Genomic DNA, 245,757 nt, shown 5'->3' with positions numbered 1-245,757 from the left:
GGTTTAAACTTAGAAAAATAGGGGTAAATGCTAAGGTAACTACAAAGGAAACTAACAATCCTACACATCAAAATAAAAAACAAGAAAAACATAAAGACTCAGCAAATACAAAATCAACAACAACGAAAAAGATGAAAATACATAAGGAAAAATGACTCATCACAGAAAATTAAGTGGAACAAAGAAACTGTCAACAACACACACAAAAAAGCATCAAAATGACAGCACTAAACTCATACCTATCAATAATTATGCCTAATGGAAATGGACTAAATGCACCAATAAAGAGACAGAGAGAGGCAGAATGGACAAAAAAAACAAAAAACAAAACAAAAAAAACAACCAGAATTCGTTGATATGCTGCCTATAAGAGACACACCTTAGACTTAAAGACACAAACTAAAACTCAAAGGATAGAAAAAATATATCAAGCAAACAACAACAAAAAAGAGCTGGAGTGGCAATATTAAATTTCTGACAAAATAGACTTTAAAGTAAAATCCACTACAAAGGATAAAGAAGGACACTACATAGTGATTAAAGGGTCAATACCCCTGGAGGACATAACCATAATAAATATTTATGCACCCAACGACAGGGCTCCAAAATACATAAAACAAACTCAACAGCATTGAAAAGAGAGATAGACAGCTCCACAATATTAGTAGGAGACTTTAACATACCACTTTTGGTGAAGACAGAAAATCCAGAAAGAAGTTCAAAAAGACATTGAAGATCTAAATGCCACAATCAACCAGCATGACCTCACAGCCATATATAGAACACTCTACCCAACAGCAGCCAAGTATACTTTCTTTTACAATGCACATGGAACATTCTCCAGAATAGATCACATATTAGGCCATAAAGCAAGCCTTAACAGAATCCAAAGCAACCATATATTACAAAGCATCTTTTCTGATCATAAAGCCATAAAAGTAGAAATAATAACAGAAAAAGCAAAGAAAAATAATCAAACATACGGAAACTAAACAACACCTTGCTCATAAACTACAGGATTATAGAAGAAATTAAGGGCAGAATAAAGAAACTCACAGAATCAAATGAGGATGAAAACACATCCTACTAGAACCTTTGGGACACAGCAAAAGCAGTGCTCAGAGGTCAATTTATAGCAACAAATGCATACATCCAAAAAGAAGAAAGGGTCAAAATCAAAGCATTACCCCTACAACGTGAACAAATAGAAAGACAGCAGCATAGGAAGACTTCAGGCACCAGAAGAAAGCAAATAATAAAAATTAGAGCAGAATTAAATAAAAAACAACTCAGAGTTAACAAGACATAAAGCTGATTCTTTGAAAAGATCAACAAAATCAATAAGCCACTGGCCAAACTGACAAAAGAAAAACAGGTGAAGAAGGAAATAACCCGGATAAGAAATGAGACTGGCAATATCACAACAGACCCAATCGAAATTAAAAGAATCATCGAATACTATGAAAAATTGTACTCTAACAAATTTGAAAACCTAAAGGAAATGGACAAATTTCTAGAAACACACTACCTACCTAAACTAACACAGAGATAGAACAGCTAAATAAACACATAACAAAAGAAGACATTGAAATGGTAACTTAAAAACTCCCTACAACAAAAAAGCTTTGGTCCTGACAGCTTCACTGGAGAATTCTACCAAACTTTCAGAGGAGAGTTAACACCACTAGTATTAAAGGTATTTCAGAGTACAAAAAAGGAAGGAATACTCCCTAACTTATTCTATGAAGCCAGCATAACCCTGATAGCAAAGCCAGGCAAAGACACCACGAAAAAAGAAAATTACAGACCAATATCCCTCATGATACTGCAGAAGTCATTGGTCTTGCAAAATTCTATCATTCGATCTCCGGCATTGTTTCTATCACCAAGGCCATATTTTCCACCTACTGATCCAACTTTCTCATTCCAATCGCCAGTAACTATCAATGCATCTCGATTGCATGTTCAACCAATTTCAGACTGCAGCAGCTGATAAAAATCTTCTATTTCTTCATCTTTGGCCCTAGTGGTTGGTGCATAAATTTGAATAAGAGTCGTATTAACTGGTCTTCCTTGTAGGCGTATGGATATTATCCTATCACTGACAGCGTTGTACTTCAATATCATCAGTCAGAACAAGGCCAGGGGCTGACTGTGGAACAGACCATCAATTGCTCATAGGCGAGTTCAAGCTGAAACTGAAAAAAATCAGAACAAGTCCACAAGAGCCAAAATATGACCTTGAGTATATCCCACCTGAATTTAGAGACCATCTCAAGAATCAATTTGACGTATTGAACGCTAGTGACCGAAGACCAGACGAGTTGTGGATGACGTCAAGGACATCATCCATGAAGAAAGCAAGAGGTCACTAAAAAGACAGGAAAGAAAGAAAAGACCAAGACGGATGTTAGAGGAGACTCTGAAACTTGAGCATCGAGCAGCTAAAGCAAAAGGAAGAACTGATGAAGTAAAAAAGAACTGAACAGAAGATTTCAAAGAGCCTCTAGAGAAGACAAAGTAAAGTATTATAATGACATGTGCAAAGAGCTGGAGATGGAAAACCAAAAGGGAAGAACACGCTCGGCATTTCTCAAGCTGAAAGAACTGAAGAAAAAATTCAAGCCTCGAGTTGCAATACTGAAGGATTCCATGGGGGAAAATATTAAACGACGCAGGAAACATCAAAAGAAGATGGAAGGGATACACAGAGTCATTATACCAAAAAGAATTAGTCGATATTCAATCATTTCAAGAGGTGGCATATGATCAGGAACCGATGGTACTGAAGATAGAAGTCCAAGCTGCTCTGAAGGCATTGGCGAAAAGCAAGGCTCCAGGAATTGATGGAATATCAATTGAGATGTTTCAACAAACAGATGCAGCACTGGAGGTGCTCACTCGTCTATGCCAAGAGATATGGAAGACAGCTTCCTGGCCAACTGACTGGAAGAGATCAATATTTATGCCTATTCCCAAGAAAGGTGATCAAATCGAATGTGGAAATTATAGAACAATATCATAAAGATCACACGCAAGCAAAATTTTGCTGAAGATCATTCAAAAATGGCTGCAGCAGTATATCGACAGGGAACTGCCAGAAATTCAGGCCAGTTTCAGAAGAGGACGTGGAACCAAGGATATCACTGCTGATGTCAGATGGATCCTGGCTGAAAGCAGAGGATACCAGAAGGATGTTTACCTGTGTTTTATTGACTATGCAAAGGCATTCGACTGTGTGGATCATAACAAACTATGGATAACACTGTGAAGAATGGGAATTCCAGAACACTTAACTGTGCTCATGAGGAACCTTTACATAGATCAAGAGGCAGTTGTTTGGACAGAATAAGGGGATACTGATTGGTTTAAAGTCAGAAAAGGTGTGCGTCAGGGTTGTATTCTTTCACCATACCTATTCAATCTGTATGTTGAACAAATAATACAAGAAGCTGGACTATATGAAGAAGAATGGGGCATCAGGATTGGAGGAAGACTCATTAACAACCTGCTTTATGCAGATGACACAACCTTGCTTGCTGAAAGTGAAGAGGACTTGAAGCACTTACTAATGAAGATCAAAGACCACAGCCTTCAGTATGGATGCACCTCAACATAAAGAAAACAAAAATCCTCACAACTGGACCAATGAGCAACATCATGATAAACGGAGAAAAGACTGAAGTTGTCAAGGATTTCATTTTACTTGGATCCACAATCAACAGCCGTGGAAGCAGCAGTCAAGAAATCAAAAGACGCATTGCATTGGGCAAATCTGCTGCAAAGAACCTCTTCAAAGTGTTGAAGAGCAAAGATGTCACCCTGGAGACTAAGGTGCGCCTGACCCAAGCCATGGTATTTTAAATCACATCATATGCATGTGAAAGCTGGACAATGAATAAGGAAGACCAAAGAAGAATTGACACCTTTGAATTGTGGTGCTGGCAAAGAATATTGAATATACCATGGACTGCCAAAAGAATGAACAAATCTGTCTTGGAAGAAGTGCGGCTAGAGTGCTCCTTGGAGGCAAGGATGGCTAGACTGCATGTTACATACTTTGGACATGTTGTCAGGAGGGATCAGTCCCTGGAGCAGGACATCATGCTTGGCAGAGTACAGGGTCAGTGGAAAAGAGGAAGACCCTCAACGAGGTGGATTGACACAGTGGCAGCAGCAATGAGCTCAAGCATAACAACGATTTTAAGGATGGTGCAGGACCGGGCAGTGTTTAGTTCTGTTGTGTATAGGGTCGCTGTGAGTCAGAACTGACTCAACGGCACCTAACAACAACAACAACAGCATCCCTCATGAACTTAGAGGCAAAAATCCTCAACAAAATTCTAGCCAATAGAATTCAACAACATATCAAAAAAATAATTCACCATGACCAAGTGGGATTCGTACCAGGTATGCAGGGATGGTTCAACATTAGAAAAACAATCAATGTAATCCATCACATAAATAAAGCAAAAGACAAGAACCACATGATCTTATCAGTTGATGCAGAAAAGGCATTTGACAAAGTCCAACACCCGTTCGTGATAAAAAAAACTCTCAGCAAAACAGGAATAGAAGGGAAATTTCTCAACATAATAAAGGCATTTATACAAAGCCAACAGCCAACAACATCCTAAATGCCCTCGAGAATGGGAAGTAGACAAGGACGCCTTTTATCATCACTCTTACCCAACATTGTGCTGGAGGTCCTAGCCAGAGCAATTAGGCTAGAAAAAGAAATAAAGGGCTTCCAAATGGGTAAGCAAGAAGTAAAAGTATCTGTATTTGCAAATGATATGATCTTATGCACAGAAAACCCTAAAGAATCCACAAGAAAACCACTGGAACTAATAGAAGAGTTCAGCAAACTGTCAGGATACAACATAAATATATAAAAATCAGTTAGATTCCTCTATACCAACAAAGAGAACGTTGAAGAGGAAATCACCATATCAATAGCATTTACTATAGCCCCCAAGAAGATAAAATACTTGGGAATAAATCTAACTAGAGACCTAAAAGGCCTATACAAAGAAAACTACAAGACATTACTGCAAGAAATGAAAAGAAACCTACGTAAGCAGAAAAACATACCTTGCTCATGGATACGAAGACTCAACATTGTGAAAATGTCTATTCTACCCAAAGTGATCTATAAATACAAGGCAGTCCCAATCCAAATTCCAAAGGCATTTTTTAATGAGATGGAGACGCGAACTTCATATGGAAAGGGAAGAGGCCCCGGAAAAGCAAAGTATTACTGAAGAAGAACAAAGTGGGAGGCCTCACACTACCTGATACCACCACGGTAATCAAAACAGCCTGGTACAGGTGCAACAACAGATACATAGACCAATGGAACAAAATAGAGAATCCAGGCTTAAAACCATCCACCTATGAGCAGCTGGTATTTGACAAAGGCCCAAAGTCCGTTAACTGGGGAAAAGACAGTCTCTTTAACAAATGGTGCTGGCATAACTGGATATCCATCAGTGAAAAAATGAAACAAGACCCATACCTCACACCATGTACAAAAACTAACTCAAAATGGATCAAAGACCTAAATATAAAATCTATAACAATAAAGATCATGGAAGAAAAAATAGGCACAATGCTAGGAGCCCTAATACAGAGCATAAACAGAATATAAAACATTACTGACAAAGTACATACACCAGAAGAAAAACTAGATAACTGGGAGCTCCAAAAAATCAAACACTTATGCTCATTCAAAGACTTCAAAAGAGTAAAAAGACAACCTACAGGCTGGGAAAAAATTTTTGGCTATGACAAATACGATCAGCTTCTAATCTCTAAAATCTACAAGGTACTACAAAACCTCAATGACAAAAAGACAAATAACCCAATTAAAAAATGGGCAAAGGCTATGAACAGGCACTTCACCAAAGAAGACATGCAGGCGGCTAACAGATACATGAGGAAATGCTCACGATCATTAGCCATTACAGAAATACAAATCAAAACTACAATGAGATACCATCTCACCCCAACAAGGCTGGCATTAATCCAGAAAATACAAAATAATAAATGTTGGAGAGGTTGTGGAGAGGCTGGAACACTTATACACTGCTGGTAGGAATGTAAAATGGTACAACCACTTTGGAAACGGATTTGGCGCTTCCTTAAAAAGCTAGAAACAAATACCATATGATCCAGCAATCCCACTCCTTGGAATACACCCTAGAGAAATAAGAGCCATCATACGAATAGATTTATACTCACCCATGTTCATTGCAGCAGTGTTCACAACAGCAAAAAGATGGAAAACAACCAAGGTGGCCATCAACAGAAGAACGGATAAACAAATTATGGTATATTCACACAATGGAGTATTATGCAACCATAAAGAATAAAGATGAATCCTTGAAACATCTCATAACATGGAGGAATGTGGAAGGCATTACACTGAGTGAAGTTAGTTGCAAAGGGACAAATATTGTATGAGACCACTATTATAAGAACTCAAGAAAAGGTTCAAACACAGAGCAAAATATCCTTTGATGGTTACAAGGGTGGGGAGGGAGAGAGAGGGGTATTCACTAACTAGATAGTAGACAAGAATTACTTTAGGTGAAGGGAAGGACAACATACAACACAGGGGAAGTCAGCACAACTGGACTAAACCGAAAGCTAAGAAGTTTCCTGAATATAACCAAACACTTTGAGGGACGGAGTAGCAGGGATAGGGGTCTGGGGACAATGGTTTCAGGGGACATCTAGGTCAATTGGCATAACAAAGTGTATTAAGAAAATGTTCTGCATCCCACTTTGGTGAGTGGTGTCTGGGGTCTTAAAAGCTAGCCAGCTGCCATCTAAGATACATCAATTGGTCCCAATCCATTTGGAGCAAAGGAGAATAAACAACACCAAAGACACAAGGAAAATATGAGCCCAAGAGACAGAAAGGGCCACATAAACCAGAGACTTCATCAGGCTGAGACTGGAAAAACTAGATGGTGCCCGGCTACCGCCAACGACTGCCTTGACAGGGAACACAACAGAGAGCCCGTGGTCGCGCAGGAGAAAAGTGGGGGTGCAGAACTCAAATTCTAGTAAAAAGAACAGACTTGATGGTGTGACTGAGACCATAGAGACGCGCAGAAGACACGGCTCCTGGACTCTCTGTTAACCCCCTCCCAAAGCGAACTCTTCAGACAAAGATTAGATTGGACTATAAGACATAAAATATACTGGTGAAGCGTATGCTTCTTGGCTCAAGTTACATGAGACTAAACGGGCAGCTCCTGTCCAGAGGAGAGATGAGAAGACAGAGGGGAACAGGAGCTGGTTGAATGGACACGGGAAATACAGGGTGGAGAGGAGTGTGCTGTCACATTGTAGGGAGAGCAACTAGGATCACAAAACGATGGGTGTATAGGTTTTTGTATGAGAGGCTGACTTGAATTGAAACTTTCACTTAAAGCACAATTGAACAAAAACCTATTGCCTTGGAGTTGATTCCGACTCATAACAACCCTAGAGGACAGAGGAGAACTGTCCCATAGGGTTTGCCAAGGAGCGCCTGGCAGATTCAAACAGCTGACCTTTTGGTTAGGAGCCATAGCTCTCGACCACTACGCCACCAGGGTTTCCTGTGGTACACTTAAAAACAAACAAACAAACAAAAAAACCCAAAACCAGTGCCCTCGACTGGATTCTGACTCACAGCGACCTTATAGGACAGAATAGAACTGCCCCACAGTTTCCAAGGGGCGCCTGGCGAATTCGAACTGCTGACTCTTTGGTTAGCATCTGTAGCACCTAACCACTACACCACCAGGGTTTCCTGTGGTATACTAGGTACCATATAGTCACATTATTTAATCACATTATTATTACAATAATAACCCATTTTACTGGCGACGGGATTAAGAGACTTGTCCTAGTAAATAAGGGGAGGGGTACACCATTCGAACCCACGCGTCTGAGCTGTCAGGATGTATGGTTCTTGCCAGGAACTCCAGCGTTTCTTTGCTCCTCAAGGCAGCCCCAACAGAGAGCACCTCATCCGATGGACGTCTCTGCCCTCTTCTGGCATCTCTCGGAACTACAGGTTTATTACCATAAAAGTGCGGGGTCCAGCGGCAGGGCAGCACTTCAACAGGCAGGGTCGCCCCTAAATGCTCAGTGCCCAGGCTACACAGACACAGACCTCAAGAGAGAGCCGGATCCCCCACCCCCACTCGCCCATTCCCACAGATACAGAGACTAAGGCAGAGATAAGAAGGGATTTGTAGGGTAGACAGAGAGACTCCTGCCGACTGGGCAGAGGGATTTGGGGTCCCAGGTCCCACTGAGGGCTGAGCACAGGAGCCAGGGTGCTTCCAGGCAGGGTGGACAACGTATCCTTATTTAGCTGGTTCGGCTGCCCTTGGACTATTATTACTTAATAGTATTTAAGCTTTTTCTATGAATAGGTCTTTTCTTAAGAATGACTTTTTAAATGTGGGTAAATGAGGGGGTCTTAAAAATTTTTTTGTGTGTGCTTTAGGTGAATGTTTACAGAGCACATTTAATAGTTTCTCATTAAACAATACACAAATTGCTTTGTAGCATTGGTTGCCTACCCTGCAATGTGTCAACACTCTTCCCTTCTAGACCTTGGGTTCCCCAATTCCATTCGTCCAGTTTTCCTGTCCGTTCCTGCCTTCTCATCTTTTCTTTTGGGCTGGTGTGCCTAATTAGCCTCCCATACATGGTTGAAGGACGTGTTTTAATGTTTTACAGGCCTGTCTAATCTTTGGCTGAAGGGTGAACTTCAGGAGTGACTTCAGTACTAAGTTAAAAGGGTGTCCAGGGACCATAGTCACAACGTTTCTCTAGTCTCTGTCAGACCAGTAAGCCTGGTCTTTTTTTGTGAGTTTGAATTTTGTTCTACGTTTTTCTGCCACTCTGTCCAGGACCCTCTACTGTGATCCTTGTCAGAGCAGTCAGTGGTGGAAGGTGGGCACCATCTAGTTTCTCTGGACTCAGTCTGGTTGAAGGCTGTGGTAGTTGTGGTCCCTATGACAAGGTAAAGTATTACAATGACATGTGCAAAGACCTGGAGATAGAAATCCAAAAGGGAGGAAACCGGTCAGCATTTCTCAAGCTGAAAGAACTGAAGAAAAAATTCAAGCCTCAATTTGCAATATTGAGGGATTCTTTGGGGAAAGTATTAAATGACACAGGAAGCATCAAAAGAAGACGGAAGGAATGCACAGAGTCACTATACCAAAAAGAATTGGTTGGCATTCAGCCATTGCAGGAGGTAACATATGATCAGGAATGAATGGTACTGAAGGAAGAAGTCCAAGCTGCACTAGAGGCATTGGTGAAAAACAAGGCTTCAGGAATTGATGGAATATCAATTGAGATGTTTCAACAAAAGGATGCAATGCTGTAAGTGGTCACTTGTCTATGCCAAGAAATTTGGAAGACAGCTACCTGGTCAACTGACTGGAAGAGATCCATATTTATGCCTATTCCCAAGAAAGGTGATCCAGTTGAATACAGAAATAATCGAACAATATCATTAATATCACATGCAAATAAAATTTTGCTGAAGAGCATTCAAAAGCAGCTGCAGCAGTATATTGGCAAGGAACTTCCAGAAATTCAAGCCGGATTCAGAAGAGGACATGGAACCAGGGATATCATTACTGATGTCAGATGGATCCTGGCTGAAAGCAAAGAATACCAGAAAAATGTTTACTTGTGTTTTATTGACTATGCAAAGGAATTCGACTGTGTGGATCATAACAAATTATGGATAATATTGCAAAGAATGGGAATTTCAGAATGCTTAAGTATGCTCTCGAGGAACCTGTACATAGACCAAGAGTCAGTCATTCGAAAACAGTAAGGAGATACAACATGGTTTAAAGTTAGGAAAAGTGTGCATCAGTGTTGTATCCTCTTATCATACCTATTCAATCTGTATGCTGAGCAAATAATCCGAGAAGCTGGACTATATGAAGAAAAACAGGACATCGAAACTGGAGGAAGACTCATTAACAACCTGCTTTATGCAGATAACACAACCTCGCTTGCTGAAAGTGAAGAGGACTTGAAGCACTTACTGATGAAGATCAAAGACTGCAGCCTTCAGTATGGATTACAACTCAACATAAAGAAAACAAAAGTCCTCACAACTGGACCAATAAGCAACATCATGATAAACAGAGAAAAGATTGAAGTTGTCAGGGATTTCATTTTACTTGGATCCACAACCAACAGCCATGGAAGTAGCAGTCAAGAAATCAAAAGATGATTGCGTTGGGCAAATCTGCTGCAAAAGATCTTTTTAAAGAGTTGAGAAGTAAAGATGTCACTTTAATGACTAAGGTGCGTGTGACCCAACCCTGTGGTGTTTTTGATCGCCTCATATGCATATGAAAGCTGGACGATTAGTAAGGAAGACTGAAGAAGAATTGATGTCTTTAAATTGTGATGTTGGCGAAGAATATTGAATATACCATGGACTGCCAAAAGAAAAAACGAATCTGTCTTGGAAGAGGTACAACCAGAATGCTCCTTAGAAGCAAGGATGGAGAGACTATGTCTCACATACTTTGGACATGTTATCAGAAGGGATTAGTCTCTGGAGAAGGACATCATGCTTGGTAGAGCAGAGGGTCAGTGAAAAAGAGGAAGACTCTCAACGAGATGGATTGACACAGTGTCTGCAACAATGGGCCCAAACATAACAACGATCCTAAGGATGGCACAGGACTGGGCAGTGTTTTGTTCTGTGGTACATAGGATGGCTATGAATCAGAACTGACTCGATGGCACCCAAACAGCAACAACAGTAGTCCTCTGGACTAATCTTTCCCTTGTGTCTTTTGTTTTCTTCGTGGTCCTTTGCACCAGAGGTGGTGGAACCGGTAGATGTATCTTAGATGGCCACTCACAAGCTTTTAAGACCCCAGAGGCTACTCATCGAAGTAGGATGTAAAACATTATCTTTATAAACTGTGTTAGTCAGTTAAGCTAGATGCCCCCCGAGACCATGATCCCTAGCCCTCAGCCCAGTAATTCAGGGAGTTTGGTTGTGTCTGTGAAGCTTCTATGACTTTGCCTTGGTCAGGTTGTGCTCACTTCTCTAGTATTGTATACTGTCATACTCTTCACCGAAGTTACCAATTGATCTATTGCCTAAAACAAAAACAAAACCATTGCCGTCAAGTCGATTCCAACTCATACAGACTCCATAGGACAAGGTAGAACTGCCCCACAGGGTTTCCAAGGAGCAGCTGATGGATTCGAACTGCTAGCCTTTTGGTTAGCACCCAATTCCCTCCTCATCTTTCCCATCCCTCTTAATCACCAAAGATTGTTTCTTCCTGCTTATAAATCTTGCCATGAGTTTTAATAATAGTGGTCTCATACAATATTTGTCTTTTTGTGATTGATTTATCTCACTCAACATAATGCCCTCCAGATTCATCTATGTTGTGAGATGTTTCACAGACTCACCATTGTTCCTTATCATTGGGTACTGTTCCTTTGTGTGTATATACCATAGTTTGTTTATCCATTCATCTGTTGTTTCCTTTTTATTTTTGCTATTGTGAATAATGCTGCAATGAACATGGGCGTGGATATGTCTATTTGTGTGATGGCTCTTATTTCTCTAGGATATATTCCTAGGAATGTGATTGCTGGATCTTATGGGCTTCGTATTTCTAGCTTTTTAAGGAAGTGCCTCATTTTCCAAAATGGTTGTACCATTTTGCATTCCCACCAGCACTGCATATGAGTTCCAGTCTCCCTGCAGCCTCTCCAACATTTGTTATTCTGTTTTCTTGATTAGCACCAGTAATGTCGGGGTGAGATGGTATCTCATTGTAGTTTTGATTTACATTTCTGTAGTGGCTAGAGCCCTGGTGGTGCAGAAGCCCTGATAGTGGTTAAGAGCTCGGTTGCTAACCAAAAGGTCGGCAGTTTGAATCCACCAGCTGCTCCTTGGAAACCCTACTCGTCCTACCGGGTCGCTAGGAGTCGTAATCGACTCAACTGCAACAAATCAGGGTCAATGGTTAGTGATCTCGAGCGTTTCCTCATTTGTCTGTCAGGCACTTGAACGTCTTCTTTGGTGAAGTGTCTGTTCATATTCTTTGCCCATTTTTAATTGGATTACTTGTCTTTTTGTTGTAGAGGTGTTGGATTTTCCTATAGATTTTAGAGATTAGAACTTTGTGGGATATGTCATAGCCAAATATTTTTTCCCAATCTGTAGATTCTCTTTTTACTCTTTTGGTGATGTCTTTTGACGAGCATAAGTGTTTAATTTTTAGAAGATCCCAGTTATCTAGCTTATCTTCTGGTGTTCATGTATTGTTAGTCATGATTTGGATCCTATTTATACCACGTATTAGGGCCTAACATTGTCCCTATTTTTTCTCCTATGATCTTATAGTTTTTGGTTTTATATTTCAGTCTTTGATCCATTTTGAGTTAGTTTTTGTGTATGATGTGAGATATGGGTCTTGTTTTTTAACAAATGGACATCTAGTTTTGCCAACACCATTTGTTAACAAGCTGTCTTTTCTCATTTAATGGACTTTGAGTCTTTGTCAAAAATCGAGGACTGTAGGTGGATTGATTTACTTCTGGGTTCTCGATTCTGTTCCATTGGTCAACGTGTCTGTCGTTGTTCCAGTCCCAGGCTGTTTTGACTACTGTAGCTGTGAAGTAGGTTCTGAAGTCAGATAGTGTGAAGCCTTCTACTTTGTTCTTCTTCTTCAATAATGCTTTACTTATCTGGGGCCTTTTCCCTTTTGATCTTGTTAAGGGATGCTTTTCGTATTTGGATCAGGATGGCATTGTATTTGTAGATTGCTTTTCGGGTAGAGTTGACATTTGCACAATGTTGAATCTACCTATCCATGAGCATGGTATGTTTTTCCATTTATGTAGGTCTCTTTTGATTTCTTGCAGCAGTGTTTTGTAGTCTTCTTTGTATAGGTCTTTCTCATCCCTGGTTGGATTTATTCCTAAGTATTTTATTTTTTTAGGAGCTATTTTAAATGGTATTGGTTTCCTGATTTCCTTTTCATAGCTCTGTTTATTGATGTATAGGAATCCAACTGAGTTTTGTATGTTTATCATGTATCCTGCTCCTCTGCTGAATCTTTCTATTAGTTCCAGACTCCAGTTGTGGAGTCTTTTGGGTTATTTTTATGTATAGTACGGAAACCCTGGTGGCGTAGTGGTTAAGTGCTATGGCTGCTAACCAAAGGGCAAGCAGTTCGAATCCACCAGGCGCTCCTTGGAAACTCTATGGGACAGTTCTCCTCTGTCCTATAGGGTCGCTATGAGTCGGAATCAACTCAACGGCACTGGGTTTGGTTTTGGTTTTTTTATGTATTGTATCACATCATCCACAAATAGGGACTGTTTACTTCTTACTTACCAATTTGGATGCCCTTTATTTCTTTTTCTTGCCTTATTGCTCTAGCTAGGACTTCCAGCACAATGTTAAATAGGAGCGGTGATCAAGGGCATCTTTGTCTCATTCCCATTATCAGGGGGAATGTTTTCAGCCTCTCTCTATTGAGAATGATGTTGATTGTTGGTTTTGTATATATGTCCTTAATATGTTGAGGAATTTCCTTTCTATTCCTATTTTATTGAGAGTTTTTAACAGGAATGGGTGCTGGACTTTATCAAATGCCTTTTCTGTGTCCACCAAGGTGATCATATGATTCTTTTATTTATGTGGTGGGTTACATTGACTGACTTTATAATGTAGAACCATCCTTGCATACCTGGTATGAATCCCACTTGGTCTTGGCATATTATTTTTTTGATATGATGCTGAGTTCTATTGGCTAGAATTTTGAGAATTTTTGCATCTATATTCATGAGAGATATTGGTCTGTAATTTTCTTTTTTTGTGGTGTCTTTGCCTGGTTTTGGTATCAGGATTATGCTGGCTTCACAGAATGAATTTGGAAGTATTCCTTTCTTTTCTGTCTTCTGAAATAGTTTGAGTAGTACTGTTGTGATCTCTTCTCTGAATGGTTGGTAAAATTCTCCACTGAAGCCATCAGGGCCAGGACTTTTTTTTGTTGGGAATTTTTTTTATTATTATTACCTTTTCAGTCTCTTCTCTTGTTATGGTTCTGTTCAGATTTTCGACCTCAGTTTGTGTTAGTTTAGGTAGGTAGTGTGTTTCTAAATTTTGTCCATTTTCTCTGGGTTTTCCAATTTGTTGCACCCCATAGGGTTTTCAAGCCTGTGACCTTTTGGAGGTGCTTCTGGGTGGGTTCAAAATGCCAGCCTTTTGGTTAGTAGCTAAGTGCTTAGCTGTTTGCACCACCCAGGGGCTCACAATAAAGGTTAACTATAATTATTATTTACTCAAATTTCCTCTTATAGTGGACAAAACTGAATATAAATGTAATAAGCACCAAAACAAAACAAAAAAACCAAACCCATTGCCATCCAGTCAATTCCAACTTACAGCAACCCATAGCTAACATTTATTGAGCAGTTACTGTATACATGCTTGAGATGTACTGACTCACTTCCCATCAGCAATTCTCTGAGGTATCATTAAGACCATTTTACAGATAGAGAAACTAAGACATGGAACAGTTAAGAGACTCACTCAACATCTCAGTGCTGGTAAGCAAAAGAAGCAGGGATTACACACAGGAAGTTGGCTTGGTGCTCATGTGTTAACCACAAAACCTCAAAGCCTCTCTAAGCTACAGGATAAAATCCAAGCCCTGTGGCCTGGTCCTCAAGACTTTTTTTGACCTGGTTGCAGCCAGCCTCATTCCTGCCACTTGCAATACTTCCTTCCTCCAGCCAAATTGAACCATTTGAAGAGCCTCCATGTCCCATGCCTTTTCATTGCTGTTCCTTTTGCCTATCACATTCTTTCTCACTGTCTTTTTAACTCTCAGATCAGTGTGCACTGCCCCTCCAAAAAGCCTTTCTGGCACCCCTTACCAGGTTCAGTCAGGCTTCTCCTCTGGGCTCTGTGGCCTTCTGTGCACCCCCCAGGTGATCTCATGAACTGTTCAGTTCCTCTGGCTACAGGCACAGCAGCTCCCTGAGAGTGGAGTTCCTGCCTGAGTCCCCATATTGCCCACCCAGGATTGCACAAGACTGGCTTTGGAGGTGTTGATGGAGACACAGACAGCTGAGTGAGGTGCACCATCTTGCTTCGGTCACGGACTGGCCCACCGTCAGCTTGAAAATCTATCAGCCAGCATTTGTTGGGCATCTACTGTATGCACAACACTATTCTAGGTGCTCCAGGGACCCCATGAAGTAGACAGACAAAACTCTCTGCACATGCAGGGGCAGAAGGATGAGGAACGCAGTAAGCGAAATGTGTAGTTTGTAAGGTGATGATAAGCACCAGGGAGAAAAAGCACCAGGAAAGGGGATCAGGAGTGGGGAAGGGCATAATTTTAGAGAGTTTGGTTGGGGAAGGCTTCTCTGAGAAGGTGACTTTTGAGCAGAGACCTGAAGGAGGTAAGGAAGCCACAGGAAGATCTGGGGAAGAGCATTCTGGGCAGATGAAAGAGCAGATGCAAAGGTCCTGAGGTAGGAGTGGACCGGGGGATTTGAGGAACAGTGAGGAGGCCGGTGTGGCTCCAGTGAGGTGAGTCAGGGAGAGAGGTGAGAGATCAAGTTAGGAGGTCACAGGGAGGGGTGACAGGGATGTATTTCCTGAGAAGCTAATAAAGCTTAAGCCTTAGGCTCCTCACCTGCCCAGACATTTCACAGCTCATAGTCGCAGGATTTTGTAAAATTTGCACAAAAGTAAGATAAATGCCTTTCTGAAATTCTATATGATTTATTTCAAACAATTAAAAAGTCAAAGTGGATCAAAGACCTAAATATAAAATCTAAAACGATAAAGATCATGGAAGAAAAAAAAGGGACAACGTCAGAAGCCCTAATACATGACATAAACAGTATACAAAACATTACTAAGAATGCAGAAGGAAAACTAGATAACTGGGAGCTCCTAAAAATCAAACACCTATGCTCATCCAAAGACTTCACCAAAAGAGTAAAAGATTACCTACAGGCTGGGAAAAAGTTTTTAGGTATGACATTTCCTATCAGCACCTGGTCTCTAAAATCTACATGATACTTCAAAAACTGAACAACACAAAGACAAATAACCCAATTAAAAAAATGGGCAAAAGATATGAAGAGACACTTCACTAAAGAAGATATTCAGGGAGCCAGCAGATACATCAGGAGATGCTTATGACCATTAACCACTAGAGAAATGCAGATCGAAACTACAATGAGATTCCATCTCACTCCAACAAGGCTGGCATTAATCCAAAAAACACAAAACAATAAAAGTTGGAGAGGCTGTGGAGAGACTGGAACACTTATACATTGCTGGTGGGAATGTAAAATGGTACAACCACTTTGGAAATTGATTTCATTCTTCCTTAAAAAGCTAGAAATAGAACTACAGTATAGTCCAGCAATCCCACTCCTTGGAATATATCCTAGAGAAGTAAGAGCCTTTACATGAATATATGCACACCCATGTTCATTGCAACACTGTTTACAATAGCAAAAAGATGGAAGCAACCAAAGTGTCCATGATACAGATGCATAGATAAATAAATTATGGTATATTCACACAATGGAATACTTTGCATTGATAAAGAACAGTGATGAATCTGTGAAACATTTCATAACATGGAAGAATCTGGAAGGCATTATGCTGAGTGAAATTAGTCAGTTGCAAAAGGACAAATATTGTATAAGACCACTATTATAAGAACTGGAGAAAAAGTTTAAACAGAGAAGAAAATATTCTTTGATGGTTCTGAGAGGCGGGAGGGAGGGAGAGTGGGAGGGGGTATCCACTAATTAGATAGTAGATAAGAACTACTTTAGGTGACGGGAAAGACAACACACAATACAGGCGAGGTCAGCACAACTGGACTAAACCAAAAGCAAAGAAGTTTCCTGAATAAACTGAATGCTTCGAAGGGCAGCGTAGCAGGGGCAGAGGTTTGGGGACTATGGTTTTAGGGGACATCTAAGTCGACTGGCATAATAAAATCTATTAAGAAAACATTCTGCATCCCACTTTCAAGAGTGGCGTCTGAGGTCTTAAACACTAGCAAGCGGCCATCTAAGATGCATCAATTGGTCTCAACCCACCTGGATCAAAGGAGAATGAAGAACACCAAGGACATAAGGTAATAAAAAGCCCAAGAGACAGAAAGGGCCACATAAACCAGAGACTACATTAGCCTGAGACCAGAAGAACTAGATGGTGCCTGGCTACAACCGATGACTGCCCTGACAGGGAACACAACAGAGAACCCCTGAGGGAGCAGGAGAGCAGTGGGATGCAGACCCCAAATTCCCATAAAAAGGCCAGACTTAATGGTCTGATTGAGACTAGAAGAACCCTGGTGGTCACGGCCCCCAGACCTTCTGTTGGCCCAGGACAGGAACGATTCCCAAAGCCAACTCTTCAGACATGGATTGGACTGGATAATGGGATGGAGAGGGATGCTGATGAGGAGTGAGCTTCTTGGGTCAGGTGGACACTTGAAACTATGTTGGCATCTCCTGCCTGGAGGGGAGATGAGAGGATAGAGGGGGTTAGAAGCTGGCGAAATGGACATGAAAAAAGAGAGTGGAGGGAGGGAGTGGGCTGCCTCATTAGCGGGAGAACAACTGGGAGTATGTAGCAAGGTGTATATAAGTTTTTGTGTGAGAGGCTGACTTGATTTGTAAACTTTCACTTAAAGCACAGTAAATATTAAAAAAAAAAAAAAAGATTAGCTGAGGCTACCTGGGAGTTGGTGTAGACAGAAAGGAGCCCAAGACTGCTTTGGAGCACCTTGACTTGCAAGAGGCCAGATGCTCCTTAGAGTTGGAAGAGCCAGATGCCGAGTGAAGAGATGCTGCAAGGAGGACGCAGGAGAGCATGTCGTCCTCGCATTTTATCCCCCAACATTCCACTGGGTGAAGCCTTCCCCAGCATCCCACATGCAGTATCACTTCCTTACCCTAGGTTTGTTCCCTCACAGCTCTTTCCCGGGCTGTACAGCTAACAGTATGCTGTGTGTTTTCCATCTGTCTACTTCATTCTGCTCCCTGAGGCAGTGACTTTGCTCATCCTTGTCCTCGCTGTACATCCAGAGCCCAGCTAAATATCTAGCACACAGTGGGTGCTCAGTAAAGAGTTGTAGAATAAAAGGATGTATCTTGCAGAAGAGGAAACAGAGACAAAGTTGATTTGGCCCAGGTCACATTGAACAGGTAGGACGGGATTTCAGCAGGGTCTGCGGCTCCAAGGGCCAGGCTCTTCTGGGGATGACATTCTTCCCAGACTTCGGCCTCGTTTCGACCCCAGGACCCCAGGCCCCCGGGGGGACCCTCACCCAAGCCTGCACAGTGGTGGGTCCTTGGTGGGCAGAAGCTGCGCTACGATCCGGAGTCGCAGGCAGAGGGCGCTGCCTCCGCAGTCCACCCCCAGGGAGGGCCAGGTGGGCTGCACTGGGTGGGGGATTGGGGAGCCAGGCCTTTTTGAACTAAAAAGGATGGGGAGGCTGAAGGCCAGAGGGAGGCTATAGGAGTTCGCAGGAGGAGGTGCACCAGGATGGGAGGGGGCGGGTGAAGGCAGGCTTCCCAGGAGTTGAATTTTTTAACAGTACCCTGAAAAGTAAGTGGGAGGTGGTGGCGGGTTTGAGAAGGAAAGGGTGTTCCCCAGAGAGGAGGCAGCACGAGCCCCTGCGAAGGCCCAGAGCAGGTCCAGGGACTGCTAGAGGCCATTGCTCTGCCAGGACAGTGTGAGCGGTGGCACCATGGCAATGCCGGTCTTGTGGACCAGTCTTTAGGCGCAGGTAGGGGAGGTCAAGGGCCCAGGCTTCTCAGCCCTGCCTGGCCCAGCGCCGTGGGGTGCTTACAGGGTACATCAGCATTTAGCCTTTCGGTGCAAAGAACTGCCACCTGGTCAGCCAGGAAAGGCTCTTTGGGGGAGGAGAGACAGGCTGAGACACTTCGCAGCTTTGGAACTGGACCCTCCCACAGGTGGCTGCCCAGTCAGCACCCCACATGCTGCCACTTCCTACATCCCAGTCCTTCCTCCTGCCCAAAGGCCTTCTGAGCAGAGAGCTCTTGGATAATGAGGGTCCTCCCCTCCCAGCTAGCTTCCCCAGGGCCCAAACACAGAAGAACTACTGGCACTGTCACAGGCAAGTCAGAACCTGGAGTCCCTGGGAAATGCTGGGCCTGGAAGGTCAGTGGTCTAGCTTGGTGGGGGAGTGCCTGCACTCCTGGGGGCCCCTCTGTCACTGAAGTGCTAGTGAGGCTGAAGTGACCTCATTCTGAGATTGGAGAGCTGGGGCCTGGGCAGGGGCTTGACCCCTTGGGCTGCTTTACTAAGTGACCCAGACCCAGGTGCTGGGCCTTCATAGAGCTCAGTCTTATCACCTGCGGAATGGGATTGCAGGGGATGGTCTGAGGCCCCTTCCAGCGCAATGTAGGGAATTCCCCTCCCGTCCGCATCCCCCCCCCCCCCCCCGCTTTTCCTGCTGCTGGAGCTTCCAGGGACAGTGCTATCGATAATAACAATGGCTTTTTTGTGTGCGTGTGTCTTATGGACTGAATCGTGTCCCCCAAAATATGTTATAATTCCTAACCCCTGTGCCTGTGGTTATAATCTTATTTGGGAATGAGATGTCTTTGTTCGGTTAATGAAACAAAATTAGTGTAGGGTGTATTTTGAGTCAATCTCTTATGAGATACAAAAGAGATTAAACAAACAAGCAGAAGAGAGATGGGGGAAGAGAGACGCTAAGCACATGAAGATTGCCCAGGAGCAGAAGCTGAGAAGAGACAAGGACCTTCCTCCAGAGCTGAGAGAGAGAGAAGCCTTTCTCTAGAGCCAGCTTCCTGAATTTGGACTTGTAGCCTCCTAAACTGTCAGAGGCTAAATTTGTTTGTTAAAGCCATCCACTTGTGGTACTTCTGTTATAGAAGCACTAGATAACTAAGACAGTGTGTTCTGTGTTCCATGCCCTTTCCTATATGATTTACGTATTTACTAAATTATTTAATCTCCCAGCAGCCCTGTGAGCAAGTAGCAATTACTGGTCCCTTTTTACAGATGAAGAAACTGAGATTCAGAGAGGGGAGGTGACTTGCCCAAGGCCACACAGCTGGGAAAGAGCAATCTGGCTCCATAGTCTCTGGTTCCCTGAGTCATCTTAATGCCCCACCTCCATGCCAGGGATAAAGAGACCCCAGACCTAGACTCTGCCCTGGGCACAGAGATCTGTGTGGCTCCAGATAAGTCACCCCAGGCAGAGTGCCCTGGGGGGCCCAGGAGAGGGGCTTCCTTCAGCAGGAGAGTACCAAGCCCTGGATGTGGGTGGGCAACCCCAGGGCCAGGGGACAGGTGCCAGCTGCTGGAGGCAGGTACCAGAGCAGTACTGTAGATTAAAATCCCAGCTGTACCACGTTCCACTTTGTGATTCTGGACAAGTTACCTGGCTGCTCCAGGCCTCAGTTTCCCCTTCTGTAGAACACAGACAACAACAGATTGCTGTGAGGACTAGATAAAATTACACATGGAAAGCACTTGGCTGTGATTGTTTCCTGGGCTGTCCTTGGGAATTGCTGTCTCTCTCAGTCCTGGAAACTCTCACCTCCCATTCAGGACAGCTGGTGTCAGGGAGTAACCACTGGGCCTCTTAGTGCTATCTCTGAAGTCACAGGTCTCCCAGACTCAGATGGGGTCACCTGTGCCCACCTGGGTCCACTGGCCAGTCCGGGGCCCCTTTGGAGGCCAAGGGATTTGAGAGGCATCTCCCTGCCTCAGAACAACTCCTTGATCTCTAGCGGGGACTGGAAGCCCGTCATTAGCAAAGGCTTCCTTTGGCACCTGCAAAACTGCAAGTCCCTGGAGGGATTCCGCCTCCATTCAGCCTGACTGGGAAACCCTGGTAGTGTAGTGGTTAAGAGCTATGGTTGCTAACCAAAAGGTTGGCAGTTTGAATCCACCAGGTGCTCCTTGGAAACCCTATGGGGCAGTTCTACTTTGTCTTACAGGGTCACTACAAGTCGGAATTGGATCGACAGCAACAAGTTTGTTTTGTTTTTCAGCCAAACTAGGAGAGGGAGAGATGGAGAGGCAGGGGCAGAGGGAGATCCCTGCTGCAGGCCGCCAGGGCTGGGGACTTCGTCCCCAGTGCTTCTATCCTGTTACCCCAATTCACAGAAGTGGTAACTGAGGCTCGGAAGGCTACACAGATAGGCAGGGGAGACCCAGACCTCTGGCTTTCACCAGGCCCTGGCACTTAGTGCCCTGGATACCCATCAACCTCCTTCCTAAGGGGTGAGATTAGTGAGCCCACCTGCCTTTGCACAATTTGGTTCCACAGCCTGAGACCATGAAGGCACCTGTGTCACCTCTTGAACCTCTGTCTCCTCCTCAGACAAATGCAGGTAGCAACCTCTCCCCTGTTTCCTTCACCAAGGGAGGCCCAAGTGAATGAGTAAAGGCCAACAATGAGAAAAGAATATCCGTAGCCACTTTTTATCTAGCACTTACTATGTGCCAATAAGCCTGGTCTCTAAGACTCAAAGTCATTGACCCTTGTTACTGATTCCTCCCACTGGTCTTCTGGGGCTGGTATTATTAGCCCTGCTCTACAAGGGAGGAAGCTGAGGCTCAGAGAGGAGCAGGGACTTGCTCGAGGACACTTTGTTGGCCATGGGGAGAGGCAAAGGCATGGAGCCCAGACTTCTGTGGTTCCAAAGCCCGAGCTCTTGAGTCTCCTGTCCAGGTTCCAGAATTGGTCTTGTCCTGGGTGCTCAGCTTATGGACGCACTGCCCAGGCCCCAGCTCAGAGCCCCTGTGATCACCTCTGTTTGGGCCTCAGGATGCTGCTCTGAGAAGTGGGCTGCCGAGGGGGCGGGGGTCAGGCTGGGTGGTTTGCAGGGTGAGTGGTGTTAAAAGTTGGCCCTGCACTCTGGCCATGGCCACAGCAGGCAGGGTGCGCCCCAGTCTCTTCACTTTGGACTCAGCCACGTGGCTTGCTTTGCCAATGGAATGGCAGCAGATATGGTGAGAGCAAAGACTTGAAATGCGCATGCATAATGGGGATGTCTTCTTGTACTCCTGCTATGAAAAGATCTCTCCCTGCATAGCTGCTGTCCTTTCCCCTGGCCCAGAATGAGACACATGGAGCAACAGAGCCCACCCACAGCCTGTATTCATGCCCAGCCTGAAGCAGAACTGCCCAGCCCAGGCCAGCCAGGTCAGCCTGCCCTCAGCCAGCCTGCAGATGCATCAGTGAGAATGAAATGATTGTCGTCTTAAGCCTCTGAGTTTGGGGGTCGTTTGTTCCACAGCATTATTGTGGCGATAGTGGCTGACACAGGTCCGGCTTCAGTCTACAACTGTAGGGCTCTGTGACCTGAATTAAAGTCCCGAACCCATCACTTACTGTGACTTTAGAAAAGTCAGATTTTTATTATTGAATTAGTATTAATTTTACTCTATCTACTTCCAACTGTCCATAAGAGACACACAGTGTAAGAGTCAACATTTTGAGCCCTAAAAGAGATAACTACAAAGACTTGGACAAAGAATAGTTGCTACAGTTGTTTACCAAGCTCAACTCAGCTTCTTGTTGGCTGAGGCAAACAGAGAGAGATAAGTGACTCATATGTTGGGGAACAGGGCTGTACAGATTAGGGGATACAAGGTTAGGTCCTACAGTTCTGATGGTTTCAGAGAGAGGCTGTTGCAGGTTGGGTTCCCTAGAAATCGGACTCCAAAGTAAGATTAATGGTCAAGAACTATATTAGATAGTGCTCTCTGGGTCAACAACTGTGGAAAGGAAGGGAAGGAAGCAAGATTGGGCAGAGTGAGAAGTTCAGCTAACAATGCGGTCTCAGTGGACGCCTCCACTGACCATGGAGGTGGGGCTCTGAAGATAGGACGACCCTCTAAAACTGCCCATGTTGCAGAAAAAAGGCTGAACCTTTATACCCCTACATTGATCAAGTTGGTTTTGAGCTGCCCTGGGAAAGGAAAATGACTTTTGGCAAGATGAGTCTTTTCAGCTAAAACAAAAAGGGGGCTGACCGTGGGACTGTAGCTACCCTGGGGTCTTTTTCTGATCGCTGGGTACAATCCACTCCCTATCCTTCATCCTTCTAGGCCCTGTTCCAATGGCACCTTGAGGTGTGATGGATCACTTTTATGTGGCCTTTCTAGCCATGGTCTTGTAACTCCCACCCAAGTGATTAGGCAGGACTATGTGATAGGGTAGTTGTGGCCCACCAAAGAGATTGGTCAGTTTTGCCATCCTGCTGGGCTTGAAATGAGTCACCTCAGAGGTGGGAAAGAGAGGATCCCACCACTACCAAGGAAGAACACCCAGGAGCAGAGGGTGCATCCTTTGGACATGGGATCCCTGTGCTGAGAAGCTCCTGGATCCAGAGGAAAAGAGAGAGAGCTATAAAACTGAAGGTAGTGAGAAGTGGCAGTGGAAACCTGGCAGCAGAGACCCAGCATCAGGAGACAGTGTGTTGGGCTTCCTGGCCCATGGAAAGAGAAAGCTGAATATCTTCAGGCAGAGGCCGAAGCCCAGGGAGAGGCATGCCTGTGAGTGTGGCTGGGAGGAGGCTCTCCTGATGGAAGAACTGTATCCTGAGGGTTTCTGAGCCTGAATTGTAACCTATTACTTAGCTAATAAACTCCATAATCTCGAATATTGTCTGTGAGTTCCATGTGGCCATAGCAGTGAATTATCAAACCCAGCAGAGAAGTAGAGAGCACTGTGGGTGGGATGGTTGGTGTAAGAATTGGTAAAGATGATGGAGGGAGCAGGCATGTCTGACCTCCACCTCATGGGAGTCAGCCTTGGGCTGTTCATCTTGAGTCTCCTTCCCCCTTGTGAAGTTAGAGGAGGTCAGACACCATCCCCATGCTATTTTTACACACCTCCAACCTAAAGCCTTCCTGGCTATTAGGCTTTCACACAGCATCTTGTCTCACTCACTCATTATCGTTGATTCATTAATTCACTCTACATCTACTGGGATCAACCTATACTGTGTTCAGAAAAAACTTACTGAGTGAATAAGTGAATGAACGAGGAAATGAGTTAATGACTGAGGAAGCAAATTAATTTAAAAGCAAGTGGATGAATCAACAAATGAGACAAAGGACTGATGCACGGGCTAAGTGAGTAAATAAGTGAGAAGACTAATGAATAAGTAAAACAAGGAAAGAGTGAAATAATTTTTTTTTAATTTTATAAAAGTTTATTGAGTACCTACTGTGTGCTAGGCCCTGACAGAAGATCTAGGCATGACCCCTGATTATGAGGAGCACCCATCTGATGGAGGAGACAGATCCAGACCCAGCCAATCATGGCCCAGTATGATCAGTGCTGTGACAAAGAGGTCCTAGGGGATTAAGGGGGCCCAAAGAGGCACCTAACCCAGCCTGGGGGTTAGGGAAAGGTTCCTGGTGGAGGAGACAAATGGCATGTGTAGGAATTAGCCAGGGGAAGAGGTGGGGGAAGATAGGGCTTCTGAAAGCAGACTGTTGTTGATGTTAGGTGCTGTTGAATCAGTTCCAACTCATAACAACCTTGTGCACAACAGAACGAAACACTGCCCGGTCCTGCACCATCCTCCCAATTGTTGCTATGCTTGAGCCCATTGTTGCAGCCACTGTGCCAATCCATCTTATCAAGGGCCTTCCTCTTTTTCGCTGACCCTCCACTTTACCAAGCATGATGTCCTTCTCCAGGGACTAGACATAGCCAAATAGAGAATCAGTGATCTGGCAGATGATCTGAAGAAATTACACAGAATACAACTGAAAAAGACAAATAAATGGAAAATATAAAAAAAGAGGTTAAGAGACATGGTGGATAGAGCAGGAAGGTATAACATAAGTGCAAGTTCCAGAAGGAGAAGAAAAAGAGAATGGGCCAGAGGCAATATTTTAAGAAATAAAGTCTAAAATTATTTCTAGAACTTATAAAAACTACCACATCTATAGATTCTAGAGGTCCAATGAATCCCAAGAAAGAAATCCATACTAGGCATGACATAGCAAAATTATAGAACACCAAAGTCAAAGAGGAGATCCTGGAAGCTGCCAGAAAGTGTTTCAGTGTTGCAGGTGTGAAATGTTTAAGGCAGAGAGTCTTGGGAATGGGGTTGCAGAGGTGAGTAGAACTAGTTATTAAGTGTAATGAGGAGCCATCAAATGATCGTGAGCCAGGCTGTGGTATGATCAGATTTGTGTTTTAGAATCTGGGTGTGGAGACTTAATTGGAGGAGGCAATTAGGTGAGAGAAGGATAGTAGATGAAAGAAGATGGGGACTTGCACCAGGGCAGGGAAGGTAGACTTTGAAAGCAGGAGAGGAATCAGAGAGACACTTGGGAAGTAGAATCCATGGAAACCAGTGTTGAATTACCTGTGAGGAGTAAGGGAGAGGGAGGACTTGAGAATGATGTCCTGAATTTATCCTATAGCCTTGATGTATAGGTGCAAAACTACATTTGAGCAAGGTTATTTATTACAGTCCTTTGTGTAATGACAGAAGATTGGAAACAACCTAAATGACCATCAAAAGGGGGTGGTTAAGTGCATTATGGTTCTTCCACACAGTGGAGTAGTCTACAGCCAGAAAAGGAACAAAGAAGGTCTCTAATATGGATAGAAAATGATCTCTAAGGTATATTGTTACATATTGTAAGTGTGGGGGGGGAACCCAAATGCAGAACAATGTGTAGTATATGCGTGTGTTTGAGTTAAAAAAAGGGGGGGCGGATAGAAAAAAATGTATACAAAGAGAAATCTGCCTACATGTACATAAAATACTCGAAAGGCTACTAAGGAACTGACACACCGTTCACCCTAGGGAGAAGAACTGAGTGCCTGGGATCCGTGATTGAATGGAGACTTCTTGCTGCATACCTATGAAATACCTATAAAAGACGGTTTTTGTGTGTTAACTTCCTGATATGAGAGCATGGAGGGGAGAACAAATACATTAATCCAGGAGTTCAAATTCCAAACTGACACCTACAGAGCCAGGCAGGAAATGCGAATGAGTGAAATTATTAACTGGGATACATCACGGAGTGGGGGAGATTGAGGCGAACAGAGTCATGTCCCATCTAAAGGGGCAGCCCTACTCAGAATCAACAGATTGTTGCTCTATGTGGGTGCAGACCCAGAATTGTCAGAGCTTCTGATTTCCAAAGATAAATGGAAATGGGGGGGGAGGGCACTGGATGAGGGAGGAGGTCATGTTGACTATGGAGTGTAGGGGGAGAGTATGGGGCTGGAGAGAGATGAAGGGGCGGTGTGACAGACACCATTGGCAGTCTGACCTCTCTGCCATTGCCAATTCCTCTCTCCTCTGCTACCTTCCACTGTGGAAAACAGAAAAGAGAAACCACTCACTTTCCCAGCCTCCCTTATAGCTTGAAGGGGCCATGTGACACAGTTCTGGCCAATGAGATCTAAGAAGGAGTCTACTGGGGTGGGAGTAGGTTCTGGAAATTTTTTTTTTTTTCCTTCATGATAAAAGGGACAAATGCTTTCAATTAACCCTAAACCTAACAGTCATGGATTGAATTGTGTCCACCAAAAATATCTGACAACTTAGCGGGCCATGATTCTCAGTATTGTGTGATTGTCCACCATTTTGTGTGATTGTCCACCATTTTACGTGATTTTCCTATACGTTGTAAATCCTATCAATATGATGCAATAAGATGGATTAGTGGCAGTTATATTAATGAGGTCTACAAGATTAGGTAGTGTCTTAAGTCAATCTCTTTTGAGATACAAAAGAGATAAGCGAGCAGAGAGACATGGGGACCTCATACCACCAAGAAGGCAGTGCCTGGAGCAGAGCACACCCTTTGGTCCTGAGGTTCCCCTGCTGAGATGCTCCCAGACCAAGGGAACGCTGATGACGAGGACCCTCCTCCAGAGCCAAAAGAGAGAAAGCCTCCCCTGGAGTCAGGGCCTGAATTCAGACTTCTAGCTTACTGGACTGTGGGAGAATAAACTTCTCTTTTTTAAAACCATCCACTTGTGGTATTTCTGTTACAGCAGCACTAGGTGACTAAGACACTAATCATTCCTCATTCTTCCTGTCATAAATGTGGACGCAGATGCAATGCCAGGAGCAGCTGCAGCCATCTTGCAAACAAAAGGAAAAGGCTAAGAGAATTGCAGAGACACCAGCCCTGACATCACCGTGCTGGTTAAACAACTCCAGTCAGTTAATCTCTGGGCTTATTGTGATGGGACAAAAACTATTTGTCTAAGCCACTGTGGTCTGTTTTCTATGTTTTGTAGCTGAACACATTCCTAACTTTACAGAAGATAGATATATGATAAATTTCAGAAGAGGAGGGAAAAGGAGAGGCTGAGTAGGTAAGGGTGAAGGGGGGACTTTTTGTTTGAAGGTGGAGGAGTCCTAAGCATGCTTTTTTCATAATTGTTATTGTTACGTCAAGTCAGCTCCAACTCATGGCAGCCCCATGTACAACAAAGTGAAATGTTGCCTGGTCCCACGCCGTCTTCACAGTCACCAATATGCTCAAGTCCATTATTGTGGCCACTATGTACTTTGAGTGCATTCCAACATAGGGGACTCATCTTCCAGCACAATATCGGTATTTTTAATAGCTAACATTTATTGAGCCCATACCATGTGCCAGGCATGGTGATTTACGTGGCTCAACTCATCTAATTCTCACCACAACCTTCTGAGGCAGATCATGCTTTATCCCCATCATACAGAGGAAAAGGGAGCAGGGCACAGAGAAGCAAAGGCAGCTTCTCTGAAGTGGTGGTGAGGCAGGATTTGGACTCAGGCAGACCGACTCCAGCGCCATGCTCTCTGACTCCTACATAAGCAGGTGAGTATCTTTTCCTCTTTTACTCTAAGGCTTCTCTTGGGACCACAGTCTCCCATGTGTGAAAAGGGGCTGGCTGTCTCCCGTCTGTGATGGGGCGCAGGAAGCCAGCCTTCCTGGGGGGCAGGCCCACGTGGGGCTGAAGCAGGAGGGGCTGGCACTGGGTCAGGCTGGGATACCCTGGCACGGCAGGACCGCACCTGCTCGCCCAGAAGGCCACAGGCGGCGGGGGTGGCGGGACGCGCGCTCTCGGTGCTTGGGGTAGGCCAGCAACTAGCCTTCCCACGTTCGCTCCGCTCCGCCAGCGACGGGAGGGGCTCGCGGTGGCGTAGCCCCGGTGGGGGCCGAGGGCCTGGAGGGGTTGGGGACCTGGCACGACACCCAGCTTGACAGTGCCAGGAGCAGTGTGTGACCGCAGTAGCCTGCCAGAGACGGATTACCCAATAAGCAAGGTAGGCACGGGCTTACTATCAAGTAAACAGTAAGCACCTGCGTACCTTGGTTACTGGTTAATCCGCCCCTGCGCGGCGATGGCCCCCTGCGAGCCTTAGTTTCCTCCTCTGTAAAATGGAAATTGAAAAGCACCTCTCCGGCCAGTTAAGAGGATTCAAACAGATGATGGCGAAGCCTTGGCTCGGTGCCCGACGCGCCGCGAACCACAAGTAACCACGGCTAAGGACGCGCGGCGCGGGTCCTCCCAAGCCGGCCCGCCCCGACCCCCTCATCCCCCGCGTTTCCGGCCTCAGGAAATACCAGACCCCCGCCCCGCCCGCCGCTCTGTGTCACAAGCTGCCGGGGGCCTTCCTACCGCTCTTTCCTGCTGCCCCGCCTCTGCGCTCAGCTCCGCCCGCCAGGAACGCCGGCTCTCCCGACCCGCCTGCCTCCAAAACTCCGCCGCCACCCAAGCCTTCCAGATGCGGCCTCGGCCCCTCTTCCTCCCACTTCCTTCCAGCCCTTTATTACCCCGCTGCGGGTTGGCAGGCCCCGGACACGCGTGGGAGAAGGCGGATGAACGGGCACAGGTGGGGCTGAGGTCTGGGTAACTGGTGGCTACACGGGGCCGGGGGCAGGAGGAAGGCAAAGATGTGATGGCGAAGCGGTTGGGGAGATCCTGGGAATCCAGAAGAGGTTCCTAACCCAGCCCAGCAACCAAGGACGGCTGCCTGGAGGAGATGACACTTAAGTCTTAGCAAGGAGTTAACCAAGGACAAGTGTTTCATTTATTCAGCAAGCACTTACAGAGCATCTAGTGTGTGCCAAGCCCTGTGCTAGATCCTAGGGGTTGGAGGGAAGGCAAGGTAAGTTAGTGTTCTCAGGGTTTTGCAGCTGGGGAGACAGAAGGGGCAAAGGAATACATATCTCAAATCGGGCTCAGAGCTACTGAGGAAGAGTACTATAAGGGAGTGTGAAAACAGGCCCTGCCCTGGTCTGGGGAGGTGGTCAACAAGGGCTTCCCTTCCCTGAGGAGATGGCACTGCTGAAAGGTGAGCAGGAGTTACTTAAACAGAGAGGGAGGATGTGGGAAGAAAATCCAGATGGAGGGAGCAGCAAGTACAAAGCCATGACGTTAGGAGCATGCATGAAGACCCCTGCTGCTGGCTGGAGCTGAGACCACCAGAAAGACAAAATGCTAGCTCCATATCATGGATGAGGACAGTGAGGATCAGGGAGATGAACTGGCTTGCCCAAGGTCACAAGTCGTGGAGCTGGGATTTGAACCCAAGGCACAGGAACAGGAGGTCATAACCACAGGAGTGTCTGGCTTTTTAAGACAGATCCCCTGCTGCCCAAACTCCAGGGACAGCTGTCAGCCTCCGCTGCTGCAGGCTGCAGGGCACACCAAGGGCATGTGCTGGCAGAGAGGACGGCCAGCTAGCTTTTGGTAGGAGACCCTGCCCTGGGAGGAGGCAACAGTGGGAACTGCCGTGGGATGATGGAGGCTGTGCTGTGATTTCTCCAGGGCCACTGTGGTTCCAGTCTGGGCACTGTGGTAGGCACCCTTGGACATGTCCTCTTCCTGGACCTTGGGCTGGGGCTCCAGGTGGGACCCTTCTCACTCCCTGGAGACCTCCCACCCTTTATCTCCTGGGAGGCTGGGGCTGGAATTCCTGTTTTCTGGAAGAGGAGACCCAGGTTCACAGAGACGATGGCTGGTCTGGGGCCACACAGCCAAGAGCTCTTTCTGCAACACATCCATCCATCCACTGTGACCAATGCTGTCAATGCCCTGCCCAGATCGCCTGCGTGCTCACTGTTCCCTTGTACTCTAAGCTGAGGCTTTTAGCTACCAGCGCTAGTGACTGCCTGAGGGTGTTCTCTGGCTGCTGAAGCCCACCTGGCCCTGTCCCAGAAAGCTGAAAGTGCTGCAGAGTCACCCCTAACCTCAGCAGCCCTCAGGCAATGACTGAGCCAGTGGTGGACAAATACTCCAGCTCCCTAGTCCCTCGGGTGGGATAACTTTGACATGTTTCATGTCATCTTCCAAAGTTCCCTGGTGGAATTGAGTGGACCGTCTGTGGTAATGTGCTCATTAAAAACCAAAAAAAAAAAAAAACAGACCCGTTGTTGTTGAATTGATTCTGACTAATAGAGACCCTATAGGACAGAGTAGAACTGCTCCATAGGGCTTCCAAGGAGTGGCGGGTGGATTCGAACTCCAAACTTTTGGTTAATAGCCAAGTTCTTAACACATCCTTTATTGGCCCTTCCCTGCCTCATTTCCTCACTCTCCTAAAGGTGATTCCTCAAATCACATCAAAATAAACAACTTGCCCTTGAATCCTTGTCCCGGGGTGGCCTTCTGGGGGCACCCTGAGAAGACTTTCATTTAGTCTTCAAACATAATTGAGCTTCTATTCTGAGCCTGGCCCCATGCTGAGCTCTGAGAATGTGGGCATTCTTTGATCTCCAGAACCACTCATCTGGGAGAGGGAGGCAGAAACAGCAAGACAGTTCTAAGCCAGCATGACCAGAGGGTATCTGGGAGCAGAGGAACCCAGAGATTGATGACTTCTGCCTAGGAGGTCAAGTGGGCTTCCCAGAAGATGTTACTCTTGAGCTTGTTTTTAGAGGATGGGCAGGCATCCCCCAGTAGGAGAAGGGGTTAGGATAAGGGATTTCTCAGCGAAGGGAACAGCTTGTGCAAGCTTGGAGGTGGGAAACCACGTGGCAGGAGCAAGGAGTAGGATGACAGACGACAGCACTAGGATGTATATGGGAGTTAGGTCGTGACGAGCTTTGACCCTTAGCCCGTTGAGTAGGTCGTGGGAGCACCCTAGAACGGTTTTGAGCAAGGATAGGATTGGGTTTTAGAAAACTCGCTTTTTCTGGAAAGACCCACAAGTTAAACATTCTCCCCTTCCCTTACCCCTCCCTCATCATGATCCCAGGAAGTTAGGGGCACACAGACCGGAACTGGTGGATACAACAATATCACATATGCTGAGCTCTTATTAACATTTAATTTGCTGGATCTTCTTTTTTTTCACACCCTATGAGTAAGGTACCTTTTTCAGTATCCTCTTTTTATAAGTGAGGAAACTGAGGCACAGTGCAGGAACTCGATCAAGGCCCCACAGGTAGGAAGTGGTGGTACCAGGGTTAGAATGGCACTGGAATTAAAATCCAGCCTTCTTTGCCTGTCGTCTTAATTGCCCTGCTGTTCTGCTTTCCAGAGGGTGGAGGGATCCAGGTACCACCTTCTCTCTCCATCACAGGCCTTGAGCGAGGGCAGAAGAAGGGTGAGCTGCTGAAGCCCCAGCCCAGGATTGAGCCAGTCTGTGTCCTTTGAAGACATAAGGGAAGGGAGGGCCATTCTGCTCTGATGCACACTAGCCTTGTGGTCTGTGGCAAGACACATCTCCTCTCTGAGTTTCAACTTAACCGTCTGTGAAATGGGGCTCCTACCTCCTAGGGATGCCATGAGGATTAACACACTGGAGACTCACAGTTCTCAGCATGCTGCCTGGCACGCAGGAAGGGCTCTCAGAATGTTATTTTTTAGCCTTCAGGTATGGAGGAAGAGGTAAGAGCACAGACTCTGGGTCGTATCCTGGATCTGCCACCTATTAGCTGTGGACTGCAGGCAAGTAACTTCACCTTCCTGTGCCCCAACTTCCTCACCTATAAAATGGGACAATGAAGGTGCCTTCCTCGTTGGGCCGTTGTGAGGATTCAATGAGATCATATAAAAACATGCTTAGGAAAGGGGCTGCCCATAGTAGTCTCTAGTGGGTGCTGGTTTTTATTGTTGGTTACCTACTAGGTGCTGTGACCTGTACAAAGGCACTGACCCTAGTGACCTGTTCGGTCCTTGCAGTCCCCTGATGAGGTAGGTACTTTCAGCCATTTCACAGATGCAGAAGCAGGTTCAGCAGAGGTTGGAGGTTACCAAGAGTCTACCCACTGGTAAAGGATGGTGTCAGGACTGGAACCCTGGCCAGGCTGACTCAGATATCCGTGGGGCCCTGGCTGACAGGGCAGCTGTGACTCAAGTTTGCAGGAAGAGGAGGAGGAGGGTGGGGTAAGTGGGCGCCGGGGGGAATCCACGGCCTCTTTTTCTCTGAGATAGAAGTGTGCTTGGTGACGTCTACGCACTGTGTGGTAAGAAGCTGCTGGAGACAGATCCTGGGAGCCACTCGACAAGGTCATAGGAACTCCTGGCTGGGGACTTTGGCACTTCAGCTGGGTACAGCTTTGACTTGGGCCCAGTCCCTGGCAGCTTTGTGGGAGGGGGTAGTGCCCAGGCTGGGGCAGGAGTCCTGGGTCCCCTCTGGCCCTGCCTCTAGCCTGCTGTGTGACTTCAGGCCTAGGCACTGACCTCTCTGGACTCTGCTCCTGGAAGAGAGGTGATGGCTGGGACCCTTCCTGCCTGGAAGCCTGTGAGTCAGTGGACTCAGAATGTGGAGGGCTCCGGGGGGAAGCCAGAGCCTAGGCCGAGGAGGGCCTGAGCTCCTGTCTGATGAGCAGGGGACCCTCTAGTAATAAGCAGGGGCAAGGCAAGGCACAACCCCCCAACCCCAACAAACCAGGCCCTGCACACCCTGAGCAGCAGGGATATCACCTTGGCCCATTGGTCCTATGGGTGGGCACTGTCTAACCCCAGGCCCTGTTAGCAGTTAGCCTATTAGCAGTTAGCTAAACAAGGGGCTAGAACTAGGTGCCTGAGGGGAACAGCACACACAGAGGCTCAGAGGTGCACAAGGGAAGGCTGCCCAAGGGAGTGCAGACAAATCAGGGGGCTGCAGTGCAGGACGGCAGGTGAGCCTGGAGAGGGATAGCTCTTCCCTCTCTGGATCTCAGTTTCCTGATCTGTTCGATGGGTCCACATAGGAAGACAGGAGAGCAGGGTTGGGAAGAGGTCCTCAGAGGACCTCCACTGGCACCAATTTGCAAACCTCTCCCTCTTCTGTGTGCCTGAGTGTGTGGGTGGCTTGGTTGACAGCAGCCTGAGGGAGAGAACTGAAATGCGATTTTGTTCTCATCTTTCTGCAGTGCCTCTAGACAGCACATTTACAGAAATTAGTGATAGTATGCGCTGTCTCTCCTCAGTTTGTGTTTCCTTTGGATTAAAGAAAGAAATGAAAGAAAGGAGGGAGGATATAATTAAAGGAGAAAGAGAAGAGAAAAAGATTTGGGGAAATTTTTGCCTATTTTTGAGGCTAAAATGGCCCCAACCTTTGCATTTTCTCCATCCTTGGAGTCGCTGCCGCACCTTTTGGGACCCCTGTCTTGGCTTTTTAACTACCAGTGTCTGCCTTCCTTCCTGAGTGCCGCCAGATGGTCTGATTCAGCTCCAGGTCCCCCGCATTGCAGAGGTGCTCAGAGGATGACGGTGGCCAAGTGAGAGGAGGCGTGGAGGTGAGCAACAGGGAGAACTGGGTTGGAGATGGCTCATGTGCTGCAGCCGACTGGTCGGGCCTGATGCTCCACTTTGCAGCCTTGGCCTTGAGCGCCTTCTAGCTAAGACCTCACCAGTCTTGACACTCTTCTTTTTTAAAATTTTACTGTGGTAAAGTATTTAAAACACAAATTTTTCCTCTGACACCAAGACGAGTGTTCAACCCACTGAAAAAAAAAAAAAACCAAACCTGTTGCGGTCAGGTCTACTCTGACTCATAGCGACCCTATAGGACAGAGTAAAACTGCCCTATAGGGTTCAACCCACTATACCCTGTTATTCGTCTGTGATTATCTAGTTGTGCCAAAACAATAAAAAACTGCTACTCCTAAAAAAAAACCCAATTTTTCCATTGTAACCACTTTAAGTGTATGATTCATTGACATTAATTCCATTCACCATGTTGTGTGACCATCACTGTTACCTATTTCCAAAATTTTCATCACCCTAAACACCCCAAACATTACCCCCTTCCCCTGGTGACCTCTCTTCTGCTTTCCGTCTCTACGCACCTGCCTAGCCTGGATAGCTCATACGAGTGGGATCAGACAGTATCTGTCCTTTTGCGTCTGGCTTATTTCACTCGGCACAGTGCTTCCAAGGTTCCTCTGTGTTGTAGGATCTTGGCATTCTTACACTGGCACTGTGTTAGTGCGTGAGGCCCTCCTCTGCTAGGCCCTGCACAAGGCACTTTCCACCCACTGATTCAGTGCTGGGAAGTAGGTAGTGTTGGTCCCATTTTACAGGCTCAGGGAGGAACAGTGACTGGTCTGAGGTCCCTCAAGCTGGGAAGGGACTGAGTCTGGATTCAAATGCAGGCCTCTCTGTCCCCAGGACCTATATTTTCAACCACTGCTGACGGCCTCCACACAGAGCCAGGTTATGGCCACATCTACAGAAATGGGAAGGCTGAAGAAGACAAGCAATTTCCCCTACATATCAGAAAGTCCTATTCCACCCCCCTCCACCCCCTCCAAAAAAGTCCCTGGCTCTCTCAGGCTTTGGTTTCTCCATCTGTGAAATGGGCCAGTAGTCCCTGCCTGGCCTCCCTCACATCCTTTAAGTGGGCTCCAGCCCCATGAGGATGTTGGGGCTCCTGGTTCCCTGGACACATTCCAGGTCTGCGGGCCTCAGGGGCAGCTCTGCACAGTCAAAACAGCCCTGCATGCACACGACACTTCTCTTACTTACCAAGCAGTTTCATATCTTTTGTGCAATCTGGGCCTCCCTGCAACCGCAGGGGGTAGACAAGGCGGGGGCTACTAGCCCACCCATTTGATAGCTGAGAAAACTGAGACTGAGAAAGGCAGAGTGATGTGCCTGAGGTCACACAGCTGCCCAGTACTGATGTGAACCCAGGTGTTAGTGATTATGAATCTCTTGTGAGTATAAACACAGCACTAGTTACGTCAGCTTCATAGCCTCTCTTCTCAGCCCACTCAGATTGCTGTGGACTCTCCTGGATTCCTCTGGGATGCTGGCTCTCCAGCCCACCTGTTTTTCTCCTGGGGTTGGCGGTGGAGGGCAGAGGGCTTCAAGACTCTTGAAACAGCCAAGTGGGGAGCAGAGGGTGGCAGGGTGACCACTCCCCTTCCCCACTGTTCTCCCTGACTCTGGCAAAAGACTTTTGGTGGGTACAGTGTTGGATTTAAGAGCCCCACGTTATAGGATGAGACACTCAGGCCCTCAAAAAGGTGAAACTGATTTATGACCTTCCTAAAGGTTGTAAGTGGAGGAGCTAGTATTTGAACCCTGGCCTTCTGACTTCAAATTCCATGCCCTTGGCATTGGAGAGGACCACACACACCCAGAGAGTTGACTGTAATCTCACCCTTGATTTGGATTTATTGCCCAAAACTATCGGCTGACAGAAGAGTGTGACACAGGCAAGGAGTGCTTGGGGGTGGGGCCAGTCTTCCATTTCTTCCTTTTTGTATCAAAGACAGCCACACTTTTGGAATCTAAGCAAAGAGTTGTTTGATATTACATAAAATGTGGGTGGAAAGGCACTGGGTGAATAAAACTAAGATTCAAGCATTACTTCACCAAATATTTACTCAGACCTGAATAAATATTTATTCAGGGCTGAATCAACATCAAGGTATGACTGAGAAATGCTCAAAATGAGGGGAGTATCACTATAGCTATGTGTCTTATTACTTTCTTTTGTTAATTACTTGAATGGAGGTACAGCGTGGGGACAGCTGCTTATTGAATTTGTACATGAGTTAAAACAACAAGGGAAAAAGGCATCAGGTAGGGCTCTTTGGAGGCAAACGACAGAAATGGATTCTGCTTAATTTAAGGAAAAAGGGAGTGGTGTTAGTGGAAGGAAAAGGAGTAGCTCAGAGAATCAAAGGCAAGGCTCAGAAAGGCCACCACCCAAGGAAGCTCCAGAATCTCAAAATGGAAATTAAAGGGCAAGCTTTTGGTGACTACTCTATGGTGGGGTGGTCCACAAAGGGAGGGCAGATACTAGGCAGGTAATTCAACAAAAACCCCTCTGGGCGACTGGTCACATCCAAGTTCTCCAGAGATGTCGCCTGAGGCTGGCAGGTGGGACCCAATTGAGCAAGAAACAATTTTGCAGAGATAAACCTCGACCTATCTTTGGGCCTGAGAACCCAGTATAGGTTGGGGAAAGCTTTTATTGGCTGGGCTTGGGTCACATACCCATCCCTGAGACAGACACTATGTGTCACAGATTGAATTCTGTCCACCCCCCCGACTCCCCAAAATCTGTGTATCAACTTGGCTAGGCCATGTATGGTTGTCCTCCATTTTGTGACTGTAATTTTATGTTGAGAGGATTAGGGTGGGATTGTAACACCACCCTCACTCAGGTTACCTCCATGATCTAAGGTAAAAGGAGTTTCCCTAGGGTGGGGCCTGTACCACCTTTTATCTGTTGAGAAAGGGATGCAAGCAGAGAGTTGGGGACCTCATACCATCAAGAAAGCAGCACCAGGAGCAGAGCATGTCCTCTGGACATGGGATCACTGAGCCTGAGAAGCTTCTCAACCAGGGGAAGATTGAGGACAAGGACCTTCTTCCAGAACTGACAGAGGGAGAAAGCCTTCCCCTGGAGCCCATGCCCTGAATTTGGACTTAACCTACTAGACTATGACAAAATAAATTTCTGTTAAAGCCATCCGCTTGTGGTATTTCTGTTATGGCAGCACTAGATGGCTGACACTATGATTAGGTAAAACATGCCATTTTCATTGGCCAGCTGGGGATATGCCCGCCCCTAGACTGATAGATTGGTAGTTCGAATCCACCAGGTGCTCCTCAGAAACTCTATGGGGCAGTTCTACTCTGTCCTATAGGGTTGCTATGAATTGGAATCGACTCGATGGCAATGGGTTTGGTTTTTTTTTTTTTAGACTGATAGTGAGGATGGTTGTTCTCTGAAGCTTTAGAGCAACCTATTTCTCTCTTCTATGCAGTCCAGTTCTACTGCCCACTGTTCCATGCTTTCTTGCCTCCTGGCCCTTGCTCAGCCTGTTGCCCCTGCCTTCCTTCTTTGCTCTTCCCTCAGCTCAGCAAAGCCAATGATTACCCATCCTTAGATGCCCAGCTTGAATGCTACTCCTTTGAGTAGTTTTCTTTGTGTTATAGTTTTGAGTTTCAACTCTCGGCCCAAGCTGAAAGCTTTATGAAGGTAGAAAGGAGGCCCCCCTTATGCTTACGTTTTCTGAAGAAGCCAGCATAGTGCCTTTCTGAGGCCCAGAGAGCTGCAATGGCCTTTGGAGCCACATAGCAAGTCTCTGCAGAAAGGTGCCACGTGCATTTCTGAGGGAGGACAGACAGGGCATGGTGTGGAGAGGTCGGTCTATGATTCTGATGGACTTGAGTGAAAACCTTGGCTCCACCACTTGTCAGCTGGGCCAGCTGGGGCAAGTGGACTGCATTCTGTAAGACGCTGGCAACAAGCCTACCTATCTCAGGATGGTTGTGACTATTTACCAAAACAAAGCATGTAGGATGTCTAGTCCGTATAGTAAGCGTTTCAAATTAGAGTTTGAAAATTTGAAAAAAAATGTTTAAAAAGTGACCCGTCTTGTTTGGGATGTTCACCCCTCAGGGAAAAGAGCCTGAGGTAATAGTCAATAAGGAATGGATCAAAGGTGAATCATAAGATCAGAAACTGTATATTAAGTGTTTTTATAGCATGGGGTTGCTATGAGTTGAAATCAACTCTGACGGCACCCAATAACAACAATATTGGGTATAGTTATACATAATGCCCTAGGGAGGAAAACTGATGATGGAACTTGTTTATGAGCTGTGAAGAGAGCTTTGGAAGAAAGCCATTATGTTACCTGAATTAAACAATTATCAGTTTGCTGACTGAGTTAACGAGTACTGCAAGTATAAAAGTCTGGAGCTGTCAAAAAGTTAAATGAAAATTGTTTGGAAATGGGGTTGGTGGCCATTATCGTCAGGAATCTGGGTATCAAGTGAGGAAAACCCAAACTAATTGGCTGAAGGACAAAAGGGGATTCGTTAATTGTTGGGAGCACTACAGGCACCTCCCCAGCATTTGTTTGCCACCAGTAGCTTTGCCTCTGTGGGTGAGCCCTGATTAGCCCAAGCTAATTATCATAATTCCATTACCCTCTCACAGTTGGCTCAGGGATGGGAAAGTGATCTAAATTCTTCCAATCTGAGTAAGTTTAGGGTTTTAGTTTTCTGGCTGGGATAAGAAGGAGCCCTGGTGGTGCAGTGGTTAAGACAATTGATTGCAAACCACCAGCAGTGGCAGTCTGCTTCTGCTGAGATTTACAGCTGTGTAAACCCTCCGGGGTCACTATGAGTTAGAATTGACTTGATGGCAGTGGGTTTGGTTTGAGGTTTTTTTTGTTTTTGGTTGGGAGAAAGAGATGCTGTCTGCCTCTGGGTGGCGTGGCTACATATGTGAGGCACGGACCTGCCGTACCCAATGTAAAGGCAGCAAAAATACCAGTTGAGGACAATGCCGACATACCTATGAGGACAAAACTGAGATTATGTCAAAGAAATGGAGCCACAACCCCAACCACACTGTACTTGAAGCCCTTGTTGTTATGTTGTTAGGTGCCTTTGAGTTGATTCAGACTCATAGCGACCCTATATACAACAGAGCGAAACACTGCCCGGCCCTGCACCATCATCACGATGGTTCTTATGTTTCAGCCCATTGTTGCAGCCACTGTGTCAATCCATCTCATTGAGGGTCTTCCTCTTTTTCGCTGACCTTCTACGTTACCAAGCATGATGTCCTTCTCCAGGGACTAATCCCTCCTGACAACATGTCCAAAGTATGTGAGATGAAGTCTCAACATCCTTTGCTTCTAAGGAGCATTCTGGCTGTACTTCTTCCAAGACAGATTTGTTCGTTCTTCTGGAAGTCCATGGTATATTCAAGATCCTTCATCAATACCATAAGTCAAAGGCATCGATTCTTCTTCAGTCTTCCTTATTCCTTGTCCAGCTTTCACGTGCATATGAGGCTATTGAAAACACCATGGCTTGGGTCACGTGCACCTTAATCCTTAAATATCTTTGCTTTTTTAACACTTTATAGAGATATTTTGCAGTAGATTTGTCCAAAACAATATGTCGTTTGATTGCTTGATTGCTGCTTCCGTGGGCGTTGACTGTGGATACAAGTAAAATGAAATCCTTGACAACTTCAATCTTTTCTCCGTTTATCGTGATGTTGCTTATTGGCCCCGTTGTGAGGATTTTTGTTTTCTTTATGTTGAGGTATAATCCATACTGCAGGCTGTGGTCTTTGTTCTTCATCAATAAGTGCTTCAAGTCCTCTTCACTCTTAGCAAGCAAGGTTGTGTCATCCGCATAATGCGGGTTGTTAATGAGTCTTCCTCCAATCCTGATGCCCTGTTCTTCATATAGTCCATCTTCTTGGATTATTTGCTCAGCATACAGACTGAATAAGTATGGTGAAAGGATACAACCCTGATGCACATCTTTCCTGACTTTAAACCACGCAGTATCCCCTTGTTCTCTTGGAACAACTGCCTCTTGGTCTAAGTACAGGTTCCTCGTGAGCACAGTTAAGTGTCCTGGTATTCCCATTCTTCGCGATGTTATCCATAATTTGCTATGATCCACATAGTCAAATGCCTCTGCATAGTCAATAAAATACAGGTATACATCTTTCTGGTAGTCTCTGCTTTCAGCCAGGATCCATCTGACATCAGCAATAATATCCCTCATTCCACATCCTTTTCTGAATCCGGCTTGAATTTCTGGCAGTTCCCTATTGATGTACTGCTGCAGCCACTTTTGAATGAGCTTCAGCAAAATTTTACTTGTCTGTGATATCAATGAAATTGTTTGATAATTTCTGCATTCTGTTGCATCTCCTTTCTTTGGTATGGGTACAAATATGGATCTCTTCCAGTTGGTTGGCCAGGTAGTTGTCTTTCAGATTTCTTGGCTTCCAACGCTGCATCTGTTTGTTGAAACATCTCAATGGGTATTCTGTCAATTCCTGGAGACTCGTTTTTCACCAGTGCCTTCAGTGCAGCTTGGACCTCTTCCTTCAGTATCACCACGTATCTGTCAGTTTGTTGTACTGTAGTGGCTTGCATGTTGTGGTGATATTGGAAGCTTTGCCACCGGTATCTCAAATACCAGCAAGGTCACCTGTGGTTGACAGGTTTCAGGTGAGCTTCCAGACTAAGATAGACTAGGAAGAAGGACCTGACAGTCTGTTTCTGAAAAAATTGGCTAGTGAAAACCTTATGAATAAACTTGAAGCCCTAGCTCTGGGAATTTTAGTTAAGCGAGTCAATCGATTCCAATTATTGTTTAATCCCATTTCAATTGGGTTTTCTATCAACATAGTTCCAACTGATGCATTGGCTTGTGTACCAAAAATTTCAAGTGAGAGCTTCAGACGTGGCTGTTTAAGGTGCTCAAACACCATGACCAGGAATCTATCTTTTCTGTTATCTCTGCCCCACTCTGGGTTGGCTTTATTCTCAGGCTGGTTCCCCTGGTGTGGACAGTCTCCAGGTGTGTGTCCCACTAGATCAGGAACCTGATGGGAAGAGAAACTTCTCTTTTTCTGTGGTTTCTGCAAAAGTCCTGGGCTTGAGTCTCATTGGTCTGCCTTGAGTCATGTGCCCATTCCTGAACCAATCACTGTGACCAGGGAGAGAATGCTCTGATTGACTCAGCCTTGGTGTGTCCTTTCCTTTCCGGCATCCTTCCCTTAGAAATGTGCACAGTATCTTTCTGCCATATGAGGCAGTGGTGGTTCAGCGATGAAATTCTCACCTTCCATGAAGGAGACCTGAGTTCAGTTCCCAGCTAGTGCACCTCAAGTGCAGCCACCATCCGTTTGTCATTGGAGTTTTGTGTGTTCCTGTGATGCTGAACAGGTTTCAGTAGAGCTTCCAGGCTAAGATGAGCTAGGAAGAAAGGCCTGACAATCTACTTCCAAAAAATAAACCTATGAAAACCCTATGGATCACAACAGTCCAATCCATAAGCAATCATGGGGATGCAGCAAGACTGGGCAGCATTTCATTCCATTGTGCATGGGGTCACTGTGAGCTGGAGGCCAACTTGACAGCAGCTAACAACAACAACTACGTGCCAGAGACTTGCTTGGTCTGAGGAGGCCATCACACTTCTCTGGGCCTCAGAAAAGCATCGTGCTGGCTTCTTCAGAAAACTTAAGGACAAGTGGGACACATTCCTACCTTCATAAAGCTTTAAGCTTGGGTTGAGAGTTGACACTAAAAATTCCACCCCGTTGCTGGAGGAGGAGCCTTGGTGGCACAGTTGTTAATTGCTCAGTCTCTAACTGAAAGGTCAGCAGTTCAAACCCACTAGCCACTCTGTGGGAGAAAGATGTGGCACTGTGGCAGTCTGCTTCGGTAAAGATTTACAGCCTTGGAAACACTATGGGGCAGTTCTACCCTGTCTTATAGGGTCACTATGAGTTGGAATCGACTCGATAGCAATGGCTTTGGTTGCTGGAGGGAGTGGTATCTTAGTTATCTAGAGCTGCTATAACAGAACTACCTCAAGTGGATGGCTTTAACAAACAGAAATTTATTCTCTCTCAGTTTAGAAGGCTAGAAGTCCAAATTCAGGGTGCCAGCTCCAGGGGAAGGCTTGCTCTCTCTGTTAGCTCTGGTGGAAGGTCCTTGTCATCAATCTTCCCTGGTCTAGGAGCTTCTCAGTGTAGGGAGCCTGGGTCCAAAGGATGCACTCCTCTCCTGGCTCTTCTTGCTTGGTGGGAACGAGGCCTCTATCTCTCCTGGAGAAAGACATTATGATTGGTAAAGTAGAGGGTCAGTAAAAAAGAGGAAGACCCTCAATGAGATGGATTGACACAGTGGCAACAATGGGCTCAAACATAACAATGATTGTGAGGATGGTGCAGGGCTGGGCAGTGTTTCATTCTGTTGTACATAGGGTTGCTATGAGTCAGAATCGACTGAATGGCACCCAACAACAATATCCCTCTGCTGGCTTCTCTCTCCTTTTATCTCTTGTAATATAAAAGGAGATGCAGGCCACACCCCAGGTGAACTCCCCTTACATGGGGTCAGAACTGTGACTTGCGTAGGGTGTTGCATCCCTCCCTTAATCTTGCCTCATCAACTAGAGGCAGAGATTAGGATTTATAACACATAGGACAATTTCATCAAATCACAAATGTTAGGCAACCACACAATACTGGGAATCATGGCCTAGCCAAGCTGACACACATTTTAGGGCGACACAATTCAATCCATGACAACCTGCACGGTAGAGAAAAAGGCCTGCTTGCTTGCACTGCCGAGAGGAGCTGAGAGAGCCGTCCTGCACTGAAAAAGGGAGGGATGTGCTTTCCACTTTGGGAGAGCCTTCCAGATTTTGCCTACATGCTTCCTGATCCTCATCCCAAATTGTAGCCTGTTGATCCTGATCCTGAGTTGTACTGTTGCTTCCCTAATAAACCACGTAACAGTAAGTGTGGTCTGTGAGTGCTGTATAGCCATTTCAATGAATTATCACACCCAGCAGAGAAGTAGAGTGTGGCATGGGAGGGGTGGCTGGTATTAGAACTGGTAAGAAGGTTGGATGGTGGAGGTGTGTCTGACCTCCACCTCATAGAAATCAACTTTGTGCTGATGGCGATTCTCTCTCCTCCTTCTAAAGTTAGAGCACTTCAGGCACTACTAGAACATTGAACTGGCACCAGGCTCTTTCTGCTGGGCAAATGGTTTTGAATATAGGTGACTCTTTTCACCCAGCATGCTGTCTGTCCCTGCCTGCTGTCTGTCAATCCTTCCCTGTAGGGGCTTTCCCTTGAAGCCCTCCTCCCCTGACCCCAGAGACATCCCTGACCTGCACAGCCATCTCTGTCTGGTTCTGAAATTCACCATTCAGACCTGCCCTGACCACTCTATCTTATGCACCTGGAACCAACCTCCAGTCCTCGGAGGGCAGATGAATGCTGCCTCTCCTGTCCTGTGCCCTTGGGCTACTTGGGACAGAGCATCTGGCTTATTCTGCACCCTAGCAAGACTAGTTACCTGCTCCAGACTTGTCAGGACCTGGATTTGAATCCCAATACTGCCATGTGCTGCGTCTGTCAAATGGAAACAGGGCTGCTGACAGACCTCAAGGGATGGCCATGAGGATGAATTGAGAGAGGGGCTGTGAGAGAGGGTGCTACATAAGGCTTAATTAATCCATGCTCTCAGTAGAGAAGGAACACCAAGCAGCGGGAGGGGGTAGCAAACTTTGGGGACAATTTCTAGCATCTAGAAACTACAAGTGTTGGATTTTTCAAAGGAAAATGGTCATGTGGGTTTGTATGTATTTTCTTGTTCTCTCTCTCTCTCATTTTTTTCTGAAGAAGGGAATTCTACATCCCACCGTGTGAGAACCAGAAGGGATGCTTTTATCCATTTGGTCCCTTTATAGGGAGGAGGAACCTGAGACTCAGAAAAGTGTCCCTCATTGAGGAAGGAAAGAGTGGACTTCTGGACCCAGCTTCCCTGAAACCAGAGCTTGGCCAAGCGTTGATGTCCTATAGGCCTCCCTGGAACCAGGCTGCAGGAGTGGTGCTTTCTGTCCACCTAGCAAGTCCCAGTTCATCCCCTGGGATCTCACCACTGAGGGTCTTTGCATACTTCCACCCTTACCGGGCCACATTTGTCAGCTGTGAGGCTCCAGGGTGCCTTGTGGTGCTGACTGAGTCAAAGGGAGGAGATTGTTCACAATGCTCCGGGTGTGCCGGTGTATGAGGCCGGTGAGGAGACATGAGCTTACATGAGGGTGTCTGCAACCTTGAGGGTGATGGGGAGCCAGGAGTCACCACTCTTTTCACGCCATAAGCCCCTTTGGCAATCTGGGGAGGCCTATGGACCCCTTCTCGGAGTAATGATTCTGTTATATTTTGCTTAAGTATAACACACAAACAAACAGAAAAGCGATCAAATGTCAAGCCTACATCAAAGAACTTTCCCAAAGGGAACATACCGTGCCCCCAGCACCCAGCTCCTCGGAGGCCGCTCCCACTCCCTCTCCCACCCCGTCTCCCCCTTCGAGGGAGGCCACTACCTGAACAGTGTTTTCATATGCACATTGCCAGGTGAAGAGCTGAGCTCTGCATAGCCTCCTGGGGCCCAGTACTGCTCTGGGAACGTGTGTGGGTGCGGTGTGGTATGTGTGGGAAGTACGTGGGAATTTGCCCCGCTCTGAGTGAGGTGGCCCGGTTGCGTGAGAGGCTAAGTGTTCTTGAGTTTCGTTGTGGGCGTGGGTTCGTGTGGGGTCGTGGGCCGTGCAAGCGGGGCGTGTGGGGCATACACCGGGCTAGGATTCGGTTGGAGTCCGTGCGGCGGGCGTGACTGGGACAGCGCGGGGGAGCCGGGGTGTGGGACAGTGCGCAGAACGTCGGGCGGGCGCGCGCGGGGAACGGGCTGTTGGGGGCGGGGAGGCGGGGGGGGGGGGGGGGATTATGGGGGGCGGGCCTGGCGGGCGCGCGCTGGGGCCAGAGGCGCGCGCGGGGGCGGGGCGGTGTGGGCGGTGGGCGCGCGCACGCAGCCGGCGCGCCCCCTCCCGGCGGCCATGTTGGCGTGTGGGTGTCAAACGGAGCCAGGCGCGGCGGCGGCTCCGCAGGCTCTGGCGGCTCCTGCGTTCGCAGTGCTCCCGGCGGCCGCAGTCGCGCACCGGGTCGGCCTGGAGAAGCGGAGGTGAGCGGGGCTAGGGGGGTCCGGAGCGGGGCCCCGGGCACGGAGCCTTCCCTCCCCAGGGCGCGGACGCCCCCCGAGCGCAGGCTCCCAGCAAGGCCCCCAGAGCATGCACCCCGCCGCCCCAGGCAGCGACCCCCTTCTTTCCTGCCAGGCCCCGCCTCACAGGCTGGAGCATGGCCTCCTCTTCGTCTGGATCCCTCTTTCTTCTGCAAGGACCCGGTCTCCCTATCAGGACACTCTTCCATTTATATCCTCAGGGTGTGGGGGCTCACCTGACTCCCACCCCAGACCCAGAGCACCGTTTTGGTCCTTGCCCTCTACCCCCTCCCCTGATGGGCTCCCTTTCCTCCCGAGCCTGCTCCCTTCTCCGCCCCCGTGCAGAGCACAGCCCCCGCTCCCTCCAGGAATTGGGGAAGGGGGTCCTCTTCTCTGTCCAGGATCCTGGCCTGTACCCCCCCTCCTTCAGACTGAAGCGGAGCCCCCGTTCTCTCCCCGGGGAGCAGGTTCCCTCTCCCCGTCCCACCCCCACAGCACAGCGGGGATGGGGGCGGCAGAGCCAGGCTCCATCTGCCTTTTGTTCCGCGTGGGTTAGAGAGACCCCGCCCAGCTCCTGCGAGTCTAGTGGGGTGGGTGGAGGGTGCGTGGGGGCCGGCCTCTTGGAGGAGACCTTTTCTCTCTCTCTCCATAGGCAGTCTTCCTGGAGGAGACCGTGCCAACAGGTTTTTGTTTGCGACTTGAAGTTGGTCCACTGGCTTCGCGGGGGGCGGGGGAGGCGTGGGTGGCGGGGGTGGGCACCCTGGCCTCCCCAGAAATCCCGACAGCTCATTCCTGAAATGCTCGTTTCTCCACCCAGGGGCTCCTCTGGGGCCCCTAAACTGGTGTGCTGCCCTGGGGACGCGTCTGAAATCTGCTTTAAGAGAGCCACCGTTAGTGTTCAGATAGGGGAAACTGAGACCCAGAGATGCAGTGATTTGCCGAGAGTCACGTGGTGATACTCTGTCAGAGCCAGAGCTAGAAGCTTGGCCTCCAGGGCTCTCCCCAGCACATTTTAGATTTGTTTTTTGAGAGAGATGTTTGGGAATCACCCCTAACGTCCACCTTTTAGCATTCACACAAGAGAATGAACAGAAAAAGATGAGAAGTATAAATTTTTCCCTTCCACTTCCAGAAAATACCATTTGGAAGAAGGGGTTGGAACAAGGAGTTAAAATGATTGGAAAAGGTGAATTTTAATTTTCCATAGGCCACCCCTTCGCCCCATTACGTAAGAGTGTGCATCTTGTAGCTCTGGATATCTGACGGTGGGTGCTGACAAGAGCATGTGTGAATCCCCGCAGGCAGCGATTGAGTTTGCACTGGTAATTAAGTTTTCATCTGTATTTAAATGAACGTCAAATGGGCTACGGTTTGCATCTGAACAGGTGCTTGTGATTGTGTTTGGGAAGTGCACCTAGATCTTCTCATTTTTTATTTATCCGTACTTTTATACTTCATATTTTTAAACCTTACTTGTGTCCTTAGTTTTAAAATTGGCCTGGTCATCCTTTGCAGTCTCCCTGAGCTATTCTTTTGTAAGCACCAGATGAGATGCTGGCTATTAAGGAGTGTAATAAAGTGCAAATTACTGTAAGGAGGCATGATTCAGGAGATCATCCCTCAAACCTTGGCCAGGAGGCAAGTTTGGATTGTCCTGTGAGATTGACCAACCTCTCCATGTTTAGAGAGCCTTTTTGCCTCTCTGAACGCTGAGCTCAATTGATGGCTGGGAGCTCTCTGGAGAGCTGTCTCCAGCAGAGTTTGTCAGAGAGGTGTGAAAAGATGGAAAACTTTCAGGTGTTGACACCTATCATTCTGTAGGGAGTCTTCAAAAATGACTCATTCTTTGTGGAGATCATTTGTAGAAGTAGTTGCCTTTTAATGTGACTGTTGTCCGTAATGAGGCCTGAATTTTTCAAGAACTGAGATTCTGACAAGAGTCCTGCAAAAATATTTGAAAAGTTTTGGGGACCATGATTTGTTTTAATAGCTTGTCTTTCCTGCACTTAATTTTTTTTTTTGTTTTTGAAATTTCATTAGGAAGAGTGGTAACTTTCAGTTATTTGTGCTAAGAGATTTTCATATATGGAATTGTCATACTTTTGGGAAGCTCATGACAGTTTTTAAAGCTTTTTGGTGAGTACACTCTCACTGTTCCCAGAACCATCCTGTCAAGCTGGTGGGACATAGATGACTCTAGTTGTTGCCATTTCATGGTGTGAGTAGCTGGTGACCCTGAGCTGTGGAGAAGCTGAAGGCTTCTGGGATTTGGGGAATTTGAGGTTGGGCAGGATGTGAGGAATCCCTAGTGGTACAGTGGTTAAAAATGTTTGGCTGCTAACCGAAAGGTCACTTGTTTGAATCCAACAGCCGCTCTGTGGAAGAAAGATGTGGCAATCTGCTTCCATAAAGATTTACAGCCTTGAAACCCTGTGGAGCATTTCTACTCTGTGCTATAAAGCTGCTATGAGTTGCAGTTGACTCGATGGCAGTGGGTTTGGTTTTTCTTTTTTGACACCCCCTCATTTCACTGCCGAACTTTCTACTCCTGTGTTCCATTTAAACAGATCTTGTGTCAGGCCTTTGCAAGCCGACTCCACCAGGGTCAGGGCCCCTTCTTCCCTGCTCTCCAAACTTACCACCCCTGGTAATCTGCCGGAGCACTTGTCATGTTGGCTGTGTATCTCCTGCTCTTGTTACACTGTGACATCTTTGAGGCCAGTGATTGCCCTGCCTTTCCCTGGCTTTCTTCACTAGTGCACAGCTAAGTCTCTGACTTGTGCTAGGTGCTCAGTCAAGGCTTGTGGGGTGAATAAGTGGTTCTGGGCAGGGGAACAGACATATTGATCCCCTCCTCCAGGCTTTACTTCCCTGTCCAGAGCAGAAACTACCTGAGCTTCAGTTTCAGGTAGTCACAGGTCAGGCACAGGTGTTACCACTTCTGCAGAGGAGGACCCGAGACCCAGGGGCTTAGGTTATATCCCAAAGATCTCAGCCAGTAAGCATTGGACTTCAGAATCTGATCATACCTGCCACCTCACATGAGAAGCCAAGTCTCACAGGGGTGGCAAGGCTTGCTTAAAGCCCTCCTGCAGGTTAACAGTAGATTGAATGATGTGGGATAATATCATCAAGAATATTGAGGCTGGAGAGAGGGTACATTTTTATTTTATTTTAGATGAAAATATACACATCAAAACATGCTCCCATTTGACAGTTTCTACACCTGTTGTTCAGTGACATTGGTTATATTCTTCACATTGTGTCACCATTCTTATTTCTGCTCTAGTTTTTTCACCCCCATTAATTTAGACTCAGTGCCTCAATGCCTTGTCAGTGCTTTAGAGTTATTGTCCCTTTGGTCTTGTATAGATAATTTTTTAAAAGAGTGCAATTTTTAAGGACGACATTCTTTACTTTTTGAGCTAATTTTTTTTTTTTTGTTTAAAGATGACTTACAGCGGATAGTTTTGGTTCAAGGTTTAAAGAGTATCCCAGAGCAATAGTCTCAGGGGTTCCTCCAGGCTCAGTGGGTCCAGTAAGTCTGGATTCTTTGGGAATTTGAAGTTCTGTTCCACATTTTTTCGCTTTCTGTAAGGACCCACCTATTGTGTCCCTGATCTGTATGTTAGGTAATGGTAACTGGGCACAATCCAGTTCTTCTGGCCTCATGTTAGAGGAAGGAGTGGTTCATGAAGGCAATTAGTCCTGTAGTCCAGTTACTTCTCTGATTCTTGGGTTTCCTTCTTCCTCTGTTGCTCCAGGAGAATAGAGACTGATTGTTGTATCTTGGATGGCCACTAGTAAGCTTTTAAGACCCCAGAAGCTATTCGTTGAATTGGGAGGTACAACAGAACTTTTAAAACAGTATGATGCCAGTTGACTGGATTGTCCCATGAGACTGTGACCCTAATCCTTCAAACCGAGAAAACTAGTACTATGAGGTGTTTGTTTATGCCTAAGTAGTATCAGCAGTCGTAGCCCCCTTTTTTTATTGGTGGTGGTTCCACAGTTATATATAACATAACATTTACCAGTTCGTCCTTTTTCTTGTGTACCAAAAAAAACCCAAGCTTGTTGCCATCGAGTCGATTCTGACTCATAGCGACCCTAAAGGACAGGGTAGAACTGCCCCATAGGGTTTCCAAGGAGCGGCTGGTGGATTTGAACTGCTGACCTTTTTGTTTGCAGCTGAGCCACTGTGCCCCACTAGTTGTATCGTTTACATTAGTCAAGTTGTGCACTTATCACCCACATTCATTGCCACCTTTCCCATCACCATAAACAAAGTCACTACAAGAGTACATTTTGTTTTTGTCAATCGTGTTGTGAAATGACTGTTTCTGTCCATCTGTTGAATTTTTGAAAATTAACTAGTTTTCTGGTGTTAGTCAATGGAATTTTCTTTGGTCTCAATTAGCTTGTTCAAGGTGTCTAAAAATAGAAACTTAGTTAGAAAAACAATCACAGGGAAATAAGTACACAGGCAGTTCAGTGTGCATGAGATCATTCCATTTATGGCCTGTTGAACTGTACCTACTTCCAGTCAGGCTGTTATGCTGGGGCTGCTTTGAAATACAAAGCTGTGTTAACAGCATTTTATTAAAAAGTATTTCATTTCACCTTCACGTTGACCCTGTTAGGTAGGGAGTACAGCCACCTGTGAGTGGAAACACTGAGGCCTAGAGAGGTTAAGCAACCTGCAAAGCATTGGCCCAGTAAGGATTCAGGGCAGATCTGTGTGATTCCCAAACTTGGTTCCCTTCTACTCCATCAGCTCCTCTAGAAAGCCACCAGGCAGATTGGGTAATCATTTAAATTACAGGATAAACTGATGATTTGAAAGTCCCCACCAAGTTTACTCAGAAGGTTGGAAATAGTGCATAAGACGATTCCTGCCTTTTTCCTGGAGGTAGTCTTTATGAAAGCAGTGTGGTTTGAATGTCAAGAATCTGAGGGACCACTTTGGCTGACACACACTAGATTTGGGTTTGAACCAGATCTTGGACATTGTTAAAGCGCTCTCTGTACAAACACTGGGTTCTTTCTGGTGACTCATCCCTGCAAACCCAGGTGTGGGAGCCTTTTCCTGGCTCTGCTTCTTGCTGGTCCTGGTCCAGGCGAAGTGTGCTATACTTTGAAGCCTTCTAGGGACAGAACAGGTAGCTTCGCTCTCTCTGTTCACAGGAGTGCAAGGGACTGAGTGCCCACAGGAGCTTTGCATAAGGCACTCCTGTGCTCTCCTTGTGGTAACCTGTGGGTGAGCAGGACAGGGAGCAGCAGGCTTGTCCTGGGGGCTGATCACCGGGGCTGATCACCAGGGCTGATGCGGGGTAGGGATGGAAAAGCATCTATGGGGAATCACGTTTGAGTGCAGCCTTCGGCTTTTCTCTTACCCCTACCTCTCTGGAGGTCATGTCATCCCTAGGTCCTGGAGACTCAACTGAGAGCGCCAAGTGGTACATACCGTTTGGCTACAAAGGCCAGATGGTAGAAAGCGTCAGATGTGGGTACAAATTGGCCTCCTGTCTTTGGACACTGTGAGTGCTGAGCTTTGGCTTCCTCATGTCCAGAGTGGGGCGATAGGGGGGCAGAGAGTATCCACCTCACAGACTAGACCTCCAGAGCCATCCCACAGTGTGCCTCAGAGTCACCTGGAGGGCTCATAAAGGCACTGCTACTTCCTCCCCAGGGTTTCTGAGTCCCTGGCTTTGGGGTTGGGCCCACGATTTGCATTTGTAGTGCAGTGCTCCTGCTGTTCTAGGGACCTGTTGGGATGAAAGGGTAGCGTAGGGCCTGGCTGTGCAGGGGGAACTAAAAAATACCAACTCCTTTCTGCCTCTTAAATGCTTCCAAATAGTGCTCTGAAGATGATGGCATGACATTTGGGAGGGAAATTTGGTTTCCCAAAGAGGTGCTTTCACTTTGTTCTGAGTGATTATAATTTGGACTGGAGGTAGTCACAGGCATTGTCGCTCTGTGAGTTGTTGGGGATGCTTTCCTTAATGAGGGGAATGTAGGAAGTCAGCGCCCTTCCAGTGGCAGTGAGTGTGGGCCTCTGTTTGAAAAGCAGCTTCATCATTTCCACATCAGCAAGCCATTCACTGTCAACTGGACAGTGCAGAGAGGGGTGCCTGTGGGCACCGAGCAGGTTCCATGGGGCCTTCAGGGATGGGCCATCGGTGTTACTGGAAGTCCTTCCTCCTCTCTCCAACAATTCAGATTAATTAAATATTCTTCGGTGTTTAGAGCTTGAAAATTTTTTTTTTTCCCTCCAGTAGTAATTATCAACTTGTCTATCAGAACCGAACAAGTAGGGGGTGATGAGTGAACTCCGGTGTTTTTTGAATGTCTCCTGTGTACCAGGCCCTATTGTACTCCTTTTATGTACAGTATTTAATTTTCATGATGACTCTGCAAGGCCTGTCACCTTTTTTCTCTTTGCATGTGAGAAAACTAAGGTTCAGAGGGGTTAAGCAACCTGCCCTAGGCCACACAGCCAGTAAGTGCTGGAGCTGTTATCTGCTGTCACTTGTGGCTGACTCATAACCACTGTTAATTCCACAGCATCGCTCAGCAATTGCCCTCACAACCACCCTGAAAGTTGGCATTTCTCAGATGAGCAAGCTGAGGTCCAGAGGAGGTAAGCCTGCTCACCTCACCCAGCTGTGGCTGACAGGACCTGAATTCAGCCCCAGCCTGTCGTATTTCAAAGCCTCATCACAACCTGCGTAGGGCCACAGAAGTACGTTCAGGACCTCAGCTTCTGGATGGGTACAGCAGGAATGGGGGTGCCCCCACCAGGCTGGCCAGGAGGAAGTCTGGGCTGGTGAGGGGTTCGTGTTTGCAAAGCTTTGTTAAAACAGTTGGCCAAATTGCCCTTTGAAGGAAGGAACCATTTGTTTTTACTCTGTGATCCTCAGCCTAGGCATACTGCTTCTCTAACCAGCTCTGTGTCACTATCTGCCCTGTGCTAGCTAGTCGGATCCTGGGGTTTTGAATTAGAATCTGTTATTTTGTAAACTCTTTGAAACTCTGAGGTGAATAAATAGATGAGAGCTAAAAGTTACTCTTAAAACACAGCCCTTCTTATCCCTCCCCTCCACCCCCCCGGCCAAAATTCTTTGCAATAAGAGAATGCTGGCAGGCTCAAATCAAAATTGTACATTTTTTTCTTGAAATATGTCCTCATCGAGTGCCTCTTTGACACCCAGAGCTGTCCTGGGTATAATGGCGGTACTTTTGGATTCAAAAATTGGGGAAATATGATCTGAGAAATAATTTTTAAACCATTTTAGGAGAGGCAGTCAGGGAGATGTAAAAGTATTGGCATTTCAAGGACAGAATATTTGAGATTTGTGCTAGTTTGGAAAACAAGCAATGTGTGGTCATAAGAGTAACAGTTACCGGTGTAGATGAAATGCCAGCTTTCTTGCCGCCAAGAACTTAGTCTAAATTTCAGAAGACAAAGCTGGTGGTTGGTGATTTTTTATAGGAAGAGGTTGGGACATGGAGAAAAGAGCCAGGTAGGGTGTTAGGGGAAGGTGGGGTTTGAGCTGCCCTTGAAGGGCAGAGGACCGCATGTACCCAGGAGTAGACAGCAGATATGAGAAGGCGGGAGCAAGAGCTTGAATAGGCTTGGGCACTGTGCATGTCCATGTGGGTGCAGCTGCTGGGGGGGTGGGTGGCAGTGGGAGAGTATGGCCCATGGCTGCAGGAGCTTTATTGCCTCCGGGTTCAGTTTGGCTGGCTGTGGGGAGCTAGGTGGTCCCTGGGGAGGGCGTGCTGCAACCTGTATTTAGGGAGGGGCCTCTGGTGGTGCCTGCAAAGTGGAGTGACTCCTTTGGCTGAGCGCCTGGCCCAGGATGGTTCCTGTGAGATGGGACAGACAGCAGCCAGTCCAGGAGACAACGCAGAGGCCATGCCAGAGAATGAAGGGAGGCCAGGACAGCTCCTTGCTGGAAGAGTCAAGACTTTGAATGCTGGCCAGAAAGTTGTGATTTGAAACCCTGCAAGCCCGCAACTATCACTCCTGCCTGCACCTACAAGTCACACGGCCTGGAGAGCTTTTGAAAAAGCCTGGATCCACTGCAGACCAGTGGCTTTTTGAAATGGCCCTGACCATTCTAATGGTCTGTGTGGTTGAGAAGCTGAACTGTGTGCTCTGGGTAGCTTCTGGGAGTGTCAGGGGTTGGGAGATGGGAGGAAATTGGAGCTAAGGAGATCAGGAAGCCCTTACCATAATGCATGGGGTGCTGGGGCCCTGCGCTTTTTTAGAGGAACTGGATGGGCCGAGAGCAGAGGGAGGAGGGTGGCAGGTAGGGTGGAATGGGGGTGAGAGAGAGGCAGAGAGGCTAAAGTCACCCTCGAGCACCTTTGAAAAAAGGGGATGGTTTAGAAAGGAGTGCAAACCAGGTGAGGGAAGGGGCTGAGGTTGTGATCAGCTGATACGGTACTCCTCGCCCATACTCCTTGCTGCAGCCTGATTTTAGCCAGTTGTAGCCCTGGTGGCACGTGGTTAAGAGCTACAGCTGCTAACCAAAAGGTCAGCAGTTCGAATCTACCAGCCACTCCTTGGAAACCCTATAAGGCAGTTCTACTCTGTCCTATAGGGAGGGTCACTATGAGTTGGAATCAGCCCGTCTGCAATGGGTTTGGACAGAGTGCATGAGAAGTTTCCCGTAGGTTCTTTCGAGCCTGCAGGCCAAGTTCCTTCTCAGACCCCTTAATTGTAATCACTGTAGTAAACAGCACTTGTAAAATTTAACATATTTCTTTAAAGTAATTTTATTAAAGGTAGTTGTAGTTTAGAATTCCTAATTTAGATAAATTCACCTGTTAGTCAAAGGTTAGGCTAAACCCGGTGCATTCAGTGCACATCCCAGCATCAGAATGATATGTGCTATTTGTGGCAGAAAATCAGTTTATAGTCCAAACCATTCATTCCTTATTGAATGTCTCTTGAGGACCTGTGTATGATGTGCCACTAGCTGTGAATCCGTACATTCCTGCCCTCAAATGGCCCAGTCTGCTGAGGGAGGCGACTGAACTGTGGACAACTCCGGTCAGCCTGGAGAGAGGGCTGGTGAGATGCTTAGGAAGTGGTGTCAGACACTGCAAATGGAACTGGGGTCAGAGAAGGCTTCAGAGGGAATGATGCTGAGGTGGGCTGTTGGAGGAAAAGTGGGCGTTCTGGGGCACAGACAGGAAAGAGGAGGCTTGTGCAAGGCCAGTGGTGGAAGTGGCACACCTGCCTGAGCACGGGGTGTGAGCCGGGGCGTGGAGCAGCTGGGCTGGAAAGGTAGGCCGAGGCCCAGCGGCACAGGGCAAGCAGGCCGAGAGCTTCTAGAGCCAACTTGTCGGGCGTGGTTTTCATACCATATTTTGGTGGTGGGTGGGCAGGACTGTGGGTCCTCCACGTGGCTCTGCTCAGAGTACCTCTGACCCTGCTAAGATCTCATCAGAAAAGTGTCTCTGCTGTTAAAAACCAGAGTTGTCTCACTGGTGAGGTGCTGGGAGCCATGGAAGGAGTGTGAGCAGGAAAGTGCCCTGTGGGTGGCTTGAAGGGGGACTGGAGGCTGCTCCCAAAGGACCCAAAGAGCATTTGCCCTTTTCTCTTTGTAGTGGGAGGGTGGCTTTGAGAAGACTCCCACTGTAGCCCCAGTCCAAGCCAGCCTCTCAGGGTCCTAGGTGGTGTCTGTGCTGATACTGGTCAGCAGGCCCCTTGGAGTACAACCCCTCTGCAAGTGAGCGGCTGTCCTCCAGAAATCCCTGGAGACTTTCACAAGTGGGTGGGAGCTGGGTCTCCACTGACCTTGGGAGGTGTGAGCACAGCTCTGTTCACCCTGCTGTGCTGGTTGTGGGTTGGTTTCCGGCCTTACCAGCCTTCAGCAGCTGCCCTCATTCCTTGCTCCTTGCTGGCCCCGCCAGCCCTCTTCTCTATCACACTGGTGCCTCTTAGCGCTGTGCCTTAGTCATCTACTGCTGCTATCACAGAAATACAAGTGGGTGGCTTTAACAAACAGACAGTTATTCTCCCACAGTTTAGGAGCCTACAAGTCTAAATTCAGGGCGCCGGCTCTAGGGGAAGAAAGGCTTCCTCTCTTTGTCAGCTCTTGGGGAAGGTCCTTGTTTCTTTTCAGCTTCTATTTCTCCGTGCCTTGGTGATCTTCCTGTTGCTTGGCAACTATCTTGCCCCATCTCTGCTTGCTTTTGTTATCTGCTCTTAAAACACACCGTATACTAGTACTGTCACATTAACATAACAAAACCCATTCCCAAATGGGATTACAACCACAGGTATAACCAAAAACCAAACCCATTGCCTTGGAATTGATTCTGACTCATAGTGACCCTGTAGGACAGAGTAGAACTGCCGTATAGGATTTCCAAGGAGCGGCTGGTGGATTTGAACTGCTGACCTTTTGGTTAGCAGCTCTAGCTCTTAGCCACTGTGCCACCAGGATTAGAATTTACAACACGGATTTTTGGGGGACACAATTCAATGCATAACAGGCTGTAAAGGTGAGGGGCCTCAAGGTTAACTCAAGTGCACATAAGAGGCCACTGTGCCAGGTGCTGAGCTGGCCCGAGGAGCAGGCCCCAGCCTCCAGTCCCCTGAGTCTGGACTGGAAACCAGTGGCCCCATGGGCTGGATACAGCCCACAGATGTGTCTTGTGCCTCTTTGTGAAATTAAAGTTGGTTGCTATGTCAGTTTCTTGTGGCTGCAAAAAAAAAAAAAAAGATAGCAAGCTGTAAATTACATACTGGCTTAAAACAACAAGGCTGTGTGAGTTAGAAGTCACACGGGCACCGTGGGCCTAAAACCTAGGTGTCTGGCAGGGCCATAGGAGAATCTGTGTCCTTGTCCTTTCCGGCGTCCAGTGGCTGCCCACATTCCTTGGCTCTTGACACCCCTCTGTTTCCAAAGCCAGCAGTGGCCAGTCCCTTCTTTTTCACATCTCATCACTCTGACCCTGACTCTGTTTCTGCCCCTTCTTCCACTTAACAACCGTTATGATGACATTAAGGAGCCCTGGTGGTGTGATGGTTAAGCACTTGGCTGCTAACCGAAAGGTCAGCAGTTCAAACACAACAGCCGCTCCGTTTGCAGAGTCTGCGTCCATAAAGATTACAGCCTTAAAAATCCTATGGGGCAGTTCTCCTCTGTCTTACGGGGTCTTATGAGTTTTTTTAAGTGTCAGTGCTTGGCCCCACTCCCTTCCGTTTTAATTGTTCTGGGATGGGGCCTGAGCATAAGTGTTTTTCCAAAACTCCCCAGAGATTCAAATGTGCAGCCACGGTTGAGAACCACTGCTTTAAGCCATTTTCCATCTTTTTAGCTACAAGGCGAATATAAATAGATGAAAGGATGGAGCCTGGGAGGATAGCTGAGCCGAAGGAGGCTAGTCTGAGGTTGGATAAGCTGCGTAAAGAGGACTATGGAGCTTCCATTGGTTTTCCTGTCAGTGGCAGCCAGTGGAGAATTCTGAAGGGCCCTCCTCCTGGACCACAGAAGGACCTAGAGTGTGTGCACTCAGGCTTTGGGCCTGCCTTGTGGCGCCCCAGCTGTGTCACAAGGTCCTCTGGGCCATTCCGGACTCAAGTTCCACACTTGGCATCTAATTTAGGCTTAGTACCATTTGCTGTATACAGGGGGGCTCTGCATATAAGGAGAAAAGTTAAAATGTGGTCTTTGTGACTGATCTGATTCCTCGTGCACTTTAAAAGAGGAAACGAGGTTATGAAAGGAAAATCATTCTTTCTTGATTTAAAACAATATATTGGTAGGAGAAAATGAAAAGTAGCACAAGAAATCACTGCCCCCTGACTGCAAAGTGTTGGGTAGATTTTAACATTTGAAAAAGAAAAACGAATGTTTCTTTCAGCAAACAAAACTTAAGCAACTGCCTCCCAAAACAAAGCAGACAAAAACCTGGATTGTTTTCATTTAGTCCTTTTGCTTTTGAACAAAAACCTTGCTAACTTTTTATCCTTCTCCATTGCCTGATAACCAGTGGTTTCCAAAGACTAGTTGAAGTCGACTCTACGAAAAGAGACTTGCGAAATGGTGTTTCCAAGCAGGCTCTACTTCTAAGTCCGGGGGAGAAGGTCTGTGTGATCGTCAGGGAAGCTTGAAAAAGGTCCCTGAGGAGGCAGGGTAGTCCTTTGCCTGCACTCACTGTTAATGTTTTGGTGTATTCCCTCTAACGGGTTACTTACTGTAAATTGTTCTTATTTTTAAGTGTACGGGCCTTGGTGGCCTGTGTGGCTGTCCTGGCATGGCTCCAGGCTTCCCGGGAGTGACCATGTTGGGTAGAGCTCAGCCACCTCCTGTGATATGTCTTCTGTTGGAGGCTTCTCCACAGTCCATGTTGTTGGGGGCGGGGGGAGGTCTGCATCCACCAGAGTCTTCGGGGGACTGAAATAGACTGGGTAAGGGAGAGATGCTGCTGGATTCTGGGGCTTCTTATCCATTTGGATGTGGGGGAGGGTGGAGGAGTAAACACGGACTCAGGGTGGCTGCTGGTGCTGAGCTGGGACACGCAGGAGGAGAAACTGGTCTGATGGGAAAAGGATGACTTCAGGGTTGGACAGAGGAATCAGACTTATAGCACTGTGTGCACCTCAGAGACTTGCAGATGGGGCGACTGGCTCATTGGACCAAGGCCACGTAATGCTCTCTCTGCCTCAGTTTCCCCATCTATTACGTAAATGAGAGTGTGGGACTGAGAGCTGTCAAAGCCCTCCCAATGCACCATGCTTCAGTTCTGTTCTTAAAGGCCTTCAGTTTCTGGGCGGGCACAGCATTTAGGTGGTGGTGAATGGGTAGTGTCTGAGTGGTGGGGTGGGCAGGTTGATGATGGGAAGTTGGTAATGGGTGTTGACTTGGATTTACTACGCGGTTTATCACCCCTCTTTTCAGCAGACTCCAGGAGAGAAAACAGGCTGTTCTTCAGGAAATGTGTTTGCCTGAGGCTCGCCAGCTCACTCTGATCTGACCCAGACAGCTGTACATGCTATAGGTCAGCCCGATGTCAGAGTGACCTGTAGTGTGCCCATGTCTAGAAATTTCCTTCTGCACGTGGACTGTCAAAGGGCTTGCCACGTATGCCCACGAGTGGGCCTCCCGTGCTGGGGAGAGATCCCTGATTCCCTGCTGTATAGGGCTAAGCCTACCTGGCTGGTCAGAGAGCCGACCCCGGTAAAAATGTGTCGGTCCTCCACTGGACTGCAGGTGCTGGGAGGGAGGTACACAGGGCCTGCATATGGGGTGGGGTGGCTCAGTATATGCTCGTCAAGTGGAGGTTTGCATTTTTGGGCCACGTGACCAGCTGGTGGACATGTAAGAAATTCTGTTGATAGAAATTTAAAGGTTACTATGAAGGAATTTCCTTTTTTTTGCTAGGAAGAAAAAGAAAATTAGTTTAAAACTTGGAAACGGGAAACAAGTGTTATCTTCCTTAAAAAACAAAACAAACTCATTCTTTTGAACACTGGCTTCTGAATCAGCTCTCAGAAATTTGAAGTTGTTTTTAAGCTGCCCTTCGAGGCCCAGGGACGTGCAGTTTGGAACTGTGAGCCTAAGGTTTTTCTCCTGTCAGTAGGTGATGAGGAAGTGGGGTTTTGCTGCAGTTTTGTGGAATGTGAGAGCAGCACCTCATCCATTTGGCATCTCTTGAGCATCAAGGCATTTCAGAGAGTCGTTTCCAGGTGGCCTAATCTCAGCCCTCTCCTTTTTACTTGAAGCTTTCGGTTTTCCTCTTTTACACTCCCCGTTCCCACTGCCCATTTAATTTTCTTGCCCACCTTTTCTCCTCCTGATGTGCTCTGTGCTGGGAAAGCAGAGGCTGGGCTCGCTAGAATGGAGTCAGTGAGGAAAGATGGCTGGCAAAGGACAGTAGGACCTCCGTGAAGGGTGGAAATTACCTTCAGGATAGGCTTGAGCTGGGACTCCCCTCCCCAGACTGCCTGATGGAAAACCCACATTCCTTGTCCCTGGCAATGGGGTCATCCCCTTGTGGCCTTGCTCTTCTCTCCCTGCCTGTCCCCTATGTCTCCTCTTTCTACTCACTCTTGCTCAGGAATGCCCTGTGCCTGTGTCTGGTTTGCTGCCTTAGTCCCCTCTCATTCTTCAGTCCCAGCCGGAGAGTCTGCTGGCGCCGTATTGTGTCCTGTGGATGCCTCTCTGTGTCCTGGGCAGGGTGTTGAGTGAGCTCCATGAGGATGGGGGTGTCTGACGGAGCCCCTGCCCAGTGCCTGCCAGGGCGTGGGTGCCGAGGGGCCTGCTGTGCAGGTGGTACCCTCCGTCCCTGGCCCTTCCGCCTCCATCAGTGAGAGACTGACCTGTTGGGCTGCACAGGTGGGGTTTGTTCATTGCTCTGGGCTGCCCAGGGGAAAGTGCCATGAGAGGAGAAACAGATTGGTGTGTGTGGCAGGTGGGGCGGAGCTGACTGTGGGAAGCTGGTGGAGGCTGTGCACAGACTCCAGGGTGAGGCAGGAGGGGCTGGATAGATGCTGGAATGTGTGGTGGCCCCTGCCCACCCACTTTTACAGCGGGTGGTGCTCGGCCCTCCCACAGGTTGACAGGCTGCAGAAGGACCCGGTAGAGCTGGCCTGATCTTTGAGTGTATGCTGCTCTCAGCGCTGACACTTGACTCAAAGGCTTTGATGTGTGTGGGGGTTTGGTTTTGTTTTTGAATGAGGATAGGGCTTTTTTTTTTTTTTTTTAATTAAATGCCTTTTGAATAGGCAGTTGTCTTAGTCATCTAGCGCTGCTGTAACAGAAATATCACAATTGGTATCTTTAACAAAGAGAAATTTCTTTCTTCACAGTATGTTAGGCTGAAAATCCAAATTCAGGGTGTCAGCTCCAGGGGAAGGCTTTCTCTCTCTGTTGGCTTTCTTATCAACCTTCTCCCTAGGAGCTTTTTGGTGCAGGAACCCCGGTGCAGGAACCCCGGGATGCGCTGTGCTCCCAGCACTGCTCTCTTGGTCGTATGAGACCCCCCACTCTTCTTCTGCTTGCTTCCCTTTCCACCCCAGGGACACTCCCTTTGCATTGGCTTAGGGACCTTAGTAAGGGTGTTGCAATCCCACCCTAATCCTCTTTAACATAAAGTTACAATCACAAAATGGAGGACAACCACTCAATACTGGGAATCATGGCCCAGCAAAATTGATAAACATATTTTTTGGGGAACATAATTCAATGCGTGACAGCTGTCCATTCACACAGCTCTAAAATGAAATATTAAAGCTTACTTTGAGCAATCTTGCCCTTACCCTGATCTTGTCTGCCTTGCCCCCTCCCTAATAGAGAACTACCTTGAGTAGTTTGAATATCCTTCTCATTTTTCTGCAGGCAGATACAAGCAGACACACATTTATAGTAGTGCCCCCCTTATCTGCAGGGGATACTTTTCGAGACCCCCGTGAATGCCTGAAACCACTGATGGTACAGAACCCTATATATACTGCTTTTTCCTGTACATACACACCTATGATAATGTTTGTTTTATAAATTAGGCAGAGTAAGAGATTAACAACAGTAGCTAATAATAAAACAGAACAATTACAACAATATACCGTAATAAAGTTATGTGAATGAAAGAGCAGGACGGCACGAGATTTCATCACGCTACATACTCATTTCACATTTTTGAACCGCCCTTGACTGTGGGTAATTGAAACCACAGAAAGCGAAACCACGGATAAGGGGGGACTACTGTGTGTTCTTGCTTTTCCTGTTAACTAAGACAGCATACCATAACACTGTCCTGCACATTTCTTTTTTTATATCATAGTCTGTCTTGGAATTTTTCCCTGTCAGTGCATCATTTTCTCTCTCTGTCTCTCAGCTTTGTCCATTGTGAAGCTTTTCCATATCTGTCTGTTTTAAATCCCATCCCTTATGAAAGGCATTTGGGTTGTTTCCATCATGCTGTTTCATAGCACTCTTGTGAGGAACAACCTTTCTTGGACATCAGTCTCCATGCTTGCAGGTGGGTCTGTGGGATAGAGTTCCGGAGGGGAATGGCTGGCCCAGAGGGTAAACGCTTTTGCAGTTTTGATAGATTTTACCAGATTGCCCTTCACGGGGTGGTTCCAGTTGCACTCCCACCAGCGGTGTGAGAGGCTGGTCCCCATGGCCTCCCCAACAGAGGGTGGACTCAAATGTTTGGATTGTTGCCAACCTGACAGGTGTACATAGCATCTCAGTATAGTATTGCATTTTTTGAAGTATGCTGATCATGTTTGCATGTTTCGGAACCATTTATGTATCTCAGTGAACAGTTCTTTTCCCATTTTTCTGTTATTTTTTATTTCTCAATTTAATGAGTTCTTTATGTTTTTGGAAGGTTAGTTCATGTGTTATGAGTTGTGGATATTTTTTTAGGCTGACAATTACTATGATAAGGCCAGATTCTTATAACTCCAACCCTCCCCACTCTTCCCACCCCCAGAGTTTAAAGATTCAGACTGTGGCCTTGGGACAGATTCTGTTCCGTATTGGGACAGAACCATACCTTGGCCACCTTCCAGCATTTTTAGTTAATTGGCCCTAGATACATTTTCAACACAAACGTATAATAGTGCAAACATGTTTGAGCCCATTTAGGGACGGGCTGTGTGATGCTGTGCAAGCAACTAGCCCCTCACGCCTCCGTGGTCTCACATAGCACAGGCCACAGGCTTTGCTCAGTGAAGTCATTCACAGACCCAGGGTAAGGGAGGTGCCATCTTCGTTTTTGTTGACAGCTTTATTTTTATATACTTTTCATATCGTAAAGTTCATTAAAGTGTACAATTTTATGTTTTTTAGTTATTTACAGACCTATGCACTATAGTTTAATCTTAGAACATTTTCATCTCTCTAAAAAGGAACCCTGTACCCTTTAGCAGTCACTCACCACTCCCCCTCCTGCCCCACCCTAAAAAAAGGCAACCACTAATCTACATTTTATCTGTAAAGATTTGCCTATTCTGCACATTTCATATAAATAGAATCACACAATATATGGTCTTTTTTTAAAAGACTTTATTGAGATATAACATACTATACCATAAGGTTTATCTGTTTAAAGTATACAATTCAGTGGTCTTTAAGTATATTTACAGAGTTGTGTAGCCATCAGCATAACTTTGTTTTAGAACATTTTCATCACCCTCCCCCTGCCAAAAAAAAAAATATACCCTGTCTTAGTTATCTAGTATGGCTGTAACAAATATCACAAGTGGATGGCGTTAACAAACAGAAATTTATTCTCTCACAGTCTAGGAGGCTAGAAGTCCAAATTCAAGATGCCAGCTCCAGGGGAACGCATTCTCTCTCTGTCAGCTCTGGGGGAAGGTTCTTGTCATCCATCTTCCCCCGGTCTAGGAGCTTCTCAGTGCAGAGACCCCAGTTCCAAAGGATGCACTCTGCTCCTGGCTCTTCTTGCTTGGTGGTAATGAGGTCCTTCTCCTCTCTGCTCACTTTTCTCTCTCATATCTCAAAAGAGATTGACTCAAGATACAACCTAATTCTATAGATTGAGCCCCACTCTGTTAACGTAGTGCTTCAAATCCTGCCTCATTTATGTGATAGAGGTTAGGATTTACAAGACACGGGATAATCTCATCAGATCAAAAAATGGTGGACAGCCACACAATAGTGGGAATCATAGCCTAACCAAGTTGACACACATTTTGGGGGGGCACAATTCAATCTATAATATTCTACCCTTTTACCCCCCCAAATTTGTGTCTTTGCCAAATGTAAAACACATTCACCCGATGCCCATTATATAGTCATTGGCCACTCCTCCCTCCCCCAGTTCCTTCACAGCTACTAATCTACTTTTTGTCTCTATGATTTTGCTTATTCCAGATATTTCATATAAATGGGATCATATATTTGTCTTTTTTAGACTGACTGATTTCACTCAGTATGTTTTCAGCATTCATCCATGTCCTAGCACGTATCAGGACTTCATTTCTCTTTATGCCTAAGTAATGTTCTGTTGCATGTATGCACCACATTTTGTTTATCCATTTATCCATTGTTGGACAATTACGTTGTTCCCACCTTTTTGGATGTTGTGAGTAATGCTGTTGTGTATATTTGTACGCAGGTCTGTGTGTGGCCATTTTTCTGAGTAGATGAGGAGACTGATATTGACACAAGCTTCCCCATCACCAACTCAGGGAAGGGAGTGTGGAGAATTGTGTGTGACACATATTACTTCTCTCTTATCTTAGTGGGAAGAGGAGACTGATGTTGACACAAGCTTCCCCATCACTAACTCAGGGAAGGGAGTGTGGAGAATTGTGTGTGACACATATTACTTCTCTCTTATCTTAGTGGGAAATGCAGTTCTGTTGTATGTTGAGGAGATGAACCGAAAACACGTGGTGAGTAGAACTGACGACTGCAGAGCAGAAGAGAAACAGGCATCACCAGGGAGAGGGATTCCATGTGGACAGGCCACTCCGGAAGGCTTATTGGTAAGGCAGGAGCTCTAGGGGGAATACAGGTGACCTCGAAAGGTTGAAAGACCTCAGGTCTTCCAAGGAGCATCTTGGATGCATATGTGATGGGCGAGAAGGGTACCCACAAAGAAGTAATACTACACTGATCTGAGGTTTAGGATTGGCTCTTTGGCATTTTCACGGGAGGCAGGTTGGCTCTGTAGAAAGAGCACAGCAGCTCCCCCCATCTCTGCCAGTTCCTTATCTCACCTTGGGCAGGGTTGCTTATCTTCTCTTCTCATCTGTAAGATGCCCCTTGTGGAATAGTGGGAAGGCGGTAGCAGGAGCTACCGAAGTCAGCGGCTGGCACACAGTCGCCCTCAGCTGCAGTGACCGGGCGACACAGGCCTTCGTGGGGCTTTAGGTCATGTTCCTCATAAAGTGAATGTGGGCTCGTCCTCACAGCCCAGCCATTCCATGACTCTGAAGAAGGGGTGTGGTGTGTTGAAGGGGAGGCTGGTGGCATTGATGTGGCTGTTGAACATTCCGACGGCAAGGAACCACTTGTTCCTCAGCCTCGTGGCACAGCAGGCTGCTGAAGGGGGCAGGAGGAGCTGGCAGACGTGAGCCTGCAGCCTGTCTCCCTGCTGGACACGTGCCCTGTATTATGATTTCTTTAAACAGAGGAGGACAATGGCACTGTAAACATCTTCTGAACAAAAGCATTAAGCATTTGGCTGACAGAGATAAAACCCAAAGGAAAATTCCTTAATTTCCTTTTGGTTTTTGTTTTTGGACATTTGTAATCTTTTAAGAGTTAAAAAAAAATATATATGTAGTGTACAAACTGCTGTTAGTTTATGCTTGTTAAATTTAGTGTGAAGTAGACTCAAAAATTCCAGCCACCCCATTGGGAGGTCAGCTTGCTGCCACTTGTGTTTTTGCTTTGGAAAAGAGGGGTCAAGGGGCCAGTGGCCCTGGGGAGGGTCTATGAAGAGCAAATGGACCAACATGGAAAGTTGAGATAGAAATAAAAGCTTACCCTACTCCAGGTAGCTCGTCTACGTTCACTGTCCAGTTGTCCTCGCAAGCCACCTCTTCCTTTTTACAGACGAGGACACTGAGATCCAGCGTGGGGACCAAAGAGTGGTGGGCAGAGCAGTGATCTATGTGAGTTTTAAATGATAGCATATTGATTGTTGTTGTTAATTGCTGTTAAGCCCGTTCTGACTCATGGCAACGCCATGTGTGCAGAGAACTTTGCTCTGTAGGGTTTTCAAGGCCATGACCTTTTGGAAGTAGGTCGCCAGGCCTGTCTTCTAAGGTGCTTCTAGGTGGGTTTGAATCACCAACCTTTGGGCTAGTAGTCAAGTGCCTAACCCTTTGTGCCACCCAGAAATATTGATAGGCTTTATTTTATGTTCAGTAAGAGCATCTGTGGGTCCTTGATTTGGACATTTGGTTAAGGTGTGGAGAGAGAGACCTGAGACAAGGAGAGGGAGAGACAGGGAGAGAGAGTGTGAGCAAGTGCACACTGGCTGTGGGGGCACAGTGGTGTCACTAGGGTCGGTGTCACCAAGTGAAGTATCTCATGGTGTCACCCCCCTCCATGGACCTCCTCACATACCAGAATGTACAGAATCCTTAGTAGTGTTTACAATCAATTTTAATCATAGAATAATATGTGATATAGTTATAAATTACATAAGTATTTCTTAGATTACATTAATACTAACAAAAAAATTATAAAGTCTTTCTACGTTGAATTACAATATTATTAGTTTAAACGTTGTTAGTAACTGAGTAGAAGCCTTTTGATTTTCCTTCATTTACTACTTCAGTCTCAAAAAAGTTATTGGTACACATTTACAAATACTAATTACCACAATATTGTGGCTAAAGCACCAGAAAATTTGGCAAAATTAGTGACTAAAAACACCGGCAGCAATAAAAACAACAGCACCTGCTTGTAGTACATGCAGATGAAACCATGTAACTCAAAGCATCCTTGTAGTTGGGTAATAACGACAGCTCTGACCAGAGCGCATTAGAGGGTTTAAAAAGTAAATTAGCATGGAGTTTTAGCCTTGTAGTATATTGGTACATGTATCCTGGGCTTTTGAAAAATGTTTTCGTTGTTATAACTAACTACAGGGATAGTTTTATAAAATAATGAATTTCTGCTGAAATGCTACACAAAAATTACATAGACAGTCATTTTGGTGTCACCCACTCTGAGAGTGTCACTGGTGCGGCCCACATGCCCCATACTCCCTAGTGACAGCACTGGTGAGGCAGGACTTTGTGCCCCGCTGGAGCAACTCATTCCTCTAGCAGATGTGTGCCAGGCCCAGCATGCAGCAGTGAGCAGACAGTCAGCCTCTGTCCCTCAGAGCCTGCAGTCCAGAGGCCGTGGGAGGGAGGGAAGGAGGGCCGGAAACCCCAGCCACAAGGCCTCTGGCTCCCTGAGCTCACAGCAGGTGGTGCCTAGAGAATGGCGAGGGGGGGTGTGCAGTGGGTCCCTTGTTGTCCTGGGAGTGGAAGAGAAGGGGGCATGCCACAGAGGTATGCTGATGAGAAGGTCCGGGGGGGTCTGTGTGCCCCCCTACCCCTTCCTAAACCCCCCTCCTCACACAGCATTGGAAACAGGGTGATCGTCAGCAGGAGGAGGTGTGTCCCCTTGACTCTCTACTCCCGCTCATTGCTACTTCCCAGTGCTGGAGGATTCTCATGTGTTACCTCTCCACTCCAGCCCTCTGTGGCCCTCGCTGATGGCCACCTGCCTCCTCTTGACTTGCATAGTTGCTGTGGTTTCTCTGTGCTCTCTCCTGGGCCCTTGTCTCACTCCCTTCTTGCACCCAGGCCCCTCCAGCTTCTGTGTCTAAAACAAAACTCCTCATCCTGCCCATCTCCTTCCCTGGAGCCTGCCTACCTCCCCACCTACCCTCTGTCCTCCTGACCCTGCCCGCCCCCCACCTCCCCACACTGGTCCCTCTGCACATACCCACTCCTGTCCTTTCTGTCCCCTGCCAAACCCTGGTCAGGTCTTGTCCCTTCTCATCACATCAGCTTCAGGCTTCCTGGTGGTCTTCCTGACTTTGTCACCTCTCCCAGCTGCTGCGATTGGGATTTCAGAAATACCATCCTGGTAGCGTCATTCCCTGTTCCCAAACAAAACAAAAAACAGCTTTAGTAGCTTTGTCTTCAGTAGTATTTTGCAAAATAATTTCAAGTGGAATGCAGATGAGTGTTACTAGTTTTAAGAGATATTTATCTTAAAAATGCCGTAGCACTTTGGTAGTTCCTCAGAAAGTTAAAGAGTTACCCATGACCCAGCAGTTCCACTCCTAGGTATATACCCAGTAGAACTGAAAACATGTCTACACAATAACTTGTACACAAACGTTCACTGCAGCATTATTCACAATAGCCAAAAAGTAGAAACAACCGCAGTGTCTGTCAGCAGATGAATGGATGGACAAAATGTGGTATATACATGCTGTGGAGTATTATTCAGCCACAAAGAGAAATGAGGCCCTGATATATGCCACAACATGGGTAAGCCTTGAAAACATTGTGTGGAGTGAAAGAAGCCAAACACAAAAAGCCACACACAGTTTGAAATGAAATGTCCAGAATAGGCATATCCATGGAGGTAGAAAGCAGGTTAGGGTTGTCGGGGCTAGGGGAGAGGAATGGGGAGGGCTGCTAAGGGGTGCAGGCTCTCTTTTTGTGGTAATGAACTAGATAGAGGTGGTGGTTGTGTAACTAAACGAGGGTTCTTGTTCTGTCTTATTAGCTGATTGAAATCAGACGGATGCTACACCACCAGTTACAAGGGAAACAGTGGAAATTTACTGTCGGTGCAAACAAGGAACAACTTGGGGCCCAGCAGCTGAAAGACCTTCCAGTCCCAGGAGAGCTTGGAGCTTTTATGCCCTCCAATCCCCAAGGGGGTGGAATTGGCACCCAAAATCCGTCACCCTGGTCCCTCCCATGTCCATTATTTGGAGAGCCAGGTTTTGAGTCATTCGCAAAGGAAGGGAACTTTTGCTTTGCAAATGGCCTCGGGTACAGTGGTGTGCCAGAGAACTTCCTTTCCTGCGAAGTTCAGGTCTGGGGTCAAGTTCAGGGCCACGGCTCTTCATGTCCTGCACACGCGTGGGATTTTGGTGCCAAATTCAGACAGTGGTTAGGGCCCACAGTGGTCGGGCCAAGCTGAAGTTAGAAACCTTGGTGGGCTATGGCGGGGGGTGGGGGGAGGGGGTGGGGGGAGGGGAGGACTGCAGTGCAGCGGAGGAAGCCTCAGCGGCAGGTTCAGTTCATGCGCTGTAAATATAAGAAAAACCAGTAAATTGTACACTGTAACATAGTGAATTTATGGTATGTGAATTACATATCAAAAACAAAACAAAAAGACCAAAAAAGAAATGCCCTAGTAATAATATTTGATTTCATGTATATATAAAAACAAACAAACAAAAAACCCATGGCTGTCGAGTCAATTCCAATTCATAGAGACCCTACAGAACACAGTAGAACTGCCCCATAGAGTTTCCAAGGCTGTAAATCTTTGTGGAAGCAGTTTGTCACAGCTTTCTCCCTTGGAGCGGCTGGTGGGTTAGAACCGTTGACCTTATGGTTAGCAGCCGAGTGCTTTAACCAAAGTGGTATTTGAGCTTAAAGTAAGTCGATTTAAAGAAAGATGATAAACAACGTTGCTGTTGTTAGCTGCCGTGAAGTTGGCCTCAGACTCATTGAGACCTCATGCACAACAGGATGAAAAGCTACCCGGTCCTGCGCCATCCCCACGATGGGTTGTGGATCAGACCGTTGTGATCCATAGTGTTGCCGCTGGCTGATTTTTGGAGGAAGATTGCCAGGCCTTTCTTCCTCATCCATCTTAGTCGTAACCTGTTGAGCATCATAACAACATGCAAGCTTCCACCAACAGACGGGGTGGTGGCTGCGCATGAGGTGTATTGGCTGGGAGTCAAACCTGAGTCTGCCACGTGGAAGGCAAGAATTTTACCACAGAACCACCAGTGGCCTGAAAACCAACAGTAGTGCAGCTTTTAGTAAGGATTAAATGAGGTGATTCTTAAGACAGTGCCTGGCACACAGTATGTGCTCTGTGTTAGCCATTATTACTATTTTCTTTAAAAAAAAAAAAATTATTGTGGTAAAATGTTTATACGAAAACGTTTGCCATTTCAACCATTTTTAATTGTACAATTCAGTTAATTACATTCGCCATGTTGTACAACCATCACCACTGTCCGTTTTCATTAACCATTATTATTGCTTGCAAGATGAGGTAAATACCCAATGTTTGGGCAGCTTTGACCTACTAAGTGAAGTCCACAGGCCGCCGTTGGCCCCTGCTACCCCTGCTCAGACTCAGCACTCCCAGCACACCTGAGGGTGCCCACCCTGCCAGCCATGTGCAGTCCCGCAGCGCTGCCTCAGGTATATTCAGCAGCTCAGAGCCTGGCCCCACCTCCAGGGCTGCCGGGAGCACCCTGTCTGGAGATTGTTCTTACTGTCACTTGTGGAGTTGACACTCCCCTCACCCAGCCCGGATGCCTCATCGTGGTCTTCTTTAGAGCCCTGTACTTGTGGGCGTTGGCCTTCATTACACACACAGCGTGTATGTGAAAGTACTTGTCATATCTACTGTCAACCATAAAGTATTAATGTGTTTGTTCTCTGATGATAACATGACGCTATGAAACAGGAAAGCAAATACATTTTTAAAATATAGTGCAGAGAACATTAGTCTGCCCCATGACTGAGCAGAGGTCCTCCTGGGAACATACTCCAGAGAAACCTGGCACGGGTGTCCCCGGAGGTGCCTGTGCTCATGACGGCACAAATTCAGAAGTAATCCAGATGTCCCTTGACACAAGTGTGGGCAGATAAGGTATTAAATGTTAACATAACCAGACGTTATGCGGTAGTGAAGATGAATACTCTTGCTGTGATAGCAAGGTGAGTGAATCTCAGAAACATCGTAATGAGTGACAAAACCAAGTTGCAGAAGACCATATACTGTTATGTTTTACAACATACGTGATAAGATTGTTTTCTTTTTTAAAAAAGCAGTGGACAGAACCCAGGCTGCATGTAGGGGAGGGAGGTAGCTGGAAGTCGAGGAGACACCCCGGTGGACCGCTAAGCTGCTGTCACCCTGAGAGGGTGGGTCACTGGACCTCCCTTCATTTTGGTGCTTTGTGCCTCATGTGGGGGTTGCCCTTTTTCTCTTATGTCATTGTTAGGTGCCATGGAGCAGATTCCTTCTCAAAGCAATCCCACGTGAAAGAGTAGAACTGCACCGTAGGGCTTTCTTGACTGTAATCTTCATGGAAGCAGATTGTCAGGTCTTTTCCCATGGAGCCTTTAGGTGGTTTCAAATTGCCAACCTTTTGGTTAGCTGAGTGCTTAACCATTGTACCACCAGAGCTACTTTATTCTTTTATATGTGCCAAGTATTACATAATAAAATTTTTAAAAACAGGAGCAAAAAAACTACTAGAGCTGGGTCGTGCCTTTTCTGGGGAGAAATCTGACATTTAAGAGTTAGGAAGGAACATTCCCTCCCAGAGTATCCAGCCCATGTTGTAGAGTAAATAAAACACTGGGACTGTCTCCAGCAGAGGAGGAAGGAGGGAAATAATGTTTTTACTCTGTACCAAAAAAGGACATTTTTCTTTCAACATTAAGGGACTGGTCTTTTTCTGACTGGTCCTGCAAATGACAGCAGTTATTTCAAAGGGATGATGCAGACTTCTTAGGTTGTTGAAGTTGACGTGACTCAGAAGACGCTGTTACTATCAGAGGCATCATTTCTCAAAGCTGGGCGTTCTACAGAACATGTCTTTAACACTAGCTTTGCAGTGTGTGGAGTAGTATCTCACCCTGACTGCTTTCATCATATTAACAACCTGTAGAATATCTTGGTTTCGAGGCAAAGCTTTCTCTGAGGAACATTAAAGCCTCTTTCCTTTTGTGCGCCACACTGGGTGGCATTGGGGACACCACAGTCTGCTCCTGGTACAGCACCAAACCTGCTGTAGCATCTTTAATCAGGTGGGTTGGCTCTTACTCCCTGGACTTGGTGAGACGGCTGGGGATGGGGCCTCCTTTGACCAGCTAAGCTAAGTAGGGTAGAAGGCACAGCTTCCCTTCCATCCCTGACCTTTTAAAAATTGAAACAAGAGGATTGTCTTAGTCATCTAGTGCTGCTATAACAGAAATACCACAAGTGGGGGGCTTTAACAAAGAGAAATTTATTTCTTCACAGTTAAGTAGGATAAAAGTCTAAATCCAGGGTCTCAGCTCCAGGGGAAGGCTTTCTCTTTCTCTTTCTGTCAGCTTTCTCATCTGTCTTCCCCTGGACTAGGAGCTTCTCTGCACAGGGACTCTGGTCCAAAGGACATTCTCTGCTCTGGGCACTGCTGTCCTGGTGGTATGAGGTCCCCCCTCTCTGCTTGCTTCGCTTTCCTTTTATCTCTGGAGAAATAAAAGGTGGTATGGGGGCACACTCCAGGGAAACTTCCTTTTCATTGGATCAGGGATCTGACCTGGGTAAGGGTGTTACAAAACCACCCTAATCCTCTTTAACATAGAATTACAATCACAAAATGGAAGATAACCCTATAACATTGGGAATCATAGCCAAAACAAGTTGACAATTTTTTTTTAAACTTTTACTGTGCTTTAAGTGAAAGTTTACAAATCAAATCAGCCTTTCATACAAAAAATTTATATACATCTTGCTATATATTCCTAATTGCTCTCCCCCTAATGAGACAGCACACTCCTCCTCTCCGCCCTCCATTTCCTTGCCCATTCAGCCAGCTTCTCTCCCGCTGTGCCTTTGCATCTCCCCTCCAGGCAGGAGCTGCCCTAGTCTCATGTGTCTACTTGATTCAAGAAGCTCACTCCTCACCAGTATCATTTTCTACCTTATATAGTCCAGTCCAATCCCTGACTGAAGAGTTGGCTTTGGGAATGGTTCCTGTCTTGGGTTAACAGAAGGTCTGGGGACCATGACCTCCGGGGTCCTTCTAGTCTCAGTTAGACCATTAAGTCTGGTCTTTTTAAGAGAATTTGAGGTCTGCATCCCACTGCTCTCCTGCGCCTTCAGGGTTTCTCTATTGTGTTCCCTGTCAGGGCAGTCATTAGTTGTAGCCAGGCACCATCTAGTTCTTCTGGTCTCAGGCAGATGTAGCCTCTGATTTCTGTCTCTTGGTCTCTCTTTGGTGTTCTTCATTCTCCTTTGCTCCATCCAGGTGGGTTGACACCAATTGATGCACCTTAGATGGCCACTTGCTAGCGTTTAAGACCCTAGATCCCACTCTCCAAAGTGGGATGCAGAATGTTTTCTTAATAGATTTTTTTTTTATGCCGGTTGACCTAGATGTCCCCTGAAACCACAGTCCTTAAACCACTTCCCATGCGACGCGGGCCTTTGAAGCGTTCGGTTTATTCAGGAAACTGCTTTTGGTTTAGTCCAGTTGTGCTGACCTCTCCTGTATTGTGTGTTGTCTTTCCCTTCACCTAAAGTAGTTCTTGTCTACTGTCTAATTAGTGAATAGCCCTCTCCCTCCCTCCCCCCCACTCTGTAACCATCAAAGAATATTTTCTTCTGGGTTTAAACTGTTTCTTGAGTTCTTATAATGGTGGTCTTATACAGTATTTGTCCTTTTGCATCCGACTAATTTCAGCATAATGCTTTGCAGATTCCTCCATGTTAAGAGATGTCTCACGGATTCATCACTGTTTTTTATCATTGTGTAGTATTCCATTGTGTGAATATATCATAATTTATTTATTTATCCATTCATCTGTTGATGGGCACCTTGGTTGCTTCCATCTTTTTGCTATTATAAAGAGTGCTGCAGTGAACATGGGTGTGCATATATCTGTTCGTGTAAAGGCTCTTCTCTAGGATATATTCTGAGAAGTGGGATTGCTGGATCATATGGTAGTTCTATCTCTAGCTTTTTAAGGAAGCGCCAAATCAATTTCCAAAGTGGTTGTACAATTTTACATTCCCACCAGCAGTGTGTAAGTGTTCTAGTCTCTTCGCAACCTCTCCAACATGTATTATTTTGTGTTTTTTGGATTCATGCCAGCCTTGTTGGAGTGAGATAGAATCTCATTGTAGTTTTGATTTGCATTTCTCTAGTGGCTAATGATTGTGAGCATTTCCTCACGAATCTGTTAGCTGCCTGAATGTCTTCTTTGATGAAGTGTCTGTTCATATCCTTTGCCCATTTATTAATTCAGTTATTTGTCTTTTTGCTGTTGAGTTTTGCAGTATCATGTAGATTTTAGAGATCAGATGCTGATTGGAAATGTCATAGCTAAAAACTTTTTTCCGGTCTGTAGGTAATTGCTACTTTTTTGGCAAAGTCTTTGGATGAGCATAGGTGTTTGATTTTTAGGAGCTTCCAGTTATCTGGCTTCTCTTCTGGTGTTTGTGCATTGTTAGTAAAGTTTTGTATATACTGTTTATGCCATGTATTAGGGCTCCCAGCGTTGTCCTTATTATTTCTTCCCTGATGTTTATTTATATTTTATATTTAGGTCCTTGACCCATTTTGAGTTTGTTTTTGTGCATGGTTTGAGGTATGGGCCTTGTTTCATTTTTTTGCAGGTGGATATCCAGTTATGCCAGCACCGTTTGTTAAAGAGAGTGTCTTTTCCCCATTTAACTGACTTTGAGCCTTTGACACATATTTTGGGGGGATGAAATTCAATCCATGACAGGGAGCCTTTGCAGGTCTGCAAATTCATAAGGAGAAGTGGGTCGTTCTCATGGCGTTGTTTGAGCACTGGGTTGTCTAGATGGGTCAAGAGGACTGGACCAGAAGCCACATCTGGGATCAACTCCTGGTCCTGCTTTCTGACAATGCAGCCTTGGGCCATTTACTTAACCTCTCTGTGCCTCAGTTTTCTCCTCTGTAAGTTGGGGATAATAATAACACCTTCCCCCTAAGATTGTTATGAAGAGTCAATAAGTAGGCATGTGAGAAGTTTTTAGACAGTGTGTGGCATATAGTAAGGGCTCAGTCCATATTAGCTAGCTTTCACTGAGAGAGCCCCTTCTGGTTTTATTACTAGTGTCAAAGATTTAGCACATCTGAGATTATTTTTGGAAGTATCAGGTTCAAAAGAGAGGAACAGGCAGGAACTGGTGATGGCATGTAACAGGTTGTATGCATGGCCAGGAAGGAGATGCTTGTAGGTGTTAACAGTCGACCAACCTGGCACAATGACCACCCAGCATGCTTTTCCCGGAGAAGCTTCTATAGGCTCTCACCTTCTGCCTTGGAATTTCTCTTTGAGTTGTCCTCAGGGATGTGCTGGGAAACTCGTATGATCATATGCACCTGGGTGGGGCAGGGAAAAGAACACAGATATTTTGTACACCTGATGGTGCAGTGGTTAAGCATTCAGCTGCTAACCAAAAGGCCGGCAGTTTGAATGACCAGCCACTTCTCGAAAACCCTGTGGGACAGTTCTACTCTGTTCTGTAGGGTCACTGTCTTAGTCATCTAGTGCTGCTACAACAGAATCACCACTCGTGGATGGTTTCAACAAACAGAACTTTATTATCTCACAGCCTAGTAGGCTAGAAGTCCGAACTCAGGGCGTCAGCTCCGGAGGAAGTCCCTCTCCCTCTGTCGGCTCTGGGGGAAGGTCCCTGTCATTGTACTTCTCTTGGTCTAGGAGCTTCTCTGCATAGGAATCCCAGTCCAAAGGATGCAGTCTGTTCCTGGTGGTGCTTTCTTAGTGGTATGAAGTCCCTATGTCTCTCTGCTTGCTTCTCTCTTTTATATCTCAAAAGAGATTGGCTTAAAACATGACCTAATCTTATAGATTGACTCCTGCCTTGTTAACATAACTGCCTCTAATCCAACCTCATTAACGTTGTAGATGTAGGATTTACAACACATGGGAAGATCCCATCAGATGACAAAATGGTGAACAGTCACACAATACTGGGAATCATGGCCTAGTCAAGTTGACACACATTTCGGGGGGACTCAGTTCAGCCCATTAACAGTTGCTATGAGTTGAAATTGATTCGACAGCAATGGGCTTGGTTTTTTGGTTTTTATCATTTCCAGCGTCTCTCTGGGTACCTCCTCACAGTAACTCTGAACAGCAGCTGACACCAGCTCTGTCTGACGGGTAGAAGTGTTGTTGTTGGCTGCAGTCGAGTAGACTCCTATCCACAGTGAGTTTATATATATCAAAACCAGATGTTACCCAATCCTGGGCCAGCTTCTTGGTGGTGAGTTCATTGTTGTGGTTGTCATAATGCCTTCCGACCTAGGGGGCTCATCTTCCAGCACTGTATCGGACAGTGTTCTGTGATCCATGGGGTTTTCACTGGCTGATTTTCAGAAGTGGATCTCCAGGCATTTCTCCCACCATGGGTGAACCTGCTTGTATTTCAATACCCGTGGCATAGCAAGCCACTGTAATTTGATGGTAGTTGTAGAAATGGTGGCTTAGAAAAGCTCATTGGTAGGTCCTAGGTCACTCAGCTGAAGAGGCAGGTGCTGCCACTTGAACCCACGAATGCTGCTGAGTCCTGGCTAGCTTTGTCCCAAGTCCAGGCTACAGAGGGCATTGTGTATTTCTTGCTCCTGGACCATGTGCAGAGCTGCCTGGTGCTTGGGTGGTGCTGCCCAGTGCCAGGCCTGTAGACCCAGTCCCAGCATCTGTTCACTCCCATGGAGCATTCATTAAGCCCCAGGTCTGATGGTCTCTGCCCTCAGGCAGTTCATTCTTGGGCAGATGTAGGTAAGTAGAATACAGCAGCAGTTTTCAGCTCAAGAGATAGAGACCACAAAAGGAAAAGGCTGGAAGAGTGCCCGCCAGGCATTAACTCTGGCAGTGTCTGTCCTTTCTTTTAGCACTTGATGGGTCAGGCTCTGCTTCAGCCTCCAGGGACAGCAGAGAGGGACAGGAAGGGCCCTATTCTCACAGGTAGAGGAGACAAACAAATAAACAGACATGTCACCAAGAAAATACCAGGTAGAGAGAGATGCCTACCAGGGTGACTTGATACAGAGGGACTGGTTGTAGGGGCCTTTCTGAGGAGGCAGTGTCGGCCTGAGGTCTAAGTGACAAGATGGAGCAGCTCAGTGACAGTCACAGGGGATGCCAGGCAGTGGGGGCAGCAGGAATTGGCTTGGCTTGGGGTTTTTCTGTAATGACAGTGTATCGTTCCAGCAGTAAGGAAAGTTACTGGAGAAGAGATGCAGCCAGTATGAAGATTACCTTCCCCAAGTTGCCCCCAGGGCTCAAATCTGGGTTGGTTACACTTAGAAGGACCCTTTGCTTAGGTGAGCTTGCCCTCTGGCTCTCAGGGCTGCCTGGGGTGGGATGGGGAGGCACGGATGTGAGAGCCCCAGGTGTGACTTCCCGTGCTACTCACAGGAGTCTGCCTCAGCCTCCACAGCTTATGCTAGTCCAGTGGCCAAGCTGTGCAAACCACTCACTTTTTTGTGGCTTGGGTCTTAAATGTATATAACCCAACCCAAAAAATACAGGTGGAAATAACTTAGCTGCAGCGTTCCTTTTGGCAAGCACCTGGAGCATCTTTTGAGAAAAGCGTTAAGTAGTTGTTGTGCCTGAGACCAGAAGTCTACGGTGCTGGGGCTGAGGGGGTTCAGGCTCACCCTCCCTTCACTTCCACTCCCCTGGCTCTCCTAGAGTGATAGTGGCTCAGTGCTCAGCACTACCCAGCAGACTTCCAGGTCCCAGCCAAGCCCACAGTCATGGGATTTCTGTGTTCCCCTGTGCAGCTCTGTGTTTGTTCACGTCTCAGGCCGGAGAACTGTCCTGATCAAAGTGTAGACTTATCACGTGGCATGGCTGGCCCCATGGGTGGTGTGGGAGTGTGAAACCCCTCAGAGGCCCTGATGGGTGATGTCCAGTCCCAGGCGGGTGTGGCAGCATAACCTTTATTAAGGGGCGTTTCTAGCAGCAGAATTGTAGCATGCGAGAGGTAGGAGAGTTTCTGGACCCTGAGGAGGGGAGGGTCTGGAGGGCCACTCTTCATACTCCCAGAGGTACAGGGAAGCCTGTGTTTGTCCCACCATGAAGCTCCACAGGGTGCAGAAACACCCAGTTTTGCCTGAGGCAGGGATTCCAGCCCCCGGTTGGTGTCTGTGACTAGGACTAGTCAAACACTGAGCAGAGATTGCAGGCAGTGAACTACTTGACAGAAGAGGGGCTGTGATAGTTAAAGTTGTGTGTCAGCTCGGCAGGGCCATGATTCTTAGTGGTTTGGCAGTTATGTAATGAGGTAGTTGTCCTCCATTTTGTGATATAATGTAATCACATCCATAATGTGATCTGATGTGATCACCCAATCAGATGTAAGGGGAATTTCCTCGGGAGTGTGGCCTGCATCCAATATATGTGGACACTCTGGCAAAGCTTGTTGGCTTTTGCTCGCTCTGGATCCTGCTTCTGGCTCGTCATCATCTGACCTTTGGTTCCTGAGACTTGAGGAAGTGTCCTGCCATACTGCCTGCAGATTTTGGGATTTGTTGGCCTCCACAGTCCATGAGCCAGCAGCCTGCTCTCTGACCTCCTGATTGTGGGTTCGTCAGCCCTGTTAGCTACCTGAGTTAGGAGAAGCCTCCAACTCAATGCATGACCCGTGGACTTGGGACTTACCAGCCTCTACAGCCAGAGTGCTCCTTGGAAGCAAGGATGGTGGGACTTCGTCTCACATACTTAGAACATGTTACCAGGAGGGATCAGTCCCTGAGAAGGACATCATGCTTGGTAAAATAGAGAGTCAGCGAAAAAGAGGAAGACCCTCAACGAGATGTATTCACACAGTGGCTACAGCAGTGGGCTCAAACATAGCAACGATTATGAGGATGGTGCAGGACTGGGCAGTGTTTCATTCTGTTGTGCATAGGGTCAGTACGAGTTGGAATCAGCTTGATGGGCACCCAGCAGCAACACAGCTATGTGAGCCATTGCCTTGAGATAAATCTCTCTCTGTATGTATCTACACCCTTCACTGGTTTTGCTTCTTTAGAACCTAGCCTAAGACAGGGGACTTTGGGATTACAGAGTTTGAGGGGAGCACCTGGGCTAGGTGAGAATCCTGGCCACTGACAGACTCAGTCTCACGGGGTGATCATAGACCTGGACCAGCCCTGGTTCCCCATCTCTTAGTTTTGTGCTGTCTGTGGCACACCAAAGTGTTTGCTTTTTGACAGGATTTGTTAAAAATGCTGCCCGTGATTTGGTCATTTGAAAATTGCTTTGAGGGGTAGAAGTGAGGTGGGGTGCATTAAGGAACTCTCTTTGTCCTTTATAGTGTGTTTCCTGCATTGCCTTTGTCCAGCTGTCAGCATTTTATCCTCATCCCTGTGAGGGAGGCCTGGCCTACACCCCTATTTCCCAGACCAGGGAGTGAGGCTCGAGAAGGCAGGGCGGTTCGCCCACATCAATGGCTAGGATGCAGCTTTGGACCCCAGAGCAACACAGGAGAAGCCCATCTTTAAGTTGTGTTTGCTTCACACTACCTTTTAAAATGGCTGCATTTCCACATCTGTGTAATCTGCTCTGGTAGGCTACCCCTCCCAGTACTAAATGCTTGGGACATGTTGGTAAAGAAAAATAAAATTCCTTGTGTGTATTTTCGGAAATTGATTTCTGCTTTTAGAAAAATTCAGTCCACTTAAAGTCAGAGGAGGCTGTCAGAATTCCAGTTCGAGTTGTCCTCTGTCAGTTCAGATGACCACAGGGTCCCTGGGAGCAGCTGACCAGGTGGCTCCTGGTGGGAGGACATCCTGGTTCCCCTGAAGGGCGCAGTGGACCAGTGCGGGGTCCTTCCTGCTCAGCCAGTCCCCACGCAGAGGCTTGGTAGCTGGCATGCCCCGAGGGCTCTTCTTCCGTGTTAACTTTACTGCTTTGTCATCTAGAAGTCTAGGCTAAGTGCTTGTTTTCCCCTCTAAATTCTTTAAATGTATGAGTGCAGTTTTTTTTTTTAATCCCACTTTTTGGATAACCAGACCAAATCAAACCTGTTGCCTTCAAATCAGTTCTGACTAATAGCGACTCCACAGGGTTTCAAGGCTGTGAATCCATACAGAAGCAGATTGCCACATCTTTCTCCCACAGAGCCACTGGTGGGTTCAAACTTCCGACCTTTCGTGGTTAGCAGCCAATTACTTTAACCACTGCACCACCAGGGCTCCTTTTTGGATTAAAAAAACCTGTTGCCGCCGAGTTGATTCTGACTCATTTCGGCTGCTAACCAAGAGGTCTGCAGTTTCGAATTCACCAGGTGCTCCTTGGAAACCCTGTGGGGCAGTTCTACTCCGTCCTGTAGAGTCGCTATCAGGTGACTTTTTGGATAGTGATATAAAACTTAATTCTGTCACCAACAAGAAGTCGCTGGCATATAGATGCCCAAGTTCCGTTAATGAAGAGGACATTTCTCTTTTGACTGGATCTGACTGTTTTTTTGGTGTGAGGAAAATAAAAGGATTCTGTTTTTTCCTCTTCATTTTTCCCTTTTGTATGAGCAAATCCTGCATCATTACTAGGCTTTAAGTTATTGCCAGCTTGGTTGATGCAGAGTCATAATGCCCTTTTCTCTTGAGACTGCAGTGCTTCTGTGTGACATCTTGCCCTGACTGGGCCGTTGTCTTCTGGAGAGTCAGCTATGCTTGGGCATGTGAGCCTGTTATGCTCAGTAGGAAGATGGAGGTGTTTCTCATCTGTAGGCTGCACAGACAGGGATATTAAGATCATTTGGCCAAGGATTGCCAAGTATTTTACCAGTTCGCTCTGTGTGTGTCCTGTGGTTGGCATGGGGCGCTGGCCTTATTGAGCCTTGAGACCATTGTGGGAGCTTGACCCCTGCTTCTCTGTTTCTGAGTTTTGAGCCAGCTCCTCAGGAGGTCCTGATGTGTGGGCGATGGGCCCCCTGGAGTGGTATCGCAGGAAAGGCAAGGTACCTCTTTCCATAGCTCTGTCATCTGCTTCTAGAAAAATTAAGTACACATGACATCAGAGGAGGCTGCCAGATATGTAATATGAAGATTCTCAGATCGATTCATTCAGTAATATTTATTGATTGTAACTGATTGTCACAGTCAGTATTGATTGTGTGACTGGATCCATTAGGTTTGGGGTGTGAGAAACTATTATTGCTGTTTTCTAATAGCTGGTCTTTGCACGAACAAATCTGTCTTGGAAGAAGTACAACCAGAATGCACCTTAGAAGCAAGGATGGCGAGACTGCATCTTACATACTTTGGACATGTTATCAGGAGGGATCAGTCCCTGGAGAAGGACATCATGCTTGGCAAAGTACAGGGTCAGCAGAAAAGAGGAATACCCTCAACGAGGTGGATTGACACAGTGGCTGCAACAATGAACTCAAGCATAACAACGATTGTAAAGATGGCGCAGGACTGGGCAGTGTTTCACTGTTGTGCATAGGGTCGCTATGAGTCAGCACCGCCTCGGCGGCTCCTAACAACAACAACAATAGCTGGTCTTGATCCCTGATCTTGGTGGTTGAACCTTCCATTTGCCAAAATCTCCTTAGAAATTAGGGTGGACCCTGACTGACAGGGTTAACGTCCTCTCAGTGTATGGCTGGCCCCCTCTGGTGCTCACAGAGAGGCAAAATCACACGAGAGCTTTGATGTGGACCACCCCGTACTGCTGGGCCACGGACAACTTTGCCATCTTCCATGAGCGTGGGACTTAGACTCTGAAGGAATTTCCCCACCCAGCTCCACAAGGACTTGGAGAACGTTTTTATGGAATTCTTGCCTCCAGGGGCATCACCCGAGCCTTAAAATTTTTTTTTTTTGTTTAGTTTTGCTCTGTTGGCTATTTTTATCCCCTCTATTTCCAGCCAGTTTCCCAGGTCTCCAGTGCCGTTCAAGTTCTGCTTGTGTTTGCAAGTAGTGCCCTCTGTTGTCACTGTGGAATTTATGAAAAGAAGCACCTCCCCTTCCTCCACCCTGCCCCCACCGTTTTGCTGTTTTTGGTCTAAACTTTTAACAAAGTTTATTTTTTCACCTTGCTTCCATGATTTATTTTTCCTCTGCTGTCTTAACCACAGCTGGCCTGGAGGTCCTTAATAAATGATTGAATCCAGTCCTTAGGCTTGTGTGAAGAGCCCAAAAGATAACAAATGATCCTATTTTAGTGGCCTTTGCACACGTTAGCTCAGGTTCAGCAAGCCGAAAATGGAAGAAAACTGTCAAATTGAGAGGACAAGTTTGGAAGGTGGGGCATGTGAACTACTCAGGAAAGAGTGAGAGCAAAGCACACCTCGGGTTCTAGAGATAATATGGGATATGTCTATGGTGGGGATGTGTGTTTGGGGTTTGCTTTTGGATGGGAGAGCTCGGACACATGTTTGCTGGGAGGGGAGACATGGGCACAGTCCGGAGGTTGAGGGGAGAAGTTTAGACTGGGAAAATGGGATCTGGGGTTTACATGTACAAATGAGACAAAGCCCCAGAAGTTTGAAGCCTGTGACTGAAGCACCTGGAAGAGTGTTCGGCCCAAGATGGCACGGGCGTGGCTGTGCAGCTCTGCACTGCTGGGACTGAGCGTGGGGTGTGTCACCCCATTGGCCTGAAGACTTTTCCTTGTAGAGGTGTCTTGCGTCCTTTCAGGGGTTTCTTTATCTCTAGATCACAGCTTCTCACTGCAGCCCCTCCCAGAGCCCCTGTTGTCTGTAACTTTAAGAAAACAGCAAGCAGCCATCTAAATTATATGTTGTTGTTGTTAGTTGCTTTGGGATCAGAATATGTAAGAGTCTTTATTTTTTTCTGACAATAACAGATATTTTACTAGCTTTTTCCTTCTTCCTGAGCTTAGGTCATAGAAGAGACTCAGCAGAGGTCTCTCCAAGCGGAGCCTGCCTGAGAAAGCAGCAGCCCATTCCGGGACATTGTGCAGCCCTTTCCAGCCAAGTCAGAAGGCCCAGAGAGGAGGTCGCGGGGCCTGGTTGGGCCTCATGGCCTCTCCCAGGCCTCTTTCTGGGGAACACAGGCCCAGCTGGAGGCCTTCTGGAAGGCAGGAGGACGAGAAGAGGGCAGCAGGGTCCGGGGTGCTGCTTCTCCCTCAGGAAGTCTTTTTTTCCCCTGAGGACCTTTCTAGGGGCGAATCCCAGCTCTGTCATCTTCTCTGCCAGAGGGACAACAGCCTTGCTGTATGCAAAGGCATCACAGATGGAAGTTCAGGGTCCCTGGCACAGGGGAGGTCCCCTGGGCATTGGATACATTAGAATATTAGTACTGATTCTGATGAAAATTTGCACTTTAAGCTGGGAAACGCTTGTTAAAAGTCAAAGTATTTTTTTTCCTTTGCGAGAGCCTTCCTGTCTTTGCCAGCAGTAAATGTTGTGAATGAAGAACCTAATGAAATAAAAAATGCAGGTGACCGTGAAAAAGGATTTCTGAAAACTGGCCAGAGGAGTGGAAGGCGATTATGCCTGCCCAGCAGGGAGGCGAATTCTGGGTGTGTGTGAGGATGGACAGAAGGCCTCATTGGCAGGAGCGAGTGTCTTAACTGTCACAAGCCTGGGATGGTTCCCCCCACCGGCACCTCTTATTTTTACTCTTTATTTGTTCATTTGATGTGCTATTCCCAGTCTTTGGCTTTATTTATGAGGCCATCCATCCTCTCTCCCTCCAGCAGGAATCGCCCATCGGCCTGGAGGAGCCCCTCGGGGAGGGAGCTCTAGAGGGCAAGGCCCTGGGGCTGAAGTGGGCTCTGGGGGCAGGCACATTAGGCTGACTTAATGACTGCAGCTCTCTTTTCCTAAGCACTAAGTGAGACAGAGTCTGGCGCTTGGCTGCCTGCCCCACCTCATGGATCCAGAATTGGAGAGTGGGCTGTTGAGGGTGGAGGGTGGGGTCACTTGCTTTCAGTTCAGGGTACGGCCCAGGCATGGGCTCCAGTTCAGATCCCAGCTGTACTGTCCTATCTTTGGCAGCTCCTGGAGCCCTCTGGGCCTTGGCTTTCTCATTTTTAAACTTTTTGTTTTATTGTGGTAAAATACGTATAACATAAAATTTGTCATTTTAGCTATTTTTATGTGTTTCATTCAGTGGCGTTAATTACATTCACAGTGTTGTACAACCACCATCACTATCCATTTCCAAAATTTTTTCGTCCCCCAAACAGAACTTCTGTACCCATTAAGCAACGTCTCCCCCACCAGGTCCTAATCTAGTTTTTGTCTGTACGCATTGGCCTATTCTAGACATTTCCTGTATTTGTCCTTTTGTGCCTGGCTTCTTTCATTTAGCATGTTTTTAAAGTTCTTCCATGTAGCATGTATCAGTGTTTCATTTCCTTTTTATGGTTGGGTAATACTCCATTGCCAAAAAAACCAGTGCTGTCGAGTTGATTCCAACTCGTAGCGGCCCAGTAGGACAGAACTGCCCCACAGGGTTTCCAGGGAGCTGGTGGATTAGAACAGCTGGCCTTTGGTTAGCAGCCAAACCCTTAACCACTGTGCCACCAGGGCTCTGGGACATGTGTGTAGATATGTGTGTGTGCATATATATACATACATACACATACACAGTAAGTTTTGTTTATCCCTTCATCTGTTGATGGACACTTGGGATGTTTTCACCTTTTGACTCTTGTGAATAATGCTGCAGTGAACATGTGAGCATGAATATCCTAGGTATATACCTAGGAGTGAAATTGTTGGTTCATTTTTTGGGTCTGGGATGGTAATTCCATATTTAACTTTTTGAGAAGCTGCCAAACTTTTCAACAGTGGCTGCACCATTTTTATATTCCTACCAGCAATACAATTTCTCCACATGCTCATCAACATTAATTTTCCATTTTTATTTTTTTATGGTCATTCGATTTTTTTTTTTAATTGTGCTTTAGGTGAAAATTTACAGCTCAAGTTAATTTCTCATACAGAAATTCATACACGTCATTATGTGACATTAGTTGCATTCCTTATAATGTGACAGCACACCCCCCTTTCCAACCTGGGTTTCTTGTGTCCATTCAAGTAGTTCCTGTCCCTTCCTGTTTTCTCATCCTGCCTCTGGAAGGAACCTCCCATTTGGTCTCATGTATCTGCTTGAACTGAGAAGCACACTCTTCATGAGTAGTATTTTACGTTTTATAATCCAGCCTAATCTTTGTCTGAAGAGTGGGCTTTGGGAATGATTTTAGTTCTCAGTTAACAGAGTGTCCAGGGGGCCATGGCACTGGGGGTTCCCCCGATGTCAGTCAGACCATTAAGCCTGGTCTTTTTACATGAATTTGAGTTTTGCACCACACTTTTCTCCTGCTCTGTCAAGGACTCTCTGTCATGTTCCGTGTCAGGGCAGTCATTGATGGTAGTTGGGCATTATCTAGTTCTTCCGGTCTCAGGCTGATGGAGTCTCTGGTTTATGTGGTCCTTTTGTGTCTTGGGCCAATATTTTCCTTGTGGCTTTGGTGTTCTTCATTCCTCTTTGCTCCAAGTGGGTTGGGACCAGTTGATGCATCTTAGATGGCTGCTTACAAGCTTTTAAGACCCCAGATGTCACTCACCAAAGTGGGATGCAGAGCATTTTCTTAATAAACTTTGTTATGCCAGTTGAACTAGATCTCCCCCAAAACCATGGTCCCCAGGCCCTAGCCCCAGCTCGAAGTATTTGGTTGTGTTTGTTGTGTTCAGGAAACTTAATTCACTTTTGCTTTAGTCCAGTTGTGCTGACTTCCCCTGTACTGTATGTTGTCCCTCTTTTCTGTTTTTCTGATTATAGCCATAGCCATCCTAGTGGATGTGAAATGGTATCTTGTGGTTCTGATTTGCATTTCCCCAATGATTGTTGAGAATCTTTTCATGTGGTTATTGGTCTTTGGAAAAAGGCCTACTCAAGTCCTTTACTTATTTTTAATTGGGTTGCTTGTCTTTCGGTTGTTGAGTTGTAGGAGTTCTTTATATATTTTGGATATTAATCCCTAATCACATATGATTTACAGACATTTCCTCCCATTCTGTAGGCTGTCTTTTCACTCTCTTGATGACTCCTTTGATGCACAAAAATTTTTAATTTTGATGGCATCCAGCTTATCTATTTTGTCTTTTGTTGAGACTCCGTTGTTAAAAATAAGATCCTGAAGCATTATCACTGTGTTTTCTTCTAAGAGTTTTATAGTTTTAGTTCTTAGAGTTAGGTTGTTCATCCATCTTTTTTTTTTTTTTTTAATGGCATGAGGTAGGGGTCCAGCTTCTTTCTTTTGCATGTGGAGATCCAGTTGTCCCAACATTTGTTGAGAAGAGTATTCTTTTCCCATTGAATAGTTTTGCCACCCTTGTAGAATATCAATTGGCCATGTATGTGAGAGAGTTTATTTCTGAATTCTCAATTGTATTCCATTAACGTACATATCCATCCTTATGTTAGTACCACACTGTTTTGATTACTGTAGCTTTGTAGTAAATTTTGAAATCAGGAAGTGTGAGTCCTCCAACTTTGTTCTTGTTTTTCAAGATTGTTTTGGCTATCCTGGGTCCCTTGAAATATCATATAGATTTTATGAAGTGTTTTTTTTGTTTTCATTTCTGCAAAAAGCACCATTGGGATTTTATAGGGTGTCTTAGTTATCTAGTGCTGCTATAACAGAAATAGCACAAGTAAATGGCTTTAACAAACAAATTTATTTTCTCCTTTAGGAGGGCAGAAGTCCGAATCCAGGATGCTGGCTCAAGGGGAAGCCTTGCTTTCTCTGTTGGCTCTGAAGAAGAGTCTTCGTCTCTTCAGCTTCTGCTTCCTTGTTTCTTGGAGATCTCCATGTGTTTTGGCATCTGTCTTTATCCCATTTCTGCTCTGCTCGCTTGTTTAGTCTCTTTTGTATCTCAAAAGAGATTGACTCAAAATACACCCTCCACTAATGCTGCCTCGTTAATATAGCAAAGACAACCCATTCCTAAATGGGATTATAACCATAGGCATAGGGGTTATGATTTATGACATATATTTTTGGGGGACATAATTCAATCCATAACATAGGAGTTGTATTGAATCTTTAGATCACTTTGGGTAGTACCCTCATCTTTACAGTATTAAGTCTTCCAGTTTATGAACACAAGATGTCTTTACATTTATTTAGGTAGTCTTTCATCTTTTTCTGTGATATTTTATAGTTTTCAGTGTACAAGTCTTATGCCTCTTTGGTTAAGTGTATTCCTAACTATTTTATTCTTTTTGATGCTATTGTAAATGGAATTGTTTTCTTCTTTTTCCAGTTAACTCATTTATTTATTACAATGTTTTATTGTGTTTTTGGTGAAAGTTTACACAGCAAATTAGGTTCCCATTTAACAATTTCTATATATATTATTCAGTGACATTTGTTACATTTTTCACATGTGTCAACATTCTCATTTCCATTCTGGTTGTTCTGTTTTCATTAATCTGGCTTCCCTCCTCGCCCATATTTCCTATATTCTAGGAACTTTATTTCGATAGCACTGTTTTTCTGTTTTTTTAGGAACTTTATAGTTTCAGCTTTAACATGTAGGTCTGTGATCCATTTTGATGTAGTTTTTGTGTATGGTGTGAGGTATGGATCCTGTTTCATTTTTCTGCACATGGATATCCAGTTTTGCCAGTACCATTTGTTAAAGAGACGGTTTCTTTTCCATTGAATGGACTTTGACGCTTGTTGAAAATCAGCTGCCCATAGATGGATGGGTTTACTTCTGGGTTCTCAGTTCTATCCAGTTCCAGGCTGTTCTGAGATTTGGAAGTGTGAGGCCTCCTACTTTGTTTTCTTCCTTAGTATTGGTCTAGCTATTCAGGGCCTCTTTCCTTCCTTATAAAGTTGATGATTAATTTTTTCATTTCAGTAAGGAATGTTTTTGGAATTGCATTGTATCTGTAGATCACTTTGGGTAGTAGTGACGTTTTTACAATGTTTTACTAGTTTTCACTGTATAGGTCTTTTATATCCCTGGTTAGGTTTATTCCTAGTTATTTTATCCTTTTGTAGGCTATTATTTCCTTGGTTTCATTTGCAGCTGATTTTTGTGTGTTGATCTTGTACCCTACAATGTTTCTGAACCCTACAATTTTCTTGTGGAATCTTTAGGGTTTTCTGTGTATAGGATCATGTCATCTGTAAATAGAGATAGTTTTATACTTCTTCCTTCCAATTTGGATATCCTTTATTTCCCTTTCTTGCCTTATTGCTTTGGCTATGACTTCCCATACAATATTGAGTAAGAGTGGTGATAAGGGGCATCCTTGTTTCTTTCCTGTTCTCAAGGGGAAGGGTCTCAGTCTTTCTTCATTAAGAATAATGTTGACTATTGGTTTTGCATATATGCCCTTAATTACGTCGAGGAATTTCCCTTCTATTCCTATTTTGCTGAGAGTTCTTATCAGGAAACGGTGTTGAATTTTATCAAATGCCGTTTCTGCATCAATTGAGATGATCATGTGATTTTTTCCTTTGTTGTAATTATTGTGATGAGTAACATTTATTGATTTTCTAATGTTGAACCACTCTTGCATTCCTGGTATGACTTTCACCTGAATATGCTGTATGAATTGCTTGATGAGTTGTTGAATTTTGTTCACTAGAATTTTGTTGAGAATTTTTCCTACTATATTCATGAGGGATATTGGTCTATAATTTTCTTTTTTTTGTGATGTCTCTACCTGGCTTTGGTATTAGGGTGATTCGGGCTTCAATAGAATGAGTGAGGGAGCTTTCCTTCCTCTTCTGTGTTTTGGAAGAGTTTGAGTAGAATTCAGGTCAACTCTTCTCTGAACGTTTGGTGAAATTCTCCAGTGAAACCATATGGGCTGGGTCTTTTTTTTTGGTTGGGAGTTTGTTTGACACCTTCAATCTCTTTTATTATGGGTTTGTTGAGATTTTCTGCCTCTATTTGTGTTAGTTTAGGTAGGTAGTATATTTCTAGAAATTTGTCCATTTCTTCTACTTTCTCATGTTTATTGGAGTTCAATTTTTCATACTATTCCATTTTGATCCTTCTTTTTCTCGGTTGGGTCTGTTGTAAAGTCTCCAGTTTCTTTTCTTGTTTTGACTATTTGCATCTTCTCATCTTCTTTTGTCAATTTGGCCAGTAGTCAATTTTATTGATCCTATCAAAGAAACAACTTCTAGTCTTACTGTTTCTATTTCATTTTTTTCTGCATTGATCTTTATTATTTCCTGTGTTATGGTAGCTTTGGTCTTCTTTTTCTCTTCCATTTTTATTTAAGTTGTCAGGTTAAGTTATTAATTTTGGACCTTTAGTCTTTTTTAATTTATCCATTCGTTGCTATAATTTTCCTCTGAACACTGCTTTTACTGCATCCCAAAGGTTTTGGTATGTTGCGTTATCATTCTTGTTTGAGTCTAAGTATTTTTTAATTTCACTTTTGATTTCTTGTATGACGCAGGGTTTTTTTTTAGTAATATGTTAGTTTCCATGTATTTATTTTCCTTGTTCTTCCTGTCACTGATTTCTAGTTCCATACTGTTACGGTCAGAAAAGATGCTTCATATAATTTCAGTCTTTTTAAATTTATCGATGGCTTGCTTTGTGGCCTAAAATATGGTCTATTTTGGAGAATGTTCATGTGCATTGCAGAAGAATGTATATTGTGCTGCTGTTGGGTGGTGTGTTCTATAGATGTGTGTGAGGTCCAGTTGGTTAATAGTGTTGTTTAGATCTTCTGTATCTTTATCGGTTGGTTTTCTTTTTAGTTGTTCTGTACGTTACCGAAGGTTCTGTGTTAAAATCTTCTACTATGATTGTACATCTGTCTATTTCTGTCTTTAATTCTGTTTGTTTTGTAAATTTTGGAGCTTTAGCATTGGGTGCATGCATATTTATAATTCTTGTGTCTTCTTGCTGAATTGACCCTTTAATCATTATATTATGTCCTTCTTTGTCTCTTATAATGGATTTTGACTTAAAGTCTTTTTGTCAGATATTAATATTGCCATTCCTGCTCTATTTTGGTTACGATTTGCTTGGTATATTTTTCCCCATCCTTTGATTTTTAACCTGTTTATGTCTTTCTGTCTAAGGTGTGTATCTTGTATATGACATATTGATGGGCCCTTTTTTTTGTTAAATCCATTCTGCCACTCTCTGCCTTGACTGGTGTATTTAATTTGTTTACATTCAGTATGATTATCGATAGGTAAAAATTTACTGCTGCCATTTTATTGTACATTTTTTTGTTGTTGTGGTGCTAATGGTTTCTTTGTTCTTTACTTTCTGTGCTGAGTTCTTTTTGTAGATTTTCTTTTCCTTTCATTTATTATTATTGCTTTTGTGTTTACTGGACCTTTTGTTTTTATTTTTTATTTTGGTGAGTAGATTTATTTATTTTCTTTGTGGTTAAAACAGTCTCCATATAGAAGTTCTATAACTGCACAATTTATTCTCCCTTTCATGATACATGGGAAGTTCTCTGCCGGTATATTTTCAGAAATTCTCTCCGAACTCTTTTATTCTCTCCTGCCTTTCTGGGATTCCTAATATGCGTATACTGTTCCTGTTGATGGGTCCCACATAACCCTTGTTGTTATTAGGTGCTGGTGAGGCGGTTCCGACTCATAGCGACCCTGTGTACCACAGAATGAAACACTGCCTGGTCCTGCGCCATCCTTAGAATCCTTGTTATGCTTGAGCCTGTTGTTGCAGCCGCTGTGTCGTTCCATCTCGTTGAGGGGCTTCCTTTTTTCTGCTGACCCTGTACTTTACCAAGCATGATGTCCTTCTCCAGGGACTGATTCCTCCTGACCACATGTCCAAAGTTACGTAAAACGCGGTCTCGCCATCCTTGCTTTTAAGGAGCGTTCTGGTTGTAGTTCTTCAAAGACAGATTTGTTTGTTCTTTTGGCCGTCCATGGTATGTTCAATATTCTTCACCAACACCACAATTCAAAGGCGTCAGTTCTTCTTTGGTCTTCCTTATTCATTGTCCAGCTTTCACATGTGTATGATGCAATTGAAAATACCATGGCTTGGGTCAGATGCACCTTAGTCTTCAAGGTGACATTTTTGCTTCTCAACACTTTAAAGAGGTCTTTGGCAGCAGATTTGCCCAATGCAATGTGTCTTTTGATTTCTTGACTGCTGCTTCCATGGGTGTTGATTGTGGATCCAAGTAAAATGAAATCCTTGACAACTTCAGTCTTTTCTCCATTTATCATGATGTTGCTAGTTGGTCCAGTTGTGAGGATTTTTGTTTTCTTTATGTTGAGGTATAATCCATACTGAAGGCTGTGATCTTTGATCTTCATTAGTAAGTGCTTCAAGTCCTCTTCACTTTTAGCAAGCAAGGTTGTGTCATCTGCATAACCCAGGTTGTTAATGAGTCTTCCCCCAATCCTCATGCCCCATTCTTCTTCATATAGTCCAGCTTCTTGGATTATTTGTTCAGCATACAGATTGAATAGGTATGGTGAAAGGATACAACCCTGATGCACACCTTTGCTGACTTTAGATCACGCAGTATCTCCTTGTTCTGTCTGAACAGCTGCCTCTTGATCTATGTACAGGTTCCTCATGAGAACAATTAAGTGTTCTGGAATTCCCATTCTTTGCAATGTTATCCATACTTTGTTATGATCCACACCCTTGAATGCCTTTGCATAGTCAGTACAACACAAGTAAACATCTTTCTGATATCCTTTGCTTTCAGTCAGAATCTGTCTGACATCGGCAATGATATCCGTGGATCCAGATCCTCTTCTGAATCCGGCCTGAATTTCTGGCAGTTCCCTGTCAATATACTGCTGCAGCTGCTTTTGAATCATCTTCAGCAAAATTTTGCTTGCATCTGATATTAATGATATTGTTTGATAATTGCTGCATTTGGTTGGATCACCTTTCTTGGGAATAGGCATAAATATGAATCTCTTCCAGTTGGTTGGCCAGGTAGCTGTCTTCCAAATTTCTTGGTATAGATAAGTGACCACTTCCAGCGCCGCATCCATTTGTTGAAACACCTCAATTGATGCTCTGTCAATTCCTGGAGCCTTGTTTTTTGCCAGTGCCTTCAGTGCAGCTTGGACTTCTTCCTTCAGTACCGTCGGTTCCTGATCACATGCTACCTCCTGAAATGGTTGAACGTCGGCTAATTCTTTTTGGTATAATGACTCTGTGTTTTCTTTCCACCTTCTTTTGATGCGTCCTGTATTGTTTAATATTTTCGCCATAGAATCCTTCACTATTGCAACTCGAGGCTTGAATTTTTTTTTCCAGTTCTTTCAGCTTGAGAAGCGCCGAGCGTGTTCTTTCCTTTTGGTTTTCTATCTCCAGCTCTTCGCACATGTCATCATAATACTTTACTTTGTCTTTTCAAGCCGCTCTTTGAAATTTTCTGTTCAATTCTTTTACTTCATCATTTCTTCCTTTTGCTTTAGCTGCTCGAAACTTGCTTTAGCAAGTTTCAGAGTCTCCTCTGACACCCATCTTGGTCTTTTCTTTCTTTCCTGTCTTTTCAATTACTTCTTGCTTTCTTCATGTATGATGTCCTTGATGTCATTCCACAACTCGTCTGGACTTCGGTCATTAGTGTTTAATGTGTCAAATGTATTCTTCTTTTTTTTTTTTGTTAATGGCTTTAACAAAGAGAAGTTTATTTCCTCACAATAAAGTATGCTAAAAGTCCAAATTCAGGTGTCAGTTCCAGGAGAAGGCTTCCAATACCTGTTGGCCTTCTTATCAATCTTCCCCCGGACTAGGAGCTTCTCTGAGCAGGAACCCTGGGTCCAAAGGATGTGCTTTGCTCCTAGCATTGTTTTCTTGGTGGTATGAGGTCTACCACCTCTCTGCTCTCTTCCCTTTCCTTTTTATCGCTTTTATTTATTGATTGTGCTTTAACTGAAAGTTTACAAATCAAGTCAGTCTCTCATACAAAAATTTATATACACCTTGCTGTGTACACCTAGTTGCTGTCCCCATAATGAGACAGCACACTCCTTCTCTCCATCCTGTATTCCCTGTGTCCATTTATCCAGCGTCTGTCCCCCTCTGCCTTCTTATCTCCCCTCCTCACAGGAGCTGCCCACCTAGTCTCATCTTTCTACTTGAGCCAAGAAGCACACTCCTCACCAGTGTTATTTTCTGTCTTACACTCCAGCCCCATCCCTGTCTGAAGAGTTGGCTTTGGGAATGGTTCCAGTGTTGGGCTAACAGAAGTTCTGGGGACCATGACCTCTGGAATCCTTTAGTCTCAGTCAGGCTATTAAATCTGGTCTTCTTAGGAGAATTTGAGGTCTACATCCTGCTCTCCGGCTCCATCAAGGATTCTCTGTTGTGTTCCCTATCAGGGCAGTCATCAGTTGTAGTCGGGCATCATCTAGTTCTTCTGATCTCAGGCTGCTGTAGTCTCTAATTTACATGGCCCTTTGTATCTCTTGGGCTCATTATTACCTTGTGTCTTTGGTGTTCTTTGTTCTCCTTTTCTCCAGGTGGGTCGACACCAGTTGATACATCTTAGATGGCTGCTTGCTAGTGTTTAAGATGCCACTTACCACAGTGGGATGCAGCATGCTTTCTCAATAGATTTTATTATGCCAGTTGACCTAGATGTCCGCTGAAACCATGGTCCACAGACCCCCGCCCCTGCTACTCTGGCCTTTGAAGCATTCGGTTGTATTCTTTGCTTTTGGCTTAGTCCAGTTGTGCTGACCTCGCCTGTATTGTGCGTTGTCTTTCCCTTCACCTAAAATAGTTCTTGTCTACTATCTAATTAGTGAGTACCCCATCGCTCCCTCCCTCCCCACCCTCATAACCATAAAAGAATATTTTCTTCTGTGTTTAAACTATTTCTTGAATTCTTATAATAGTGATTTCATACAATATTTGTCCTTTTGCAGTTGACTAATTTTGCTCAGCATAATGCCTTCCAGATTCCTCCATGTTACAAGATATTTCATGATTCATCATTGTTCTTTACTGGTACATAGTATTCCATTGTGTGAATACAACGTTATTTATCCATTTACCCATTGATGGGCACCTTGGTTGCTTCCATCTTTTTGCTATTGTAAACAGTGCTGCAGTGAACATGGGTGTGCATATATCTGTTCATGTAAAGGCTCTTATTTCACTACGATATATTCCAAGGAGTGGGTTTGCAGGATTGTATAGTAGTTCTATTTCCAGCATTTTAAGGATGTGCCAAATCGGTTTGCAAAGTGGTTGTACCATTTTACATCCCCACCAGCAGTGTATAAGTGTTCCATTCTCTCCACAACCTTTTCAACATTTATTATTTTGTGTGTTTTGGATTAATGCCACCCTTGTTGGAATGAGATGGTATCTCACTGCAGTTTTGATTTGCATTTCTTTAATGGCTAATGGTTGTGAGCGTTTTCACATGTATCTTGTTAGATGCCTGAATGTCTTCTTTGGTGAAGTGCCTGTTCATATTCTTTGCCCACTTTTTAATTGGGTTATTTATCTTTTTATTGTTGAGTTTTTGCAGTATCATGTAAATTTTAGAGATCAGATGCTGATCGAAAGTGTAGCTAGAAACTTTTTCCCAATCTTTAGGTAACCTTTTTCTTCTTTTGGTAAAGCCTTTGAATGAGCATAGGTGTTTGAGTTTTAGGAGCTCCCAGTTATCTAGTCTCCCTTCTGGTGTTTGTGCATTGTTAATAATGTTTTGCATACTGCTTATGCCATGTATTAGGGCTCCAAACATTATCCCAAGTTTTCTTCATGATCTTTATCATTTTAGATTTTATATTTAGGTCACTGATCCATTTTGAGTTAGTTTTTGTGCATGGTGTAAGGTGTGGGTCTTGTTTCATTTTTTTGCAGCTGGATATCCAGTTATGGCAGCACCACTTGTTAGAGACTGTCTTTTCCCCATTTAACAGACTTTGGGCTTTTGTCAAATATCAGCTGCTCATATGGATTTATACCTGGATTCTTGAGTCTGTTCCTTTGGTCTATGTATCTGTTGTTATACCAGTACCAGGCTGTTTTGACTACTGTTATGGAATAACAGGTTCTAAAATCAGGTATTGTGAGGCCTCCCACTTTGTTCTTCTGTTTTTAGTAATGCTTTAATTATGCGGGGCCTCCTTCCCCTCCGTATGAAGTTGGAGATTTTTTTCTCCATCTCATTAAAATATGTCATTGAAATTTAGATCAGAATTACATTATATCAATAGATAGCTTTCCATAGAATAGACATTTTTACAATGTTGAGTCTTCCTATCCACGAGCAAGGTATGTTTTTCCACTTACGTGGGTTTCTTTTGGTTTCTTGCAGTAGTGTCTTGTTTTTTTTTTTGTATAGGTCTTTTACGTCTCTGGTTAATTTATTCCTAAGTGTTTTGTCTTTTTAGGGGCTATTGTAAATGGTATTGATTTGGTGATGTCCTCTTCGTCATTCTCTTTGTTGGTGTAGGGGAATCTGACTAATATTCGTGTGTTTATCCTGTATCCTGATACTCTGCTGAACTCTTCCAATACTTTCAGTAGCTTTTCTTGAGGATTCATTAGGGTCTTCTGTGTATAAGGTCACATTATCTGCAAATAGAGATACTTTTCCTTCTTCTTACCAATCTGGATGCCCTTTATTTCTTTATCTAGCCTAGTTGCTCTGGCTAGGCCCTTCAGCACACTGTTGAATAAGAGTGATAATAAAGGATGATTTTTTTTATGGTTCTTGTTTTTAAGTGGAATACTTGCAGACTCTCTTCATTTAGGATGATGTTGGCTGTTGGCTTTGTATAAATGCCCTTTATAATGTTTAAGAATTTTCCTTCTATTCCTATTTTGCTGAGAGTTTTTTATCATGAATGCGTGTTGAACTTTGTCCAATACCTTTTCTGCATCAATTGATAAGATCATGTGGTTCTTGTCTTTTGTTTTATTTATGTGATGGATTACATTGTTTTTCTAATGTTGAACAACCTCTGCATACCTGGTATGAATTCCACTTGGTCATGGTAGATTATTTTTTTGATATGTTGTTGAATTCTGTTGGCTAGAATTTTGGTGAGGATTTTTGCATCTAAGTTCATGAGGGATATAGGTCTGTAATTTTCTTTTTTTGTGGTGTCTTTACCTTGTTTTGGTGTCAGGGATATTCTGGCTTTGTAGAATGTATATATATAGAATATATATTTAATATACTCTGAAATACCTTTAGTAGTAGTGGTGTTAACTCTTCTCTGAAAGTTTGGTAGAACTCTGCAGTGAAAGCGTCCGGGCCAGGGCTTTTTGTTGGGAGTTTTTTAATTTCCTTTTCAAACTCTTCTTTAGGTATAGGTTTATTTAGTTCTTCTACCTGTTTGTGTTTGTTTAGGTAGGTAGTGTGTTTCTAGAAATATATTCATTTTGTCTAGGTTTTCAAATTCATTAGAGTACAGTTTTTCTTAGTAATCTGATATGATTCTTTCAGTTTCTGTTGGAGCTGTTGTGATATTGATCATCTCATTTCTTGCTCAGGTTATTTACTTTCCTGTCCTATTTTTCTTTTGTCATTTTAGCCAGTGGTTTATCAATTTTGTTTATTTTTTCAAAGAACCAGCTTTTGGTCTTGTTAGCTCTTCCATTTGTTTTTCTTTCATTTAATTCTGCTCTGATTTTTATTATTTGCTTTCTTCTGGTGCCTGAGGGTTTCTTTTGTTGCTCTGTTTCTGTTTGTTCAATTTGAAGGGATAATTCTTTGATTTTTCGCCCTTCTTTTTGGATATGTGCGTTTATTGCTATAAATTGACCTCTGGGCACTGCTTTAGCTGTGTCCTAAAGGTTCGGATAGGAAGTGTTTTCATTCTCATTGGATTCTATGAATTTCTTTATTCCATCCTTAATTTCTTCCATAACCCAGTCGTTTTTGAGCAGAGTGGTGTTCAGTTTCCGAGTGTTTGATTTCTTTTCCCGTTGTTTATTTCTAGTTTTATGTCTTTATGGTTATAGAAAATGCCTTGTAATATTTTGATGTTTTGGATTCTGTTAAGGCTTGCATTATGACTTAATATGTGGTGTGTTCTAGAGAATGTTCCAGGTGCGTTAGAAAAGACAGTATACTTGGCTATTGTTGGGTGTACTGTTCTGTATATGTATGAGGCCACGTTGGTTGATGGTGGCATTTAGATGTTCCGTTCTTTATTGAGCTTCCTCCTGGGTGTTCTGTCCTTCACCGAAAGTGGTGTGTCGAAGTCTCCTACTCTTATTGTGGAGCTGTCTGATCTGACTTTTCATTGCTGTTAGAGTTTGTTTTATGTATCTTGAAGCCCTGTCATTGGGTGTGTAAACATTTAATATGGTTATATCCTCCTGGTATGTTGTCTCTTTAATCATTATAGAATGTCCTTATCCTTTGTGGTGGATTTTACTTTAAAGTCTATTTTGTCCAAAATTAATATTGCCACTCCTGCTCTTTTTTGATTGTTGTTTGCTTGGCGTATTTTTTCCCCCATACTTTGAGTTTTAGTTTATTTGTGTCTTTAAGTCTAAGGTGTGTCTCTTGTAGGCAGCATGTAGATGGATTGTGTGTTTTTTTTTAATCCATTCTGCTGATCTCTGTCTCTTCATTGGTGTATTTAGTCCATTTCCATTCAGTGCAGTTATGGATAGGTACGAGTTTAGTGCTGTCATTTGATGTCTTTTTTTGTGCATTGTTGACAGTTCATTTTTCCCACTTAATTTTTTGTGCTGAGTAGTTTATGTATTTTCTTTTCCTCTTTGTTGTTAATTTTGTTTTTGCTGAGTCTTTGTTTTTCTTGTGTTTTGTTTTGATGTGTAGGATCCTTAGCCTCCTTTGTGGTTATCTCAATAAAAAAAATCTCAATATGTACTACTATTTTTCTACGTTTAAACCAAACTTTTATTTCTTTATGTAGCCTTGACTTCCTCTCTTATGAAAGATCTGTGACTGTGTCTTTTAGCCCCCTTTATTATTTTAATGTTGCCATCTTTTACATAATGACATCGCTGTTTCCCTGTTTTCAGCTTTTTTAAATTTTGATTTATTTGTGTGATTTCCATATCTGGGTTGATATCTGGTTGCTCTGTCCTGAGTTCTAGTCTTCAGTTGATATATTATTGATTTTCTAATCAGAGAACTCCCTTTAGTATTTCTTTTAGTTTTGGTTTTGTTTTTACAAATTCCCTAAACTTCTGTTTATCTGGAAGTGTCCTAATTTCACCTTCATGTTTGAGAGACAGTTTTGCTGGATATGTGATTTTTGGTTGGCAGTTTTTTCCTTCACTGCTGTATATAAGTCATTGCATTGCCTTCTTGCCTGCATGGCTTCTGCCGAGTAGTCCAAGCTTATTTTACTGACTCTCCTTTGTAGGTGAATTTTCGTTTATGCCTAGCCTCCTTAAAATTCTCTCTTTATCTTTGGTTTTGGCAAGTTTGATTATAATATGCCTTGGTGACTTTCAAATATATTGGTGCCAAGTGTTTTATCTTCAATCTCACTAATTCTGCCTTCGATTTCCTCAGTTCTGCTCCTCTGACTTTGTGTTGGGGTGTCTAATTCTGAAATTTTATTGTTAATCTTCTGAATTTCTGATTGCAGTCTCTCTATGGATTCTTGCAGCCTATTAAAGTTTTCATTATGTTCTTGAATAACCTTTTTAATTTCCTCAGCTGCTTTATCTGTGTGTTCCTTGGCTTGTTCTGATCTTTTGAAGGGTTCTGTATGTTAATTTTTTGTATTCTATATCTGGTAATTCCAGGAATACATCTTCATCCAGAAGATTCCTTCATTCTTCGTTTTGAAATCGTGGTCTGCTTTCTTTATGTGATTTGATATTGACTGTTGTCTCTGAACTGTCTAGAGATTACTGTATTAATTTATTTTATGTTTGCTTACTGTATCCTGGCTTCTTGCTTTGTTTTGTTTTGATATGCTAGATAGGCTGCTTGAGTGAGCTTTCCTGATTATTTGCACCTTTGGACCTCTAACATCTGTCACCATATGGTTAGAGCTGTTCTCAGGTATATGACCCTAGGAGTCCATTCACTTTTTTTGTACGGATTCAACTCAGGTGTCCAGGTAGTTGGTCATCAAGTGTGTGGTACAGGCTGTGTCCTACAGTCCTGGAGGGGCAGGGGTGATTGGTGTAGGCACAGGTATCTGGCTGCAGCAGGGGCCATGCTCTGAACAAGGCAGAAGGCTGACAATCGTCCCTTGAGTGTCTGTGAGGAAAGCGCGCCCTCATTCCCTAGAGCGCACAGGTGGGTGGGCTCTGCAGCCGGACCATGGATACCCAGTGCTTTTGGTTTTAAGGACTGGGAGGCACCACTTATCCATGGCCCCCTGTGGTAGGTGGCTAGGTGATGTGGGTGGAGCCACCAGTCCTCAGGTCCCTGATGTGGGTAGGTGAGTTGATTAATAGGCAAAGCAGTGTCAAACATCAGAAACCCTCCCTTCTACTGCACAGTTGAAATAGTTGAAGTCAGATCTCAAGGACACATACCATTGCAGTAAAAAGGGCCCAGTCTCCTGACATGGGCCCACACAGGTCCATGCAGGGGTGAAAGGTATTGAAAGTCTGCAAGCATTTGTGCCTGGACAGGAGCCACTTCTGTCCTAAGCTCCCCAGCTTTGTGGAGATGGCAGATTATCTTTTCCCCCAATTGTTAGTTTATTCCTTCTCCAAGGCTGGGAGAATGGCTCAGGGCATGCAGCAGGATCTATCTCAGGCCCAGGGAGATAGACAGCCAGTTAATCTGGCTTGGGGGCTGGGGAGTGTGGTAAAATAAATGCAAGTAGTTAGCTGTTGCTGAGGGTGCTGTTCTTCTCTGATTCTGGAGGTGTGAGTAGACTGTGCGGCTTGCTGTCTCTCCCTGAAAAAACTGCATCCCGAATGCTATCGCCAGCACTGCCGCAGTTGCTCCAGGGGAATGTGCCTGAGGGGCGCCATTTCCTGCTAAGTCAGATCTGGCAACTCCTCGCTGCTTCTGAACTGTCTCTCCCTCCCCCTGCCGTTCATTCCGATTTCCTAACTTAGCCTTTGATAGTCAGGGTTCCTAGCTTGTCATATATATATAATCATTTCACTTGTTTTTTTGGGTCTTTGTTGTAAGAGGGATCACTGGAAGTGTCTGACTACTCTGTCATCTTAGCCCTGCCTCAGATCTGTTCTTGAGATGGTCTCTAAATTCAGGTGGGATATACTCAAGATCTTATTTTGGCTCTTGTGGACTTGCTCTGGTTTTCTTCAGTTTCAACTTGAACTTGCATATGAGCAATTGATGGTCTGTTCCACAGTCGGCCCCTGGCCTTGTTCTGAGTGATGATATCGAGCTTTTCCATCATCTCTTTCCACAGATGTAGTCAATATGATTCCTGTGTATTCCATCTAGGGAGTCCATGTGTATAAAAAAAAAAAAAAAATTATGTTGTTGATGAAAGGTATTTGCAATGAAGAAGTCGTTGGTCTTGCAAATTTCTGTCATTTGATCTGCAGCATTGTTTCTCTCCCCAAGGTCGTATTTTCCAACTATCAATCCTTCTTTGTTTCCAACTTTCACATTCCAATCACCAGTATTTATCAATGCATCCCGATTGCATGTTCAATCAATTTCAGACTGCAGAAGATGATAAAAATCTTCAATTTCATCATCTTTGGCCTTAGTGGTTGGTGAGTAAATTTGAATAATAGTCTTATTAACTGGTCTTCCTTGTAGGTGTATAGATATTGTCCTGTCACTGACAGCATTGTACTTCAGGATAGATCTTGAAATGTTCTCTTTGACGATGAATGCAACACCATTTCTCTTCAAGTTGGCTTGAAGAGGCATAGTAGACTGTATGATTGTCTGATTCAAAATGGCCAGTACCAGTCCATTTTAGCTCACTAATGCCTAGGATATCGATGTTTATGCGTTCTATTTTGTTTTTGATGATTTCCAATTTTCCTAGATTCATACATTTCAGGTTGCTATTATTAGTGGATGTTTGTTCTCATTTTGAGTTATGCCACATCAGCAAATGAAGGTCCCGAAAGCTTTACTCCATTCACATCATTAAGGTTGATTCTACTTTGAGGAGGCAGCTCTTCCCTAGTCATCTTTTGAGTGCCTTCCATCCTGGGGAGCTCTCCTTCTGGCACTATATCAGATAGTGTCCCACTCCTATTCATAAGGTTTTCACTGGCTAATTCTCTTCAGAGGTAGACTGTCAGGTCTTTCTTCCTAGTCTGTCTTAGTCTGGAAGCTCCACTGAAACCTTTCCTCCATGGGTGACCCTGCTAGTATCTGAATACCAGTGGCATAGCTTCCAGCATCACAGCAACACGCAAGCTTCCACAGTACACATAACCCTTAGGCTTTCTTCATTTTTCTATAGTCTTTTTTTGGTTTTTCCTCAAACAAATTAGGATCAAGGGATTTGTTCTTTATTTCACTGATTCTTTCTTCCAATGATTCAGTTCTACTTCTGTGGCCTTCCATTAAGTTTATTTCTGATATTTTATTGCTAAGCTTCTGAATTTCTAGTTGTTGATTTTGTATGGTTTTTACAAACCATATTTCTATGAGTTTGTCATTTTCTTCTTGTATCGTTTTCCTGAATTCTTTTTTTTTTTTTTTTGCATGTGTGTGTGTGTTTATCTCTTTGAGAAGCCTAAATCTTAGTCTTTTGAATTCCCTGTCAGATAGTTCTATTATCAGTTCTTCCTCAGAAAGGTTTTCTGTCCTTCTATTTTGCTCGTTTACTTTAGCCTTCTTATCCTGCTTCTTCGTATGATTTGTTATTTACTGCTGTCTTTGAGACATTAAGGTTCTATTTTGTTTATATATTTCTTTATTGATTGATTGTCTTTTTTGTACTGTTTTGCTTTTGATATATCTAGAGCTTAGCTTTTTCCTTTTCTGTTTATATTGTCTGCCTTTCTTTGTATTGTTTTAATTGATGTTGCTTTGTAGTATTGTTCTGTGTATGACTGTGATGCTGCCAGTTAGTTGTGTATGACTATGCTCTTGCCAGTTAGGTAGGTCACATACACATGAGAGTCTTCTGTCATTGGGTACATTTGTCTTTTCTTGTAGGATTGTGTGACAGTGTGTGAACAAGACCCTTCCCCATTGTGGGTCTCCAGGTGTCTTGTGGTGAATATCCCTCCACAGCTCTTGTGGGGCCGTGTGGTTCTTCCACCTTTGCATGTGCTATCACTTCAGTCTTAGAGAGCAGGATGTGTCAGCCCGGGGATGTGGTACGCCTCTAATGGGTGAGGCAGGCCCTCTGCTCTGTTATGGATTGGTGTCCTAGTGGTGGGGGGAGGTGCCGAGGGTGTCCACATATGTTCAGATGGACTGAGGAAATAGGTAAAGTGTGGGAGTGGCATGTGGTAGAGCCCTGGTGGTGCAGTGATTAAGAGCTTGGCTGCTAACCAAAAGGTCAGCAGTTCAAAGCCACTAGCTGCTCCTTGGAAACCCTGTGGGGCAGTTCTGCTCTGCCCTGTAGGGTTGATATGAGTTGTAATAGACTCGATGGCGACGTGTTTTACGGCAGGGGTGCTTGGTGGACAGGTCACTGGGTGCACCTTGCTTCTCAGGTCGGGTGGAGTGTACAGTGGGATTGGGCTGGGTGGGACAAGTGGTGAGTGGGGAGAGTCGGCTGGGTGTTTAGTTGCACAGGCCAGGAGGGGTGCGTGGTGGGCTTGGGCTGGGCAAGAGGAGTGGTTGGCAGGTCTCTGGGGCTCCTCACCCTTCAGGCTGGGGTGGAGGAAGTGATGGGTGTGTCTCTGGGCTCCTTGCTGGGTGGGCTGGGCTTTGTGGGCAGAGCAGTGGGCAAGTCTTTAGGCTTCTCTCTGAGTGGGTCCAGCTGGGTGGGGGGAGTGGTGGCTATGTCTCCAGGCTCCTGACTGTATGGGTGGGGGTTGGGGCGTGGTGAGCATGTCTCCAGGCTCCTCGCTTTGCTGCTTGGCAGCAGGAGCTGTGGGCATGTCTCTGGGGCTCCTCTCTGTGCTGGCTGGGTGGGGGAGCAGTGGATGTGTGGAGTGTTGGGCAAGTCACTGAGGGTACCTTGCTGTGTGGGCAATGGGGGTGGGGGGGCTACTCAAACATGAGGGGTAGGGGGATCACCATGGGGCTGGTCAAGGGGGAAATTTCTGATTATTACACTGCTATTCCACTATTCACTGGATGTCGCTTGCCCCAGTGGTCATGCACCACTGCTGATAGGAAGTCCCATTATCCAGGTTCTAGGGCCCTCCCGTCTCTGCCTTTGCTAGGGACTCTGAAGCTGTCTTCCACCTTGCTGCACTCTCCCTTGTCTCTCCACAGAGTTGTACTCCCCATCTTAACAGTCCACTGTCCTGAGGCCCCAACGATTCAGTCCACCCCACTTTGCTCCAGTGGCACTTCCCTGTGTTGCCCTAGTTTCAAAGTCATGGTCTCTCTTGTGTCTCTTTTTCGAGCTAGTTTGGTCCTGGCACACAACCTGCCTTCCTTGTTTCTCTCCAGGTTTGTTCACTCAGCGTCTCTGTTTCCAGCTGTTTTTTCTGTGAAGGTGCATTCCTGGACTCCTTGCCTAGGGGTGTTGTTTGCTGCCATCTCAAAATGGCCATGCTATGCTGAACCAGCCAGTTGGGCAGGGACTCTCTGAGAATCTCAGCATTCCTTCTCATTTCATTCTAACTCTTACTGGTCGTTGCTCAGTCCAGTTCTTCAACTTTCCCTTTGATATTCAGGGATCCAGGGTCATCGTTTGTATCTGTTTCACTTGGTTTTTCAGGCTTTGTTGTAGGGGAGCTGTTAAAGTGTACCTGAAACTGCCATCTTCTTCCCCCTCTGGAATTATTTTCTTAATTTCCTTTTTGGATTGTTCATTTCTAGTGTGTAGATACAATAGTTTCCTCATTTTATCAAAGAGGAATCACCTGCATAACCAGTTCTTTCTTGCCCTCTGTGCCTTTCCCCTGATCAGTTCTATTCAGCTCTGAAGATCATACTGAGTGTTATTTCTGGCAGAAAGCCCTTCCCATACCCCCTTTGCATCCCCCAACAGCTGAGTTGGTTGTTCTGCCTTTGTGCCCCCAGATCCCCCTGTGTTTACCTCTGTTCCTCACGAGACTACAGCCTTTTTGAAAGCAGGGACATTGTTACTCTTTCATCCATCTGTCCAACAATGCCTATCTCCCTGTGCCTGGCATAGTGCTGGGTGCGGGTACAGCTCAGTGAGCAAGGCAGGTGGGGTCCCCAAACCTGTGAAGCAGCTGGGGACATGGACATGTCTCTAGCTCAGTGTTTCTCATCAAAAGAAGAGAGCGAATGGATGTGTTTAGAGTGTAGGGCTGGGTAGACTAGTTGCCATGTAATCTTGAGTCTCACAGGAGTTGAACTAGAACTGAATTACTTTCAAGATTGTATTAGCTTGGGTCAGATGTTGGAGGCTTTTGGAAGCCAAATCGAGGTCTTTAGCCTTGTTCTAGGAAATCAGTCAGGAATCTTTATAAATCCTTAAGCAGGGAAGGTGAGGAGAAAAGTGATGCTCAAGGAAAAATCCTTGGGCATCGTTGTCCAAAGCCAAGATGTTAAACAAGTTTAAAGGTGTAGATCGGTATTTGGGGATAAGCTATACCTGAAGTGGAAATGCTGGTGGTGTAGTGGTTAAGTTCTATACCTGCTAACCAAAAGGTGAGCAGTTTGAATCCACCAGGTGCTCTTTGGAAACTTTATAGGGCAGTCCTGTCCTGTTCCGTAGGGCCGCTATGAGTCAGAATCGACCTGATGGTAACGGGTTTGGTTTATACCTGAAGTGAGAGGCTTTGTTACCCCTACATGTAATTTAAAATCTGTGAGGATTGACTTCCCCCGGTGTTCTGAGCCTTTTGCCCGGCAGTGAAAGTATAGCACCCAAAACTGCCATTCTATTAGAAGTGTTTTGAAAAGAGAAGAGTAGTCACGATGTTTACTTCTTTCCTTCTAAAAAGAAATATACTTGAGTTTAAATTTTATTCTTATTAACTTATCATATTGATCTTACCTTTTAAAGAAAGATGGCATCTCTTTCATACCCCAAAAACCTGCAAAGATGTCTGAGCCTATGTCTTCCCACCACAGAGGACTCAAGTCACAGTGGAGTGTTTTCTTTCTTTCTCTAGGTCATGGCTTCCTGAGGCCAAGGCTCCAGTGGAGGAAATGATTGTTCAGGGATGTAGCTCCAGGTTGATTACAGAAACTGACCCTTCGTAGGGCGTGAGCTTACTGAGGACAGGAAAGTTTTTCACTTCGAAGGGCCTTAAATTTCTTAAGAAAGAAAACAAAAATGACGACTTCGTCCATCAGACGTCAGATGAAGAACATTGTAAACAATTACTCAGAGGCTGAAATAAAAGTCCGGGAAGCCACCTCCAATGACCCGTGGGGCCCGTCCAGCTCCCTGATGACAGAGATCGCGGATCTGACCTACAATGTGGTGGCCTTCTCAGAGATCATGAGCATGGTGTGGAAGCGACTCAATGACCATGGCAAGAACTGGAGGCATGTGTACAAGGCGCTCACGCTGCTGGACTACCTCATCAAGACAGGCTCCGAGCGAGTGGCCCAGCAGTGCCGTGAGAACATCTTTGCCATCCAGACCCTGAAGGACTTCCAGTACATTGACCGTGACGGCAAGGACCAGGGCATCAACGTGCGCGAGAAGTCCAAGCAGCTGGTGGCCCTTCTCAAGGATGAGGAGCGCCTGAAGGCCGAGAGGGCCCAGGCTCTCAAAACCAAAGAGCGCATGGCCCAGGTTGCCACAGGCATGGGCAGCAACCAGATCACCTTCGGCCGTGGCTCCAGCCAACCCAACCTCTCCACCAGCTACTCGGAGCAGGAGTATGGCAAGGCTGGGGGCTCGCCGGCTTCCTACCATGGCTGTGAGTACTCGTGGAACCTCCACCCCTTACCCAAGCTCTCCCTTTGTGAAACACAGCCATGCCAAGCCACAGGTGGCCAGGTGCTCTGGGCTGAGGGCGGTAGCCATTGCAGATTTTCCAGGACCCAGACAACACACCCCTTGGTCTGGATGGATTATGGCAATAAAGCGTCCTTCAGTCAGTTGGCTGGGCCTGCTGGGTAGTCCCAGCAGCCCTGGGCTTCTTGATGAACCTGATTCTGTACATGTAGGCAGGGGCTTGCACCCTCAGGGAGAAAGTGGTCAAAGAGGGGGGTATCTAGAGGGATCTGAGGAGGGTTCTAGAATGGAGGGGTTGTCTTGCTGCACAAGCATTTGGGGATTGACTATATTTGGTAGCCAGGACAACATGATTGCTCTTTCTTGATGACCTTGTTTCTTTAATCTTGTATTAAATGTGTTTCTCATGACTGAGCTGCAGGTATCCTGAATCCCTCAGTGTATTATTCTACTTCAGCAGCACAGAGGGTGGAAAGTGCGCATCTCTGTCTAACGTAAAAGGAGAAAAGCCAAAAACCTCTACAGATTATTAAAGTGCTCAAGGCCCCGTTTTTAAAAATGCACACGAGCTCTTGGTGATTTGGATGCATGGCTGGGCCTGCATTGGGTGGGCTGTCGTCTTTTTGCATGTTGGGTTTCTTTGGGCCCTTGCCTGAGTCTGCAGCATTCAGAAGAGATTTTAGGGAACAGAAGTGGAATTCAGGGGCTGATGGAGCTGGTTTCTGTAGGCCACTTTGAGCATCATGGCTGTTGGCTGAGCGTGATCCAGGAAAGGATGGGACTCCATCTTCACACAGCCAGCCCCCATGCGCTGGTGATGAGACCACTAGCCCTGGGGTGGGAGGAAAAAAAAAAAAAAAGAGGCTGCTGAAATTGTATCACCTGGCTGGACTAAAGGGCAGATTCATACACCCTTTCTTTTCGGAGTCAGTGATAGTATGTCAACATAACAGAAAAAAATTTTTTTAAAGGAAGTTGTTTGTAGTTTGATGAACCCCTGTCAACCCTTGCTTAGTCAGTGGTTCTGCTACCAGACCACTTACTAAGATTTCCTGCTTTGGCTGGTTTTGATTTGACGTTGTACCACGATCCACTAGCATTTTGAGAAATGGGTCAAATAGGCAATTTGCGTATTAAAGTCAGACTCCCTGCTTCCTAGAAATTCTGAATTGTCATCAGTCTTGGAGCAGGCTGTGTTTTCTTGTCCCATTTCTAGTTAATGCTATTTTTTCCCCTCAATTTTAACACCTGTGTTTAAGCAAAGGTTGTGACATTCACGAAACCACTCGAAAAAAAATTTAGACTTAATCTCCAGAAGTCTTCCTCTGGATTAAGTTGAACCAAAGATTGCTCTCTAAGGAGTGAAATTGTCTTATTTATCTCAAGGCCCTCCCCCGCCCCTGCCCAGGAGAGGTTTCCTGTAGGTAGTGGGCCTGCAGTGTGGTGAGGAAGCACATCTTCTCTTCAGATGCCTCCCTTACTTGTTATTTTTGCAAAGCCAGAGGAGACAAAGAAGGGTCTGATGTGGCCGCACATTTCATAAACAGTATGTGGAACCTTCCTGGTGCAGGAGCCTGGGGTCTGGACTGGCCCTCATCCTCATGCCGACCTGGGCCGGCGTCCACAGCTCCCACTGGGCTTCCTCTGGTCCCTGCTCTGAGGACTCTGGCTCCTCAGACCTCAAGCTCCAACTGTGTGTTCAGGTAGGGGTGTCACCAGCAGCTGGGGAGTGGCAGGCCTTGGAGCGGCCCGCCCCTGTGTGCGCCCTCTCGCAGAGGCTGCTGCATTCCTCTAATGGTGTGTCTTTCTGTATGTGTGTGTGTCCCTGCCCACAGCGCCAGAGGCCTCGCTGTGCCCACAGCACCATGCAGGTGCCCCACTGGGTCAGAGTGAGGAGCTGCAGCCGCTGAACCAGCGCCATCCCTTCCTGCCGCACCTGGGGCTGGCTGCCCACCCAAATGGGGACTGGTCCCAGCCCTGCCTCACTTGTGACCGAGCAGCCCGAGGTGGGATGGTGGTTTGTTCTTCTCATTCCTAGAGATGCTGTGCAGCCTGCTGGGGGTGTGCGTGCCAGGCCAGTACAGCCAGCTCTCTTCCTGCCTCACTCTGGGCCGATCCGACCCAGGGTCCTTCTCCCCTGTCCCAGGACCTGTGGCCTGACCTTGCTCCCTTCCCACGGTCACACGTCACCTGCTAGAAGCTCTGCTGAAGGTGCATAGGGGAACTGCTATTTGGGTAAGGCATGCGGTGTCCCCACGCCCTGAGAAATTGGAGGCGGGCTCTGTGTCTGACCAGACAAGTGTGGCAGTGGTATGTCAGACCACATGGCTTGTTGAACCAGAAATGTGTGGCTTAAATTTCACATGCCAGACAAGCACAGGGTCCTCGGTGCATCCTCACTGGAGACTCATCGTGCCCATGGCAGAAATATACACCTTGCTGTGAACAAAATGAGACGGTCTTGCTTCTCAGTGATCCGCTGTCCTTTCTAAAATCCCCATTACCGTGTTGACAGAGAGTTAGCTGTACTGCAGTTCTAGGCTGTGATGTGTGAATATACCTCATTCAGTGGGTGACTAAAAATGGGTCTTCTCTTTTGGTTAATTACAAATGTGTCCTGGCCAGAGTCTACAGCTGCTGCAGGTTAAACTGGAAGCAGATATTCGCTGTTGTCTACTAGAAAATGCCCTCGGTATGGTCTGCCTGCGTTCCCAGTGGGCACAGCTCCCTTCTGCTTTTACAGAAGGGGCTCCGATGAAGTGCTTTTATGTGCATCCCTGATAAGGTGCTGCCTCTCAGCCCTGGAAACAGTTGCTGTTCATTCATGCCTCATTAATATTACAGCTTGTTTGATGTGGGTGTTTGTGTGGTCACTGTATTTAGCTCTGGGATGTTTTCCCGTGTACCCTAACAGTTTACACAGAATTTTGACTTATTCTAAGTTGACGTTAGGGAACATAACAAGCATCAGCTTTGCACAGTGAAGAATGTAAATGGTCAAAGCCTGTTTGAAAGCCCGCCCAGAGGCACCTGCGTTCACCCTGTCTTCCCACCAGATACTCAGGGATGTTTCTGGCCGGTTCCCAGTGTTCACAGAACTCCATGTTCTTCATCTTGCCCATGTTCTGCCCATTCAGTGACTGGTTGGGGTCTCTCTGAGTCTTCAGTGGCTAGTTTTGTGTTCCCTGGCCCCCATCTATCCTGTTGGAAATTTGGGTATTAAGATCAGGCCTGGCAGGCCTATAGCTGGCTGCCTTTACCAGGCCTCACTCACCTGTCTGTCCTTCCACTGTGGCTCATGCAGACTCCCCAGAGTCAGAAGGCCCTGGTCCTGCTCTTGCCCCTTACCCTGGCCCCGCATGCACACACATCTGCCAAATTGTTTCAGGGAAAAGCCCATGAGGATTTCTCCTCTCCCTCAACTCTTTGGTATGAGTTAGGAGTAATTTTCTTTGATGGTCTCTTATGCCGCAGCTGGGTTTTGGGCACATAGTGTTTCCTGGTGTCAGGCTTCATCCTTGGCCTGTTGAGTATGTGCGTCCTTCTCCATACCTCACGCTCTCCCACATGGCGGGCTGGTTGAGGGCGGGGCACTGGCCCAGATTCCTTTTCTGTTCTTAGCTCCTTACACAGTGTTGGGTATAAAGTAGGTGCTTAGTATGTGCACACTGGCCTACTTGTCTTGAACCCACTAGCTTGAAATCCAGCACAGAAAAGTAAGAATGAGAGTGACCACTGGGAAATGGTCTCGAGGAAGGGAGGCTCCTTGGAGGCATGTCTGTGACGGGCACTCCTAGAGCCCAGGCCCCACAGGGGAAGGCCACAGGCACAGGCCCAGGCTGGGCTGGGCAGGGCCGGGGCCCAGCACAGGGTACCACTGGGGCAGCTGTGCTCACAGGAGAGCAGCTAGAACTGGGCCGTGGTTGCCTCAAGGAGAGCTCCCCTTCTTGCAGTGTGCCACACTTGTCCTCTGTGCCGCCCCCCAGCTGCACCTGGGGGTCTAACCTTGGAATCTCCCACATTCTGCCCTGCATCTGTGGTTCCTTGGCTTCAGTCCAGTGCTGGCCTTCTGATTGGTGTCTTTGCTGTTAGCCTCCTCATTCTGGTCCATCTTCCATTCGTCCCCCATACTTGCGTTTAAAAAGGATGCTCTGGTCCCAGGTCTCAGAAAGCCCCTTTTGAGTCCCAGAGATCCCTGCAGGGTCCAATCGGATCCTTTGACCTAGCAGGGAAAGCCCTTCCTGAGTGGACCTTGGTTACCTTCCTCCAGCTCTGTCTTCAGATACCTCCCCCCACCTACTCCATGCTGATTCACATATTCCTACAAAAACACTCCTGACCTTCTCAGAGCCCTCTGTCTGCTGATGTCTGCCTGCAGGGCACAGCTTCAAGGGCCTCCCCTCTTCAGTAGGTCTTCATAGGGTTCCCCTGTGTGCCAGGTACTGTGCTAAGCACCAAGCCTAGACCCCTGCCTTGTAGAGCTTACACGCTCATGGGCAAGGAGACAGTAAACATCATAAAGCATACAGCATGTTAGGTGATGTTGTTATTGTTAGTTGCTGTCAGATCAGCTCTGACTCATGGACAACAGAAGAAAAGATTGCCTGGTCCTGTACCGTCTTCACAATTGTTGATATGGTCAAGTCCATTGTTGTGGTGACTGTACATTTTGAGTACCTTCCAGCCTCAGAGGCTTATCTTCCAGCAAGCATTATGTGAGACAATATTCTGCAGTGATCCATAGGGCTTTCATTGGCTAATTTTCAGAAGTAGATTGTCAGGCCTTTCTTCCTAGTCTATCTTAATCTGGAAGCTCTGCTGACACCTGTCCACCATGGGTGGCCCTGCAGGTGTTTGAAATACTGGTGGCATAGCTTCTTCCAGCATCACAGCAACATGCAGGCCTCCATACTATGACAGACAGACAAGGGGTGGTAGTGGTGGTGGGTGATATGTTCTCTGGAGAGCAGAAAAACAAAAAGTCCAAGGAGAAGGGGAGTGGTTTGCAGTATTAAATGGGGTGGTGAGTACAGGGCTCACTGAGCAAGAATTGGAGGGGGAGGAGTTAGCTGTGTGAAGATCTAGGAAAAGTGTTCCTGGCAGAGGGACAGCAGTGCACAGACCCTGAGGTGGTCTAGAGCTGGGGGATGGGGAGAGGCAAGCGTACCCAGAGTGGTGCTGGTCGATGGGTAGGCAGGACTTCTGAAATGCGGTCACAGACCAGTACCCATGTATCAGTGCTGGGATGCTGCAGCAATGTCAGGGGGTTGTGAAAATTTCTAGCTACCTTCAGTGTCTGTACTTACCTTGTCAGGACTGGTCTTGGGCCATGGCCCTCCTTCTGAGCAGGTTCATGTAGGCCTTCTAGAGACTGAGAGTACTGTGTTTTTATTTGGCGTGAGATGGGAGGCAGGGCAAGCTTTGACCTGAGGAGTGACTTGATCTGATTTGGAATTGTAGGGACTAAAAGGAACCCTCTGGCTGTGCTTGGCAGGGGCGGAAACAGGGAGATGAGTGAGGAGAGTGTTTCACTAGTCAGGTGGGAGAGGGGGTGGTGCAGACAGGAGAGTGGCTGTGGAGGCTTGAGAAGTGGTGGACTCTGGGTATGTGTAAAGGAGCACCAACAGGACTTGCCAGCAGACTGGACATGGAAGAAAAAGAGGAGCTCTGAGGACCGGGGACCGAGTGTTGGAGGGTGGAGCTGTGGTTGCCTGGCCTGATGGTGGCTGTGATTGGAGCATGTTTGAGTGGAGGCCAGGGGTTGCCCTTTGTGCATGTCAGGGTGTCCACTGGACATCCAGGTGGAGCTGTGGACAAGGTCCTAGGTGAAAGTGGAGAAATGCTCAGGTTTGTCATGCATATACTTGTTTAGTTTACTGAAAGGCAGTCATGGCAAGGCATACAAGGAAGACCTCCAGACATCTGTTTAGGATTGGGAGAATCAGAATTCACAATCACAATGTTGGTTCAGTAATTAGAATCCACATCTTTAGACTTCAGGCATTTACCTTTAATGAGTAGTCTAGGGTTCAGGCTCGTCCACGGCTTGAACTTGGAGGAGGTGCTCCGTAGCTAGAGTTCGACGTCAGATGTAGCTGGCAGTATCTCAGCAGGCTCTCAGTCTTCAGAGAGAGAGAGAGAGAGAGAATGAGAGAGAGACCTTCTGCCTCTGCATTCTCTTGGTGAATGTGCCAACGCCTAGGTTTTATATGTGATTGTTTTACCTTGGCCCGTGATGATGAGGGCCAGGTGATGACAAGCTTAATCGAGACTAGTGCCTTACATCTTTTTTTCAGGGTCAGCCAAATGGTATACTATTGCAGCTTTCTTCAAGATTAGAGATTGAGCGGGTTGTTAGGACTACACGTATGTCTTAAGGTCCCTTTACAGAAATTTAACTGTATGTTACATTTTCTTTATCATAGCATGCAGGTATATGGCTATCTTAGAAAGATTGTCTACTAGGTAACCCACTTCTGTGTTTGTTTCTAAAATCACATTTTGATTGACTTAACACGTGTGTGGTTTGAGAGCAGTTCCGAAAGCACAGTGTGTGTGTGGAGTTTATAGCCGCCAGCTTTGTCTTCACGTGGGCTCTCATGCTGACTCCACTGCATGGGGTTCCTGGGGCACCGGCCATGCCCCCCTGTGAGGTGGTCCCTTGGCTCCCCCACTCCGGGTGCCCTCTTTTGGACCCTGGCCCATAGGCAGGCTTGGAATTGTTTGTAGGCTGGAGTTGTGCTGCCCAGAGGAGGCCTCGAGGCTTTGCCGAGGTTCACACAGTGGTGGCAGCCGCTGGACGTAGAGACAGCATGAGCAGCCCACCTGTTACCCCTACCCTGGGCTCTCTCGTGTGCAGAGCTGGTCATGGCACCCAAAGAATGTGGAGAAATTGCAGATGTTCTTGGGTGGCAGAACCCACATCGGAGGCAGCTGGTGGGCTGGGAAGGTTTCTGTGAGTTAGGGCAGAAGCTTGTGGGCACGTGTTTTAGTCATCTAGTGCGGCTATAACAGAAATACCACAAGTGAATGGCTTTAACAAAGAGAGATTTATTCTCTCACAGCCTAGGAGGCTGGAAGTCCAAATTCAGGTCATCAGCTCCAGGGGAAGGCTTTGTCTCTCTGTGGGCTCTGGAGGAAGGTCCTTGTTGTCAATCTTCCCCTGGACTAGGAGCTTCTCTGTGCAGGATCCCTAGGTCCAAACAAAGGATGCTTTCGGCTCCTGGTGCTTCTTTCTTGGTGGTATGAGGTCCCCCTGTCTCTCTGCTCCTTCTGTCTTTTATATCTCAAAAGAGATTGGCTTCAGACAGTCTAATCTTATAGATTGAGTCCAGTGTCATTAACATAATTGTCACTAATCTCATCTCATTAACATCGTAGAGATAGGATTTACAACACCTAGGAAGATCCTATCAGATGACAAAATGGTGGACAATCACGCAGTACTGGGAATCATGGCCTGGCCAAGTTGACAGATTATTTTTGGGGGACACAATTCAATTCATGACAGCATGTGTACTGGAAAGCTGATCGCTGCTGTCCTAGCCCTGGTTGGCCTCCATAAAGACTAGCAAGGAAAGGGAGAAGTGTCCAGCTTGGCATCCCTGGCTCCATCTGCTGACCCTGAGTCACAGTCTCCAGAGGTGGCCATAAGCCGGTGCTGTGTGGATGCACCATAACATGTTGTCCTGTGTTGCCTGGTGCCTCAGAACTCCTGGTGGGGGTGCAGCTGCTTGCATTCCTGTGCTTAAAAAAAAAAAAAAAGGGGGAGGGGAGGGAAGGAGGACACCAAACTCATCCTCTCATGTGCTCAGGTGGATTGGAACCAACATGAAGGCCCAGTGGTAGTGGGGCGGCCGTGGCAGGCTCTGCAGAGCAGGGTACCTGCCGGGGCCAGGCCCTCTCTCCTGACGGCCCCCTTGTCTCAGGGGCACCTCCGTTCTCTGCCTGGGGCAGAGCAGCCCTCTGTGATACGGCATCAGGCCTGCTCCTGGGGCGGGAGGTGGGGGGAGGATTTCTGAAATTCCTTACTGCTGGCCTTGCTGTGGAAATCCTGGTGATGTACTGGTTAAGTGCTATAGCTGCTAACCAAGAGTTTGGCAGTGCAGATCCGCGAGGTACTCCTTGGAAACTCTGTGGGGCAGTTCTACTCTGTCCTGTAGGGTTGCTATGAGTTGGAATTGACTGGACGGCAGTGGGTTTGGTTTTGGTTGGGTTGACCTCGCTGTGGTAAATTATTCCACCCCTGCAATGATTACCAAGTGCTCATGGGAGGTTATGACCATATCATTTATTTGCTCCACCTTATTCTAGCAAGGATTTGTGCCGACTTAAAAAACACATGTAATACGACAGGGTTAAATAGGTACTAGAAGAAATTGGGGTAAAAGGAAAATTAAGAGTTAAGAAAACAAAATCAAGCCACGGTCAGGAAGCTGTATACAATTGCTGGAGTTGGATCCAAATCTGGCTCTGACTTCTCAGCCCCTAAAGCCAGAGAGGAAGCCTGGTTTGTTTCTGGACGAGAGTCTAGGATCCAGGTGGGGGTACGAAGAGACCAAGTTGCTCATTAGGCCAGTGGGTATGCATTACCTGAGAGCAGCTGGCCGGGGTCCACATGGAGGAGAGCTGGGGAGAGTGTGTCCTTGGTGCTCCCACACAGTGATGACCCCTGGCTAGCCTCCCCAGCACGCTTGAGGCCAGTGCCGAGCCCCAGAGCTTGTGTTTTAGGCAGCAGCTCTCTGGTGGCCCAGCAGAGTCCAAGAGAGAACTCGGTGTCTTGGGGCAGGGAAGGACGGCATGGCCACCTCACTGCTCTTCAGGGTAGCCATTCCTTCCCAGCTGTTGGAGCCTCTTGGAGAACCTGAACACCCACATGCCCACCCGGTTGTGGGGTATCAGGATGTCCCTGGGTTCTGAGCCCTCTAAGGATGCTCCAGGGGGTGGCCCCCCCTCAGCAGGAGCTGGGGCAGACTGGGGCTATGCTGGCCCAGCCCCAGGGGTGGGGCCGCAGGCAGAGAGAGCTTTTTGGTAAGAATTAGGCATCCAAGAGAGTACTACATGGTTTGTTTTTGAAAACTTGAGGATGTGGGAAGATACATTGTTTAGAAATAATTGAATCCCTTCCATGACCTGCAGAAGCCATCCTGAGGTGTGGACCTTGGCAGGAGCTGGCCATTACGCCCCTGAGAGTGTTGGGGTACTGACCCCAGAGGTGCAGCTGAATGGGACTGCCCAGGAAGGGGTGTCGGGGTGCAGTTCCCAGTGCCAGGAAAGGCAGGTATAGCCTGTGGAAATGTGGGAAATGGGATCCATCTGACATGCCGTTTTGCTGGCACAGATGTGTTCTGTGAGCCCTGGACCCTGCACCTTTGGCAGGAGAGGCAACTGCAGGGCGTCCACATAGCACATACTACACTCCAGAGAGGCCATCTTTTCCAGTGGGAAATAGCCACAGAGGAATGCCAGCAGCTGCACAGGACAGGACAGCACAGGACAACGTGTTATGGTGGCACCAGGCAGCACAGGACAACATGGTATGGTGCATCCACACAGCACTGGCTTATGGCCATCTCTGGAGCCTGTGACTCGGGGTCAGCAGACGGAGCCAGGGATGCCAAGCTGGACACTTCTCCCTTTCCTCACCAGCCCCTGTTAATTGGGGCTTCGATATGGACTGTTTGGGTTATGGGGTAGCTGAGCTGCTGGGGAGGCGGCTGCCTGAGTAAGCAGAAAGTGTCAGGATAGCGCCTCCTGGTGCTCTGCGCTTGGTGCTGTGGAGGGCTTCCCTTGTTAATCCATTTGCTTCTCACGCTTGTGGGAGGCAGTGGGCAGGGCAGGTGTTTTTAATAGATGAGGGACCTGGTTACTGGTGCAGTAACTCGCTCAGATCTACCCAGTGGTAAGAGATGAAGTTAGAATTTGAACCCATTTTTTCCAGAACTCTGGTTCTCTTTCCCCAATTTTTCAGTAGAAAAAAGTAGTTTTTAGATGCTTCTTCAAAATAAATACAGAACGTAGACGTATTGCAATTTCAAGATTGTGTGATTCATCTCATGTAATGCTTTTTTTTTTTTTATGGTTTTTAAAAACAAGAACACCTATGTAAACTGTTACATAATTGGGACACAGATTTTTATTTTTTTATTGTGGTAAGTACATATATAACAAAACATTTGCCATTTCAACGTTTTTTTACATGTACCATTCAGTGACATTGTGTTCAGCGTGTTGTACAGCCATCACCACTATCTGTTTCCAAATTTTTCCATCACCCTGAACAGAAACTCAGTATCCCCTAAGCAGTGAGCCCTTCTTTCTCCTACCTCTCACCCCCGATAACCACAAGTAAACTTTTGGTCTTTATATACTTGCCTATTCTAGGTATTTCATGTAAGTGGGATCATACAATATTTATTCTTTTATGACTGACTTATTTCACTCAGTGTAATGTTTTCAAGGTTCATCCACGTTGTAGCATGCATGAGGACTTCATTTCTCTTCATGGCTGAGTGATATTCCTTTGTACGTATTTACCACGTTTTGTTCATCCATTCACCCATTAATGGACATTTAGGTTGCTCCCACCTTTTGGCTGTTGTGAAAAGTGCTGCAGAACATTGTTGTACGCATACGTTTGTGTTCCTGCTTTCAGTTGTTTTGGGTATATACCTAGGTGTGGAATTGTTGGGTCATATATATATATATATTTTTTTTATGGTAATCCTATGTTTGAATATTAGAGGAACCGCTGTACTGCTTTCTACAGGAGCTATATACCATTTTACGTTCCACCAGCAATGGATGTGGGTTCCCATTTCTCCACATCCTCAACAACACCTGTTATTTTCCGTTTTTTTGTTATAGCCATCTTAGTGGGGGTGAAGTGATACCTTCATGTGGTTTAGATTTACATCTCCCTCCTCTGCACACATGGGGTCGCCGTCAGTCAGAATCGACTTGACGGTAGCCACAGTAACAGTGACTAATGATGGTGAGCCATTTGTTTTCCTTCTTTGGTGAAATGTCTGTTCAGGTCCCTTGCCCATGTTTTAACTGGATTGTTTGGCTTTGTTGTTAAGTTGTAGGAGTTCTTTATGTGTTCTGGGTATTAGCCCTTATTAGATATATAGTTTGCCCAAATTTTTCCTGTTCTCTAAGTTTTTTTCTTTACTTTGTTGGTAAAGTCCTTCGACGAACCAAGTTTTTAATTTGGATGAAGTTCCATTTATCTGTTTTGTCCTTGTTGCTCGTGCTTTTGGTGTCATACATATCCAGTAATCCATTGTCAAAAACTAGGTCCCCAAGCATTATCCCTGTGTCTTCTTTTAAGAGTTTTACAGTCTTAGCAGCTTGATCCATTTTGATTAATTTTCATATATAGTATAAGGTATGAGTCCAGCTTCATTCTTTTGCTTTTTGAAATCTGGTTGTCACAGCATCATTTATTGCAGAGACTGTTCTTTCCCCAGTGAATGGACTTAGCGAAAATCAACCATCAAAAATTGACCATTGAATGGCTTTATTTCTGGGTTCTGGATTCTGTTCCTTTGGTCTATATGTCTGTCCTTATACCAATACCAGACTGTTTCGATTACTGTAGTTTTAGACTGTGTTTGAGATTGAGAAATGTGAGTCTCATACTTTGTTCTTCTTTTTCAAGATGGCTTTGGCTATTTGAGGAACCCAGATTTTAAGAAGCTCTTCTGGCTGACAGAGAGTGTACGATTGTCCTTGGCATTTGAAGCACAGCTATCAGAATTGCTGGTGGGGGAATATTAATTAAACAATTAAAAAATAAATAAAACCAAACCTATTGCCATCGAGTTAGTTCTGACTCATAGTGACCCTATAGGGCAGAGTACAACTGCCCCATAGAGCTTTCAAGGAGCGCCTGGTGGATTCAAACTGCTGACCTTTTGGTTAGCAGCTAAGCTCTCAATCACTGCGCCACCAGGGTTTCCAATTAAATGATAGACATTATAAATGACTTCTGCCATAGAAAAGTGAGATTATGCATAGACTACTTACATCTGTCTGTCTATCTCAGAGCATTCTTTACAGAGTAAGTAAATAGACCTTTATACTGAACTGTCAGTAAGGGTACCAGGAGAAGGAGTGGAATTGTCTTCAGTCTGCTTAGTCCCAGTCACATGGCTGCTGGCGGCATCTTTGGTTCACGGATGCTCAGCACACTGACTGCCAGCTCCAGTCATCAGCTTCAGGGGGTGTCTAGAAATTATAGAAACAAACAGGAGGGAAGGTATAAAGATAGGTTGTTCTTTGTATGGAAAAGTAGGCCATGCACCTTAAATATAATCTCTCTGTATATCATGTTGTCCTGTCTTATTGTCTTCAGTACACTTTTCACTATCTGAAATAATCTTTTTGTTTATTTTCTGCCCTGCCCCCCACCCCACTGAAAGCAGGAACCTGTCTGTCCCTCATGCTGTGTTCTTAGCACTCCTAGCACAGTGCCTCATCTGCGTCCAGTACCTGTTACCATCCAGTCAGCTCTGACTCATGGTGACCCCATGTGTGACAGAGTAGAGCTGTGCTACAAAGAGTTTTCAGTGACTGGTTTTTCAGAAATACGTAGCTAGGCCTTTCTTTCGAGGTGCCTCTGAGTGAACTTGAACTGCCAGCCTTCCAGTTAGCTGCCAGTTGCATTATTTAACCACCCAGGGATTCCTGACCCTGCAAGGTGCTCAGTAAATACTTAGGAAATGAAAGAATACTACATAAACCTTACTCTTTTTCTGGTGGTGATGTTTTTGTCTGCCTCATCTCTGCAGGTGTCTGCCCCAGGCTTGATTGTTAGTCTTTTGAAAATATATTTTGTGGACTCTTCTGCAAGTGCAGAAACATTTTATACATTGGTTTAGTTTCTCAGTGCTCTGCTGCTGAGTCTAGCACCAGCATGATTCATAGTTGTTTGTTTCGGCTTTTGTTATAAAGTGCTGTTCTTCATTTTGCCAGCTGCCTTTTTTTCCCCCCAAACCACTGGAGTCTCTAGCTGTGACCTGTGAAATCTGGCCTCTGGGGTGGCCCAAGGGTCCAGGTCCCCCAGTGATTACAACGTGCAGCCAGGGTGAGAAGCTCCATTCCAGGCAGGTTGCACGTGGGCTGGTGATACACCAGTTTTCCCGTGAAAATGAGCTCTCAGGAAAGCTGGTTTTACTCAGTTGAAAGATTCTTCCCCCGCTCTTCAGCCGAAGTTACAGTCAGCAGGTGTTACTTCAGCTTTCAGGAGCTGGAAATTGATGTTGCAGATGGAATTATTCTTCGGTCCTGACTGCTACTGGGAAAGCTTAGTCTAGCTCTTAGCCAGACAACCAGCAGCCTCCTGGTGAACTCACTCAGTGACCCATCTCCAAAACCCTCGCTGGTGAGTATGGCGTGGGCGTGAAATAAGAAGCTCTACTATAGTTTTTTCATTATAAAATAATGCATGTCCGTTCATGATAGTTTAGAAAATACAAAAAGGCAAATGTCCCATAACGTTACTACACAAAGACAGCTGTTGTTCAAATGCTGCCGTTTTCCCTTCTGGATTTTTTCTACATTTTTCTTTTATATGGTTGCCATTGCACTATAAATGCAACTTTGCCTCCATGCTTTTGTCTTGTAACATCTTAACAGAAGCATTTTCTCCAGTGACTACGTGACTTCATGAACATTTTAGCAGCTGCACACAATATTCCAGGGCAGAGCTGTCGGCCAGCCCGTCGCTCCTCTTATTCATACCTGAGTGGTCCAGGCTGGTGTCTTGGCTGCCTGGACTGGGGCCCCTGAGGTTGGCACCTCCTGGTTGTACAGCTTTGTCATGGCCATCTGTGTGCAGAGCAAGCAGGTATTTAATCTGGTGGTGAGTTGAAGGCCAGATTGAGAGCCACACCCCCAAAGACAGCTGTAGTGCCGGATCTGAACCACAGGTGGTCTGAATAGCATGACGTGAAAACCAAACACACCTAATGTTGTACCATATACAGGTAATACAGCAGTATTGTAGACGGGTCCTCCATAGCCACCAGCCATTCTCAGACACATTTTTCAAAATGTCCGTTTGCTCATTTGCTTGTTTTTGAGCATGTATGTGCCAGACAGTGCCAAGCTGGGGCACAGCTCAGCAGCTGAGATCTTGCTCCAGGGGCTCTAGGTAGGAGAGTCCGACAAGCCAGCAGTGAGTGAAGGGGAGTGACCGGGAGGGCAGGGTAGTGGGGCAGATTTCTGACCACCTTTGAGCTGCTCTAACCCGTGACAGCTCTTCTCCTGTCGGTAAAGGAGGAGGAGGTAGGGAGTGGGTAAGTGGAGGAGCTGGGGCCCCCAAGCCACACACGGTTATGTAGCTTGACTTTTTTCACCTAGCTTTTATATGCAGCTTCCATGTTGCCACAGAATTACACTTGTTTCGAAGGTCAGTTACTCAGCTCCTCTCAACTGAAGTCTTTTAATCTCTCCCAGGCTATGGTCTAAATGGGATATACTAACAGGTGCACCTTGCACACGGCCTTGCTATAGGAATGCTCCATAAATGCCCTATTCATTGTTGTTACCGTCAGGGTTGTTCTCAGGCTCCCAACAGTGTAAATGATGCTGTGGTAAGCTTCTTTGTGCAAGAAGCTTGTTCTTAAGGATTTGCTGAATTATTTCTTCAATGTAGAATTCCCAGAAGTGAGATTAATAGGGAAAAATATATGAACATCTTGAAACATATTGCAACTTGCTTTCCAAATGGGTTGTGCCAATTCACTGTGCTCCCAGGAATGGACAAGAGTGCTCAGCTCGTAGTTCCCGAGCCTGAAGGGAGACTGCACTTTTTTTGAGATCATTACTAATTTAATAGGTAGAAATTATTACTAGATACTAATTTTATAGTTTCTTGTTTATAAGTATTACTCTAAGAAACTGCTGTCGGCATTTAACTTCTTCAGGTTTATGATCGAATTAAAATCAGAGAAATTCTGTCTTTGTTAAAGTCCATGCCTACTCCTGCATTTGGTTCGGTGCCGACCCACCTCTGCTGGGATCTGCTCCTTGGCTCCGCTCTTGGCTGCAGAGCTGTGGGTGCTCCTGGGGCACACTGGCAGGGCCTCGCTTACTCATGTCCCCACCCAGAGAAGGACAGGTGGCAGCTTCATTAGCTCTCTGTGGACAGAGTGACAGGCACCACGTAGACCCTTGGCCCAACAATAGACAAGAAGAAATTGCTTAATGTTCAAGCCCTCGCTTCCCCACCTACCAAGCGGAGAGTCTTGCCCTGAGGAGGGCTTAATCTATGGCCTGAAGAGAACGGGACACACTCACTTTTTAATTTCTGATGGAGGATGGGCTGTGAGTCATCCAGATGGCCACAAGGACTGCCTCTTGTCTTTACCCCACCCTTCCCCCGTCCAGCCCTGCTCTGGCCTAAACGAGGTCATTCTTAGGGCTGCCTTCTTTCTCCCTCACTGTCCCAGGCACCGGCAGCCTCCTGTGTCTGAGCAGCGTGGCCAGGTGAAGAGAGGCTAGCAAGCCTGTTCACCTCAGCCCTTCCCCAGTCCCCTGTATGCCCTTGGTGCCCTGCGGATGCCCCAGGAGCCTGAGGGGGGCCTGTCTGCCCCAGAAGCACCCACCAGGGGCTGCCCAGCTCCAGGGGAGGGAGGAGCCTCTTAGCCCAGCAATCTGTTCTGAGAAGCTAAGCAGGCCCCACGGAAGCTGTCTCTGCCTGCCTCAGGAGCAGGCATCAGACCCAGCTGTGGTCACATTCTTACACCCATCTGGGTACACTGAAGCAGCCAGGGTAGGGTGGGGCCAATTTTGAGTCCTCTGCCTGCAGAGTGGGGCCATGTTGCTGGCTGTGACAGGGCCTCTGTGGACCCCTGATCAGTAGAGCTGGCTCAAAGCCAGCTGCCCTGCCACATTGTGAGCTGGGACGTGACTGAATTTGGGTCTCAGTTTCCTCGTCTGTAAACTGAGGTGGCAGTACCAGGATTGGAGGGTGGCGGTAAGGATTGTGTAGGGGACGGATGGGACGGATGTGACGGGCATAGCCCAGGCCTTAGCACACGTATGCCCCTGGGGGTTATAGCTGTTAGTGGTTTTCATTGGAATCTAACACTGAAAAGTGAGCCATTCCATCCACCCACAAAGGTTTGAGCTCCTGCTCCATGTCGGGACCTCTGCTGAGCACTGGGGCCCTGCCCTCCACAGCTAAAGGGAGCTAAAGGGAGGCCATTGGGGCAGGGCTGGGGGGCGAGGGGACCAGGTGAGCAACCTCGGAAGGTGAAGGTTCCAGGGTGGTTCCTTGGCCTGCGTGGCGCGGGTGGTGATGCTGGTGATGCTGGTGGTGTGGGGTAAGCCGGGTCAGAAGATAGCTCCAGACACTTGAACCATCGCCTTACACATGGCACTGCTCACAGGGAGGGGCTGCATATTCTCCCAGGGAGGGTGGCCACAGAGAAGGTGCATTTATGCTTCCATTTTCAGGTGTAACAGCATCTCAATTGAACATATCCAAAGCCCACCACTTCTCACCCCTTCAGAGGTCCTGAGCCCCTCTTGTGGCCCTCTGCTTACTTCAGCCTCAGTGGGTGCCCTTTGCCCAGTGAGCGGGCCTGCGCCATGCTCATCTCCATCAGAGAATCCTCCCCTGACCTTGAGACTAGCGTGTCAGAGCTCCCTGCCCTGGCACACCGCCATCCTCTGTGCTGTGTCTGACTCACTGCCTGACTGTAGCATTTGTTTGTTCACTCTCCTCTCTCCTGCCTGGAACACAAGCTCTGTGGGAACAGGATTTTGGTGCACACAGGCATAACTGACCTTTAGGGACTGGGGACAGGAGTGGACTCAGGATCCTAAGATGTGGCTGTGGTGAGCAAGCCATCTAGCCTCTCTGGGATCTAGCTGCCTCATCTATGAAAAGGGTTGAGAATCAAGAGCAAGACCTTCACGGCCAGACTCTGCCTCTCAGCGGCTGATGACCTGGGGCGAGCTACCTTACCTCCAAGAATCAGTACTGATCTGTAATCCTCACAGACTGAGGATTCATTGAGATACTAGTCAGTGTTGGTAAGTGTCATGTGCCAGACACATTAGCTCATTTAATCTTCACGGCACACCTAGGAGTAGGTACTCTGTCTCTATTTTGCAGGTGAGAAAACTGAGTCATGGAGAGTTTCTTGGCCTAGGCCAAGGCCACATGTTAGTAAGTGGCTAAGCCCAGATTTGAGCCCCAGCACTGGGACCTGGGGGCTGCGCTCTCCATCCTGTCCTGTGCCTCCTCTCTTCTGCTGGAAAGTCCTGAGCCTTGCTCAGACCAAGGTTGGAAGCAGCGGCATCACAGCGCAGAGCAGATGTGGGTCCTTGTGGGTAAGCATCAAAAAGAAAAAGCACATACGTGCACACACATGCATGCACATGCACACATGCACGCACACGTGTATGTACACAGCACACAGACGCACATGTATACATGAGCGTACTGGAGCATGTGTGAAAACGTTTTTCTGTATGGAGTCACAGGAAAATGCTAACAGCTGTTTCCTCTGGGGAGAGAAATGGGGCAGGATGAGAGGAGTGGGTCCACTTTTGTTTTATGCTGAAGTATTTAAAAATAAATTATGGCCATCATGACATTCCACCCCTAAATACCTCAGGATGCATCTGTGGGAAGAGGATCATCCTGTGGAGTCACAAAACCATGATCACACCTAACAGGACAAATAGTTTCTGAACGTCATAACAGCTCATATTCAAATGGGGCCAGTTGTCCCAAAAGTGCCTCCAAGCTGGCCTGTCTGACCCAGGACCACCCTAGAGCCATGTGCTACATCTGGTAGTTCTGCCCTTTGTCTCATTGTAAAGCAGTTCCTTTTCTCATGGCCTGATACCCTAAGAGGCCGGGCTGGTTTCCTTTGGGTGTCGCCAGGTCTGGATGTGCCCCCTGGCTCCCTCGTGGTGGAGGTTAGCTCATCCTGCTCTCCCCACCATTCCCCCCGTACTTCCTGTGAACTGGGAGTCAGATCTTGAGTCTGGAGTGGACTCAAGTGAACAGTTTCGCTGTGATACATCCTGGGTGGTAGATGATGGTGCATAATAGCAGCTGTCCCACCACTGTTGGTACCTGGGCACCATGGCAAGAGATGATCGTGGTTTTGTCCCTCTGGGGTAGAATCACCTCTCCTGTGGCTAGGCCCTGGCTGTGGGGCACTGGTGCCCTGTCCACATGTGTCTTGGCTTTTCCAACATGCATGTATGTTCTTTCTTCCATGTCACCTGGGGAACTCTATGCTTGGTCTTCATAATCTGCCTCATTTCAGCTAGCAGCGTCTTTCCTCACCACCCTGCAAGGCTGCGAAGCGAGGGTGTTCTGGAGGGTCTCCGTGGGTGTGGGGTGGAGACTCAGCTCAGGCCAGAGCTGTGGGGTGGTAGGGGGGTGTCCTCAGGCATCATTGTCCCTTCAGGAGATGGCTGTGGAACTGCAGGAAGATGCTCCTGGATCGAGGACAATCTGGGCCAGGAAGCAGTTCACTCACTTCAGCCATGAGGGAGGAAATTAGTGGCCTGGGGAGAACTGGGCTGCACTAGAACCCAGTGTTGCCCACCAGCCCTCCCTGGGGGGCCAGCAGCTGTAGGTGGGCCAGCCCAGCAGACAGAGTGGGTGGAGGCCGCTGCCCTCTGGGAAAGCAGAAGGCTGGGGTGGCCAGGGCTAAGACAGGAGGCCAGTCTCTGGTCCGTACTGTGGAAGGTGGATGGGGTGATAAGGGGTCATGAGCTGGAGCAGGGAAGACTGGGCAGGTGGGCATTGCCCCTGTGTCTGGGCACTCCTGGCCCTTTTTTTTTTCCTGCCAGCTGTTAACTCATCCCACAAACCTCACAGATGGGGAGCGGAAGTTGGGAGAGGCCAGGAGTTTGGATACAGGCCCCTGCATAAATGGGAGGGACAGGATTTGAACCTTGGCCTGTCTGTTTGGTGTCCCATTCACCCCTGGTCTCCCTGTCCTGAAATAGCCTGGGCTGTCCACAGGCCTTTGAGCGGTGGCCACTGTGCTTGGAGCCAGATGGAGTGCTTCTTAGGCATAGAGCTGTGGTGACCATGAGTTCTTGCCGAGTCAGCAGACAAGGGCCTGGGGGACACACCGATGGACAAGCCCCCACTACCTCGGGGGTCTTGTGTGAGGCTTGTGGACCAGAGAGTTAGCAGAAGTTGTCCATCACACAGGTAGTCAGGTCCCGTTCATTAGCAGTGTGCTGTGACTGACAGCACTGCCTAGGAACTTTCTAGGAAAATTGCAAAATGCAGCTAACGAGAAGAAGCCATTTCCTGTGTTCCTATCAACCTGACTGCTTAGCTTTCTTCTTTCAAAACTAACTGAAATTGGCCATCTGAAGCATTATTATTATGAAATCTTTTGATCTTTGTTTTAGGACCAGGTTTGGGAGATGAGGCCTTCACACAGCACAGCACGGTGTAGGCCCCCAGGCTCAGCTAGCAGGCCTGGGCAGGAAGAGGGTCACCAGTGCGGGAGACTTCCTGGGTACAGGAGGGGTGCTTGGTCTTCCATTTAGAGTATATTTGAGAAAAATGTTGGGCTCTCGTAACATCCCTGCTCAGCATCTCCCCTCAGGCTTTCTCTTAGCCAGCGTGACATTCTGGAAACAGAATAAGACTACCGTGTTCACGGTTCTTGGCCACAGCTAGTGAGGACTGTGAGCTCCTCCGGATGGGGGTCCATATGTAAAACGTGTAGCTGGGAAAAGGAGGGAAGTGCACTTGGTCCTGTGTTGGTGACAAGCTTAAGCTACATGACTCTTCCTCCCCTAAGGGTGCTGGATGGGGCAGCAGGTGCCACTGACCTGGGAGAGGCACATCTTGGTCCCTGAGAGCAGGGCACCATCAGACCCTCCGAGCAGGGTTCTTTCAGGCCCATCTCACAGCGGCGTCTGTGTTTGCAGTGTCATGTGCAAGATACAGAGGCCCTTTGTGGGCGGAGATGTTGTCACTGAGGCTTGGACGCCTCTGCCGGAACCCTTTGTCTGCCTATACTCGGGGTGATGGCTGTGAATTCTGCCACCTGCGGAACTGAGAGCTGTACATGTGCTTGTGTGAAAACCACAGCATTTAGGGGAATACCCTTTGTCTTTGATTATCCACATTGATGTGGTGAGCTATTTCTGTATGTGCCACTGTGCATGACTAGGTAGACAGGGACATGTAAACGCACACTCGAAGCCAGTCTGGCCTTGCAGATGTGCCGAAAAGCCAAGAAGACAAGGGTGGCCTCATTCCCGTAGTAGACCCTGTGCACCCTGGCCTGGCTGGATCGGGTGCTGTGGCAAGGCAGCCAAGGAGCAGCTCTCCCTGCCAGGCCCACTTTCAGAGCATGTTTTTGGGCAGTGGAGCACGGGGCCTTCTACTTTGTTCACTCATGATTTCCATTTGGCAGTAAATGAAGGATGTCAGATGTGTGCTGTATTTTCTGTGAGCCAAGGGTCTGTGAACCAAGGCCCAGAAGTTCTTCTTTTATTAGGAAAGAAGGCTGTGGGGAGTAGGCAGCCACGTGGCTAGGCAGGGACTGGGGAGCCCATTCAGAGCCGCCTGGCATCTCTGTTTGCTTCCCCCAGTCTGGATGGTGACATCTTTGCTTCTTAAGCATAGAAAACCCAAACCCGAGTATTGTGATTAAAAGAGCTGACACCTGGGAACAAAAGCAACAAAGGTGGTGTTTTTGTTTTAGTGTATTATTAAGAAATTAAACCGTTAAGATGGAAAATATAATTGGGGTGATGCACTAGGGTGGAATTTTATTCTGTTTAGAAAAATATGTTTGTGTGTTTATAACTGCAGCCCTATAGATTAGACCAGGCATGGGGCAGTCGGTTGCTGGCTCTTTTTTTTTTGTACTTTAGATCAATGTTTACAGAGCAAATTAGTTTCCCATTAAGCAGTTAACACACATATTGTTTTGTGACATTGCTTGCCAATACCACGACATGTCAACACTCTTCCCTTCTCGACCTTGGGTTCCCCATTACCATCTTTCCTGTCCCCTTCCTGCCTTTTCTTCCTTGCCCCTGTGCTGATGTACGCATTTAGTCTCATTTTGTTTTATGGGCCTGTCTAATCTTTGGCTGAAGGGTAAACCTCAGGAGCAATTTCATTACTGAGCTATAAGGGTGTCTGGGGCCATATTCTTGGGGTCTCTCAAATCTGTCAGACCAGGAAGTCTGGTCATTTTTTGTGAGTTAGAGTTTTGTTCTACATTTTTCTCCAGCTCTATCTGGGACCCTCTATTGTGATCCCTGTCATAGTAGTCGGTGGTGATAGCCAGGCACCATCTAGTTTTGCTAGACTCGTCTGGTAGAGGCAGTGATAGTTGTGGTCCATTAGTCCTTTGGACTAATCTTGCCCTATGTCTTTGGTTTTCTTCTTTCTCCCTTGCTCTAGACCTGGTGAGACCAGTGGAGTATCTTAGATGGCCGCTCACAAGCTTTTAAGACCCCAGACACTACCCACCAAAGTAGAATGTAGAACATTTTCTTTATAAACTATGTTATGCCAGTTGAACTAGATGTTCCTTGAGACCATGGTCCCCACAGCCCTCAGCCCATTAATTCGTCCCGTCAGGGAGTTTGGGTGTGGCTGTGAAGCTTCCATGACCTTGCCTTGGTCAAATTATGCCAACTTCCCCAGTGTTGTGTACTGTCTTACCCTTCACCAAAGTTACCACTTAGGGTTTTTTTCTTCCCCACTTCTCCCCTCCCTAGTAACCATCAAAGATTGTTTCTGTGTAAACCTTTTCATGAGTTTTTACAATAGTGGTCTTGTACAGTATTTGTTCTTTTGTGATCGACTTATTTCACTCAGCATAATGCCCTCCAGATTCATCCATGTTGTGAGATGTTTCAAGGATTCATCATTATTCTTTATGGTTGTGTAGTATTCCGTTGTGTGTATGTACCATAGTTTGTTTATCCATCCATCTATTGATGGGCACTTAGGCTATTTCTATCTTTTTGCTGTTTTGAACAATGCTACAGTGAACATGGGTGTGCAAATATCTATTTGTGTGATGGTTCTTATTTCTTTAGGATATATTCCTAGGAGTGGGGTTGCTGGATCATATGGTATTTCTACTTCTAGCTTTTTAAGAAGCACCATATCATTTTCCAAAATGGTTGTACCATTTTACATTCCCACCAGCAGAGCATAAGTATTCCAAGTTTCCCATAGCCTCTCCAACATTTGTTATTTTCTGTTTTTTTTGATTCGTGCCAGTAACCTTGGGGGGCGATGGTATCTCATTGTACTTCCGATTTGCGTTTCTCTGATGGCTGGTGATTGGGAGCATTTCCTCATGTGTCTATTAGCTGCTGCTGGTTTTTTTTTTTTTTTTTGGTGGTTCTTCTGATTGACATAAATCATAGCAAACACAGTGCTTTGTGCCACAGGGTGGTTCCAAATTAAGCCTTACTGCTCTGTGTCTTTGTGCATGTTATTTTTTTTTAATTTTGTGACAAAACAATGTGTCTTCATGGCAGCATCAGAGAGCATGAAGAAGAGTTAGCTGTCCCACCCCACGCAGAAGCAGCCTGGCCCTCTGATGCAGTACCTTCATGGCCCTAAGTGTACTTACCCCTCTTTCCTATTGCATTCACTGGAGCCAGAGCGCAGCTACCTAGAAGCCTCATTTGGCAAGAATCTTCCCTGGCCTTTTGCTTTCCAAAGAGTCAAACCCTAAGAAGCAGGTTTAGATGAGAGATTTAGGAAGAAGCAACTTTTAGGTGAATTAATGGGCTCAATAAAAGAAGGAGGTAAAGTAATACACAACGAGAACATTTTAAAACAACTTCCCATGAGCCAGGGAATTGAATTCTCCATCTGTTTGTCCATCCATGCATGTATGCGTCCATTCATCCAGCAGATGTTTGGCAGCTGCTCTGCTCAGTGTTGGGCATGGATGGAGGGTGAGAGGATGCATAGGTCCTGTGGCCCCAGGGTGGTGAGCACTGTGTGGGAGAGTGACAGAGCTGGCCAGCCTCAGTGGGGAGGAGCCAGTGAGCTGAGGAGACCATGCTCATGAAGGCCCAGAGGGAGGGCAGAGCTCAGAGCCGCCTGGGGCAGTGGTTCCAGACCTCTCTCTCAGAATTGTGAAGTGCAGAATGAGGGTGCATACTCAGGCACAGGCTCCGAGACTTGACATCTAATTTCTGGAGGCACCCAGACTCCCTGAGCCACATGACATCCCGGTGGATGGGAGCCTAGCATTCTCTCATGGGGGCTTAACCTGCTGTATGTGTGCATTTCTAAGACTCCTTCATGGGAGTCCTTCATTTGAGGTTTGTTACATCAGCTAGGAATTCACATTTCATCCCATCAGTAGAAACTGTCTTTCCAGGAGCTGCTTATAAATGTTTAAACCAGATAAGTATTTATAGCAAAATGTGCTTTATATGTCTTTTCTAGTAAATGTACAGTATTACTTAAAAAACAAGTTTTTGCAGAAGCGTTTAGGCTTCTTTTTTATGACCCTTAAACCTAATGAGATGCAAAGTGGGATTCTTAAGTGCTGGGAGCATCTCAGGCAGTGTGCTTGGCCCACAAATGCCCTGCACTTGTTTTTTGATCCAGCTTTTCAAGAAATATATTCTCGATCTTCTTAAAATTCAGTTCATACCTTTGAAGCAGTGCAAATGTGCTGTGAAAGTGCAGGTTGCAACCCCATGAAGACTGGTGGTGGAAGGCGTCTTCTGGGGTCGGTGCTGTGTGGGTTCTGTGGAGCTGAAACCGCATTTGACCTGTGCTTATCCCTGAAGAACGCCATCGGCCCTTTACTGTCTTTCTGGGCTGTTGACAGCCCTGGGGGTCTGTGATGGGAGTGGGGTGTTATTTGCTGAGGTCTGTGGCGACCCTGCTTTTGCACATGGTGACTTTGCATTGTTGCTCCCACAGCCACTTCCCCACGGGTGTCCTCTGAGCTGGAGCAAGCTCGGCCCCAGACCAGTGGAGAAGAGGAGCTGCAGCTGCAGCTGGCGCTGGCCATGAGCAGAGAAGTGGCCGAGCAGGTCAGTGCCCCGTCCATCAGCCCTGTGGAGATGGGGTGGGGTGGGCTGCAGGGAGGACCTCAGCATAGCCCGTCTTCAAGACATCTCGGTTGTGATGGCCACACCGGGACTTCCTGCTACTGTGTGCTGTCACCCACTGTCCCCCCATCAGGGAGGGAACCTGTGCCACGAGACATTTAAGAAAGGCTTTGGGGGAGCTCAGTGCCCAGGGAAGAAACCAGTGAAAAGGGCTCCCTAGAAACCCACGTGCGGCTTTGACCAGCATTTGGGGCTCTCTGCTTCGTGAGTGGGGTGTGCACAGTGTGCCTCGAGGGACAGGTGTGCAGGAGACGCCTTGGCAGGGGTGTGGGGAAGTGGACCTCCTGTGAGGCGTGGGGCCGGGTGGGCTCCCCCAGAAGGGCAGTTTGCTGAGATGCACCAAAAGCCCCGACAGTGCTCAGAGGCCCAGAAAAAAAGCTAGAAAGAAAGATGAGAAAGTGCTCTGGAAAGAAGCTTGCTTGTGTTCAGATGATGGAAGTTCCTGTAATCTTAATTGTTTCTGTTCCATTTCTTCTCTAATAAACATGCATGACTTTAAATTGGGGGCAGAGGGAAAGAAGAAATGAAAGCTCCCTTCCGAAGTTGTCTTCCATGCTAACTGAATTCGTCAGGTCCGTGTCCACAGACCCCTGGGGAAAGGGCAGACTGACTCAGGGTTAGTACTGGGCCTGCTCTCGCTGGGGAGCCGGTGCTCAGAGAACAGTGTTAGGGATATATGTGCAAAGATGTTTCCCAGCATTACTTGTCTATTGATGATTGGAAATATGCTACGACTCAGCCACAGTGGACAGCTTCAATGACGGCCTCTCTGTACCCAGGTAGAAAAGTTACACAGTCCTCGAGTCTGTGCACGCAGATGCGCAGGACAGCGCTCGCTGGGAGATGCAGGGCCCAGACAGACGGTTCGATCCCTTTCAGTTAATCAATCATATCTGTGTGTTATTTATAATACCATATTTATGAATAGGAGCATGTGTAAATAATTTCTGTTAGAAACCAGAGCTTTCTGGAAGCATATGCAGTGGGAGGTGGAATGCTGTATGATTCTCATCCTTCTCATTCTTTATGGGTTGTCTAATGTTGTGTTTTATAAGGAGCCATATTGATTTTATCATTAGAAAGAATTATAAAGCCTTTTTTTTTTTTTTTTAGAAAAAAATGTTAAACATCTTCTTTCCCCAATTTGGTGGTGCCTGTTTGTCTCCCTGGTGCCTGTCTTGAAGGGAGTTGAAATCTCCTGGGGCTCAGGGAGGAAGGAGCCTCCTGAGCTACGGTGATTTTCGGGGCACGGATATTCACTAGTGGAAGTCATACTGTTTTTGTCTTCAAACCTTACTTTGAGATAATGCAGAATGCAGGATTGTGTTTCCTGCTGCTGACCAGTGTTGCTTTGCTCTATGTAGTGGTATTACTACATTAGAATCAGCTTCAAAGCTCTCTTATATAAAAAAACAAGAACAGGCAAATGTATAGAGATCAGTGGTTACCAGGGACAAGAGGGAGGGGGAAAAAGGAGGTTATTGCTTATGGAGCACTGAGTTTCTGTTAACGGTGATGGAAAAATCACATTAAGGCCAAGGGTTGCACAGCCATTTAATATAATTGATGTCAAAAGTTGTACACCTATTAAAAAGTTGAATTGGTAAATGTCGTGTGATAGATATATTTACAGCGACAAAATATACAACCAAACACCTCAGGGAATTTGGTTTCTGGATTTGGAGGTTGGGTCATGGTTTCATGGGACTTCCCAGTTAATTGGCCTAATATCGTGTGTAGTTCTTCTGTTCTACCTCCTAATTCATTGCGTAGTGCCTGGGGTCTTAAAACCTTACCAGTGACCATCCAAGATACAACAATTGGTCTCTATTTGCCTGGAGCAACAGAGGAAGGAGGAGAGTCACAAATAGGAGGGGTAAATGGAATGTGTGGCTAATTGTCTCCATGAACAACTGCCTCCTCTGCCATGAGATGAGAAGAACTGGATGGTGCCCGGCTGCCATTACTGTACATTTTGATCAAAGATTCTATACAGGAATCCTGATCACAAGGGGGAAAGCAGAACAGAATTTCAAATTGTCATGGAATACAGAATTTCTGGAGCCATGGAGGCTGATACAACCCCTGAAGCTATTGCCCTGAGATAATTTCTAAACCATAAACCAAAAACATCCTCTGAAGTCTTTAAACCAAATAATAGTTTAACTTAGTTAGTAGAGAATGTTTGCCTTAAGCATTGTGCTGTTTTAAAGAACTGTCTATATGGGATCAAATTGGTAACAGCAACTTGGAAAGTCAGAGAGGAAGTTTAGGGGGCAGTTAATGGAGGAGGAACAATTGGGAAAAGGAGGGTGAGAATGGTTGCAGGAGGTAATCAGTGTCACTGAATTGCACATGGAGAAACTGTTGAATGTTTTGCTGTCATATTCTCTATGCCACCACCATCCACAACAAAAATAAATTACTTAAAAAAAAAATCAGCTTCAAGTTCGAGTTGTCCCTCTGCAGGAAGAACGCCTCAGGCGGGGGGATGACCTCAGATTACAGATGGCCCTTGAAGAAAGCCGAAGAGACACAGTTAAAGTTCCAAAAAAGAAAGAGGTAAGAGCTTCATTGGAAAGGGAACGTTTGAGCCTCCTGTGGTTGCTGTGGGAATGCCCTGCCCCAGTCTGCAGCACGTGTGACATGCAGAGCGTCCTCAGGACACACTGCCTTCTCTCTTCACTAAACAAATGGCCCGGGTGCCTGTGGTAAGCAAGAGTAAAGTGAGGACATAGCTGAGAATGTGTCTGACTCGCCATGACTGGCTCCTCTGTACTATACCCCGCCCCCCAGAGTAGGCAGGCATGGGCGGTGGGCTTGGAGAATGGAGATTTGCTGTGACTGTAGCAATGTAAGTGACCCCTGGTGGCACAGTGGTTAAGTGCTCAGTTGCTAACCTAAAGGTCAGTGGTTTGAATCCACCGGCCTCTCTGCAGAAGACAGATGTGGCAGCCTGCTTCCATAAATATTATAGCTTTAGAAACCCTTTGGGACAGTTCTACTCTGTTGTACAGGGTTGCTGTGAGTCAGAATTGGCTAGATGGCAGCAGGTTTGGGTTTGGTAGAAATATAAAACCTATCTCTTTCTTTGTCTCAGAAGCATGGTTCCCACCCACAGCACACCGCTCTGTTGGATTTAATGGACGCTCTCCCCAACTCAGGCCCTGTGGCACAGAAAGCAGAGCCCTGGGGCCCAGCACCCACAGCCAGCCAGACCAACCCCTGGGGCGGGCCAGTGGCCCCAGCAAGCACCTCGGACCCCTGGCCATCGTTTGGTAAGACCCCTTGGTTCCTCCTCCGAGTTTGCCTGCTGGGTGGGTGAGGGGCTGCAGAAGGAACTCTTTGTTCTTTATTGCATGGTGGTAGTAGAGTCCTGGTTGGGTTGATTGTGATGAATTCTCAGTGTTCTCCAGGCCTGCAGTGATGTCACCAGGCTGGGCCCCCTTCTCTTGAGGGTTGTGCTTGGCACACCACCTCTTTCCATGTTGAATGGTTTCTGCTTTGGTCGAGAGAAGGCCGACTCTGCTTCCCATGTGCATCAGAAGTGACTTGTCCCTTCCCTGGGACATGTTTCAACTCTCTCAGCCTCCTAAGTGTACCCAGCACCCAGCCTAAGGAGCCACAATACACAGCAGGAAACATCTAAGTCCAGTTGCTGTAATTAGCTGAAAGTTAGAATGTGTTTAACAAAACCGCTGATGAGAAGGGAATTCCAACTTGTTACGTAAAGCCATTTAATAGGCTAAGTGAATATTCTGAAATTCTGTTTGATGCCAAATTTTAAGAGAGTTGGAGGTAGGAGATTGGAAACATGAGTGTGATGTGACCGGCTGATCTGGGGTGGTAGCCTTGGCCCGTGGGCTTCTTAGTTGGTGAATGGAACCCTGGGCTGCCAGGCCTGTTGCCCCTAAGGTGCTCTCAGTGCTCTGCAGGCTTTCTGCCTGGGAAGTTTTGATTTGTGTGTTTTGTGGCAACCTGGCACCCCTGTTTCCCAAACCAGAGCCGTCTTTTATATTCAACTTGGTCCCTGGATGTTTGCAGAGGCATGCCAAGTGCCAGGCTCTGTCCTACTATGCAAGGACCCTAAGACAGATGGGTAATTTTCACACCCTCTAGATCCTGGTCTGGTGCAGGCAGGCTGGCTGCACATGGTTGCAGCATTGCATGCTGGACCTCGGAAGGGTTCTTTGAGCACATGCTGGGTCCAGCCTTAGCCTGGGGTTATGGGGCAAGCTTCTTGGAGGGAATCTTTGAGGGACTGCAGCTCCAAGGAATTGGAGCTGCCATGTAGTGGGCACAGGGCACTGAACAGTGGGAGGGTGGGGAGTGGGGGCACAGCCCACACCTGCAGGCACAGCCCATACCTGTAGGCACCGCCCGTACCTGCAGGCACCGCCCACACCTGCAGGCATAGTCAGTGGGTGGAGGGGGGATGGCGGCCAGGCCCAGGATGCTGGGCAAGAAGGGGTATGATGGGTCCACCAGGAGCAAGGCAGCCAGTGCCTGGGGCACCTGAGCATCACCTGGGAATGCTGGCCCAGGTGGGTCTGCACTGCCAATTTTTTTTTTAATTGAGATAAAATTCATGTACCATAAAAGTCACCACTTTAACCATTTTAAAGTTTACAATTTAGTATACGGTCATGCGCTGCGTAACGTCTGATCACGTGTACGTCCGTGGTTCCGTAAGGTTATAACAAACTTCAAAAATCTCTATTAGAGAACAGGACATAGTGGATGTAACCGGACGTAGCACACGCTTCCCACACGCAATGTGTATCTCCTGTCTCTTGTATACAAAGTAATTGCATTGTCAGATTTGTAATGATACAGTACATATATAACCCATAACACTTGTCTTGATAGTTATAATAAATGCCAGCGTTACTGGTTTATGTATGTATGTACTGTACGGTATTTTCTGTCATTATTTTAACGTGAACTTTCCCTACTTACAAATAGAAAGTTTACTGTGTAACAGTGTATGCTTCGACTCGTAGGCAGCAGCATCCAATCTCGTGTATCAGACGTCTCTTGAGTGTTGAGGTCTTATTTCTGTTTAATTTTCTTTCGAAAATATTACTGTGAAGTGTATCATGGCTCTCAAACACAGCAAAACCAGTGCCAGTGATAGCAGCAACAAGAGGCAAAGGAGAAGTCTTGATTTGGAAGTGAAACAAAAGGTATTCCATACAGCTTTGCTAAGTATAATAATACAGTTTCACACAGTGTCCTATTTCACAGAACGTAGCGACGCATTTCTTAACTTTTTCATCATCACAAAGAGAAACCCCGTGCCCATTTGCAGTCACTCTCCATTCCCCTGCCCGCAGCCCCTGGCTGCTCACCTACTTTCTGCCTCTATGCGTTTGCCTGTTCTGGATGTTTCATGGAACGGAGCCATACACTGTGTGAATTTTTGTGTTTGCTTCTTTCGCTTAGCATCATGGGTTAAAGATTCTTCCGTGTGGTAGCATGCATCAGGGCTTCATTCCACTTTATGGCTGAGTAATACTCCATTGTGTGAATAGACCACGGTTAGTTGATCCATTCATCAGTTGATGAACATTTGGATTGTTTCTACATTTTGGCTTTTATGAATCCAATTTTTTAAGAAAAAAATTGAAACCTGAATTTTCGAAATCTGTTCATTTTAAGGAAACCCTGGTGGCATAGTGGTTAAGTGTCACAGCTGTTAATCAAGAGGTTAGTAGTTCAGATCCACCAGCTGCTCCTTGGAAACTCTATGGGGCAGTTCTGCTCTGTCCTATCGGGTCTCTGTGAGTTGGAATTGACTCAGTGGCAGTGGGTTTTTGGTATTCATTTTAAAATTAAATGAATTAAAAAAAATTAAGGACATGGCTGTTACTAATTGAAATATGTCTGAATGTGGCCACATGCAGCTTATGGACCCCCAGCTTGCAGCTGCTTGCACTTGCCCACCCAGGGCATTTTCCCGGTGTCCTGGGGAGGAAGCTGAGGCACTAAAGCACCAGAGAGGCTGCTGATTCCTTGGAATCGCACAGCTCATTAGGGCAGGCTCAGAGCTATGGCACCTTGTCCTGGCTGGCTTCACCTTCCTGACTGTGTCAAAGTCTATCTGTGACCCTGGCCTCTTCTGGAAAAGTCACCTCAAATTCTAGCACTGAGAGAACCATTGTTAAAGCGTTAGCTTATCTGCCTTCTGTTTTTTCTGGGCACTTATGTTTTTACGTGGTTAAGTTCAGGCTGTATATGTAGTTTTACATGTATGTGTATTTTTTGTTTTTTTCACGACCACTCCCAGGCACAGTGGAAGCCCTAGGCAGCTCCCCTGTAACTCAGTCAACATCCTGTTGTTCTACACAGGGGTGGCACTCTGCAGCGGGTTTGAAACCAACTTGTAACATAAAAGGGCATTAAAACCATTGTTTCTTCAGAATGCTCACATTTGCAGGAAAAATGTCCTTCCAGATCCCGAGTCCACTGAAGCATATTAACAGTACCTCTGCCTCGTCTTCCATCTGTGTGGCTCCAGAGCAAGCACTTGGTATCGGAGTTACTGACTTACTTTCTGGTAGAGCCTGCTGACGTGTATTTCTAGGGCCACTCCACTGTCCTGTGATGCGCCCGTAAATTTGAAAGATTAAAACCGTTTCCTAAGCACCATTACTGGCACCCTCCGGATGAAAGAAAAGCCATTTGAAAGCTGTTTGTAGCCAGCCCACCATTACCAGCTCTTCCCAAGTAGCACTGGGGGCGCCTCGGCCAGGCGGCCTCCGGAGGACGTGTTCAAGGCTGAGAGGAGGGAAGTGGTGCCTGCCAGATCAGTGGGGCAGTTCTTCCTTCATCCCAGACACAAAGAGCTGCCACCTGGTAGGAGCAGGGCTCACAGCCTGGCGATTCAGAAGGCTTAGGCGCCTCTCGGCCAACTCACCCGCCTCCCTCCCAGGCGAGGACAGAGCCATCTTCTGCCCTGGCAGCAGCAGGTGGTGCTGCTGGCTTCTGGGTGACCCCCCGCATTGGCACGGCTCTTCTATGCCTCCCCATCCCCCTGCACTGTGTCTGTGAATAATTCATGTGTGAGGCGTGGGATGAACAGGCTGGCAGTGGTGGCCATGGGAGATGCTGCTCCTTGTGAATGGGTCCACAGAGCTGGAGGCCGGAACCCACCAGTGCTTCTGACCTGGGTTCCATCCCTACTTCCTATCGTTTATTTGTGCTTTCAACAAGCACTTATTGATTTGGGTGTGTAGATGTCCCGGGCTCTGCCAAGAGTGCAGAAGCAAGTACACAGAGGAGCCTGGGAGAGAATCTACAGCCATCAGTGGGGGTGGAGGATGTTGCCAGCCACTCCCCCTGGGCAGCTTGTTTGGACCTCTCAGTGCCCATGGAAGAAGAAGGGGGTGTTACCCGTCCCCAAGTTGAAGGAAGTGAGATGCAAGAGTTGTGGCATCATGCTGATCTCTGGCCCACTGTGAAGCAGAAGTTGGCACCAGCTGCTGGGCTGTTTGTGTTTCTGCATGCTCTGCCTGCATGCACTCCACCCAGCAGCTGGCGCTACACTGCAGGCATGTGGGTCCCCACCCATCACAGCAGAGCGACACCTAGACAAAGTTCACGGCAGAGGTCACGCTGGCATCCCCGATTATCTGCTGGTTTGGGTGTGGTCAGGGTAAAACCAGACACATCTTTACACCCAGAGCTCTCCTTCTGAGTCCCCTGTGGCCTGGCTTGAGCTGAAAGGAGGACAGGCAGCCTCTCTGGGCTTGAGCTGAGTGTCTTCCTGCATGGGACCGGCGGCAGGGATGGGGTCTTCTCCCAGGCCAGGCTTACCCATTCAATACTGTACAGAATGTAAGCTGCTGATTTGTAAAGTCGTTGGCCATGCCGTTGTTTGGTTGTTACAGCAGCACGTTGGACAGGGAAAGCAGGGCTTGTGGGAAATAGCAGGGTGTGTGAGAGAGGCTGTGGGATCGTGCCTGTCTCTGTGGAGCCGGGAGCACACACGGCTTTACCCCAGTAGTTGTACAGTTCGTGGTTGGAAGAGCTGTTCTGGAGGCATTGCGCTGCTCTGCTTTAACCCTTGGAGATGCAGGTGTGTCAGCTGTGGTGTGTTCAGACCCCTGTTCCCCAAGAGTGTGTGCAGAGCAGCAGCATCCCAGTTTGGCACACACACCTGTGTATACATAGTCGCGGCCAGGAAGTCGAAGCCCAAGGGGCTGGGGGCTGAGGTACGAGCCAAGACTTGCCTTTTGTGGGTGAGGCCTGCCTTTATTTTGTGTCTTGGTTTCTGCTTGAAAACTTGGCTCTGCCGTTCCTGCCGTGGGAGGCCTCTCTCCATGTCGGTGATGACCCTACACTCAGACTGCCCTGCCCTGGCTGCCGGTGCCCACCACCATCTTGGTGGTGTGCAGTTCTTTGTGCCCATGTCTCTTCCTCAGAGGCAGGGGCTGGACCATCCTAGGCCCAGGCCTGGTGATGCTGACCAGGTGTTGCTTGAGATGACTTCCAGGACCACCATGGCGCAGAGCAAGAGCAGCGTGTGGGAAGGCAGGGTCATCCCCACCTCCTGCCTGTCCACACAGGCCTATGGTCATAGCCAGACCCCAGACTGTGGCTTTACTCTGTGGAAGGTTTGGTGACAGAGGGCTCAGCGCTTCTCACCTTTTAGGGCTCCTGGGAGCTTCTAACGGTCCAGTGCCCAGTCCTCCCCAGAATGTATGTGTGTGGGGAGGCAGCATCATCAGTATTTACTTAAATTCCCCAAGAGGCCCCAGGGACAGCACAGATCAGCACACTGACCTGGCACTCTAGTCCCACTGGGTCTTAGATACTCAAAAGCGCCAGTGTGGACTTCCAGGGTGGATTAGGGGCAGCTGACGTTTGTGTGTGTGTTTCTGTATCTGAACCACATCTTCACCCAGAACCTTCTAGAATAAGTCCCTGGGCCCCAGTGTTCAGATGCCTCAGCTGTGAGGTTCTGTGCCTCCCTGATCCTTTGCCCCACCCCCCATTCCCCAGTTAGTTGCTGGCACCTTCTGTGGGTCAGGCTCCTCACTGAGCCTGAGACTGGTGTGGGCAGACTGATCCCTGCCCTCAGGGCCCACACTCTTGCTGGGAGAAAGACAGGCTCCATGAGCAAGAAAGGTGGGGGAATGCCACGTGGGAGCTCTGAGCCTGGGCTTGGGTTGGTGCCAGAGGTGGCTAATAAGATGGGTGGAGGCTGCAGGGGTGGGGCCATCCTTCCTGGCAGGCCCCTCCCAATAGAGTGGGTTGGGAAAGTAATCTGGTCCAGGTGCTATGTTTATGGTTTAAATGGAGGCTCAGAGATGGTCACCATGATGCAGATCCTCTCTGCTCTGCCGCCCTTCAGTGGGCCCTCCCATGCCCCTCCAGCCTTCAGCTCAAGATCCTGTGCTCCTGAGAACACATGGCAGCCTTGCCTGCACACCTGGATCCCCAGACCACAGCCCAGAGGAATGAGAGGACCTTCCTGTGGCTCCTGAACCACTTCTGGGAGTTGGGGGGACTCATCAGAACCCTTCCCTGTTGGGATCAAGTCCCACTGAGACTGGAATGAGTGGGGTGAGGGATGGATTTTCGCAATGGGAATGAGTAAATGCTGGAAATCAGCCCTTGAGTGTGCCCTGACGGAGGAAAGGGGGGAGTGACAGGAGTGGGGGAGCTGCCTGGAGGTGGTCAGGGTGTGGGAGCAGTGGCAGGCCTCCAGTCCACGCCCCTTGGCCCAGCTGAGGCAAGAGGCTGCAGCCTGTCCCACAACCGGACTTGGCAGACTCCTCTCCCTGCATTAGCTGGTAACACTGTCCCAACTGCTGTGCCTCCACGGGGCGCCAGACTCCCCCTGGAACCAGGTCCCAGGTCTTTTTATTGCAACATAGGCCATGAGAGACATGTTGGAACATTTCTGATTTGCAGTCAGAGCTGTGCATGGCTCTCCAGTCAGGATGGACACCTGAGACCCAGTGAGATGCCACGTTGGGGGCAGAACAAAGGCCTGCCAGCATTGTGGTTCCAGGGAGGGGCCCATAGAGGGCCAGGCTCAGTTTCTTGATCCTGCCTTTGTCACATCCAGCAGAAGGGAACCTGGGAGAGCAGTTTTGGTCACAGGGCGTAGTGGTTCTATGAGAGATACTGGGAAGGACAGGAGTGAACATCAGAAGGAGGTTTTGGAGACCTCTAGGGCATTGTGGGTTTCAGGGCAGCAGCAGGAGAACACTGAGTCCAAACAGGTGGTCACAGGCCATGAATACATGGATGGTGGGCGTGTCCGGGGATGCTGGGAATGAAAACTGCTGGGTTTCAGCTTGCAGTTTGGTGTCTGCCTTGGTCCATTTCTAATTCACAGCTAATTGTTTTAGTTGCTGTGGCAAGCCTGGAAAGTAGTGAAAGCAACGCTGCCCCCTTCCCCTTCCCAGTCCTGCTCCCAGCTAACTGTCGCCTGACCCCTGCTGAAGGGGTTAAGCTGATACAGGCTTAGTAGGTTCATGCCAGAGCCACTAAGCATTTCAAAGACTAGTCGGGATGAAGCCATAATGGCGAATGACTGGCAGTAGGTTCATTTTTATGGCTAAGGAGTCTCCTACCCACATGTCTAACTCTGAGCATTGCAGCTAGGGCAGTTCAGAGAGGCATATGTAGAAATGGGAGTCCAGAGGGTAGAGTTGAGTCCTCTCAGAGGCTCAGGGGAGCATTCCCTGGTCTTCTCTCGGGCTGACCAACCACTACCACCTCCTGCTGTTCCTTTATGAGCCTAAAAAATCAGTGAGATCATCACAGGCATATTGGGTGCCAATGTCCCATCTAGTTCTGGGGGTGCTGGTTTCTGGAACTCCCAGGAGAGTTCAGAGTCCAGGGGAGACTCTTAGGCAATACATTGTTGTACTATATGATAAATGAAAAAAAGTGTGTGGAGGAGTCCAGAGGAGTCAGGGAAGGCAAGAAGAGAAACGAAAAGAGGGAGGGACTTGGAAGCACAGAGGTGGTGGGCAGCGGAGGTGCCCTTCATTGTGTTTGGGGAGCAATGGAGAGGTCGATGTGGCCAGGGCGAGCATGAAGGCAAAATGAGGACATGTAACACATCTGTTTGGAGTTCCAGAAGAGTTAATATTTGAAAATACAGTGACTGAGGGTTTTCAAGAGTTGTGGAAAGATCGAGGAAGCCTAGTGAATCTTAATCAGTAAATAAAAGAAACCCCCACCTGGACACTTCATCAGTAAAGTACAGGATACCAGAGAAAGAGCGTATCTTAATATAGCCACCGAGAAAAGGCAGTCCATTACACAGGAACTGCAGTTAGGCTTACAGCGGACTTCTCAACAACAACGACGGATACCAGGAGACAGGAGGATAACACCTTCAGTGTGCTGAAGGAAAAAAGAAAAAAACAAAAACTGTCAGCCTAGAATTCCATTCCTAACAAAATCATCTTTCAAGAATGATGGTGAAATAAAGATATTTTAAGTTTTAAACAGACAAAAACTGTCAATCTCCAGAATTCTATATTCAGTGAAGGAAGGTAGTCTTCAAGAATGAAAGTGAAAAAATGACATTTGCAGGTAAAGAAAACTAACAGAGTTTGTTGCCAGCACATCTTCACTACAAGAAGTGTTAACAGAAGCTCTTCAGGTGGATAGGATAGAAAACTATATGGAAACTGAGCTCGTTGAGGAGTGAAGAGCATCAGAAATGGGAAGTAGTGAAAATGTGATAAGACTAAATGGTCAACAATTACTTTAAAACAAAGATGAGACTGTAGGGGGGGGGGCAGGGAAACTAGATTAATGGAAACAGAACAACCAGAATAGAAATATTGAGAACATTCACGCATTGTGAAGAATGTAACCAGTGTCACTGAACAATTTGTGTAGAAATTGTTGAGTGGGAAACTAAACTGCTATGTGTAAATCTTCACTGAAAACACAACAAAATATTATTTACAAAAAAGTAACGAGAATATAAGAAAATGTGAGCAACACAGTTCACAAGCTTGTGAATTTGCTGTTCGCAATAAATGGAGACCACGCAGCCTTTTCAAGCACCTGCAGAGTACTGAAAAAGCTAGCCATGACAGATTTCAAAAAATTGGGACGATGGAGTGAGGGGCTATTTGATCAAGTCTGTGCTTACCAATTTGAAAACTTAGATAAAATGGATATTTAAAAAAAAAAACTTAGCAACACTGACTGGAGAACAATAAAAAAACCCATAGATAGAAACAGTTTTATAATCACTAAAGAAATTGAGTCAGTATTTAAAAATCCCCCCTTCCCAAAAAATCCACACAGAGGGCTTTACTGGCAAGTTCTGATAACATTCAAGAAATAATTCATTTTTACACCAAGTTCTCCAGAGACCAGGAAGATAGAGAATGATTCTTACTCATTCTGTGAGGTCTCAACACCAGGTGAGGACAGTACAGTTTGAGAATGGGAATGTCAGGCAAGTCTCACTTAGGAATATAGATGCAGAAGCCTGAAGGAAAGAAGCAACTGCAAAACGAAAATAGGAAAATATAAAAAATATATAACACCTTATAGAGAAGTTTGTTTGCAAGGACCAAGTCATTAGAATATTTATGTACCATACTAACAGAGAAAAATAGAAAAACTGTGATCATTTGAACGAAGGCAAAAATGTTTGCTAAAATTCATGAGCCTTTTTTGCAAAATCCTTAGCAAATTTGGAATAAAGGGACCTTCTGTAACATGATACCCCCAAAACCAAACCCGCTGCCGTCCTTCGAGTTGATTCTGACTCATAGTGACCCTGAAGAACAGACTAGAGGTGCTCTATAGGGTTTCCAAGGTGGTAAATCTTTAGAGAAGCAGACTGCCACATCTTTCTTCCTTGGAGTGGCTGGTGGGTTCAAATCACTGACATTTTGGTTAGCGGCTGAGCGCTTAATCATTGTGCCATCAGGGCTCCTTATAACCTGATAAAAGGCTTCTAAAAAGAAAAAACTAAATATGTTGTCATCATGTCAGTTCCAACTCATGGCAGCCCTGTGTATTCCAGAGTACAACTGCTCCATAGGGCTTTCTTGGCTGTAATCTGTACAGAAGCAGGTTGCCAGACCTTTCTTCTGTTGTACTGCTGGGTGGGTTTGCAGCATCAACCTTTTAGTTAGTACTCAAGCACAAACCATTTGTTCCACCTGGGGATCTGTAGCTAACACTAGAAACCTGAAACCCAAAGCCTGTCATTGAGTCGATTCCTTACTTACACCAACCCAATAGGATAGAACAGAACTGCCCCATAGGGGTTCTAAGGCTGTAATCTTTATGGGAACAGACTGCCATATCCTTCTCCCAAGGAACAGCTGGTGAATTCAAACTGCCAGCCTTTTGGTTAGCAGCCGAGTGCTTAACCACTGTGCCACCAGCTACCATTATACTTATTGGTAAAATGTTGAAAATAGATCCTTTAGGATCAAGAACAAGCCAAGTGTACCTGCTATCAGCATTTCTACTTAACATTGCCATTGTTGATCCTAGCCACTGTAGTAAGACAAGAGAAAGAAAAAGTATAAGGACACTAAACAGTCATCATTTGCAGGTGATAAGGTTAGGTATATAGAAAATAAAAATTTCTATAGCTAGATTGTTAGAATTAAGAGTTATTAGAATTAGAATTAATTCCATGTATTAGAATTAAGAGTTTTAACAAGATTGCTGGATAAAAATATCAGTATGTAAAAATAAGCTTTTTTCTGTGTAACAATAAATAGAAAATGAAATTTTAAAAAGATACCAGTTATAATAACATAAAAATTACCAAGTTTCTAGTAATAAATTTACAAAAGTTGTATAAATTCCTTATGGAGAAGACTAAAATTTCACTGGAAGATACTAAAGAAGACTTGAATAAATGGAGGGGTAGTCATGGTTTTGGTTTGGAAGACTTGCTACTGTAACAGTAACAATTCTTTCAAAATTGATTTGATATTCAATGCAGTTCTAGTCAAAATCCCAACTAGGTTTTTTTCATTTGTTTGTTTTTGTTTTATGTAGCTTGACAAGATGATGATTTAAAAATGAATATGGAAGAGCAAAGGGCCAATAATAGTCCAGACACTTCCGAAGAACAAGAACAAGGTTGGGATTGGCTGTATTATATATCAAGAATTATTCTCATAGTAATATCTGTTCACATAGATAAGAAAGTGCAGAGACAGAAACAGATAAATGTATCAGTGGGACAGAGGAGAGCCCAGTAATAAATGCTTGAAGACATGATTTAGACAGAGCAGTTCAGTGGGAAAGAATGGACTGTTTAGTACTGGGATAATTCATCATTCGTTTGGGATTGAATCCTTATTTTATATCATGTCCAAAAATCAGTTCCTAATGGATTACATATCTAAATGTTAAAGGCAAAGCTATAAAACTTGTAAAAGTTACTGTAGAGAAATAGCTTCAAGGCCCCGGTGGAAGGAAAAAAAAAAAAAAAAACACAGATTACAAAGGAAAATGTTTTTAAGTTCTACTTACATTCAAGTTAAATTCTCTGGGCATCAGAGACACCATAGGAGAGTGAAAAGGCAGGGTACAAATTGGGAGGAGATAATTTGTAACATAGTAAAAGGATTAGTATTCAGAATATGTAAAGAACTACATTCCAATAAAAAAAAGATAAATCTGAAGAAGAATGGATAAAAGACTCCAACAGACACTGTAGGTTAAGGTTATGTGTCAACTTGGCTGGGCCATGATTCTCAGTGGTTTGGCAGTTTGATTTAGTTTGGCAGTTGTGTAATGATGCAATCCTTGATGACATCTGATATAATGTAATCACCTCCATGATGAGATCTGCTATGAGTGGCCATTCATTTGAAAGCAGTGTCCTTAGAGGTGTGTGGCCTGCATCCAGTATGTGTGGACTTTCCAACAGCGCTCACTGGCATTTGCTCTGCTCTGGATCCTGCATTCAGCTCATCAACATCTGACCTCCAGTTTTTGGGACTTGAACCAGCAGCCTCCCATCCGACCTGTGGATCTTGAGTTCTTCAGCCTTTGCAGCTACATGAGTCAGGAAAAGCTGCCAGCCTGACACCAGACCCACGGACTTGGGACTTCCTGGCCTCTACAAATGTGTGAGCCATTTCCTTTAGATAAATCTCTCTCTCTCACTATATATATACAGATATGTATGTGTATAAATATATATACACACACGTGCTTCACTGGTTTTGCTTCTCTAGAGAACCCAGCCTAAGGCATTTGGTACCGGGAGTAGGGTGCTGCTCTAACATACCTACGATGTGGAAGCGGTTTTGGAACTGTGTAATGGATAGAGGCTGGAAGAGTTTTAAAGTGCCTAATAGTAAAACCCTAGGTTGCCTTCAAGAGACTGTTGGTGGAATTATGGGCATCAAAAATAATTCTGGTGAGGACTCAGAAGTGAGAAGAGCTGTAACACTGGAAATGGCACAGATGGTGAGAAGCAGCAGCAGAGAAATGGCAGCAGCAGAACCAGGAGACCGGCACAAGATGGTGCAGGAGCCAACCCACAGAACAAGAGAACTGAATACTTTCAGGCAGGAAGCTTCCTGGTGGAGTGGGGTGCTTCAGGGCACTTTCTGATGGAGCTAGGCTTGCTGACCCATAGAGTGAGAGCACTGAGTGCTTTCAGGCCAAGGTTTACTGGCAGAGTAGGGTGCCTCCAGGCACTTACTGGTAGAGCTAAAGAGCTTTGAAACACTTACTGATCAGGGCAGATGTTGGGCTGGCCCAGGGGGCCAAGAGGCAGGAAGCAGAAGCTGAAGAGTCAATGAACACAGGTAGCAGAGCTGTCTCAGTCTCAAAGAGTAGGGCCATGACCTCTGGGGTCTCAAAGGGCGGATCCACAGCCTGCTGGGTCTCAAAGGGTGGGGCCATGAACTCCTAGGTTTCAAAGAGTCAGTTCTTAAGCAACTCAGTTGAGGGGGCAGGACTGCCGTGCCTAAGGGGCAGAAGAACATAGGGCCTGCTAGGGCCAGGGGGGTGGGGTCATCACTCAGATGGACTAGGAGAATGGGGCCACCCAGATCCAAGGGAGCAGAATTGCCATCCCAGTGGGCCTGGAAGGTAGAGCTGAAGCCTGGGGCTGAGGGGCCTCCACCCGGAATCTAGAGAGTGTGGCCAATACCCGGAGTTGGAGGGCAGGGCCATTGTCTAAATGGTCTTAGAGAACAGAGGATTATTTTCAAGCACTGAGAGCTAATGTAATGGGTTCTGCTGACTTGCTTGGTGCTGCTGTTATCACTGTCTTCCCTCTAATTCTTCTCACCTGTAATGGAAATGTCTACCTTGTGCCTGTCCCACCATTGCACTTCGGAAGCAGATAACTTGTGTTCTAGGTTTCACAGATGAAGAGGAATTTTTGGAATTTGGACTTGGAGCTGATTTAAGACTTTTGGGATGATATGTTGAGGTGAATGTGTTTTACATGTGGTAAGGATGTGAATTTGGGGGGGCCAAAGGGTGGAATGTTGTGGATTGAATTGTGTCCCCGTAAAAATGTGTCAACTTTGCTAGGCCATGATTCCCAATATTGTATGGTTGTCTACCATTTTGTGATCCGATGAGTTTATCCTGTGTGTTGTAAGTCCTAACCTCTATGGTGTTAATAAGGCAGGATTAGAGGCAGTTCTGTTAATGAGGCAGGACTCCATCTACAGGATTAGGTTGTGTCCTGAGTCAATCTCTTTTGAGATATGAAAGAGAGAAGCGAGCAGAGAGGAGAGGGACCTCATGCCGCCAAGAAAGAAGCACTGAGAGCAGAGCGCATACTTTGAACCTGGGGTCCCTGTGCTGAGAAGCTCCTAGACCAGGGAAGATTGATGACAAGGACCTTATCCCAGAGCCGACAGAGAGAGAGCCTTCCCCTGGAGATGGCATCCTGAATTCGGACTTCTAGCCTCCTAGACTGTGAGAGAAAAAAGTTCTGTTTCTTAATGCCGTCCACCTGTGGTATTTGTTATAGCAGCACTAGATGACTAAGACAGAGAGGAATTGTGAGTGACCCTGCGAAGATGCACAACTTCATTAAGGAACCAGGAAATGCAAATCAAAACCACAGTGAAATAGCATTTCACACCCACTGAATTGGCACAAGGGAAAAAATAAGATAGTACTAAGCTTTCCCGAGGTTATGAAGTGGAGCCCCTGCTGCAGCGGGAGTGTCAGTTGGCACAAGCACTGTGGAAATCACTGTGGCGTACCTGGTAAAGGCTGAGGTGCCTGTGACCCAGCAGTTCCCGTGGATACCCGCGTGAACAAGAGCAAGCAGGGGCAGGGGGAGAGGGGGTTGCAGTGTGCTGCAGCAGAATAATCGTGATTGTTTTTGCAGGCTGGAATATGCTATATAGCAGTAAGAATGAGTGAATTTCAACTACTCATCAACAGGGATGAATCTTGAAAATAAAATGTGAAGTAAAGGGCCAGTCACAAGAGAATGTATACAGCATGTTTCCATTTTATACTGAAAACTCAGAAAATAGGCCCAAGTAACCCACATACTGTGTGAGAGAACTCTCTGAACCCGAGGAAATGGCTAACACGGAATTTGGCACCATCCGGGAGACCTCCCAAGGGCAGGGAGGTGCTTCTTGTTGCAAGCACTACAGGGTTTACCCTGTGTCAGCAGATACACTCAGATGTTCCCTTCTGCCCTTTCAAAGAAAAAAGCCGATTGTGACCACTAAATTGATTTTGTCACTCACAGTTTGAAAATGTTTTATGACCTAAGCTGATGTAAGTATACACAGGTGTTTGTCTTGTTATTACTTCTCATTGTGCAGGACTCCCCCTTTTCTCCACACACCTGTCAGAAGTCACTTCAGCCAGGTGGGGGCAGCTGCCTGGGTGATGGACGAGCTTCACAGAAAGCACAGTTGGATGCCTGGGGAGCCTGGGCAGAGTGTAGCATGGGTGGCCTGGTTCTTCCTGTTGTGGGGAACCTGTGCTTCAGATACCCCACTGGAGTGGAGTCTAGCTCAGGGGATATGGGGTTTGGAAAGGTCCTCCCTGCAGCCATGTTCTCTTTGGCCCATCACCAGGGGGCTAGCCCACATTGTCCTGGGGAAGAGGCCCACACAGTGTCCAGTTTGGGGCTCTAGTTCTGCCCAGTACCTGTGCGGGACCCACATTGTCCTCTCCCTTAACTTGCCCCAGCTGCCTGGAACATTCTAGGGCTGTCTGAGCCCTGGTCTGGTCTTCCCACAGGTGCCAAGTCAGCAGCATCTGTCGATCCATGGGGATTGCCTACCGGAACCAGCACGCACCCCGTCCCCAAGGGCTCAGACCCCTGGGCTGCTCCGCACCATGTGGCCCCGAGTGCTGGTGTGAGAACCTCTGATGCCTGGGGTGCAGCCTCGGCCACCAAGCCCATGTCTGCTTCTGGTAAGGCCCAGCCCCAAGTGCTCAAGCGAAGGAGCCCAGCTTTGTGGGCTGGCAAGAGTTCGTGGCCGTCCTGTGCACCTGCCTGGGAGAGCCCCTGACTGGGTGGGAGAGCAGGCTGTGCTGGGCCTCGGGCTCACGGCCTCCAGGCCTGCCCCTGTATTCAGGGCCCAGGGCAGGCTGGCCTCAGGGAACTTCCCACACTCTCTTGTCCAGGCTTCTGGGCCCAGCTGGGATATACTCCTTCATCATTGGCATCCTCTCAGTTGCAGGACGTGGTAGAGGCAGGCAATGGCAGGAGTACCACACACGATGCACTGGGGGCCACGTCCCTGTGCCGGCCCTGATGGTCTTCCAGCCTACAGGTGACCCAGAGCTAGTGCTGCCCTCTCCGGCCCCCAGAGTTCTCCCCATGTGTAGGGGTAGAGATGTACCTCCCTGACCCCTCCAATGGGGCGAAGGCCCCTGCTGGCCCAACCCAGGCTGTGGGCTGGGGCACTAAGCACAGAAGCCACCTGACATGCCCCATCACTGCCTTTTGTGTCCACCCAGGGTCTTTTGATCTCTTCAGTAATCTGAATGGTACAATTAAAGATGACTTTTCTGAATTTGACAACCTCCGAACTTCAAAAAAAACAGGTATGTAAATGTGGCGGTGATTTCCATAACATTCTATGCATGTCCGCTTCATGCACTTCCTTTGTTGGGATCTTGGGAGCCTTAAACTTCTAGATGCAGGAACTGGCACATAAACAATGAGAAGTCTGCGCTGGAGGTTTTCTTTTCACTCCTCCTCTGTGGGGCTCCTGCTTCCTGTTCCAGCCGCCTGTATCTTGGCCTGCTTCCTTCCGGCTGTGTCACCAGGTCAGCCAAGCCCTGGGGCAGGTGCCTCCTGCATGCACACCCTCCTCCTAGGGTCTGACCTCCTCCTTCCAACTTCCTGTACCCCAGAGGGGCCTCCTCCTTCCACACAGCCCTGTCTTTGGACATGAGCATCATCACTCCCAGGTCATGGCTCCTGCCGGACCTCCGAGAACCCCCGGCCCCAAGGCAAGCCTCCAGACCCGGCTTCCTTCCCTGGGTGCCTCTGGGGTGGGGGTGCTGAGAGAATGGACCTGGGGATGGAGGTGGGTCTGGAGGGGCCAGGGATGCCTTTTTTACCGGCTCCTGTGTGGAACTGGGCACAGTCGGGTGTCTGTCCTTCGCAGCAGTGGTCACAGCCACACACAGCAACTTCTGTCCTCTCTCTCCCCTCTCCCCTTCAGCCTGTCCCCCACCCCTCCCGCCCTCTTCCTCCTCTCCCTTCTCTTTTGACTCTTCAGCCGCAGCCACAGGCCTGGCCAGCCCTGGTCCCACGTGTGAGCAGCCAGGCCCTTGACCACCCTGCTGGCCACTCTGCCAGCCCAGGAGTCCCAGCCAGGAGGCCAGGGACAGCTTGGAGAACGTACTGGTTCTTGGGGTCTTTCTTTTGCTGCCTTAAAAAAAAAAAGAAAAAACCCCAGCAGTAAGAGTCCATGTGTCTCTCCACAGGCCTGAGTACAACCTGCCTGTCCTTGCCTGCCCTTTGCACCTCTGTGTGAAAGCTGCTTGGCCAGGCCATTGCTCCATGAACACCCTGCCATAGACTTTCATAATCTAGGTCCCCCCCAGTTACAGATGCAGTCACATTATGGGAAATGTGGAAAATACGGCTGAGTTTAAGAAAATGAAAGTCTTCTGTAGTTCTACCACCTGCGTGCAGCCTCCGTATCTTGTCAATGTTACTTTGTGTGACCTAGCAGTAATTTATTGAATCCTTGATTTTTGGGAGGGTATTTTAGGTTGATTGCAGGTTTTGCTGATGTAATAACACTATGGTGAACATTCTGGTCCCGTTTTATGTTGCTTCCTTCCTTAGGCTACATTCTTAGAAAAGGGGCCGCTGAGTGTTGAGCGTGACCATTTTTAAGGACCTCTATGCCCGTCACCACATTGCATCCCAGTGAAGCAGTCATATTCCCAGTGGTCTATCTCAGCAACCCTCTGTTGGCTGAATTTTAAAAATAATTTGCTTTCTTTTTACTGTCAAGAAATTAACGTTCACTGTAGAAAATTTCAAAAATGCAAGCAAAAAATATAAATTGCCGGTGCCTGGGCACCGACCCAGAACAACACACTTTGGGAGGATTGTGCTGAACGTGCTGTTTTATAAACCTGCTGTCTTCACTTGCTACTTCAGTGCAACGTACTTTCCTGATCATTAACCCCCTCGGGAGCTGCGTTTTCACTGACTGTGGGCGTCTGGTTATTTAACCACCCCGGGCTGGCTGCAGGCTCTCTCTGTCTTGGGGCTGTAGGGTCAGCCCTGCAGTGAACATCCCCATCTCCCGTCCAACCTTGCAGGGCTCCTGGGAACTGCAGGTCGGAGGACTGTTGTGTGTGGCTCAGGATGCGTGTGGGGTCCAAGTGTGATGAGCTCTCACCTCCACGCTCACATGTGTCCTTGTCTTGCAGCGGAATCTGTGGCCTCTCTGCCATCCCAAACCAACGAAACCACAAGCCCTGACCCCTTCGACTCTCAGCCCCTAACGGTTGCTTCCAGCAAGCCCAGCGGTGCCCGGAAAACTCCTGAGTCCTTCCTGGGCCCCAACGCGGCCCTGGTGAACCTGGACTCGCTGGTGACCAAACCCGCCCCGCCGGCGCAATCCCTCAACCCCTTCCTGGCACCAGGTACATACTCCACAAGGTGTCCTCTGGCTGCTGCCTTATTCCTGAGACCCTCTTTGCTGCCTCTCTGGTGGGCTCCTCCTTCCACAGGTCCCAGATGAGGGGCCAGCCTCAAGGCTGGGAAGGAGTGGAGCTACCGGGCTGGGCCCAAGCCCGGAACTCCTTGCTCCAAGGCCGTGGGGGTGGGGACGAAGCCATTTGTAGTTGAGGAAGAGGTGTGAACAGAGGGCAGCCCTTCTCTCAGCTGAGAGGTCCTTCATGCTTGGTGCCTCTGGCTTGGCTGGGGGGCTCCAGCATTGGCTCTGGGCAGGGTCGGGTACAGGAGAGGGAGGAGCCAAGGTTTGTTGTCTGCATCCCTGCTTTATGGGCAAAAATATAACTGAACCCTATGGCGTGAGCTGTCTTCCAAGGACCAAGCACCCTCACTTCAGCTCCTAGAACCCCACCCTCCTGCCCAGTTCAGTCTAAAGCCCTGCTCCACCCCTCCCGCTGACCACCCTGTCCTGCCCTCTTATCTCCCGTGTGCAGCAAGCCCTAGCCGCAGGGAACCCCAGACTTGCTGGGTCCTCCTTACCCCTAGACATTTTCATGTTGTTTCTTCTGCCTGGAAGGTCCTTCTCCTCCTCCTTTTCCCGAGAAACACTCACTCCTCCTTCAACCCCCAGCTCAGGTGACCCCTTGCTCTGGGAGACCTCCACCCTTCCCCACAGATTCTCTAGCAGGGCCTAGGCTCCAGAGCAGGGACAGCCACATCAAGGTGTGCACCTGCCTCAGACCTGGCCCAGAGCAGACAGGGTCTGAGCGGCTGGGGCTGTACCCTGGCAGGACTGCCGGAGGAGGATGACTGGTGGCCTCAGGGCCGGGTTTTGCACATTTGGGATGCAGAGCCGTGGCGCACAGTGGGGCATGGCTGCACCCAGGGCAGGGGCGTGGTGGTCCCTTGTTCCCTGGAGCTCTTTGCGGGGTGGAGCTGGTACAACTCAGTGCTCTAAACCAGCCTTGAGCCTATCCCTGCCCCAGGGTGGCTCCTGCCTCCTTTACCCAGCAACACAGTGGGAGGTCCATCAGCAGGCTGCCTGGGCTATATAGGTGGGCACTGTCAGCCCCTGGGGCAGCTTTTCATGATGAGGCTGCCCAGGCAGCGCTGTTGGACCTCCAGGGCCACTGAATTGTCCAGGCCACACTGTCAGCTGTGGGGTGACACAGCCACATCTGTGGTCCTGGCACCGTTCCTTCCTGGCTGAGCCCTCCAGCAGGTCACTGCCCTGCCTGGTGGTCTCAGCTCACTTCAGGCAGTTATGGCAAAGTCATGGCTAGGGGTTGGTGCAAGAACCCACCCTGGTGTGGGTCATTACAGCAGTCACCCGTGGGTGATGGGCAGCTGCTGGAGATGACTCAGTACCGGCAGCTCTGTGGTGTTTGGCAGCATACTAATAGATGTTTTGCTAAAAGGGGGAAAGGGTTTTGGAGGTGATACAAACCCTAAAAACACTGCTTAGACAGGGGCTTTGGTCTTCACTGAGGGCCCCTGGGCCTGCACGATGCCTTCTTGTAGCTCCACTGTCATTTCCCAGGGGTCACAGGGCACGGCCGCACTAGCAGAGGCTGTCACCAGCTGTGTAGTTGCTAGAGAAGGAGGTACGGAGGCCCTGCAGCCAGCACTGTCCCTTCAGGCACACAGCCTCAGCACGTCAGTGGTTACGCACAGCTGGGTCTCCTCACCTCAGTGGGCCCTGCTCTTCATGCAGGTGGTCAGTGTCTGCCGTGGATTCAGCAAAGACCAGCAGGATAGTGGTGTTGGGGTGGGGGGCAGAGGTGGCCCTCTGCTTCTCCGCAGCTTTGGGGACCGTGTTGTCCTAACAGCTCTGCCTACTGCCCGTCCTCTTCTCTCCCCAGGTCCAGCTGCGGCCTCGGCCCCTGTTAACCCCTTCCAGGTGAACCAGCCCCAGCCACTGACTCTGAACCAGCTGCGGGGGAGCCCGGTCCCAGGGGCCAGCACATCCTTTGGGCCCAGCCCGGCTGTGGAGCCCCTGGCGATGACCTCCATGGCCCCTGCGGCTCCACACCCAGCTCTGGGCGGCAGTAGCTCCTTGACACCACTGGGCCCTGCAGCAGTGAACGTGGTGGGCAGTGTGGGCATCTCCCCATCGGCAGCTCCAACCTCTGGCACGACAAACCCTTTCCTCCTCTAGTGCCCAGGCCCGGGACTGCCTGGAGTGGTGCCCAGAGCGTCTGTGCCCAAGGGGGCGGACCAGGACCTGTGTGGACTGTGTCCAAGAGCTCTGGGAGGTTAGGGCAGCCCAGCTCCAGTTGCTTGAGAAGAGCTGTCCTTGCACCCAGTCGCCCTGGACCTGCAATCGTTGGAGAAAGCCTGCCAGGCCTCAGCGGCCCTGCAGACCACAGCCTGCCTGGTGGGGAGTGGACCCACCTGACCCAGCTCTCGCTGCCTTCTCCTGAGCGCCTGCCCTGACACCACGAGGGATCTACTGGGCTCCCTGAGGCCCTTTGAGGAGGAAGGAAGTTGGCAGTGTTGCTGAGTGACTCTTGGACCTTGCCCGGCCCAGGACCGGGCTGCGGCCTTGTCTCTGCCCAGGCAGGCTGGGTGTGGGTGGGAGGGATCTCGCGCCTGGCCATAGAGGTGGGCTCTTTGGGAGTGGTCGTGCATATTTTACTTTCTTTGACTCGCGTGTGAGTTCAAAGTAAGCACAGTCACTGGGGGACAACTCTTGAATTAATCCACTAGAGCAAGCTTTAAACTAATCTGAGCATAACCCTGCCCTGTGGCTATATGCTGGTATACGTTTGCACAGATTTTGTTTAGTACAGTTTCATATTTGAGTTTGCAGAATTATCTAATAGTCTTTTTTTGGCTAATATTTTTATAATGTGGTTCTTATTTAACTGTCTAGTTTTGATAGAATTTACCAGGTCTGGCTGAATTAAGATATTGGCACATGTCATTTTAGTGGTTTAAATCCTCTTATTTATGGTTTTAACTCTGTAAGAAAATTTAAAAAGGAGACATTTGGATGACAAAAAAAAAAAAAACCTTATGGAAAAATGAGCAAATTTTTGTGACTTTATAGGAAAAAATATGGGAATTTGATTACACATAAAAGATGTTTATTTAAAAAAAAATTACAACAGCAACAAAAAAATCGATGGCCTCCCGTTGCCTTTTCCTTCCTTTAACTTTCTTTTGTGGTGAATTACCAAACTGGTGGGCTTTTAGCCTTTTTGGCTAGATCCTGAGAGAGAGGCTGTTTTTCTTACTGATATACCAATACCTGAAAATTAGAGAAAAAATCTAATGTAGGAATATGACCGGTTTTTATCAATTAATTTCTTTTTTTTTATTAAAGGCATGCACGGATTAACAAGGACTTCTGTTTACAAGGGAATCTGAAATGGAAGAAACCACTTTCAACCTGTGTGTCTGTGAGCTACTGTCTTGGTCCATGTTCAGGTGGCAGATGGCATAACGTGGATGCGGCATCTCAGGGCAGGCTGCGGTGCTCCTGTTTCTGTGGGCCTGGGGCACCCCCAGGTTGGGACGGGGCGAGGGACTTAGGTGAGCCCTGATTTCACCCTGCCCACTCCAGAGACATGTTGCCAACTTAAAAATAATTCACGTCTTACTCTGGAGAGGAGGAAAAATTCATTCTCACGCAGATAGATGTTTAACAAGCATGCATCGATACCAGCTCCCTCTCCCAGCCTCCTGCTTTCCTCGCCCCACCAGCCTCAATAAAGACAGTAGTCCATCATGTATTAAAGACCAGAGGAAGCTTGTTTCTCTCCAGGGAAGGGCTATTTCCCAGCTGTGTGCACGCCCGGCTTCAGCCCAAAGGGCAGCCAGCTTGTCCCTGAGGGAATGGTAGACCCCTCCCCGACCTTGGGTCTGAGGAGGTCTGACCCTCAGTACAGGGAGCTGGTGAACTCCAAAAGCAGTCTCTGGGCTGGGATTCGGAACTGCTTGCTCAGGCTGCCCTCCCGTCTTAAAGTGTGCACCCATTAGTTCCTGTGGCAGCCCTTATGCCCCAGAGCCAAGTGCCGACTAGAGCTGCTCTAGGCCCTGCCGGGCCACCGTGCCCACAGTTTCTGAGCAGACCAGCTCTGACTGAATTGGGGCAGGGCATAGATTGGGGCGGGGGGGGGGGGGGGTTCCTAGCATTCTGCCTGTCTGGTTTTGTTCAAGAACCGGGCATCTGGTCTCTTTCTGCCGAGGGTAGGTGGGGGCAGGAGATTCCCTTGGGAAGGTGTTTTCACCCCAGAGTGGCGAGAGGCCTGGGCCGGCCTTACAGGCTGCTGGACCAAACTTGACTACTTGGGGTCAGCAATTCCATTGTAACAAACAAGAACCCAAGGTGCCTCTGAGGGCCCAGCATCTTCCTTTTCATCCACTACAGCCCCCAACTACCCCCAGCACCAGGTCCCAGAGCGCACTATCCCTGTCCCCGCTGCACTGATCAAAAGACTGCCTGGCCACTGTGCACCCCCAATGAGCATGGGCAGAGGGTCCCTGTGGTACCCTCAGTCCCAGGGCTGGTGGCTAACTTAGAGCTTGTGTTGACTTGATACCTATTTACTGTACAAATATAATTCGTGGTTTGTACCACGATGCGGTTTCTAGCTGTGTCCTTCCCCTATCCACCTTCATTAATCCCATGACAGACAGTGGAGTTGAGGGGCACGGTGGGTAAGCCAGGCTGGAGACAGCCCAGTTCATGTGGAGGCCAGCTGGTCCTCCTGCCCATGTGACCTTGGGATTCGAGGCCTCTGAACCTCAGTGGCGGGTGGGGATGGGGACAGAAAGGAAGTGGGGAGCAGGAGCTGGCAGCTAGTGGGGTTCCTGCCCTGGTGAGACTCTGGGACAGTGAGTCTCCAGGGGTGTGACTGATGGAATTGCTGGCCACAATGCTTTACTCCTTCCAGCATCACCCCATCGCCACCACTGGTCGAGGGGATGTCACCACCCCTGATCTGGGCCTAGCCATGTGTCTTGCTTAGAGTGAAGTACAGTGAAGTACAGGTGGCAGTGTGGATTTCAGGCTGGTGTTGACGGCCCCGCATGCTCATCTCCTCTTCGGCATCCATGTTACAGGAAGAGCTGCCCTGAGAAACCACACAGCCTAGCAGCCTACAGACCCTGAGTGTGTAATTGCCGTGAGCCACTGGCTTCTGGTGGTACAAATGGCCTGCCCCCCTTTCAGACCTGTGATGAGAGGAGGGACAGAAACATGTCCAGACAGGGCTGGAAGGGGCACTTGGTGGAGGAAGAGCTGGGAGAGCCCTGAGCATGGGCCCTCTGCTGGGCTGCCAGTACCAGCCCTGGGCCTGCCCTGCAACTCACCTCCTCAGTCCCAACACAGGGCCCACAGCGTCCATTCAGGGACCCAACACACGGACCAAGCGCTGGCCTGGAGGACTCCGGGGAGGGGCTGGGGGAGGCCTGAGGCGGGTTTGCTGGAGCAACGGGGGCTGGTGGCAGAGAGTGCCCTTCCGGAACAGGTCATAGGAGAGGAAGGAGGAGGTGAGTCAGTGCTCTAGACTCTGCTGCGGTGGCCAGCCTCCACCCCTCAGTGGCCTCATCAGGCCCAGTGCCCTGAAGGCAGCCTTCCAAGCAGAGGCTCAGGGACCAGACTGCCTTTGTCTCTGGAGTCCGCTGTCTTTAGCACGTGGCTCTGAAGGGGCTGGGGAAGCTGTGAGGGGTCAGGCCTGGAAAGGCATGCATCTCTTCCACCACACTCTGGTGCTGGGACAGGGTATAAGGGTAGGGGTGGGGGGTGGGGGTACGGAGATGGGTGTGTTCAGCACCTGGCTGGTCTCTCACCGCTGGTCCTCATCACCAAATAGTTTTTCCCACACACCTCCCACCCCCATGCAGCGCATATTCTCTCCCCCAAGGGAGATGTCCTAAGGGCTCCCCAATCTCCACATCCAGCTTAAGTCCCACGTTATTTCTGGGGGGTGCAGAGCTTGCCCCCCCCCCCGCCGGCACTGCCTACACACTTCAGAGTCACCTTATCTGCACCCCTGGTAAGTCATGGAGCAGGACGAGCAGCCGCTACAGACATTGGGAACTGGGAACTGTGGTGCCTGCCATCCTGCCAAGCGGGAAAGGTCCCGATGATGTGCTGGTTCTCCCTGCCCCAGTCTCTCCTTTGTGGGGGGGCGGTTCAGCCTTTTTCTATGCCCTGTGTTTTGTGGCCACAGTGGACGTGGGTGTTAGAGCGCTTGCTCAGCTTGTGTGGACATTCAGGGCCTAAGCCCTGTGTCAAAGACTCATGTCCAGGCTCATGGTTCATTTGGCAACACAGTTCCCTCCTAAAGTTGGTAATCTTTTGATCCCTGTTTCCAATCAGTTCCATGTGCAAATAACCGCTGTTTGGTTAGACTGTTACTTGTCTGACGCTGTCTCCCCGGGTAGTCGGCTCCCACACTGACTCTGGGACTAGATGGGCTAGTGGGATATTAGCAAGCAGAGGCTTGGTAAACACTTGCACCCTGGGGCCTCTTCTCTTGGGGTGCCGCCACTTGGTACCCAACTATCATGTAGGAGAAGCCTGGCCACAAGGAGAGGCCATGCAGAGGAGAACAAGGTGCTCTGGTCGGTAGTTCCAGACGGGCTCCCGGATGACTGTCAGCCACAGACATGAGCCACCTCAGATGTCCCAGCTCAGCTAACTGCAGCCCCAGCCAACACAATGTGGCTCAGAACCGCCCAGCTGAGTTCAATCGCCCTGGAATCATGAGAGAGAAGACATAGTGGCTGCTTCAAGCTACAAAGTTTTGGGGTAGTTTGTTACACAGCAGTAGGTAGCTGAAAAGCACACACACACAAAATACTTTCCTAGAGCGACTCCATGTGTGTCGGAGGAGAACGGTGCTTCTGGGGTTTTCAGTGGCTGAACCTGCCTCACTTCCTTGTTCCCTGATTTCCATACTTATTTCAACTTAATACTAGCTACCCTGAGGCCATCTGACCCAGTGGTGGGAAGGGCACCTCTTTAAGGCTGGGTTACTCTGTTCAAACGTTTTACTAGGCCTTTATTGCTAAAGCATTTCTCAAGTTTTTCCTTTTGTGAGTTCTAGAATTGGTCTCCTTTTTCAACATTTTGATGCTGAAATATTTTGGTTTCTTCTTTTTCATTTCTGCTTGCAAACTAGCCACTTCTTGAGCTTATCTCTTTATTGTAATAGCTTCCTAAATGTAGCCACCGATAGCTGTCAAACAGCACTAATAGCCTATCATCCTTTTCCCCTAGAGCTGTTGACCAGATAGGCACAGGGATGTTCCTGGCAGCGCCGCTCCAAGCTGTGACTCAGTAACCCAGGCTCCTCCTTATTTCTCCATCCTCAACACCTGGCCCCAAGGGTGCCGTGGAAAGGGAATGAGAAGGATCACCCACAGGAGACTTTTAATGGGCCAGAACTAGAGCGGTGGGCATCCTTTCACCTGTTTCTTTGGCCAGAACTACTCATATGCACCCACCTAGATACAAGGGGTCCGGACATACAGTCTCCCTCCATGCCCGGAAAAATGAAATGGTTTGGTGAACACACAGCTGTGTTGCTGTGGAGGGAGCACAGACCGATGGGACGTGGGGGTGACCTAGGCCACACACCTCACCTGTTCTCCATTAGATGGTCACAGGTCTCCACCCTCCTCCCCACATACCTGCACACACACAGGCTTCAACCTCCCAATATCCTATCGTTCTCACCTGGATAGGGTTGGGTATGCACTTGTCAAAACTGGTGCAGAGGCCACCTGAGATGATGCATTTTTTGTATGTAAACGTTACTTAAAAAAAAAAAAAAAATGAAAGATTGAACTCTAGTTAATGATAAAACCAAAAACTAAACCCAGTGCCGTTAAGGCGATTCCGACTCATAGCGACCCTTTGGACAGAGTAGAACTGCCCCACAGTTTGCAAGGAGTGCCTGGCGGATTTGAACTGCCGACCCTTGGGTTAGCAGCCATAGCATTTAACCACTATGCCACCAGGATTTCCAGTTAATGATAAGCAACCTGAAATATTCAGAGGGAAATGTACTGATGTCTGTGATTTACTTTGAAATGCACTAAAAACAGGATAGATTGATGGGCTGGTGGCAAGATGAATAGTTGGATATATGGGAAAAGCAAGTACAGGAAAATGGTTAACAGAATCTAGTTTGTACGTGGCTGTTCGCTGTACAACTATTTCAACTTTTCTGGGCTTGAAAAGTAATAAAATGTTGGAAAATTACACAAATAAAAAAAAGGGTCACCTACTACGTCAAAGCTGTGCTAGGTGGTAGATGTGACCTAAGTCACCTGTGAACACAGAAGGGAACAGGATGAGGGTTCAGGGCAGGGCAGGGGGAGGTCCACTGGCATGTGGAGGTGAGGAAGTGGACAGAGGACAGGCAGCACCCTCAAGTCCTGCAGTAAAGGCAGGCCGAGAAACGGAGTGTATCTGGAGGAGCCCAGGGTGGGTTGGTTGGTCTGCAGTATCAGAGCACGTCCACCACGCCTAGGCTGATGCGAATGAGCCTGCAGAGGGGGAACACCTGATGGAGGCGGGAGAGGAGAATCGCAGACCCCAACCTGGAGAAGCCAGAGGGGGTGTGGGCCACTTCAGGCAGGGCCAGGAATGAATGAAACAGAAGACAGTCCTGTCACGTGTGGTGGAGCAGGCATGAGGAAGCTCTTCAATAGTTCCCATTTCCTTGCAAGCTCAGCTGTGGGAAGGAGGCCGAGCAGGTACTGAAGTCCGAATAGAAAAAAGATGTGAAGCATTTTCTCAGAGAAGGCAGGATTGCCTAGCAGAGTGGCCATCCGAAGCCTGGCCCGTGGACTGAGCATGGGCCCAGCAGCCGGTGGTTCCTGCTCCTGTGAATTGGGGTTTGCCAGGTGGATATAAAGGGGGAAATAAGCACAGGAGTCTACAAATATGTGCATGTAAATGATGACCATGAACTTCAAACTGGGTAGGGAGGAAAGGAAGGGCTGGTGGTCAGCAAAAGGGGGGCCAGCCTGTCAGTAGCTTGGCATCCGGGACGGGAGGACAGTGTTGGAGATGGGACCTGGGTTGGGAATCCTGGTGTGGGAAGTGATGGTCTAAGAGGTGATGGTCAACTGGAAATGGGTCTGACCATGGGAGTGGGTGGCTGTTGAGGGGTGGAGGCCAAGTTCTTGGGGTTATCCATGTGGACAGTGATGTCCCCAAGAATGGCTGGAGGCTAAGATGGGGCACAAGGCATTCCAATCTCAGTAACTGCCACAGTCAGTGGTGTGGTCTGATGGCCTGGGCTTCAGGGGAGTTGGATGGAGGAGGGCTTGGAAACGTTCTCAAAACGCTAATAAGGGGCCAGGCCACACAGCCTACCTCTGCGTCCAGGTGGAAAAACTACCTGTAACAGACCATAGGGCACAGTCTGGGCTCAGTGAGGGCTGGAAGGTCAAGGCGACTTTCCACTCTGAGACTGAGGATGAAGCACAAGCCCCAGCTAGGGCAGGTGTGGCAGAGGCCTGGGCATGTATGCATGCTTCCTATGGTGCTGACAAAACTGAGACCAAGGGTAGGACAGGGTTGTCCCCAGTCTCCTGGTGGTGGTGTGGAGGTGGAGGCCTGCCAGGAGCCCAGGCCTGGCACTTGGTGGCTCCCCTTATACCTGCTGAGGTTGGCATCCAGGCTGAGAGGAGCCCAGCTGGGCAGGGCCCTGTTTGCCCAGCGTGCCTGCAGAAGGCTTTGTGGCAGGGCGAGAGCCCTGCTGTGTACTGGGAGGTGGCTGCCTGGTGCTGGCGTGTGGGTGCAGTGCGAGGAAGCCCGGCCTCAGGGGCTGAGACCCCCACAGGAGTGACAGGGGGACCGGTGTGCTATATGCACAGCTCCACAAAGTGGGCAGAGCCTCCTGGGCTTAGGGCCATGGCAAGTGCTATGGGGGCTCACCTCTCGCCAGCTCGAGGCTAGCAGAGCCGGGGCTCCAGCAAGTAGCCTCTTGCCTCTGGGAGGCCATCAGCCCCTCCTCAGATGCACATGGGGGGCAGAGGGCAGGCTGCAACCACATCCACAGATGCCTTAGTTCCACTAACGCCATCCTGCCGAGGGAAGCTGGCAGTCCCTGAGCACTGTGGCAGACAGTGCTGGTCCCAGGGAAGTGCCTCTGTTCAATACCCCCTGCCTCCAAGTGAACCCTGTGCCCACCCTACAGAGACGTTGCAGACACACAAAAGCATGAATCAGAGCTCTCGGCCTGGCAGCCGCCCTGGTTTGTGGTTCCCTGGGCATCGCCCATCCCCATGCATCAGCCGTCCCCAGATAGGGTCCGTCTCCTGGCTACCCACAGTGTTACCCTGGGGGTGGCACACCCTGACCTGGTGGGCTTTGGGCACTTCCTCAGGCCCGCCAGGGGTGAGCATTTGAAGGTCTCCAGGCGGTCAGGAAAGGCTGCCATGGCTGACGGAGGAGGTGCTAAAGGGTGAGAAGCTCCAGGGTTGGGTCTCTGGAAGTGTGACACTTTATTATATAAAAACGTTTTCCTCAAGGTTGTGCCTCTGGTCCACTCTTCAAAGGGGCAACAGCGAAGAAAGCTGCTGGGCCTGCAATGCCAGGCGGGGCAGCAGTGGAGGCCCTCACCACAGGACACTCTGGGGTGGGGTGGGCACCGAGATGCCCTGTGAATCCACAGGCCCTGTGTCATAGCCCAGCTTCCTCATGTCCTTGGTGACTACGTTGAAGAGGAGGGTGACGAAGCCCTGGGAGCGGACCCGGGTCACTGGGGACAGAGGTGACATGTCAGCAGGGCCGAGCCATGGGACCACAGGAACTCCTCAGCCTCAGTGCTCTTCTGTACAGTGGGGTGACAGTGCTTTGCTTCTGTTCCTCAGGGTGATGAAGGGGCCACAGCGGGGTGGGGAAGGCCATAGCAGACCCTCTGTGCCACACCTGGAAGGTGCTCTGGGGAAATTCCTGGGTCCCTGCCCTGTGGCACCAACCCCCAATGCCCACCTGTCACCCCCCACCCCCCTCCCGTTGCCTGTTTCCTGGGACCACCTAGCCCCTGCCCAGGCTTCAACACGCCTGTGTGCATGTGAGCACGCATGCGTGTGTATGGCGGGGGTGTCAAGCTTTACCTTCCCGGCCTTCACCCTGAGCCACCACCTTGGGGTCTGTGTACTCGGGCCTCCGTCCCATGAACCAGCTGGGAAAACAGGACACGATGTGGTGAGTAGGGCCCTGGCCTCGGTCCTTAGGCCCACCGGACATGGGCTCTCTCCCTGTCTCAGAAACCAGCACCCCCACCCCCAGCCTGCCCACACCTACCCTGCCCATCTGAAAGGTGAGTCTGGGCATCAGAAAGGTAGCACCCCTTGCCTGGGTCAACCAGAAACGGGGGTCTGGCAGGCTTCTACCAGGCCTGTGGTACTCCAAGGCCCCGCCCCTCCCCAGGCCCCACTGCCGCCTTTCTCCCACAGCCCTACCCCCAACCCTCCCCCAGGCCTCCTGTCCTTCTCCTAGGCTCCCCCCCCACTCAGCCGGCACCTCCAGCTTTCCCACTACAGTCCTGTAGATTCACTGTGGGTGCTGAGGGAGATGCTGGGCATGGTCTGAACTCAGGCGGAAATCCCAGAAAGGTGGCTGAAGCTGAGGCATATGAGGAAAGGAGGGGGTCCTGGGGGAAGGGTGCCACTTCCTGGACTCCGGCCCACCCTGAGAGACTAGCCAGCAGGGGCAGATTGGGGTCAGCTCTGGGCTCCCCACCTCTGCCTTTTATGGTGTGAGATCTAAGACAAGTCGTAGCCCATCTCTGAACCCCAATGTTCTCACTGTGAAATGGGGGAAGGATGGCACCTGCCCTATGAAGCTATAAAGTGAGGGCACTCTGTGTAACCTGCCACATAAAACACCGACTTCACCACTCAAGACTCACCCTGGATACCCCTGCCCGTGGTCACAGAAGTGATGGTGTCACGTCACCTCCTACCCTCCCACTCCAGGGGCCAAGGCCAGCCAGCCAGGAGCTGGGTCGCTCAGTGCCTGGTCACAGAGGCTCAGGGCAGACCCAGCAGGGAGGATGTACCCAGGCCCGGGCAGCAGGGCCCTTTCCAGAGCAGTGCCACACCTCCGACACACCCACTCGAGCCGGAAAAAAACCAGGAGCACTATTCCCGGCCGGGTGAGTCAGGCAGACGTGGGCCTGGTCCCGGAGTGGCCACCCCGCCTGCCCAAAGCTGGTCTCCTTGTGCTGCCAGGGCCTCTGAGGTGAACAGTGCCACCTGGCACAAGGGCTGCTGGAAATGCCCTTGGGTGCTTCTGTGCACCCCTCAGGGCCCTGGCCTTCTGCAGGGGCAATTCCCAGCACCCCAGCAGCAAGCTCCCTCCAGGGTGCCCCCCTGCCCCAGAAGGCTGTTGTGGGCAGTTGCTCCCCTGGGAGAAGAGGCAGCCCAGAGGGCTCAGGGGATGCGAGGCAGGGCCAGTGGGCCAGCATCCCAGGGCAGTGCACCTTGCTGTACCCTGCTCCCAAGTGTCCCTGTCTGACTGGCAGGGAGACTGAGAGGCAGCAAAACCCAGAGGCAGTCCCCAGGTGTCACTCCTCCACCACCCTGCTCCTTCCTGTGCGGCCTGGGGTGGCTCTCCACTCACTTGTTCAGGGCAGTACTGCCTAGACAGGGTGAAGTCAGCTGAGAGGTGAGCTCCCAGAGGCCACGCCTGCCCCAAGTCAGGGGCTGGAGATGGTGTGGAGACCACGAGGGGGACATCCCCATGAACTTCCAGCCGCCCTCCCCCCTCTTCCCCCAGGAAAGGGACGGTGGGACAGTGCATCTCCGGAAACTAGATCCTGGCTCCACTAGCTATGCGCAGCCTGGGCAGCCCATACCCTCTGCTCCTCAGGCTATTCTTCTGCAAAGCAAGGCTACTGCCATCAGCCACCCCCAGGGCTAGGGTGGGGGCTGAGGCTGACGGAGCAGGCACAAAGCCTCAACCCACTAGCACTGCCTGCGAGGCCTGGGCTAGGAGAGGCCAACTTCAGGGAAGTGCTCCAGCAGAGAGTATCTGTGCCCAGGCCTTTGGCAGGAAGGAACCTGTGGGCAGAGGAACTCCAGGCAGTAGGCAGGAGGCAGGGCAGAGGCCACGAGGCAGCAGGGGCCTTGTCACCCAGGGATGTGTACGGTGAGTTGCAGCAGGGAAAGGGCATAGCCTAACTTGTCTTTGTGGCTATGGAAGACTAGCTTGGAGGGGCTGTAGTGGGCTGAATGATGGTCCTCAGGTCCTAATCCCTGTTGTTGTTAGGTGCCATCCAGTCAGTTCTGACTCACAGAGACCCCATGTACCACAGAACGAAACACTGCCCTGTCCTTCACCATGCTCACAATTGTGGTTATGCTTGAGCCCACTGTTGCAGCCACTGTGTCAATCCATCTCATTGAAGGTTTGAAGGTTTTCCTCTTTTTCGCTGACCCTGTACTCTACCATGCATGACATCATTCTCCAGGGACTGGCCCCTCCTGATAACATGTCCAAAGTATGTAAGACAAAGATGTAAGTATGTAAGACCATCTTTGCTTTTAAGGTGCATCCTGGTTGTACTTCTTCCAAGACAGATTTGTTCATTCATTCTTTTGGTAGTTCATAGTATATTCAATATCCTTCGCCAGCACAATTCAAAGACGCAAATTCTTCTTTGATCTTCCTTAACCATTGTCCAGCTTTCACATGCGCATGATGTGACTGAAAATAACACGGCTTGGGTCAGGATCACCTTAATCTTCAAGGTGACATCTTTGCTTTTCAACACTTTAAAGAGGTCCTGTGCAGCAGATTTGCCCAATGCGATGCATCTTTTGATTTCTTGACTGCTGCTTTCATGGGTATTGATTGTGGATCCAGGTAAAATGAAATCCTTGACAGCTTCAATCTTTTCTCCGTTTATCATGATGTTGCTTATGAATGTAACCTTATTTGGAAAAATGGTCTTTGCAGGTGCGATTAAGGATCTTGACATGGGGAGATTATCCTGGATTATCTGGTTAGACCCTAAATGTAATCGCAAGTGTCTTTAACACAAGGAGGCAAAAGGAGATTTGATATACACACAGGAGAGATGTTGGCCCTGTGACCACAGATGTGGAGATGGGAGTGATGCAGCCGTAAGTCAAGGACCACCCGGGGCCACCAGAAGCTGGGAGACGGGAAAGATTCTCCTACAGAGCCTGTGGAGGATAGTGGTCCTGCTGACAGTATCTAATTTGGCCCACTGATAATGATTTTGGACTTCCGACCTCCAGAACTGAGAGAGAATCAATTTCGGTGCTTAAGACATTGAGTCCGTCATGTGTGTTACAGCCGTCACAGGAAACACATGAGGCTAAGTGTGGATGTGGGCAGGCCTGTCAGGCCCAGAGCAGACTGGGAAGAGGGGCGTGAAGAACTGCATGCTGTCGGAGGGTGGAGCGTGGGGACAAAGGCTGGACATGCAGTTCCACCCTGAGTCCCATAATACCGGAGCCAGCTGTGCAGACTTCGCTGCTCAATCTGACAGACTTCCCACATCTGGGCAGTCGGTGCCCATCAAGCTGCCCTCCTCAATCAGACTTTCTCCAGTGAGGTACCCATGCCCACACTCCTGCAGGGAGACCCCTTCTGAAGGGCTCACTTCTCTGGCAGTGGAAACCCTCTCCTTAGCGACGTTCTGCTTGAGCCCAAGCTGCTCTGCTGGGAGCTGTGATATGTTGGCACAGGTGGAAATTCTGGCCAGGCGGGTAGGACTAGAGCCTCTTAAGGCCCTTCCCTGACCCCGATCCTCTGCACGTCTCCCTGCTGCCTCCCAGACAGCCCTGAGGGGTGGGCGTCGTCTCCTCCAGCGTACAGGGCAGGACAATCTTGCCAGGACACTTAGCTCCTCATGGCCACAGGCATCCTGGACACTTGAGCTGAGGCCAGTGGGGACACTGCCATCCCTCCCTCCACAGGCCTCAGTGCTGTCCCCTGACCTGGCTGTAGATGGAGAGCCAGGATCCATCCTGTCTGCGCTGTTGGGGAGCTGAGCGGATGGGGCCCAGGTGGCCCTCTAAGCAACTCCTTGGATGTGGTAAGAGGTGAGAGGCCTTTCAGCTTGGTCTTCCTCCACTCCCGTCCCCAGAGTGGGGGGCCCTGGTGGCCTGCTCCTGCCAGCCTCTCTGCCTTGCCCCACTGCATACCCCTGGCTTACCACACCTGAGCTGCGCTGGCCTCCTTGCTGTTGCTGGCATGCTAAGCACGTTGTCTCCTTTGTGCACCCTCTTCTCTATGCCTGCAATGTTCTTCCCCCAGATAGTCTCATGGCTGGCCCCTTAACTCTAGTCTTTGCTCAAATGCCACCTCCTCCCAGAAGCCTCCCCAGTTTGTGACCTTGGCCAGGTACTTGACTTCTCTAAGCCTCATTCTCCTAATCAATAAAATCAAGGTAATAATGTTAAAAGGATTTCTATGGGTTTATTAAAAGGTACAGTGGGCCATTTGTGAAATGAGGACAACAGAACCCATCTGACTGAGCTGTGTGGAGCAGATAAATGACCACATGGAGGAGGACAAGGCACCAGTCGCTGACTGATGAGTCACCTATTAGGATGACTGTCATGTTGTTTTTTTCTCAGACTGCTGTCTCGTCTCCTACCCTTTTAATGTCGCATTATGTCATGAGAAGTTTCCCATATGCTCAATTGGACACAGGGATCTTTGGCAGGGATCAAAGTACGGCCTTATGCTGCTAGAGGGGTGGCTGGTGAGTGCCCGTGCCCCTGGATATCCTGAGGACCTGTCTCCATGATGAGGCTATGTGACACACAATTAGTGGAAAGTGACATCTGTTCACCCTCTCCAACTACCTAAATCAGAAGAGGGGCTGGGGTAGGGTAGAAAACTCACCTTGTAAACTTCTGCAGTTTAGATGTAGATTCTGGGACAAACATGGGGATGGTCCTTTTGTGCCTAAAACAAACGATTTCACAAACAAATGTGATTCACTGAATGCACTGCGTGATAGAAACATAACAGAACTTTCTGAGTCCAACGAAGTGCAGCAGAGACAGGCACGGACCCGGGAGGCACGGACCCGGGAGGCCTGTTTGGGGCTGGCCCGAGTTAGAGTCAATGCCAGGGACCCACCCTGCTGTCTGAGCACCAGCCCCCACCTGCCGTGGGCACTGCACAGGGACAGTCCTGTGTTCTTTGAAGGGTCAAGGATGCTGCAGGCAACAAATGAGGCCTAGGTCTCAGCTCACACTGCCCCTTGGCAAGCCCTGGCTCCTCTCCGTATGTCCAAATCCTCTGCCACCTTCAGGGCCAAATTTGGATGCCTGCCTCCAGGAAAACCCTAACAATTCCCAGGACCTTTAGCCCTGCTATGGTCATCTGTCCCACTTCTGCCCCTGGTACCTAGGGTCCTGGCCTTCACCCCACCCTGGTCCCACCACCTCCCTACCAAACCCTCTCCCCTCCACACCCTGCACTTCCTGTTTCAGCAATAGCACACTGCTGTCCCTTCTTCCTCCCCCTCCTTTGGGCCCCAGGACACCCCACGTCTACACTGTCACTGCACTTGCCAAAAAAGGACTACACCTCCCCATCTTCTCCACTGCTCTGGGGACTTCTGTGGGCAGGCCCATATCTGATGTACCTGTGTGTGCTCTAGTGCTCCGCAGAGCCGGGGCACAGGGAGGGCTCCCAGCCCAGGAGGTGAGGGACTAAATGAAGGCAAGCCCTAACTGCCTGGAAACTGCATCTGGACCAGCCTTCTGTCAGGACCCTGCTGCTCCCTGTGGGGTGCTCTGACCTGCCCATCCCACCTGGTCTCTGGACTGCAGTGTGAGCCTCACCCCCAGTCCCAAGGCTCTCTGTCCCTATGTGGACTACCTCCCTCCAGCACCTTCCCAGGCTGAGCTGCCTGGCCTGAGCTGCCTGGCCCCCAGAGACCCCAGAGATCCCTGTCTGTGCCTGGACAAGCCCTGCTGAAGGGCCCTGTCTCAAGAGAGGATGGCCAAGGGCGGGGCAGGCTGTGGCCCAGGCCCAGGCTGGAGCGATGACCTACCGGCCGGGTGAGAAGGGCACGTGCACCACCCCATAGCCGCGGACCACATCATTGCCGAACACGTCTGGTCCATACACGCTGAGCACGATCTGCGGCCCTTGGGAAGGACAAGGTGGGGTTGGCACATGGGGAAGCGCTAGGGAGGCACAGGGCAGACATGGGAACCCCCACCAAGGGCCTCTGCCAACCCCAAGTCAATCAAGGCAGGTAGGGAGGTGTGGGGACCCAGAACCTGCTGGCCAGGCCCTGCTTGGCCTTTTCCTTCCTGTTCCTCAGCACCTGGCCATAACACCAGAGGCACACAGCCAGGGCACACAGTAAATGCCTCCCCAGTGCCCACAGAGCCAGGCTCTGTCCCAGGCCCTAGGAACAAGCAGACGAGGGTGCTCCCTGAGCTTCTGTCCTGACCAGGAAGGCTGTTGTCCTGACGAAGGCTATGGAGCCGGGGTTAGGGCTCAGGTATGCACTGCAGGGGCCCTGGAACCAGAGAGATAGCTTATTTTGGTGGAAGTCTGTGGGAGGAGTCAGAGAGAAAGTGAAGGCCTTCCTCTCATCTTCCTTTAAAATATTAACAATCATGTAGACTAAGTACTTTCACTCGTTAGCTGATCCGCTCCTCTAGATTTTAGGCAGATTCCTACCCCCATGACAACGAGGCCCAGAGGGCTCTAAGTGTGTCGGAGAGCAGGGCCGGCAGGGGGCCCAATCAAACCGCCACTGGCGAGCGACCTCTGGCAAGCTACCTACTCTCAGCACCGGGCACCTTATCTCTAAAATGGGAATAAACTCCATCTCCTAAGTTGTCATGATGATTAGTTAAACCAAAAAACCCCAAACCCACTGCCATCGAGTTGATTCCGATTCATAGCGACCCTATAGGACAGGATAGAACAGCTCCATAGAGTTTCCAAGGAGTGCCTGGTAGAGTCGAACTGCCAACGTTTTGGTTAGCAGCTGTAGCTCTTAACCGCTACGTCACCAGGGTCTCTGATGATTAATTACTACCTGAAACACACTTAGAATATTCTCAAACACAAAATAGGTGTTCAATAGATGTTAGGGAGAGACCTGTACCCTCCCCCTCTCTACCGTGAAAAGGTAACCACTAATTCTGAATTTTATGAAACCACTTCCATACTTTTCTTTAAGAATGCATCCCAAACACCGCATTTTAGTTTTACTTATTGTTTGAATTTCATATAAATGGTGTAATATAGGATGTATATTTTGTACCCAGCCAGCTTCTTTAATTCAACATTATGTTTGTGAGATTCATTCAAAGTTGTTTCATGTACAGTGGTTTGTTCATTTTCAATGCTGTGTAACATTCCATTGTCTGAATATACTACAATAACTTTATTCATTCTAGTGCTGATGGGCAAGTAGGTGGTTTCTCCTTTGGGGGCTATTATAAATGGCATGGCTATGAGTAGTCTTGTACATGTCTCTTGGTACACATGTGCACACATTTCTGTTGGGTATGTCCAAGAAAGGAGCTGCACAGGTATGCATTTGTTCAGTTTTAAAATACAATACCAAACTGTTTGCCGAAGAGCTTGTATCAACCTCCACTCCTACCAGCAGCGTCATCTGAGTTCCCATTACTCTATATCTTCACCAAGACTTGGTGTGATCATTAAGGGTGTGTGTCTACTTGGCTGGGTCATGATTCTCAGTGGTTTGGCAGTTATGATGTAATCTGGCAGTTGTATAACAATGTAATCACCTCCATGATGAGATTTAATATAATGTGATCACCTCCATGATGGGATCTGTGAGTAACCAATCAGCTGAAAGGGAGTTTCCTTAGGGGTGTGGCCTATATCCAATATAGGTGGACTTTCTGGCAAGGCTTGTGGGCTTTTGCTCACACTGGATTCTGCAGCTGGTCAGTTCGCCTAACCTCTGGTTCTTGGGACTTGAACTAGCAGCTTACCTGCCATCTTGCCTGCCGATCTTGGGATTTGGCAGTCTTTGCAGCCTGTGAGCCAGAGCCCTGTCATCTGACTTGCTGATCTTCGGTTTACCAGCTCCTGCAGCTACATGAATCAGAAGCCTCCAGCCTGATCCACGGACTTGGGACGTTCCAGTCTCTACAACCGCGTGAGCCATTGCCTTGATATAAATCTCTATATATATTTATACGCTTTACTCGTTTTGCTTCTCTAGAGACCCTAGCCTAAGCCACTTGGTATTATCAGTATTTTTAATTTTAGCTATAGGGCCACTATGAGTTGGAATTCAGCAATGGGTTTGGTTTTATTCCGGTGAGTGACAGCTTGTTATAGTTTTAATTTGCATTTTTTCTACTTACTTAACTAAAGTTGGAAACCTCTTCCTGTCTCTTGGTCACCTGGAAGTCCTCTTCTGTGAAGTGCCTGCTCAAGCCCCTTGCCTATTTTTCTACTGGATGGTCTTTTTCTTATTGATTTATGATGTGTATATGTGTATGTATTCTGTGGCTTGTCTTTTTACTCTTAATTATGTCTTTTGATGACTTCTTGTTGTTAGGTGCCATCAAGTTGGTTTTGACTCATAGCAACCCCTATGTACAACACTGCCTGGTCCCACGCCATCCTCACAACCGTTGTTTTGTTTAAGCACATTGTTGCAGCCACTGTGTCAATCCATCTTGTTGAGAAGCTTCCTTTCTGTCGCTGACCCTCTACTTTACCAGCCATGATGTCCTTCTCCAGGGACTTCCAGATAACATGTCCAAAGTACGTGAGACATAGCCTCGCCATCTTTGCTTCTAAGGAGCATTCTGGCTGTACTTCGACAGATTTGTTCGTTCTTTTGGCAGTCCATGGTATATTATTCTTCTCCAACACTGTAATTGAAAGGCATCAATTCTTCAATTTTCTTTATTCACTGTCCAGTTTTCACATGAATACAAGGCAATTAAAAATACCATGGCTTGGGTCAGGCACACCTTAGTCCTTAAAGTAACATTTAAGCAATGGGTTTCCTCTTTTTAATATCCTCAAGTTGCTTTGGAACGTTTTATCTTTTTTATTCTCTATAAGAGTTTGTGAAAACCTGGTATTATTTCTTACTTAATTGTTGGAATTCACTGATGAAGACATTTGGGCCTAGTATGTTCTTTCTGGGCCCAAATGTCTTCATCAGTGAATTCCAACAATTAAGCAAGAAATAATACCAGATTTTCACAAACTCTTATGGCACTGGGTTTTTTTTTATGTTCTTTCTGATAAAATTAATTACAGATTCAATTTAATAGATACAGGTCTACTCAGATTTCCTTTCTTTTTGTATCAGTTTTGCTAGTTGTATTTTTCTAAGAATTTGACCATTTTGTCTCACCTGTTAAATGTACTGGCAAGTAGTTGTTCGTAACATCTTATTTTTTTAATGTTTGCAAGAACTGTAATGATGTCCCCTTTTCATTCCTGCCATTGGTTATTTACATCTTTTTTTCTTGATCGGTCTCAATGTTGTTGTTGTTACTAGTTGCTGTCAAGTTGGCTCCAGCTCATGGTGACCTTATGTATAACAGAACAAAATGTTTCCCAGTCCTATGCCATCTTCATATGGCATCATTGGTATGTTTGAGTCCACTGTTACCGTTACTGTGTCAGTTCATCTCATTTAGGGTTTTCCTCATTTCCCCTTACCAAACATGATGTTCTTTTCTAGTAATCAATCTTTCTTGATGACGTGTCCAAAGTAAGTGAGCTGAAGTCTTGCCATCCTCACTTCCAAAGAACTTTCCAGCTTTATTTCTTCTAGGACTGATTTGTACGTTTCCTGGCAATCCACATTATATTCAATGTTTTTTGCCAACACCATTGTTCAAATGCATCAATTCTTCTGGCTTCCTTTTTCACTGTCCAGCTTTCCATGCATATGACCAATTGAAAAGACCATGGCTTGGGTCAGAAGCACGTTAGTTATCAAAGTGATATCTTTGCTTTTTAAAATTTAAAGAGGTCTTTTGCAGAAGATTTGCCCAACACATCGTTTGATTTCTTAACTGCTGCTTCCATGGATGTTGGTTATTGATCCAAGTAGAACGAAGTCATTGAAAACTTCAATTTCTTCTTCATTTATCATGATGTTGTTTACTGGTCCAGTTGTAATGGTATTTGTTTTATGTTGAGGTTTAATCCAAACTGAAGGCTATAGTCTTTGATCTTCATCAGTAAGCACTTCAAGTCCTCTTCACTTTCAGCAAGCAAAGTTATGGCATCTGCATATCACAGGCTGTTAAATGGGTCTTCCTCCAATCCTGATGCCGAGTTCTTCATGCAGTCCAGCTTCTCAGACTATTTGTTCAGCATACGGACTGAATAAGTAAAGTGAAAGGATACAACCCTGCCACATACCTTTCAGTCTTAATGGGGGCTTTTCAATTTTAAAAAGTAACTTTTGTCGTTTTTAATTTTCTCTATTATAACTTTGCTTTCTGCTTAATTCATTTCTGTTTTTTCTTATTCTTTTCTTCTACTTTCTTTGGGTTTAATTTGCTGCTCTTTTACTAATTTCTTAAGATGGATGCTTAGATCATTAATTTTGCAGCGTTTCATATTTGCTAACACATGCATTTAAACCCACAAAATTTCCCTCTGTGATTTTAACTGCCCCCAACAAATTTTAACAGAAAGTGTTTTCAGCATCACTTCAGAATACTTCCTAATTTTTGTTATTTCTTCTTTAACACATACGTTATTTTAGAAGTGATTTTCTTAATTTCCAAACACACGGGGATTTTTTCATTATCTTTTTCTAGCATTTATCTTGTTATGTTCAGAGAGAAAGCTCTATGGTTTTAATGATCTGAAATTTGTTGAGATTTCCTATATGGCTCAGATTATGTGTGCTTGAAAATGTTTATTCTGTAGGTATTGCTCTAACTACAATGTTCTATATATGTCTGTTAGGTGAATTTGCTAATTATCTTGCTTAAATCTCCTACATTCTTATTCATTTTTTTTCCTGCTTGCTATCTTGGCCATAAGAGGGATATTAAAATCTTCTACAATAGTTGTGAATTTGCCTATTTTTCTTGCCGTCGTTAGGTGCCAAGGAGTCAGTTCCAACTCATAGCAACCCCACGTAGAACAGAAGAAACCACTGCTCAGTCCTTCGTCATCCTCACAATCTTGTTATGCTTCAGCCCACTGCTGCAGCCACTGTGTCAGTCCATCTCATTGAGGATTTTCCTCTTTTTGCTGACCCTCTACTTCACCAAGCATGATGTCCTTCTCCAAGAACTGGTCCCTCCTGATACTATGTCCAAAGTACGTGAGACAAATTCTCATTATCTTTGCTTCTAATGAGCATTCTGGCTGTACATCTTCCAAAAACACATTTGTACGTTCTTCTGGCAGTCCAATGTTCTTCCCCACCACCATAATTCAAAGGCATAGATTCTTCTAGGGTCTTCCTTATTAATTGCCCAGCTTTCACATGCATATGAGGCAACTGAAAACACCATGGTTTAGGTCAAGTGCACCTTAGTCCTTAAAGTGGCATCTTTGCTTTTTAATACTTCAAAGAGGTCTTTTGCAGCAGATTTGCCCAATGCAATGCATCGTTTGATTTCTTGACTGCTGCTTCTACGGGCATTGATTGTGGATCCAAGGAAATGAAATCCTTTACAACTTCAATATTTTCTCTATTTATTATGATGTTGCTTATTGGTCCAGCTGTGAGGATTTTTACGTTGAGGTGTGAAATATTTATTTATAAATTTCAAGACTATGTTATTAGTCACATACGAATTAGAAGTATTATACTTCCCGGTGAATTAAACCTTTTATCATGAAGTGTCCCTCTTAATTTTTAAAATAGCTTTTGCCTTAAAATCTACTTTATCTGATATTAACGTAGTTAATGCAGCTTTCTCCTGGCTGGTACGTGGTATCTTTTCCCATCCTTTCAATCTTTCTGATTTCTTAGGTCTTAAATGTGTCTTTTGTAAACAGCATATACCGCTTTGACAACTTTTGTCTTTTGTAATTGGAACACTTAAAAACCAAACCCAACCCAATGCTGTGGAGTAGATTCTGACTCAAAGCAACCCTGTAAGACAGAACAGAACTGCCCCATAAGGTTTCCAAGGCTGTAATCTTTACAGAAGCAGAGTGCCACATCTTTTTCCCAAAAGGCTGGCTGGTGGATTTGAACCACCAACTTTTTGGTTAACAGCCAAGTGTTTAACCATTATGCCACCAGGGTTCCTAAACTGAATATAATTAGTTACATATTTGGGTTTAAATCTATTATCTTACTACCTGCTTTCTATTTTTCCTGTCTGTTCTGTGCTCCTTTTTCTCTCATTTCTTCCTTCTTTTTGGATTAATTAAAAACAATTTTTTTTCCATTTCCCTTTCCGTTATATACTCCTTCACTACTGTTAGCAGTTACCCTGAAGATTATGGCATGCGTCCTGGTTAGTCTAGTATTAACTGGTACCTTTACCCTCCTTCCCAGACAATGCAAGAACCTTAGAACGCATTAATTCCCTTTACCTACCTCCCAACTTATACGTTATCAATGTCATATATTTTAAGTTTATCTATATTTTAAAACCATTATATAGTCAACATTCTATTAGTTTTACCTACAGGCTTGGTATTTTCATTCTTTGTACCGTTCTACATTTCCGCTCTTCCATCTAGGATCATTTTCCCTCTGCCTGAGGTATCTTCTATTTCCTTTAGTGCAAATCTGCAGGTGAGGTGACAAATTCTCTTTTGGTCCGAGAATGCCATTACTTCACTTGAAGACTATTGTCACAGAATACAGAATTCTAGTTATTATCTTTCATCACGTTGAAGATATCATCCTGGCTTCCATTGTTTCTACTGAGAAGGTCAGTTGTCAATCTAATTACTGTGCCTTTGTAATTGCCCCTAACCCCCAGAAAAGTTCAAAGAATTTTACAAAGAAGCCTTGATTGTTTGTCACCTAGAGTCTACCATTAGCATTCTACTATACTTACTTCATCACATCTCACTCCATCCCTCCATCCCATCCTACTTTTGATATATTTCAAAGTAAGTTGCAGATATCTGTGATATATGTATACTTCCCTTTATATACTTCACCATGCATAGCATTAACTAGAATTCAATGTTTGTTCACAGTTCTTTTGAGATAAAATTTACATGTAATGAAGTACACAATAAGTGTGCACTATTCAATGGATTTTGACAAATGCACACATCTATGTATCCCAAATCTGGCTGCTTTTAAGATTTTCTTTTGTCTCCGGTTTTCTGACTTTTGCTATAATGTGCCTAGGAGTGGTTTTCTTTACATTTACCCTGCTTGAAGTTAGTCCTCTTGAGTCTGCGGTTTGATGTTTTTTCATTATTGTCGAAAACAATTGAAGCTATTTGTATCGTCCAGTATTTCCTCTGTCTTGCTCTCTCTCCTAAGACTCCCAGCACGTTTTAGGCTTTCTATACTGTCTCCTATGCACGCTTCAGATTTTCTTTTTTGTTTCCCTGTAAATATTTCCTTCTGACCTAGCTCTTGGCATATATTGTCCCTTCACTTGTGTTTAGTTGGCTGAGTTCCTACTTTTGATTACCATATTTTTCAATTCTAGAATTTCTATTAGATTCATTTTAAATTATGTCAAACTCTCTAGTTCCCTGCCATAATTCTCAATCTTGCCCTTTATTTCTTTTGATTATGGTAAGGGTGTATCTGATAATTTCAGTATGTGGACAGTCTGTGTTTGTCTCTATTGTCTAATGTTTACTGGTACTTATTCATACTGTCTTGATTCCTGTGTGCCTCTTCATTCCTTTTATTATATGCCAGTCATTAGATTTGAAAAAGCAGAAATAAGCTGTGGTCTAGGAGATGTTATCTTCTCTAAAGAAGTTTCTCATTTGCTTTTGCCAGGAGTCTTGGGCTCTAACAATCTAGGCGTTAATCCAAAAATCAGGGGGTTGAGAGGATTAGGAGCTGAGCTGGGCTGCATTCTTGTGAGGGCTGGTCTACTCCCATTTCTTCCTTACTCACAGTGTACAACCCTTTAGGGTCACAATTCAAATTGCAGGGGATTTACTGTCCCCTCTCCCCCCTCCACCCCATGACCTCCCACAGCCCTTTGGAGGGCTCTGAACACATCAATTCTTGGGCCCTTGGCCCAGACAGGCTGCCAAATGTCTTAACCAGCCTCTCAATCACCTCTCCCGAGGGAGATATGACTGGGGCCATGTCTTTGGATTTCTGCTTTTCTCCTGGATCTTGGCCTGGTAAAATCCTCATTACTTTGCTAGCTAGGTTCCCGCCGCCCCCCCCCCCCCCCCGCTAATACTTTGTTCAGCCTTTCTAGCTGTCCTCAGCAGGAGGGGGTTGTTCCATTACCCAGGGCACCATCCTAGGAAGCCTATCAAACCTTTCTTACATGTGGATGAGGACAGCATGGCTGTCCCTTCCCAGGAGGCCCACCAGAACCCTTGCCTCAGACCCTTGGCACCCTTGTCCCTGTCCACAGGCAGCCCTTGTGCCAACCCTTGGCTCAGGAGTCTGCCCTGCATTCACAGGCATGGGAACTACCCAAGGCTTCAGTGTGGGGCCTGGTTTGATCCAGTCTGAACTTCCAAAAGGTCAATTGCACAGCACTTAGAAGATGAACTGGGGTACGGCAGAGATAAGGAAGAAGTGAAGGTAAATGGCCAAGTGGCCAGAGAGTACGTCATCACAAGGCTGGTACAACGGGCCAGGTGACAGGCAATGAAGACAGGAATCTGGACGGTGGTAGGCAGGGTGAGCAGGGTGAGACAGACACAATGCCCTCGGTGTGCTGCCTGAAAGCCAGCCCCCAGGGCCCCCAGACTCACAGCCATAGGGGTTGGTGCTTTTAAAGGTGACATCGATGGGGAAGTTCCACACCAGCGCTCGCCGCACATCTTGGCTTTTGGATGTGATCTGCGAGATCCCCTCCTCCAAACCCTGTGAGGACAATGACACTGAGTTAGTATCCAAACTTCAGGCTGCCACAACCCCCTCCACTTACCTTGGGAGAGGCAGTTAGGAGGGCAGTTTGGGAAGGGATAGTTTCCTTAACTATCTTCTGTCAAAACCTATCATCCAAACAAAGGGAACTAACAGATAATGTAGCACCTCTCAGGCCTGGTACTTCAATATATTACCTCCTTGGTGCTTGACAACCCTGGGAAGGCAACCCCTCTCCCTGTGTGCTTGGTCTCTTCCCCTCTTGCCTCTTGAAGGGAACAGCTTTGTTGATTTTTCTCTCTCTCTCCGTATCATCAGTTTCACTCAGATCATTCCCATCAGCATATATACACGTTATTTTCTCTACCACCAAGACAAGATTCTTGTCTTACTTCTTCCAGTTATCAACCCATCCTTTGCTCCCCTTTACAGCCAAAGTCTTTGAAAGAGTGGTTGATCTTCGCCACCTCCAATTTCTCTTTCATTCATCCCTCATGACCCCAATCTGATGACCACTCTACCAAAGCATTCTTGTCAAGTGACACGTGGTCTCGACACTGCTAGATCCAATGGTCGTATCTGTCTTTGTTCTCCTGACCCACTGGCAGCATTTGACACAGTGGAGCACACTCTGCTTCTGGACACACCTCCTCCCCTCAGTTTCTGGGACACCACAAGCATCTGGGTCTTGCTACCTCACGGGCAGCTTCTGCTCAGTCTCTCTTGCCAGTGCCTTCCTAATGCTGGAGTGTCCCAGGGCCCAGTCTTTGGCCTGCTCTTTTACTGTGCCTATGGTCTCACCCAGGCTCACAACTTTAAATGTGATCTGTATGTTGATGGGAGCCCTGGTGGCACAGTGGTTAAGAGCTATGGATGCTATCCAAAATGTTGACAGTTCAAATCCACTAGCCACTCCCTGGAAACCCTATGGGGCAGTTCTAACCTGTCCAATAGACTCGCTGTGGGTCAGAATCGACTCAGCGGCAGCGGGTTTGGTTTTAGGTTTGGGTATGTTGATGATCCTCCAACTTCTGTCTTCAGCCTGGTCCTCTCCTCTGAACTCCAGATCAGTATCTCCCTATTCCTGCTGCCTACCTCCACCTGGACTCCTAGTAACCTTACCGTATGCCAGACTGAACTCCACACAGTGCCCCACAGCTGTTCTCTCCATAGTCTCCTCCCTCAATGGCAACTCTACCTGCAAGTGCTCAGGCTAAAAATCTTTCTCTCATACCCCACATCTAGTCTGACAGGAAAACTTGTTGGCTCTAACTTCAAAATATACTCAAAATTCAACCACCTCTCACGACCGTACTGCCACTACCCTTGTCTCGGCCACCATCTTCTTGTACCTGCATTATTGTAATAGCCAACTGGTCTTCCCACTTCTGCCCTTGCTCTCCCACAAGAGTCTATCCTTAACATGCAACCAGAGAGACCAAGTGAGAATATTAAGTCGGATCACCTCTTTTTTCTGTTCAAAACTCTCTGGTGAGGTCTCTTCACACCCCAGGTCAAGGTCAGGCCCTTCCTCTGGTCTACACAGCCCTTCAAGCCCTGTTCCTCCATGTCCTCTCTGTTTCAACTCCAGCCACACTCCTCCTTGCTCATACTGTTCATGGCCACATTGGCCCTTTTGTTCTTATTGTATGCCATCAAGTCAATTTAGACTCATAAACCAAAAAAACCCATTGCTGTTGAGTTGATTCCAACTCATAGCGATCCTACAGGACTGAGCAGAACTGTCGCATAGGGTTTCCAAAAAGCACCTGGTGGATTCAAACTGCTGAACTTTTGGTTAGCAGCTATAGCTCTTAACCACTGTGCCACCAGGGTTTTCCTTCTGACCCACAGCAACCCTGTATGACAGAGCAGAACTTCCCCATAGGATTTCCTAGTCTGCAGTCTTTACAGGAGCAGATCTCCAGGTCTCTTCTACCACAGAGCCACTGGGTGGGTTCAAACCACCAATCTTTCAGTTCACAGGCAAGCACTTAACCATTGTGCCACCAGGACTCCTTCTGGCCTCTTTACTGCTCCTCAAAAGGCTCTCCTGCCACAGAGAGAGCCTTTCTTTGCACTTTTTGCTCCCTCTGCCTGGATGGTTCTTTCCATAGATTTCCACATGGCTTGTTCCCTCACTTCCTTCAGGTGTTTATTCAAAAGCTACCTTCTCAGTGAGGCCTTCCCTGACCACCATGTCTAGATTCCTAAACCCAAACCAGTCACTGTCAAATCAATTCCGACTCAAGGTAATTCCATGATATCAACCTCCCTCTTTGCCTTCATACCCTCCCCCCATTTCTGACTTTGTTTTCCCTACAGAACTTATTACTAACAAACTAGAATATTTACTATTTATTATTTTCTGTCTACCTACACAAGAATGTGTACTCCAGGAAGACAGGGACTTTTGTCTGGTTTTGTTCACCTCTGTATCCTTAGCACCCAGAAAACAAACAAAAAAAAAAAACCAAACCCATTGCCGTTGAGTCAATTCAATTCATAGTGACTCTATATGAAAGAGAACTGCCCCATAGAGTTTCCAAGGAGTGCCTGGTGGATCTGAACTGCCAACTTTTTGGTTAGCAGCTGTAGCACTTAACCACTATGCCACCAGGGTTTCCCAGAAGACTCTCAATATTTATTCGATAAATAAGTGAATGGAAAAAAAGTACTGTCATCTTAGTTGTACAGATGAGGAAATGGGAGACTCAGAAAAGTTATCTAAGCTGGGCTTCCATTTCCCTAACTGCTGTGAGGTATAAACAAGTGCTGTGCAAAGAGTAAAGTATGTGCAAACTGAAGACATCACTATAATCCCTCTCCTGGTGGAGAGACTGTTCTCTAGGAAGCCTAGGAAGTGAGAGATCCTGTTCTGTCTTGTGACTCTCCAAAGTCCTCCCCATGGTCTAAGGAGAGGCCAAATGACGAGGGACTGGCCCAAAGTATCTACAGCTCATCCCTTCCAAGTTGGCACTCTGGAGCCTGCCTGCTGCATTGCACCTGTGTTCCTCTTTGCCACCTGCTGCCACACATAAGCTCACAGGACAGGGTACCTGAGTGAGAATAGTCTGGCGGTGGGGGTTTATTTGGTAGCCCAATTGTGGCTGTGTTCTCCAACTCCAGCTTTATCAAAAACAAACTCACGTTTGTTTCCAAACTCTGTCTCCCTCTAACTTGGTTCTGAGCTGGGAGGGGAAGGGGTATAATGGACACCTTCAGAAACCCCAATAATCACGAATGCTGTCAGCGAGGGAGGCCCAAGAGTTCAGCTTACCGCCGTGGGAGCCCAGTCCTGCCCGTACACGAAACAGTACTTGCAGTAGAGGTCGTCATACTCTGGAAACTGGAAAAAAGCACACGTGAATTCTGTTTACTGGGACTCATGTTGAGGCCCACCAACATGTCGGCTAGGCAGGTGCAGCCAAAAGGACTTCTGAACATGAGGCACCTGGGCCAGGGCCCAAGAGCCAGTTGGACACATGGATATGGCGTTCAGCAGAGAGGGCTGAGGACTGAACTGTGGGAGTCCAGAGGAGGGTTCCCAGCTGCTACAGCCCCTGGGCCTTTGCTCAGGCTCTGCTTTCTGTCTGATATGCTCTTCCCACTCCTTCATCTGGAAAACTGCTGCTCATCCTTCAAAACTTACCCTCCTGAAAGCCTGCCCTCTTGTCCAGGTTCCTTCAGCACCTGGGCTTTCCTCCATCAAAGCACTGATTGCCTGTCTGTTTGCCAACCCATTAGATTGTGCATAGGAAGCACAGGGTGGGCACAGAGAAGGTCTAAGGGGATAACGCCGAAGTGAAAGGTCTGAGAACCAGGAAGCCATCAGGACACATGTCATGAGGAAAGACCCAGCCCTGCTGAGAGCCCCTGATGGGATAGAACAGGAGAAAGGCAGAAGACAGCATCAGGTGCTAGACCAAGGGGGAGGTGGCAGGATGGGTGCATGGGGCAGAAGCATCCATGAGGAAACTGAAGGTAGGAAACACCTAGTAAGTATCAGGCCCTGGGCACAACTTTACCTAAAACATCTCATTTAATCTTCACATATAAACACCATTTCCAATACCCCATAAGGTCACTGCTAAGGTGTAGCAAAGCTTTGAAGTCAGACAGACCTGGATTCAAACCCCAGCTCTGTCACTTGTAACACAGGGATGTTAATAACACCCATCTCACAGTGTTGTTGTGCTGAATGAATGGGAAGGGCTAAGGGCCACGTCTGGTGCAGAGTGAATACCTGACACACATTGGCTTTTATTATGATTATTAACGTTTTTATAAAGTGTTGGGAGGTGGGGAGTAGCGTCCCTTTGGTATGACAGACACACCTCCCTGGATGATTCCTGGCCACCACCACCGTCGTTGGCTAGGGTTACCCAAATCATCCCCACTCCAGTCTGAGTTCCATGATCTGAGGCTCACAGACGCCCCGACTCGGTCACGGGCGGAGGAGGCCTGTGCGCCGGCCCAGTTGCCCCAGTGACGCCCCGTGAAGCTCCTGCCCGTGATTCAACAAGGCCAGGGGTCAGAGGCTTGACCAAGCGTCCCCCTGGCACGAGCTCAGCCTCTGCAAGCCTCAATTTCCACGCTGCGCATTAGGAACGCCTAGCATCGTTGCGCCGAGCCCCTCACACGCCGGTTTTCCTCCCCCGCCTCACCAAGGGAGACAGAAGCTCCGAGGAACGACAGGCCTCGCTGGACCGCAACGCAGCCGGAGGGGCCGAGGGGCGTATCCCCGGGGGAGGCTGGGGAGGGTCCCGGTCGCTCACCTGGGCGCTCTCCACCTGCCCGTTGACCATGAGTAGGAAGACGCTGGGACCCGGCGCCGCCATGGCAGCGCGGGGGGCACCGGGAGCCGACCCTGGTTGCAGCGCGGTTGCTAAGAGGCGCTGAGGTTACCTTGGAAACAGACGGCGTGGCGCGCGGGACATATTTCTTCACTAGTGCGCGTGCGTGGTATTGCGCAGGCGCAGTTAGCGGACGCTGCCGGGAGAGTCGAGGAGGGTACCGTGGGGCTCAATGTGCTGGGACTACGGTGTCGCCGCCTATCAGTGCGAGGCGGGGGCCAGGTGCCTAGGACAGGGTCGGCTACCTGGGCTCTGGAGGGACGTTACCGAGCTGAGGCCAGGCAGCGCCCCACATCGGGCTAAGGTGGTACCCGCTTGTGTTTTTAAACTCTCCTCCCAAAAATGTTTATTAAACAAACTAAGCCACCACTTCTGAAACTAGGGAAACTGAGGCCCACAGAGGGGCAGTGCCTGGGACTAGAGCAGAATCTCCGACCTGTGAGGCTCTGCTCAAATGACAGTTCCTCTTAGGCCTCTCTCGTCCTCTTGCCGTTAACCATGGTTTCTGTTTGTACGTTTATTGAGACTCATAATTTGGGCCAATGCTTATCTCCCCCTCTAGACTGCCAGCTGCATGAATATGGAGACTGTCAGTCTGGTATCCCCATTGCCTGACACATAGCAAGCACACAATAAATACTTGCTAAATGAATGAATAATTGAATATGTCCCCATTTTACAGAGTAGGAAACAGATTCAGAGAAGGAAGGTGACTTGGGCAAAATCACAGCAGTGGAGGCCCTGGTGGCGTCGTGGTTAAGAGCTAACCATAAGGTTGGCAGTTCAAATTCATCAGGCATTCCTTGGAAACTTTATGGGGCAGTCCTACTCTGTCCTTTAGGGTCACCATGAGTCAGAATCAACTCGACAGCAACAGGTTTGCTTTTTGGTTTTAGGTGGCTGAGCCAGGACGCAAACTCACAGCTCCACAGACTAGAGACCCTCACCGCCCCCTCTGCCTTGTCCTGGGTCACTTCTTGGCTCAGCATCTGAAGTGGCATTAGAGACCTCCCAAATCCAGGAAATGAAAGGATGCACAGGAGTGTAGACTTTGGGAAGCCAGACCCTGAGTGGGCTGCCAGGTCACCACCCTGCTCAACAGCCAGCTGCCAGCTTAGGAGCACACAAGGGGGCTCCTGTCAGTCACTGGTGGAGGAGAGGGAAGGATAGGTTACAGCCCAACCAGCTGAAGCCCTGACCCCAGGTAAACAAAGATACCTGATTGGGGAGAGGGGGCTGTGGGTAACCAGGGTTTATTCATGTGATAGAGGCTGGGAGCTGCAACAGGTGGGGGCTGCACAAGTAGGAGCTGTTCAGTTCCTGGGCACTTGGCCGCACACCACCCCACCCCATGTCACACCCTGTCTCTTCCTTGTTAATATGCTTTCTCTGACAAATTTTACCAGTCTTGCCCAACTCCTTCCCTTCTGTGACCTTTGAGACTCAGGACTGTGCCAAAGTTAGTTTGCAGCTAAATGCTTGAGATGATCAAATAACCAGGGGGCTTCTGTGCTTTAAAACCTGGCCATGCCAAAGCCTACTTCACATTTGAATAGGACACAAAAGGGGGACTTCCCCCAAGGGACAGGGGCCTCTGGGGTGGCCACCAGAGGTGCAGAGAAGCCCAGCTCCCTGGGTGTTGGTGAATGGGAGATCCCAGGGTAATGTGGAGTCTACTCTCTTTAGGAGGAACTGGAGGGAGTGTTAAGGGATCTTAGGGGTTTGTTCAGGGCTCAGCTGGAGTCGTTACCACAAGTTCAGGTGGACCAGCTGGGGCCTGGTGCACTGAGAGCCCTCAAGTAGGCTGACATCCAGGGTGGGACAGTCAGGCTGGAGGCGAAAAGTGTCTTTGCAGTTGCTGGGGGACAGTGGCCTCAGCAGCACACTGTGCAGCTCTAGGGGTGGGGCATACGGGTCTGTGTGGGGATGGGGGCCCTCAGCCGATGTGCCCAATATGGCTGTACTGGTGGTTAATGGATTGAGATGCTTCTCCACCAGTGGGCACATAGCTCCTGCCCTGGTCTCCCTGCCCCAGGATGTGCCTCCTGGCTTCTACTCCTCGACTTTCCTCTTCTACGTCACCCAGCACAACCCTGCCCTCCACTGGACTCCTGCCTCACAATCTCCTCAAGCTCATGCGATCTTGAGCACCCTGGGGCAGGGAGTTTGGGGGACAAGCTGTTGCCTGGTAGGTGTCAGACATCCAGGCTGGAAGCTGACTCAGCAGAGCAGGAGGTCAGTGCCACCCTCCTCTGCAGCCCCCAGCACCACCCTGTCTGTACACCTCCCCAGGCCAGTATCCTCTGGCCCCCAACCATCCCATGCTTCCTCTCTCATCCTCACCAAAATCAGACTAAAATCCTTGGGCCCAGCAGGGAGGCCAGGAGCCAGAGAAAGCTCGGGAACCTCAGCATCCAGCAGCACAACGGAATAACGGGGTCCATGGTAGGTGGTCTGGGGTCCAGGGTAGAACCCAAGGCAGGCTTCAGGGGTTACTATCCCCAGCCTGTCCCCAGCTTACTAAGTCACTGCCCTACTCTAGGCCTCCATGTAGTCATAATAAGAGGAGGGTGATGCCTGGATGACCTCATTCTCCTGTTAAGTTGGGCCTAGGCCTGGGAAGGTCTGGGGGAATCTCTGGCTCTCTGAATCCTGCCTCAGGGGCTGTACCTTTCCCCTTTGCCCATGAAATTCAAGGGAGGAAATGCATGCAGAGGCTTCTTCCAGGGGTAAACTGGCCAAGGGAGCTGTAGAGAAGTGAGTCAGACAGCCCTCGGCTCCAATCCAGACTGCCCCTCACAAGCTGTGTGACCTTGGGCTGAGGATCTAATTTATCTAAGTCTCAGCTTCTGAGGAAATGGGGATTATAAGGCCCCTGCCTACCAGGTTTTAGTCAGTGGTAGCAACAATCTCCCATGAAGATGATGGGAATGCATTTGGAGTCCAGCTTGTATTGCTGAAAAACACTGTAGATATTTAAAAACCATTTGTCCTTTCTGAATGACGCTATAAACAAACCAGACTTAATAAACATATGTAGAAAATTCCACCCTAAAACAGCACAATATACACTCTACTCCAGTGCACATGGATCATTCTCCAGGATAAACCACATTTTAGATTATAAAGCAAGTCTGGATATATTTTAAAGAATTGAAATCATACTTTCTCTGAAATCATATTTTCTCTGACCATAACAGAGTGAAACCAGAAATCAACAACAGGAAAAACCCTGGAAAAAACACAAACATATGGAAATTAAACAACACACTGTTAAAGTACCAATGGGTCAAGGAAGAAATCAAAAGAGAAGTCACAAATTTCTTAGAATCAAATGAAAATGAAAGCACAACATATCAAAACTTAGGAGTTGCAGCAAAGACAGTACTCAGAGGGAAACTTGTATCAGTAAATGTCTACATAAAAAAAGAAAAATGTTTTCAAATTAACAGCATAACTAGACAAGCTCAGGAACTAGAAACAGAAGAGCACGCTAAGCCTAAACCTACCAGAAGAACGGAAATGATAAAGACCAGAAATAAAAAAACAGAAAAACAACAGAGACAATCAATAAAACCAGAAGATGTTTCTTTGAAAACATCAATAAAATTGACAATCTTTTAGCTAGACAGACAAAGAAAAGATGCAAATAACCAAAATAAAAAAATGAGAGAGAGGACATTACAACTGACCTGATAGAAATAAAGAGAATTATGACTGAATATTATGAACAACTGTATGGCAACAAACTGGATAACCTGGATGAGATGGACAAATTCTTAGATGCACACAACCTTCCCCAACTGACTCAAGAGGAAATAGAAAGCCTCAACAGACTCATACAAATGAAGAGACTGAATCAGTGATCAAAAACCTCCCCCCACCCCCGAAAAAAAGTTCCGGACCAGATGGCTTCACTGTGGAATTCTACCAAACATTTAGAGAAGAATTCACACTACTGCTTTTTAAACTCTTCCAAAAGATAGAAAAGGAAGGAATGCTCCCCAATTCATTCTATGAAGCAAACATAACCCTGATACCCAAACCAAAGACACCACAAGAAAAGAACACTACAGACTAATATCTCTTACGAATATACATGCAAAAATCCTCAACAAAATACTAGCAAACAGAATCCAAGAACATATTAAGAGTCATACACTGTGACCAAGTGGGGTTTATTCCAGGAATGCAGGGATGGTTCAGCATTAGAGAATCAGTCAACATAGTATACCATTTCAATAGAACAAAGGAAAAGAACCACATGACCGTCTCTATGGATGCAAAAAAACATTTGATAAAATCCAACAGCCTTTCTTCATGACAATTCTAAAGATTGGAATAGAAAGAAAATTCCTCAATATGATTCAGGGCATATATGAAAAGCCAAGAGGCAATATTATACTCAATGGAGAAAGACTGAGAGCTTTCCTCTTGAAATTGGGAATGAGACAAGGGTGCCCGCTCTCACCACTTCTATTCAGTATTGTATTAGAAGTCCTAGCCAGAGCAATAAGAAAAAGAAATAAAACGTATCTAAATTAGACAAGAAGAAGTAAAATTATCTCTATTCACGAATGATATGATCCTATATATAGAAAATCCCAAAGAGTCCACAAGAAAACTTCCAGAGCTAATAGAGATATTTAGCAAAGTTGCAGGGTACAAGGTCAACACACAAAAATCAGTTAGGTTTCTATACACCAGCAATGAGAAATCTGAATGAGAAATTAGGGAAACAATTCCATTTACAATAGCATCTAAGAGAATAAAATACTTAAGAATAAATTTAACCAGGGATGTAAAGGATTTATGCAATGAAAACTATAAAATACTGCTGAAAGAGATTAAAGAGGACTTAAATTAATGGAAGGATGTTCTATGTTCATGGTTTGGAAGACAATATTGTTAAGATGTCAGAACTACCCAAAATGATCTATAGATTCCACGCAATCGCAATCAAAATTCCAACAGCCTTCTTTACAGAAATAGAAAAACCAATCTTCGACTTTATATGGAATGGCAACAGGCCCTGAATAGCTTCTTCCCCACACCAATTTTCGTAGGTGCTGCCAACTATTTTGTTTTACATATTGCTGTAGGGAAAAATTGGCATACCATGCTTGCGAGACTGCCTTACAGGGGGAGGGAGCAGTTGGTGGACAAGCGTGAAAGTTGTATGTTATTTGCATAGTGCATTATTTGTGTAAAATAGTGTCGCTAAGATGTGCATGTAGGAACTGTTGAATTGGCGTATGTTTTGCTATTTATGTTCTCAACAACAAAATAAAATTTAGAAGAAGAAAAAAATTATATGCCTCTAAGTTTGAAATAAGAGGTTATGTGCATTGAATGTTACATAGCATTTTAAATATTTGAATTGTTATCAAATTGCAATTTTCCAAACCAGAGAACTTCTTAAGAGGCATAATAAAGGTATTTAAATTAGTTAACAAAATAGATTATTCATTCTGAGTAAAAAACACTAAAAAAAAGTCTTTAATCAAGTGCCCTCCGAAGCCAGGAACATGAGTAGAGGATGCCAGGGGCTCACATGTTGGGCACATGGCATGGCAACTAGGATTGTGTTCACTGCATGTGACAGAAATTTAGGGCTTAGGAGTCATTTGTCTCAAACATCAAGACAGTGAAGAACTGGTGGGCTGGCTCAACTGTGCCATAAAGGACCCAGGTTTCTTCTATCTTCCTTAAAAAAAAAAAAATCCCATTGCCACTGAGTCAATTATGTCCCCTAGCAACCCTATAGACAGAGTAGACCTGCCCCACAGGGTTTCTGAAGCTCTAATCTTTATGGAAACAGACTGCCACATCTTCCTCCTGAGGAGTGGCTGGTGAGTTTGGACCATGGACCTTTTGGTTAGCAGCTGAGTGCTCAACCACTGCACCACCAAGGCTCCTTCTATCTTCCTTAACATGTGGCTTTGGTCCTCATAACCACAAGAAGCTGATACAGCTCCAGCTATGGTCCCCATGTTCTAGCAGAAGAGGGGGGAAGGAGCCCAGGGTTTCCCAGCAAGACTTTGAGTAGGTTGAGGCATCTCTCCAGGGACTTCTGTACACAACCCATCATCCAGAAGTGAGTTAAGTGGCCAACCCTAGCTGCAACAGAGTCTGGGAATTTGAGTATTTTTCCCTCCAAACTCCACCAGGTAGGATGGCAAGAGAAAAGGCGGTTGGGATGAGCACTGGTGTTCAACTTTTCACTTCCATAAAGAACCATGCTTGCTTCTGTTGGTCTCTCCTTTGTTGAAAGATATGGCTACCAGAAGTATTTCTCTAAAAGAACACGATAGATCAGGCAGGAAGTAATCAATGGAATAATGGGGAGTGTTCAGCCCCAGCCAATTGCTGAGGTTTGGGGTGATGTTTAAAATATTCAGTAGCTCGTATTTTTTTTTTTTTTTTATAGCATGGATACCAACCAATCAGAACAGAGGCCCAATCAATCAGATGAGATACTGAACCAATCAAAACATATACCCAACCAATCAGCCTGGACATTTGCAGATGAGCCATGCTGCTACTTACTAGCAGAATACCAGCCCTGGTTGTAGGCATTGGGCATTCTGACAAATACTTAATGTCACGCGTCCAGCAGGAAAGTATCATACAGAGCAGCTTCACTACCCTATGATTGCCCTGTACTCCACCTGCTCATCCCTTCCTCTTCCTCTGACCCCTGGAAATGATTCATCTTTTTAATGTCGGTGTAGTTTTGCCCTTTCCAAAATGTCATTAGTTGGAATCATACAGGGTGTAGCCTTTTCAGACTGACTTCTTTCACTTAGCAGTATGCGTTTAAGATTCCTCTGTGTCTTTTCATAACTTCATAGCTCTTTTTTTTTTTTTTTTAGATCTCTGAATTTTTGGATGTACTACGGTGTGTTTATCCATTCACCTGTGGAGGGACATCTTTGTTGCTTCCAGTTTTTGGTGACTATGAATAGAGCTGTGTGCAGCGGCTGTTGGTCTTTAATCTCCTGCTGAAAGTGTGTGTGTGTGTGGGTGGGTGGGCACATGCCAATGCCCTCTGCGGTCCTGGAGAGATGGTTTTCCTTGCAATGAGATGCCACTCCTTCTCAGCCTCTCAGGAATTCCAGTCCAGAAAGGAGAGAGGGTAGAAGAGGGAGAGAGGGGGCAGGGCGATAGTGGAGAGCAGTTGCTGCTGAGAACCAGGAGAACCTGGTAACGCATGGTTTTTAAATGAATTGCGGCTACAAAGGCTGGAAATGGGACATCAGGAGGATGATTTTTTAAAAAGTGTCCCAGATGGGACCTTGCCATGCAGCTGTTCCCACATCTGTGCAGAGATGGTAGAGAATTCTAAACGGAGATCCCATGATTAAAGTGACATCTTCAGTTTTCTTTTCTATTTGATGAGTTGCAGAATACACAGAACCATGAGTCAGGTTTTTGCATTGTAAATGGCTGATCGGAAACCCCGGTGGTGTAGTGGTTAAGTGCTACGGCTGCTAACCAAGAGGACGGCAGTTTGAATCCGCCAGGTGCTCCTTGGAAACCCTATGGGGCAGTTCTACTCTGTCCTATTGGGTCACTATGAGTTGGAATCGACTCAACGGCAGTGGTTTTGTGGCTGATCATCTGTACTTTGGAAAGTCCTAGGGTGTTTCTTTCCAACAGTTACAAAGTTTTTTCCTCTCTGGGCAGGGGCGGATTATGCAATAGGCAAGGTAAACACGGCGCTTACCTTGCTTACCAGATCATTTGTAGAGAACCATTTCACATTTTTTCACCACATCAAAGATTCTGCTTCTATGTCTGGCTGACATCTGTCTCCCAACCCCATAGCACTTTCCTACAGAATCAAAGCCTCTTTTCAAATTTACAATCCCTGACAGAGGCGGATAAGCCTGTGCTTACCTTGCTTATTGGATCATCCAACCCTGCCCCTGGGAAATGGTGGGCTGGATGATATTGCTGTACTGCATTTTAGAGGCTGGAGATATTGCAACAACCACCTGTCTGTGATGCTGTGATATTGGAAGATATGCCACCAGTATTTCAAATACCAGCAGGGTCACCCATGGTGGACAGGTTTCCTTGGAGCTTCCAGACTAAGACAGACTAGGAAAAATGGCCTGGTGATCTACTTCCAAAAATCAGTCATGGAAAACCCTATGGATCACAACAGAACATTGTCTGATATAGTGCTGGCAAATGAGCTCCCTAGGTTGGAAGACACTCAAACAGTAGCCACAACAATGGATCCGAGCATACCTGTCATGAAGATGGTACAGGATGGGGCAACATTTTGTTCTGTTGTACTTGAGGTCACCATGAGTGGAAGCCGACTTGACTGCAACTAACAACAACAATACAGCATCCGGGTGAGAGGGGTGGAGGTTCACAAATACTTCTGGAACCTCGCCACGTGGTTTTGCCAGCTCAGTCCTTGGGAGGAGGCTCTCCATGGCCAGTCCTCCACCTAGGGCTTTCAGAGCAGGATTTCATATCCATCTTCCATAGTACAAACTACAACTGACCTGGACCTGGACACACCCATCGATCATTTCCCACGGGCTTTTCCTGCAGATTTGAGAGAGGAAACCAGGCAGGATAGCAGGTCACAGTTGAGTGGAAGGGATGATCTCACAGGAAAAGACAAGCTGGAGTTGCCACCACACCTGGACATAGCCGCAGGGAAGCTGGGACTGCCCTGGTCCTTCCACCGACTGCCCTTCCTCCATCTCCCTCTCATCCTTCACAAGCAGGGCCTGCAGGCCTCAGTAGGCCTCAGTGATGGACTTCATTCCATGGGGTTGGGAAGCTACTGGAGGGACATGACCTGACTTGTGTTTTTGAAAGATCCCTCTGGCTGCTATAGGCCGAGAACGGCAAACAGCCCAGTGAGGAGGCAAGTAAAAATGGCACCTCTTCTCCCCCAGCTCCCTTACTCACTGTGTTCCGGCCACCCCAACCTCCTAGCTATCCCTCAAACACTTAGCGCATTCCTGCCTCAAGGCCTTTGCACTGACCGTTCCTGCTGCCCGAACACCCTTCCCCTACATGTGTGCACGGCTCATTCCCTCTCCTCCTTCAAATTCTTGCTCAATGTCACCATCCCCTCTGGCCTGCCCTGAGCACCCTATTTAAAATTACAGTCACCTTTTTCACTCCATCAGCAAATCCCTGCTTTATTTTTCTGCATGCTACCTATCTCCAAGACACTATATAATTTAGTATTTATTTTGTTTATTGTTGCTCTCTCCCAACCAAAATCTAAATTCCTCAAGAGCAGAGACTGTTGTCTGTTATGTTCACTGCTGAATTCCTTGCACCTGGAATAGTGCCTGGCACACAGCAGGTGCTCAATAAATGTTGGTTGCATGATTGGATGGCACTTTGGATTTGGGGCACACTTTGGATTTGAGTGGGAGAAAGAAGGGCCCATTCTGGGCTTCCTAAGATGCCTGTCTGGGAGTTCATAATCCCTGCCCCTTGCAGCTGAGTCCCAGGGAGGTGCAAACCATTAAGCACCAGTCTACTAACCAAAAGGTTGGTCATTCAAAACCACCCAGGGCACCTTGGAAGAAAGGGCTGGCCATTTAATTCCAAAAGGTCACAGCCTTGAAGCCCTATGGAGCAGTTCTACCCTGTAACACACAGGGTCGCCATGAGTTGGAATCCACCATAACTGTTTTTTTGTGTTTTGTTCTTTTTGGCCCCTTGCAGCAGGCCTTTGCTTCTCTGGGCTAAGCACTGCCCAGTCTGCTGTCCTGTGTGGAAGGCACTTTTCAGGCAGAACTTAGTCCTTCCTGTTTTCCTCATGGCCTGTAGGGCCTGGCTGTGTGCTGAGGCAAAAACAGACCAAGTAGAAGCACTGGAGGAAGGGAGGAGTATGTGTATGTAGGTGTCCTTGTGTGTATGTGTTTTGTGTGTGTGTATGTCCCTGTGTGTGTTCCTAGAGTGTATTATTTCTGTGTGTGTGCACATGCCTTTGACTGTGTGTTTGTTTATGCAAATCCCTGTGCATGTTGGTGTAAGTCCCTACTTGTGTCTGTGTGTTTTGGCTTCTCCTTTCCTGGTGTGTGTCCCTGTATGTGTTTGTAAAAGTACTTGTATGTGTGTGTGAGAGGCCCTGTGTGTATCCCTCTGTTGGTGTGTATGCGAATGTAAATGTCTGTGTGTATGTTGCTGCATCCCTGATTGTGTTAATGTGTGTGTATAGCAGGTCCCTGTGCTCTGTGTATCCCTATGTGTGCATAAATTTGTATATATGAGAGTATCCCCCTGTGTGATGAGCATGTCTGTGAATCTGTGAATGATGGTGGGCGTGTGAGTACATGTGAGCATTTCAGTGTGACTGTGTCAGTGTGTGAGCGTGTCACGGTGTGACTGTGTGTGAGTAAGTTGAGCTCGTTAGGGAGGGAGTGAAGACTGGAGGGGCAGGCAGAATGCTGCCAGCCAGTACCTGCCTCAGCACACATATCATGGCAGTACATTGAGCTTTACACCTGTGTGAGCCCTTGGCAGTTACCACACACTTTTGGAAAGGGCAAGGGGTAAGAAAGATGAGGAGGGTGATCTGTACTGTGAGTACCATAGATTCTGAGTGGGGGAATCCAGACCTATGACTTCCCCAATCCCTAGCTGCCAGGCTGCAGGGCCACCCTTAAAGAGGCTAAGTCTTGGTCTTGGGCACTTTGTTCCCTCCCACCCACTCTCTTTACCAGCAGATACTGCTTTGGTCCAGCCCCTTCCACCTGGGAGCTATTTACCCAATTACCTGTTTTCTGCTTCCTTCTTTCTAACAGATCGTTTTGGGGACAGCAATGTGCCTATCTAGACACCTGGTTTCCAAGACTCCCTTGCAACTTGGGGTGGCCATATGACCCAGTTCTGTCCAATGATATGTAGGTGGAAGTCTGTTGGGGGCTACTAGAAGACTTTTACTTTTGAGACGAAAGGCGACAGATGTAGCTGACGTGCCACTTCTCCTGCTTTCTTCTGTCTTAAACACAAATGTGATGATTGGAGTGCAGCAGCCACGTTGCATTCACAAATTGAAAGAGGTAAGGTGTCATGAGCGTAATGACAGAGCAGGAAGATAAAGCCTTAGTCCTTGAAAAACATAACTGAGCAGCTAAACCAAGGTCAACAAAGTCCTTTGGACTTCTTTTTCTTTTTTTTTTCCTAATATTTTATATTTAAAGGTTTTAAAAAAATTTAATTTTATTGTACTTTAGGTGAAAGTTTACAGCACAAATTAGTTTCTCATTCAAAAATTTACACACAAATTGTTTTGTGACTTTGGTTACAATTCCTGCAATGTGTCACCACACTCCGCCTTTCCACCTGGGATTCCCATGTCCATTTGTCCAGTTTTTCTGTCCTTCCTGCCTTCTCATCTTTGCTTCTGGGTAGATGTTGCCCATTTGGTCTCGTATACTTGATCGAACTAAGAAGCACATTCCTCACGTGTTATTGCTTGTTTTATAGGCCCGTCTAATCTTTGGCTGAAAGGTGGACTTCAGGAGTGGCTTCAGGTCTGAGTTAGCAGGGTGTCCAGTGGCCATAGTCTCAGGGGTTCCTTCAGACTCTGTCAGACCAGTAAGTCTGGTCTTTTTTGTGAATTTGAATTTTTCTCCTGTTCTTTCCAGGACCCTCTATTGCGATCCCTGTCAGAGCAGTTGGTGGTGGTAGCCAGGCACCTTGTAGTTCTTCTGGGCTCAGGCTGGTGGAGGCTGTGGTTCATTAGTCCTTTGGACTAATATTTTCCTTGTGTCTTTGGTTTTCTTCATTCTCCTTTGCTCCGGACAAGACGGGACCAATAGATGTATTTTAGATGGTTGCTTACCAGCTTTTAAGAGCCTAGATGCTACTCACCAAAGTAGGGAATGTAGAATATTTTCTTTACAAACTGTATCATGCTAATTGACCTAGATGTCACACAGGACCACAGTCCCCAGCCCTCAGCCCCAGTAACTCAGTCCCTCAAGGTATTTGGATGTGTCAAGTTGTGCTGATTTCCCCTGTATTGCATGTTGTCTTTTCCTTCACCAAAGTTAACACTTCTCTACTATCTAGTTAATAATTTCCCCTCCTCAACCCTCCCCTCCCTTGTAACCATCAAAGATTGTTTTTTTCTGTGTTAACCTTTTCTGGAGTTTTTATAATAGTAATCTCATACAATATTTGTTCTTTCATGATTGACTTATTTCACTCAGCATAATGCCCTCCAGATTCATCCATGTTGTGAAATGTTTCAAGGATTCATCATTGTTCTTGATCATTGCATAGCATTCCATTGTGTGTATGTACCATAATTTGTTTATCCATTCATCTGTTGATGGGCACTTAGGCTGTTTCCATCTTTTTGCTCTTGTGAACAATGCTGCAATGAACATGGGTGTGTATATGTCTATTCGTGTGACAGCTCTTATTTGTCTAGGATATATTCCTAGGAGTGGGATTGCTGGATCATATGATATTTCTACTTTTAGCTTTTTAAGGAGGCACGATATGGTTTTCCATAGTGGCTGTACTATTTTACATTCCCACCAGCAGTGCATATGAGTTCTAATCTCCCCCAAACTTTCCAACATTTGTTATTTCCTGTTTTTGTTTTTTTGTGTGTGTGTGTGCGCGTGTGCACCGGTAATATTATCTCACTGTGGATTTGATTTGCATTTCTCTAATGGCTGATGATCGCATTTTCTCATCTATTAGCCACCTGAATGTCTTCTTTGGTGAAGTGTCTTCATATCCTTTGCCCATGTCTTAATTGGACTGTCTTTTTTTTTCAGCCTCTCGTTCAAAAATTTATATACACCTTGCTGTGTAATCCTAGTTGCTCTCCTTCTAATGAGGCTGCACACTCCTTCTCCCTACCCTGTATTCCCTGTGTCCATTCAGCCAGATTTTGTTGCCCTGTGCCTTCTCATCTCCCCTCCAAACAGGAGATGCCCACATTGTCTCATGTCTCTACTTGAGCCAAGAAGCTCACTCCTCACCAATATCACTTTCTATCTTATACTCCAGTCCAATCCCTGTCTGAAGAGTTGGCTTTGGGAATGGTTCCAGTCTTGGGCTAACAGAAGGTCTGGAATCCATGACCTCCAGAGTCCTTCTAGTCCCAGTCAGACCATTAAATCTGCTCGTCTTCTGAGAATTTGAGGTCTGCATCCCACTGCTCACCTGCTGCATCAGGGATTCTCTGTTGTGTTCCCTAGTCAAGGCAGTCCTTGTTTATAGCCGGGCACCATCTAGTTCCTCTCAGGCTGATGTAATCTTGAAACAGGCTGCTCAGCCATATCTTGAACAGTACCTGAGCCAATTTTTTTTTTCCTTTTTCTGTCTTCTTTCTCTCCTTTCCCTCCCCTAGCCCATCCCTGCCTCCAAGTAAGATCCTGATGTTAGCTCCCTAAATAGTTAAGTGTTAACCAATGTTTCCTCTTAGACTGTGGAAAACAAGTGATATTGATCTAAGCCGGTCAAATAAGAAGGATGGCCCCAGCCACCCAACCCCCCAGCCGATGGGATAATAGCAGGAAAAGATCAACATGTTTGAGATACAACCACCGAAACCAAACAGAAGAAAGAGAGTGCACATTCCACAAGGCCCTAAAACTATGGCCCCTTTTCCCTTAAAAACCTGAGCTGATCAGTAGTCTGGGGAGACAGACAACTTTAGGAGGAGATCATTCCCCTCTGTCTCTGTATACCTGTATATCTAATAAAGCTCTTGCTACCCACCTCACCCCTGTCTCAAGAATTGGCTATTTGCAACATGTGGCTCTAACTCACGAAATTGCGGTAACAGTCTCTGATTTATGTGGCCCTTTCTGTATCTTGGTCTCACAATTACCTTGTGTCTTTGGTGTTCTTCATTCTCCTTTGCTCCAGGTGGGTTGACGCCAATTGATACATCTTAGATGGCCACTTGCTAGAGTTTAAGACCCCAGACACCACTCACCAAAGTGGGATGAAGAATGTTTCCTTAATAGATTTTATTATACCAATTGATCTAGATGTCCCCTGAAACCATGGTCCCCAGACCCCCGTCCCTGCTACTCTGGCCTTCGAAGCATTCAGTTGTATTCAGGAAACTGCTTTGCTTTGGTTTAGTCCAGTTGTGCTGATCTCTCCTGTGTTGTGTGTTGACTTTCCCTTCATCTAAAGTAGTTCTTGTCTACTATCTAATTTGTGAATATCCCCTCCCTCCCTCCCCACCCTTGTAGCTATCAAAGAATATTTTCTTCTGTGATCAAACTATTTGTGTTCTTATAATACAATACTTGTTGTTTTGGAACTATTTTCACACAGCGTAATGCCTTCCAGATACCTCCATGTTATGTTTCCCAGATTTGTCACTGTTCTTTATTGATGCGTAGCATTCCATTCTGTGAATATACCATAATTTATTTATCCATTCACCCGTTGATGGGCACCTTGGTTGCTTCCATAGTTTTTGGTATTTTAAACAGTGCTGCAATGAACATGGGTGTGCATATATCTGTTCATGTAAGGGCTCTTACTTCATAGGATATAGTCCAAGGAGCGGGATTGCTGGATCGTATGGTAGTTCTATTTCTAGCTTTTCAAGGAAGTGCTTGATCCATTTCCAAAGTGGTTGTACCATTTTACATTTCCACGAGCAGTGTATAAGTGTTCCAGTCTCTGCACAAATTCTCCAACATTTATTTTGTGTTTTTTGGATTAATGCCAGCCTTGTTGGAGTGAGATGGTATCTCATTGTAGTTTTGATTTGCATTTCTCGAGTCAGAATCGACTGGATGGCAACAGATTTGGTTTTGGTTTTTTTGGTAACGGCTAATGATCGTGAGCATTTCCTCAGGTATCTGTTAGCTGCCTGAATGTCTTCTTTGATGAAATGCCTGTTCATATCCTTTGTCCATTTTTTAATTGGGTTATTTGTCTTTTTGTTGTTGAGTTTTTGCAGTATCATGTAGATTTTAGAGATCACACACTGATCAGAAATGTCATAGCTAAAAAGTTTTTCCCAGTCTGTAGGTAATCTTTTTACTCTTTTGGTGAAGTCTTTGGATGAGCATAGGTGTTTGATTTTTAGGAGCTCCCAGTTATCTAGTTTCTCTTCTGGTGTTTGTGCCTTGTTAGTAATGCTTTGTATACTGTTTCTGCCATGTATTAGGGCTCCTGGGGTTGTCCCTATTTTTTCTTCCATGATCTTTATCCTTTTAGTTTTGCATTTAGGTCTTTGATCCATTTTGAGTTAGTTTTTGTGCATAGTGTGAGGTATGGGTCTTGTTTCACTTTTTGCAGATGGCTATCCAGTTATGCCAGCACCATTTGTTAAAGAGACTGCCATTTCCTCCTTTAACTGACTTTGGGCCTTTGTCAAATATCGGCTGCTCATATGTGGATGGATTTATGTCTGGATTCTCAATTCCGTTCCATTGGTCTATGTAGCTGTTATTGTACCAGTACCAGGCTGTTTTGACTACTGTGGCGCTATAATAGGTTCTAAAATCAGGTAGTGTGAGGACTCCCACTTTGTTCTTTTTCAGTAATGCTTTACTTATCCGGGGCCTCTTTCCCTTCCATATGAAGTTGTTGATTTGTTCTCCATCTCATTAAAAAATGTCATTGGAATTTGGATTCAAATTGTATTGTATCTATAGATCGCTTTCGATAGAATAGACATTTTTACAATATTAAGTACTCCTATCCCTAAGCATGGAAACCCTGGTGGTGTAGTGGTTAAGTGCTGTGGCTGCTAACCAAAAGCTCGGCAGTTCGAATCCTCCAGGTGCTCCCTGGAAACTCTATGGGGCAGTTCTGCTCTGTCCTATAGAGTCGCTATGAGTTGGAATTGACCCGACGGCACTGGGTTTGGTTTTTGGTTTTTTGCAAGTCTCTGTTGGTTTCTTGCAGTAAGGTCTTGTAGTTTTCTTTGTATAGGTCTTTTATGGCCCTGCTTAGATTTATTCCTAAGTATTTTATCTTCTTGGAGGCTACTGTAAATTGTATTGATTTGGTGATTTCCTCTTGGATGTTCTCTTTCTTGGCATAGAGGAATCTGATTTTTGTATGTTTATCTTGTATCGTGATACTCTGCTGAACTCTTCTATTACTTTCAGTAGTTTTCTTTAGGGTTTTCTGTGTATAAGGTCATGTCATCTCCAAATAGAGATACTTTTACTTCTTCCTTACCAATTTGGATGTCCTTTATTTCTTTATCTAGCCTAATGGCTCTGGCTAGGACCTACAGCACGATGTTGAATAAGAGTGGTGATAAAGGGCATTCTTGTCTGGTTCCTGTTCTCAAGGGGAATGCTTTCAGACTGTCTCCATTTAGGATGATGTTGGCTGTTGGCTTTGTACAAACGCCCTTTATAATGTTTAGGAATTTTCCTTCTATCCCTATTTTGCTGAGACTTTTTATCGTGAATGGGTGTTGGACTTTGTCAAATGCCTTTTCTGCATCAATTGATAAGATCATGTGGTTCTTGTCTTTTGTTTTATTTATGTGATGAATTGCATTGATTGTTTTTCTAATGTTGAACCATCCCAGCATACCTGGTATGAATCCCACTTGGTCATGGTGAATTATTTTCTTGACATTTTGTTGAATTCTCTTGGGTAGAATTTTGTTGAGGATTTTTGCATGTAATTTCATGAGGGGTATTGATCTGTAATTTTCTTCTTTTGTGGTGTCTGTACCTGGCTTTGGTATCGGGGATACGCTGGCTTCATAGGATGTGTTTGGGAGTATTCCATCCTTTTCTATGCTCTGAAATACCTTTAGCAGTAGTGGTGTTAACTCTTCTCTGAAAATTTGATAGAACTCTCCAGTGAAGCCATCAGGGCCAGAGCTTTTTTTTGTTAGGAGTTTTTAAATTATCTTTTCAATCTCTTCTTTTGCTGTGGGGTTATTTGTTCTACCTTTGTTTGTGTTAGCTTAGGTAGGTAGTGTGTTTCTAGAAATTAATTCATTTCTTGTAGGTTTTCAAATTTGTTGGAGTACAATTTTTCATAGTAATCTGATATGATTCTTTTAATTTCAGTTGGGTATATTGTGATATCACCCATCTCATTTCTTATTCAGGTTATTTACTTCCTCTCCTTTTTTTCTTTTGTTAGTTTGGCCAATGGTTTATCAATTTCAGTTTTTCAAAGAACCAGCTTTTGGTCTTGTTAACTCTTTCAGTTGTTTTTCTGTCCTCTATTTCATTCTATAGGGTCACTATGAGTCAAATCAACTCGACGGCAGTGGGTTTGGTTGTTTTTTTTATTTCATTGAATTCTGCTTTAATTTTAATTATTTGCTTTCTTGAATAACCTTTTTGTGTATGGTGGGAGGTATGAGTCCTGTTTCATTTTTTCACAGATGGACATCCAGTTTTGTCAGGACCATTTGTTAAAAACTCTTTCTTCCCCCATTTAATGGACTTTGGTCCTTTGTCAAAGATCAGCTGACCATAGGGGTGGATGGTTTTATGTCTGCACTCTTGATTCTGTTCCATTGGCCTACGTGACTGTTGTTGTACCAGTACCAGGCTGTTTTGAATACTATGGCTGTATAGCAGGTTCTGAAATCAGGTAGCCTGAGGCCTCCTACTTTATTTTTCTTCAACAATGCTGTCTTAGTCATCCAGTGCTGCCATAACAGAAATACCACAAGTGGATGGCTTTAACAAAGAGACATTTATTTTCTCACAGTCTAGTAGGTTACAAGTCCAAATTCAGGGCATCAGCTCCAGGGGAAGGCTTTCTCTCTCTGTCAGCCTTCTCATCAGTGTTCCCCCGGATGAGGAGCTTCTTCACGCAGGAATCCCTAAAGGATGCACTCTGCTCCTGGTGCTTCTTTCTTGGTGGTCTGAGATCCCCAACTCTCTGCTTTCTTCCCTTTCCTTTTATCTTTTTAGAGATAAAAGGTGGTGCAGGCAACACCCCAGGGAATCTCCCTTTACCTTGGATCAGGAAGGTGACCTGAGTGAGGGTGGTTTTGCAATCCCACCTTAATCCTCTCAACATAAAACTACAATCACAAAATGGAGGACAACCACTCAATACTGGGAAGCATGGCCTAACCAATTTGATACACACATTTTTGGGGGGACATAATTCAATCCATGACAAATGCTTTGCTTATCCAGCGCCTCTTTTCCGTATAAAGTTGGTGATTAGTTTTTCCATCTTGTTAAAGAATGCTGTTGGTATTTGGATTGGGATTGCATTATATCCGTAGATCACTTTAGGTAGAATTGACATTTTCACAGCGTTGTCCTTTGGACTTCTTATGATGAAAGAAAAATAAATTTTTATGTGTCTAAGCCATGGTTGGTGGGTTTCTATTACTTACATCCTGATGGAATCCTCCCAGGTTCAAGGCTAGGAGAATCAGCAATCCTGGCTTGCCCTGCCCCACAGCTGTGGCCCCTCACTGGCCTGTTGTAGTTTAGATCATCTCCCATTTTCAGTCTTGAGGAAGTTCCTTCCTGCATAATGAGGAATAGTAGATCACTACCCCCATTACATGGAAAGGGAGACCATGACTCAAACAGGGGTGATGTTTGCCTTAGGTCATACAGCTGATGGTATTACAATCCAGTACTTGCCTCTATGGTAAGTTCTAAGGGCTCATGGAAGTAATTCTTAGCTTGAAATCCTCTTCCTCATCCCGTCCTGCAGGTGCCTGAAATGTCCTCTTTAGAATAAACAGTACCGGCCCCCTTTCATAGGAGGGAAGGGACCCTGGTGGTGCAGTGGTTAAAGACCATTGGCGGATGGATTTACATCTGGGCTCTCGATTCTGTTCCATTGGTCTACGTGTCTGTCATTGTACCAGTAAGCAGCAGTTATGTTAATGAGGCAGGACTCATTCTACAAGATTAGGTTGTGTATTAAGTTAATCTCTTTTGAGGTATAGAAGAGAGAAGCAAGCAGAGAGACATAGGGATCTCATACCACCAAGAAAGCAACGCACAGCATATCCTTTGGACCAGAGGTTCCTATGCTAAGAAGCTCCTAGATCAGGGGAAGATTGATGATGAGGACCTTCCCCCAGAGCTGGCAGAGAGAGAGCCTTCCCCTGGAGCTGGTGCCCTGAATTCAGACTTCTAGCCTCCTAAACTGTGAGAGAATAAATTTCTCTTTGTTAAAACCATCTACTTGTGATATTTCTGTCATTACAGTACTAGATAACTAAGACACAGAACCAGGCTGTTACCATCTTTAATTGGACAACTTAGACAATTAGAAAAATGGACAAGTTCCTAGAAACACACACACAACCAAAACTGACTCAAGAAGAAATAGAAAATATGAGTGCATTTCTAAAAAAATAAGAAGATTGAATCAGTAATCAAATATCTTCCAACAAAGAAAGGCCCAGTATCAGATGGCTTCACTGGTGAATTCTACCAAACATTTAAAAAGGAATTAACACCAGTTCTTCTTAAACTCTTCTGAAAAACAGAAGAGGAAGGACACTTTTCTAACTCATTTTCTGAGGCCAGCATTACCTTGATACCAAAGCCAGACAAAGGCATGACAAGAAAACTACAGGTCAGTATCCCTTGTGAATACAGATGGAAAAATCCTCAATAGGATACTATCAAGCCAAATTCAGCAGCATATTGAAAGGATTATACACTACGACCAAATGAGATCTAACCCACGAATGAGAGGGTGGTTCAGTATACAAAAATTAATCAATGTAATATCATACTTTAATAGAATGAAGGAAAAGAACCACATGATCATCTCAGTTGATGCAGAAAAAGCATTTGACAAAGTCCAACACTATTTCATGATGAAAACACTTAATAAACTAGGAATAGAAGGAAACTTCCTCAACGTGATAAAGGACATTTATGAAAAACATCATACTCAATGGTAATCTTCTTCTAAAATTAATACCACTTTCACCACTTCTATTCAACATAGTACTGGAAATTCTAGTCAGACAAATTAGACAAGAAAAAGAAATAAAAGGCATCCAAATTGGAATGGAAGAAGTAACACTATCTCTGTTTATAGATGAATGATATTATATGTAGAAAAAACCATAATGAATACACTAAAAAACTCTTAGGGCTAATAAAAGAATTCAGCAAAATTGCAAGATACAAAGCCAACACACAAAAACCAGTTGTATCTTTATGCACCAGCAATGTACAAATCAAAAAGGAAATTAAGAAAACAATCCCATTTACAATAGCATCAAAAAGAACAAAATACTCAGGAATAAATTGAACTAAGGAGGTGAAAGACTTTTAGACTTGTACACTAACAACTACAAAACATTGCTGAAAGAAATTAAAGAACACCTAAATAAATGGAAAGACATCCTGTGTTCATGGATTGGAAGACTTGATATGTTTAAGATGACAATAGTACCCAAACTGATTTACAGATTCAATGCAATTCCTATCAAAATACCAACAGTGTTTTTCACAGAAATAGAGATACCCATCTTAAATTTCATATGAAATTTCCATCGACCCTCAATAGCCAAAAGAGTAAACAAACAAACAAAAAACCAAGCCAGTTGCCATCTAGTTGATTCTGACTCATAGTGACTGTATAGGACAGAGTAGAGCCACCCCCATATGGTTTCCAAGGAGCAGTTGGTGAATTTGAACTGCTAACCTTTTGGTTAGTAGCCAAGCTCTTAACCACTGTGCCACCAGGACTCCTCAAGAGCCAAAATGATACTGAAAAAGAAGAACTAAGTTGGAGGACTCACACTTCCTGATTTCAAAACTTCCTACAAAGCTATAGTAATCAACAGTGTGATACTGGCATAAGGGTGAACATAAACATATATGCCAGTGGACTAGAACAGAGAGCACAGAAATAAACACATGTATGTTCAAATGATTCTTGACAAGGGTACCAAGTCTATTCAATAGGGAAAGAGCAGTCTTTTCAACAAATGGTGCTGGGAAAACTGACAATCCACATGCAAGAGAATCAGGTTGGACCGTTACCTTATACCATATACCAAATTCTACTCAAAGTTGATCAAAGACCTAAATACATGAGCTAAAACTATGAAACTCTTAGAAGAAAACATAGGGGAAAATCCATGACCTTGGATGTGGCAACAGATCCTTAGATATGACACAAAAGCATAGGCAACAAAAGAAAAAATAGATAAATTGAAATTTATCAAAATTAAAAGCTTTTGTGCATCAAAAGACACCCTAGAGAGTGAAAAGACTACCCACAGAATGGGAGAAAATATTTGCAAATTATATACCCGATAGGGGATTAGCAACCAGATTATATAAAGAACTCCTACAACTAAACAACAACAAAACAAACAACCCAGTGTTGCCTGATTAGGGTTCATACTCTGGAGTGGTCAAGCCAATGGAACGTACTCCAAGTCGGAAACAGAAAGTTAATTTAGGAGGTGTCCACCAATGAGGAATCCAACAGCAATGCAGTCTGTCTCTATGGAATCCCAAAAGGTATTTTTACATTAAATGAAAACCAAACCTGCTGCCATGAAGTCGATTCCGACTCATAGTGACCCTATAGGGCAGAGTAGAACTGCCCCATAGAGTTTCCAAGGAGCACCTGGTAGATTCAAACTGCTGACCTTTTGGTTAGCAGCCGTAGCACTAAGCACTATGCCACCAGGGTTTTCATTTTTTTTTTTTTTACATTAGAACTTATGTATGATTTTTATAAAGGTTAGAAGTGTCTTTGTAGCCCACAGATGGCATGGCTGGATGAGTTATTTATTACAAGAAAATTAAAAGGGACTCCATCAGACTAAAGAGATACACGCTGGACATCTCCTTATCGGGCTAAAGATATACATGCCAGACATCTGGGTTTTAATCTTCCTGTGGGGGGTCGTAAGTTCGTAAGTCACAAGTGGCCGGACAGAGCATAACAAAGTCATTAACAAAGGTATGCGGAAAGGAGAAGGCAGGCAAAAAAGAAAAAAAAAAAATACAGGTTCATCATGGCGTTAGTTATGTCAAGCTCTCAGTTGCCCATTTTGAAAAGGAGAAAACATGCTGGGGAGTATTAGGGTCACACCAGTGAAAAAATGGGCAAAGGACTTAAATAGATATTTCTCCAAAAATGATGTACAAATGGCACCTGAGAAGATGCTCAACGTCATTACTCATTCCGCCACCACTACCAGTTGCTGTCAAGTCAACTCCAACTCATGGTGACCCCATGTGTGTCAGAGTAGAACCATGCTCCATAGGGCTTTCAGTGACTGATTTTTTAGAAAGAGATCTCCAGGTCTTTCTCTGATGTGCCTCTGGGTGAACTTGAACCATCAATCTTTCAGTTAGCAGACGGGCACATTAATCATTTGCATCACTCAGGAGCTCCCATTAGTCTTTGGAAATACAAATTCAAACCACTTCCCAACAACTGGGATGGCTATTATCACAACAACAACATCGGAAAATAACGAGTGTTAGCAAGGGTGTGGAGAAATTGGAACCTTCATTTATTGCTGATGGGAACGTAAAATGCTATAGCTGCTTTGGAAAACAGTTCAGTGGCTCCCCAAAAAGTTAAACACAGAATTACCATATGACCCAGCAATTCCACTCCTAAGTATATACCCAGAAGTGACAGTAAGGACTGAAACAGATACTTGTACCCCAATGTTCATAACAGCACATTCACAGTAGCCAAAAGGTAGAAACAACCCAAATGTACATCAATGGATGAAAGCATAAACATAATGCAGTATATGTATATATAAACCCAAAAACCTATGTATATACAACGAGATATTATTCAGGCATAAAAAGAATTGAAATTCTGATACATGCTATGACATGGATGGACTTTGAAAACATCATGCTAAGTGAAATAAGCCAGATATTTCTGACAAGGGTCTGATCTCTAAAATCTATAAAATACTTCAATACCTCAACAACAAAAAGACAAACAGCCCAATTAAGAAACGTGCAAAGGATATGAACAGACACTTCACCAAAGAAGATATTCAGGCATCTAATAGACACCTGGGAAACCCTGGTGGCGTAGTGGTTAAGTGCTACGGCTGCTAACCAAAGGGTTGGCAGTTCAAATCTGCCAGGCGCTCCCTGGAAGCTCTATGGGGCAGTTCTACTCTGGCCTATAGGGTCGCTAAGAGTCGGAATTGACTCGACGGCATTGGGTTGGTTTTTTTAATAGACACCTGAAGAAATGCTTGTGATCATTAACCATTAGAGAAATGCAAATCAAAACTACAATGAGATACCGTCTCACCATGGCATTATTGGCAAGAATGTAAAAAAACAGAAAATAAATGTTGGAGAGGTTGGGGGAGATTAGAACTCATATGCACTGCTGGTGGGAATGTAAAATAGTACAGCCACTATGGAAAACCATATCGTGCCTCCTTAAAAAGCTAGAAGTCGAAATACCATATGATCCAGCAATCCCACTCCTAGGAACATATCCTAGACAAATAAGAGCTGTCACACGAATAGACATATACACACCCATGTTCATTGCAGCATTGTTCACAAGAGCAAAAAGATGGAAACAGCCTAAGTGCCCATCAACAGATGAATGGATAAACAAATTATGGTACATACACACAATGGAATGCTGTGCAATGATCAAGAACAATGATGAATCCTTGAAACATTTCACAACATGGATGAATCTGGAGGGCATTATGCTGAGTGAAATAAGTCAATCACGAAAGAACAAATATTGTATGAGATTACTATTATAAAAACTCCAGAAAAGGTTAACACAGAAAAAAACAATCTTTGATGGTTTACAAGGGAGGGGAGGGTTGAGGAGGGGAAATTATTAACTAGATAGTAGAGAAGTGTTAACTTTGGTGCAGGAAAAGACAAAATGCAATACAGGGGAAGTCAGCACAACTTGACTAAGGCAAAGACATAGAAGCTTCCTAGACACATTCAAATACCTTGAGGGACTGAGTTACTGGGGCTGAGGGCTGGGAACCGTGGTCTTGTGGGACATCTAGGTCAATTAGCATGATACAGTTGGTAAAGAAAATACATCCTACTTTGGTGAGTAGCACCTAGGCTCTTAAAAGCTTGCGAACAACCATCTAAGATACATCTATTGGTCCTGTCTTGTCCGGAGCAAAGGAGAATGAAGAAAACCAAAGACACAAGGAAAATATTAGTCCAAAGGACTAATGAACCACATGAATCATAGCCTCTACCAGCCTGAGCCCAGAAGAACTACATGGTGCCTGGCTACCACCACCAACTGCTCTGACAGGGATCACAGGAGAAGGTCCAGGACAGAGCAGGAGAAAAATGTAGAACAAAATTCAAATTCACAAAAAAGACCAGACTTACTGGTCTGACAGAGTCTGAAGGAACCCCTGAGACTGTGGCCACTGGACACCCTGCTAACTAAGAACTGAAGCCACTCCTGAAGTCTACCTTTCAGCCAAATATTAGACAGGCCTATAAAACAAACAGTAGCACACATTAGGAATGTGCTTCTTAGTTCAATCAAGTATATGAGACCAAAAGCAAAGATGAGAAGGCAGGAAGGGAAAACTGGACCAATGGATGTGGAGAATCTGGGGTGGATAGGGGGAGAGCGCTGACACATTGTGGGGACTGCAACCAATGCCACAAAACAGTATGTGTATAAATTTTTTAATGAGAAACTAATTTGCACTATAAACTTTCATCAAGCATAATAAAATTTTAAAAAAGAAGAAAATTAATGGAGCTTGATTAGGAAAAAAAAAAAAGTCTTGGCCTAGATGTGGTAGAGGAGGGTCTCTCTGATATCAAAGTGTGTCTTCTTAAAACTAAGGTGCTTTGAGGTTGTGTGGGAACAAGGGAGGCGATACCACCAGTACAGCAGCTTCCACTGATTGAGACCTGTCTTAGTTTCCCAGTGGTGCTGTAACAGAAATGCCATGGTGGGTGGCTTTGAAGAAAAGGAATTTATTTTCTTCCAGTTCTGGTGGCTAAAAGTCCAAATCAGGGTCTCAGCCTTATTAAAATTCCTTCAGGGTATTCCTTGGTTCCTTGGTTTATAGGTGATCCTCACATGGCATCTGTTTTCCCCATATGCCTCTGGGTCTAACCTGCTCTTTTTATAGCTCAGGAGTGATTAGATTTATAACCTACCCTACTCTTGTTGTTGTTAGATGCCGTCAGGTCGGTTCTGACTCATAGGGACCCTGTGTACAACAGAACAAGACACTGCCGGGTCCTACACCACCCTCACAATCATTGTTAATCTTGAGCCCGTTGTTGCAGCCACTGTGTCAATCCTTCTTGTTGAGGGTCTTCTTCTTTTTTGCTGATGCTTTACTTTACCAAGCATGATGTTCTTCTCCAGGGTCTGATCTTGCCTGATAACATGTCCAAAGTATGTGACACGTATCTCGCCATCTTTAAGTCTAAGGAGCATCCTGGTTGTGCTTCTTCCAAGACAGATGTGTTCGTTCTTTTGGCAGTCCATGGTATATTCAATATTCTTCGCCAACACCACAATTCAAAGGCGTCAATTCTTCTTCAGTCTTCATTATTCATTGTCCAGCTTTCACATGCATATGAAGCAATTAAAAACACCATGGCTTGGGTCAGGCGCACTTTGGTCTTCAACGTGGTATCTTTGCTTTTGAACACTTTAAAGAGGTCTTTCGCAGCCAATTTACCCAATGTTATGTGTCTTTTCATTTCTTGACTGTTGCTTCTATGGGTGTTGATTGTGGATCCAAGTAAAATGAAATCCTTGACAACTTCAATATTTTTTCTGTTTATCATGATGTTGCTTATTGGGCCAGTTGTGGGGATTTTTTTTTTTTTTTTATGTTGACGTGTAATCTATACTGAAGGCTATGGTCTTTGATCTTCATCAGTAAGTGCTTCAAGTTCTTTTCATTGTTAGCAAGCAAGGTTGTGTCATCTGCATAATGCAGGTTGTTAATGAGTCTTCCTCCAATCCTGATGCCCCATTCTTCTTCATATAGTCCAGCTTCTTGGATTATTTGCTCAGCACACAGAATGAATAAGTGTGGTGAAAGAATACAACCCTGACGCACACCTTTCCTGATTTTAAACCATGCAGTATCCCCCTGTTCTGTTTGAACAACTGCCTCTTGATCTATGTACAGGTTTCTCATGAGCAGAATTAAGTGTTCTGGAATTCCTGTCCTTCGCAATATTACCCATAATTTGTTATGATCCACACAGTTGAATGCCTTTGCATAGTCAAGAAAACACAGGTAAACATCCTTCTGGTATTCTTTGCTTTCAGCCAAGATTCATCTAACATCAGCAATGATAACCCTGGTTTCACATCCTCTTCTGTATCCAGCTTGAATTTATGGGAGTTCCCTGTCAATATACCCTACTTTAGTAAGATCTAATTAACGTAGCAAAGAAAACCCTATTTCCGAACAGGATTACATCTACAGATATAGGGGCTAGGATTCTAACACATATTTTCAGGGGTCACAATTCAATCTATAACAAGATACTACTTTGTGCTCCTCACACTTTTAAACTATACTTCCTCGAATGGCAGAAGGGCGTGGATGTATTATTGTTGTTGTTGGGTGCCGTTGAGTCAATTCCAACTCATAGTAACTTTATGTGACAGAGTAGAACTGCCCCGTAGCAGAAGTGTAAGGCACATCTATTATCTCTACTGCCCCAGTGTCCATCCTGCCTTCTTTATAGCCCAGTTTCCTTTGGGAAAATGCTCTCCCTCCACTCTCAGTTCATGCACTTTGGATAGTGCTGGAGTCCCCTCCCTGCTTTCTGAGGTGGACATGTTACCTAGGTCTGGCCAATCAGCATACTTCTTCTCCCTGGCATAGTCTGCTCAATGAGAAGTGGCTCTGGAAAATTTGCTGGGACTGTTGACCAAGACGAATGCCTGGGGTTCACATGTGTGTGACTGTTGGTGCTGCCCAGGGTTGACGCATGTCTGTAGCAAGCTCTGCTTTGATGAGCCATCAGCTGGACCAGTGCTGGAAGGCTATAGATGAGGCAGACATGGGGCCAGATAGATGGGTTCAGGACGGGTTGGTGGGGCCAGCCTATGGCCTCTCAGGGGAACCTGGATTGGGGGCCTCTGGAAGTTGTTTGTAGGCGTCTGCTATTAGGAATGAGGGTTAAGGTTCTGGAGCTCATGAAGGTGAATGGGACTTGGAGGATCAGAGATGGGATTCACCATGTGTTATGGATTGAATTGTGCCCCCCAAAATATGTGTTGTAAATTCTAACCCCTATACCTGTGGTTATAATCCCTTTTGGGAATGGGTTTTCTTTGTTACGTTAATGAAGCAGTATCAGGTTAGGGTGTGTTTTAAATCAATCCTTTTGAGATATAAAAGAGCAGATTAAGCAAGCAGGCAGAAATGGGGGAAGATAGCTGCCAAGCCTCATGATGATCGCTGAGGGGAGACAAGGACCTTCCTCCAGAGCCAATAGAGAAAGCCTTCCCCTAGAGCTGACACCCTGAATTTGGACTTGTAGCCTCCTAACTGAAAAAATAAATTGCTTTTTCTTAAAGCCACCCACTTCTGATATTTTTGTTATAGCAGCACTAGATAACTAAGACATCAAGTGATAGAACATGGCCTAGATGAGCCTCGAAGCATCCACTACTGAGTTCATTCACCACCTCCCAAACTGGTTCTCTTCCTGAGTTCCCGTCTTGGTAACATCTCCATTGTCTACCATGAAACTCAGACACCATCCACACTTCCTGCATTTCCTCGCTCCACACACCTCTTTCCCCCATCTGCTCTCTGCACTCCATCTGTGACTGCTTAGTTCAGATACCACCAGGGCTCTCTCTTGGAATGTCACAATTCCTCCTTGCCTCCAGTCTCACCCCCTCACCGACATCCTCCACAATTTGCCAGAAATACCTTTCAGAAGGGCAGCTCTGAAGTGTATTCTCCTACTCAAGAGTCTTCAGAGGCTCCCTCTAGCCTAAGCCAAGAACTGTGAACTCAAATGCCACAGCAGCCAGGTAGCAGATATAATGAGTCGAGAGAGGTGGATATTTGCATATAATGTGTGATAGTCCTTATTCCCAAAAAGAAATATGCTTGGTCTCATTTTTTTAGACATATGTTCTTTCAGCCTCTTTTGTTTTCCTGTTTTTGATACAGTTGTAGAAAACAGTGATGCAAGTGTGATGATAAATGGCATCCAATGCTCATGTTGTGTTGGGGAGACAGATAGGGAGTAGTAACGATTATGGCAAAGTGGAGGGCTCATGTCCTTTCCAGTGGAGCAGCCACTGCTCAGTTCTCTTTCCAAGAGAAACCAGGAATCAGGATTTTTATGTTATATCTCCCCATTTTTAACACAGGCAAATAATTCAAACCATGTGTTGAATTTCAGTGGTATGAAGTATCTAGAATAGGCAAAGTCATATTAGAGTTTAATAGTGTGGTAACCAGGGGTGGAAGGGACAGGGAAAAGGGGGAATCATTGTTTAGGTTACAAAAAGTTTTTGTTTATGGGAGTAGAAAATTTGGCAACAGATATTGGTGATGGTTGCACAACATGATTGATGTAATTGGTTTTATTGAATTACACATGAAAAATGTTGAATTGGCAAATGTTGTGGCCTTTATATTTTTACAAAAAAAATTTTTTTTTAAAGCACCATGTGAGTTGTTGGGAGTATAAGTTGTTACAGTCTTTATGGGCAGAAATTTGACATTAGCTATCAAAACTATAAGTGCAATCCACTGACTTGGCACTTTCATTTCTGGGTATTTGTCCTGCAGATAAACTTTTTGTGTTCAGGATAACTTATTGCAGTACTGTTTGCAAGAGCAACACATCGGAACTAATCTGACCCTGTGGCCAGGCTGGTGCTCAGTGACAACGACCACAGCCTGCTTGAGCACTGGACTCACAAGGCTTGACCCCCAGCACCAGCCCCGCCCCCAGTCCAGACTGCCAGTCCTCTCCCTGGCCCTGTAGTCCAGCAAACTGATCCCCCACCTCAACCTGGTCCTGCACCCTAGCCTGCCTGCCTGCTCTCTTGATCCTGCTCCCCACCCCGCCAGCCCTCCTGGGCCCATCCCTGTCCCTGCTCCTCTCCAGTCCAACACCTCAACCTCCTGGCGCCCCAGCTGCTTTTGCCACCCCCTGAGCTGCCTGGCCCCAGTGCCCCGGGAGTCCTGCCTTTCTCCCCGTCTGCCTGACTCCAGGTTATTGATACAGAGTGTTCTTCAGGAAAAATACATATGCTACCTGTCGTGGATTGAATTGTTCCCCCCAAAATGTGTGTGTCAACTTGGTTAGGCCATGATTCCCAGTATTGTGTGGTTGTCCTACATTTTGTGATTGTAATTTTATGTTAAGAGGATTAGGGTGGGGTTGTAACACCACCCTTACTTAGGTCACCTCCCTGGTGCAATGTAAAGGGAGTTTCCCTGGGGTGTGGCCTGCACTACCTTTTATCTCTTGAGAGATGAAAGGAAAGAGAAGTAAGCAGAGAGCTGGAGACCTCATACCACCAAGAAAGCAGCACCAGGAGCAGAGCGCATCCTTTGGACACGGGGTCCCTGCGCCTGAGAAGCTCCTCAACCGGGGGAAGATTGAGACCAAGGACCTTCCTCCAGAGCCAACAGAGAGAGAAAGCCTTCCCCTGGAGCTGACACCCTGAATTTGGAGTTGTAACCTACTAAAACCAAAAACCAAACCCAGTGCAGTCGAGTCGATTCCGACTCATGGCAACCCTATAGGACAGAGTAGAACTGCCCCATAGAGTTTCCAAGGAGCACCTGGTAGATTTGAACTGCCAACCCTTTGGTTTGCAGCCATAGCACATAACCACTATGCCACCAGGGTTTCCTGTAACCTACTAGACTGTGAGAAAATAAATTTCTTTTTGTTAAAGCCATCCACGTGTGGTATCTCTGTTAAAGCAGCACTAGATGACCAAGGCACTACCTTGGTCAAAAAGGGAGGCCGATTAAAAAAAGAAAACCTGTGGCCATTGAGTCAATTCCAACTCATAGTGACCCTATAGGACAGAGTAGAACTGCCCCATAGGGTTTCCAAGGAGCTGCTGGTGGGTTTAAACTGCTGACTTTTTGGTTAGCAGCCAAGCTTTAACCATTGTGCCACCAGATATTTGTATTTGCTTGTATGTACTTCCAGTGAGAAACTAATAAAAGTGCCATCTGGGAGTGGAGCCGAGGCTTTTCCTGATTCCTCTTATATGATTTGAGTTTTGAACTATGTGATTGCTTCACTTATTCAACATTTTTTCTTAAAGAACCGGCCAGTTGTGTTATATGCAGTAGAGATCAGTAAGGCAAGGATTGAAGAGTCTGTTGGGTTTATTGGTGATGTTTACCAGAACAGAGTCAGGGCCTAGTGAGGAAGAAACAAAGCAGCTTAAAGTGGATTCAAAAAGTAAGTAGGAATCACGAAGCTTTTGCCAGGGAATATTGAACTTCAACTTGTATACCCTGCCTAGCTGAAATATGTATGGAGAAATATTGAAAGGATACACAATTTATTATTCTTTTCAGGTATTTTTATGTCTTATTCCTGGATCAGACAGGATGATCAGACAACTGTCCAGCTGGTCCCCTGAAAAATGTGTTCAATATGTCTTACTTTGGTATACTGTCTGCTTATACTAAGGGACACTGTACTCATTTCAGTTTACTGCATTTCAGTTAGGGAAGATTATCCACTGTATCACTAAAGGAAGGCCATCAAAGAAATATTCTTAGACTTCAGTGATAGGAAATTACCACTTCCTATGAGTACGGTTTCTTTATTAATGTTCAATGCAAATCATGGAACAGATAGTTTGGCTTTCTGCTAAGCTGTCTGGAAAATCGCAGATTTATAGCTCAACACTAACTCAGTAGGACCGTATGACCTCTGCATTATCTAAATGCTGATTTTGTTGTGGGACTGACCTAATGCTCTTAAATACATTTTTTCCTGATGCTGAGTTTTTAAAAATGTAACATTTACGTTTCCATTTTAATGTGTGGAAAAGAGTTAATAACTGTCACCAGTAGAAAAGAGGAGGGGGTTCTGAGGGGCTGGTCATATTTGTTTCTTGAGCTGGATGCAAGTTGCACAGGTGTGTTCGGTTTGTGAGAATTTATTGAGCTGAACACTTGTTATATCTGCAACTTTCTGTATGTATGTTTCTGCAAAAACCAAAATAGTGGGGAAAATAAACAGCAAAAAAACTGTTGTTGCTGTTAGGTGCCGTCGAGTCATTTTTGACTCATAGCAACCGTATGTAGAACAGAACAAAACACTGCCTGGTCCTACTCCATGCTCACAGTTATTGCTGTGCTTGAGCCCATTGTTGCAGCCACTATGTCAGTCCATTTCCTCGAGGGTCTTCCTCTTTTTTGATGACCCTCTACTTTACCAAGGATGATGTCCTTCTCTAGGGACTAGTCCCTCCTGATAACATGCCCAAAGCATGTGAGATGAAGTCTCACCTCTAAGGAGTATTCTGTCTTCCAAGACAGACTTGTTCTTCTGGCAGTCTACAGTATATTCAATATTCTTCGACAATACCATAATTCGAAGGCATCAATTCTTTTTCGGTCTTCCTTATTTATTGTCTAGCTTTTGCATGCATACGAGGCAATTAAAAACATCATGGTTTGGGGTCAGGCATATAGTGGCATCTTTGCTTGTTAACATTTTAAAGAGGTCTTTTGCAGATCTGCCCAATGCAATACGGCGTTTGGTTTGTTGACTGCTGCTTCCATGGGCATTGATTGTGGATCCAAGTAAAATAAAGTCCTTGACAACCGTAGTATTTTCTCTGTTTGTCATGTTCCTTATTGGTCCCATTGTGAGGATTTTTGTTTTCTTTATATTGAGGTATAATCCATACTGAAGGCTGAAGTCTTTGGTTTTCAGTATGTGCTTCAAGTCCTCTTCACTTCTGGCAAGCAAGGTTGTGTCATCTGCCCATCACAGGTCATTAATAAGTCCTCCTCCAATCCTGATGCCACGCTCTTCTTCATATAAGCTTCTCAGTTTTGGTCAGCATACAGATTGAATAAGTATGGTGAAAAGATACAACCCTGACACAACCTTTCCTGATTTAAAACCATGCAGTATCCCCTTGTTATCTTTGAATGATTGTCTCTTGATCTATGTACAGGTTTCACATGAGCACAATTAAGTGTTCTGGAATTCCCATTCTTCTTAATGTTATCCACAATTTGTTATGTTCCACACAGTCCAATGTCTTTGCATGGTCAATAAAACACAGGTAAACATCTTTCTGGTATTCTCTGCTTTCAGCCATGACCCGTCTGACATCAGCAATGACATCCATCATTCCATGCTGTCTCCTGAATCCAGCTTCAATTTTTGGCAGTTCCCTGTTGACGTACTGCTGCAACCATTTTTGAATTATCTTCAGCAAAATTTTACTTGCCTGTGGTATCAATGATATTGTCTGATAATTTCTGCATTCCATTGGATCATCTTTCTTTGAAATAGGCGCGCATATTGATCTCTTTCAGTTGGTTGGCCAGGTAGCTGTCTTCTGCATTTCTTGGCACAGGCGAGTGAGCACTTCCAGCATTGCATCTGTTTGCTGAAACATCTCAACTGGTATTTCATCAATTCCTGAAGCCTTGTTTTTCGCCAGTGCCTTCAGTGCAGCTTGGACTTCTTCCTTCAATACCATCAGTTGTTGATCACATGCTACCTCCTGAAATGGCTGAACATCGACCAATTCTTTCTGTTATAGTGACTCTGTGTATTCCTTTCATCTTCTTTTGATACTTCCTGTGTCATTCAATATTTTGCCCAAAGAATCCTTCAATATTGCAATTCGAGTCTTGATTTTTTTCTTCAGTTCTTTCAGCTTGAGAAATGAATGTGTTCTTTCCGTTTTAGTTTTATAACTTCAGGCCTGCACATTTCATTATAATACTTTACTGTCTCTTCTAGAGCTGACCTTTGAAATCTTCTGTTCAGCTTTTACTTCATCGTTTCTTCCACTTGCTTTAGCTACTCTATGTTCAAGAGCAAGTTTCAGAGTCTCTTCTTGTATCCATTTTGGTCTTTTTTTTTCTTTCCTGTCTTTTTAATGACCCTTTGCTTTCTTTATGTATGATGTCCTTGATGTTGTCCCCACAGCTCATCTGGTCTTCGGTCATTAGTGTTCAACGCGTCAAATCTATTCTGGAGATGGTCTCTTGATTCTGTCAGTTTGTCATACTGTGGTGGCTTGCATGTTGCTGTGATACTGCAACCTATGCCACCAGTAGTTCAAATACCATCGAGTTCACCCATGGTGGAAAGGTTTCAGCAGAGCATTCAAATTAAGACAGACTACGAAGAAGAGGACCTAGGGACCTACTTCCAAAAAAAAATTGGCTAGTGAAAGCCTTATGGATAAAAAAAGAAGTGTAGGTTTACCAAAATTCATTTTTGGTCTGGATCCAGCCCTTTGGCCACTAGGTTGCGACATAAGAAATAAACCCTTGGTCTGGCCCTCAGACTCACTACTGGGCTCTGTCCTGATCTCTCCCTCTTCCATTCAAATTCAGGGCAAAGGAGAAACCTGCAGAGGGCATGCATTCCTCTACTTCTCTGCCTCCACACTTTTGCTCACCTGTTTCCCAGTCCCAGTGTTCTTCTTTCTCATCTAACTTGGCAGAAACCCAGCCATCTTTTAAGTCCCAACTCCAAAATTGCTTCTTCCTTCATAGCCCTACCTCAAGCTCTGCTCGCTGCTGAAAACTTCCTTCCAGCTCACACTGGCGACTACATCTACCTCTGATTCCTTAACCCTGCGTCTTAGAGGGATGCTGCTTGATAAATGTTTGCTACGTGAACATAAGTAGCCCTGGTGGTGCAGTGGTTAAATACTGGGCGGCTAACTTAAAGGTTGGTGGTTCCAACTCACCAGCTTCTCCAAGGCTGAGGGAGAAAGATGTGGCAGTCTGCTTCTGTAAAGATTAAAACAAAAGCCCGTCGCCTTCGAGTGGATTCTCGCTCACAGTGACCCCAATGGACAGGGTAAAACTGCCGCCATAGGGTTTCCAAGACTGTAAATCTTTACAGAGGTGTACAGCTGTATCTTCCTCCTGCGGAGCATCTGGTGGATTTGAACTTCCTACCAATTGGTTAGCAGCCAAGCACTTAACCATTGTGCCACCAGGGCTCCTTTCTGTAAAAATAACAGCCTTGGAAATCCCGTGGCGGCAGTTTTACCCTGTCCTATAGGGTCGCTGGAAACCCTGGTGGCGTAGCGGTTAAGAGCTAGGGCTGCTAACCAAAAGCGGGCAGTTCAAATCCACCAGGTGCTCCTTGGAAACCCTATGGGGCAGTTCTACTCCGCCCTTTAGGGTCACTATAAGTCGGAATGGACTCGACAGCAAGGGGCTTGGTTTTGGTTTTATAGAGTCGCTGGGAGTCGGAATCACCTTGGTGGCAATTTTTTTTTTACATGAATGAACGATTGGGCCCTGGGACGGCTGAGGGCTCCTGGGTTCTAATGCGGCTGTGCCCTCTCTGGGCTTCAGCTGGCCCTCTGGCTCTGGAAGGGCAGAGGCTGGACAGCTCGGCCTGCTGATCGCCCTCGTCTCCGCGGCGACCCAGAGCACGGGAGTCGCAAAACACAGTAGAGGCGTGCAGGAAACATGCAAAAAGGCCAAGAAAAGACGCGCTGAAATCCAGGGACGCCGCAAGCTGTGAGACCAGCCGCCGGAAGTCAGTGGCGGTTCCAGGCCGGACGCTCTAGAATCCCGGAAGACCGGGATCTCTGTGGTTCGACGTGACCACTGTTGTGTTCCAGGAAGGGTGCATTCCCAAAGCAGACAAACAGGACCGAGAAAATGGGGACCTCAATCCCCCGGGCCATGAGGACTGTTAAAGGAAGAGGGGTCCAAAGGAACTGACAGCCAAGCTGGTGGTCGCACACATCTCACCCCCTCTGCCGGCCTTCGGAGGAGGGGGAGGGATCAGCGGCTCATCAGCGCCGGTAATTGGTCGATTGATGACGTGCGTGCGCGTGCGTACGTACAGGGGTGCGGTCTTCCATTCACTCGCGCCTCGGGAGCCAGCGCGCACGCGTCTTACCCAATACCCAGGGATGGCGTAAATACAGGGGCGCGGTCTTTTATTCAGGCGGGCCTCTGCTGCCAGAACGTATGCGTCGGAGGGCGGCGCCCCGCGGGGTGCACACCCATTACAGCGCTAAGCAGCCTCTGGGCGGCTCCCGCCCGCGCGTTGGACTGCGACATGCGGACGCGCAGCGAAGAGGCGAGGCTTCCTCGATTGGTCGTCTCCGATTGGACGCAACAACCATGAGAGGCGGGACCCTCTGCAGAGACCGCTCGACGATTGGCTAAAGACTGGAGGGCCTGTGGTCTGGGGGGCGGAGCGGGGCGGGGCGGGGCGGGGGGTCTGTCCCGGCAAAGAGCGACGCTGAGGTGGTGGCCGCGGCTCTTGAAAAGCAGTGAGCGACTGTACTGCGGACAATAGGCCGGGAGCCCTGGGAACTTACAAACGTCCTGAGGCGGTGTCGGGACAGGCTTCGTTTGGTGAGTGTAGATCTAAGAGAAACGCAAGTGCCTCGCCCTTTTCTTCCCAGACCGCGGCTCGCAGCCCCTCCCCCACAGCTGTCCCTGCGTTTAACCCTTGACCCCCAGCGTGGGCACCGCCTCTCGGGTACAGCGTGCCTGCCACGTGCCAGCCGCATCTTTTCGCTCCCTGTCAGCCCCATCGGCTTAGGGAACTTGAAAATTCATGGCCCTGCTGCCCCATCCCCCAGAGAGGAAACTGAGGCTGGGAGTGGCCCCCTCCTTACCCGCATCTCTACACAGATGCCATGGCCGAGCCCCTGAAGGAGGAAGACGGCGAGGACGGCTCCGGGGAGCCTCCGGGGCAAGTGAAGGCAGAGCCCGCCAATCCCACAGCCTCGGTGGCGGCTAAGAACCTAGCTCTGCTCAAAGCCCGCTCCTTCGATGTGACCTTCGACGTGGGCGAGGAGTACGAAATCATCGAGACCATAGGCAATGGGGCCTACGGGGTGGTGTCCTCTGCTCGCCGCCGCCTCACGGGTGAGCCAGGTCCCCAGGCAAGGAGCCCCTCTTCCTGCTTCTGATCTGCTCCCACCTTTAGCACTCCCCTGGACAGGAGTGCCATTCACCTCTCACAGGCTGGGCCGCTGGATCCCAGAGAGAGGGAGTAACCTGCCCAGGCTCACGTAAGGAGGAAGGAAAGGAAGAATATGAATTCTGGTTCAATTCAACACATATTGATTAGGTACCATCAGTGGGCCAGGCTCCATGTTAAGGACAGGTCTCTGAAACTCTGGTCTGGTGCTTTTGCCATTGTGTCAGTCTACTTTCTGGGACACAGGCAGGTAGAAATGTATTCCGGAGCTAGAGGCTGGCATATAGGATTGTGGGGGGGAGGATGGTAAAGTCTGAGATGGAGAGAGATGTAGGAGATAGATTGAGTACAGGCATTAGTCTTAATGCAAGCGCCAACTAGCTGTGCAACTTGCCTCATAACATAGTTGTGAAGGGTAAATTTGATAATGTTTGTAAAGTGTTTAGCACAAGGCTTGGTATTCAGTATATATAGGTGGTAAGTATATGGTAGCTGTTGTTATTTGTATCCTCATTCCTTGGTTCTTGCCTTTTCCCTGTTTTCAGGCCAGCAGGTGGCCATCAAGAAGATCCCTAATGCTTTTGATGTGGTGACCAATGCCAAGAGAACGCTGAGGGAGCTGAAGATCCTTAAACACTTTAAGCATGACAACATCATCGCCATCAAGGACATCCTGAGGCCCATGGTGCCCTATGGCGAGTTCAAATCTGTGTAAGGAGTGGGGCTGGGAAAAGGAGGCAGAGTTGGGACCTTTTCTGAAGGCTGGTGCCATATTGCTGAAGTTCCGAAAAGGCAGCTGAATCTAATGTAAAGGCAGGCTGGGAAAATACCGATGATTCCAGGACAAATGTTCCTTTATGGACTTGCCAGGGCAACTGTTATTCCTTGAGAAGAGTTTAAGGTTTATAGAATCTCGGTATATTTGGTAGCAGACATAGGACATTCATACCATCACTACTGATTCTACTCCTTGGCAGACGTTGCTAATGAATCACGGAACAATTTTCTTCGGAAAGTAGACACGTCCTCCCAGTTTTTGTCATAGTTCTTCTAGCAGCCATTACCAAACAATGGAGATAGTCCCAAAATTAAACCTATTAGCCAGCATAGGTTTAGGCCAAATCCATCTTTTACGTGATGGGGAAACTAGGTCCAGAGAGAAAAGTGATTTAACCCACTTTATGGCACGGTTGTAGACAAGCTAGAATCTGTTCTTCCTCCATACCATGCTGCGGATTCCGTGGGGCAGAGAGTAAGGTCATTCATTACCTGTCTGGAGTCAGGACAGAGCACTGAGGCTAGGGCTATTCCCTGAAGTGGGAGGGCCAGCCCATGCCTCTCTCCGCCTCTCTTGCAGCTATGTGGTCTTGGACCTGATGGAGAGTGACCTGCACCAGATCATCCACTCTTCACAGCCACTAACGCTGGAGCATGTGCGCTACTTCCTGTACCAGCTGCTTCGAGGCCTCAAGTATATGCACTCGGCTCAGGTCATCCACCGTGACCTCAAGCCCTCAAATTTGTTAGTGAATGAGAACTGTGAGCTCAAGATTGGGGACTTTGGCATGGCCCGTGGCCTGTGCACCTCGCCTGCCGAACACCAGTACTTCATGACTGAGTATGTGGCCACGCGCTGGTACCGGGCCCCTGAGCTCATGCTTTCACTGCATGAGTACACACAGGCTATTGACTTGTGGTCTGTGGGCTGCATCTTTGGGGAGATGCTGGCCCGGCGCCAGCTTTTTCCAGGCAAAAACTATGTGCACCAGCTGCAGCTGATCATGATGGTGCTGGGTACCCCGTCACCAGCTGTGATTCAAGCTGTGGGGGCTGAGAGGGTGCGGGCTTATATTCAGAGCCTGCCACCACGCCAGCCCGTGCCCTGGGAGACGGTGTACCCAGGCGCTGACCGACAGGCGCTCTCGCTGCTGGGCCGCATGCTACGTTTCGAGCCTGGCGCCCGCATCTCAGCAGCTGCTGCCCTGCGCCACCCCTTCCTGGCCAAGTACCATGACCCTGATGATGAGCCTGACTGTGCTCCACCTTTTGACTTTGCCTTTGACCGTGAAGCCCTCACCCGGGAGCGTATTAAGGAGGCAATCGTGGCTGAGATTGAGGACTTCCATGCCCGACGTGAGGGCATCCGCCAGCAGATCCGCTTCCAGCCTTCCCTACACCCTGTGGCCAGTGAGCCTGGCTGTCCCGACATTGAGATGCCCAGTCCCTGGGCACCTGGTGGGGACTGTGCCATGGAGTCGCCCCCGCCAGCCCCACCACCGTGCCCCGGCCCTGCACCTGACACCATTGATCTGACTGCCCAGCCACCTCTGCCTGCCAGCGAGCTGGCCCCTCCAAAGAGAGAAGGTGCCATCTCAGACAACACCAAGGCGGCCCTCAAAGCCGCTCTCCTGAAGTCCTTACGGAACCGGCTCAAAGGTGTCTTGTGGATGGAGTGACTGGCCTGGGAGTAGGGTGGGAGTGAGACTCCAGGCTTAGACTGGGCTGCATGCTCTTACCTTCCCCACTCGACTTCCCTGCAGATGGCCCCAGTGCTCCTCTGGAGGCCCCTGAGCCTCGAAAGCCAGTGACGGCCCAGGAACGTCAGCGAGAGCGGGAGGAGAAGCGGCGGCGGCGGCAGGAACGGGCCAAGGAGCGGGAGAAGCGGCGGCAGGAGAGGGAGCGAAAGGAGCGAGGAGCTGGGGCCACTGGGGCCCCCTCCAGTGACCCTCTGGCCGGGCTGGTGCTCAGTGACAATGACCGCAGCCTGCTGGAGCGTTGGACTCGCATGGCTCAGCCCTCAGCACCAGCGCCACCCCCAGCCCAGCCCGCCAGTCCTCCCTCTGGCCCTGTAGCCCAGCAAACTGGTCCCCCACCTCAACCTGTAGGCTCAACCCCTGGTCCTGCAGCCCAGCCTGTCTGCCCACCCCCTGAGCCTGCTACTCACCCCGCTGGCCCTCCTGGGCCCATCCCTGTCCCTGCTCCTCTGCAGTCCAACATGTCCAGCCTCTTGGCCCCCCAACCGCTTGTGTCACCCCCTGGGCTGCCTGGCCCCAGTGCCCTGGGAGTCCTGCCTTACTTCCCATCTGGCCCACCCCCTGCAGACCCTGGGGGAGCCCCTCACCTCTCCACCTCAGAGTCACCTGACGTTAACCTGGTGACCCAGCAGCTGTCCAAGTCGCAGGTGAGAGGAGAGGCCCAGGTAGCGGGCCCAGGGAAAACGGGTTCTGTTTGGTGGGGGCAGGTGGAAGGGACGGGCTTTGGCATGTCCTCGTTACATGAAAATTGTGAGGCAGAAGGACTCTGTCTGTGTGTAGAGCTGGGCACTCAGCAAGTCCCAGTGCCTGCCGAGACTGGTATTCTTATTCATAGGCTTCCCAGGTGTACCTGCAGTCTGCTTTTGTGGTGTCTGCATTATAACCATACCCTCGTTCTTGCAGGTGGAGGACCCCCTGCCCCCTGTGTTCTCAGGCACTCCAAAGGGCAGCGGGGCTGGGTATGGTGTTGGCTTTGACCTGGAGGAGTTCTTGAACCAATCTTTTGACATGGGCATGGCTGACGGGCCACAGGATGGGTAAGGGCAGGGATGGCTGGACAGAGCTCCTGGGAGGGGGCTGTGGAGAGGGGACCCTGGTGCGGGAGGTGCTCCCCCATGGGGTGGGCAAGGAGCCGGCCTAGGGTGACAGCTGCCTTCCTGCCCCCTTCCCCTGCAGCCAGGCGGACTCGGCCTCCTTGTCAGCCTCCCTGCTTGCTGACTGGTTGGAGGGTCATGGCATGAACCCTGCTGACATTGAGTCACTGCAGCGTGAGATCCAGATGGACTCCCCGATGCTGCTGGCTGACCTGCCTGACCTTCAGGAGCCCTGAGGCCCCAGCCTGTGCCTTGTCACCAGGGGATAGACCCAGCTCCGGGCCCATCGGAGCATTCAGGAGGGCTGGAGCCCTGGGCCAGCAGGTGAGGCTCCACCTGGATTCTGCAGGTTCATCTCAGACTCACACGCAGCCTTAAGCAGCCACTGAGCCACCACCGAGCCATGGCAGGACGGGAAACTCCTGCTGCCCCGAATGATCTTTTCAGTATTTTATTATTGTTTTTATTTTTATGCTATTTTTTTGTCGTTGAAACGAGACCTGTCAAATATAAGGATTCCTTCAACACCTGACTGTAGATGTCATTTTTGTAGTTGGGGCAGGACGTAGTAAGAGGTCAGTAGAAGAGCAAGGAGGAGTCAGGTCTCTAAGCAAACGCATTTGAGAGCACAACAGCCAAAGCCAGTTCATTCACGTCTTGCAGGTTTATTGAGTCCCCCCGCTTCCTTCTCCCATCCCCACAGAGATTGTCTCTGCTCCTTTACATGGCCACATCTCGACCTGGGCTGGGGCGGGGCACCTCATATCTATGCCTACCTAACTATAGTGGTTGTTTCAGGGTAGCATGCAGTAACTCTGGTGAAATACAGTTTTGGCATTGGGCTTCGGGAGTTGGGACAGGCAGGTGGAGGAAGCTGACTATGATAGTGAAATGGGGTTGACAGCTGTGGTGCTTACCACAGGGGCCTAAGTTGTGGAAGGGAGGCCAGAGCTTGGAGATAGTCTTAAAACAGCCAGAGGGAGTCTTGAGTGTGGCAGTGGTGGCCACACGCAGGTGGCCTGGCACACACTGTGGGCACTGGTCTGACCGTGCCGGCTCAGTCTGGCATCCAGGGTGGCCCAGATGGAGGAGTCTGCAGTAAGAAAGCTGGCTGAAGGGGAACGCAAACATCTGGAGAGTGGCTTCTGGCTCTTATCTGTTGGGACAGGGCAGAGGCAGGTATGAGTCTATGGAGCCCATCCAGGTCTAGGCTGGAACAGCTGGGCCTTAGAGAAGGCTTGGGAAGCTGCTGGCTGTGCAGCCAAAAGGTAGAAGAGCAGAGGCATGGCTTGGAGCCAGATGCCCTGAGTATGGGAGGGGATCAGCCATGGCAAAGGAAGTTGGGGCTAGGAGCAGAATAATCAACATGGCAATGGCTCTGGGAGTGGGGCAAAGGGAGGGGTGGGGTCTGTGGGAGCCAGCCCTCAAGCCCGGCGGATTTTCATCTCAGTGCGCTTGAGGGAGTAGTAGAAGCCCTTCCACTGAGCCCAGTTGATGCCATTGGCATAGGAGAGGTGGGAGCCACCCAGGTAGAAGCCATTGAGGTTGGCGAAGTGGCAGCTGCGGAACCAGAAGGCCCCTGAGGAGAGGGCCGCGCAGTTCTGCACAAAGAGGTCCTGGTCCCGGTCGAAGGTAGAGAACTTCTGGCCACTGTGGTAGGACAGGGAGTCACCTGTGGGGAAGGCATGGAGCAGCTGAGGTGGAGAGCTGAGCTCCGAGCTGGCAGGGAGAGGGGCGACTGCAGTAATGTGTGACACCATTGGAGACATCACATGGCAGCCTGGCGGGATGGGGGCACCTCCCTGAGCCACATGTCAGGTAGATGTACTTCTGCAGTGAAGAGAAACAGCTGCTCTTCTACAGGGGCCCTGGAGCAAAGCCAGGCACACTTCTCCCCAGGGAGGAGTTCTTCTAAGCCCAAGAGGGGCTTGAAAAGGGTAAGGGACTTACTGGGCAGTGCCAACCCCTGCTTCCCTTTTCCCCCTTAGCCCCTCCTTAGGCTGACAGGAGGGTGATACCTGCCCCGCCGTCCTCGAAGCCTGCCACATAGAGAGTGTAGCCATCCTCCTCAGCGCTGACTGCGTTGGGTGAGATGGAGAATTCGAGGTACTTGGCAAAGGCTGTGTTGTTCTCGAAGTCCTCTAAGTCCACGCGTAGCTCGTACTTCTGCTTCAGTGTCAGGAGGTGAAGGTTCTCTAGCCCTGGGCGGGGAGAGGTGGCAGTTGGTCAGCAAGGACCTGGCGCTCTGGGCAGCCCTCCAACCCCCGCAGCCTGCCCCGGCTTACCCAGCCAGTACTCTCCATCTGCACGGCCGAAGCCCCGCTTGTAGTCGTTCCAGCCCCGGAAGAAACTCACCGAACCATTGAATCGCTTCTGGAAAATCTAGAGCGGAGAGAACAGGCGACTGGGCCAATGGAGTGTCCAGTGGGCAGGGACCTCGCCCTGCCCTGGCCGTGGACCTTATAATGCTGAAACAAGTGTTGAAGGATGGAGTCAGGGGCCTAGAACAAGGTGTATACTGGCATCGACCACAGTGAGCAGCCAGAGTAGCAGCCCAGCCGGGCTCCTTACACTCATTCTCTTGAGAGGCAGCATGGGAAGGGGTTTAGAGGGTGCATTCAAGAGTTCACACACCTGGGTGTGAAACTGGTATTGGCTGTGTGGCCTTGGACAAATTACCTCTCTGGGCCTCCTCCTGAGATTTTTTCTTGAGGATCAAATGCATTAACCCACCTTCAGCGCTCAATTTGTGTTGGCTGTTGACAAACTATTATCTCCATTTTACAGATGAAGAGACAGGTTCAAAAAGGAAGCTCAGAGTCACACAGCTGGGGCTAAGCCGAGGTTTGTTGGAACCAGCTGCATGGCCTCAACTCCCCCCCCCCCGCCCCCGCCACTTACCGTCCACTTTCCGCCCTCAGTGGTCATGTCACAGAAGACAGGCACGGGTACACTGGGGCCAGAGGGGTAGATAAGGTACACACCGTCTGTCTGGTAGCCCTGGGCGTAGATGTCGTCACAGTCCAGGGGCTGCTGAAGGCAAGCCTTCTCCAGAGCTGGTGGGGGTGGGGCAGGGAGGATGCATGAGAATAGTGAAGAGAGGGACTAGGGCAATACCGTTTGGTCAGCACCCAGCGGTCTGCCTCAGTCTCCTGGGGTGGGGTACTGTGTCACAAGAAATCTCAAGAAGGGGAACCCTCAGAGATCTTTTCGTCCACCTGTCCCATTTTAGAGAGGAGGGACCAGAGAGAGTCCTGGGGAGCTGACGCTCAACTCTGAGGCCTGACCCCCAGGAATGGTGGCTTGGAATAGCCACTCCTCGCCCAGCCCACTCGCCTGCTGCATTTGTGAATGTGGGGCTGCTTACCATCTCCCCGGATCCCGGAGACTTGGGAGGCGCAGCGGGTAGTAGAGAGGAGAAGCAGCAGCGGCAGGGCCAGGAGGGCCTGCGAGGGGAGAGCAGGGTCAGTGCAGCCCTCAAGCTGGAGACCCCTGCTTTCCTTGTTTTTATCCCCATCACATATCCCAGCCCTGCTGGAATCCCTCTGCCTGCCCTTCAACCCCTTTCCTCCTGCCAAGTAACCCCACTCTTGAGCAGGCTTAGCACCCTCATGACTCAAGTGCCTATCCTGGAACAAGGGACCCTCTGTCCCTTCATAACCCCCTTTTGGTCAAGGGTGTTCTGCCCCTGGAGTGGGCTTAGCCCCGGTGCCATGGGAGCCCCCACCCGGGGCCCCCGTACCGTCATCCTGTCCGTTCACTGCAGGGCGGCTGGGTGTCTGCAGCCCAGACTGCAACTGCCCAGAGTTATGTGCTGGGCCCTGGCCAGCCTCCCCAGCCCCGCCCTGTGGCTGCAGAGCCCCTCTCCCCCTCCCCCGACACTGAACTGGCATCAGCTTACACTGTGAGTGGGGCCGGGGCCAGGGGACCACCTGCGTCTCATTAGGCCTGTCAGAGGCAGAGCTCAGCAGACGTTCACTCTCTGCTGGCTTAGACTGTGCCCTGGATCTCTTGTCTCCACACACTCACCCCCACCCCCCACCCCACACCCCCCACCCCCAACCTGTGGGCCCCTCCCAGTTGGCTCCAGCCCTGTCCCAGCTTCCTGATGTCCCTCCCCCCACACGTCTGCTTATTTCCTCCCCTCCCGTGGCCTGTGTTTCATTAGCCATTTGGTGCAGGGAGGCCTAGGGGTAATGGTGAGGGGGGTGGAGGCTGCTCTGGGGGAGCTTCAGAGCTCCTGATGGGACTTGGCTGGGCTGTGGGGGAGGCAGCAGGAACCAGGCAGTCTCCTGGCAGGGCGGAGACATTGCTGAGCTGTGAGCACAAGTGTTCGGGTGGCCAGCCCTCTGTCTGCCCCAGCTCAAGCCAGGCCCCAGCTGTCTTTCTGGCCCCTTCCCTCTCTGGCCTCCTCAGCCCCTCCTTTCCCCTCCCACAGAGTTCCCTGGCATCTGTCGCTGGCTCCCTGCTCTCCCCCTCCCTACAAGCACAGGGCCTCTTTTGTTTCTCCTTACCCCTTCTTCCATACCCCTCACTTCTTCCCCACCCTCCCACGCTCTCCCTCTCAGCCCTGAAACCCCCCATTGAGCCTGCAGCCCCAGGTCTCTTCTCTGCCCCAGCCATCATTGGAGCCCTGTCTCCCCTTACCAGGGGTACTTACTGTTGCAGCCTCTTCATGGTTTTCTCTGCTGGTCTCTCCCTTCTGTCCATCTTGCATCAGAAGGAGCTTTCTGGATGGCTGCTCTGAGCATGCCACCCCCTGTTCTAAACCTTCAGTGGCTGAGGCTGTTTCTCACCTTGGACTTGAGAAGAATTTCAAGTCTGGCTCCAGCCAGTATCTCTTACTCCCCTTGACTCTAGCCTCCCCAGACTTCTCGCCACTGAAGTCTCTGTGCCTTTGCCTACGCTGCCCCTGTGTGGCCCGCTTGTCTGTCTTCTGCCTGGGTGAGAGCCAGTGAGCAGGGTCTACTCCTCATCTCTGCATACTCAGCACCCACCACAGAGCCTGCACAGAGTAGGTACAATAAACACATGCACCTACTGAACACATAGTTTTGAACACCTCTTAGCTGCTGTCAGGTTGACCCCCACCACATGGAGACCCCATGCATAACAGATGGAAACACTGCCTTGTCTTGGACCATTTGCGTGATTGGTTGCAGATCAGGCCGTTGTGATCCACAGGGTTTTCACCGGCTGATTTTCAGAAGTTGCTCGCCAGGCCTTTCTTCCTAGTCCATCTCAGCCTGGCAGCTCCGCTGAAGCCTGTACAGCATGACAGCAATGCGCAAGCCTCCACTGACAGATGGGTGGTAGCAGCGCATAAGGTGCATTGAATGGGACTCAAACGTGCATGGAAAGTAAGAATTCTACCACTGAACCACCATTGCCACCTACTGTGTGCTGTGTGTTCTGCTAGCTGCTGGGGATACATTATCTGCCCTCAAGAAGTGGCTTTAAATGATTATTACAAGTGTAGTTTGTGTTATGAAAGGACGTTTATTGGATGTAAGAACAAATACTCAGAGATATCAAGTAAGAAAGCAGCTTTGGCTCAGGGCCTCTTTCCCCACTCCTAAATCCATAAGCCCCTTGGGAGAACCCCAGTCGGCCTCTTGGATTTGGTTCTGTAATTGTTGGGTTGTTGGTAAGAGTTGTCATTGTTCATAGTTGTGTCCTATCTGGGGGTTCTGGAGCCAGGGTGCCTGGGTTCAAATCCAGGTTCTGCCACCTATTAGCCGTGTGACCTTTTTCAAGTTGTCTCACCCCCGTGTGTCAGTTTCCTCCTCCGTAAAAAATGAGGACAAGGATAGTGTCTGCTTCATAGGGATCTGGTAAGGATCAAGTAATAGGTGTCCAGTGCCGAGAACAGTGCTCACAAGCAGTAACTCTTTAGTAAATATTAGTGATCATCATCGTCGTCATAAACGTCATGATTGTTCTGTATGAACAGATGACCTTCACATGATTGGTATCCTCATTTGGGGAAGAGACAGGTAACTGCCTCCCAGTATCCATTTTTGCGTTAGTCCTGAGCAGTTAAGGATCCTGGTTTTTAGCTGTGCTCAGTGCCTCCCTCATAGCTAGGTGAGGTTACATGGCTAAAGTTTAGCCAGTGAGATGTGAGCAGAAGTGTGAAGGTAGGGGGCCAGTCCTCGTTATCCCCCCCTCTGTTCTGCTGCTGGAGCTCCAGCCGCTACCATGGATAGTAAAGAGGAGGGCCTCATGGAGATGGGGAGAGTGGAACATGGAGGAGCTGGGTCCCTATGATTTTGTGGAGCTGGGCCACCTTCCCTGCCGGGCTGCCCTTCTTGATACTTCTTTTATGTGAAAGAGAAAGAAACTTCTCTGGAAACAAAACTTGTATCTAGTTTAAGCTTCTGTTGATTTTTCCCTGATACATGCCGCTGATCCTAATCCTATTACATTTCCCTTTTGGCAAATGCCAGCTAATTTTAGCACAAGGCCACAGAAGGGAAAATAATGGAAAACCAGTCATCAAAACAAATTGTAAAAAGTATCAAAGATTTTTGGAGAAGAAATGCAAGTAATAAACATAGGAATCAAAAAAGGCAATCAAAGCCATGAAGTATCATATTTTGCCTATTAAATTAATTTCTTAAAAAATTGATAATATGTGTGGGTGCAGCAGAACAGGTAGTTTTGGTTGCTGGGTATGGTTGGGAATTAGTTTGGGAAAGAAACCTGATGATACATACCAGGAGTCAGTAACCCTTGTTGACGATACTATCTGAAGTGTGTTAAAAAGGTGACGTGTATTATATACAGGCATGACTGAGTAATCGGAGCCTGGTGGCACCGTGGTAAAGAGCTTGGCTGCTAACCAAAGAGTCCGGTAGTTCATATCCACCAGCTGCTCCTTGGAAACCCTGTGGGGCAGTTTTACTCTGTCCTATAGGGTCACTATGTGTCAGAATGGACTCAGTGGCAATGGGGTACTTAGTAAACACTGGGTTGGCTGTCCTGCATGGAAAACCTCTTCTCCTGTTTGGTGGCTTTCCTTCTAACTGGAATGCTGCTTCTCATTTTCCCAGGTTTCCATGCACTTGGGTTGATGGACATGACCCCATTTTATCTGGTCTATGCTGGGCTTCATATTGGGAGCTGGTGATTTGAGAAGAAAGACCACAGAGAATCCATTCTTGGTTGGGTCGGGGTGGTGAGGTGTGGTACTACCAGTGGCATCTGGGCTTTAGGTCTTTGGCTTGTTGGTGGTGATGTTATGAGCTTAGTGTTGCTGTCTGTGGTCGTGGGCAGGGCTGCAGTGTCCTCACTGGGCCAACCCTGAGTCATGTTGATGATGGCTTGGTTCCCAACCCTCACAGTGACCGCTTTGCTCCACCTGTTATCTTTTGATGAAGAACTCTGACTGAAGTGCGGGAAGATGCTTATAACCATGTCCTTTTATTGCCAGCAACAGGCTGACTCTGGCTGACTTTGTTGGGAGGCTTCAGAGAATTCTGAGAACTGCTGGGAGCTGTGGAACTTGGACTTGGGGAGAGGTGGGAGCTAAGGCTGCACCTGGAGCCTGGGAAGCAGACCCTCAGTGGTGGTCTTAGAGTAGGTAGAGTCTGGCCAGGGGACAGTGCTCAGATGGGTAGGCCCATGACTCTGTTCAAGATTCAAGTTCCAGGGAGGGAGCATTTTGCCCACCTTTTTGGTAAGGGGAGGAGTCCCTGGGTGGTGTTAATGGTCAATGTGCTCGGCTATTAACTGAAAGGTTAGTGGTTTAAGTCCACTCAGAGACACCTCGGAAGAAAAGCCTGGCGATCTACTTCTGAAAAATCAGCTGTCGAGAACCCTATGGACCACAGCTCTCCTCTGACACACCCGGAGTCTCCAAGAATCAGAATCGACTTGACAGCAACTGGTTTTCTTGGCAAGGGGAGTGTGCTGGGCATCTTTTGTTTGCCTCTCCCTTCCACCTTTCTCCACTCTGCTCTGTGTTCCAGGAAACTGACCCATTTGGGCCCCAGCTACGGGCTTCCTTGCCCTGTAACTTCCGATTGGGTTCAGCCAAGGAGGAGAGTGGAGGCAGGGAAAGTGAAGTCAGGGCGTTTTTTTCCCTCCTTGCTGAATCCCTTCAGGCTGGCCTGCTCCTCGATGGGAGGGCCCAGGTCCTGTTGGGTGGCCCTCTCCACACAGCCCTTTCTCTCAGTTTGAGTAACTGCTTCCTCATCTGGCCCCTTCTGGTTGAAGTGTGGTAGCAACTCTGGTATAATGCCTGGAGACAGGCACCATCTGCTGCTTGCTGCTTTCTAAATAGTCCTTTTATTAAATGCAACTCAAATTGTTCTAATGGGAGTGTTGTTATCTGTTTCCTAATAGGCCCCTGGTTCCAGCAACCCCTCCCCTGCACTGTGTCTGATTGGAAAGAGGATACAGGGCATGCAAAATGACCTGTGTAAATATCATCTACAATATCTTTGCATTATTTAGACCACGATGTTGGAAACCCTGGTGAGATAGTGGTTAAGAGCTACCACTGCTAACCAAAAGGTCCACAGTTCAAATCCACCAGGTGCTCCTTGGCAACCGTATGGGGCAGTTCTACTCTGTCCTATAGGGTTACTATGAGTCCAAGGCAGTGGGTTTGGTTTTTTGGTTTGGTTGTAAAACCCAGATGGCTAAATTCATTCAGATGACCACTATGTGTCCTGGGTGTCAGTGTGGCAAGACACTTCAAAAGCCTTACAAGGGAAGCACACACCTTTTGTGTTAGAGCCTTGTCCAAGCCCTTGGCTCAGGCATGTGCTGGTTGGTCTCAGCCTTCTCTGGTCCACTGTCCACTTTCCTGCCCTGATCAGTGCCCAAGAGGCTGCCCTATGTGGAGGGCATCAACAGGCTCCATGGCCTCTGGCTTCTGGTTGGATTTGGCCAATAGGAGGCACGGGCAGGAGGTCAGAGGCTGGGAGAAGAGAAAGATGGGAGTATTTCTTCCCTCGGCCCTATCTGGTGTTGGCACTGGGGTTTTGGCAGTGGTTGTGCCCCTCCCCACCTGCCCCACTACACCTCTTGCCATAACCCCATCATCGGCTCTGGTAACACTATTTCCTTCCCTTACCCTTCAGGCCTAGGATGGTAATGGCTCCCACTGTTGTTAGTCCCAGGGTGCCTCAGCACCTCAGCTGGTTTCCTTAATGCCCATAGATAAGTAACTCTCTTCACTGAATTCTCTTAAAAAAAAAAACCCCAAAAACCAGCTGAGCCTGCCTTTTGTTTCCTGCCAGGACCCTAACTGATACAAGATCTTACTTTGGTCAAATGGAACATATTCTGTTGGCTTGGACAGTGGCTGAAGACAAGCCCCCCATGTTCTCTCTGTGGGTGTCAGCTGCCTCTCAGCAGGACTCCTGTGGTTGTCAACCCTCAGTCACCTTCAGCTGAGGAGGAGAAGTCTAGAGGGCTAAGGAGGGAGTTTTAGAAGCACTTGTGGTAAGAGAGCACCGGGGGGAGGGTTTGTATCCCTCAACCCAGCCAAGTGAGGGGACTCTGAGAAAACTACTGTGAACATGGGTAGGAGAGATGAGACTGAGTTGCAGAAGCCAATGGGCCCGTTCCCGGAGGCTGCTCCTGCAGTGGGTTGGGAGAGAATTACTTGGAAGACAGGCATAGGAACTGTGTCTCCCCTGGAGTTACGCAGGTAGGAGGCTGGTGGGAGCTGCCTGGTGGAAGTATGGGGAGAGAGGGTGAGAGGGGAGTGACCTTGTTATGAATTGAATTATGTCCCCCCCAAATATATGTAGTAAATCCTAAACTCCATGCCTGTGGTTATAATCCCATTTAGGAATAAGTTGTCTTTGTTATGTTAATATGACAGAATTAGTGTAGGGTGTATCTTGAGTTAATCTCTTCTGAGATACAAAAGAGATTAAACAAGCAGGCAGAGGAGAAATGGGGGAAGACTGATGCCAAAACACATGGAGACCTTCAAGGAACCAGGAAACAGAAGCTGAAGAGACAAAGACCTTCCTCCAGAGCCAACTAGAGAGAAAACCTTCCTCTAGAACCGATGCTCTAATCAACTTGATGGCAGTGGGTAGCCTCCTACACTCTAAGAAAATTAATTTCTGTTTATTAAAACTGTCCACTTGGGGTATTTTTGTTTTAGTAGCTCTAGATAACTAAGACAGAACCCTGGTGGTACTGTGGTAAAGAGTTCAGCTAGTAACCAAAAGGTTGGCAGTTCGAATCCATCAGCTGCTCCTCGGAAACTCTGTGGGTAGTTCTACTCTGTCCCATAGGGTTGCTATGAGTCGGAATTGACTCGACAGCAATGGTTTTTTTTTTTTCTTTAAGATAACTAAGATAGGCCTGTACAATAATGGTGGGATGAGGCTGTGTGGCGTCCCCTGGGACCAAGTGAGCACTGTGGAGTAGTCAGGAGAGGGGGTCCTGAAAGGACTGACAACTGGGATGAGCCCCCATCCTGACTGAGAAAGCCGGAGGGCAGGAACTGACAGAGCACAGGGTAAGTGGGTAGAGGATAGTACAGGACGGAAGAATCCACAAATGGCCCCAAAGAGCCCAACATTCGACTAGCCATCACGACAGGGCATTGTGGTAGAGAGAACAGCAGACAGCCTGCTTATTGTCCTCCACCTGTACCAACAACGGGGACACGCTGTGGGAGGAATCAGAGCAAGGAGAGTGAAGAAGCAGACAACCTCCATTCCCCCCTCTGCTGGGTCTGAGCTGCAGGTAAGGCCTGACCCAGGTAGAGATGATTTAAATCAGTGCAGGAGTAAAGCTTTGACAGACCAGACTGGCCCCTTTACCATCTGGAGAGGAGCCAGAAAGGCTGTGGGGCTGCCTGACATGCTCACCGGGGCAGAAGACAGCAAGCCAGTGGGCATTCCAAAGCAGCAATGGGGTGGGTGGGAATTAGATTATATCCTGGTTGTACTCTACTGAGTCTAGTCTACTAAATAAACCAACAAGGTGGATGTTTCTAGACACCAATAGACAGATTCCAGTTTAAGGGCATGCCAACCCTTCATTCTCTACCTAAGATAACATGCGGAAACGTTCTCGTATCCTCCATGCTGTGCTTTGTTGTTAGCTGCTGTCCAGTTTGTCCCTGACTCATGGCAAGCCTGTACACAACAGATTGAAGTGCTGCCCCGTCCTGTGTCATCCCCACGATTGGCTGTGGATAGGGTATTGTGATCCATAGGGTTTTCATTGGCTCATTTTGGTAGTAGATCGCCAGGCCTTTCTTCCTAGTCGATGTTAGTCTGGAAGCTGCACTGAAGCCTGTTCAGCACTCTAGCAACACAAGCCTCCACTGAGAGACAGGTGGTGGCTGCATGAGGTACACTGGAGAGGAATCGAACCAGGGTCTCCCTCATGGAAGATGAGAATTCTACCACTGAACCACCAATGTTCCCATATTTCATGTTTAGCCCCTGGTAAAGGTGGGATTGTTTTGAAGGTCTGAGCATTCCAGGATACCCCTCTATTCCATCCCAAGTGAGCATGGGCCACTTGCTCTGGGAAGTGGCTGACTAAGAGGCATTTGCCTGAAACCCAGAACATAACAGGTTGCTGCTTCAAATAGGGCTGGGATTTTGACCCCTTTTATTACTGCCTCTAGCCGTAGCTCATTGCTCACACGAGGCTGGTACTGTGGGTGGATCTCTTGTTCTGGAACAGACGTGGGAGCCCAGCAAGAGTGTCATTTCTGGACCCAGAGCAGCTTCTTGCAGGAATTTTGCAAGCATTCCATGTTGTTTTTGACTATTTTGATGTCCATGATCCATCTCCTGGGAAGGGATGCACAGATCTTGCTTAACAGCTCTTTAATTTTATCTTCTGCCCCCACCCCAAAGAGAAAGGGGAAAAATTATTTCGGTGGTGATTTGTGAGTGTCAAGGGGTTTACAGGACTGAAAAAGGGAATTCCTAATACCCTTTGACCAAGCATTTCCATTTCTGAGAGAATGTATCCTTATTGGAAAGTCGTGATAGAATCAGGGTGGAATGCACTGGGCATTCAGCTTACAAGGAAGGAAAATTTTTAAATCTTCCCTGGTTGGGGAAGGGGAGGGCAGAAGGAAGAGTTCCTTTCTCTATTTCTTTGGTTCTTTTGGTTGGAAGCTTTCATTCATTCATTCACTCATTCGTTGATTTCTTCCTCTGTTGTGTGTCATCGAGTCGATTATGACTCATAGCAACTCCATGTGACAGAGTAGAACTGCCCCATGGGGTTTTCTTGGCTGCAATCTTTATGGAGGCAGGTCTTTGTCCTGTGGAGCTGCTGGGTGGGTTCAAACCACCAGTCTTTGAGTTAGCAGCCAGAACTCTTAACTGTTTGCGCCCCCAGGGCTCCTTTTTCTTCCTCTGTTGGTGTTCTTGTGTGCCTTTGAGTCAATTCAGACTCATAGCAACCCTACGGGACAGAGTAGAACTACCCCATGTGGTTTCCAAGGAGTGGCTGGTGGGTTCGAACTGCTGACCTTTTTGGTTAACAGCTGTAGCGCTTAACAACTGTGCCACTATGCACCAGTCCCTCTTTAACTACTGTATATGCAACAGTGAGCAAGACAGACATAATTTTTGGCCCTCATAGAGCTAAAGAGAAAAAAGAAGTTGTAAGTATTGTGAATAAGCCAGGGAAGGCTCTCGGGGTGAGGGTTGCCGTTTTTAATAGGGTGCTTAGAGCAGGCCATTCTGAGGGGATGGTGACGGCTGGCCCAGGATCCAAGGCCAAACACAGAGTTTTGGGGTAGAGAAAACGCTCCCTCACACGCCTTATATTTTCCTTCTCTAAAAAAAGGGCCAATCAGGAGAGATTTGGTGTCTCTTGTTACTTTTTTTTTTGTAGTTTGGTACAAGTTCAGTTGATGGAGCTCAGGGTGTGGCCCAGAGAAGGGGCGGGGAGGAGATAGGGAGGACATTTAATACCTAGTGAGGACATTTGAGCTCAATCCCAAAGGCCTTTGGGGTTAGGATATCTTGAGATATGACCTTTCCCCTACTTACTACTGAGATTTATGTAATTTAGGTGTTTTTAAAAAACATGTGAAATGTTGCATACTTGGGAGAAAACGTACAGATTAAAAATTAAAAAAAAAATCAATTTAATACATATATGTAGTTGGAAAAAAACTGGTACTAAAAGGCCTGTTATTGAAAAACAGTCCCCAACCCTGATGTTTGAAAGATCCTTGGGTGGGTCTTCTGAATTTCCTTGTGCCACTTCACCTGGTAGACCCTTCCAAGCTGGAGACCTGTATCTCTCAGTTCTGGGAATGTTTTTGTCTTTTTATCTATTATTTTTTTTTGGCTGTTTGTTCTCCGTTTTCTCTCTTCTCTTTCTGATAATTTTATTTATCACATGTTAGACGTCCCAGATTGATCTTTTTTAATCTTTTCGCTGCCATTATCCATCTCTGTGTTTTTGTTTCTAATTTCTGGAGCACTTCCTTGACTTCCAGTACTTCTGTTCACTTAAAAAATTAGCTACCATATTATTTTTATTTTCCAATTGCTCCATTTTTATTTTTATTGGGGTATAATTTACATACCATAAAATTCAGCCACTGTAAAGTGTACAATTGAACAGTTTCTCCTTTTTAATGGTATGTAGTTTTTGTTTGTTTTATGAATACATATCTTCCTTTCTTTAACGATTGTCTTAGTTATCTAGTGCTGCTATAACAGAAATACCAAAGTGAATGCCTTTAACAAACAGAAATATGTTTTCTCACAGTTTAGGAGGCTAGAAATCTGAATTTAGGGTTGGTTTTGTTTTTTTAGGAGAAGGCTTTCTCTCTCTGTTGGCTCTGAGGGAAGGTAGCATTACCAAATTAGGGTTTGTTTTTTTGACACAACAAACAAACAAATAAACAAACAAACAAAACACAGAAATTGGCAGGACAATGCTCCTTGAGGATTTACAACTTTTTATATTTCCTTACTGTCTTTTGAGTGAGTTTTGGAAGGAAGAGGACATAAACATGAGTGACGAATCAATCAGGTTTAAACCCCCAGATTATTTCTATACTTTATCTTATTCTAAATGGTTTCTGGTTATGGGCACATCTTCTGCATTTTATAAATGAGGAAACTGAAGCTCAGCAAGGTAGAAGGACCAGGCTTTGAGCTGAAAGCCTGTTTCTCTCCCACATTCTTGGGAGCCCCTGGAGATTTCTGACCCCACAGGAAAAGAAAATATCAAGTCCTTGTTCCACTGGCTAGGACATGTGTAGGAGCCAGGCCAAACATAGTGAGGACACAGCTGGAAGGAGACCTGGGAATGGCGGGGAGGGCCACTCAAGGGCCTACAGCCCACGGAGGGTGGAGGAGGCTCTGAGGATGCAGGGGCTGGGCATTTCATAGGCCCATGGAGTACACTCAGTACTTCTCCTGTGGCATTACCCCACAGTGCCCCACAGTGCCCTCTGGCTAGATGCCAGCGCCTGCTGGAAGGAAGAGCCTAAAGTCTGGGGCCACAAGAAGAAGGAAGAAGCAGTGCCATGGAAGGGGCTCAGGAGTCATAGCTGGCGATACTGTCTCTGTCACAACTATTCAACTCTGCTGTTTTAATGCAAAAGCAGCTATATTGATGTTGTTAGTTGCTCTCGAACTCCTGGTGACCTCATGTATAACAGAATGAAATATCGCCTGGTCTCATGCCATCTTCATGATCATTCAATGTATGTTTGAGTCCATTGATGTGGCTATTGTGTCAATCCATCCCATCATGGGTTTCCCTCATTTTCGCTGACCCTCTACTTTACCAAACATGATGCCCTTTTCTAGCGATTTATCTTTCCCCGTAATGTGTCCACAGACAACGCATAAATGAATGGGTGTGGCTGTGTTCCAATAAAACTTCATTTTCAAAATCAGGCGGCGGGCTGATTTGGGCTATAGTTTGCCAACCCTTGGAATAAAGATCTAAAGGATGTAAGGGAGAGAGCCATGAGGCTATCTGGGGAAAGAACAGTCCAAGCAAAGGAAACAGTATGTGCAAAAGCCCTGAGGTGGGAGTATGCTAATGTTTGAGGGACAATGAGCTGGCCAGGGTGGCTGGGGCAGAGTGGACAAAGTGGGAAAGTAGTAGAAGAGCTCAAAGAGAGGATGGGAGACGATTCTGCAGGGCCTTGTAGGTGAAGGAAGAACTTTGATTTGTGTAATTATAAACTAATTATAATTACTAACTGTAATTAGAGCCCTGATGGTATAGTGGTTAAGAGCTCAGCTGCTAATCAAAAGTTCGGCAGTTAAAATCCACCAGCTGCTCCTTGGAAACCCTGTGGGGCAGTTCTATTTTGTCCTATAGGGTCACTGTGAGTCTGAGCCTACTCAATGGCACCTAACAACAACAAACAACTAATCCTTAGCGTTTTCCCTGGTTAATTTTCAGAAATAGGTTGTCAGACCTTTTTTCCTAGTCTGTATCAGTCTGGAAGCTCTCTTGAAACCTGTTCACCATGGGTGACCCTGCTGGTATTTGAAATAATGGGGGCACAACTTTCAGCATCACAAGCAAGCCACCACAGGATGACAAACTGACAGACAATTTGGGAGATTACATTGATTAATTTTCAAATATTGAACCAGTCTTGCCCCCTTGGAATAAACCCCACTTGGTCATGGTGTATAATTTTTCTTATATGTCGCTAAATTCTATTTGCTAATATTTTGTTAAGGATTTTGTATCTATATTCATGAGGGATACTGTTCCATACTTTTCTTTTTTAGTTGTGTCTTTGTTGGGTTTCAGTATATAGTGGTGCAGGACTGGGCAACGTTTCATTCTGTTACATATAAAGGTCGCTGTGAGTTGGAGCCAACTGAACGGCACCTAACAACAACAACAACAACAGTACAGGGTAATCCTGCTTCGTAAATGTTCTCTCCATTTCTATTTTCTGGAAGATAATTGTGTAGAGTTGGTGTTTTTTCCTTTAAATCTTTGGTAGAATTCTCAAGTGAAACCATTTGGGCCTGGAGGTTTTTTGTTTCTGTTTTTTTAATATTACGCCTCTTCCTCTGACCTCCAGGGTTTCTGATGGACTTTGCGTATTTGTATAACTCAGTACCCACCACCAGATAAAATATTTCTAGTGCCCTAGCGGGCTCTCTAGCCCTGGAAGAAACACATTCATTTATATATTTAAAAAGTCAGGCTAGCTGCCAGGTAGAGAATGGATTGGCGGGTGGCAGAGGAGGTCTTCATGGGTACCATTCTCTGTTTCTTGTGGTCTGTGGGGGCGGACCATGGCGGGGTGGCCTGTGGGGCTTAGCCTGTGCGAGGTGGTGGTGGTCTGGGCTCAGGGCTCAGTGGCTTGCTCCCAAGTTTGCTTAGGCCTCTTGGCTGACCAAGTCCCTCCACTTTGGCAGTCAGGGGCCATCAGTCAGGGTTTTGAGCAGCCTGGGCCTGTGTGATCTGGATGGGTAACCCCTGCTCCTCTTTCTCCCACCAGACTCATTTTTCAGAATGCAGAAGCACAGTCAAGTGTCGGGCATTGTCTTTCCTGACCTCTGAGGTCAGCCGTCAATTTCCCCTTACCTAATCTCATGCCACGGTGACTCAGCATTCATCAACATACATGCCCTTGTGGATTGCTAAGGGCATAGTTTCTGAGTTGTCTTAGCTTTGCCTAGTCTTTGATTATGGGTTTGAGGGGGAGCAGTTGGCTAGGGGTTTGAGAGGGGAAGAAGCAGTACTGTGTGTGAGTGCACATGTGTATATATAGAGAGAATAGAAAATGGAGGCTTGGCTGTGAATCCCAGCTCTGTTGTTTCGTAGCCCAGTGGTGTTGGATAAGTCACTTGGGTATCCTTGATTTGCTCAACTGTAAAATGGAGCTAATATTGCCATCTTTGGAGGACTATGGAGAGTCTGTTGTATAAAGGACTCAGCATAGAGTAAGGAGCCCAGGTAACATGCATGACTATTACTGTCAGTATAAAAATTAACTGAAAGCTGTACTTTATCTTTTGGGCCTCTGTCCTCATATCTACCCACTAAAGTCCTGCTTCTGCAGGAATCTCTTGCCTTTTTATCTGACAAAGAAGAAGGGGTGAGGCTTGGAGTTCTGAGGGCCAAGGCAAGACAGGGATGACACCTGGGGTGGGTAGGTGGGGGCAGATCTAGGTGTGATGAGGTGAGTGGCCCAGGCTTTTCGCCAAGGCTGATTAACAGCTGTCACTTATTGAGCATCTACTGCAAACCTCACAATAACTCTGCAAGGGAGGAATTACTGCCTTCAGCTTTATCGCTGAAGAAACTGAGATCAAGACAAGGGAGGTGACTTGGCCCACAGCAGAACCAGAATTTGAAGCCAGGTCTGTCAGTGACAAAGCCTGGTGCTGCCCAGTGCCCCACATAAGCTTCCTGCAAGAAGAATGTCTAGGCCAGCTTGCTAATGGATGCCCGTATGCAGAGACCTGGCTGCGGCCTGCTCCTGACCCTATCAGTCTAGCTGTCTGCCTATCAGACCAGCTGTGAGGGGCTGCCTCTCACTTCCAAGGCCTAGGCCCAGCTGGGTAGAGTCTGCGAGAGGGAAGTTTGCTCCAAGGGGCCAGCTGGCCAAATCTCTTAACCTCCTGGCTGACTGCCTGGATGCTTGAGACCCAGGGGCATGGAGGGAAAAAGTGGGAAGTGGTTGGTACCGAAGAGGAGGATCCGGCTGGAGCTAAGCCCAGGCTCTGATTTGGGTGATAGGAGATGATGAGTCTAGCATCTGCTATCTCCTGCCCAACCCCACGAGCTCAGGGACTGGCCTCTGTGGCTCCTGTCTGTTGCTGCGGTGTGTTCAGCAGCCATCCCTCTGCTGTCAGGGCCATGGCTCAGTGTGGGTGAACCCTACAGCCCCTCCCAGCCTCTCCACCTCAGCTCCACCCTCTAATCTGTCATCCCACACTGTCCAGAGTGTCACCTGAGGGCCTGCAACCAATGCATGTGCACCTGTGCTTAATGCTCTCAGGTCACCGCCTTGAAATTCTTAATTGTTTTGCCTTTGAGTTTGTAAGTGAGATCGAATGGAAAAATGGAGCATGCACTGGGGGCTTGGAGCCAGCTCACCAAGATGCCTACCCTCACCCCAGGACTGAACATGAGCTCAAGAAGGATTGGGATCCCCTGGGTTGGCCCTTGTACCCACAGGTCAGAACCTCAGCGGGGCCTACCCACCCTACCCCAGGTGCTGGCACGTCCCAGTGTGCAGCTGCAGCCCCATGGGTTTGCCTGTCTGCTGTGGGCTGGGGTGATGGACCTGTGGGAAGGGGCCCTGCAGTATCATTTTGCATGACACCAGTCTTGAACGTGACACTTGTGTGGCACACTAGCTGGAGCCCCCCAAGACCCTGTTGCCAGAGGCCCCATGTTGTGCAGATCCAGGCCTTGGTGTTCCTGCTACCCGGACTCCTTCAGTTCCTGCAGGGGTCAACCCCTCTTGCCTCTGGGCTTCTGCACCTGTGGCTTGCTAGGCCTGGAACAGGTGTCCCTGACTCCTGGCTCACGGGAACAGCCTTGACAGCATCCCCCCAACATCACAGAGCGGCATTCCCTGCCTGATGCTCCACATCCCCCAAGGAAAGGGGCCTGGGGAGGGCAGGGGTCTGTCTATCTTGTTCCCAGCTGTGCCCCCAGGGCACTTACTAGACCAAGGCTGACTGCCTGGATCTCCTTCCTCATCTTTGCCTGGAGATAGAAAAGTGAGGCTCAGAGTGGACATCTTCCTGCCAGGTACAGAGTTGGAATTTGAGTGCAGAGCCAGCCCATGCTTCCCCTCCTGACCTCCTCTGTGCCCCAAGGCACAGCAGTGGGCGCTCGTCCTGCTCCTCCTGAGGGTGAGGCTTTGCAGCCGTGACAGGGGACAGGAAGGAGTTAGAACTGATGGCGTTGCTTCCTTGCCTAATTCCACTCCACAAACAGGTCCTCCAGTAAGCCAGTGCGAGAGACTGAGATGAGCCAAATCCCACCAGCTCCTGGGGTCTCCCAGCCAGGTACCAACCCATCTCATCACTAGTCCTTTATGTACCTGTTCTACGGAGGGGACTCTTATCTCCATTTTATAGATGAGGGTATGGAGTGCAGAGGTGAAGTAAAGTACTGTGGCCACACAGCTCATAAGGGTTGGGTGGGACTCAAGCCCAGATCATCCTAGCTCCAAACCTGGATGAGGGAAAGATCACAGCCAGTCAGGGGCAAGGCAGGAAGGCCTCAAGGAAGAGACGGTGCCTGAGCTGGGCCTTGGGGGATCTCCCAGGCGGATGAGGAAGAATAGAATCCCAGGCAGAAGGAACTCAGAGCAAAGGTTGGGCTGCAGAGAGGTATGTGGCGAGGGGGGAGGCTGTGGGGGAGAGTCCTGGCCTGCTGGTGGGAGCTGGTGAATGCCAGGCCAGGTCTCCATGTGACAGTGGCAGGGACCCATCAAGGTGCTGGGCAGCACGAGGTCAGCTGTGCTGGGAGAGGAGGTTTATTCTGGCTGTTGGCTGCCTGTGCACTGGGGAGTGGATGGAGGAGACGAGAAGCTCAGGCAGTCAGAAGCTCAAGGCCAGAGGAGCCACCTGTCACACGCACATTACAGATGAAAGTGGCTGGAAGGGAAGACACCAGTGGACAAGTAGCCGATGTCGGGAGCTGGGAGGATGAGCTGAAGGGCTGGGAAAGGCACCAGTGAGATTCTGGGGTGGGTGATGGCCGGGGTCTTGTGCAGTGCGGTGGCAACAGACCCCTGCATGTAGTAGGTGCTCAGTATACATTTATCCCTTGAATGGACGAGAAGCTCTCCAGTTCTAGGCCTGCTGGCATCTGGGTGCCCTTCCCCATCTCCAGCACCTCTCCTCTTTGCCCTCTGCCCTGTGGCCTCGGAAGAACCCAGCTGGCCAGCAGGGGTGGTGCCAGCCATGGTTCTACCCGGAGCCCCCCTCCACCCGCCTGCGAGTTCATATTGCTGTCTTTGCTTCTCTCTCTATCCCCTCCCCCTTCCCCCGCTTCCATATCTTTCCTGGGATTCGTCTCCATGGCGACCCACCACCTTGGCTTGCCTGCAGCCCAGCCTCTGCCAGGGATTCGGAGCCAGGCCCTGTCCCTCCCTTCTCCGGAGCCCTGGTACCCGCAGTCCTTGTCTCCTCCCTCTGGGGTGAGGCCAGAGGCAGCCCCCTCTCTCCTGACTGTTACATTCATTTTCCAGCTCAAATCTGAGTCAGGGAGAAAGGGAGTCAGCTCCTCTGGGGAGACTGGTCTTCAAGCCCTGCCCCCACGCTCCACCCGCCACAGCGCTTCCAGGAGAAAAGCCATCCTTGCTGGCTGGTTGGAGGTCTCTTGGGGATCCTCCTCTGCATCAAGACCCTCTCCCCACTCTGTCTCCCATGCCGAGGCCCATCTTGTCAGTCATTTCCTTTTGTCATCGGCTTGGCAAACAGGCAAGTCTTCAGACCTGAGACTGGGGAAAGAGGCTGGGGGTGAGAATGGACCACCTGGGGATGAGGAAATGGTTCTGGGAGGGAGGATGAGGGGCCAGTGAAAACCAGGATTAGGATAGCAGCCTGCACTCTGCTCTGTCTTTTTAATTTTTTTTTTTCTCCAAGGAGAGAAAATGGAGCTTCATGGGAGGCACCAGCAATAGTTCGTAAGTAGCAGGACCTGCCGGGCTTGGTGGTGCAGGGAGCCTGGACAGTCAGAGCTGGGGATGGCTGGCTGGGGGGTGTGAGGTCTGTGGCCAAGCATCTGGAGGCTGTCCCGGGGGCAGAGGCTGGATCTGTAAGGCTGTGGAGGAGGAGGGACAGGAAAACAGGTAGACGTTGCTGGGAGGCAGATTCCAGCTCAGAGAAGGAGTGGGAGGAATTTTCTAAGAACCAGGGTCATGTGCCCAGTGAGGGATGGGCACGGGGGCCCACATCCCCTCCTCCCATCCGCACAGCAGGGGGCACGTTTAAGCTGCTGCTGGGATTCTGTAGGGGCATCGCTCCTAGGGAGCCCAGTGGAGGTCAGCGGCTCCTGGGAGAACCCTTGCAGCAGGAGGCAGTGGGATTTCAGTGAACATTTGTGCCAGTGGCCCAAGGAAGCAGATGGTATAACCTCTCCACTCAGAAATTAGGGAGCTGAGGCCAAGAGAGGCAAAGGAGCTTGACCAAGGCTGTAGAGCCAGCTATGGCAGAGCCAGGGTTTGATCCAGGCTTTCTTGTTCTTGGTCACACCTGTTACTGCTCTGCTGCCCCCGCTCTGGGGTCCCCAGGTCCTGGGATGTGAGTCAGTAAAGAGTGGGCAAAGCTTGGCCCCTCTGGGAGTAGCTGTTTCTGGAGGCCCCAGGGAACTAAAGGCAGCACAAAGAAGTGCAGAGCAGAACCAGGTCCCCACCCCAAGCCATCAGCCTGCCCCCCAGATTCCTGGCCTGAGCCCCCTGCACTGAAATCCTGCTTTCAAAGGCCTGCTCTGTCCTCTAGGCCCCACTCACCGTTCCCCAAGTTGGAGTTGGGCCTGGTGTCCCGGCCCACAGGGTCCTGGGAGCTTCCCGCCTGTGCCATCTGCCTGGAGAGGCTGCACGAGCCTGTCTCGCTTGACTGTGGCCATGACTTCTGTGTTCAGTGCTTCAGCACACACCGCACCCCAGGCTGCCAGCCGCCCTGCTGCCCCGAGTGCCGCAAGACATGCAGGCCGAAGAAGGGCCTCCGCAGCCTGGGGGAGAAGATGAAGCTGCTGCCGCAGAAGCCGCTGCCCCCGGCGCTGCAGGTCCAGGACCAGGCCTTATCACGGGTGGGGTGCAGAGAGGGCTCTGGGTCTGATCTGAGAGGAGGTGGGTGGCTTTGGCCCTATTCTAGAGTGTCAGGGTGGGGAACACAGTTCTAGGCTGAGGTCTGATTCCTAGCCCTGGGTGCTCGGGGAACCCTTCTTCCTCTCCCACAGGAGACGTGTGATGTGAAGGCCGAGCCACTGCTGCTGGTGCGAATCAGTGCCTCTGGGGGCCTCATCCTCAGGATGGGGGCCGTAAACCGCTGCCTGAAGCACCCCCTGGCCAGGGACACTCCCGTCTGCCTCCTTGCCGTCCTAGGGGAGCAGCGCTCAGGGAAATCCTTCCTCCTCAACCACTTGCTCCAGGGCTTGCTGGGCCTGGTAAGGGCGGCTGAGGTAGGAGGTGGCTGGGAGGGAGCCCCAGCTTGGCTTCTGGGAGGGAAAGGGGCCTGGGACCCTGGAGATGGGGACAAGGAATGGACCAGCTAATGTTGCCTCTTCTTCCCCTGTAGGAGTCTGGCAAGGGTAGCTGGCTGAGAGGAGGGGGACCCCCACAAGGGCTCAGGTGGGGGACCAGTAGCCTCACCAGGGGCATCTGGATGTGGAGCCGCCCCTTCCTGCTGGGGAAAGAAGGAAAGAAGGTGAGGGGGAGAAAGGGCAGAAGGAGGCCAAGACTGCACCTGGGTGGGTGAGAGTGGTGGTGGTGGGGGCGGGAGGAGCCAGGGTGAAAGAGATAGACAAAGAGAAGGGCAGTCAAGAAAGAAATCTTGGGGGTGAGGATGAGAAAACTGGAGTGGGACAGAGGCCAGGTGGAGGAAGAACAAGGCATGCCTGACCCCTGGTTGGTTCCCCACCACAGGTGGCTGTGTTCCTGGTGGACACTGGGGGCGCCATGAGCCCTGAACTGAGCAGAGAGACCAGGACCAAGTTGTGTGCTCTCACCGCCATGCTGAGCTCCTACCAGGTGGGATAGGCCCGGGGTGCAGGCAGCCCCCTACAGGTCCCCTCCAGCTGTGACAGGTATCTCAGCCAGGTCTGCCTGCAGCTTGTGGTGAAGCCGAGGAGCAAGATGCTCCCAGTCCGTAAAGGTGGGAGCATGGATGTTTGAAGGATGGGCCAAAGGTCCCTGGGGCAATTGAGGTCTGTAGGGTCGTGATCCTATTTCCTTAACTTGCCTTCTGTACCTCAAGGCAAGCACAACCCTGAGGTTTGGGAGGCCATACTGTGGGTCTCTGCGGTGTTCTGAGGCCCCCAGACTGCCTGGGGGTTCCCTCCCCACCTGGGTTTCCCAGTCTCACTTTGCCTTTCTAGGCCCACTTCTATCTTGTCGCTTTCCTTGGTTCCAGATCCTTACCACCTCCCAGGAGCTGAAGGACACAGACCTGGAACACTTAGAGGTTAGGAGACATCTCATTTGGGGGGGCACCACCCCACCCCTGCCCTGGCCATAGGGCCAGGGGACTGGACTGGGTGGATGAGGTCCCTTTCAGTTCTGACCTAGGTTGTATGCCACATGAACTGAGTTGGCGAGCTTCAAGGTGCCTGGTCTGGGGAGAGGCAGGAGAACCTTGGAGCTGGGAAATGGGAAGCTCAGTCCCTACAGTGGGTATAGGGCTGGGTTGTGCCATAGTCCTCAAAGTGGCCCCACTGTGACTACCTGTGCCCCACCCCAGATGTTTGTCCACGTGGCTGAGGTGATGGGCAAGCACTATGGGATGGTACCAATCCAGGTGAGACACCCCTTTCTGGAGTCCTCATCCCCAGACCCAGACACCACCAGCAGCTGGTGTTAGGACCCCTTCTCTCCCCTTGTCTCCCAGCATCTGGATCTCTTAGTTCACGACTCATCCCGCCCCAAAAAGGCAGGGCCGGGGTACATGGGTGACATCATCCAGGTGAGAGATGCAGAGAGTGGGGGTGCCTGGCTTCTGGGATGGGAGGGTGTTGGTGGGCAGGGCAGACTGGGGGAGAGGGCTGGGAGGGGTCCTATGGACAGGAGGCTCAAAGCATTTCTGAACCCTTCTCAGAAGTTGTCAGGCAAATACCCCAAGCTTCAGGAGCTGCTTCAAGGGAAACAAGCTCGCTGTTACCTCCTGCCTTCTTCGGGGAGGCGGTGGGTGGACAGAGGCCATGGAAGTCCTAGCAGTGAGTATCCCCTGGAGCAAAGGCCTCCATGTGCTGCTCCCCAGATGCTCCACTTGGCAGCCCTGGCCAGCACCCTCCCAGTGTCCAGCTTCTTCCCCCAGAGCTTATCACTCCTCAGCCCCTTCTCCCCCTCCTCAGACGCGGAGGAGGATTTTGGGAGCTTTCTTCATGCCTACATTGTGGACGTGCTGAGTGCAGCCCCCCAGCATGCCAAGAGCCGCTGCCGGGGGCCCTGGAGTGAGGGACGAGCCATTGCCCGGGGGGACAGATGCCTGCTCACTGGGCAGCAGTTAGCTCAGGAAATCAAGGTGCGGAAACATCCCTCCCCCTCAGCCCTCAGCTGTTGCTGCCGCCCTGACCCCTTCACCCTCTCTGCAGAACCTCTCAGGTTGGATGGGGAGGACGGTACCCAGCTTCACCTCTCCGGAGGAGGTAGGCACTCACAGGAGGATGGTGGGGCTGGGAGAGAGGACTTGGGGCCAGGAGGGGCTGTGCCAAGGCCTTGGGAGAAGCCGGTTTGCGCTGGGAGTGGAGGAGAGGAGCAGGAGCCTGTCTGGCTGAGAAGGAAGGAAGGCGGCAGCCTGGCTTTCTCATGGACAGGTGGCTGCCCAGCTGCATGACCTACGGCAAGTGGAAGCTGCCAAGAAGGAGTATGAGGAGTTCGTGAGGCAGCAAGTGAGACTGCATGGGAGCCAGGTGGGCCATGCTGGGAGAGGGCACCTGGGTCTCCTACTGGGGACCATTCTTTTCAACCCTATTCCCAGGACTTGGCCACCAAGCGCATATTCTCTGCCCTCCGCGTGCTGCCTGATACTATGCGGAACCTGCTTTCTGCCCAGAGAGATGCTGTCCTGGCTCGGCACAGTGTGGCCTTACTGTGCCAAGGGAGAGCGCAGACGTTGGCAGCCTTGGAGGCGGAGCTGCAGGCCATGGCCAAGGTCTTCATGGACACGTATACAATGCGGTTCTGTGGCCACCTGGCGGCTGTGGGGGGCGCTGTGGGGGCTGGGTTCATGGGCTTGGCGGGTGGGGTGGTGGGTGCAGGCATGGCAGCAGCAGCTCTGGCTGCAGAGGCTGGCATGGTGGCGGCTGGAGCTGCGGTGGGGGCCACGGGGGCTGCTGTGGTGGGGGGCGGCGTGGGTGCTGGGCTGGCGGCCACCATGGGCTGCATGGAGAAGGAGGAGAATGAGAGGGTGCAGGAAGGGGATCAAGAGCCGCTTCTCCAGGAAGAGTAGGAGGCCCCAGGAGGCGTTAAAGGGAGGGAAAGATGTGGGGGTGGCAGGGAGGGGCTTCAAGGGGCCCAGATGTACCACTCTACCCTGTTGAATGCCCAGAGTCCGGATGGCTCCAGGAATCTGGGGAGGTTTCCCTGGCCAGGAGGCAGCGTTTGGGAGTGGAGACTCATCTCCGCTTGTAGATGACCGCTAATCTGCCATCCTTACCAAATACACTTGGACCCACGGTTCCTGCCACCAGTGAGGCCACACCCTCCCAGCTTGCTTGTATTGTAGGAAGGCCAAAGTGTTCCCTTCCTGGAAGCCTGCCCTTGGCTCAAGTGACCTCAGTGTCGAGGGGCTCAGGGAGGAAAGGGAAGGAGAAGACTGGGCTGGCTGCCACTGTGGGGTGCATGGAGAGGGAGGAGGATGAGAGGGTGCAGGACAGGAAGAGTAGGGGGC

General features: G+C 47.4%; 5 protein-coding genes across 16 annotated transcripts; 3 read left to right on the top strand and 2 right to left on the bottom strand.

The window, feature by feature from the left end:
* Nucleotides 1-44,919: 44,919 nt before the first annotated feature.
* EPN2 (epsin 2) lies at nucleotides 44,920-156,730 on the top strand. 10 transcript variants are annotated; one of them, XM_049874690.1, is made up of 13 exons: nucleotides 44,920-45,046; nucleotides 63,430-63,572; nucleotides 64,648-64,706; nucleotides 103,651-104,409; nucleotides 128,380-128,492; nucleotides 129,350-129,433; nucleotides 131,040-131,132; nucleotides 131,671-131,848; nucleotides 146,781-146,957; nucleotides 147,221-147,319; nucleotides 147,507-147,593; nucleotides 149,448-149,663; nucleotides 151,557-156,730. In XM_049874690.1, exons 4-13 carry the CDS (start codon nucleotides 103,815-103,817, stop codon nucleotides 151,850-151,852), a joined length of 1,938 nt encoding a protein of 645 aa, XP_049730647.1. In that variant the 5' UTR covers nucleotides 44,920-45,046; nucleotides 63,430-63,572; nucleotides 64,648-64,706; nucleotides 103,651-103,814; the 3' UTR covers nucleotides 151,853-156,730. The 10 variants fall into 10 exon arrangements, with proteins under 10 accessions (XP_049730647.1, XP_049730648.1, XP_049730646.1 ...); XM_049874691.1 differs by lacking the exon at nucleotides 64,648-64,706 and having other exon boundaries at nucleotides 63,430-63,479; XM_049874689.1 differs by lacking the exon at nucleotides 64,648-64,706.
* A 1,678-nt stretch (nucleotides 156,731-158,408) lies between these two features.
* On the bottom strand, nucleotides 158,409-180,560 carry B9D1 (B9 domain containing 1). 2 transcript variants are annotated; one of them, XM_049874698.1, is made up of 7 exons: nucleotides 180,437-180,560; nucleotides 178,939-179,007; nucleotides 175,544-175,655; nucleotides 166,719-166,815; nucleotides 165,557-165,619; nucleotides 160,786-160,853; nucleotides 158,409-160,427 (listed from the first exon to the last, which is right to left on the bottom strand). In XM_049874698.1, exons 1-7 carry the CDS (start codon nucleotides 180,497-180,499, stop codon nucleotides 160,285-160,287), a joined length of 615 nt encoding a protein of 204 aa, XP_049730655.1. In that variant the 5' UTR covers nucleotides 180,500-180,560; the 3' UTR covers nucleotides 158,409-160,284. The 2 variants fall into 2 exon arrangements, with proteins under 2 accessions (XP_049730655.1, XP_049730656.1); XM_049874699.1 differs by having other exon boundaries at nucleotides 160,334-160,499.
* Nucleotides 180,561-215,883: 35,323 nt separating this feature from the next.
* MAPK7 (mitogen-activated protein kinase 7) lies at nucleotides 215,884-220,750 on the top strand. The gene is made up of 7 exons (XM_049874683.1): nucleotides 215,884-216,023; nucleotides 216,306-216,542; nucleotides 217,143-217,308; nucleotides 217,955-219,033; nucleotides 219,138-219,778; nucleotides 220,035-220,168; nucleotides 220,308-220,750. The coding sequence occupies exons 2-7, from the start codon at nucleotides 216,311-216,313 to the stop codon at nucleotides 220,459-220,461; spliced, it is 2,406 nt and encodes an 801-aa protein (XP_049730640.1). The 5' UTR covers nucleotides 215,884-216,023; nucleotides 216,306-216,310; the 3' UTR covers nucleotides 220,462-220,750.
* A 121-nt stretch (nucleotides 220,751-220,871) lies between these two features.
* On the bottom strand, nucleotides 220,872-224,217 carry MFAP4 (microfibril associated protein 4). Of its 2 annotated transcripts, none has more exons than XM_049874686.1 (6): nucleotides 224,127-224,217; nucleotides 223,593-223,671; nucleotides 223,127-223,281; nucleotides 222,511-222,607; nucleotides 222,244-222,426; nucleotides 220,872-221,897 (listed from the first exon to the last, which is right to left on the bottom strand). In XM_049874686.1, exons 1-6 carry the CDS (start codon nucleotides 224,166-224,168, stop codon nucleotides 221,650-221,652), a joined length of 804 nt encoding a protein of 267 aa, XP_049730643.1. In that variant the 5' UTR covers nucleotides 224,169-224,217; the 3' UTR covers nucleotides 220,872-221,649. The 2 variants fall into 2 exon arrangements, with proteins under 2 accessions (XP_049730643.1, XP_049730644.1); XM_049874687.1 differs by lacking the exon at nucleotides 224,127-224,217 and adding an exon at nucleotides 223,968-224,044.
* Nucleotides 224,218-240,547: 16,330 nt separating this feature from the next.
* RNF112 (ring finger protein 112) lies at nucleotides 240,548-245,326 on the top strand. Its single transcript, XM_049874685.1, has 14 exons — nucleotides 240,548-240,630; nucleotides 240,796-240,836; nucleotides 241,651-241,936; nucleotides 242,111-242,317; nucleotides 242,449-242,577; nucleotides 242,796-242,900; nucleotides 243,283-243,333; nucleotides 243,610-243,666; nucleotides 243,757-243,831; nucleotides 243,964-244,081; nucleotides 244,220-244,389; nucleotides 244,460-244,513; nucleotides 244,682-244,756; nucleotides 244,846-245,326. Exons 1-14 carry the CDS (start codon nucleotides 240,577-240,579, stop codon nucleotides 245,314-245,316), a joined length of 1,893 nt encoding a protein of 630 aa, XP_049730642.1. The 5' UTR covers nucleotides 240,548-240,576; the 3' UTR covers nucleotides 245,317-245,326.
* The last annotated feature ends 431 nt before the right edge of the window (nucleotides 245,327-245,757 follow it).

This window comes from Elephas maximus, chromosome 2, assembly GCF_024166365.1.
Source record: "Elephas maximus indicus isolate mEleMax1 chromosome 2, mEleMax1 primary haplotype, whole genome shotgun sequence".
NCBI lineage: Eukaryota > Metazoa > Chordata > Mammalia > Proboscidea > Elephantidae > Elephas > Elephas maximus.
Note: the sequence above shows the minus strand (reverse complement) of the source record. Positions and strands in the feature narration are given on the sequence as shown.

Coding starts and splice junctions, on each gene's coding strand:
- RNF112 (XM_049874685.1), top strand. CDS start 240,577: ATGCCGAGGCCCATCTTGTCAGTCATTTCCTTTTGTCATCGGCTTGGC. Junction 242,901..243,282: donor CCATGCTGAGCTCCTACCAG/GTGGGATAGGCC, acceptor CCTTGGTTCCAG/ATCCTTACCACCTCCCAGGA. Junction 244,082..244,219: donor AGGCCATGGAAGTCCTAGCA/GTGAGTATCCCC, acceptor CCCCCTCCTCAG/ACGCGGAGGAGGATTTTGGG.
- MAPK7 (XM_049874683.1), top strand. CDS start 216,311: ATGGCCGAGCCCCTGAAGGAGGAAGACGGCGAGGACGGCTCCGGGGAG. Junction 216,543..217,142: donor TGCTCGCCGCCGCCTCACGG/GTGAGCCAGGTC, acceptor CCCTGTTTTCAG/GCCAGCAGGTGGCCATCAAG. Junction 219,779..220,034: donor AGCAGCTGTCCAAGTCGCAG/GTGAGAGGAGAG, acceptor TCGTTCTTGCAG/GTGGAGGACCCCCTGCCCCC.
- MFAP4 (XM_049874686.1), bottom strand. CDS start 224,168: ATGAGACGCAGGTGGTCCCCTGGCCCCGGCCCCACTCACAGT. Junction 223,282..223,592: donor CTCCGGGATCCGGGGAGATG/GTAAGCAGCCCC, acceptor CACCCCCACCAG/CTCTGGAGAAGGCTTGCCTT. Junction 221,898..222,243: donor CTTCGAGGACGGCGGGGCAG/GTATCACCCTCC, acceptor CCTTCCCCACAG/GTGACTCCCTGTCCTACCAC.
- EPN2 (XM_049874688.1), top strand. CDS start 103,815: ATGACGACTTCGTCCATCAGACGTCAGATGAAGAACATTGTAAACAAT. Junction 131,133..131,670: donor AAGTTCCAAAAAAGAAAGAG/GTAAGAGCTTCA, acceptor TCTTTGTCTCAG/AAGCATGGTTCCCACCCACA. Junction 146,958..147,220: donor CAAGCCCATGTCTGCTTCTG/GTAAGGCCCAGC, acceptor GCATCCTCTCAG/TTGCAGGACGTGGTAGAGGC.
- B9D1 (XM_049874698.1), bottom strand. CDS start 180,499: ATGGCGGCGCCGGGTCCCAGCGTCTTCCTACTCATGGTCAACGGGCAG. Junction 165,620..166,718: donor GTGCCCTTCTCACCCGGCCG/GTAGGTCATCGC, acceptor CGTTTGTTTTAG/GCACAAAAGGACCATCCCCA. Junction 160,854..165,556: donor AAACTGCAGAAGTTTACAAG/GTGAGTTTTCTA, acceptor CTGTTTTCCCAG/CTGGTTCATGGGACGGAGGC.